Source organism: Stenella coeruleoalba (genome assembly GCF_951394435.1).
Source record: "Stenella coeruleoalba genome assembly, chromosome: 12".
NCBI classification, from domain to species: domain Eukaryota; kingdom Metazoa; phylum Chordata; class Mammalia; order Artiodactyla; family Delphinidae; genus Stenella; species Stenella coeruleoalba.
The window spans coordinates 19,703,570-19,946,606 of record NC_137158.1 but is presented as its reverse complement, the minus strand read 5'-3'; the positions used below and the strand labels follow the sequence as shown (position 1 = coordinate 19,946,606).

The 243,037-nt window shown below is 40.3% G+C and overlaps 3 protein-coding genes across 5 annotated transcripts; all 3 read right to left on the bottom strand.

Annotated features, from left to right (window-relative positions):
* Positions 1-10,630: 10,630 nt before the first annotated feature.
* On the bottom strand, positions 10,631-110,530 carry MRAP2 (melanocortin 2 receptor accessory protein 2). 2 transcript variants are annotated; one of them, XM_079939246.1, is made up of 4 exons: positions 110,063-110,530; positions 50,237-50,369; positions 27,812-27,911; positions 10,631-12,183 (listed from the first exon to the last, which is right to left on the bottom strand). In XM_079939246.1, exons 2-4 carry the CDS (start codon positions 50,361-50,363, stop codon positions 11,790-11,792), a joined length of 621 nt encoding a protein of 206 aa, XP_079795372.1. In that variant the 5' UTR covers positions 50,364-50,369; positions 110,063-110,530; the 3' UTR covers positions 10,631-11,789. The 2 variants fall into 2 exon arrangements, with proteins under 2 accessions (XP_079795372.1, XP_079795373.1); XM_079939247.1 differs by lacking the exon at positions 110,063-110,530 and adding an exon at positions 65,468-65,529.
* Positions 110,531-112,746: 2,216 nt separating this feature from the next.
* LOC307195037 (cytochrome b5 reductase 4) lies at positions 112,747-194,973 on the bottom strand. 2 transcript variants are annotated; one of them, XM_079938665.1, is made up of 16 exons: positions 194,732-194,973; positions 189,588-189,741; positions 170,163-170,263; positions 165,203-165,284; positions 152,646-152,675; positions 150,405-150,465; positions 148,954-149,011; positions 147,251-147,344; positions 145,409-145,441; positions 143,359-143,481; positions 130,735-130,875; positions 128,969-129,121; positions 126,027-126,177; positions 125,631-125,717; positions 116,272-116,436; positions 112,747-113,847 (listed from the first exon to the last, which is right to left on the bottom strand). In XM_079938665.1, exons 1-16 carry the CDS (start codon positions 194,804-194,806, stop codon positions 113,793-113,795), a joined length of 1,563 nt encoding a protein of 520 aa, XP_079794791.1. In that variant the 5' UTR covers positions 194,807-194,973; the 3' UTR covers positions 112,747-113,792. The 2 variants fall into 2 exon arrangements, with proteins under 2 accessions (XP_079794791.1, XP_079794792.1); XM_079938666.1 differs by lacking the exon at positions 152,646-152,675.
* A 2,127-nt stretch (positions 194,974-197,100) lies between these two features.
* RIPPLY2 (ripply transcriptional repressor 2) lies at positions 197,101-201,060 on the bottom strand. Its single transcript, XM_079938667.1, has 3 exons — positions 200,683-201,060; positions 200,304-200,368; positions 197,101-197,278 (listed from the first exon to the last, which is right to left on the bottom strand). The coding sequence occupies exons 1-3, from the start codon at positions 201,046-201,048 to the stop codon at positions 197,131-197,133; spliced, it is 579 nt and encodes a 192-aa protein (XP_079794793.1). The 5' UTR covers positions 201,049-201,060; the 3' UTR covers positions 197,101-197,130.
* Positions 201,061-243,037: the final 41,977 nt, after the last annotated feature.

Here is a 243,037-nt window from a genome sequence, read left to right as displayed (position 1 = left end):
TATCAATGTCCTTTTCCATTCCCATGTCCACCACCACTGAAGCCCTGTCACCATTTTACTCCTTATTTTTCTGGTAGAGGTTTAATTGATTCCTCTGCTCCAGTGTTCTCCTCACTCCAAATAGTCCGCCAAACAGCACTGCCAGCTCTGCTTGAGCATTTCCCCTTCCCACTTCACTCTGTTGTTTTTTAGGTGTAAATGTCAGAAGCCTTACCCCAGCCTCCCTCTCCAGCAGACTTCTAATCTCTTACCCAAATCCTCCCTATGTTACTACTATTTGTACTACCGTAATAAATTTCCACAAACTTAATGGCTTAAACCAGCACAGATTTATCACCTTACAGTTCTGGAGGTCAGAGGTCCAACACAGTTCTCACCGGGCTAAAAGCAGGGTGCGTTCCTTCTGGAGGCTCTAGGAGAGAATGTTTCCTTGCCGTTTCCACCCGTATCCCTCGGCTTTTGCCCTCCGCTTCATCTTCACCGCCAGCAAGCTTGCATCTCTCTGAACGTTCTGCGGTTACATCCCCTTCTGACTCTAAAAGCAGCTGGGAAGCGTTCTCTTTTAAGGACCCATGTGATTAGATTGGGCCCACCTGGATAATCCAGGCTACTCTTCCCATGGCCTCCTCTCAGGATCCTCTTTTCCCATCACACTCAGGTATTACGTTGATGTGACGCTCACCTTGGGTAATGTTTCCTCTTGTGAGCAATGTAAGAGTTGAGACACTTAAGAATAGCTTTCTTGTTTTTCTCCCTTAGTCTTTCCACATTCGTTACACCTGGTGAGATTATATGACTTCTGTTTATTTGCAGCCGAACACTGATCTTTTTTAAAGGATCACGTGTTTAAAAGGCTAATAGACAAGTTATTAGAAGGTATAAATCCTCTTAGATTTTTGTCCTAAAATATCTGTAGTCCCTTTTGCCATGTACAGGAACATTTTCACAGCTGGCCACCTTGTGGAGGAGGGAGGGGCCTTATTTTGCCCACCATACTCCCCTCATTCACATCAATGTGCAGATCTTCTAACCGAGCCACCTATACTCCCACCTCTGCTCACTTCCTCCTCCTTTCCACTGGCCATCTCACTCCCACCACTTCCTTTGTTCACACCCATATCAGGATTTCATGATCAAATCTTCTCTAAGTGGAACTTGTATCCTGCATCTCATGTCTGATCACTGTTCTCATTACATATGCACACAATCACACACATACATCCCCTACCCATCTCTTTATTTTCCTAGAATCTCCTAGAGGAATCAGTTCCATCATGATGATGATGATGATATTGACAATGATTGCAGGGGCCTCTCAAGGACTCTGATAAGGAGGGAATCATTTTAAGGCTGCCACAGAAACAGGCTTAACTGCTATAGTGTTTAATGGAATCAACTAATAGTTCAGCATTTTAAAAAATTTTTATATCACTGTATTTAAGATCTTAATGTGAATTTTCTTTAGCCACTAACCAAGATTTTACTTTAGGACAAAACTCTAAGAGGATTTCTATCTTCCAACTAATCGTCTGCTAGCCTTTTAAACACGTGATCCTTTAAAAAATGATTAGTGCTGGGCGGCGTATAAACAGGGGCCATATGATCTCACCAGATGTAACAAATGTGGAAAGACTAAGGAAGAAAACAAAAAGCCATTCTTAAGTGTCTTGTACCTTACATTGCTCACAGGAGAAAACATTACCCAAGGTAAGTGACACATCAACGTAAGGCCTGAGCGTGATGGGAAAGCTGATTTCCGCGATCATACAGTTATGCCGCTAATTTGTTAGGTGCTAAAACAATTTCCTCATTGTACTTGTTCCTAATAAGTATGGAACAGTTTAGTCTCTACAAAAAGCAGGCTAAACATTTTCCCCCGCTGCCGGATCTCTGGGTTGAATGTCCGCATAAGAAGGACATGATTATACTTCATACAGAAACTCTTCCTGAGAAATAATAAGCTTTTAGAGGGCATAACTGCTGTTGCCCCAGTGGAGGGCTAGAGTAGGGTTGGAGGGAACCATTAGAAATACAGTAGGTCTGAGTTGAGGTACTGCTGCCCTGACAGCCAAAGATATCATTGATATCTTTAAGGATAGACATTTTCCCAAAAGTTCAATGAGTGAGGGAGTATGTGAACAATAAGTAGATTGTTAAGACACAGCTGCATGTACTTAGCACCACAAGTCAATTAGACTGTGTTTTGATATTTGGAAAATAAGTATCCCATTTTTCTTTGAAAGTGCAGTAGTAGTCATAGAAATGATAAAGAAAGAGCCATCTTGGAGATAAACAATAGAATAAGCAATTCTAAATCTGTTGGATTCCTTGACAATATGCAGGAAATGAGCTGTTAATGCAGGGCTTACACCTGCAACGTATAAAACTAGTTTTTTCAGCAGACAAAGGGAACAAAGTCAAGATTCCTGATCTTGAAAGGTTTACTATATGGCAGGAAAGATCAGAAAAGTACATCTAGCCAAATATGAATAAATGCAATAAAAGTATTATGAAGTGTGAATGGAGCACAGAAGAAAGAAATTCCTTTCACCTGGGTTCTGGAGAGCCTTTTCTGGAAAAGAGATGGCCAAAGAAATGGGTGGAATTTGGGCAGAACAGGATGTAAGGAAGTGAATTTAAAAACTGATTCTAAAATTCATATAAAAATGCAAAGGACCCCAAGTACCCAGAACAACTTTGAATAAGAAAAATGAAGTTGGAGGACTTACACTATCTGATTTTAAGACTTTTTGAAGCTACAGTAATCTAGAAGTATGATAGTGGTGTAAAACTGGCAAATAAAACAATGGAACAGAATAGAATGTCCAGAACTAAACCAACACATATACGGACAACTGATTTTTCAATAACGGTGCAAAGGCAAATCAGTGGAGAAAGGATCTCTTCAACAAATAGTGCTGGAAAAATTAGATATCCATATGCAAAAAAAAAAAATGAACTTTGCTCCATACCTCACAGCATACACAAAAATTAACTCAGAATGGATTATAGATCTAAATAGGAAATCTAAAACTGTAAAACTTCTAGAAAAAAACGCATCAGATTAAACATTTATGACTTGGGTTTGGCAAATATTTCTTTGCTATAATACCAAAAGTATGATCCACTTAAAAGAGAAATTGATATACTGAACTTTATCAAAATGAAGACAGTCTTCAAAACTCTTCAAAAACATTGTTAAGCAAATGAAAAGACAAGCCATAGAAACTATTTGCAGATCATATATCTGATAAAGAATTTATATCCAGAATAAAGGACTCCCAAAACTCAATAATAAAGCAAACTCCCCAATATGACAATGAGCCAGACTTGAAAACACACCTCACAAAGATATCCAGATGGATGATAAGCATATGAAAAGATGCTGAATGCCATTAGTCATTAGTGAAGTGCAATCGGAAACCACAATGAGATACTACTGCACACATACTAGAATGAATAAAATTAAAAAGACTGACCTTACATAGCATTGGCAAGGAAGTAGAGCAATAAGAATTCATAGACACTGTGAGGAATTTACAGTAATACACTTATTTTAGAAAACTGTTAAGCAGTTTCTTTAAAAAGGTAAACACCTTACCGAAAAAAAAAAAAAAAGGTAAACACCTATCTACCATATGACCCAGACATTCCTCTTCTAGGTGCTTTAGAAAATAAAAGCATGTGTCCATACGAAGAATTGTAACCAAATATTCATTGCAGTTTTATTTATAGTAGCCAAGATTGTAAATAACCCAAAGATCCATCAGCAAGTAAACGGATAAACAAATTAGGGTTTAAACAAGTAGGGTCTAAACACTACTCACAATGAACTACTCAGCAATAACTCAGCACTAAACACTACTCAGCAAAAAAATAATAAACTATTAATACACACAACATGGATGAATCTCAAAATAATTATGCTGAATGAAAGAAGTCAGACAAAATAGAATAGATACTGCATGAATCCATTCATACAAGTATCTTGAAAATGCAAAGCAATATACGGTGATAGAAAGCAGATCAATGGTTCCAGGGGAAGAGATGGGGAGGGAGGGATTACAAAAGGGCAGGAGAAAACTTTTGTGGGTGATGGGTGTGTTCATTGTCTTGACTGTGGTGATGGTTTCTTGGAGAAACACTTAGGTCAAATGTATTAAATTGTATACTTTAAAAGTGTTAAAAATTATTTTGCCAAGTATACCCCAAAACTATTTTAAGAAAAAGCAATTCAGTCCTGACCCACCTCAATGCCTCACTGGAGTGAGATGATAGCCCCTCATTCTGTCTGCCTAACAGGAAGGGGCAGGGGAATTTCTCTCATGGAAGATAACATACGTAGCATCAATGGATTTTTCACTCACAATGTCTGCCAAGTAATAAGAAATTTCTAGACATGAAAAGTGTCAAGACTGCATGACTGATAATATGAGAATAAGAAACATTAGACAACAGATGCAAACCCACAGATGATGTGAAGAGTTAAAAATAAAGACTATACAATAATTACCTTTAATATATTAAAGAAAATAGAGGAAATTATGGGAAAATAGATGACAGTATAAAGATGTTCACCAGAGAAATACACTGGCATCTATTTTTAAGAAAAATCAAACTGATACTCTAGAACTGAAGCTTTCAGTTCTGGAAAACATGGTGAATTGAGCTGATTTGGATCTCTTTTAAGTAAAACTTTTAGTAATGCTGGATAAAATACAACAACAACTAAAATAATATAGGGCTAGCTGTGAAGGAGAGAGAAGTTCCCAGGTAACATATAAAGAGGACACTTAAAGCCAGAATGGCAAGTTTGTAAGCTGATGCCACAACACTCTGGAGGGAAGGGGTTTTAATCTGCAGTGAATAGGGCTATAATGTCTATTTAGAAAAAATAGGGTTCATACCAGATGGAGAGACTTCCTTTATAGAAACCTCCCTCATAAAAGTTATTGGATGAGCTGCCCCTTCATTGAAAGGGAGACTGAATGAACTACACACACACACACACACACACACACACACACACAGGAAAGGGATGAAGAAACTGGTGCTTCCAGGGTCTCTAGGAAAAAAGTCTCCCATAAAAAATCTAAACTCCAAGCCCACGTTTCATGTGGATATGGAATCCAAATGTATGCTCTATTTATGATTCAGGAATTCCCAAGCAAAAAACATAACCATTCCAGATTGATCAAATTACTTGGGTCCTTAGGATAAGCAATACAAAATTGTTCTCTAGGGAAACTTTTATAAAGCAGAATGTATGGGACAATCATAGGAAAAAATAATGCTTGCTGGAGAGCTCACACTACAGTACACATGCATACATGCACACACACACACACACACACACACACACACACACACACACACACAAGACAAAAAATAGAAGTAAATAACTGGCCATGAGGAAGAAGTAGCTTACCCCAACAACCAGGATGATTAGTATTCTGGAGCCTAAAATTATGAAACAATCTAAAAGAGAGCATAAAAGAAATATGAATGAGTCATTAAAAAAATAAAATAAATCATAGAAAACATGAAAAATCAGGACATCATGAAAAAAATCAATTTTTTAAAAGAACTAAACAGAACTTATGTAAATAAAATATGTATAACATCTGATATATAAAATGCAATGGTTATTGCAGAATATTGAGTAGAGTTCCCTGTACTACACAGTAGGTCCTTGTGGCTTATCTATTATATATCTAGTAGTGTGCATATGTTAATCCCAAACTCCTAATTTATCCCTCTCCCCACCTTTCCCCTTTGGTAACCATAAGTTTGTTTTCTATGTCTGTGAGTCTGTTTTGTAAATTTGTAAAGTTCTTTTTTATCATTTTTTTTAGATTCAACATATAAGCGATATCATATGATATTTGTCATTCTCTGACTTACTTCACTTAGTACGATAATCTCTAGGTCCATCTATGTTGCTACAAATGGCATTATTTCATTCTTTTTTATGGCAGAGTACTATTCCATTGTATATATGTACCACGTCTTCTTTACCCATTCCTCTGTTGATGGATATTTAGGTTGCTTCCATGTCTTGGCTACTGTAAATAGTGCTGCAGTGAACATTGGGGTGCATGTATATTTTCAAATTATTTTTTTTCTGGATATATGCCCAGGAGTTGGATTGCTGGATCATATGGTAGTTCTATTTTTAGTTTTTTAAGGAACCTCCATACTGTTCTCCATAGTGGCTGCACCAATTTACATTCCCACCAACAGTGTAGGAGAGTTCCTTTTTCACCACACCCTCTCCAGAATTACTGTTTGTAGACTTTTTAATGATGGCCATTCTGACGGGTGTGAGGTGATACCTCATTGTAGCTTTGATTTGCATTTCTCTAATAATTAGTGTTGTTGAGCATCTTTTCATGTGCTTTTTGGCCATCTGTATATCTTCTTTGGAGAAATGTCTATTTAGGTCTTCTGCCAATTTTTGATTGGGTCATTTGTTTTTTTGATATTGAGCTGCATGAGCTGTTTGTGTATTTTGTAATAACCTATATGGGGAAAGAATCTGAAAAAGAATGGATATATGTATATGCATAACTGAATCACTTTGCTGTATTCCTGAAACCAACACAACACTGTAAATCAACTATACTCCAATATAAAATAAAAATTAAATTAAAAAATAAATAAAATACACTAATAATAAAACAATTCACAGGGTGGGTTAAACAACATTTTAACTTGCAATATCTAGTAAGTTCATTAAAATTCAAGGGTAATCTCTAAAATAATTGTTTAAAAAGAGAATAAAAATAAAGGGGCCAAAATAAAGCCTTCAGAGTAGGCCAGTCACTATTCTAAAAGTTCTTTATATATTTCATCACTTATGGCTCACAAGCTTTGAGGTGGATAGTATCCCTTTTTATATATGAAGGAAGTGAATCTCAGAGAGATTAGGTATCCTGGTGAAGACTGCACAGTTAGCAAGTGATGGAACCAAGCCCAGACAGGCTATCTCTAGACCCCATGCTCTTAACCACAGCTGCAAGGTATAAAGCAGGAAAGGAGAAAAGCAAAGTAAATAGAAATCACAAAATAAAATGCTAGAAATAAAACATCATTGGCAATCACAGTATATTTAGATGAAATAAACTCACAAATTAAAATTTATAAATTTCATTTGTTAATCTGAAACAAAGCAAAATTTAAACTTAAAACAGATTGAAAGTTTAAAAGAATAACAGAGAGAGGTCAAAAGTTAGAGATAGAACAAAAGATATACCAGAGGAATATTAACCAACAGAACGGGAATCATTCAAGCCTTCCCCACATTCACTATTTACTTGACACCCAGCTTGATTGGCCATTTACTGGTTCTGTGCCCGAGCAAATACTGAATTTCCCAGAGCCTTAGTTCTCTGACCTGTAAATACAAGAAACAGTCTCTCCCTCCATCCAGCCAATTTTTATTGACCACTGACTGTGTTCCAGGCACTGGTCAAGCCACTTGGGACCTATCAGTGAACAAAATAAAGATCCCTGTCCTTGCAGAATTTATATTCTAGTAGAAGGAGCAGAAAATAAACAACAGACAGAATAGTCACGTGAACTGTAGAGTATGACAGGTGATAAGCGCTGTAGAGAAAGAGCAATAGAATATGGTCTGGGAAATGGGGGTGCCGGGGCAGAGGTAAGGGAAATGCAGTCCCCAGTTTACAGTGAGATGGCCAGAGTTGGCCTCATTAAGAACATCGAGAAGGGGGTATTTGTTGCTAGGGCTTCTGTAACAAAGAACCACAAACTGGGTGCCTTAAACAACAGAAATTTATTGTCTCACAGTTCTGGAGGCTGCAATCTGCGATCAAGGTGTCAGCAGTGTTGGTTCCTTCTGAGGACTGGAATCGACACGGGGAGGGAGAATCTGTTCCAGGTTCTCTCTCCTTGGCTTGTAGATGGCCATCTTCTCGCTACATCTTCCCATCCATCATCTCCCTTCTATGCATGTCTCTGTGTCCACATTTCCCCTTTTTATAAGGATACAAGTCCTATTGGATTAGGGCCCACCCTAATGAACTCATCTTAACCAGTTACATCTGCAACAATCCTATTTCCCAATAAGATCACATTCTGAAGTATTGGGGGTTGGGACTTCAGCATATGAATTTGGCGGTGGGGGAGACACGATCTGACCCACAACAAAAGGCATTTGAGGAAAGACTTGAAATAAGTGAGGGAGGAGCCATGTGAATATCTAGGGCAAGAGTGTTCCAGACAGAGAGACCGGCCAGGGCAAGAGCCCTATGGGTACATGTCTGCTGTCTTCACGGGACAGCAGGGAGGCCATTGTGTCTGGAGCAGAGTGAGCCGAGGTGGGGGGACAGGAGATGAGATCAGCCGAGGGGGTGGGGGGAGGAAAGCTTTGAGGTTATTGCAAGGACTCCAGCTTCTTCACTGAGTGAAATGAGAAGCCATTGCAGGATTTTGAGCAGAGAAATATCCTGACTTAACTCCTATTTAAAAGGATTCTTTAAGCCTCTGTGTTGAGAGTTCTCACTGTAAGTTTACAAAAAATTAACTTAACACAGAGGCCACTTAGTGCCCAATAAATGTCACCTGTTATTGTTTATAAGGGCGCTGGTGGTATCCTACCCAGATTTTACTATCCAGTGTGTTATTCCCAGCTGCTGGGGATGCTGGCCTACTAGTGCCTCCTTCTCTAGACAATTGCCCTTTGGTCAAAGTAGAAGTTGCCTTACCCTGACTGGCTTGGTTTACCAAAGGTCATGCCCCTGCCTCAAGAAAGAATGACTCTGTGATGCAATTTACGCCTCTTGTCTGATGGAATGAGCACATGTGACATATTGAGGAGACTCACAATGTTCTTGAGAATGTTATACCAGCAGAAACACTGCCAACTTGGGGACAGAGACAGAACAAGAGGAAAGAAGGCTGGCAGACTCCCCCAAATTTTACATTCAGGGAACAGGTTGATAAACTACTCAGTTACAAATACATTCTACCCTTCAAGAAAAAGGAAGGACAATTTCAAGGGTAGAGCTGCAGGCCCAGAGGGCAGCCATGTGCCACAGAAGATTATTTACGGGCCTTGCAACCTAATGGAATTAGCACGGTTGAATTCTGAAATTGCTTGGAACTGGTGACTCCTTTCTCCTTTCCAGTTTCTCCCTTTTTGGACAGGAATGTCTAGAACTGGTAACCTATGCTTGTCCCACCATTGCATTTTATGAACAGATAACTTGTTTCTAGTTTTACTGGTCCACAGATGGAGAATTTTTCCCCAGGATGGATCATACAAAGGGTCTCACCCATACCTGACTTAGATGAATAAGGTGATGTCATTTGGGACTTCTGAGCTGATACTATTTTGACTATATATTGGACTTTGATTTCATGGTGTAATATTTGAGACTTTGAAGGATGTTGGGATAAGATGGATGTATTTTGCATGTGGGATGGACATGAATCTTTGGGGCCAAAGAGAAGAATGTGGTAGGATAATTCACGTCCCCCCCAAAAAAAATGTCCTTTCCTAATCCCTAAAACCTGTGCATATGTTACCTTGCATGGCAAAAGGGACTTTGCAGGTGTGATTAAGTTAAGGATCTTGAGATGGGAGATTACTGTAGATAATCCAATGTTATCACAAATGTCCTTATAGGAGAGAAGCAGGATGGTCAGAGACAGAGATGTAAAGTGGAAGCAGAGGTGACAGTGATACAGGGCCTTGAGCCAAGGAGTGTGAGCAGCCTCTGGAAGCTAAAAAAGGCAAGAAAATGGATCTTTCCCTAGAGCCTCTGTATGGAACCCAGCCCTGATGACACCTTGATTTTAGCCCACTGACACTGATCTTAGACTTCTGCACTCTAGAACTGTAAGAGAATAAATGTAGGTTGCTTTAAGCCACTGAGTTTGTGGTCCTTTGTTACAACAGCAACAGGAAATGATTCAGGAACCAATGAACATGTTGCATGTGTTGCCTGCTGTGTGGTCATAAAGTTCTTTGTATCTGACCCAGGAGTCTTGTGTCTTCTGCCAGCTTCCACAGAACTGTGTCATGCTAACTTGCTAGCTTTCGAAAGGGGTCAAATCTTAGACCTTTCACAGTTCTTGACGTTTAATTAACAAAAATGATGGTATCATCATGGGTATTTTTCTATCTTTTGAATATCCTTCAGTCTTCTAATAAATCTATTTCTAAATAAGATACCACTTAAATAGTTTTGAATCTTAATAATAAATAACCCATGGTTTAAATTTTGTTACTTAAGTTATTAATAATATTTGCATTAGTAAAAGTTATTAAAATCAACATTTTAATGAATGAAAATAGCAAGTTTAATGAAAATAGCAAGTTTCTTTTTGCAAGACTGTGTGTTAACTACAAGAAATGTTCCATGCTTTGTCCTACTGTTTAGTGTTAGATTCTTAAAGAATAATATTTTCCTCAAAAGACATTATGGGAAAGGCGTTTCTTTTGGTGGAATAATTCCTAAATGAAATCTGGTGCATGACTCAGACCACTGGGATCCTAGAGATGATAGAAATTGAGACACTATAAACATGGAATCATTTTTAAATGAAATTGGATGTGAAAGCAAAGAAGCTGAGAAAATTCTGGTGCAGTATATGGATTTATTTTTCAGCTTAAGCAAGACAGGTGGTAAACATATCCATAATGAAAACGCCACCCAGAGATTAGCAGCTGGCCATGCATGCAGCGTGACTGTGCAAAACCAAGTCGCTTCCAAAACAGTGTGCAGGTTTGATTCCTTCACGAAATTAACTCTGGGTTGCCCCAGGCCACCTTGAATATCTGTTGATGGGGTATTTATAACCCATTCACCATTCCAGCTCAAAGCCCACACACTAGCCACATGACCATCACTGCCACATCTGCCAGGTAAACAGACAGCCTAGCAAATAGCACTCTTCTTGTTCACTAGCCAATGGCACAGTAGTGTGACCAGACACAGTTACACCAACACAGAGACACAGGGGGCACCTCCCCTCACCCAGCTGACAACCTTCCATACATTTCTGGGGACAGGATTGTCCTACAATGTACCATGCATTGGTACTCATCCCAGGAGAGGAGGGGCAGGGCTGTCTCCAGGTTTGAGCGTGGGTGGCTGTAGGGTCTCAGAACTGCTGTTTCAGCACAAGCAATAGAAATGCTAGCCACAGTGACCACGAGAAACGAGACTCCTGACGTCCCGGTAGATGCTCAGGCCCCTGACAAAAGCTGGGCTCAGTTAAGGGTTGAGTGGGAGTTGCAGACCTGGGGGATGCTACAACAAGAGCTAAGAGGCAGCGCCCTGGTTACTACTGCTTTGGGTATATCCAGCCTCATCCGAATACAAAACAATAAATTCACAAAATATTAGAACTGGAATGGATCATCTACCACAGACCTTACAGTTAAAAAGGTGGCAGCCCAGAGAGGCAAAGCAACTTGCTGAAGGTAGAGCATGGTAGTGGCAGGTAGGAATGCAATATGCCAAACCCCATTCAAGAACACTGACACTGAATACGTGGCCAAGTTTTTCAATGACAAGGAGGATGAGACAGTGTAAATACTCGGTTCCTCAAAAAGCCCCAAATATGTTTAAAGGTGTAAACACTCAGCTTAATCAACATTCTTCCGAGGGGGCTCTCTTCTCTCTCTGTCTTTCTGTCTCTCTGTCTCTCTCTCTGTATCTCATACACAAACACACATAATCTTGGTGAATGAAGATTTCTTGCTATACAAAGACAGACCCAACATCTTCAGGAAGACACTTTACAAAACATGCCTCTCAATCCAAGTCTTTGTGTGAGGTCTGGGCAACTGGCTTATTTTCTAGAACAATAGGTGGTTCTGAAATAAGGAGATCATCTTCCCCAAAGGAGGAGTTCTGGTCCGTGTGGACGAAGTTGGGGATGTCAAATTTCATGAGCCTGTTCAGCTCCTCCTCTGGCTGCCCACTGCGTCTGATGGCTTCCTGAAGTTGAACTTCACTGTCGAGGGCTGTGGTCTGGAGACCACCTTTGGCCTTGTCCAAGTGGTCCATTTCATTGATGTAGCAGTGAAAGAGGGACCTGGATTCCTCATTGCCCTGTCGAGAAAAGACCTTATCTGGTTCCATTGGCCTTCCAAAGTCTGACACAAAGCTGTTCATTCTGAATCTCTTCTCCGAAGACTCTGCATTGCTGTAAAGCAAAGCAAAATAAAAGACTGCTTACACTCCAGCTTAGTTATCTGCAGAATCATGGTTTTCGGCATCTATGGAATGCAAGTCCCTGTACACAGCATGCAGACAAACATCAGAACTGAGAGACGTCACTTCTGAACATGCACAAATAAACCCAAGGCAAAAGTCACAAGGTGAGGGCCCTTGGACCATCCTGAAAAGAGACCTTTTGCTGAGGGATCCTTGATATTCTTCATCACACACCAGTGTTTCTCAGCGGGACCCTTGGATCGTCTGCATCAGAATTACTTGAAGTGCTTCTTAAAATGCAGAATTCTGGGTTACAGTCCCTCAGGATCTCCGGAGGTGGGGACGGGTAGTCTGTAGTTTCATAGAATCCCCAAGGATCACTACTCGTGGTCAGGTTTAGAACCACTGGCCGACATCTGGCCAGACTGAACAACAATACTGTCTCACAGGGGTGAGTTTCATGTTTGTCAAAGCACTGTCATATCCATTTATCTCACCCCATTCTCAAAACTGACCCATGCTGGGCTTCCCTCGTGGCGCAGTGGTTGAGAGTCCGCCTGCCGATGCAGGGGACGCGGGTTCATGCCCCGGTCCGGGAAGATCCCACATGCCACGGAGCGGCTGGGCCCGTGAGCCATGGCCGCTGAGCCTGCGTGTCCAGAGCCTGTTGCTCCGCAATGGGAGAGGCCACAACAGTGAGAGGCCCACGTACCGAAAAAAAACAAAAAAAACAAAAAAAACTGACCCATCATGTCACTTAGGCCAAGAATTATTATACCCATTTCACAAAGGCATAAGCTAAGGTAAGGAGGGGTCAGATTTCCTGCTTGATTGACACAATCAATTATAAGAGTGCAAAAATACTCCAGTTCCTGATTCCTTGTTTCATTTAGTGTGGAACAAATTAGCAATTCAATGGTAATAAATCGGTGAATGGATGAATAAAATAACTCTCAATGAGTCCCATGAGTGCCTGACAGAAAGAGCAGGGGCAAACTGAATAACCTGATAGCCCACCTACTTTAATCACCATTCTTTCCAGGTTTATAGAAAGGTGACTCCCACACAGGTAGTGACTCCATAAGGTCAAGAATCATGTCCAAACACTTGCAAATCCAGAATAGAACCTGACAACAATTAGGCTCTGGAGTGTGTAATCTCAGTGATTTCAGTTTTTAAATCTCTTCTTTCCCATCCCATCACTCAAGACACAGCACTTATGACCAAGTTCTCATGGGGCAGGGGACATGGAATCAAGTTACAGGTATGAAAAATCTGATCTTAAAAACTAACCGCCATACTGTCTTGATTACTGTAGCTTTGTAGTATAGTCTGAAGTCAGGGAGCCTGATTCCTCCAGTTCCATTTTTCGTTCTCAAGATTGCTTTGGCTATTCGGGGTCTTTTGCGTTTCCGTACAAATTGTGAAATTTTTTGTTCTAGTTCTGTGAAAAACGCCAGTGGTAGTTTGATAGGGATGGCATTGAATCTGTAGATTGCTTTGGGTAGTAGAGACATTTTCACAATGTTGATTCTTCCAATCCAAGAACATGGTATATCTCTCCATCTATTTGTATCATCTTTAATTTCTTTCACCAGTGTCTTATAATTTTCTGCATACAGGTCTTTTGTCTCCTTAGGTAGGTTTATTCCTAGATATTTTATTCTTTTTGTTGCAATGGTAAATGGGAGTATTTTCTTGATTTCACTTTCAGATTTTTCATCATCAGTGTATAGGAATGCCAGAGATTTCTGTGCATTAATTTTGTATCCTGCTACTTTACCAAATTCATTGATTAGCTCTAATAGTTTTCTGGTAGCATCTTTAGGATTCTCTATGTATAGTATCATGTCATCTGCAAACAGTGACAGCATATACCCTGAGAAAACCATAATTCAAAAAGAGTCATGTACCAAAATGTTCACTGCAGCTCTATTTACAATAGCCAGGACATGGAGGCAACTTAAGTGTCCATCAACAAATGAATGGATAAAGAAGATGTGGCACATATATACAATGGAATATTACTCAGCCATAAAAAGAAACGAAATTGAGTTATTTGTAGTGAGGTGGATGGACCTGGAGTCTGTCATACAGAGTGAAGTAAGTCAGAAAGAGAAAAACAAATACTGTATACTAACACATATATATGGAATCTAAGAAAAAAAAAAAAGCCATGAAGAACCTAGGGGCAAGACGGGAATAAAGACACAGACCTACTAGAGAATGGACTTGAGGATATGGGGCAGGGGAAGGGTAAGCTGTGACAAAGTGTGAGAATGGCATGGACATATATACACTAACAAACGTAAAATAGATAGCTAGTGGGAAGCAGCCGCATAGCACAGGGAGATCAGCTTGGTGCTTTGTGACCACCTAGAGGGGTGGGGTAGGGAGGGAGGGAGGGAGGGAGACGCAAGAGGAAAGAGATATGGGAACATATGTATATGAATAACTGATTCACTTTGTTATAAAGCAGAAACTAACACACCACTGTAAAGCAATTATACTCCAATAAATATGTTAATAAATAAATAGAAGAAAAATTTAAGCAAACACCTGATTACTTAGTGTAGTTGAAGCCAAGAATTCACCTACTAAATTATGTATTATTTCAATAAAAAAAGAAAAAACTAACCTCCAGATTATCAAGAATCACCTGGATTTCAGGGCTCAGCAATCCTAGAAGCTTTGCAATCCAGGCAGCAGAGGGACTTTTATATCAGATTTATCTCCTGCTGTGATGACCTGGGTGACATCAGATGAGGAATTCCTCTCAGAAGCCTGAGTTTTTCCTTGTAGTGATAAGCCTGATTAACCAGTCTCATTGCCCACTCCGCAAGGTGATGTGAAGATCAATGATTGACACAGGAGTACGACATTCACTAGGTCATGTATTCAGAATTTAGAGAAAAATCATTTGAGGGAGACTGATGGAATTCTACTTTAATGCAAATTTAATAGGAATAGGTTTTATCTTTCAGTAAGTGATTTTCTTCCCCTCGTGGTCATTTCACCTAAGTTTAAAAGATGACTCAGCAATCCCACTACTGGGCATATACCCTGAGAAAACCATAATTCAAAAAGAGTCATATACCAAAATGTTCACTGCAGGTGTATTTACAATAGCCCGGAGATGGAAACAACCTAAGTGCCCATCATCGGATGAATGGATAAAGAAGATGTGGCACATGTATACAATGGAATATTACTCAGCCATAAAAAGAAACGAAATTGAGCTATTTGTAATGAGGTGGATAGACCTAGAGTCTGTCATACAGAGTGAAGTAAGTCAGAAAGAGAGAGACAAATACCATAGGCTAACACATATATATGGAATTTAAGAAAAGAAAAAATGTCATGAAGAACCTAGGGGTAAGACAGGAATAAAGACACAGACCTACTAGAGAATGGACTTGAGGATATGGGGAGGGGGAAGGGTGAGCTGTGACAAAGCGAGAGAGAGGCATGGACATATATACACTACCAAACGTAAGGTAGATAGCTAGTGGGAAGCAGCCGCATAGCACAGGGAGATCAGCTCGGTGCTTTGTGACCGCCTGGAGGGGTGGGATAGGGAGGGTGGGAGGGAGGGGGACGCAAGAGGGAAGAGATATGGGAACATATGTATATGTATAACTGATTCATTTTGTTGTAAAGCAGAAATTAACACACCATTGTAAAGAAATTATACTCCAATAAAGATGTTTAAAAAAAAAAAAGACAAGAAAAAAAAATGTTTGAGAACAGCGATGAATGTGCCAGCAACCTGTGACCTAAGAAGCTAAAATGTCACCTAGGAAAAGAGGGGATTAACATGTTTGGAAAAAGCATGGTTAGGACTGCTGGGGTCACACCATCCCCCAATTCCAGGCTAAGAAGCTCTGAGTACTAGCTTTCCAGCTTGCCCGGAGCATCAGCTGAGTGTGAAGGCCGACCCAGAAACCCAGCTGTGTACAGCGGCTCTTCTATAACCCAGGCTACATGTTCTCAGGATTAAATTGAGTCCATTGACCACCATCCCCGCCGCTTGCTGAAGAACGAAGGTACAGAAGACCAGGAGTGTTTTTACCCTCCCCAGGGCAGAGCCCAGGCGACAGACACTAAGATGCCTTCCCTGTCTCACCCCCGCTCTTTTCTCTCCCCATGACCTCTGGGTGTGGTAACAGTGCAATCTGTCTGATTCTCCCTCCCTGAGAACAAGGGAAAAGCCCATCTTTGTTCTCTTAGAGTCTGGTAAACATTAAATACTCAACAGACCACCCTGTTCTTCCTCTTTTGTTTCCCTGACTGATAAATTAAAAAACCTGTATGTGAAAAATTGTGATCACGGACATGCCTTGCTTCTATTTCGTTACTATTCATCTCATCGTTGGGCAATATTTACGTACTGAAATCCATAGATCTTAAATGTAAACTTCAGTGTGTTTCTATTGATATATACACCCATGTAACCACCCTCCCAGTCAAGACATAGAATATTTCCTTTCTTCTGGAAAGTTTCCTCCCGTTCAATTTCCAGCCCCTTCAGGTGACACTGCTCTGATTTCTATTTCCATTGATCAGCTTTGCCTGTTCTTGAACTTCCAGTCGATTTCCACCTCCCAGAGGCAATCTGTTTTGATTTTTATCACCGCAGATTAGTTTAGCCTGTTCTTGAAATTCATACAAACGGAAGCGTGCAATATATAGGCTTTTGTGCCTGTATTCCTTTGCCCAGCATTATGCTTTTGAGGTTCGTCCATGATGTCGCATGCAGCAGTAGTCTGTCCTTTTTCTTGCTCAGTAATATTCTGTTGTACAAATACACTACAATTTGTTTATTCATTCTTCTGTTAAAGGGCATCTGGGTTGTTTCCAGTTTGGGGCTGTTATGAACATTCTTGAAAAGTCTCTTTGTAGATACACATTTTTATTGTTCTTGAGCAAATACTAAGAGTAGAATTACTGGGTCGTACAGTAGATGTTTCTTAACTTTATAAGAAACTGCGGAGTTTTCCAAAGTGGTTGTACCATCTTACACTCTCTCCACAACGCATGAGAATTACAGCTGTTCCACATCCTTTTCAGCACTGGGTGCTCTCCATCTTTGTAATGTCGGTCATTCTCGTGGGAGTGACGTGACACTCAGTGTGATTTTAATGAGCATTTCTCTGATGTCTAATAATATTGAGCATCTTTTCATGCCCTTATTGGCTATTGGTTTATCTTCTTTTGTGAGGAGCCTGTGTGTGAGAATTTTGCCCGTTTTAAAATTGAGGTTACCTTTTGTTACTGATCTGTAGAAGTTCTGTCATATATTCTGAATACAAGTCTTTTGGTAGATGTATGTGTTCCAAACATTCTCTTGACCTATGACTTGCATTTTCATTTTCTTAAAGATGTCTTTTGATAAGCAGAAGCTTTATATTTCAGTTAACTTCAAATTATTAACTTTTATCTTCTATGTTAGTGCTTTTTATATCCTCTCTAAGAAATAATTGTTGACCCCCAAATCACAAACCCTTTGCTTTCTTCTAGAACCAATACAATAGCCATGAACCACAGATGGCTATTTATTTAAATTTAAATTAAGTAAAATTTAAATTTTGGTTTCTCAGTCGTATTACCCACATTTCAAGTGCTCCATGGCCACATGTGGCCAGTGGCCACCTACTTACGCAGCACAGAGAACAGTTCTGTCATCATAGAAAGTTCTATTGGACAGAGCTGTTCTAGGAGCTTCTACTTTGGGTTTATGGTCTATGTTGAGATAGGGGTCAAGGTTCATTTTTTCCCATATGTTTACCCTGTTGTTCCAGGACTGTTAAAAAAAAAAAAAAGAAGAAGAAGAAGAACTTTCCTTTCAATTGACCTTATACAAAAATCACTGTATTCTACACACAGGTAATGAAGGATAAGAAAATGAAAAAAAAAATTCCATTCACAACAGCATCAAAAAAAAATAGTATACTTAGGAATAAATTTAACAAAGGATGTGTAAGACCCGTCCACTGAAAATTTCAATGTTGCACAGGGAAATTAAGGAAGACCTTAATATATGAAGAGATATACCAGGTTTGTGGATTGGCAGACTTCAGGTTAAAAGCCATATTACCATAGACTTAAACTACTGAAGTGTCCTTCCTTCAAGGGCCAAAATCCCTTCTCCCTTCTGTTTTTGTATGCTAACGTTCACTCTCCAATACCTTCCAATAGTCATTCATTATATTTTGTCCAGATTTTATTTTATTTATTTTTTAATTTATTTTATTTTTGCTTGCATTGGGTCTTCGTTGCTGTGCATGGGCTTTCTCTAGTTGTGGTGAGCAGGGGCTGCTCTTCATTGCGGTGTGCGGGCTTCTCATTGCAGTACATGGGCTTCTCATCACGGTGGCTTCTCTTGTTGCGGAGCACGGGCTCTAGGCACACGGGCTCAGTAGTTGTGGCTTGTGGGCTCAGTACTTGTGGCTCACGGGCTCCGTAGTTGTGGCTTGCGGGCTCTAGAGAGCAGGCTCAGTAGTTGTGGTGCACAGGCTTAGTTGCTCCGTGGCATGTGGGATCTTCCCGGACCAGGGATCGAACCCATGTCCCCTACATTGGCAGATGGATTCTTAACCACTGTGCCATCAGGGAAGTCCTTTGTCCAGATTTTAAATTGTTATCTGCAAGGTTATACTGAAACATGCTACTCTGCCATTACTGAAACTGGAACCCACCTGCCTAATTCCTCTTGGCCCTTCCTGAATCATCTTAGGTGCCACCTTCTTCCCTGACTCCTCCAGTCTGAGTTGGGATGTTCTCCCAGAGAACTGGGTGCTTCTCTCCATCTGCCTTCTCACTCTGTATTGAGCCCATTTCTTTACTTGTCTAGCACCTTCCTTAAGACGATCAGCTCTCGCGGCAGGTATTGTGTGTTTCTTGTCTATGTCCTCAGTACCCAGCACGGTACTAGGCATAGAGTAGGTGCTCATTAAGTTTTTGTTAAATGAGTGAATGCATCAATCATGAAGACATCACAAAACTAAAGCAACTCTTGCCTTGGCAGGCCTCTCCTACAGTTGCAGAAATCAATTCGAGGGCGTACCCAGGGTTGGCAATCAATTTGAGGGCATACCCAGGTAAGGCTGAAAATAAGGACTGGTGAGCCTTAATAGACAGATGGTCTGTTACTAGAGATCCTGAGTGTGACTCCAGCTCCAGAGGTACAAGAGATTCAGCAAACTAGCCACATCTAGGACTGCCCTGCACCTGTTTCTGGCCAAGGGAAGCACTGTCTCTGACTGTACCCTGCAGTGCTCCCCACATCCCCAAGCTCTGTCCTAGACTCTTCTATGGCACCAATGCCTTGCATTGTTGGAGCTCACAGACCACAGAGCTACTGCAAGGGCATCTTGCACCTTCTATAACTGGCCCACCTTGGAGGCTGCAGGAGACTCAGGTTCCACTGGGGAGACTTCCCACCATTTATTGGTAAGAATGGCTTCAATAAAGCCCAGTGAACTCTCTCCCCGCCCAGTGGTTACCTAGTCTTTAAAGCAGACTAGCCCTCATGAGTCACACCTGAAAATGTTCTTGTACACTTAATGTTGGAATAGCAAGGGATGCTCAATAATTAGGCAGGGGGGGATTCTGCTGCTGGATGTTGCCTTAATTCAGTTTTCAGGAAACATGTGCCATATTGTTAAGGCTGTCTTTCCAACCTTATAAAACATGTCCTGGTAGATAACCTGGGTGCCATGACGGAGAGAAGAAGGCTAGTCGCGAGTTTCCCATCCTCTGAAACTCAGTTGGCATATGGAAAAGTAATGCTCACTGGCACCTATCAGAGCAGTTAAAACAGCTGAAAATCAACTTGTTCTTCCACAGCCTTGGTTACACCTGTGAAAATTTAAAATTACAAGGGCTAACCTCTTAAATACCACCTTGATTAAAATGATAATTAAAACCAGAAGCCATAAACTTCAATAACTGGAACACTGAAAGAACGAGAAACTGTGAGATGTTGACTGAGCTAGCAATTAATATCATGTTATAAGTATCATAAAGAAAGGATACTGAAGAATATTTGTACTATAGACTGAATGTTTGTGTTCCTCCAAAATTCCCATGTTGAAACCTAACCCTCCAAGTGAGGCCCCAGTGAGATCCCTCTCTCCTTCCTCCATATGAGGACACAGTGAAAAGTCCATCATCTATGAACCAGGAAACAAGTCCTCACCAGACAGTGAACCCGCCAGCACCTCAACCTTGGACTTCTCAGCCTCCAGAACTGTGAGAAATAAATTTCTGTTACTTACAAGCCATCTAGTAAATATCTGTGGTATTTATAGGAGCCTGAACATACGAAGACAATTAGAAAATTCAGAATCACCAAGAATTTTAGTGTCTTTCATTATTTTTGTCACATTCCTACCTATTCTATATTTTGTCATCATGAAACTGAGATCTAGCTAGCGTGTTTGCAAGAAGTTCTCCCGTGTCATCCTAACTTTTGAAAGATGACAACTGTTTATTTTGATAGAATCTTAAACTCACTTGTTTTACTTATTTAAGAATCTCTAGTCCTCATTTTCAGCTTGTTATAAGAAATGCAATTTGGATTTAACCTATTGATTGTGACATCCCCAAACTCCACCAGCCAGAGTAAAAAGACTGTTCAGACTGTTCTGATTCTTGGTCTTTTCTCCTTCTCACTCTGGGTTGTGTCACGTATTGTCTGAACCTGTGGGATTTTCTGTACCAGAATAGAGATCCTCCATCGTGAGCACCCATCCAGTCCTCTGGCATTTGCAGTGCATGTCATTTGCTTCCATGACACTCCCCTGCTCACAAAACTTTCATTGATTCCCCAAACTCTTCTGCCTGATCTTTCAGACCATCCTCTTCCACATCACATGGCCTTTCCAGTGTCAGCTCCCACCAGTCCCCTCGCCAACCCTACCGTCCGGCCATATGGGACCTGACTGTCCCCCTCTGAGCCTTTGCTTGTGCTGTTCCTCCTACCCCTTCTCTGTCAAAATCAAATACGTCCTTTTCTGTCCAACTCAAATGTCCCTGCCTCCATGGAGACTCTCTGATCTCCCAGCAGGAAGGAATCTGCCCCCCTCTGTGCTCCTTTCGATTTTACTGACCTTGCCTTACAGGATGCAGCCCTTCCTGTCTCATGTCAGAGCTATTTGGTATGCTCTTTTCTCTCCCATATACTGCTGTGCTGTACACTATTCATCTTTGCATCTCTCAAAGGGCCTTGCCATCATTCGACGCTCAATGAATGCACCGGACGGCTGTATCTGCAGGTGGTCCAGAGCCCTGATTCCTGTGAAAGGCACAGCCCCCTCCAGTGTTTAGGGATGTGCTCCTTCCTCTGGGACCCTACGGGAAGTTAGGTCAGGAGGGCAGACTTCTCCCACCTTCGCTGGCAGAGGGAAAACACCCGTAAGATTCTGGGTTATTCCCTTAGGAATTTTCCAGATTTATGATGAGTTTTTACACATGGAGCGCCTGCTGCTGTACTGAGTCTTAGCATCCCTGACTATCCTCAGGTTCGCCCCAGTCATGAAAAGGGGTGGGCAGTCCAGCCTGTGGGAGCCTAGTGTTTCCAGCAGTCACTTTCAGTGGACTTTTAGAGATGCGTAAGCCAAAGACCTACTAAACTCTGTGATGAACCACCAGTGAGAAAATAATAATAACCATTTCACAGGAGCCACAGCCTGTGCTGAGAGCCTCATCTCACGTAACAAGCCCTAACAGCGGCACCAACCAAATCCTTGCGTGTGTGTGAAAGTGCCTTTTGGTTGCTTTCGTTGGTAGTTCCAACTTGCCAGGCAGATGTCAGTCTCTCTGAGGCAAGAAGGATTCTGCTACCTGAGGATGACCCTCAGCACACCCACAGCTGTGCACTCAGGATACACCTTGTAACTGACGGGGAATTAAAAGTGACTCCTGAACAGAGGTGTATAACCTGAATCAGATACATAAAGCAGTTGGATTTTTTACCTGTTGATATATGGAGACCTTTCAGAACGGAGGCTCTACCTCGGGATCCACTCTGCACTACATCTGCACTTAGCTGGTTCCTGTGACCTTGGTCATTAGCAAAGACCTTGAGCACAGACATTCTCTTGCTATTAGCTTTTAGGTGCGCTGTACCCCTCCTTTAGTGAGTGTCATATTCAGGAAAATTGCAACTCAAGGTAAAATGTAAGTTCCATTTTTACAAGGTCACCTGTCCTCACCCCTAAACGAAGACCATCCCCACCTGGACGAAGTGCACTTAGCAAAGGCTACAAAAGAGGGTATTTGAGGTGTATGATGTCTGGGGTTTGATCGTTTTTTTAAAAAAAAAGTCCAAAATATTCAACATAAAAATGTGGTACAAGCCTTTCCCGTACTCTTTCTCTCTGGCAGATTTATGATAATGGGGTTATAATACTTTAACAAGACGGTAAAGAGAGTAAATAGCTCCTTAGCAGAAAAAGCACAGGAAAAATTGTTCTTTTATCTTCATTGTCTTTAAAGGATCCAGGTAAGAGGGGTTTTTTTCCCACACACAACAGCAGATATTCCATGAGAAAAATAATCCCCGTTAAAGCTGCTTGGACCTAGAAGCTTTTAAGAAAGGCGATGTCAGCTTTATAAGAGTCTTTCTCCCTCTTTGGTCTGCTTTACTGGTGCTCACTCATATCTGGTTCTTCTCTCCTCCTGGAAACACAGATTACCCTGCCCAGCCTGGCGGTCAGGTGGCTGTGGCTGGTTCTGGCCAATGATCTGTGAGAGGAAGGGGTGTGTGCCACTTCCTGGATGAAGGACAGAAGGGCAGGTGTGAGATCTCTTCATGCCCCCTTCCCTGTCACAGGAACCCGGGAGGCTGAGCCTTGGAGATGCTGCAGCTACAGTGGAGAAGCTTCTGTCCACCCCTTGCTGACCCTCAGAAGACGTGTAGCTTGAACACAGTGAAAACCCATGTTGTGTTTTACTGAGATTTGCGGAGCTGTTTGTTATTGTCTCATAGTCTGATTATGACACATCCTCTCCTGAACAGAAGCCAATGAGTAGGCAGTGACTCTAGAATTGAAGTTCTTATGCTAATATGATCCCAAGTTGGAAACTTCAGGGAAGAAGCCTATCTGTCATCCTTGTATCTTACTCCTTTCAAAGGGAATGTTTGTGCTCTTCCCTGCATCAGCAATGATGAGCTCCTAGGGAGACGCTCAGCCTGCCCGGGACACCTCCATGGAGGAGGAGATAGAACTGAGTGGTAGATTCAACACTAGTCCATTTTGAGCTTGCAGACCTGATTGGGGATCTTAACCAGAACGTCGGCGTCATATTCCAAAAAGATACTTACTGCCTGATATCCTACTTGAGGAAGTTCTTTGTGACCAGCTGCCCAGGGAGCCTGTTATATAAAGCAGTCAGAATTCAGACATCCTTCCGAGCCATCACCAAGATTCTCTGCTTAGTCTCCTTTCTAAAATCATCTTACTCTTTCACTGAGAGACACACCCAAGGTGAAGCTAGGGTAGAAGGAAGCCACGCTTCGGCATGTGTAGCTCCAACGTGAACGCGTAGGGCCTGGTTGTCTCGTGGGAGGATGGGTGTCCTCTTCTCCCTCCTGCTCTTTACCTGCACCCCTCAGCTCTCCCCAGGATTCCACCAGCCACGCAGGGGTGGACTGATCTTCGCTGAGAGCTGCCCGCTGTGAGCCCAGCGTGTACCAGCAGCTCCACAGGCATCAGCTCACTTAACCTTTACAGTACTCCTAGGAAGCAGATACTATTTTATTTTTACAAATGAGGAATCTCAAGCAGAGAGGTTAAGAATCTAGTAAACTGTTCCAGTACATCTGGAAATGTTTGACTCCAGAGCCCATGCTTGATCCAATATGTGATCAAAGAAAACAAATCTGATTGCTTGCTAATATCTTTGTTGTAATATAAGAAGGAGATTTAAAATTACTGACATGAGATAATTTAATGTAGTGTTAATAACAGGAGCTTCAGAGTCAAAGAGACTTTAGTTTGAGGCCTGGCTCCGAAGGTTTTGTTTGTTTTGTTTTGGTTTTTTAACCTGTGAATCATCATATGAGTTGTTCAGCCTCATTTTTCTCATCCGTAAAGTGGGGAACTTTATAAGTTGAACACTTATAGGATTTACTTCATCTTTTTGTGAAGCTTGGTGAGATTACACATATAAAATGATCAGCAGACCCTGGCATGTGGCAAATGTTAAAAAAAACTGCTTTTATTATTAGTCTCAATGATTTATCATTCTTTCCTCCATGCCTAATTATCACAGGCACACTTAAAATTGATTGTTTTATATTAAAGTTGGCTGAATGGAAAAAATGTCTATTTTAGAAAAAATTCCTGCCAAATAAATGCCAAGTTTACTAAGATCTAAAATCCTTTTTAACTGCTCCATTTAGGGATTTTTCCACATGTCTGTTTCTTTCAGTTTGCTTATGATATACTACAGCCAAATGCCATGTCTCACACTGCCTCAGACTCAAGAAAGCATTTAAAATGTGGTCCTGAGGGCTGATCCCTTATTGTACTAAAAATAAAAAAAGGTTAGACTTTCTCCTTAGCCTCATTAAAAGCATGTAGAGTTACAATGACCCCTGTTTGAAATGACTCAGAATCACCATCAAGAGAGAAACCATCTACTAGAAGGATGAACTGCCTATTGGAAGACGAAATTCAAGTCTCAGCTACCCAGGGTCGATGTGAAATGTTAAGGAAATGTATAAGTCAGTGTTCTCCAGAGAAACAGAACTGACAGGGGTGTGTGTGTGTGTGTGTGTGTGTGTGTGTGTGTGTGTGTGTGTGTGTGTGTGTGTGTGTGTGTGTGTGTGTGTGTGTGTGTGTGTGTATTTCTATATCTATCTATCCATCCATCCATTCATCCATCCATCTGGGGTAGGGGAGGGGGACAGATTTATTTTAACGAATTGGGTCATGTGATGGTGGAGGCTGGCAAGTTCACAATCTGTAGGGTAGGCTGGCAGGCTGGAGACCCAGGGAAGAGTTTGAAGGCGGGCCTCTGCCAGAATTCCTTTTTGCTCAAGGGAGGTCCATGTGTTTCTAGGAGCGCCTTCCCGTGATTGGATGAGGCCCACCCACATTATGGAGATGATCAGTGTTATTCAGAAATGGTATCTTATCTAAAAAAAAAAACCTTCACAGAAACATCTAGAATAACGTTTGATTAAATATCTGGGTGCCGTGGCCTAGACAAATTGACAAATAAAATTAACCATTACAGGAAGTCATGTTCCCTTTTGGGCTAGGGTGTTCCCATCTGTAAACTCACCTGCATCCTACATCAAACAAATAGATCTCAATAACCCTGCAAAAATCCATCTGTCCCTCCGAGGAGAAGGAAGATAAAGGGGGTTATTATTCCCTGGCCACTCTACAAGATGTACCCTAATCTGAGTTTGTCCTTGGCTTCTCTTACTACTGCTGTAATCCACACCATATTTTTAAAGCGAGGTAAAGGCATGTTCAGATGTTTATGAGAACAGGAGATAGAAAAGGGAAAGTTCATATTATTTTAGTGGCTTTTTAGTGACTATTATAGAGTTTCTCAACCATGCATCTCCATATGCTTCAATAAAATGATCTTTTCTTTTCATTTAACATGTGTTTAAATTTTTTTCCAGACCTCAATGTCTGAAAATAGGTGCGTGATGGGCTGAACTCTTCTCTCTACCTACAACTAGTTGTTATAGTTCAAGTGCAGGCTGAAGACTGAACAGCAGATGCCGCAGACTGTGTGATGAGACACAACAATGAGAACGCCGCTGCCAGGCTGTGAGGATGAAGGGAGATGCCGATGGAAACGTGAGGATTTGTGCTCAGTTTCTTCCACTTACTCGCTCAGGTCGCTCTCTACCCATCCCCCTCTTGCTCTGTGCCCCAGGAAACTGACCTTTGATGGAGGCTCTGGCCACCGGTTGTGGTATGGGCTTCACCAGTGGGGAGCCAAGGTAAGAAAGGGGTAGGAGAGGGGAAGAAAGGTCTGGATATTTATTGGAGGCTCCCTCCCTGAGAGGTCACACTGGACTAGCTGTGACTCTTGACCATTGTTCCTCTCAGCCAGCCTCTCTGCAGGACTCCTGGTTGCCAGTCATGACCCCCTTCAGATCTAGTGCATCTACTCCTCAGTGTTCTGAGCCCTGGCATCCTGCACTATCCTGGGGGCCACCCTCTTCCTGGGCCACAACTTGTGACTAGTCCCTTTATTAAAAGCTCTTCTATATATCCAGGCAAAACTCTAATTCAAAAAGATACATGCACCATTCACAATAGCCAAGACATGGAAACAACCTGAATGTCCATCGACAGATGAATGGATAAAGAAGATGTGGTACATATATACAATGGAATACTACTCGGCCATAAAAAAGAATGAAATAATGCCATCTGCAACAACATGGATGGACCTAAAGATTATCATACTAAGTGAAGTAAGTCAGAAAGAGAAAGACAAATACCATATGATATCACTTATATGTGGAATCTCAAATATGGCACAAATAAACTTATCTACAGAACAGAAACTGACTCACAGACAGAGATCTGACATGTGGTTGCCAAGAGTCAGGGAGGGATGGGCTGAGAGTTTGGGGTTAGTAGATGCAAACTATTACATATAGATTGGATAAACAACAAGGTCCTACTGTATAGCACAGGGAACAATATTCAATATCCTGGGATAAACCATAATGGAAAAGAATATTAAAAAAATGGATATATGTGTATAGCTGAGTCACTTTGCTGTACAGCAGAAATTAACACAACATTGTAAATCAACTATACTTCAATAAAAAATAAATTAAGATAAAAGCTCTTCTAATTATCTAATTTGAGTGTGCTATCTGTTGCCTGCTGGGACTGACTGATAAGGTATCCAACATAAGTTATTATTTTTTCCTTTTCTGGAAGAGTTTGGATAAAAGAAAATCCTCTAAAACAGTTCTGAGAGTTTTGCAAACCATAACTGACCAAATACATTGTGACATTACTCAGCGTTCTTCAAGCATCCATGTAATCATTTCCTCCATAAATTCAAAGCCCAACATGGATGTTCTTTACCACGCCATGAAATTATATAATCCTTAATGTTTCCGTTTTATTTCGTTTCAAGGAAACTTAATGCTGAATTCAGTGACTATTATTAATAATTAATTCAGTCGTGTATCCAGTAACAACTATTTCTCTGCTCCTCAAACGTTTTCTAAGCTAGTTTTCATCCTATTTTTGCTATTGTCTTTTTTCACTGTTTTCAGTCTGGTGAGTCATCTAAATTCTTTTGGGAATAAGGAGAAAATACATCCCAATTCATAATACTTTCAAAATAAAAATTGAGGCTGGATCAGCAGTTAGACTACTGGAAAGGACCAAGAAACCCAGGTGCACAAGGGTTCACTTGAAAATGAGCCCCAGAGGCAAGAGGCAAAGTACCAGGAGGAAGGCAGGTCCCACACAACAGGCACTGGGTCCAGACAGCACATCCATAACCAGGGCCATCTTTCCACCCACTGGAAGCAACCCCAGCCCCGGATCCCATTTCTGTTTTTTCTGGTTCCTGTGGAGCTTAACAGACATTTAGGAACAGCCCAAACTTACTCTTGGTGTGGGGCTCCTGTCTTGGTCAGCAGAGTCAGCACGAAAAACATGAAAATCACAAAGACCGCGAGACCAATCCAAAATCCAATCACAATGGAATCTACAAGACAGTTAACACTGGGATTAGTATTTCATAGCAGCATAAAACTTAAATAATTGAGGAACCTGTGCTTTTTGATACATGAAATGAGAAAAGATGTCAACAATCTTCTGAGACAATCTTGACCCATCAGTCAAAGATGCAGGGATGAGGGAAGAGTCTGTGCCTCCGGGTTTCTGTCTCAGGTACTACTAAGAGATGTCAGCCCTCCAGAGTCTTGGTTTCCACATCCCAGTGGAGGAATCTAAGACAGAAAATGGGCTGTCTAGGTCCTCAAGATTCCACTGAAGTGTTTTGAGTTAGAAAATCCAATTTTTAGCAGAAACTGCAATATGAAGTTTAAAATGACTTCTGATTCAAACCAACCCAATTTTGTATTTTCACACATGCTCCTGCTGGCATAACTCAGCTCTTCATTACATCTTGCAGAGAACATACCAATGACCTCCTGAGTGCTCTTCCTAACTTTGGCCTTTCCCTGTGCCTCACCTCTGTACAAATCTGCTTTATCAGAGCTCTGATAATATTGCTCTTTTATGAAAAATCCTTCAACGAAAATAGACCTGACCTTTTTCAGATTAGAAGACATTCCATATACAAAGAACTTGTACAACGTCTGGCATCTGAGAAAAAGGTAACACACATTTGCAGGCTATTATTGTTAAAATGATCATTTTCTCCCAGTTTACCCCTACTTTAAAACTCATGTTTCCAAGTGGACGAGGGGACACTGTGTCCCTGTACTTATCTGAGCTCTTAGGCACAGCTTCCTAATACCCACACCTTTTCAGGGGCCTGTACCTTCACCAGCTGGAACAACTGTCCCCAGGCTGGAGCTAATGGAAGTCTGTCTATCCTTCAAAGCCCATGCCTTACACCATCTCCTTCACAAAGCCTAATCTCCCCAACAGATGTGCTTGCTCCCTCCTGTGGACCCCATGACATTTTTGTCTGTGCTTCTCTACATGGGTCTCTCCTTGATCCTATCATGGGTAATAGTCACTAGCGTATGTCTCTCGGATGGGGATGAGACCAGGCTGTCTACCAGAACCTGGTACCTTCCTAATAGGGTCTTAAGTCTGGGAGAGGCGACAGAGTTGAAGTATTTTACATTTTCTGATCTATTCTAAGAAGTTTACCTATGTGGCAATACAATGAGGATACTTAGCAATTAAAAAAAAAGAGGTAAACAGAACTTATGCACTAAATGTGTTTAAAATACAAAGCATTATTCTAACTAAATTATAAGTATATAGCACTCTAACATGAAGAAATCAGATTAATAATTTACTTCACATAATTCATACTTTCATTCTACATATACTATAGCTTAGAGGTTAACAACTTTTATTCAACAACATTTATTCAGCACTCTGGATGCAAAGCTAATTTATCTTTCCCGGGGTTAAGAGTGCCAAAGAAACAGGAATTGTAGATTTTGCCTTACGATCTAATGGAAATGAGGCCTAAACAAGACATAAGGACAAGTACCAAAAAAAACACACGTGCACAAGTGCAGCATGTAACAATAGCATCTCAGTTATGGGGGCACAGACTGAAAAGCATCATTGTGCAGATAAACAACAGCTCAATACCCTACACTTCATCAACTGCCTGCACAGCAAAAGGAAATTCTACAGTGACCCACCAGAATAATAAAATCCTCAGCTGAGAATTTAATCTAGTCGTGTTGATCCATTTTCAAATCTCTTTCCTAGGAAGGGACATGAGGACAGCTTTCACACCACCAGTGGTGGCTGGACCCCTATGAGTCCTCCAGTCCCCTATCCCAGAGTAGGCAGGGATGGAGGAGGGTGCCTTTGACCCAGCCTAGTCCCTTGCCCCCGTCCTTCTAGTGACCCAGGGAGCGGATCACAAAGCAACAATAACGTGGGACCTGGGAGGGTCTCAGCCCTCAGCAAAGTCATGAGGGAACAGAGTGGGAATGAAGAGAGCTTTGGTTAGAATTTGAAAATCCCCATGATCCAATGGCATTTTCAGATGTTTTCTTGATAATGTGGTATCCACGTTTCTCATCACAATATGCTTTAAGCAGCTTTGCTTACTCACATTCTTCTCCAAAGGAAATTCTGCTTCCTCAGATTATTTCCATTAATTCTCCTCTACCTCATCCTCTGTCACATGGCCCAATCCCAGGGCACTTTCTCACCCTGAGCCCCTTTCAGAGAATATCAGAGATCTCCATCTCTTCTCAGGAATAACCAAACCCTCTTGAAGTTTTATTTATATGCCAAGTTTCACAGACGTGAGCATTGCAGTAAAAGGAGGAATGCAGAGCCTCTGGTCTTCCCCAAAGCACCCTTTCTTGGAAGGAAGTTAGAACAGAGGTTTACATAGAGTGAGCGAGGCTCCAAGGAGCCCGGTTCATTAAGGAAGCCAAGAAAGCCTTCCACAGTGGGTTCTAATAGAGCCGAACAGCTACTTCTGTCCTGCCTAGAGACTGAGCTACTTGGAGACCATTATAGTAAGAGGGTAGAGCAAATTGCCCAGAGGAATCCCAAATAGGATGTGTCATAATAAAATGACTTTCCCTTAGCCTGAGCTCTAATGAATGGAATGAAACGGAGCTGAAAGCTGACAGCTTGCACGGTTTTCACTGGTATGATATGTTTCTCCATGTTTTCCACTATAGGGGAGGACAAGAGCAACTAGCCCATCCTATTTCCCCTCCCCTCCACCCCTCACACCAGGCAGAATGGCCATCATCAAAAAGTCTACAAACAAGACATACTGGAGAGGATGTGGAGAAAAGGGAACTCTCCTACACTGTTGGTGGGAATGTAAATTAGTGCAGCCACTATGGAGAACAGTATGGAGGTTCCTTAAAAAACCAAAAATAGAATCACCATATGATCCACTAATCCCACTCCTGGGCATATATCCAGAGAAAACCATGGTTCGAAAGGATACATGCACCCCAATGTTCATTGCGTCGCTTTTTACGATAGCCAAGACGTGGAAGCAACCTAAATGTCCTTCGACAGAGGAATGGATAAAGAAGATGTGGTATATATATACAATGGAATACTACTCAGCCATAAAAAAGAATGAAATGATGCCATTTGCAGCACCATGGATGGACCTAGAGATGATCATATTAAGTGAAGTAAGTCAGAGAAAAACAAATATAATATGATATCACTTACATGCGTAATCTAAAATAATGATACAAATGAACTTATTTACAAAACAGAAACAGACTCACAGACTTAGAAAACAAACTTATGGTTACCAAAGGGGAAGGGTGGGGGGGAGCGATAAATTGGGAGTTTGGGATTGACATATACGCACGACTATATTTAAAATAGACCACCAACAAGGACCTACTGTATAGCACAGGGAACTCTGCTCAATATCTTGTAATAACCTAAATGGGAAAAGATTTTGAAGAAGAATAGATATATGTATATGTATAACTGAATCACTTTGCTGTACACCTGAAACTAACACAACATTGTAAATCAACTATAGTCCAATATAAAATAAATTTTTTATTTTATTTATTTATTTAATTTTTGGCTACACCATGCAGCATGTGGGATGTTAGCTCCCCAACCAGGGATTGAACCCACGCCCCCTGCATTGGAAGGTGGAGCCTTAACCACTGGACTGTCAGAGAAGTCCCTAAAATAAAATTTAAAAAAGAATAAATTGTGACCTTTCCATCTCGTGGTTGTATGAAAAATGAGGGTTAATGCTTAAAGAGAGGGTTCAGGACACCAGAGCCAGCACTGTCTTCACACCACTTCTGGTTCCTACGGTGTTAGGGTCAGTTCTGTGGTATGAATTCCTGGCAAGGAGCCAACAGTGGGGTTCTAGTATTTGCCTCTACTGTGCTCCCCATCACACGTCTTACTCTAAGCCTTCGCTAGCTCTAGCTCTGTTTCCTATCTTGATGAGTCAGCTTCCTGCTGACTCATCCACGCATGTATCTGGCATTATCTGCAAGTGGGCACATGACAAAAGTACAGACTGTGGCCACCACTGATGGCTCAGAATCAGAGGATGCTCCTTTAGTCTCACCTCAACACAGCTCCCAGAGTGGTCCTGCTAAAATGTAAACTCATTGACTCATAGGCTTTTGCTTCTGCTTATCTAAATGTCTCACCTAGCCAAGCCCTTCATAAATGCCCCATTTCTCTTCCTCCCTAATTTATAACACAATTCTTGAGAGATCTGCCTGTACATACTGTCTCCAGTTCCTCTCCTCTCATTTTTTATTGAACCAATTCTAGCAGTGTTTACTCCTAACACTCTACTGAAACTGCTTTTAAGGTCATTGCCATTAATTTCTACACTGTAAATCCAAGAGTCAAGTCTCAGCCCTCGACTTACTTGACCATAATAGCAGCATGTGACACATTCCACGGTCTCATCTTTGAAACCCTTTCTTCACTTGGCTTCCAGGAAACCACAATCACACAATTTTCTTCTTACCTTTCTATAAATTCAATTCAAACTCCTTGGCTGCTTTCTCCTGAACATCCCCCAATTTCTAAATGCTAGGGTGTCCCAGGGCTCAATTCTGGGACCTCTTTAGTTTTCTAATCAATACTCATTCAACCAGCCTCTTGGGTTTAAATATGCTGATGACTCTCAAATTTATACCTTCACCATACACCTACCTCTCCCCTCATGTCCTCTTGGAGGTCTGATGGGTCTCAGTTGAACAAGTCCAAAAATGAACTCCTGGTGGTGCTGTTTCTCCCAGTCTTCCCCATCTCAGTCAATGGCAATTCATACTGCCAGTTACTCAGATCACAAGTTTCAAATCATCCTTGGCCCTTCTCCTTCTCTTGCACCCTACTGCCAATCCACGGACAAATCCTGTCAGATCTATCTTCAAAAAGATCCAGAGTATATGTACTTCTTACCACTCCACTGCCCCCACCATGGTCCAAGTCACCTCAGCAGCTGCCTGGATTTTGGCAATAGCCCCCTGCCTGGCCTCTGCTTCCAATCTCATCCCCTTCCTTCCCCAGCTGCAGAGTGATCTTACTGAAACCCAAGCTAGGTACCACGCTTCTGCTCCAAACCCTCAAATGACTTCTCAGAGAAAATGTCGTAACTCATAAGTCCTTAGCTTGACCTCTAAGGCCCCAGTGCCCTCTTCCCCATCACCTGACTTTGTCTCCTGATGTTCTGCCTCTTATTCACCCCTCTGGCACCAGGCTGACCTCCTCATTGTTCCTTGTGTGTTCCATTTTGCTCTTGCCATGGAGCACTTTCTGGAATGTTCTCCCCAAAGTATCTTATAGCTCAATCTCTCACTTCCTTTAGGTCTTTTATCATTTTTCTCCTTCTCAGGAAGGCCTTCCATGGCCATTCTAGCTATACTTTCACCTCGACTCTCCACATCTCCTTTCCCTACTCTATCTTTTATCACCATCTGGCATAGTTCATCTATTTAACTTACTTATTATCTCTCTCCCAGTAAAATGCAAGATCCATATGAGAAAGTGTTTTGTCTTTTCTGTTCACTGTTGTATCTCCAGTGCTTAAAATAGTGCTGCACATAACAGGTACTCAACAAATACATGCAGAATGAATGAATGTCCATTCTGCTGGTACCCAGTGTATGTCAGATATATGTCCACTTCTGATAGATACAAGGTTTAATACCAGATCCAAAACTGAAGGCAAAAGGAGAATTTACAATGACCATCAGAGGTTGTTTCTCAGATGAAAGACCCTTTGGAGGTAGGAATCTTAATTTCAGCAGGCAGGAGAACTCAGTCTAACTAGAGATGTAGCTATTGCTCTGAAGATCCATTACAGGTCAAATAAATGAAGGTAATTGCTATGGTCATTCCTATCTTCATAAGTGCTTCCCATTGAAATGACTCACTTTTATTCTTTTGAAACTGCACCTAACTGGCTTTGAATTTTGCTCGGCCAAACAAGGAGACGCACTTGAAGGGCAGAATTACAGCATTTTAAAGTGGAAGAGACTATACCAAGGTACACAGTACAATAGTTCACTTACTTTCCTGCATGTCTTGGGGTTTGTTCCTGAAACTAAGGGCCTCTACTTTAATCAGATCTCTTAATCAAAACAGCAAGGACCCACCCAGGAATTTTTGGGTTTTCCTAATGGGAATGTTAAAAACAAAAGCACTCCTTATTAATGATATAGTGAGTAAAGGAAGTATGTAGTGTATCATACTTCTCCCTACATTTTGTAGGAATTTTTTTCCAGCTATAATCATTTCTAAATGTAATATGCCCCAAAGAGATTTTCAACTGTTTCTGGAAATGCACCAACCAAAACTACAGCAGCAGGCTGTTTTCTCTGCCTGTAAAAGCATATATTACAGGGAAATATATGGCAATTTGCCCAGTCATTTTGATTTCTGCTAAAATTCTTAACAGCAAGTATCCTTACCTACAGATTTTCCCAGAAAATAACAGATTAAAGAATCATAGTAAGTTAAAGGGGGTGATTTCACACCCTGACGGCAACAGCCCTCCATCAGATAATTGATGACAGCACATCCTAATGGATTCCATGTACTTTTTTTTTTTTTTTACTTCCACAAAGAACTACTGAGAAGACATCAATACAGGAATGAGCAAAAGCATTTAATTATTACTATTCACTTCAGGGGTAAATGATATGTGGTTTAGTTAATGATTTTTAAGGAACAAAAATAGAAAGCTCTTGATCCAGGAAATTAGTAACTCCGAAGCCCTTTACAGTCCCATCGCTGGAGACCAGAGGGCAGGAACCAGCCAGGGTATCACTGCTCCTGTCCCTCTAATTGCCCAGCCAGATGGTCTGCCGCAGCCATCAGCAATCAGTAGCATCCAGGCCCCAGGACCTATACATGAAGCCCCGGCTCTTGTGGTCCTTCCTGCAATGAGGGAGTGGGAACAAAGGCTAAGCACTTTATTAGCTGGAATTGGGGAGTTGACCACGATGGGGACTCAGGAGGCTCCTGAGCTCCCCTCCTCCCACAGACACATGGAATATACAGCTACATATGGAGCAATTCCCTCTGAAAGAGATCCAGAAACTATCTGAGCAACTCCTACACATCTGACAAATGATTTCCTACTCACATCCAAATGAGTAGGAAAGGCTGAGACACACTCTTGCCATTAACCCCACCCCCAGCACAGCAACATAGCCATCTGAGGTAACCCCCAACTCCCACATTCTCCCTGAGGAAGGGTTTAGACCACACATCTAGAGCCCCACTGGAGGCAGTTCAAGGTGGTGGTGTAGGAAGATCCTGAATTCACCTCCTCCCACGGACACAACAAATCTACAACTACATAGGGAATACTTCCTTCTGAAAAAGACCTGAAAACTGGACAAACAGAGCCTCCACAACAAAGGATAAAAAGACAGCATTGAGACAGTTAGGAGATGCAGAAACACAGTCTCACCAAAAAAAAAATCTTCACCCTGGTGCAGCGACCCACAATTGGGAGGGATCTCAAAAATACAGAACTGTTCTCTAAGGAGTGAGGTGGTCTGTGCTCTATAGCAAGCACCTCAAATCTTAGATCCTGCATAGGAGAGACAAGCCCCCAAAATGCCTGGCTTTGAAAACCAATGAGGATTACATCCAGGAAAAACATAGATCTGTAGGGAATGGAGAACCTGCTTTTTAAAGGGCTCACAGACTCCCTTGCCCCAGAATGCAGCACAAAAACACCCGCTTGAAAAGCACCTGGACTATTCATGAAGGAGACCCATTAACTAATCTTCAAGAATCTGCTGGAAAGGCAGGAACCTGCTGGGACTCTTTCTGGTGATGGACACACTGGCAGATGCCATTCTTGTGATTTCATTCTACCTTGCTAATGCCAGCACTGGTGGGTGCCATTTTGTAAGTCTCCCTCTAACCTGCTAGTGCCAGTAGGTGTGCCTCAATGAGAGCTCCACCCACCCCTGTGCTACAGCTGCATGCCACAGCTGGGTTGGGCAAGACCCCTGCCCACCCCTGCACTGCAGCAGGCTGGCACATGCAGCCCATACAGGGTATGCCCCTTAAGTGCCCAGCTCTAGTGGCCAGGGCATCTGGGGCCCACAGGGTTTCCTACACAAGGCCACTCCTTCAAGACTGGAGGAGGCAGCTTTTTGGCCCAATACACAGAAACAAACACAGAGAGTTATTCAAAATGAGGAGACAGAGGAATATGTCCCAAATGAAAGAACAAGACAAAACCTCAGAAAAAGACCTTAATGAAATGGAGATAAGCAATCTACCTGATAAAAAGTTCAAAGTAATGGTCATAAAGATGTTCACTGAACTTGGGAGAAGAATGGAGCAACACAGTAAGAGCTTCAACAAAGAAAGAGAAAATATAAGAAAGTACTAAACAGAAGTTAAAGAGCTGAAGAATATAATAACTGAACTGAAAAACAAACTCGAGGGGTTCAACAGCAGACTGGATGAAGCAGAACACACCAGGAAGACAAAGCGATGGAACTCACTAAGACACAGGAGCAAAAACAAAAAAAAGAATTTTAAAAAGTAAGGATATCTCAAGGGACTTTTGGAACAATGTCAAGCAGAAAAACATTCACATTATAGGGGTCCAAAAGGAGGAGAAAGGGCCAGAAAGCTTATATGAAGAAACATTAGCTGAAAACTTTCCTAGTCTGAAGAAGGAAAGAGACATCCAGGTCCAGTAAGTCTAGAGAGTTCCAAATAAGATGAACCCAAAGAGGTCCACACCAAGACACACCATAATTAAAATGATAAAAGGCAAAGATAAAGAGAGAATCTTAAAAGTAGCTAAAACAAAACAAAAAAAAAAAACTTTACATATACAAGAGAAATCCCATAAGGCTATCAGTAAATTTTTCAGCAGAAACTTAGCAGGTGAAGGGAGTGGCATGACATATTCAAAGTGCTGAAAGGAAAAAATTCCAACCAAAAGTTCTCTACCTGACAAGGTTATCATTCAGAATTGAAGAGTTTAAGAGTTTCCCAGATAAGCAAAACCTAGAGGAGTTCATCACCGTTAAACTGGACTTACAAAAAATGATAAAGAGACTTCTTTAAGCTAAAAAGAAATGGCATTGATTAATAACATAAAAACATTGAGTAAAAATCTCACTAGAATAGGTAAGTCAGTAGTAAAGGTAATGGATCAATCACTTATAAAGCAAGAATGAAGATTAAAAGACAAAAAAATAGAAAAATTAACTAAAACTAAAATAATTAAAGTATGCATAAAATAAAAAACGTAAAAGATGTCATAAATATAGATATATAGATGTATATATACATCTATATAGATGTCATAAAGATGTCAAAAAATATAAAACATGAGGGAGGGAGTAAAAAAAAAAGTAACCTTCTGGAATGTGTTGAAATTTAAGTTGTTATCAACCTAAAACAGACCATTATATGCATAGGGTGTCATATGTAAACCATGGTAACCACAAACAAAAACTTATAGTAAATACACAAAAGAAAGAGGAATTAACCTAAACATAACACTAAAGACAGCCATGAAACCACAAGGGAAGAGAGAAAGAGAAAAAGAAACAGAGAGGAACTACAAAAACAATCCAAAAATAATTAACAAAATGGCAATAAGTACATATCTATCAGTAATTACTTTAAATGTAAGTGGACTAAATTGTCCAATCAAAAGACACAGAGTGACTGAATGGATAAAAAAACAAGACCCATCTGGATGCTGCCTACAAGAGATCCACTTTAGAAGTAAGGACACACACAAATTAAAAGTGAAAGGATGAGGAAAGATAGTCCATGCAAATGGAAACTAAAAGAAAGCTGGTGTAGCTATACTCATATCATACAAAACAAACTTTAAAACAAAGAATGTAATAAAAGACAAAGAGGATATATGTAATGATAAAGAGGTCAACGCAGCAAGAAGATGTAACACTTAAAAAATACATATGCACCCAATATAGGAGCTCCACAATACATAAAGCAAATATTAACAGGCCTAAGGAGTGAAATTAACATCAACAAACTAACAGTAGGGGACTTTAACACCCCATTTACATCAGTGGATACATCATTCAAACAGAAAATCAATAAAGAAACATTAGGCTTAAACGACACATTAGAGCAGACAGATTTAATAGATATATACAAAGCGTTTCATCCAAAAGCATCAGAGTACCCATTCTCAGGTGCACATGGAACACTCTCCAGGATAGATAACATGTTAAACAAGCCAAAAAACAAGTCTCAATAAATTCAAGAAGTTTGAAATCATATTAAGCATCTTTCCCAACCACAATGGTATAAAACTAGAAATCAAATATGGGAAGAAAATTGTAAAAACCACAAAAATGTGAAGATTAAACAACATTTAATCTGAACAACCAATGAATCTTTGAAGAAATCAAAGGAGAAATTTAAAAATACCTAAAGACAAATGAAAACAAAAATATGACATACTAAAATCTATAAGAGGCAGCAAAAGTGATTCTAAGAGGGAAGTTCATAGCAATACAGGCCTACCACGAGAAACAAGAAAAATCTCAAATAAACAATCTAACATTACACCTAAAGGATCTAGAAAACAAAGAACAAAGTTCAAAATTGGCATTAGGAAGGAAATAATAAAGATCAGACCCAAAATAAATGAAAAAAATAGAAAGGATTAATGAAACTAAGAGCTGGTTCTTTGAAAAGATAAACAAAATCAACAAGCCAACAGCTAGACTAACCAAGAAAAAAAACAGAGAAGAATCAAATAAAGTCAGAAATGAAAGAGGAGAAATTACAACTGATACCACAGAAATAGAAAAGATTATAAGAGACTCCTAAGAACAACTATATACCAACAAATTCAACAACCTAGAAGAAATGGATAAGTTTCTAGAAACACACAATCTTCTAAGACTGAATTATGGAGAAATAGAAAATCTGAACAGACCAATTACTAATAAGGAGATTGAATCAGTGATTTTAAAAAACTTCCAAACAAACAAAAGTATAGGACCAGGAGACTTCACTGGTGAATTCTACGAAACATTCAAAGAAGATTTAATACCTATGCTTTTCAAACTGTTCCAAAAAAATTAAGAGGAGGAAATGTTTCCAACTCATTTTACAAGGCCATATTATCCTGATACCAAAACCAGACAAGAATACCAAGGGAAAAAAAATCACACGCCAATATCTTTGATGAAAATAGATGCAAAAATCTTCAACAAAACATTAGTAAACTGAATTTAACATACATTAAAAAGATCATACACCATGAACAAGAGGGATTTATTTCAGGGATGCAAAAATGGTTCAGTATCTGCAAATCAATCAACATGATACACCACATTAACAGGATGAAAGATAAAAATCACATGATCATATCAATCGTTGCATAAAAAGCATTTGACAAAAGTCGACATCCATTTACAAGAACTCTCAACAAAGTGACTACATTAATAGACATTTCTCCAAAAAGACATACAGATGACCAATAGGCACATGAAAAGATGCTCAACATCACTAATTATTAGAGAAATGCAAATCAAAACTACAATGAGGTACCACCTCACACCAGTCAAAATGACCATCATTAAAAAGCCTACAAATAACAAGTGTTGAAGACGGTGTGGAGAAAAGGGAACCCTCCTACACTGTTGGTGGGAATGTAAGTTGGTGAAGCTGCTATGGAAAACAGCACAGAGGTTCCTCAGAAAACTAAAAATAGACCTACCATATGATCCAGCAACCCCACTCCTACCCAGACAAAACTATAATTCAAAAAGATACATGCACCCCTATGTTCATAGCAGCACTATTCACAATAGCCAAGACATGGAAACAACCTAAATGTCCATCGACAGATGAATGGATAAAGAAGATGGGGTACATATATACAATGGAATATTACTCAGCCATAAAAAAGAATGAAATAATGCCATTTGCAGCAACATGGATGCAGCTAGAGATGATCACACTAAGTGAAATAAGTCAGAAAGAGAAAGACAAATACTATATGATATCACATATGTGTGGAATCTAAAATATGGCACGAATGAACTTATCTACAAAGTAGAAATAGACTCACATCTATAGAGAACAGACTTGTGGTTGCCAAGGGGGAGGGGGGAGGGAGAGGGATCAAGTTAGAGTTTGAGGTTGGTAGATGCAAACTATTACATTTTGAATGGATAAACAACAAAGTCCTACTGTATAGCACAGGGAACTATATCCAATCTCCTGGGATAAACCATAATGGCAAAGAATGCATGTATGTGTATAACTGAGTCATTTTGCTATACAGCAGAGATTGGCACAACATTGTAAATCAACTATACTTTAATTTTTTAAAAAAGTATCATCTAAGTACCAAATAGAAACACCATGTTTTTCAGCACTGTTTATAGGAGAGCAAAGCTTTTTTGGTACAACTTAATATGGATTATAAACTTATATAATGTTCTCTTGAATGAGTTCTTGGATGCAAGTTGCTGAGATTAAATGTAACAGGATAGCATGGGGAAAAAAAGTGGGTATGGAGGAAATATACCTCAACTTAATAAAAGCCATGTATCAATATAACAAACCCACAGCTAACATCATACTCAACAGGGAAAAACTGAAAGCTCTTCCTCTAAGACCAGGAATAAGACTAGGATGCCCACACTTGTCACTTTTATTCAACATAGTATTGGAAGTCTTAGCAATTAGACAAGAAAAAGAAATAAAAAGCATCCAAACTGAAAAGGAACAAGTAAAACTTTCACTATTTGCAGCTGACATGGTACTATATGTAGAAAACCCTGAAAACTCCACCAAAAAACTGTTACAACTATAAAAATGAATTCAGTAAACTTGCAGGATACAAACTCAATATACAGAAACTCTGGTATTTCTATACACTGATAATGAACTATCATAAGTAGAAATTAAGAAAACAATTCCATTTACAATTGTATCAAAAAGAATAATATACCTAAGAATAAATTTAACCAAGGAGGTGAAAATCTCTGTGCTGAAAACTGTAAGACTCTGACAAAAAAAAAACCTGAAGAAGACACAAATAAATGGAAAGATATTCTGCATTCAAGGATTGGAAAAATTAACATTGCTAAAATGTCCATACTATGCAAAGCAATCTACAGATTCAATGCCATCCCTAATGAAATACCAATGACATATTTCACAGAACTAGAACAAATAATTCTAAAATTTGTATGGAACCACAAAAGATCCTGAATAGTCAAAGCAATCTTGAGAAAGAACAAACCTGGAGGAATCATACTCCCTGATTTCAAAATATACTACAAAGCTATAGTATCAAAACAGTATGATATTGGCATAAAGACAGACACACAGATCAATGAAGAAAAGAGAGAGCCCAGAAATAAACCCACACATATATGGACAATTAATCTATGACAGTGGAGCCAAGGACATAGTATGGGGAAAGGACAGTCTCTTCAATAAATGGTGTTGGGAAAACTGGACAGCCACATGCAAAAGAATGAAACTAGATCACTATCTTATACCATACACAAAAATTAACGCAAAATGGATTAAAGGCTTGACTATAAGACCTGAAACCATAAAATTTCTAGAAGAAAACATAGGTGGTAACCTTATTGACATCATTCTTAGTGATGTTTTTAGAGATCTGACTCCAAAGGCAAGGGAAACAAAAGCAAAATAAATAAATGGGACTACATCAAACTAAAAAGCTTCTGCACAGTGAAAGAAACCATCATCAAAACAAAAAGGCAGCCTACTGAATGGGAGAAATCTGTAAATCATATATGCAAAAGGGGTTAATATAAAAAATATAGAGAACACAGACAATACAACAACAAAAAACACACACAACTCTACTAAAAAATGGGCAGAGGATCTGAATAGACATCTTTCCAAAGAAGACATACAGATGGCCAAAAGGCACATGAAAAGATGTTCAATATCACTATTAGAGAAATTCAAATCAAAACCACTATGAGATATCACCTTACAACTGTTAGAATGGCTCTCAAGACAAGAAATAGCAAGTGTTTGAGAGGATGAGAAGAAAAGGGAACTTTTGAGCACTATTGGTAGGAATGTAAATTGGTGCAGCCACTATACAAAACAGTATGGAGATTCCTCAAAAAATTAAGAATAGAACTACCATATGATCCAACTATTCTAATTCTAGGTATTTATCTGAAGAATATGAAAACACTAATTCGCAAAGATGTATAAACACCTATGTTCATTGCAGCATTATTTTTTTAATTTAATTTTTTTTATACAGCAGGTTCTTATTAGTTATCCATTTTATACATATTGGTGTATATATGTCAATCCCAGTCTCCCAGTTCGTCCCACCTCTCTCCCCCTGCCCCACCACTTTCCCCCCTTGGCTCTTTCACATTTTTCATCATTAGTGTATAGGAATGCAAGAAATTTCTGTGCATTAATTTTGTATCCTGCAATTTTACCAAATTTATTGATTAGCTCTAGTAGTTTTTTAGTGGCATCTTTAGGATTCTCTATGTATAGTATCATGTCATCTGCAAACAGTGACAGTTTTACTCTTCTTTTCCAATTTGTATTCCTTTTATTTCTTTTTCTTCTCTGACTGCCGTGGCTAGGACTTCCAAAATTTTGTTGAATAATAGTGATGAGAGTGGATATGCTTGTCTTGTTCCTGATCTTAGAGGAAATGCTTTCAGTTTTTCACCATTGAGAATGATGTTTATTGTGGGTTTGTCATATATGGCTTTTAGTATGTTGAGGTAGGTTCCCCCTATGCCCACCTTCTGGAGAGTTTTTATCATAAATGGGTGTTGAATTTTGTCAAAAGCTTTTTATGCATCTATTGAGATGATCATATGGTTTTTCTCCTTCAGTTTGTTAATATGGTGTATCACATTGATTGATTTGTGTATATTGAAGAATCCTTGCATCCCTGGGATAAATCCTACTTGATCATGGTGTATGATTCTTTAATGTGTTGTTGGATTCCGTTTGCTAGTATTTTGTTGAGGATTTTTGCATCTATATTCATGAGTGATATTGGTCTGTCATTTTCTTTTTTTGTAGTATCTTTGTCTGGTTTTGGTATCAAGGTGATGGTGGCCTCATAGAATGAGTTTGGGAGTGTTCCTTCCTCTGCAATTTTTTGCAAGAGTCTGAGAAGGATGGGTGTGTTAGCTCTTCTCTAAATGTTTGATAGAATTCACCTGTGAAGCCATCTGGTCCTGGGCTTTTGTTTGTTGGAAGATTTTTAATCACAATTTCAATTTCAATACTTGTGATTGATCTGTTCATATTTTCTATTTCTTCCTGGTTCAGTCTTGGAAGGTTATACTTTTCTAAGAATTTGTCCATTTCTTCCAGGGTGTCCATTTTATTGGCATAGAGCTGCCTGTGGTAGTCTCTTAGGATGCTTTGTATTTCTGTGGTGTCTGTTGTAACTTCTCTTTTTTCATTTCTAATTTTAATGATTTGAGTCCTCTCCCTCTTTTTCTTGATGAGTCTGGCTAATGGTTTATCAATTTTGTTTATCTTCTCAAAGAACCAGCTCTTAGTTTTATTGATCTTTGCTTTGTTTTGTTTCTTTTTCATTTATTTCGGCTCTGATCTTTATGATTTCTTTCCTTCTACTAACTTTGGGTTTTGTTTGTTCTTCTTTCTCTAGTTCTTTTAGGTGTAAGTTTAGATTGTTTATTTGAGATGTTTGTTGTTTCTTTTTTCTTTTTTTTTTTTTTTTTTGTGGTACACGGGCTTCTCACTGTTGTGGCCTCTCCCGTTGCAGAGCACAGGCTCCGGACACGCAGGCTCAGTGGTCATGCTCATGGGCCTAGCCACTCCGTGGCATGTGGGATATTCCTGAACCAAGGCACGAACCCATGTCCCCTACATCGGCAGGCAGACTCTCAACCGCTGCGCCACCAGGGAAGCCCATTTGTTGTTTCTTGAGTAGGATTGTATTGCTATAAACTTCCCTCTTAGAACTGTTTTTGCCACATCCCATAGGTTTTGGATCATCGTGTTTTCATCGTTATTTGTCTCTAGGTATTTGATTTCCTCTTTGATTTCTTCAGTGGTCTCTTGGTTATTTAGGAACGTATTGTTTAGCCTCCATGTGTTTGTGTTTTTTACGTTTTTTCCCCTGTAATTGATATCTAATCTCATAACGTTGTGGTCAGAAAAGATGCTTGATATGATTTCAATTTCCTTAAATTTACTGAGGCTTGATTTGTGACCCAAGATGTGATCTATCCTGGAGAGTGTTCTGTGCACACTTGAGAAGTGTAATCTGCTGTTTTTGGATGGAATGTCCTATAAATATCAATTAAATCTATCTGGTCTATTGTGTCATTTAAAGCTTGTGTTTCCTTATTAACTTTCTGTTTGGATGGTCTGTGCTTTGGTGTAAGTGAGGTGTTAAAGTCCCCCACTATTATTGTGTTACTGTCGATTTCCTCTTTTATAGCTGTTAGCAGTTGCCTTATGTATTGAGGTGCTCCTATGTTGGATGCATATATATTTATAATTGTTATATCTTCTTCTTGGATTGATCCCTTGATCATTATGTAGTGTCCTTCCTTGTCTCTTGTAACATTCTTTATTTTAAAGTCTATTTTATCTGATATTGAGTATTGCTACTCCAGCTTTCTTTGGATTTCCATTTGCATGGAATATCTTTTTCCATCCCCTCACTTTCAGTCTGTATGTGTCCCTAGGTCTGAAGTGGGTCTCTTGTAGACAGAATATATATGGGTCTTGTTTTTGTATCCATTCAGTGAGGCTGTGTCTTTTGGTTGGAGCATTTAATCCATTCACGTTTAAGGTAATTATCAATATGTATGTTCCTATGACCATTTTCTTAATTGTTTTGGCTTTGTTTTTGTAGGTCCTTTTCTTCTCTTGTGTTTCCCACTTAGAGAAGTTCCTTTAGCATTTGCTGTAGAGCTGGTTTGGTGGTGCTGAATTCTCTTAGCTTTTGCTTGTCTGTAGAGCTTTTGATTTCTCCATCGAATCTGAATGAGATCCTTGCCAGGGAGAGTAACCTTGGTTGTAGGTTCTTCCCTTTCATCACTTTAAATGTCATTCCCCTCCCTTCTGGCTTGTAGAGTGTCCAATGAGAAATCAGCTGTTAACCGTATGCGAGTTCCCTTGTATGTTATTTGTTGTTTTTCCCTTGCTGCTTTCAATACTTTGTCTTTAATTTTTGCCAATTTGATTACTATGTGTCTTGGCGTGTTTCTCCTTGGGTTTATCCTGGGTGGGACTCTCTGTGCTTCCTGGACTTGGGTGGTTATCTCCTTTCCCAGGTTAGGGAATTTTTTGACTATAATCTCTTCAAATATTTTCTTGGGTCCTTTCTCTCTTTCTTCTCCTTCTGGGACCCCTAAAATGAGAATGTTGTCACATTTAATGTTGTCCCAGAGGTCTCTTAGGCTGTCTTCATTTCTTTTTATTCTTTCTTCTTTATTCTGTTCTGCAGCAGTGAATTTCACTATTCTGTCTTCCAGGTCACTTATCCATTCTTCTGCCTCAGTTATTCTGCTATTGATTCCTTCTAGTGTATTTTTCATTTCAGTTACTGTATTGTTCATCTCTGTTTGTTTGTTCTTTAATTCTTCTAGGTCTTTGTTAAACATTTCTTGCATCTTCTCAATCTTTGCCTCCATTCTTTGTCCGAGGTCCTGGATCATCTTCACTATCATTATTCTGAATTCTTTTTCTGGAATGTTGCCTATCTCCACTTCATTTAGTTGTTTTTCTGGGGTTTCATCTTGTTCCTTCATCTGGTACATAGCCCTCTGTCTTTTCATCTTGTCTATCTTTCTGTGAATGTGGTTTTTGTTCCACAGGCTGCAGGATTGTAGTTCTTCTTGCTTCTGCTGTCTGCCTTCTAGTGGATGAGGCTATCTAAGAGGCTTGTGCAAGTTTCCTGATGGGAGGGACTGATGGTGGGTAGAGCTGGCTGTTGCTCTGGTGCGCAGAGCTCAGTAAAACTTTAATCCACTTGTCTGCTGATGGGTGGGGCTAGGTTCCCTCCCTGTTGCTTGTTTGGCCTGAGGAAACCCAACACTGAAGCCTACCGGGGCTCTTTGGTGGGGCTAATGGCGGACTCTGGGAGCACTCACGCCAGGAGTACCTCCCAGAACTTCTGCTGCCAGTGTCCTTGTCCTCATGGTGAGACACAGCCACCCCCTGCCTCTGTAGGAGATGCTCCAACACTAGCAGGCATGTCTGGTTCAGTCTCTATGGGGCCACTGCTCCTTCCCCTGTGTCCCGATGCACACACTACTTTGTGTGTGCCCTCCAAGAGTGGAGTCTCTGTTTCCCCCAGTCCTGTCGAAGTCCTGCAATCAAATCCCGCCAGGCTTCAAAGTCTGATTCTCTAGTAATTCCTCCTCCCGTTGCCGGACCCCCAGGTTGGGAAGCCTGACGTGGGGCTCAGAACCTTCACTCCAGTGGGTGGACTTCTGTGGTATAAGTGTTCTCCAGTTTGTGAGTCACCCACCCAGCAGTTATGGGATTTGATTTTACTGTGTTGCGCCCCTCCTACCATCTCATTGTGGCTTCTCCTTTGTCTTTGGATGTGGGGTATCTTTTTTAGTGAGTTCCAGCATCTTCCTGTCGATGACTGTTCAGCAGTTAGTTGTGATTCCAGTGCTCTCACAAGAGGGAGTGAGAACACGTCCTTCTACTCTGCCATCTTGAACCAATCCACAGCATTATTTATAATAGCAAAGATTTGGAAACAATCTAAGTGTCCATCAGTGGATGAATGGATAATGAAGATGGTACAAACACACAGAGAAATGGAATATTACTCAGTCATAAAAAAGAATGCAATGTTGCCATTTGAGACAATATAGATAGACCGTGAGGGTATTATGTTAAGTGAAATACACTAGAGAAAAGAAAATACACTAGAGAAAGACAAATACTGTATAATTTCACTCATATGTGGAATCTAAAACAAACAAACAAAACAAACAAAAAATTGATAGACACAGAAAACAGATCAGTGGTTATCAGAGGGGAAGGGAGTTAGGGGACAGGTGAAATGGGTAAAAGGGGTCAACTGTATGGTGATGGTGGATAACTAGACCTTTGGTGATGATCACTTTGTAGTGTACACAGATGTTAAATATAATTTTGTACACCTGACACTTACTTAATGTTATGTACCAATTTTACCTGAATTAAAAATAAAAGACTCCCACTAGACAAACAAGCCTCCTAAACATCTAGCTCTGAAAGCAGACAGGGCTTTTGTCCATGAGAATCCAAGGTTATAGCAAACAAAGGAGCAGTTCTTCATGAGCACACATGACTATCTCCCCAGGGCTCAGTGCAGGGGGAGCAGGCAAAAACACCCATTTCCCAGTCTTTCTCTGAAAGGGGTTTATCTGCTTACTTTAGAAGATGATGCCTGAGGGCCAGACTTCTAATTTATCAGGCATCTAGGGGCCAGCTGTGATCCTTCCCAGGGACCAGTGAAGGCAACAGATACTTCCCTGCCTTCTTCCTCTAGCCCACTCCAATAATAAAAAACCAAGTTGTCCGTATCTCCCTGGAAGGAGCTTTTATACAAGTCTGGCGCCCCAGCTTTTGCAGCTGCTGTCCAAGGGACTGCCTGATATCCTAGCTCTGATAGCCATGAGTCCGACAGGACTGTAGTTCTTAAAAAGCCTGACAGCACCCTTCCATGGCTCTCCACCAGGCTCAGCACAGTAGAGGCAGACAAAATGCCCATTTCCCAGTTTCTCCCTGGAAAGAATTTAACTATTTACTCTGCAGCTGCTGCCTGAGGTTCTGCTTCTAATCAAACTGCATCTAGGCACTGACCACAATCCTCTCCTTCCAGACACAGACAGGTCTTGACACGCCCTCAGTTACTAGGAGCTACTAATACAAAGAAGTTTGCTTGAACAATCATACAGGTTTGAGAGAAAACTAAGACTCAGGCCTGGCTGAATGACAAGGTTCATTTCCTATATAAGACCACTCTGCTAGACTGGGAGTGGTGGCTCTTTTATCTAATGCACAGAAACCAAAACAGAGAGTCAAGGAGACTGAAGAAATAGAGGAATATATTCCAAACAAAAGAATAAGATAAATCTCCAGAAACAGACCTTAGTGAGAATTCAAAATAACGGTCATAAACATAGGGGTAAGCTCCTTGACATCACTCTTGGTAGTGAGTTTTTGGATTTAACACCAAAAGCAAAGGGAACAAAGGCAAAAATAAACAAGTGGGAGTACATCAAACTAAAAAGCCTCTGCACAGCAAAGGAAACCATCGACAAAATGAAAAGGCAAATTATGGAATATGAGAAAACATTTGCAAATCACATATCTGGTAAGGGATTAATATCCAAAATATACAAGGAACTCATACAACTCAACAGCAAAAAAACAATGCAATTTAAAAATGGGCAAAGGGCCTGAATAGACATTTTTCCAAAGAAGACATCCAAATGGTCCACAGGTACATGAAAATGTGGTCAACACTGCTAATCTTTAGAAAAATGCAATTCAAAACCTCAAGGAGATATCATCTCACCACTGTTAGAATGTCTGTTACCAAAAAGCCAAGAGATAACAACTGTTGGTGAGGATGTGGAGAAAAGGGAGCCCTTGTGCATTGTGGGTAGGAATGTAACTGGTGCAGCCACTATGAAAAACAGCATGAAATTTCCTCAAGAAATTAAAAGTAGAACTACCATATCATCCAGCTTTCCCATTTCTGGATATATATCCAACGGAAATGAAAGCGTTATCTTGAAGAGGTTATCTATACTCCCATGTTCATTGTAACATTATTCACAATAGCCAAGGTATGGAAACAACCTAACTGTCTATTCATGGATGAATGGATTAATTAAATGTTATAGATAGATAGATAGATAGATAAATAGATATTTGAGTATTATTTGGCCTTTAAGAAGAAGGAAATACTGTCATTTATGACAAGATTTGTGAAACTGGAGGGCATTATATGAAGTGAAATAAGCTAGACAGAGAAAGACAAATAGTGCATGATATCACTTATATGTAGACTCTAAAAAAAAGAAAAGAAGTCGAACTCATAGAAATAGAGCAGAAAAGTGGTTGCCAGGGGCTGGGGGATTGGGGAAATCAGGAGAGGTTGGTAAAAGAGTATAAACTTTCAGCTATAAGATGAATAAGACCTAAGGATCTAATGTATAACATGGAAAGTATAGTTGATAACACTGTTTCGTACAATTGAAATTTGCAAGGTAATAGAACTTAAATGTTCTCACCAATGAATAAACAATCAAACAAATACATACCTGAGGTGATGGATGTGTTAATTAACTCGACGGGGGGAATCTTTTCACAATATATAAAATATATCAAATTATCACTTTGTATACTTTAAATATATTACAATTTTATTTGTCAAGTATACCTCAATGAAGCTGAAAAAAATAGAAAGCCCACTTTGCAAGTAGGAGTGAGGAACCATGAATGCCAAGACAGCTTAGAGTGGCAGCGGCCGGGAAACACAAAAGAAGTGAAAGCATTTCCTTTGCCACATTTGCATCTTCAATTCTAGTCTCTCTTGTATTTCCTAACATGTTCCATTAAGCTGAGCCAGATAAGAACCTACGACTTTTATGGTGCTGCGGACATTCATTCTGAAACAAGCAAACATCTCTGGACCATTTATGGGGTAACCACAACAGGACCCGGTAGTGGGCAGCACTTTCTGCTTATCATGTCGACTCTGTTTAAGTAAACTGAGCTGCTTCATGCTGGCCAGTCAGCAGGCAGTTATGACTGGAGGTGGACGGTAACCTTTCATAGAGTTATATTTCCTTGCTCTGTGCTGGATCATTAATCGCTCCAATAACACAAGGCACAATGCATGCCTATAACACAGAGCCGGGAATGACTGCGGGCTATTCTGGTCCATCACTACGAACACACACAGACAGACTGCTTTCCACAGCCCCAGAAACCCAGTGGGGCTGAAAGGATGTTGCGGACTGTTACAAGAGAAGGTTCTTCAAATCAGAGTTCCAGATTCTATTTGTGTACACATTTTTGATGGTCCAAATGTTCACATGGTTTCGGAGAGCTGGCATCATTAAGTTTTTAAAAATCTCAATTTGAAAGTGACATTGATTCATGTTCCGCCACTAATGGAATCTTTCAAGTTCTTCGTCACTCATATTGTACATCCTTGAGCAATAAGCCTATATTTGGAGGGGGTGTTTTCCAGGGATTTGGGGGTAGAGGACAGATTTCTATAAAAAGAATGTTCAGGAAAAGTAAACACTGGGGATTTCACAGGTTAAAGCGAACACACATCATGGTTACAATGGGGAATTGCACAAGACTTACATTTGTGAGCCTTCAGTCCTTCAAAGGAAACTGGTCCAATCTCATAATACTCATATTCCCAGGTGTAATCAGAATTAGATGCAGATTGATGGGACGTCCCATTAGAAACTAACCTCTGGGCAGACATCTCCACCTGCAGAAATGGAGAAAGGCAAGTGTAGAGTCTGTTAACGCATCCACATTGTCCTTGACCCCGTTCAGGAGGTCAGCAGGCAACGGCCTCTGGGAGGTCCTATCCACCAGGTCAGGGACAGCCCTCCCCGGCTGCCTGCATTCCCAGTGGCCATGACTTCCTTTTATCTCTCCACGAGACTGGTATGCATTATTTGCAACCAGAGGCCATGTCTTCTTTCATGGTTGTTCCCCCAGAACTTAACCCAGTGCCTGGCACATAACCAACTTCCAATAACTGATGAAAGAAGGAAGTAAGGAGGGGGAGAGTGTATCAGAATCTCTGAGCTCACGACTTCAGCCACATCACCTGTCACCACCTATGCGGAGCCTACAGAGAATAAATAAAATCAGTATCAGAAGAGAAGAAGCCCAGCAGACGTCTACTGGGCACCTACCATGCAAAACTAAAGACATGGGACCTATGTCTTATGAAATAGGGGTGGAGAAAAAAGAAGGGGACAACAAAAGTCACATCATTGGAGAAGATCCTCAGTGGAATCCCTATCTTGGTCACTGCTAACTCCTGAAATCTGTCCTATTTTCAGGATGTCCCAATGCCTTGTTTGTTATCATTTGAGATTTCAAAATGCTGACTTCTTTGTGAGACGAGGTTGTACTGTGCAGCATGGATACCAAAGGCAACAAGTGCACAGAGCCAATATTCAGTACTGAGCATCTGCTGTGTGTGAGGCACCATACATTGTGGGCTAGGAGGAGATGCTAGACCAGGACTCCAGAGATCTCCCCTAATAATGGGGAAAGAACACTAAGTGACAACAGTAATATAAGGGGAAATCTGAATAAAGTACCAGCCAAAACCAAGATCCACTGAGCAGTATAACCACTAGATCCCACTCCACAAGAGCTTTCTGAAGCTCCCCTTCTCCCACCCGCCATGGGGCAGTACCACCCACCACTGCCATTAGGGCACAACCCCCAGAGAAACTGAGGCAAAATCACCACCACCCCTCTGGCCCAAGGCACGAGTCTCACCTTTCCCTCTTCCGTTCTTCCCCAGGCCAGTCCTGGACCCCACAGAAACAGACTCCAACCCCTCACATTCTATTGTTCAAAAGATGGTGTGCTATGACCCAGAGACGCATGCCAGTATCAGAATTAGAGGGTGACTCTGAGTGCCCACCCAGGCGAATCACTCCTCCAAAGGTAGAAGAGAATGTACCAATGGTCCTTTGGGAAAGAAAGCTACACAAATTTTAAGAAAAGCTGACCTTTGAGTAAGGATTCAGTTACCTTCCTAATACCGGCACAAAAATAACATAAAATCATTACCACCATATCTTCCTTGGCATTTCTAGTATTTGAACAAGAGTTGATTTCCCTCGACGATGAAATAGACGAGGGTCTTCATCGTTGTTTTCTCTCCATTTGCTATGCTGCCAGGGAAGACACTTCAGCTCTCCCAGCCACATTTTCCTCATCTGCAAAACCGACCATCCTGACTTCCTGTTGTTGGCAGGAAGTGGTCTGGCTACAGTCACTAATTGACACCATCACCATCCACCTGGCCCACTTCTTGAGACCCCTGCTTTTTCTGCTTCTACTCTTACAGATCCGTTGCAATCCATTCTCCACACATCAGCCAAAGATCTTTAAAAAGACAAATTACCCTGTCACTCTTTTGCTTAGTACTTTTAAATGGCTTCCCATTGCTCCAAGGACAAAGTCTAAAATCCTTAAAATGTCTTACAAGGTCATGGCTTGAGCCCTGCTGTCTCCTCTCATCTTGCTTCCTTCCCTATACCAAGCCGCACTTGGATTTCTTGCAGTTCCTCAAATACTTCATGCTCCCTGGAATGGGCACACATACTGTTCCCTCCGGCAGGAGTATTCCTCCTACCACTTCATCCTAACCCACCCCTCCTTCTCTGCATACTCTTGTCATCTACACCGGAATCATCAAATCCAGCCCACTACCTGTTTTTGTATAGCCTGCAAGTGAAAAATATTTTAATATATTTAACGGTTGAGGAAAAAAAATCAAAACAATGATATTATTTCATGACCTGAGAGAATCATGTGAAATTCAAATATCAGAGTCCATAAATAGAGCTTTATTGGAACACAGCTACCCTCGTTTGTTTTTGTATCTTTTGTCTTCTCTAGCACTATAACAGCTGAGTAGAAGTGACAGAGATAGTAGAGCCGCAAAAACCTAAAATATTTACTTTCTGATATTTTATAGAAAAAGTTTACCAACCCCTCCCCGCCTTGAGAGCCATGGGAAAAAAATGATCTGAGCTTCTGTTTTCCCATCAGGAGAATGAAGGTGATAACAGTACCTACATCACGGAGTTGCTGTAAAGATTCAATGTGGTGTTGCATGAAATGTGCACAGCCAGGACCCAGGTTGAGGTCAATCAAGAGTAGCCAGCACTACTATCATAAGCTAAGAAGTGCTAGTCTGGGGTAGAAAAGCCTAGGTTTATTCTTTAGACAACACCAACTCCCCTGTCAGCCAGCTCCTATCAACTTCACCATGTGGTTAATTGATCTGTGTGGTCTAGACAAATGAATAAAATGACTATAATAAAACATAAGTCAAAAGGCATTCGTTTCAATGGTTTAAAAATCATAATGAGAAACGTACATCACGGGATTCATGATGTTTCATCAAGTCAAAAATAAGGTAATAATGTCTCTTTTTTTAAGGAAAATAAGATGAAGTCTGGTTTGAGCATATCATTTTTATTGGAAATCAGCATTACAGCCAATGTAATAAGCAGAGGGAGGCACTGGGCTTCATCTGGTGTCAAAAATAGAAAATAGAAAAAAGTACATGAAACAATGGAGAAAATAAAGATGAGAGAGTGTTTTCCATGCTCTGAGCATCACTCCCCATGGCTATGTTCTTCTCCACATCCGTGCACAGTGGTTCCCCATCCGTGGCCGCCCAGGCCCATGGGACCAGAGGGTCTTCCTATCGGCTCAGGAAGAAGCACTAGCACCACCTGCACAGGGCCAACCAGGAACTAGCAAGCAAAATATCTGTATAAGAGTCAGATACCAAGAAGCATCAACCACTTACCTACCACAGAGAGAGTGTCTTTTCATTCCTTCTTTTTCTCTCCCTTACATCATTCCTGTTCTTCTAAGTGAACTATTTAAGGATGGAGGGAGACCATAGGTGAAAAGGTCCTGAGAGTGGAAAGGCTGCCCTTTAAGAGAGGACACCTGACAGATGCCTGGAGACAAGAGGTTCTCTGGGGAAGCAGAATAGGATGCCGGCCACCCCGCTCCCACCCAAGCAGACACCGTCGTGGAGGACTTCAGATAAAAGGAGCGGTTTGTGTTTTCACTGGCTATTTCCTCTCAGTTCTTGAATTCCAGAGATAGATCTGGAGGACAGAACCTCTGGCTTCTGCTTTCACCTCGCACCCTTGAAAAGGTCCATGAGGTAATGTTTTCATGCAAGTCTCAGATCAACCAGCTTGGGCCATCACATGCACAAGGACAAACAACAAACAGAAGGCAGGATTTTGAATAATGTCCATTGTCGTAGTCCAGGGTTGCCTTTCTGAGCTTTGCAGACACAGAAGCTAGCACTGTTTCACCATTTGGAAACTGCCAGCATGTCTGGGTATCAGCCTCCAGAGGGTGATATTCTCATCACAGTGAGGAATGTCTGGCCCTTAACACACACTGAGGGAGAGGCAGGGGGTTGCGCACTGAGGCTTCCTCACAGGGTGCTGGAATCAGACAGCTGCTCTCTTCGGAACACGGCAAACAGGAAACGCAGACCTCGGTGTGCGGCTGCCCTCTGCACCCACTCTGCTCCTGCACTCCCCCTCCTGAGATTCTCTTAATGTCAGCTTTCTTCATAATATTAGCATCACTAAAAATAACTTCTTCCAGAGGAAACGTATCCCAAACAAGCCTCCAGGAGCTGCACGGAGAGACTAATTGATCTTTTGAGTATCTTGCCAACAACAATAATGAAAAATTATGACTGCACCTCACAGCCCCACCTGAAAAGGAAGTTTACCTTTTCCAGGTGTGCACAGGGTAGCTTAGGCCAGCTTATGGGGGTGGGAGAGGGAGGGAAGACCTCACATACAAACAGAGAGGGCGATTAGCAGGTCCCAGACACCTCTCACGGCAGTCTAAATAGCCCTCTTCTCCCACCCACCTTCCCAACACTTTCATCTCTCCTTTCAATTATCCAGTCTTTCCTCCTCCAACCCAGATTCCCACACCACTCCTGGGCACCCTCTTGCCTTCTTAAAGACAGGTCAAGCAATTCTCTCCACCTCCCTGAATTTGGGAAGATGTATATGGAGTGACTAAAAACTCTTCATCAATAGCCTTGGTGGGTCATGTTGGGTACATGGGCCAGGGAAGCTGTTTCCTTGGACTGGACCTTTATTTCCATGTTAAGGGGTAGACATCAGCACATGAGTTTTCCAAGTGGCCACCAACTCAGGCACGGGATTAGCCCATTAAAGAGAGAACCAAAAGATGCCTATAAACCCTAAAAAATGAGCACATGTGCACGCACGCACACAAAACTGACAACACAGCCAGGAGGATACTCCAAGCAGCTGTTGGCCAGGCCACAGACCCAAAGACCCAAGGCGATCAGCTTGTATGGAGGCAGACCTAACGACCCATTTGGATTTGAGATCAAAATTCCCAGTTGCAGTCATTCTATCTTCTTTCTGTTCAATTCCCAAATTCCAAAAGTGGGCATGCCACCCAGGATGCCAACCTCCATTCTGACCTGGGCCATGAAGGTCTCATTAATTACTTATTCTTATCTCTTTCTTCCTTCTATTCCTAGGAACAACTACCCCCATCACAACAGAGAAGTCACACTCTTGACCCATCACCCTTTCTCTCTCCCAGCCAAGATATCCAAAAGACCAAAGGTCAAGTGTGGCCAGGCTACATTCTGGTCACTGAGGAGCCCAAGGTCAGAACTTCAGAAGCACAGCTTTAGAAGCTTAATTCCCTCATTGCGCAGAGGTCTGACCAGGCACCCAATCAGAACTGACGGTGCACTCAGCTTACCTGCATCTATGTGGGGAGGACCAAACAGAGAAAATGAGAGTCTGCAAGGTTATGAGTCGGGCTCATGGTTAGACCAGAGCCAGCTGGATATTCCTAAAGCATTTCTAAAAGGCACTACATCCCAGCAAGGAATCACGTTTGACCCCTAAAATCAGAACCTCCAAGGTCCCCTCCCAGGGCAGTGCTTAACAAACGCTGACATGGTCTTCTTCCCAGCACACTGCTCTTTTCTATTGATTCCGTGCAAACCACATTCTACCTGCACTCGTCACTTTAATTCTCAAGTTTGCAGATTCCTTTTCTGTGAATCCATTTTAAGTCAGCAACTTCTTTTGAAGGCGTGGATTATTACTTTCTTCAGTTAAAGAGGCAATGCTTCCAGGACTTTAGTCTTCCTAACTATCATCTTTTGACTTGAGCCTGCATCTTACCTTTGAAGTCTGAGATTCTGGCCACTCACTTCAGGCTAGAGATGTTACACACACACACACACACACACGGTTCCTCCTCCCTTCTCAAAAGGACATACCTCCCAAATTTCTCTATATTATCAAGGTTTATGCCTTCCTGGGTATTTCCTAGAAAGTACTCAGTTACTCAGCAGACTTCAAAAACGTGGTGGCTGACAGCTGGCAGAGAAATTCTGGATGCATCTGCCCCCTGCCTCTCCCTACTTCTCCACTGCCCAGCAGCAACTTATTTCTAGGAACAAAACATGGAACAAAAAGTGTTTGCAAGCCTTAAGATTTCCTGCCTGAATATCAGAATCAATGCCAATAGAAGAACAACTTCTACAACTAGAGACGAAACTTAATATTTTGTACAGCTAGATATTCAGCCAATGCCTGAAATGCAGAGATGCTGAATTAACGAGCGGGCATCCTTCCTCCACCAGCTGTTGCCTCAAAGAGGATAAGAAGATAAGGGGTGGGTCCTACACCCACCTCCTCCAGTTATATTCTGGGCACCTACATAGCCGTAAGTAGGCTGAAAAGTACTTTTTAAAGTTGGTGCTTCCCGGCTCTGTGGTACTCCCTGGGTCAGCCCAGCAAACGGTTATTGCATGACCTACTGGAGGGGTGGGGGACACAATGGCTGTCCTTGAGCCCTTTGGAGGGGCCTCTGGAAATGGTAACAGACCTCTGCAATACACCACAGTACAGGCTATGCTAGGAGCGCACGAACCAATCCTCTGGTGGCATTCTCTTCCCTCTGGTCTCTTTTGCATCAGGGCAGGGGCCTCCCCTGCTTGCTCACCGCTGTATTTCCAGCAACCCACCCAAAACCTGGCTCATATCAGACATGCAATAAGTCCTTATCGAGTCGGTTTGTCATGATGAGAAAAGCCACAACATTATCTTCTTTCACCCTTTCTCAACCCTAAACCCGAGAGCAGAGTTCTCCCATTCTAACAGCGACTTCAGCTGGACAGAGAGAAGAACATCAGGCCCACACAGGGAAAAACCCCCAAGAGAGAGGCTGCAAAGGCTCCACCTGGGAAGGATTTCCCGAGAAGTGACAAGGCGCGGCTCTGAGACGCAGGTGGAGGCGGCAGGCACACTGCCCTCAGCTCTGCAGATGTAGGGGGCTGGGTTTCCACAGCCCTCCAGGGCTGAGGCGGTCACGCTGACCAAGCAAAGGAGAATGATTTATAACCAGAGCATCCATTCGTGGAAATACAATAACCAACAAAACGGTCAAGCAGATCAGAGCACAAGTTTTACACCGTCTGGGAAACAAAATTGAAGATTACATTCACCACGTTAGCTGGTGAATGTGGAATTAGGGCAAAGGACTCATGTTACATAATATACCCCACTGCACACTAGACAGGATGCCCCGCTGTTTGTCTTGTATCCCAACACGGATGCCCTGTTGCAGCCACAAAGTGAGGACACTCTCACTGGTGGTGGGGTTGGTGTCCCCACCATGGAAACGTCATCCGCTTAGGGAACTCCTGTCTCTTTCTGGACCTTGCTTTTCTTGGTCTGGACTTCAAAATAGTCTAGGCATGTTGAGGACACCAGTAGAATCCCAAGTTGACTCCTCTCTTATAATTAGGTTTTTTTGGGTTCCTATTACCATTTATTTTTGCTTTACTCCTGAGCCTTCCATAAAAGTACGGCAGAAGATCTAAATAGACGTTTCTCCAAAGAAGACATACAGATGGCCAAAAAGCATGTGAAAAGATGCTCAACATCACTAAATATCAGAGAAGCACAAATCAAAACTACAATGCTGGAGAGGGTGTGGAGAAAAGGGAACCCTCCTGCACTGTTGGTGGGAATCTAAATTGGTGCAGCCACTATGGAGAACGGTATGGAGGTTCCTTAGAAAACTGAAAATAGAGCCACCGTGTGATCCTGCAATCCCACTCCTGGGCATGCATCCGGAGAAAACCATAATTGGAAAAGAGTCATGTACCACAATGTTCATTGCAGCACTACAATGAAAAAGAATGAATATATGTATATGTATAACTGAATCACTTTGCTGTGCACCTGAAACTAACACAACATTGTAAATCAACTATACTCCAATGAAATTAATTTAAAAATAAATTAATTTTTTAAAATTACTTGAGTCAAGTCAAAGAACCAGCTATCAAAAAGCAGTGCTTCAGGGCTTCCCTGGTGGCGCAGTGATTGGGAGTCCGCCTGCCAATGCAGAGGACATGGGTTCGAGCCCTGGTCTGGGAAGATCCCACATGCCATGGAGCAACTAAGCCCATGCGCCACAACTACTGAGCCTGTGCTCTAGAGCCCGTGCACCACAACTACTGAGCCCGCGTGCCTAGAGCCCGTGCTCCACAACAAGAGAAGCCACTGCAATGAGAATCCTGTGCACCGCAACGAAGAGTAGCCCCCACTCGCTGCAACTAGAGAAAGCCCACACGCAGCAACGAAGACCCAATGCAGCCCAAAATAAATAAATTTATTTTTTTTTAAAAATTGGTGCTTCACCATGAAATAACACTTCACACCCATTTGAATATGGCTATCATCAAACAAACAAAAAACCCCAAACCAGAAAACAGTTAAGTGTTAGCAAGGATGCAGAGAAATTGGAACGCTTGTGTGTTGTTGTTAGGAAGATAAAATGGTGCGGCTGCTATGAAAGATAGCATAGTGGCTTCCTCCACAATGTAAATATGGAATACCTTATGACCCAGCATTTCCACCTCAGGGTATATACCCCAAAGAACAGAAGCAGGAGTTCCAAGAGATATTGGCACCTCGCCATTGCAGCCTTATTCCCAACAGCCAGAAGGAGGAAGCAATCCAAATGTACACGGCTGGATGAACAGATAAACAAAGTGTCGTACATACGTGCAACGGAATATGATTCAGCCTTAGAAAAGGAGGAGATTCAGACATACGCTACAACGTGGATGAGCCTTCCAAATATTACGCTAAGTGAAGCAAACCAGACACACGAGAACAGATATTGCATGGTTCTACTTACACGGGGTATCTAGAACACTCAGATGCATAGAGACAGAAAGTAGAACGGTGGTTGCCAGAGGCTGGGAGAAGCGGGGAATGGAGAGTTTTTGTTTAATGGACACAGAGTTTCAGTTTCGGAAGATGAAAAACTTCTAGAGACGAATGGTGGTGATGGCTGCACAACGCTGTGAACGCGCCTAACGCCACTGACTTGTGCGCTTAAAGATGGTGCATTTTATGTTGTGTATATTTCACTCACAAAATGTTCTAAAATTTTTTAAATAAGAAAAGAATAGTAATAAAAATCAACATTTCCTGACCAATGTACTAGGGCTGGGGGAGGGTAACTGTGAGCTCCCCAAAGTAAAAGACCACCCCAGGGGACAAAAGACGGTGCTGGGACATCCAGGCACCCTCCCCGTGTGGGTCCTTCCTCCACGGCCAACCTTCAAGGATCCAGCTTTGCTCTGTTCAAGAGCCCTTGTGGCACCTTCTTGCCAAGTAAAAGGAATACTCTGTCCAGGCTGTGAGGAATCAGGCTTCCCTATGCCAGGGAGAAGCTGGCAGAATATTTATGCTGTGCCAGCCGTGGTCCGCCAACGGCTAGTCCTGGAAATAGACTAGTCCTGCTTCCCAGTCTCTCCTTTCTGTAAGTTTCACCTCCTATGGTCCCTGTCATTAGCCCACTGCATTTCAGCATAAGTCCACCACCAGTTATTCTTCCGAAGCTTCCAGGGCCTTCTCATGCATTACATTTAAAGTCTGTTGCTTCCCCAGGACAAAAAGGAAGTGCCTCAATCTCATAAAACCGGCTCCAGTCTCTGGGAAATGCTTCCTGGAGACCAGCTGGATTTCACGGACCCGGAAAATTGGAATGCTGACGTTTATATTTTGCCAAGTAAGGAAATGTGTAAAAAACAACTATCATTAACAATTATTAATTCATAGACAAAAAGTTATTTTAAGCACCCTCCAAGTATGAGAGCTATAATCTCACAATAAAAATAGTCCTCTGCAAGAAAGGAAAGTCGGCTGTCTGGCATCAGTATTTTCACAGCAAGCAGACAGTTCCAGGCAGGTGTGCACTACATTGCCTCTGGCCACTGCACTCATGTGATAGCTACCTGGAATGGCTTAAATATTCACTCTCTCTGACAGCAAAGAGAAAGGACTAAAAGAGCTGTAGTGAAATTCCCTTCCACACCTATGACTCTAGGGCTTAATAAAAGACTGAGTTGCTTTCCACTTGCATCACAAACTCAATGATGTGTGTGTGTTTGTGAAAACTGTGTGTGTACGTATGTGTGTGTGTGTGTGTGTGTGTGTGTGTGTGTGTGTGCAGTACAATATGGATAAGGTCCTACTATGGGCTGAGTTGTGTCCCCCAAAATTTATAGGTTGAAATCCTAGCTCCCAATACCTTTGGATGTGACTATATTTGGAAACAGAGTCTTTAAAGAGGTACTTAAGTTAAAATGAGGCTGTTGGGATGAGCCCTAATGCCACCTGACTAGTATCCTTATAAGAAGAGGCGATTAGGACACACAGAGAGACACCAGGAGCATTCATGCACAGGGACAATCTGGTGAAGAGGCAGCAGAAAGACGGTCATCTATAAGGTAAACAGAGAGGACCAGAACAGATCCTTCCCTTACGGTCCTCAGAGGAAACCAACCCTGCTGACACCTTGATCTTGGACTTCCAGTCTCCAGAGCTGTGAGACAATGAATTTCTGTTGTTGAAGCCACTCAGATTCAGGTATTTTGTTACAGTGGTCCTAGCATACTAATACAGCTGCTGAAAGTAATTTTTTAAAACCAATGTTCTCTTTGATGAGTTAGTTAGACAAACTCTCCTAGAAAAGCCATTAAAAATAACTTACTTTATGCCAATCACTCTCACCAAATAACAAATACATTTTTGGAAAGAAAACCAAACGCCATTAATCTATCCCACTATATGCCATCTTTAGCCACTACATTTATCACGGCCTCATCACCATGTCCTTCAAGGAGAAAGAACATGAACATGTTAAAATCAGTATATGAGCCAATTCAGCCCAACAAGGATATTCTCAACACTGTGAGCTTGACTTTGAGTGATTTAGTGGCGGTTAAAAAGTCCAGGCCTGTACCCTCAAAGAATTCAGAGAATTCAGGCTTGAATTTAGAACCATGCTTTCCCCTGCTGAATTTCACCCTCTTAAACACACACAAACACACACAGGTTGGGAAGCATCAGGAAAGCCTGATGACACAAACAGATAGCAGGTGCAAACAGTCATTAAGAAAGGAAGGGCTGGGCTTCCCTGGTGGCGCAGTGGTTGGGAGTCTGCCTGCTGATGCAGGGGACGTGGGTTCGTGCCCCGGTCCGGGAGGATCCCACATGCTGCGGAGCGGCTGGGCCCGTGAGCCATGGCCGCTGGGCCTGCGCGTCCAGAGCCTGTGCTCCGCGGCGGGAGAGGCCACAGCAGTGAGAGGCCCGCGTACCGCAAAATAAATAAATAAATAAATAAGCATCATCACACACACACGTGCTTGCACACACGCAAACACACACAGTTAAAAAAAAAAAAGAAAAGAAAGGAAGGGCTCATTATGGCAGAGGAACCTGGGGGGGGGACCCTCAGAGATGGCCCTCTGAGTCTCTGCCCACTCTGTCCCACCTGCCAGCCTGCACTGCCATCTCCCACTCTCCAGACTCCTGCCTACCTTTGAGGGTAGGGCTCAGTCACCGTTTCCCCCATGGAATTCTGTCCAACTATCTCAGCCTCCGAGGACTCTCTCCCTTTTCTCAAATCCCATCACATGGATTACTTAAATCTGTCATTTTAATAACGAGACGGTATAAATCAGACTCCCTTAGTGCCTCTTACTGAACCCTCATACTGATTTATATAGATGCTAGTATAAAGCATGACGGCCAGATGAATTAACATTTTAATGGCACTAGGGAAACAACTACCCTTTCCATTTTAATTAGTGGAATTTTTGAAACACCTGGCAGGAATAAGACTAAGGAGAGCGAGATTGGCCATCTCTTAAATCACTTTGAGGACGATTTGGCAAACAAGCTTACTTTGTATTTACTGCTGATGGACTCTATCTCCAAGCAGCACACACTGTTCCTTACAGCCCTGAGCTGAATCATTCCTTTGACAAACAAGCAAGAAAGGAAGGGGACCAGGTATTTCAATCTCTGCTCTACAGAAAAGGAAATTTAAACTAAAGCAGTGGTTTAAGAGCTGGAGACAGAGCAGCAGGAAAGCTACACCTTCTAATGATCATTTTCTAACGATCTAATCCCTCCTAGGTCTCCCCTCTGCTTGCCTAGGACTGAGGGTGTCAAATAGCCCCCAAATCTTGGGTCATACCTGGTTCAACCTCCTGGAGCATCAATTTTAAGAGAAAACTTGGAAGACATTTTTATATTAAAAAAGTGCAGACACATTACAAAGTAAACTGCAAATATCAAATGGAAGCTCATGGATAAACATCTACTTGCTTCTGGCAGCCTTGGCCTCCGCTTTGGACTCCCAGAAAAACGGGATAACTCTCCTCGCCTGTTGAGGTAATTTAGTGGAAATTTTAAAGAAGCTCTGGTAGGAATATATGTAGGTTTACATGATATAGTTTCTAGTAGTTTCCAGATTTTCAGATCTTCATCATAAATTTCTGGTTTTTTTCCTTTTTTTTTTAACAGAAGATAAAATTATATTTTCTGGAAAAATCTACACAAAGGTTAGGAGAAAGACAGGTAATGTTTATAACCAATACCCTCACTCATCTCCTAATTATTTTTTTTTTCTTATTCAACCAGGCAAATTCAGAGCCAATCCTTAAGGAAGCAGCTCCCTCAGCTGCCCCACCTTTGCCTTTAATTGCTGTTTTTGCTGTTCCCAAGTACACACATGAGGAAAACAAGCGCACCTTTAGGGAGAATAATTACTGGAGCCTTATAAATTATTTTCACTTGAAGGGTTATGAAATGTACCAATGTTCTCTAGGCAGGGGAAAATTACATAGATCTGGGTAACACAGACACTAGCAATAATTAAACCGAGACTTTTAAAAAACATCCATCATTTTAGCATCTCATAGATCCTCTACGTAATCTTGGACCAAATACTTAATCCCTCTGTGCCTTAGTTTCATCATCTGTTCAATGGGAATGGTGATAATTATATTCCCTGCTTCATGGGGGTGCTACAGGATTGAGAAAAAATTACAAAACATAACTCTGCCTGGCACGTAATAAGCTCCATGAGAATATCTATTTTTTAAAAAGGCCCGTCCTTATCACTGCTATCACAACCCACGTTTGCTATTGAGCAGCTACTTCACACGATGGTTCATTTCGGCCTGGTGGGCCATTAAGACCCTCAGGTTTCTTCTCTCACATGAACTGCTTAACGGGGCCACCCCATCCTTTACTTTTTTTCATTGAGTCTTTGAACCCAAATGCAGAACAGGACCTTCAACCCTACTGTGAGCCAAAACATTCTAGTATTATTATCTCTTGTCCAGAGATAAAATGGGTCTCGGAGAGTATCCTCCCAGATCTGTAACTGCCACAGCTCTGATAAATGGCCCCTCTATGTCTCTCTCCTGATGAGTGACACCAGGAGATGCAGACTCAGGGACGACGCCTTGTGGTGTGTCCGCTCTTCCCACACCTTATCCTTAGGGATAGTATGATATTTCGTAAAACGCCTCTGCAAAGGCAGGACACACTTTAGATCATCCATGATGGGGAGGGGGGAGGGGACTGAGAATTCCGATTGGCAAAATACCTCAACACCTGGGGGCCTAGAGAAATGGGAAGGAGGAAGGTTACATTTTCCAGAAGGTGTTGATGATATTATTTGCAAGGTAAAAGACAGCCCCCCACTGTGAGCAGATGAAGTTAGCCTGGAAGAAACAATGGGGCAGCCGGGGTTAGGTATGCACGCCCATGCAGAGGTAGTACGATAAAGGACACACACTGCACACACACACACCCACGATTCATAAAACAATACCTGCCCTTGCACATACAATGCACTCTGATGCGTTCTCTTCCCTTCTATTGAATTTCATGTTTTAAAAAATGCTGGTGCAACTCACTGCACTGATAGCATTTCACTAGAGTCACAGCCCACAGTGGACATGGCATGCACCAATCTACAGCCCCAGTAGGTTGACAGAAAAGAGAAAGAAGTCCGCTTGGCATACATTGAATTTGTAAATTCTCCTTTCCTAGGTCTTGAGCTAGCTTCTCTAAGAATTTGCTCTGGAGGGCTGCCGGGATTCAGTGTTTCCTTCTTTTGAAGTCTGCTGGCTCTGCTCTCATTTCTCAAGCCTGCTCTGAGGGACTGTGAACGCTTTCCCTGCTCTAGGATGCCTGCTATTTGGGCCTTGAACAATCCAGCCTGGTGTCAGGGTTTCCAGATCCTCTTAAAGGGATTTGGGCTGCTCTCCTCACAATGAAAAGAAGGAAATCTATTGGTAGCAACTCAGCCTTCCCCTGTCACCTGTTAATATCACCTCATCTTCCATAAACACTGGATGATATTCCCGATTCGAACAAAACTCTTTATTGCTGGGCACCCCAGCTCCCGGCAGCCTCTCCTGCAGTCTGGACCCAATCCTTACAGCCGGGGGCCTTTCCTGCCTGCGTTCTCAGTGATGCGCCCCCAAGCGATGTACCTAAGGGCCACTGGCTCACAGTCCTAGTTTCCAGTCCTCCCCACTATTAACTGGGGGATTCAACTGGGAAAACTTAATATCTCAACCTAATTTTCTTCACATGTAAACTGGAAATACGACCACTTACCTCTAGGGTTTTCATGAGAATTAACTTACACGTGGGAGTTCCCTTCTCCTCCCTGGAGTAGCAGGGACATTTCCCCCCAGGCTCCCTTTGCTTTCTGAACACCACAGAAGGTTTCGTTTTCGTCAGATGAAATCCACAGTATTATCTGGGATTGCCCATGTCATCTAAACCGCGGCGGAAACCACAAAGCCTCCGAACAAGTTTCTAATGAGGCGACTCTTTGTCTTCCTCAATTGATTACGCAGAAAGGATGGAAACGGAGAAAAACGAAACCGATATTTCCCTCTAATCAGTAAAATGACCTGCAGGCAGGCGCCCCAGCGCAAACGAAATGAATTAACCAACCGTCAAGCCGGCATCATTCCCAGAGCCCGGCCCAAGGCAGGGGGCCCGCACCCGAGGGCTGCGGGCAGCGCGCTCCTCCTGGACCAGCAGGTCCCCCGCGCCCGGGTCGGGGGGCTCTCTCGCTTGCCGGGCACATCGGGGCTGGCCGTTCTCCCCCCGGGCGGGAGAAGGTGTGACTGGTCAGTAAGCGGGAGCGAGCGGAGGAAGCCCACCCTAGCCCCAAGCGCCGCGCTTTCATCCTTTTCCGACGCCCTAGCGCAGGACACGCACATCATTCCGCTGCGAAGAAGGCTTTGAACTTGGGTGCTCTCCACGGGCCCGCACTCTTGCCCTGGGCACCCTCGAGCCCCAGATCTCCCCTCCCCGCTCCCACTCCCCAATTCCGCCAAACTAAAAACCAGCCCCAAACCCCAGCGAGCCCGACCGTGGGAGCTGGAGGCGCACGCCCGCGGCGCCCCGTCCCGCCGGCGGTTACCGGCTCCTGCAAGGTGCGTGAGCGCCGCCGCCGCCGCCGCCGCCTCCAGCCGCCTGGCCGGTGGGTGGCTCCCGGCGCCGCGGTGCGGCGGGGACGCGCGCTCCCGACCTACGGCGGAGGCTTCGCGGGGCGCGGGGCGCGGGGCCTCCCCCGGCCCCACCCCACGAGCCCGAGGGCGCCGGGCCGGGAGGAGCGAGCTCTGCGGAACCCTCTGCGCCCGGGGGCGCTCTCGCACCGTCTGGATGAGAGCCTGCCGCGAGGAAGGGAAAGGGACCGGAGAGAATTGTTCGCCCTCCCGGCTGGGCAGTGCGTCCCCTTGGCCAACTTTGAGTGACAGGAGCCCAAGAGCTGAGCGAGAAGGAGTGATGCAGGATGGATGAGGGTTAGGAAAAATCCTCAGCAGTAGAGTTCAAGTTCAGTTATGCTGGGACCCTCCATCATGTGCTACTTTAATTACTACCTCAAATTTATCTCCTCCTGCCTCCTGGTACTGGCTCCCACCCTGTCAAATGTCCCCCAAACGGGGCCCCCAAAGGATGGGACTGGGCCGGGCGTGGTTTCAAATTAGCTACGTGGCTCACTCCTCCCTTACAGTAAATATTTATCGAGTCCGTATTCCATGCCGGACACTGATCTGGGCGCTGAGAAAATAGCCTCCTGGAGCCTATATTCTAGTGTAGAGACAGGCAGTCAACAGAACCAATAAGTACATGTCCCATATGGATAGCGACACGTGCTGTAGAGAAGAACTAACTCAGGAAGGGCACAGAAAATGTTGATGGGGGGGGTGTGTAGTTTTAAACCAGGTGATCGGAGATGACCTCACCGTGGAGATGGCTTCTGAGTAAAGATCTAAAGATGAGGGATCAAATCCTGCTGGGATCTGGGGCGAAAGCACTTGCTGTGGAACTCTTACTGGGTGCTGTGTAAGAGCACTTCCAGCCCTGAGGTGCGGTGACTCTAGAAGTTATATAAAATGAGTTTTTCCTTTTATACAATAGAATAGAATCAATTACCATAATTTGGAATAGTTTAAAGCAAAAAGCCAAGTTCTTTTATTATGGAGTGCGTTCATTCAATAAATATGCATCGTGCATCTATCATGATTTGGGCATTGTTTTAGATGCTAGGGATGCAAGAGTGAGCAAAACAGGAAGAAAAAAAAATGCCTTCCTGGAGGTCACAGATACCTGACACAGTCTTCAAAATGTTTTTTTCATATATGACCTCACGATGATGGCACGAGGTGAGCGGATCAGGGATTCTCCCTGCTACACACAAGAAGCAAAGGCTTAGAGTGTCCAGTGAGTGGCCCAGGAGCACACCTTGAGTCATGGGGAAGGAGGAAAGTCCAGCCTCACGAGCCCCTGCCCCAGGGCTCCGTGCAAGCCACGTCCTGACCTGTGGGCCTGGATTTCTGCTGTCCCAACTCAGACTTCCCGAGTGGGCAACACATCCTGAATTCCCTGAAAATTACTGCATTTTTAACATAGCAAAGAGGTTAAACCTCAGAAGCAGTGCTCATTACAAGCGTCATATATTTTCTTTTCTAAGCTGTGAAGTTCTCAAAGGCTGATTGTATTTTATCCATGTTTTTAAACTCCATGCCCAGCACATAGCAAGTGCTTTATCCACATTTGTTCATACAGAAGCGTACCTCATAAATATCAAATGCTGTTCTTACATTGTGTTTCTAAAGTATGCTGTTTTCATGAAATTACAGTACCTCAGAAATGGAAACTTATGCCATTTCATATGACTTCGAAGAAACTAGAAGAGTAAGATAAGGATCTGAGTATGGATAACAAAAATGCTTGGTACAACAGAAATGCTGGTCCATGTGTAGGAGTGATGTCTGGATAAAACAGGGGTCTGACCTCATCTCCACCTTCAATCACTGGTTATTTTGAGAATTGCATGATTATTTTTTTCAGTGATTTCAGTATGTTATGATTAATGAAATGCTGCCCTTTTGCTTTCCAATAGTTTAACTGGATTGTATAATCCATTATGACCACTGGATTTTATTTACCCAGAAGTGCAGTCATCTTGGGACGTCACAGGCATTCTCTGCACTTGGAAATTAAGAAAAGTAAACACATCTTTCCCTGGCAGGTTTCTAGCAGGTCTCTTTTTAGAGGGAGAAGTTAATGAAAAGATGGTAGCATGCTCCCTCCTCAAGTCCTCATTACCTGAGGGCAAAGCCAGATTAGACCTAGAATAGGAGAGGAGATATGTATATATGTATGTATATGTGTGTGTGTATATATATATATAAATGCACACACATATGTATATATGCACATATACATATGCATATGTATGCATACATATATAAACATAAATGTATATTTATAAAAATATAGACTATATATTTATAAACTACATGTAATATACTATATGTAATAGATGACAAAGAGGGAATATTCAGTGGAAGGGAAAGGATGTCAGGTGAAAACAATGTGAAACTCACATCTATCTAGGCAGATGGGAAACCCTGCAAAAGCCCAGTCCTGAAGAGAGCTTGAAATTCACAGTGTATGTGCCCTGGCAAAATAATTGCTCACCCTTGTTCATCTGAGGGAAAAAAAAAAGTTAAAAATCAATGAATGGAATGAAGTTGTTTGGTGGGATCCGAGCAGTGAAGGAGAAGAATTGCAGCAGGCAGTGAGGAGGCAGGGGCCGAGTTAGAGAGACCCTAGGGTCGAATCTCTGCTCTGCCACTCACTTTTCTGTGCCTCAGTTTCCTCATCTGCAAAACGGGGATAAACATTGTCTCCAGGATTGTTGCAACTAGAAGGAGGTCACTTATGTGAAGAGTTTAGGATGGTGTCTGTCACAGGTAAATACTCATCAGGGCAGCAGCGGTTACACCTAGCTGTGCATGATGTTGGCAGTAATCACATGGCCACAGTCTTGGCCTCGTGGAGAAAAGACGAAATTTTGAGTCTGAGTCCAAAAGTAAGTAATTTTTGCTCTGGGCAAGTCAACGAATCTGTCCATGCTCCTCTTGGTGACAAGGCATCAGCCATCCAATCCTCACAAGTAACAACTAATTTTGTTTCCATTCCAGAGTCACATGAAAAGTGGAATCAAGGATGGCCTACTTCAAAGCAGCCTCATCCCCAGAAAAGGGAACCCTCCTATACTATTGGTGGGAATGTAAGTTTGTACAACCACTATAGGGAACAGTATGGAGGTTCCTTAAAAAACTAAAAATAGAACTACCATATGATCCAGCAACTCCACTCCTGGGCATATATCCAGAGAAAACTCTAATTCAAAACGATACCTGGGACTTCCCTGGTGGTGCAGTGGTTAAGAATCCGCCTGCCAATGCAGGCGACATGGGTTCGATCCCTGGTCCGGGAAGATTCCACGTGCCACGGAGCAACTAAGCCCATGCACCACAACTACTGAGCCTGTGCTCTAGAGCCCACAAGCCACAACTACTGAAGCCCGCGCCTAGAGCCCGTGCTCCATAACAAGAGAAGCCACGCAATGAGAAGCCCGCTCACCACAACAAAGAATAGCCCCTGCTAGCGGCAACTAGAGAAAGCCCATGTGCAGCAATGAAGCCCAACACAGCCAAAAATAAATTTATTTAAAAAAAAAAAAAGAAAAGAAACCTGCACCCCAATGTTCGTAGCAGCGCTATTTACAATAGCCAAGATATGGAAGCAACCTGAATGTCCATCAACAGACGAATGGATAAGGAAGATGTGGTACATATATACATACAACAGAATATTACTCAGCCATAAAAAAGAACGAAATAATGCCATTTGCAGCAATATGGATGGACCCAGAGATTATCATACTAAGTGAAGTAAATCAGACAAATATCATGACATCCCTTGTACGTGGAAATTAAAAAAAAAAGATACAAATGAACTTATTTATAAAACAGAGGCAGACTCACAGACGTAGAAAACAAATTTATGGTTACTAAAGGGGAAAGTGGGGGGCAGGGGGATAAAATTAGGATTTAGGGATTAAAATATACACATAACTATATATAAAATAGATAATCAACAAGGACCTACTACATAGCACAGAGAATTATATTCAATGTCTTGCTATATCCTGTATCTTTTCCATCATATATGTATACATGTACATATATCTATATCTGCATCACTTTGCTGTATACCAAAAGCTAACACAACATGGTAAATCAACTATGCTTCAATTTTAAAAAATTAAAAATAAAAAAAACAGCCTCACCCCAAGATCTGAGTGGGTTTTGCTTCCAGTAGGCTTTCCATGAAACTAGAACCTCTCCCAGGGAGACAATGCCGCTGCTTGCCGTAGTTCATGTCCATGTTGTGGTTTTTCTCTGTGCTCAAGAACATTTTCTAGAGCTGGGTTGCTTCCTTTTCACAAGATGTGATAATGGCTTAGGGAACTCAAAGTCTGGCACATAAGCAAAACCTAATGAGGGGGCAAAAATCCCCAGGCAGTAGTTTTCAAACAGAAAAGAAGGTTTTCACTGCTGTTTTGGGAGATCTCAGAACATGGCTTTCCTTTGCCGAGAAAAATGGACTCTGTGACATTTGATCTCAGCATGGATTCCCCAGTGCAGGGCTCCCTCAGCTTTCCAAGGGAGGAGGCACTTTATCTCTGGGAGGACAAGATTCAACAGCAGGTCTGCAACCCACTCTCCTCATTAAAGGGACAGAGGTGCCCCTAGGAAACAAAGAAGGTATCTTGGTCTAATCTCCTTGTAAAGATGCTAATGACAGGTCCCCTGCCAAGCAAAGTAATTGAATTCCTGGTGGGAGAGTTCTTCTCTAAGGAAAGGTTTAGCCTTGGGTACTAGGTTGCCTAGGATTGCTTCTGGTAAACAAACATGGGCTTTGTGAACTTCTGGGGCAGGGCTCCCTGTCACAGGCATTTAAGCTCTGTAACCAGCTAAGTATAAAAAGGAGAGATTGCAAGACTAAAACGGTCCTCTTCTGTATGTGATATGACCTGGGCACATCCCTTAGAGACCTCGTGTATTCCCCTGAGCTAGAGTGGGTCCAGTACTTCAAGAAAGGGCCTGAAGACCTGTGTTGACAGTCTTAGGCTGGTCCCTGCTTACGCCGTGCCTTTTGATTAGTTGTCTCCTTGAAATTATCAGGAAAGCTTGACCCCTCCACCCCACCCCCGGATAAAATCTGATTCCTTTGAGTCTGATTGGACAGTCTCATCTTATGATCAGTCAGGAGTCTGGCAGAGGAAGAGGGAGGGGTTTGTTCAAGTGTCAAGTAGCAGGCATCAGTCTGCTAAGTGAGCTTCATGCCTTCTCAGGAGGATCCACAAACCCTTCGCAAGATGGGCAGGTGCCCATTTTGAATCACCTTTGAGATCTGCCAGAGGTAAGGACCTGGGACTTGGTCCACCAAGATAGGCTAGATGAGTATCAAAAGGAGAAAGGGATGGAACTGAGAAACCAAGGTGGAGATGTCATTCCCATCAGACCGGAGATCAGTTTTGCGATTACCTAGAGATGTGGGATAGGGAGGGTGGGAGGGAGGCTCAAGAGGGAGGGGATATGGGGATATATGTATGCATATGGCTGATTCACTTTGTTGTACAACAGAAACTAACACAGTATTGTGAAGCAATTATACTCCAATAAAGAGCTATTAAAAATAAATAAATAAAGGGCTTTCATTATAAACTGCTCTTGGAATCTGAATTTAGCTAAACTCATAACATCAGAGCAGAACAGTTATACCAAACCGTGTCAAATCTAGACAGATGGATGGAATATTTGAATAAAAGCAGTCAATCAAGCAAGACAACCATGCCAAGTGGGAAGAGAGGTATTTTCCAGGTAGCACGCAGATCAGTGGGTCACTGGGCACCCATCCCTTCATCCTGCCTCCAGCTCTGCCTCTTACCGACCCCACCACCTGAGTCCACCTTTGTCCCTGGACTTCCCAATTATTTTAATTTTCTACCCATGTCCTCTTTCATTTTTAGCCCTGTGGGTTCAGCCTTGGTAAGTTATTTGCCTTATAAGAAAAAACCAGAAGTTCACAAAGCACTTTCTTCCTCATCATGGCGGGAAGATCAGTGCCCTTTAATCTTCTGGAGAGGATTAAGCTGTATACTGCTTAAATGAATCCATAAGCAGCATGTCACCTTAAATTCAGACTATGAATGTGCCTGTAGTTCCTTTAGTCACCAGAAACAGTTATCCATAGAGGTTGGATGAGACACTGAGCTGTCAGTTCCCTCCCAGGACAGGTGAAATCATTTAACTCAAAAATCTGACAAATGGGACAAGCTCTGGCTTTAGATAGCAATTACATTCTTTGAAAACCAGTTTTTCCCTTCAGCTTCTGAGGAAAACTCAGGGCTTGTACTGCTGATTAGAGAGCACAGTTTTTGCCAAACTCTAATGGATGTCCCCCCAGATTTTGGAAGCAGAATGAACACCGAATCATCAAAGAGCAATCAACTGTGGGCTCCAATTCAGACGTCTCTTTGGGTGGGAGAGGTTTAGCTCTATACAAGATGGAAGTTTTAAATCAATAACTCATGCCTCCTTATTCAGCACCACCAAACCAGCTTTACAACAAATGTTAAAGGAACTTCTCTAGGTAGGAAACACAAGAGAAGGAAAAGAACTACAAAAACAAACCCAAAACAATTAAGAAAATGGTAATAAGAACATACATATAAATAATTACCTTAAATGTAAATGGATTAAATGCTCCCACCAAAAGACATAGACTGGCTGAATGGATACAAAAACAAGACCCGTATATATGCTGTCTACAAGAGACCCACTTCAGACCTAGGGACACATACAGACTGAAAGTGAGGGGATGGAAAAAGATATTACATGCAAATGGAAATCAAAAGAAAGCTGGAGTAGCAATTCTAACATCAGACAAAATAGACTTTAAAATAAAGACTATTACAAGAGACAAAGAAAGACACTGCATAATGATCATGGAATCAATCCAAGAAGAAGATTTAACAATTGTAAATACTTATGCACCCAACAGAGGAGCACCTCAATACATAAGGCAAATGCTAAGAGTCATAAAAGGGGAAATCGACAGTAACACAAAATAGTATGGGACTTTAACACCCCACTTTCACTAATGGACAGACCATCTAAAATGAAAAAAAATAAGGAAACACAAGCTCTAAATGACACATTAGACAAGATGGACTTCATTGATATTTATAGGACATTCCATCCAAAAACAAGAGAATACACTTTCTTCTCAAGTGCTCATGGAACATTCTCCAGGATAGATCATATCTTGGGTCACAAATCAAGTCTTGGTAAATTTAAGAAAACTGAAATCGTATCAAGTATCTTTTCCGACCACAACACTATGAGACTAGATAACAATTACAGGGAAAAAACTGTAAAAACAATACAAACACATGGAGGCTAAACAATATGCTACTAAATAACCAAGAGATCACTGAAGAAATCAGAGGAAATCAAGAACTACCTAGAAACAAGTGACGATGAAAACACGACAACCCAAAACCTTGGGATGCAGCAAAAGCAGTTCTAAGAGGGAAGTTTATAGCAATACAAATCTACTCAAGAAACAAGAAAAATCTCAAATAAACAACCTAAACTTACACCTAAAGCAAGCAGAGAAAGAAGAACCAAAAAACCCCCAAAGTTAGCAGAAGGAAAGGAATCATAAAGATCAGATCAGAAATAAATGAAAAAGAAATGAAGGAAACAATAGCAAAAATCAATAAAACTAAAAGTTGGTTCTTTGAGAAGATAAACGAAATTGATAAACCATTAGCCACACTCATCAAGAAAGAAAGGAAGAAGACATAAATCAATAGAATTAGAAATGAAAAAGGAAAAGTAACAACTGACACTGCAGAAATACAAAGGATCATGAGAGATTATTACAAGCAACACTACGCCGATAAAATGGACAACCTGGAAGAAATGGACAAATTCTTAGAAAAGCACAACCTTCTGAGACTGAATCAGAAAGAAACAGAAAATATAAACAGACCAATCACAAGCACTGAAATTGAAACTGTGATTAAATATCTTCCAACAGACAAAAGCCCAGGACCAGATGGCTTCACAGGTGAATTCTATCAAACATTTAGCGAAGAACTAAAATCTAGCTTTCTCAGACTCTTCTGTTCCAGACTTCTCACCCAGCCTATGGTGGTTGTCAGTAATCTTGGCATTCCTTGGGTTGTAGATGCATCACTCTGAAATCTGCCTCCACTGTCATTCTTACAAGGATGCTAGTCATATTGAACAAGGGCTCCGTCTACTGTGGCATGACTTCATCTTAATTTATACCTTACTTACATGTGTAAAGACTCTATTTCCAAATAAGAGGCTAGGACTTCAACATATGTTTTTGTGGGACACTATTCAGTTCACAACAGTCAGAAAAAAATTTTCCTGATTTTAACAAAAATGACTAAGGGGAAAGAAACAATTTTGTGTAAACTATTTTATGGACCTATTCACCCCTAAAAATGTAAACCTTTGACTTAACCTATGAAACTTCAATATCAGAAAGTTACGTTTTATATAGAAGGCCAAAACAGATGGGTGGCTTTTAACTCATCAGGTCAGTGCCCTTTGGCCTCATTAAAATAATCCATTTGAGTTGCTACACTTGGGCAATATCTAGTAATTTCCTGTTTGAAGTTGACTTCTAGCAACGGACTTATCATGTATGATGAGACCAAAATTTAGGGTGTTGGAGTTTAGGCAACTCAGATATTAGAAGCTCAAGGAAAGAATCAAAGCTGGGTATCCACTTTGGATGTTTCCTACATGACCCACCAAACTTGGAGTGCTTCCGATGGACTTCCAGAACAAGAATGCTTGGAAAGTAGTTTTTCTGATTTCAGAACAGTAACACGAGAGTTGCTCTAGCAGCAATTCCAGTGAAACTGGCTCCATCGGGTGTTGTTCCTGTCATCCCTGGAGAGATCCTGGCCAGAAGTACGTTGCCATGGACATTCAAGTTAAGCCAACCCAAACTTTGAACAAAGCCAGCCAATCAGGCAGCTTTGAGAAAAAGGCAGAGTAGAGACAAATCATCAGTCATTTGTGACTGACTCTTCCATTTTTACCTGTTGAAATTAAATGTATAAAGCCCTTAATTTGGGAACATTATAAGTACCATGAAATCAACAACTATATAGTAATTGCTTTGACTTCCACAATTTTCCCCAACATTTTACAGTGAAAATTTTCAAGCATACAGCAAAGTTGAAAGAATTTTATGGTGACCATCACCTGGATTCTATTATTAACTCTTCACTGCACTTGCTTTCTCATATGTCTATCCATTGGTCCAACCTTCTAGCTACCTATCAATTTATCTTATTTGTATGCATTTCAAAGTAAATTACAGACATTAGTTCATAACCTCCTAAATACTTCATGCATATCATTAACTGGGGATTTCCACAGCTTAAAGAGCTGTGGAACAGGCCACATAAATCATGAGACATTTATAGCATAGCACCTCCATAATGATAATTTGTTTCATGGTAAAGTGTCTTAGATAGCATTCCCCAAGCACTTGAGTGAATATCTGAAATATAAGGCAAGAATGGTTATAAGGTTTATATTAAGATATTTCATCAACAAAATATTTAAGGGACTTCCCTGGTGGTCCAGTGGTTAAGACTTCACCTTCCAATGCAGGGGGTGCGGGTTTGATCCCTGGTTGGGAAGCTAAGATCCCACGTGCCGCATGGCCAAAATTGTAACAAATTCAATAAAGATTTAAAAAATGGTCCACATCAAAAAAAATCTTTAAAAAAAACCCCAAAATATTTAAAAACTCGTTGAGACATCTTACTCGCAAATATTGGTACTATATCCCTTCCTGGGTGTATATATAAGAACTTGGGTTGGTATTACTTCAGAATTCAGGCCTCACAAGTTCCCAGCTGTCCTATAACTACACTGAATGTGCTGACTTAAGTCCTCTCCAGAGACCAGAATCATTCTCTCTCTACCAGGGCATCTCTCACAATGTTTCTTCTACTACAATCCTCTCAAATACAAGTTTAAACTCTAGGTCTCACCAATAAAAATTTCATAAAGCATTACCTTCTATTTTATTAATATTTGTCAAACACTATCTTTCCATTAAAAAGAAAGCACTCTTGCCCCCTCTGTTCTCATGGGTTGCTGACATCGCAGGGATTGCCTGGATAACATAGCCCCATTCTGACAGAAAAAGATTCAAGTAAGACATAGAATTTCATCGATTAATTGGAGAGAGAGAACAAGGACAGGGAGACATTCATAAACTTAAAAATTGAATGAAGCAATTCCCTCTTTATAAGAAGATCAATAAACAGAAATGTTATAGAAAACAAACTTACGGTTACCAAAGGGGAAATGGCAGGGAGGGATAAATTAGGAGTTTGGGGTTAGCAGATACAGATAAACAACAAGGTCATCCTATACATAAATCTATACCTATATTTTTATTATTATGCTGTACACCAGAAACTAACACATTATAAATCAACTATACTTCAATAAACAAATAAATATTCAAAAATTTAAGCAATCCCTCCACCCTGCCAAAAAAAGAAAACAGAAATGCTAGAACTCAGGGAAGAGATGGCAAAGCAATGGGAGGAGATGAAACAAGAGCTGGTGGAAATCGGCAAAGAACTGGAAAAGAAAAACCATAGAAATAAGACAAAATTGGAGGGAGCACAAATCAAATCAAACAGACACTGTAAAGTAATCAAAACAGAAAAGAAACTTACCTCTTTAGAAGTTGAAAAGAATTAGAAAGAAAATGAGAAAGAAACAGGCAAATGAAATCCAACACATTGTTAAAATTATCAAATAAGCAAAGAAAAAAAGACTTAAACAATATGAGGATTAGAGGGACAGAAACAAAATGATAAACATGATACACCCCCTGCAGTAGAGAAACTGTAAATGGTATGTGTCTGGCAATATAAAAGTGATTTAACTATCACAGAGTGGAATGGGAAGATGGGGGAAAAAAAGGTGGGAAGAAAAGCACAATGATCTGTAATATACCTGAGTCAAAGGATGTCATTTAAGGCTGTAAAATGAAGTAATATAAATACTAGCATATATAAATCATACAAAGATAAATTTTAAAAATTGTTTCTTACCAAAATTAGGAGGTGTGGGGCAGCAAGTTGAAGGGAGAACAGGAAAATAAGCTTGTTTTATTATTGCACATAGTAAGGAAAAACAGATATTGTCTCTAAAGAAATAAAGGGCTAAGGGTATTACATATGTATAATTACACAGTAACCACAAAACAAAAACACTAAACTTCCTAAATATCAGATGAATCATCCACAGTGTAAAATAAAGATCACAGACTGAAATACATTTTAAAAACGATAAAGGGAATTCCTTGGCAGTCTAGTGGTTAGGACTCCGTGCTTTCACTGTCGAGGGGACAGGTTCAATCCCTGGTCAGGGAACTAAGATCCTGCAAGCCATGCAGCACAGCAAATAAATAAATACTATGAAAACTGCATATATAAAAAAAATAACAGAATTAAGACTACATACGTCTTTTAAATCAATAAATATAAACGGACTGAACACATCTATTAAAAGAAAAAGAACTGTAGACAAGTTCAAAAAGTAAAACACAACTCCAAGCTGTGTGTAAAATACTTATTTAAAACAAAGTGATTCAGAAAGACTGAAAATAAAAGCATGGGAAAAGTTATACCAGATAGATATAAACCGAAAGAAAGCAGGGGTTCCAATCATAAAATCAGAATAGATGGAGTACCAGAAAAAGAATATTAAATGAAACAATAAAAGGACATTTTATAATCCCAAAACTTGCAATTAATGGTGACTGTATGAGAGCTATATTTACTTGAGCATGAAAAAACATAGCATCAATTTTCATAATTCAGAAAGTAGGAAATACCAGAAAGGTTGACAAAAACATGTTTCTAGTAGAAGCTTAATTTTTCTCTCAGTCCATGAGTGAGAGTGAGAATTTAGAAGATTTGAAATTAATAAGGGAGATAAATTAATAAAAATTCAATACCCAGAAAATAGAGAATACGTCTCTTTTTCAAGCAACCATGGTAGAGTCAACCAAAATTGACCAGACTAAGCTATGAAGAAAGTCTCAATAAATTCTTTATGATAGTGAGTTTTGTCATGGAGAAAATGAATGCCTTTCCACTTGCCCAAGTATTTTTTCCTTCAGGAGCATTCTATCATTTACTTCACACAGGTCTTTGCCTAATTATTGGTACACTTATTTCTTGATAGTTTATCTTACTTGTCACTCTTGTTAATAGACCCATTCCATTAAATTGTTATACTAGCTATACATACGGATACATAGAGAAATATATACGTGTGTGTGACCATATATGCATTTCTGAATATTAGTGCTACACTATGCTCCTTTACTGAACTGTAGATTTTTCAGCTGATTTTTGTTGCCAAATAACCAGAAACTGCAGTCAACTTCCCAGCAGCCCTATAGTCCTGAGGAGGGTGGCTGGCAGGGGAATCTGGAGGTTTCTGCAGATTCAAAGCAGCTGAAGCCCACTCAACTGCCTTCACTGCTGGGAGAAAACACGATTTCTGCCTTCTTTCCACCTTCCAAACTCTTATAATGTGCATTTTATTCATACAGTATAAACTGCACCCATAGGGGCAAAGGGAGTCTAGTAAAAGTACTTTCTGGCTTCAAATTCACCTGATATAGGAGAGGGCATACCAGGGGGTGGGAATGAATGCTGGTTGACCAAAAAAAAAAAGTATCCAGCACGAATATAAAATATATGAAAAGTTTTTAAGATGTCAATAAGATATAGAAAAATGGTGGAAGGACATAAACAGTTTCCCAAAAAGTTGGTATAGGTATGAATAACAGTTCACAGAAAAGGATGCCTATTTAATGTCTCTTAAATATATGAAAAGGATGTCTATACTCACTCACAAGAAGAGAAAAGCAGATTGAAAGTATCCCTAGATACCAGTGTCCATTGTTTGGAAACACCATAAATTCGGTAACACACTGTATTGGTGAGTGTATGAGGAAACAGGAACTCTCCATGTATGTGTTGGGAGACTGCGATTTGGTATTACCTGCCAAAATTACAATTGCACACAAATATTTCACTTCACTTAGAAATTCCACTTCAAAGAACTTATCCTCTAGATATACTTACACATGTGAAATTGAAATAGCAAACACCTGCATACAACCTAGCTGTCCATCAATAGGGGATTGGTTAAATAAATTATGGTACAGTCTTCAATGGATGATTATGTATATTAAAAAATGGAGAAAAACTTTGTGTACCACTTTAGAAATAGTTTCAAGACATTAAGTGACAAAATCAAGGTGCAGGACTTTACAAAGAGAAATCTTTTGTTTTAAAAAACAGAGGAAAAATCACATATTATTGCATTGGCATTTAGGTGCTAAAAATTCTGGAGTGGCATATAGGAAACTAACAGTAGTGATTATCTTTGGAGAGGACAATAAGAAATGGGCAGGTGGAGGACAGAGCGGGGAAGATACTATTGGGATTTATGGTTGAATTATATAAATGTGTTGCCTAGTCAAAAGTAAATAAAGGATTTTCTTAAGTGAAGAAGACTGAAGGAGGAAAAGAACTTGGCAGAAGTTCAGTGGAATGCTAGAAGGGCAACATCAAAAGACCTGAGAATAAGCCCCATGAGGAGTGAGTGTGATTCAGCCTAGAAAAGGGAAAGCTGAGAGGTGATGGAACAGAACTCCGACATACAAGACGGCTGCTGGCCATTTGCCATCTTCCCTGAAAACACCAAGCTAAAATGCTTTAGCTTGAGTATCCAAATTAGACTCTGAAAACAGAACTAGGTTAGCAAAAGAATATATGGACTTGCTTTCACTAAAGCCAACCAGTCCTTGAAATATAGAGCTCTCGGTTCACTTGCTTAAATACCCTGAACTGGCTTTTGGTCCAACTGCTTTAGAACAGAATACAAAGCCCTTCATAATCCGCACCAGGCTACCTTTGAAACTAGGGCTATGGCCAGACACCTTCTGCATTCCTCCTTTCACAAGATATACCCTCACATCTGGCATGTTTATAACTTCCTGTTTTTAAAATCTCCTATGCTTTTTCATGCCTCCATGCCTTTGCTGATACTGATCTCACTTTCTGAAATATCCTACTTATCTTCCTAAAGTGCCCCTGCTCACTCTTGAGACCCAAGAAGTAACCCCTTTGTGAAACCGTTTCAGAGCCCTCCCAAATCATGGCATAATTTGCTGGGCCCTCCTATGCCTTCCCAAGTCAAATGGTCATGTCTCTATTTCATTGTTCACGAGGCTACATGATGATTAGTGGAAGAGAGGTTTGGTGCCCCACTAAAGTTGGCAGATATCAGATGTTATCTTTCTATCCTTAGAAACCAATATGGTGGCCCATGGTCAGCACAGGACCTGGCCTCAAATCATGCTTACTGTATGGAGAGTGGGTGTAAAAAAAAATGTATTTGAGAATAAGAAAATTTAGGCACTCGCTCTGTGCTTATATATTTCAAACACTTTGATGGAATGATTACTGGTCTGCTCTCCTATGTTTACAACTTCAGAAACAGAATCCAAGGCAATCTGTGGGATGTACTAAACAGATCCTGAGCATACTGGAATATATTCCATTTCAAAAGATGCACAGTGGGTTTGACATCGATGGGGAACATAAATGTGCAAAAACGTGCTCTGAAAGTGAAGCGCCATCTGTTGTACATCATTACTTGAAAAGGATGATCATTTGGGTGTGTATTTTCTGATAACATGTGTACTTAAAACTTCCAAACTTAATGTACCACTAATTTACTTTAGCATTTTTAGTTCTTTTCCTTAAGGAGAAAAAGAAAAAAAAAGCCCACAAATGCTTCTGCCTTGACCTTACCATCACCCGTTTCCCCATCACCCATCACAAAATAAACAGAAATAAGTCCTCTTTAAGAAGCCTTGGTTTTAAAAATGGGTTTCTTACATGTCAGAAAAATACATTTCAATTTATAAAAAGGTTCCAATCAGCAAGTTCAATCTCAGGTTCATATTTTACATCCAAAGTCTTATTCAAACACCCGAGTCCCTGTGCAATCATTTTATCGTAATTGAGTAAATTACCCATAATTATTGTACGTGATCATATCATTTATCAGGAAATTGAATCAAGCAGAACTACCTATGCCTTATTTCAGTCCTATTTTATACTGAATCTACACAAAAGAAGTGGAAACACTCTTCCCTGAAGTTAGGCTGAGTTGGGTTGGACTTGCCATTCCAACACTACGGTTGGACTGTGGGCAAGTATTCACCCTCATCAAACCTTTGTTTCCTCCCTTATAAAAGAGGAACAATAATAACAACATGTCTTAGAGAGCTTTGTATTAGAAATGTGTTGCATGTAGCACCTGGCAATTAATAGGTTCTCAATAAGTTTTGGGGTTTTTTCTAAATCATGATTCCATCTGCTAATCAGTATTTTCTTTGACTTATCGTAGTTTCCTCAGTCTGGAGCACCTGCGCCATCCCCCTACCTTACCCTAATCAGGCAAACTCATCTTGGTGCTTAAATACCGGTGTCAACTTCCCTGAGCAAACTTTCTGATTCCTTCCAACTTTTCTAGGCCAGGTTAGTCATCCTTGAATATTCTGCTTACTTCTGCATTACCCTTGTTATACTGCTACGTAATATTTATTTACTCATCTGTCCCCCACTTTAGTGTAAGTTCCTTGGGAAGAGAGATTGTGTCTTGATCTGTGGTAACTTTGTACCCTCTAACACCGTGTCTGCATTTAGAAGGGAAATAAAAATAAGAGCTCTTAAAATGCTTTTATTCAAATAGCTGGAATTAAAGACCCTGTAGGTATTAATAAGATTTTGATTAAGAACTCAAGGTGAAATTTCCTATTATGGTAAATATTTAAAATATTCTAAGTCCTGAATTAGTCATTACTCTTCTCAAAAAATAAAATAGTGGTACCTTTTTTTGTTAATCTAGAGAATCTTAGGTTTTGAATCTAGTGTTTTCTTTGCCATATAAGTAAAATAAAATGGCAACTCTGCTGAAGCAAATTCAAGCACAACATGGACAATGTCCACAATGTATGTCCATAATGTCCAAAGTCCATAATAATGTCTCAACAAACCTAAAACACAGGGTCTTTCATTTTAACCTTTGGGAGAAAGGTTAAAAAGTTTCAGTGATGAGTGTTTACCAGCTGTTTTATGTATTTAATTCCCTGATGAACTATGTTTCAGGGTGGAGTAATACTGGTTTCAGGACAGGGCAGGAAATATGTAAGAATCCTCAATATTGCCTTCAAATCCCTCTCCACACGGATATGTTTCATCAGTTAAGATTAATTTAATTAACAAGATCATTTTTCAAGATGGAAAATACCACTATTGAAAGTGAAGCAATCATTTGAATGCTATAATCAAGCACTCAATTAAAATTAGAACCACACCTTGCTAATTAAGTTGGAGGAAGCTTACACTAGGAGTCTGAAAGGCTCAGACTCTTACTCTCTATACTTTTGGTGCAGGACAGTATATCCAGATTTTATTATTGTTGGAATCTGCAGAGATACTCTACTTCAAAAGCCAAGAAACCTGGTTTTTCAAACCAAAAGCATGCAGAAATCTAAAATAACTCACAGAGTTTTTAACACAAACAGAGAAAAAGATTTTTTATTTATAAGTACCCCTTATTATCTAAAGAAGAAGGATTTCACCATGGGGCAGAGGTGAAAGGGTCTGAGCTCTGTAATATAAACCAGCTTCCCGACCAAGCCTTCATTAAAATGTCCATTTCTCACCAATGCTTGAGGGAGGGGCTTTTTATTGGAGAATGAGGAGACCCTCTGAGTTCTGCTCCCAGACAGTCATGGAGTGAGGACAAAAGCTGTCCCCAGGATCCAGCCACATCTGTCTCACACAATTATTTTAGTCTTTTGGCTTGATTCAAAACCCCAAAGTGAGCAACTAATTTCATCACTGACAGAGCTGAAAGAAAAAGATAAACTAACTCCAACCAGCATAGGGATTATACATCCCGCAGGAGTTTGCTCCTGGGAACTGATCAAAAACAGTGATGTTACCTGGAGTCAATAACGGAAAAACTCTTTAGAAATCATTGAAATCGAGTTTAATGGGCCATGCGGTCACAGTCTCAACTGGAACAGCTCTACCGACAGAGCTGTAAATATTTCCCTTCTAAATCACAACAGTCCAATATAGCATGGCTCTGTAGTAAAATCCTCCCTCCTGGCTGATGAAGTCCGTTGCCGTGGTAACAGGTGAAAGCAGCAAGTGGCAGAAAATCATGATGCCTTCCCCTTTCACAAAATAACACCAGCACTCAGGCAAAGTAACAAAAAAGAAAAGCCCTAACTGTGAACACTCTAGAGATACTGTCTCTTCCTTGCTCCACTCTACCCATCTCCCTACCCCACCTCATCACCTGATCCCTACCAAAAAAATTTTTTTTTGATTCATTCTTCCCCTTATCACAACTCTCCCTTCTCTTTGGACGGATTTGATAGTGATAGTGTCATTTTGTAGTTTTTCACAAACGTTCACAGGCAGCCAGGAGCCAGGACAGACCCAGTAACACCCCCAGTTCCCAATTCATCCACCCTCCAAGTCCAAACAAGCCCTGCTAGATCCTTACCTGTGAAAGTGAATGCATCCCCTCCCCCTCCAAACTGATCTACTTTCCCAAGTTCCTCATTTCTTATCAAGGTGTGGCCACTTTTCCCTGGTCTCAGATTCATAATTCTGGTGTCACGTTTTACTTCCGATCTTCAGGCCACACCAGCTGCTAAGTTTTTCAGATACTTCTTTGTGGTGTCGCTGGACTTCACCCCTTCTTCCGCCCTCTGCAGCAACTTTCCAAATGCGAAACTTCGTGACTTACACTTCGTGTGCTAACCTCTCTCCTGGCATCATATTCTTTCTCTCTGACCTATTTCCTAACCCTTGTATTATAATGTAGAAGTCCAAAAAGATTTTTCTTTTCTCAGCCTTCAAAAATCAGAGAAATGCTTGGAAAGCAAGACCTGCCCTTGTTGAGGAAATGATCTGAATCAGGATCAGCTACTTTTGGCTAGAAGCTCAGTCTACAGGGCCTGAAAGTGGGTGGAACTATTGTGGTTGAGGTGAGGGGAAGGATTTGTCTGTTACTCAGCAGAAGAGGAAGGACGTGGGAACCAGGGAGATGGCAGAGGCTTTGTACCCCAGGGTCCCCGAAAACTTTAGGGAAGTGATCAAAGTCACAAAATGCCTGATCTTACTTAGATTTTGGTTTTGTTTATTTTGTGGGGTTTGTATTTGTGTGGGGCAATTGGTGAAAGTGCTGTGCTTGTCATCCAGGTTGACATGGCAGGCCTTAGGCAGCCAGTTTGTCTTCCTGAGACAGGGAGCTGAGGGAAAAACTATGAATGTATGAGTAGTAAGAAATTCTCAAAAACATAGAAGGGCTCTGGACTCTCATTTGTCATGTTTGACTATCTGAAGGAGGCCCTGGGTGATGCCTAGCATATGTTTTAGTAAATTTATGTAATTTTATAACCTGCCTTTAACACTTCCTGGCCCAAGGGCATAAAAACAAACAAACAAATAAAAATTTTAAAATTTGAATAAGATACTTTATACATTGTGACTATAACTTTGTAAAAACTATTTATATGAAAAAAATTAAATATACCAAAAGATCAACTGTTTGGTAGTGGAATTATATATAAATTTTCTCTTTTTCAAATGTTCTGTAATATCGTTATATTACTTTTGCTTTACATTTTAAATAAGTAATTATGAAGGCTATATAATAACGTGAGGAACTATTCATGATAGAGTGTATTTTTTAAATAGAATAAAAGTAGTACTGTGGTATGTCTGCAATAATGTAAAATAAAAATACAGTGCAGGTATCCTCCACTCTTTGAAAGCTCACTTTACACCACTTCACGTTTACGAAAGGCTTACATTAGCACCTGTTTTTGCTAATGGAAAGAAATCCTAAAAGGATTTTTGTTTTTGTGAAGGAAGGTGAAAAGCAACAGTAGTGTTCAACGTTTGTTTTGCAGTGAGCTGTTAGAGGCAGCGTGCACCCTGAGCAGAGAGAGTGGCACCACCAGCTCCTTCCCTGGAACTACACTCAGCATCTCACCATCAAGTTGCCTTAGCATTAACTGTGTCTGTGAGCATCTGCGCTTTAATCTCAATTTGTTTTGTGCATCCCTTAGCTAGATGTGTTCTAGGGTAACTGCTTCTTCACTTTACGCCGTTTTGATTTACAAAGGGTTTTGTAGGAATGCTCTATTTTGTTTCTTTTTTAAAATTAATTAATTAATTAATTTTTGGCCACGTTGGGTCTTCGTTGCTGCGTGTGGGCTTTCTCTAGTTAGGGCAGGTAGGGGCTACTCTTCGTTGTGGTGCACGGGCTTCTCATTGCAGTGGCTTCTCTTGTTGCAGAGCACAGGCTTTAGGCGTGCGGGCTTCAGTAGTTGTGGCTTGTGGGCTCTAGAGCACAGACTCAGTAGTTGTGGTGCATGGGTTTAGTTGATCTGAGGCACGTGGGATATTCCCGGACCAGGGCTCGAACCCATGTCCCCTGCATTGGCAGGCGGATTCTTAACCACTACACCACCAGGGAAGCCCCTCTATTTTGGCTATGGAGGAAACCCGTGTATGTAGACAAGGGGTGGAAAAGTGTTAAAAATGGTCCCAGTTTGATTTTTATGGGAAGCAGACTCTGAGACAGAGTTGGGTTCGACATGTTTATCAGGGAGCCCTTAGGATCAAGATCTGTGGGAAGGAGGAGGCGGAAGCAGGGAGGGCAGGGAGAAGTGTAGCTGAACTGGTTCCTGGCAGTTGTCCCCGCTGGGCCAGAATCCCTGTCCTGCATGGTCCCCCCGCACCAGTCACTGGATGTGGGCCACTCCAGGGAGTGGCGGCCTCGGGAGAGGCACATCTGTGCTGCATGGACTCCATCTGAAGGCTGTCTGCTGACAACACTTCTAGCAGCTGAGCCAACAATTTCTTCCTTGAAGGGGGCTCTGAGCCACACATACACACATATATATGAATTCATATGTACAGCGAAGGGATTCAGTTGTACATGTATATTCATATATACATGTCCATAACTGGGACAAAAATGAAAACATTTTGTATAGAATGGCAGGATAAAATGTCATTCGAAAACCTTTTTTGTGTTTTAAATTCCCTTTTAATTTTGCTACGTCAAATGTTTATTTCTATAGAATGGGGCTTTTAATAGTATCCATCTCATAGCGTTGCTGTGAGAATTAAGTAAGATAAGAAATGCAAAGCACAAGGCCTGGCACAGAGTGCCCAATATTATTATTGTTCTTTGTTTCTAACTCTTCCTAAATTATACCCTGCTGAGAGGCTAGTCTTCTCCTTTGCCTTCCTTGTGTCACTAATCAGGGCCTAAATACCCTTTTTTTGCACCTGCCCCTTCTCTTTCTGCTTTCTGGTATTGAAAATGACGTAAGGAGTTTGGGATTAACATACACACACTATATAAAATAGATAATCAACAAGGACCTACTGTATAGCACAGGGAACTCTACTCAATATCTTGTTATAACCTATAAGGGAAAAAAATCTGAAAAAGAATACATATACGTATACATATATGAACATATATATGTATGTATAACTGAATCACTTTGCTATATATATGAATATATATGTATGTATTATATGTATTTATATATTGTATATAAATTTATGTGTTCATATATATGTATACATATGCATATATATGTATGAATAACTGAATCACTTTGCTGTACACCTGAAACTAACACAACATTGTAAATCAACTCTACTTCAGTAAAAAAAATAAAAGTGAAAAATAATTTTCAAAAATTAAAAAAAGAAAATGACATAAGGATGTGACGCTGGAGTCATGCCAGCCTTCTTACGAGCACTGGAAAACAGGCAAGAGGAAAACAGGCCCACACTCTAAGGACGGTGAAGCAGAGGAATAAATGGTCTGGGTCCTTAATGGCGTTGTTGAGATGCCAAGCAACCCTGAGTTGTTTCACCCAGTAAACCATAAATATCCTCATGATATTTAAGCTACTCATAGCTGGGCTTTACTACTTGCAGCTAAAAACATTTCTAACAAATATTTAGGTCAGTAGCGATAGATGGAAAGTTGGGAGGAAAGAAACACATGAGGTTTACAAACTGGCTTGAGTTCTGTGAATATGGGAAATTCATACGTAGAACTTCATGATGAGATCCCTTCTGACTGTGTCTGCTTCAGATTGATCCATGGTTTAATTTTCTGAATACCTCCCTGCTCATGACACAAACAAATTAAGCCCTCCTTTGCCTCTAGGCTATATGGAGCAGCTATGTGGGGAAAGAAAGGATACTGATGAGATTTTCTGTTATTGGTGGATACCAGTGTGGCCATTAAAAAACAAACTAGAGACCTGCTTCAATCAGTACACTGAGATTCCTAGAACTTTAGTAAGAAGACCTGCATTCTGACAATTTCCAACATCACCTATAATTTTAAGCTCTTCATCCTCTTTATTATTCAGTGGGCATGATCCCTGTGAAGTTGTGGAAAGACACTTTCATCTCCATCCTTAGGAGAGCTGTGTGAGCATGGCTCAGCTAGTGACTGACTGTGGACCTAGGGGGAAGAAATTCAGGAGCTAGGAGTTTAACACACTTGCCAGAATTCTCCCAGCAAACAAGGAATGGAGAGAGGAATAGACTTTACTGCTTCCCCAGTTTTTATTCTTCATGCTAACTCTCTAAATGATGCTGCTTATCAGAGGCAAATTTCAAGCTTTTGTATTGTCATAGATAAAAGAGACAGCTACAGAAATAAAAACGCCCTGAATGATTACTTCAAATGAATTTCAAGAACTGTAGAGTTTGGAATTGAAACATTATGAAAAATAAGACTGACTTCCTGGGTTGGCTTCTAAGAATAGAGTGAATCCATTTCCAAAGGAGGTGGATGAAATGACCCAAGCCCCAGGTCCACTGATCCCACACGCTCATACACACTTAGAAATGTCAGTTATTTGGCAAGATGCTCCCCCGTGTTAGTGACACACTTGGTTATGCGTATGCCCTAAATTCTGTTTTGTCTTGGCTCTTAACTTTGTGTGGGCAACTGCACACTTGTCCCAATGAAATGATTTCTTTGTGCATGGTTGAGGTCTATGGGATTAGCAGAGCAGCTCCCTGCTCTCCTCTGCTTGGGCTGTGCTTCTCTTCCAGCCCTCCACACACCCCAGCCCAGACATCCTGGCACGTCTTTCCAGACCTTTCTTTCAGCTGCTTACATGAGTGTGTGTTTATCTTTGACCCATCAAGTCTATACATATAATGTCCATGTATCCTGACTCTACTATAAGGATCTGTCTGCTGCTTCTCTCAGCACATTGGGTGAATCCAGAACCCTGAGGAGGGGCACACTGGAGCAGCTGGTAAGTGCAGCACTACAGAGCCTCACTCTGACCTGAGTGCTTCTACGAGCAGGCCAGCTTTCAGCTCCTTTGTTCATGCTCCCCTTGGGCCCTCTGCTCATCAGCAATGCCTCAGCAGTGCTCAGCATCACATACAAGTTAAGCAAGTACATCCTGCCCTTCAGGGTGCCTACAAGGCATGAAATCAGATTCGGTGATGAGAGCAGATAAAAAGGCCTGTATAAGCACAACCGTGCAAACCCTGAACAGACACATCAAATGCGTAATAGACTGTTACTTTTTAACCCCAAGCCAAAGAACTTGGCACAGAAGGGACCAATTTTAATCTGTGAGAAAGAACAATAGTCGGCAAAGTGATTCCCTCTAATTCCTATATTCCGTGAACTGGTAGCAGAAGTAAAGCTATAGGACACTCCCCCAGATAACAGACTCTTCTTAGAGTTCTCTTTTTGGTCTAAATGTGGGTATGACAACATTGGGCAGTGTTTCCCCCAGTGTGGGCTGAGAGCCCGTTTCCCCATAAATCACCAGGGCGGATTATTTAAAAACATAATTTGGTAGACTCCATCTCAGAGCCAAATCAGAAGCTCTGGAGGGTGGGGATGCTGGCAGTGTGTATTTTAACCAGATCCCCAAATTTGAGACCCACCCACATAGAGAATATGGGGTTTTACTAACATATCAATGTTTCCCAAATGTGCCTGGAGCCATGATGATCTTTTTAAACAGACTCCCAGGCCCCTTCCCTGGAGATGCAGGTTCAGCAGGTCTGGGGCAGGGCCCTGGAATCCATATGCTTAATAAGTATTCCAAGTGATTCCTCTGGTGGGGCAAGTTTGGGGAACTCTGATAGGAGGTGATTGCAAAGCACATCCCAGTTAAACTATAAGAATAAATCTGCCAGTTATTGCATCCTTACCACTAAACACTCTGCTGAATGTTTTCCAATGATAGCTCATCTCAAGACGATCTTAGGAGGTAAGTGGTATTCTGACTGCTATTTTATGCAGGAGGAAAATGAGACTTAGCAAAGTAATTTGAGGTCATAGAACTCGTAAGTACTGAACTCAAGTCCTAGGAGTTAAAGGTCCCTGTTCTTTCCCAGGGGACCAGCCTGTCTCTCTTTACACACCAGGCAAGCACCAAAATGGAGTGCCTTCCCTTCTGTACTACACTGGAGAGATTCTCTTCTATGTGGTTTTGTGATGTTTGGAATCAGGACTTACTATTCAAGGTCATAAAATACATTCCTCTTCATTTTGTAAAATGTTTTTTTGACCAAAACCTTTTTAGGTTTTCATTTTTAAAATTCTTGGTCTGATGCTCACACTTTATTCAAAATTCACTTCTTCATCAGAACACCTGAAGTTTCATACCATCAGGTTCAACCCCAGTGACCTTGTGGAATTCACCTCTATGTCATAACGCAGAACTCGGAATTATTTATTACTGCCAAGAGGCTAGAATGAACATCACAGACTCTCCCTCTGAGCAGCTTCAACAAAGATGCTTTGGTCTTAGGTGTTCTTGAGCTTTTTTTTTCCTAACTATATCTAATGTTCACATGAAAATTCCAGGTCAGGCTGAACTCCTGAGCTTGTAAGCTAATTTTGAAATTTGCTGGAGGAAGTTTGTAAAAATACAATCTTCAGAAAGCTACTTTCTGTGTGTACATATTGCCTGGGGCTGCAGTACATCAAAGAAAGGATTGTGCCATGGTTAGAAAAGGACATGGGGAAGTCTGGGTGAGGTGGGAGTGGGGAGGAGATGAAGTTGGTCTTATCCTAAATTAATGGACATTATATGTCATTTCTCATTCAAATTCAAAGGTGGAAAAAAGAACTTGATTGTGGGCAAGCCAAGCCTGATTTTCAGTGTGGCCACCATCCTAAAGGGTTATTTGGTTCTGGGCAGTCTCTGAGCTCCAGAGCAATGGATCATGAGTAGTTCAAATGGATAGGGAAACAAATCAGGAACTGTTCTTAAAAAGTAATTGCATTTTTGATATACCATGTTGTTGGATTGGAAAAAATCAGTATTATTAAAATGACCATACTACCCAAGGCAATCCACAGATTCAATGCAATTCCTATTCAAAGCACCAATGGCATTTTTCACAGAACTAGAACAAATTTTTTTAAATTTGTATGGTAACACAAAAGACCTCGAATAGCCAAAACAATCTTGAGAAAGAAGAACAGAGCTGGAAGAATCATGCTCCCTGACTTCAGACTATACTACGAAGTTACAGTAATCAAAAGAATATGGTACTGGCACAAAAACAGACACATAGAACAATGGAGCCCAGAAATAAACTCACACACTTATGGTCAATTAACCTACAACAAAGGAGGCAAGAATATACGGTGGAGAATAGATAGTCTCTTCAATAAGTGGTGCTGGGAAAAGTGGACAACTACATGTAAACGATGAAATTAGAACATTCTCTAATGCCATATACAAAAATAAACTCAAAATGGATTAAAGACCTAAATATAAGACCAGATACTATAAAACTCCTAGAGAAAAACATAGGCATAACACTCTTTGACATAGATCTCAGCAATAATTTTTTTTGGATTCATCTCCTACAGTAATGGAAAAAATAAACAAATGGAACCTAATTAAACTTAAAAGCTTTTTCACAACAAAGGAAACCATAAACAAAACAAAAAACAACCTATGGGATGGGAGAAACTATTTGCAAACAATGTGACCAACAAGGGATTAGACTTATTTAAAAATGAAGGCTAATTTAAATTGAGATAGAAAGGAATAAGTTTGCCCATGAGTCAACATTTAATGTTAGTACACATTTAATGTGGATCCTAGTCATTGAACCATTTTGGTCAAATGAATCCATTTTCCCCCTTTGGCTAAGCTAATATTAAAATTAAAGAAAGGGTAATAGGAGGTGAAAATATAAGTATTGACTTCAAATTCACTAAAAAGAAAAAAAAACTATAGGTACTATTGAATCATACATTTAAATGCTAAATCAATGTTATTGTTTGAGCAGCTGTTCTTTTACGAACAATTTTATAAGGCATAAGCTAAATTTTATTTCATTAGCAGAGTATAGCTTTTCAATAAACAATGTAAATATAATAGGCCATTTCAATTAAGGCATTAATTAAATAAATTGGGTGAACTAGGGTTTACTTTAGACCAGTGGTTCTCAAGTATTTTGTCCTCAGAATTCCTTTATGCTCTTAAAAATCACTGAAGACCCTAAAGAGCTTTTGTTTTTATGGATAGTTATCAACATTTATCATTTTAGAAATTAAAGCTAAGAATTAAAATATATATTAATTGATTTAAAGATAACAATAAACCCATTTCATATTAACATATTTATGAAAAATATATTTTCTACAGTAATGTTAGGGACAAGAGTGGCATTGGTTTACATTTTTTGCACATCTCTACTGTCTAGCTTAAGAGATTCTCATATTTTCTTTTGCATTCAATCTGTTGCAATACACAGTTTTGGTAGAAAAAAAATCAAACTTCACAGAGATATTTAGTTGGAAAGGAGAGGAGCATTTTTAAAAGCTTTACTATTGAGGTATAATTGACAAATAGAATTTTTAAATATTTAAAGTGTACATCCTGGTGATCAGATACATGAATAGATTGTGAAAGATTCTTCCCATCTAGTTAATTAACTTAGTATAATGTCCTCAAATTCCATTCCCATTGTTAAAACAGCAGGATTTCCTTCTTTCTCATGGCTGAATAATATTCCACTGTGTGTGTATACGTGAGTGTGTGTGTGTGTGTGCGTGCGTGTGTGTGTATATGACACATCTTTATCTGCTGACACTTAGGTTGTTTCGTATCTTGGCTCTTGTGAATAATACTACAATAAATATGAGAATGCAGATATCTCTTCAACATCCAGTTTTTTGTTTCCTTTGGATATATATACTCTGAAATGGTGCTCATGGATCATATGGTAGTTCTATTTTTAATTTTTTGAGGACCCTCCATACTGTTTTCCACAATGGCTGTACCAATTTCCATTCCTACCAGCAATGCACAAGGATTCCCTTTTCTCCACATGAGAGGAACATTTAAATAGCCTTTAAATAACTGTGGATAACCTTCTTTGGTACAATACCAAAATTCAACAGCAGTACTTTCTTACAGGTAAACTGCATTGTGGAACCTGAAATATCAATGAACCTTTTGTACTTTGTAACATTAAAATCCACTGGTCTATCTTGTACTTCAAGTTGATCTCTTACTTATGCATATATTTTTTTTACTAGATCACATTTTGGTAAACAGCCACTCATAACACTGTGCAGATCTTCCAAATGTTGATATCAACAAATTGTACAATATCCAAAAAAATCACATTTATCAATATCTCCATCAATCTCATCAAAAATTATCTTTTTTTTAATTTTTTAAAATTTGGCTGCGCCGGTTCTTAGTTGCAGCATGTGGACTTCTTAGTTGTGGCATGCGGGATCTAGTTCCCTGACCAGGGATTGGATCCGGGCCCCCTGCATTGGAAGGGTGGAGTCTTACCCACTGGACCACCAGGAAAGTCCCCAAAATATCTTTAAGTATTGGGAAGCTGTCAAGCTCACAGTAGAAGATACAGGTTTTCCAAAATTCTAATGTCTTGAAAGTCAAAACTTTATCATTAGCAAAAAATACAAAATTAGGCAAAAATGTCAGTCCTGGCAGTGACAGTCTACTTTGTTAGTTTTCAAAAAAAAATGCCCGCCAAATCCACCTGTCAGAATAATCATGGTTTGTACGTCATTTGTTCTATCAAGTAAAAATGGTCTTCTACCTATAAAGCAGTCAGCTCAGTTTGCAATTCAAAGAGCTTTTCCTTGAAACAACTGTCTTCAGTCTACAGCAGAAATGTCTTATGTGTCCTCACCGTTTTGTCTCACATAATATTTTCCTGTTGCATCAAGGTCATTGTTAAGTGAAACTGGCATTTGTTTTTTCAGGGCGTGAGTGATGTTGGAAGAATACAAACACCACTGGTGCAGTGCAATTGCCTTAATTTGTATTATGGCACCAGCGTTTTTACCCACCACTGCTTTTGCGTCTTCAATAAAATGTCAACACATTTGTCCCAAGGATAAACCATAAGATTCAGAAAGAGTGATTCAACGCTTTGAATTTTCCAGTGCGGCTGGAGCTCATTGCAGTACATTCATGTATAGGAACCTCTTCTTTGTGCTGAGTTAGTGCTGATATGAGATGAACATCAGCAAAAAGTCAGTCCAGCCATGTCTATAGACCAATCCATTTGTATGGTGAAAGTGCAATTCTGCAGAAGAGGTGTGAACTCCATCTTCACATTTGTAGCTAAATCTTGAATTCACTGAGTTGCTGTAACCTTGGAAAGTGGTACTGCTGGGATTTCCTTTACTTACTCTCTGTCCGGCAGGCAGTGAGCAACGTCTGATTACAAAATCGTTACAGGATTTGCCTCTGAGTTGTTTGTGCTCCTTCAATCATGTAACTTATCCTAGAAGATGCTTCACGGAGTTTTCATTTTTAGTTCAAAAAGTTGGAACAAATCATTTTTGGCATTTAAAGAGCTCATCAGGTCTATGTTTAAAATACTCGATTATTTATTCTTTAAACTCTGAGTTATTGGTCTCAAAATTGGCAAATGTAAATTGGCAATACAGAATGACAATTTAACTGATACTCTATATTATCTGAAAATTTTCTATTGCATAAGACCCAGTTGGCAAATTATCAACACCCACAAAGTGAAGGAAACAGAACTTTTGTCATTTGTTTCATTTAGAGTTTTGCACAGTCTCTTTTGAGAGTCACAGAATTCTGTTGTGTCAGTTTCCACATTCTTCAGCATCTTTAGACATGGATGGTACAGCTGTGGGTTGAGAAAGCAAATCCTCTAATCTTTCCTTTTTATGCCAAGATCCCTTCTTTAAATGTAAGAAAAATATATGATAATTTTAAATTTTACAATAAAATTATTGAACTCAAAATTTTCAAATATGCTTTCAATAAACTTTTAAAAGCATTGCAAAATTGTGTATACAGTATGATCTCACTTAAACAAAAATACATATGTGAGTATATCTAAATATAAAAAATACATGCAAGAATGGCCACAGACATGTTAATGGCGATCATCTCTGAGTGGTGGGATTTTAGCCATTTTTGCTTTTTCCTTTATATTTTCGCATATTGCCTAAATTTTTGCTGTGTTTTTAAAAGCTATTTTCCTTGTTTGTTACAGGGAAGGTACCCGTTCCCAAACTTAGGATGCTGCTGTGTGACGTGCTGTGGAAGGATGAGTGGGACTAGTCAGACGGTTTGATTGATGGATCTGATGAATCTGCCCAGAATTAATCTGGGAAAGGGAACTTGTCCATGCTAATCAGAGCTTGCAAAGTTGTATTTGAATACCAAAACATGAATACATTTTGATTTACTGAGAGAACTATAGCTGTCAAATTCCACCAGAATATCATCTCATTCTTTTCCAAATCACAGTGCCGATGGGAGAAAACAAATTATGGAGTCATAGAAGGCCAGAACAAGAAAGAAACTTTAGAGATCATCTGGCCCAACCCTGTCACATTACAGACAAGAATACTGGGCTCCAAGAGGAGGAAGTAGGTCTTCCAGGTCACGGAGAAATCTCGGAGTGTGTGTGGTGAGGACCAGTGCCACTTGGGAGGCCTGAGATTATGTCCTCATAGAGCCCTGATTTATCAGCCCTGGACAAAGTGTGTCCCAGCCCTGACTCTCCATCTCTCCCTTATCAACATCACCAAGACTTCCCATCAGCATCTTGTCATGGCTCCAAGATGTCTTCTTATCATGGTTTAATTACATTTACTCTACAATCTTCCTGCTTTCTTCAGAGATGCCACCTCATCCTCATAAACATATGATACTGAAGTCTTAAGGCAGAATGAGCAGTCTTAATGCATTAATGAGTCGGCTGTTAGTGTTTACTACTATCAGTTGCTGACTGAATCCTATTTCCAGATTCCAGAGTTCAGTCTCTGCTGAGCCCATCATTTTTATTCCTTTAATGTATGTGCTGTAAACATCATCAGCCAGCAGGGCAATGGTCTGGAACAGTGAGCAAGGGATTGAGAGGAAATAAAGGAGATGCTCCAAAATCTACTGCAGGCACATTTCTTGCCCTAAACAATTGCTTAAACCTACGAAATGTAAAGCCAGGTTGCACTGAATGTGGCTGCCCAGCCATCTGGAAACACTTCTGGGTAAAGGTGGGGTAGGTATTATGGTTCTCCAGAGAAACAGAACCAACAGAAGATATATATAACAGATAGGTAGGTAGTTAGATACATCGATCTATATATAGGAATATATAGAGAGAGAGGATTAATTGATTGACTGACAGAGAGAGATTTATTGTCAAGCAGAGTATGCTGTATTGATTACCAACCTCAGGAAAGGACTCCACACACTTATGCCCATTGCATCTTGGTATTGGAGTGACCAAGGAAGGCACTACGCAGTCAAGCACTAGATAGAACAAGTCTTTACTCACATAGAGAAGGGACAGAGCAGGATTAGCTCCAATAGTATGCCGTGGTCCTCACGGCTGGTGGGTCCACGTCCACCATGGCCAATGCAAGGCAATTGGCCTACGATCCCCCAAGCTCCTGAGCACCCCTCCCCAGCGGCAATAGAAGGACCCTGACTGGGTCTGAAATACCGAAAGCTGGGGTTGTGCCTGAGGGCCGCTGACATACCTGCTTAAACAGAACAAAGGGACAACTCATCTGGGAAAAATATTCCCACCCTAGGTGATAACCTGCACAGGCTCTATGGGTTCTTTATCTCTAAGGCCCAAGGCCCATTCTTATTCCACCAGATTGGGGTGAAAATACTGTGCACGTGACACTGTCTTTGCCAACATTCATTTTAAGGGACTCGCTCACGTGACTGTTGGGGACTTCTAAGTCCAAAATCAGTGGCTAGAAAGTCAGGTGAGAGTTCATGCCGTGACTTGAGTCCAAAACCTGCAGGACAGGGCAGTTGGCAGGCTGGAGACTCAGCAGGGTTTTTATGTCTTGAGGCAGAATTCCTTCCTCAGGAAACCTCAGTCTTTACTCTTAAGGCCTTGAACTGACTGGATGAGGCCCACCCACATTATGGAGGGTCATCTGCGTTGCTTACAGTCTACTGATTAGTCACGTCTTAGAAATACCTTCACAGCAACATCTGCATCACTGTTTGATCAAACAGCTGGGCATCATACTCTAGCAAACTTGTTTTTTTTAATGCATTGATTACCTTCCTTATGCCCTAAATCACTGGTTCCTCTCTGGAAGAGTATCACTGATTCTTAATTATCCTCTCACTGTGCCATTTCCCTGGGGGAAAATGTTCAGAGGGTCTCCACTACCACTATAGTTACATACAAACTCCTTATTCTGACACATAAAACCTATGACCTGGCCACACACATCACCTGCCATCACTCACCCCCATGCAGGCAGCCAACCTGTACCCCTGGCTCTTCCAGGCTCTGGTACTTGCTCCCTAGGCTGCCCCCAGCCCTGCCCATCAAAATCCTACTGCCTGAGAAAGGTCAGCTCAAAGACCAAATCCATTCAAAAATCTTATTTGTTGCTCAATTGAAAAAATCTCCCTCTTCTATGTTTTCAAAATATAGGTCCTGTTCTTTTTTTCTTTTTTTTTTGGCCATGTGGCATATGGGATTTTAGTTCCCCGACCAGGGATAGAACCACGCCCCCTGCACTGGAAGCGTGGAGCCTTAACCACTGGACCACAAGGGAGGTCCCCCAGAATAGGTTCTTTAAAACTTTTATTTTTAATATTCTGCCTTCTACAGAGACCTTTCAAATTCACTATATGCCTTTGGAATGTAAGCATCCTGAGGACAAGGATGACCTTGACATCCTCACAGAACAGGCGTTCAGAGACCCAAATAATTTCAGAGTCTGAGAGATAAGGGAGTAGAACAATGTTCTCAAGGTTACCGAGCAGCATGAGAATAATCTTTACTTTGAGGTGAAAAAAGCAAAGTCCTGCTGTAACTACCTGCTCCCTCCCTCCTCCTGCACACTGCCCTCTGAGGCCACTTCAGCCCCACCTGTACAGTCCAGCTGCCCCGACCATGGTCTTGGAGGAAGGAGTGTAAGGCGTACGAGATCAATTCCTCTAATCGTGACCCTGCTCTCACTTCAGACTCCCACTGTGCTTCCCCAGGACTGAGACCCACTCAGTCCGCCAGACCTTAAAGGACTAGACTCCTGCCCATGTCCATCCTCTCATAACTAACCAAGAGTTGCCCAAGGCCGCAGCTGTGGTTAAGGAGAGGAGAGTGGGCTGAGTCTAAAGACCTGGGTGTGAGTCCTGAATGTTCCACTCACCAGCTTGGTTAGTTATGTAACTTCCCCCAGCACCTCTTCCCCATCTGCAGAGTGAGCATTATCGATACGGTGCAATGCGTAGGGCGCAGGGTTTGGTGAGAAATAGATGAGATGCAGCTCATGAAAATGCTCTGCAACGTTTGCTACAGATCTCGGTTATTCCCTTGATTGGGGGTCATCGCAGCCCCTCTGCCCCGGAAACACTTGGGATCAGGGACTTACCCCAATTTACCACCCTTTCATGTGGGGTCATGTGGGAGGACAGAGGGAAGGAAAAATGCTCACTGAACTGAGAAGACCTCTTGAGACAGAAAAGCGAGAGGGGCAGCTCCCTATAATCAATGAATCAGTTTATTATAGGGTAACTTACTCAGAGGGTGGGGTTGGGATGGGAGGTGAGGGGGAAGAAAATGATCTGGAAGAATGTGGCATTTGCACACCAATGGGCCACTGGGACAATTTTATAGTTAACCTAGGGTATGGGGCGGGGGCGGGGGTAGGTGCTTAGAAACAGGAAGTACATTCTTAACTCAAGATTCATGAATGGATAACTAGTTTCATGGGCGCCAGGAATACGTCACCAAAGCTTTTCATCATTGTTTGGGGACTAACTCAGCATACAGGTTACCTGGTCCTAATGACTATTAAATAATACCTACTAACTACAAAGCCCTTGATGACAGAGAAGTGATTTACTGCACAGTATAGTCCTGGGTAGGGTCAGCAGAAGGACAGGAGAAACAGTAAGGGCCCAAGATCGTATCAGTTATGCATTCTGCCCCCAACAACTTGATGGCCCCTACAGTCTTATCTGACATTCTTCCATGTAGACCCAAGAGCCGGATATAAAGATTAAGATCTTTATGTCAACTGATGTAAGTGTAAGAAATTCTAACACAATTTTCTCATGTTTCTTATGGCAATAACTTTGAAGTTGTTTTTGAAATAGAACATTCTCTAAGAATGTTTAGGTCCTCTATTTGCTGCCCCTTCCCACATGGTGGGGTAAGCCTGCTGGTCAACCAGCATGGTCTTCATCCAGCTTTCACGTCCTAAGGCATGGCTTTTATTGACTGGATCAAGCTGGGCCCCAATTCCTGACCACCCTGGCTTAGCTGATACTCTCTTCTAGAAATGACAAGGTAGGAGAAAAGGTCAGCAAGTGGCAGGGTCTAGTCATCTGAGGGCACATGCAGGTGGCAGACCAGCCAGGTGAGACGGGAGCCCATAGCTCAGCCTTGGAGGGGCTCTAGTTGAGTGAGTGGCACCACCCTCCTTTAGGTGAAACCAGAGAGTTGGTACCCATCTTCTGTGCTGGACAGCACCACTGCCGATCCAATAAGAAAGGGAGGCTCCACCACTCCCTCCTCCACTCCTCCCTCCTTTCTTATTCCTGGAGCGTTTCAGAAGATGCGACACTGGCTCCTCTGTGGCCTGGCCTCACTGCCTTTATACGGCCCACCAATCCCTTCATCCCTCTGGCCTTAACTGCTCTTACCCCTCCATGCCCATTCTGAAAGGGATTCCACCAGTCTTCCTCCAGGAAACCTATTATGATTCCCTAAGAGTAGGGAAGGATTCTGTCTCTAGCTCTCGTGGTACCCTTTGCACATTTCTAATGCAACATTTATTGTAACGCACAGTTGTTTGTTTACTTATTTGTACCCACTAAATTAGGAGCGTCTGGATTTAAAAAAAAATTCTGTTATATTGAGAGATGGAAGTGTCCGCCCAAAGTGGGCTCAGAGGACATAAGAAATTCTGAGTTAACAAAGGGACAAGATGGGTGGGTGACAATAATGATCTAGACGAACAAACTTCCTAACAATTGCGTATCACTTGGGTACTTGCAGATGCTGGGAGTATAGGGAAACTCCTGCCGTTTGTGTGGGCCTTGGTTCCGTGTGGGTAGGCATGCATCAGCAAGGCAAAATGCCAGAGCTTAGCCTGGGAACTCTGACTTAGAAATAAATTATATAGATAGTCATCGCTTTCTTATATTCCCCTCCCTTTCCTATCATGCTGTAACGTATCATTTATGAGCTTTGCAATGAATCACAACAAGAAAGAAAATAGTGATCCTTTTCAGTTTGCCTCTAAGATTGCATAGAAATTTGTTATGCAATAAAAAGAGCACTAACATTCTCTGAAAATGTTCCCCTAGAACATACCTTCTAGGGCTTTCCAAATAGCTCAGAAGAAGGGTTTCAAAACTTTTCCTGTAAAGAACAGCTTGAGTCTAGCACTTCTCAGAAGAAATCCAGCCTCAGTTTTTCTCAGCTTAATTTCATTTCAAGAATAGTACATTTTCTTCTTCCTCCAATTAAGCTCCACTGCCTAGTCCCAGGAGGAAAAGGAGTCATGGTAAAGCAGCCACAGTTAATAGATGAAGAAAGGAAGAGCAAAGCAACGAGACTGACAACAAAAATACATTTGGGAGGATGGACGAAACCAGAAATTCATTATTTAAAAACACTAATAAAATAGCTAAAGCTTTGAAAAGATTGGTGAGAGAGATAACTAGCTAATAACAGGAATGAAGAAACTGCCTTTAACCACAAATGAATACACAATACCCAAAACAAGAAAATACTATGAACAATTTTCCCCAGTGAATTAGAAAAGTTAGATAAAACAAACCATTTTCTAGATGAATATGTTAGCAAACTGACTCAAAGGGGAAAAGAAGCACAGAATCCCTGCTCTAGTCTAAATGTCTATGTCCCCTCAAACTCATGTATTGAAATCCTAACCCCTAAAGGTGATGGTACTAGTAGGTGGGGACTTTGGGGGACGCTTAAGCCATGGGAGTGGAGCCCTCATGAATTACGTTAGTGCCCTATGAAAGCAAGATCTCTAGCCCCTGGCACCATGTGAGGACACGGAAAGAAAGTGCCAGCTATGAAGCAGGAAGACGCCTTTCACCAGAACAGCACCATGCTGGCACCTTGATCTTGGGCTTTTCAGTCCCCAAGACTGTGGGAAATAAATTTCTGTTTTTTGTTGTTTTTTTTTTTCTTTTTTTTGCGGTACGCGGGCATCTCACTGTTGCGGCCTCTCCCGTTGCAGAGCACAGGCTCCGGACGCGCAGGCTCAGCGGCCATGGCCCACGGGCCCAGCCGCTCCGCTGCATGTGGGATCTTCGCGGACCGGGGCACGAACCCGCGTCCCCTGCATCGGCAGGCGGACTCCCAACCACTGCACCACCAGGGAAGCCCTGGAAGCCCTCTGTTGTTTATAAGCTACCCAGTCTGTGGCATTTTGTTACAGCAACTCAAACGGACTAAGACAACTCCAAATAGACTTTAAAATATGAAAGACGATCAAGAATATAAAAATCTGCCCATGGGATCAGGGGAAAAGTGATGAAACAGTTTTACAAATGAGATCTACCAACAAGTGAAGGAACAGATCCCTGCCATGTAGGAATTTTACCATAAAATAGAAAAAGAGTAAGAATTGTCCACCCCAAAACACACATTACATGACCAGTATTACTCCAAGGTTAGAATGATTTAAAGAATGAAAATAACAACACTAATCTCACTCACAAACACTGATAAAATCCTGATAAAATCCTCCTTAATAAAATATTAGCAAAGAAGATTCAGTGATTAGAGAACAACAAAAATTATGACTCAGATGGGTAACTGGTTTTATCCCAAGAATATGAGTTAAGTTTAGAAAAACCTAGTTTTTTAAATCTATATTTTATCTATTATCACATTAGCTGAATAAAAGAGAAAAACAAAATCATCTCAGTAGATGGAGAAAAACTTTTTTTTAATTTATGATTTTAAAAACATAGCATATTTGTTTGCAAAATTAGAAGGAAATTTCCTCAACTTAATAAAAATTTTAACACAACAAAAGATTGTACTTAATATAGAAAATAGAATAAGAAAAACATTTGATAAAATTAACACCATTAAAAATTAAAAACACAAATTCACAGATATAGAGAACTAGTGGTTACCAGTGGGGAGAGGGAAGCGGGGAGGGGCAAGAGAGAAGTAGAGGATTAAAAGGTACGAACTATTAGGTATAAAATAAGTTACAAGGATATATCATACAACACAGGGAATATAGCCAATATTGTATAATAACTATGAATGGAGTATAACCTTTAAAAGTTGTGAATCACTATATCGTACACCTGTAACTTCTATAATATTGTACAGAAACTATACTTCAATTAAAAAAAAATAAAAACAAATGCCATGCACATATATTTGGAGAAAACTGTAATTCGAAAAGATATACACACCCCAGTGTTCACTACAGCACAGTTTACAATAGCCAAGATATGGAAACAACCTGTGTCCATCAACAGATGAATGGATAAAGATGTGGTGTGTATATATATATATATATATATACACACACACACACACACAATGAAATACTACTTAGCCATAAAAAAGAATGAAATGCCATTTGCAGCAACATGGATGCAACTAGAGATTATCATATTAAGTGAAGTAAGTCAAAAAAAGGAAGACAAATACCATATGCTATCACTGATATGTGGAATCTAAAATATGACACAAATGAACTTATCTATGAAACAGAAACAGACTCACAGACATAGAGAACAGACTTGCGGTTGCCAAGGAGGAGGGTGGGTGGGGAGAAATGGATTGGGAGGTTGGGGTTAGCAGATGCAAACTATTATATAGAGAATGGATAAACAACAAGGTCCTACCGTAGAGCACAGGGAACTATATTCAATATCCTGTGATAAACCACAATGGAAAAGAATATGAAAAAGAGTGTATGTATATATATATATATATATATATATATATATATATATACACACACACACATATATATAACTGAATCACTTTGCTGTACAGCAGAAATTAACACAACATTGTAAATCAACTATAATTCAATAAATTAAAAAAAACCAACAAAACAAAAGTGCTGTGCAAACTAGGAATAAAAAGGCACTTCCTTAACCTGGTAAAATTTGTAAAACTATAGCAAACATCCTATTTAATAGTGAAATATTAGTTTTAAATAATTTAAAAATTATTTTAAAGGAAGAAATAAAACAATCATTCACAGATAGTGTTCATTATCTAAATCAAACTTGAGAAAACTCAAGAGAAAAACAGACCAATTATTAGAATTACAAATTGAGGTCAGAATAAGACAAATATATATAAATAGATTGCATTCCTACACACAAAAATAACATATGCATACAATTTTAAAGCATATCGTATATGATAGCAACAAAATGTAAGGTACTAGAAGTAAATCTAATGAAAATGTGCATATCTTTATGAAGGAAATTATAAACATTTATTGAAAGACATTAAAGAAGTTCTATGTCAGTGGAGATATATCCCCTTCAAGGATAAGAGTGAATATGATAAGGTTGTTAATCTCCCCCAAATAAGCTATAAAGCTTCAGTTATAATCCCAACAGTATTGTTCATGGACTTTGACAACTTTGTCTTAAAATTTATGTAGAAGAGCAAAGAACCAAGAACAGACATGACAATTCTGAAGAACTTCAAGGTGGGTGAAGACCCTCATCCTGGCAGCTATGAAGATCTCCCTAAAGCTTGAAGAATGAAGCAACATGGTACAGGGAAGGGCCAAAGAAACCTACGAACAGATGGGAAACTCAGGCATTGACATATGCATAGATGAAAACCTGACACAGGACAGAAGTGGCTTTGGAAATCAGAAAGGAAAGGACAGAATAGTCCAGTGTTTTTCACATTTTGTTTTACCAATTACCCACAGTGAGAAATGCATTTAACACTGCAACCCAAATCATACAGTCATGTAGGTAAATATATACCTAAAACGAAAACAGAAGATTCAAGGAAAATAGTTACAATTACTATGTGCAATGCATTCTGGTATTTTTCTATTCAGCCCTGTTTTATTTAAAACACACACACACACACACACACACACACACACAATTGTTGCAACCCATACAGTTGATTCCATAAGCGCTACAGAGTCGTAACCTTCAATTTGAAAAACTGCACTGTGCAACAAGGTTCTTGATAGAGAGTTCTGTGCAGTGGGCATGTTAGTATTGTTCCCCAGGGGTTGCAGAGGGAATTGATTTGTAGCGTTTGCCCATAACTGTGGTATAAAAATTCCTGCTGTGGCCCATATGAGCTAGCAACGTGTTTAACAACCAGCTGACGCGATGCCTGAGAATTAACAATGAACATTCATGAGCTGGTAGGAGGTGGCTGCAGCAGGCTGCTGATTCTAGGATAACTGGTTACCCATGTGAAAGAAATAAATAATCAGACCTGTACACCACACCATAGATGAACATTAATTTCAGGTGAACTAAATGCCTGACACATGAAGAACAAAGATGTGAATGTGAAATGTGAAAAGCAAAAGTTAGAAAAGTGCAAAACAAAAAGCAGTAGCATGTCTTTTTAACTCCTGGGTAGGAAAGGATTCTTAAATGTTATGAAAATCGCAAGCCACAAAGGGAAACTTGATACATCTGATTGCATTTAAAAGAGACATTCCTGAGCATTAAAATTCATCACTTAAAAAGTGAAAAAACAAGCCACAGCCCAGGATACAACATTTGCAACTCATATACATTCAGAATTTTATAGGAATTCTTATAAATCAATAAGAAAAAAAACCTATAGAAAAATACACAAAGACACGTGCAAATAATTTACAGCAGAGATGATCTAAATGGCAGAAGAAAAAGGAAGAGAGGGAAAGAGGAATGGAGGGAAGAAGAAAGAAAAAGAAAAGCTCAACACCATTGTAAAGCAATTATACTCCAATAAACATGTTAAAAAAAATTCTCACTTGGGTTAGATATATCAGCTGGGTTCAGACTGGAAAACAACATTCACACCCAGTCTTTCAATTCAGAGGAAATTTAATTCAGAGACTTTGGAAACCCAAAAGTCGAGGCAACCAAGAGATATAACTGCAGGAACCCCTAGGCTGGGAAGGAAAGAGAAGACATGGTGTTTTCAGAATCCAGGACCTGGGGCTGCCCAGCAGGCCCTGAGTGGAGAAGGGGCCATCCAGCTGAGCCATGGCAGGAGCTGGCCAAGGTGAGCTGGGGCCATGGAGACCCCATTGGAGGCAGAGTGGATGGGGAAAAAGACCTTGGCTTCTCCCGTTTAACCTTCCACCAGTGCTTCACATTAGCTGAATGAAAATGGAAGCCAGCAGGCAAGGGACGCTGGGAACGGTCCTTTTAGAGATGGGCTCCCTCCAGGATAGGAGAAAGGAAAGATCTGAGAGAAAACTTGTAAATGCCCAACACATCAGGGGATGCACTGAGACCACTCCGTATCCATCAGATCTGGAATATTTCTAAAGTCAAGCAATAAAAAGCATTTTAAGGATATGAATGTATGAGAAATCTAATACACTGGTAGTGAACGAGGAAACTGACACAACAATTTTGAAAATGGAGGTTTTTTTCTCTAGTAAAATGGAAGGTACACACACCTGTGACCTAAAAATTCTACTCCTAGATAAAAATTCCAGACAAAATTCTCACATGTATGTACAAGGTGACATGTACAAGAATATTAACCATTTGGGGATGGTTTAGAAAGTGGAAATAATTTCAATGTCCATCAATAGGATAATTAATTTTTTAAGGTTATATATTCATATAATAATGGAATACTATACCACAGTTAAAATGAAGGAACTAGTGCTACATGTTTAACATGGATTTATCCCTCAAACCATGCCATTAAAACAAAGCAAGGAGCAGAAGACCATATACAATATCATTCATATAAAGTTTAAAAACATAAAAGACAATTCTGTATTTTGCACGAGGTTATTGCTCAGGACCACATACAGAGGATAAAGTATAAGAAACACGCAAGAGAAAGATAAACACAAAATGCAGGATAATGGTAACCCTGGGAGTGATCTCGAGGAAAATGGCATCATGGAAGGGTCCCTAGGAGGCTTCATCAATATATAAGTGCTTTGCTCCTCAGGTTAGGTGGGCAATACTTGCCTGTTCCTGACAGTTTCTCTCCACCTTTTTATATGTCTGAAATATTTGATTTTTATTAAAAAGATATGGAAGGACTGGCATCAAATTACTTTATTACTCACCTATATATATCAGTCCTCATATTGGTCAAAACTCTGAAATGTGTTTATAAGAATTCGTAACACAAAGCTGGTGTGAGAAATAGAAATGGTTGGTAAATTGCCCATTAATGACTCCCTATGTTTTTGGACTTACAAAGAACTTGTGATCTTTCCTCCAAAAAACTAAGCTCCTTCGTTCCATCACATATATAAAAACCCAGAACATTTGGAGATAGTATTAGTGGCTAATATGTATTAAGTACGTCCTCTGCTTCATACATCCCCACTGTATGTATGAGAAAAACAGAGCACCAAGAGAGGAAGTCGATTTCCCAAAGCCACCTAGCGAATCAGGGATAGGGCCGTTTCCACACTCACTCTTCTGCCCCACCCAGGTCAGCCCTTGTTTTTCTGTCTTACCTCGGAGTAATTTTGAAACCAGGGTAGATGAAATAAGGGTGCTTCTGGCAATGTCTAGACCTGACCATAACGTGAAGCTTTCTAATGTCACGGAATAGAAAACAAAATCCAGAGGGCTCTCTGGGGAGAAGCGAGCATGCCCTATTGGCACCCCTGGTTCTGAGGCCATGCGACAGCTCCCACTAGCGTGTGAACTTGGGCAAGTTAATCAAACCAACTGCATTCCAGTCCCGGTTCTACCACTTTCTGACCCATCACTTAGCTTCTTTAAGCCTCATCCAGAAAACAGAGTATTTAATACCTTCCTCGTTGAGTTGGTCTGAGGGTGCTAAGTGACAGCACGTCAGAAGTTCTTGCACCCTGCCTGCCCCGTAACCTGAGATGGTTACCCACGGGGCAGAGCCAACAGTGCCCATCCCTTCCCAACTCCACATTCAGTCACCTCACGTTGACATTGGCCATAGTGAGACAGGCTGGGACCTGGGACCCTTTGCTGCAGTGCTTACAGCTGGGCAAACATCTCCCCAAGCAACAAAATACACAGAAACTCTAAGGGACTAAAAACAACTGTGTGCATGTGCGGTTGAGGCACATTATGGACAACAAGATACAAAAAGACCAAAAAAAAAAAAAATCAACTGCCACTTCTGAAGAGCCAGGAACAAAAGTAGGACACTGCGCAGGCCCCCTGCACACAGCACCACCAAAGAAGCGGGTAAAACATCTAAGCCACTCCTCCGGCCAGACCCCTGGACACAGCCCTACCCTCGCCCCATAGAAGGAAGCAGCTCAGCCCCTGCCTCGGGGCTCAAGCCAGCGAAACTGTGGCTTGTTCTCGCTCCCCGCTGCTGCAGCAGGAACCCCAGTAAAACTTTGCCTGAATTTCTTGTCTGGCCTCTTATCAATTTCTACTGATTAAGGAGGCTGAGAATCCTGGTCGGTAACAGCAGCAAAAGGACTTACACCACAAAAATGGACAAATTCTACAAATCAGGGCTTTATGTATTTATTTTTCTAAGAGCTGGTTGTTAAACGGTTTACCAGCAACCCCTGCAGCACTGTTGGAATTGGTTTGTCAACTATATAAATATTAGCTATTATTGTTTAAGATTTCCTGACCAAGAGGACAAAATGGAGAATGTTTAGGGGTGAAAACAGCTCCCACAAGAACACGGTTCTCCATCTCACAGAACACCTGTGCAGCACACACAGGTAAGGCCTTCCTCTGTGCCCAAGCCGGGATGGTGGGGTGCCAGGGAAACAGCAGTTTTTAGACAGCTGGTCCAGCACAAAGGGGCCGAGCTCCACGGCTTCATTACTGAGTGAGCAGGTGGTATCTTCACGTGTTACTTTCTAATCTGACCAGCATTGTGCTTTTCCTGAAACCCCAGTGAGTACTGGGAACCCTGTATTTGGTTGCCTGTGCCACTTCCTAACTGGGTGAGGGAGAATGCCCCTTCTTCTAATGGTTTACTGCACAGAACTCCCATCTCACTGAAGGTTTAGAACAATTAATTCAAGATTTTAAAATATGAAAGTATATATATTAAAATACACCAGACAATATGTGAAAGACAATGAGGAAAATCTAGATGTATAATGATTCCTGTGATTTTTTCCTCTAAACTGTGCAAGAATGTGGCTATCGTGAGAACTGCCTTGTGATAATTCTTATATTAGTAAAATATTAACTTGCTCAGAAAGTGAGAAATCCTCAGCATAACCAACACCTGAATGTATTTTACTAAGAATTTCAGTAGCTTCTCCCTTAGACATGTTTACAAGCCAGCGTTATTTGTACCAAACACAAATAACTGCGTTTCTCAGCATGTTCGAAATGAGAGGAAATAAGAATTGTAATGAAGTCAACACAGGCCACCTCAGCAAACACTACAATAAAAACACTTCCCTCACTATTCTGATCACCGCGGGTTGAGATGATGGCTAATTAGAAAATCCTGAGTCAGAACATAAGCTCTTCAAATTCGAGGAAGAGAGTTGCCAGCATCATTTTCAGATTTACCTCCAAGTGTCCAGTTGCTAAGAGACATATGGACAAAATGTACTATAACGTGCAAATGGTTGTTCCTCCCGAAGAGCCAAGCTTACACAAAGCCTGTGTGGTTTGTATTTGCCTCCACGGCTACAGTGATGATTTGCATTATTGAATGTGTCTGCCATTGTACCAGAATTAAAGATGTCTCATCATGGCCCTATTTGTCATTAGCTGCCTGCCTCTCAGACCCGTCCCTTCCAGAATGTTCTCCCCACGCTATCACCAGAGTTCTCTTCCTAGAATGTTAGTCATTCATTTATCAACTTCATAGCTGCCTTCTGCACTGTTATTTAGTTTACACTCTTAATTTAAATTGATTTGTACCCAAGCTTATTCTTGCCCTAAGCACTCCATATGATTTGCTGTCACACAATGGAAGAAAATATTCGTGAAACATCTGAAAAAGGACTTGTATCTAGATGTACAAAGAATGCTTCCAATTTAATAACAATAAGAAAAACAATCCAATTAAAAATGGGCAAGGGCTTCCCTGGTGGCGCAGTGGTTGAGAATCTGCCTGCCGATGCAAGGGACATGGGTTCAAGCCCTGGTCTGGGAAGATCTCACATGCCGCGGAGCAACTAGGCCTGTGAGCCACAACTACTGAGCCTGCGCGTCTGGAGCCTGTGCTCTGCAACAGGAGAGGCCACGATAGCAAGAGGCCCACGCACCGCGATGAAGAGTGGCCCCCGCTTGCCCCAACTGGAGAAAGCCCTCGCACAGAAACGAAGACCCAACACAGTCAAAAATAAATAAATAAACAAACCAATGAACCGACATTAAAAAAAACAAAGGCAAAAGATTAAAACCCTACAAAAGACAATATACCAGTGGCCAATAAGCATATGATAACAAGTTCAACGTCAACAGACATCAGACAAATGCAAATTAAAATCACAATAAGATACCACTACACACTAACTTTTAAAAGATTAATACTTCAAGGTTGTTGAGGATGTGGAAGGATTGAAATTCTGATACAGTGCTTGCTGGCAGGAGTGTAAAACGGTACAACCAATTTGGCAAAAAAAAACAACCTGGCATTTTCTTAAAAGTTTGAAACTGTACATTCAAAAGCATGATTATCTAACTAGTATATGTCTCAGCACTAGATCTAGAAATATACACAGAATAAAATAGGGTTTAAAAAAAAGTTAAATGTACAGTTACCACATGACTCAGCAATTTCATTTGCAGGTATCTATGCAAGAGAAATGAAAAAATACGTCCACAGAAAGACCTGGGCATGAATGTTCTGGGGACAATAGAAGCTTCTCTCGGGGTGACACCCTTCCTAAGAGCTGAGCACTTGCTGGAGGGCCGGGGGCAGTGGCCTGAAGTCCCCTCGGCTTGCTCTCCGGGTGTGGAACCCGTGCCGCATTACCAGGGCCCCGAGCTCAGTGTGCTGCCCCCCAGGATGGAGCCTCCATTCCATGAGTGCGGACCCGGCAGCAGAAGAGAACTTTAACCAGGAGAGAAAACATGTTTTTTGTATTTCAGATAGGTGACTCTGGCATTCTGGCAGACAGAGAGAACAGACTTGGGATTGCCAAGGGGGAGGGAGGGTGTGGGAGGGAAGGATAAACAACTGTAGAGCACAGGGAACTATATTCAATATCCTGTGATAAACCATAATGGAAAAGAATATGAAAAGGAATGTATATATAACTGAATCACTCTGCTGGACAGCAGAAATTAACACAACACTGTAAATCAACTATACTTCAATTAAAAACACACCAAAAAACCCCAAAAAACCAAAGCAGAAAGACACCAAGAGACTGGGGCGGGCTGCGGTTTCACTTTTCCTTTTTAACCAATTAGCCGCCATTCTAAATATCGTAGACCAAACAGAGACTGGGTCATCTGCCCAAAGGTGGGAGTCTGCAGCTATCAACAGACACAGCCCCAAACTAGTTTAGGACAAGTTTATGTGGCAGAGAAGGTAGACCACAGAGGAAGCTGGAGTCAAGCCTTCACCAGGCGTGGAAAGCATCTCTCACTCCTCCATCACATTAAGGTGAAAATTGAGGGCCCATAGCGAGCTCTAGACAAAATACAATTATCTTACCTTGGACAAGTTTCTCTGTCCTCTTCAGACTGTGGTAGGCAGAACGGTCCCCCAAAGACGTCGACACCCTAACGCCTGAAGACTTTGAATATGCTCTATTAAATGGCAAAAGGGACTCTGCAGCTGTAACACTACAGGTTTTAAGATCAGGAGATTATCCAGGTAGTCCTGGGCGGGCCCCATCTAATTTGCATGAGCGCCTACAAGCAGTGAACTTTCTCCAGCAGGGGGAAGAAAGACTGTAGCAGAAGGGAAATGCAGAGATCTAAAGCATGAGACACGCTGGATCTACCAGTGCTGGGGCGAGCCACACAGATAGCATGAGAAGGGACATGGGCAGCTATACAAGCAAAGACTGGCCCCCAGCTGACTGCTAGCAAGGAAATGGGGAACCCCAACCTCAAGGAACGGAATTCTACGAACAACCTGAAGGAGCCTGGAGGCTAAACATTCTCCAGCACATCCCGAGAAGAGTCCAGCCCAGCTGACAACCCGATTTCAGCCTTAGGAGGTCTTCAGCAGAGGACCCAGCTGAGCCCTATCCCAATAGGGATAGAATTAATGGGCAATTGTTCTGAGCCATGGAACAAATGTGTGTTGTTTTAAGCCTCGAAGTTCGCAGTCATTTGTCCTTGCAGAAATATAAAACTGATACAAAACTGACATATAAACACATTTTTAAAAAGGAAGTAAGCAAGCAGAATTCTCAAGGAAAAGTGACTTTGAGTACAATTCCAATTTCTTATTGCAAATACAGGACGTAGGAGCCTTGGAGCTCTTTGCTCAAGAATAATAGTTACAGTCCATATTCCCTTCTGCGCTCCTCAGTATACGGCTGTATTAAATGGGAGACTGAGGCTCTATTTAGGGGAGTTTCTAAGGCCCTCTAGCAACACTGGAATAGAGAATGGATTTCAGTGAGGTCAAGACTGCAATAGGAATAAAAAAAAAACCTGCAATAGGAAGACCAGTTGTCGGGCTATTGTACTGAGGTGATTGAGGGACCACAGGGCAGGGCTAGCTGGTATGGAGGAATCAGATTGGAGAGGGAGACACTGATCCCAAATAGTTCTAGAAGGGCTGGCTAGATTTACTGGTAGCACCAGTAAATCAGAGAATTCAAGAGGAGGAATAGACCTGGGAGAGACTGAAACCATGGGTTTGCTTAAATCCACTTCAGCTGCCTTCACTGATGAAGGTGGTTTTGCATGTCCTCCAAGCGGCATGTAGCCTAAACAATAAGGTATGTATCTGCCTGAGTCATTTTCCAGGAACTTGGAGTCAGCTGTGTCTAGTTGGAGCTCAGCTGGTTAACACTGGATAGGACCACTGACCCTCCAAATGGGCACACATGAGTGGCCACGCAGGGACCTTCTGACGCCAGAGGGTCGAAAACTCCACCCTCAGCTCGTGCTAAGCGCCTCCACTCTTGAACGTGCAGAAGCCTGTAGCCTCGTTACGCCTGCGCAGCACAACAATCACCCCCACCTTTTCCCGGTCACCTTTCCCCACGCTCCCCACGCCTCAGACGGCCCTGCTTCTTCGTTCATTGTCCCGTAATTCCCCTGAGCCCTTTGGCGGATCTGAGACTTGTCTTCCCGTCTTCTCACCTGGCTGCCTTTTAAATAAACCCTCTCTTTGCTGCAATCCTTGGCGTCTCAGCGTTTCGGCTTGCTGGACGTCAGCCAGACATTAACCTGGTTTGGTTACAAGATGGTCACGGCAAAAGCTTAGTTTGGGATCTATTGAATTTGAGGGGCTTGTGGAACACCCAGGTGGTAACTGGATATTGAAAACTGAAGCTCAGCTGATTCTCAAAGATGCCAATTTGGGAATTATTAACATACACGTTCAGAAGATGCTCATGGGTTTTCCTTTGCTTTAAAATAAAGTAAGAAGACTGAGGAAGAGATACAAACAGGGAGTAACCTGGAGGTAATTAGAAATGGGTTTGGAGGAGAGAGGAAAAAGGAGGGTAGAAAAGATGAGAGAGCTGGCTGAGGTAGAATTAACAGATATATTACTAATAAACTACAAAAAAAGGTGTGCCTGGAAAGTTCATGATCTTAGGGGAGAAAAAAAGAGGTGGTAGGAAGGCAGAGGTAGAAAATGTTCCTGTTAGCCACAGGGAGCATTGCCACCTCCGGCCTGAGTGAATGACTGTGCATGGAGGAGGGAGACGCAGGGAAAGAAGAAAGTGTTGATCCAGCCACTTGCACCTGGGGAGCTTCCTGGGCTGGGGGTTTGTAATTTGAGGAACGTTAATATTGTGTTCCTCCTGAGTCCACCATTCATTCAGTGAAGACTTAGCTATTTACCAAATCGTTTACAGGGGAGTTGGAGACTCCCCACACCCCGATTTCTGTAAAAGCAAAAGCAATGCTGCCATCCTGAATACGGCTGTTAAATCTGAGTTAGCTTACACATAGCCACCTATGCATCCAACAGTTTCCTCAGGAAAAGCTCACAATGGCTTTTCTTTTTTTTTTAACATCTTTATTGGAGTATAATTGCTTTACAATGGTGTGTCAGTTTCTGCTTTATAACAACGTGAATCAGTTATACATATACATATGTCCCCATATCTCTTCCCTCCTGCGTCTCCCTGCCTCCCACCCTCCCTATCCCACCCCTCTAGGTGGTCACAAAGCACTGAGCTGATCTCCCTGTGCCATGCGGCTACTTCCCACTAGCTGTCTGTTTTACACTTGGTAGTATACACAATGGCTTTTCTTGATACCCTTTGCAGAATCCCAATCTGTGAAAGCCTTTGAAGGCTGCACACAGCAGCAGGGAGAGAGAATAAGATGCCCACACAGCAGAGCTTAGGAGGGCTCCCTGCTGAACCGCCAGCTGTGGGGCAAGCAGCCCGCCAGGGAAGGTACCGTTTAGGATGGAGTGTCCCTCATTTGCCCAGCTGGCCTAGATGGGCTCAAAAAGAATTCAAATTTAACCTATTCCAAAGCACCAAATGATTATTTTAGACCATGAGACCAGATGCTATACTTTCATTATCTTTCCTGATGCCTCTAGTTTTGGCTAAGAATCAAAATAGTTGTCAAGGTTGTCTTAAACTTTCTAAACACATATACTCCAAAGCTGCGTGTGTGAAGTGTCTCCAGAATCTTTTATTGCTGCTTTTAAAATTCCCCGCAGACACTAACCCACACTGTTGCACTCAAACACATTTCTACCACAAAGATTAAAAAGTACTTCAGAATATTTTTTATTCTACTCTGTATCAAGACCATAGACACACAAAATGTTTGGATCACTTAAGTTATAACATTCCATGTTTTCATAGTAAGAACAAGGACATAAATGATCATTTCCTGAGTTTACAGTGCAATGTAAAATTTAATCTGTATTGCTAATCAGACATCTTACAGCATAGAAATGTGATCAAAATGATCATTTGCTTTATCATGTCATAAAACACAAGAGCTTATTGTAGAACAGTGATACAGTTTAAATGGTAAGGAGCTTTGTGATTCGTAACAAAGAATCCTCTATATACTTGTTGCCACGATTGACCTTCCAGGACAAGTATCAGTAGTAAAATAAGTTATGGTACAAAATAAAGTCAACAAGGTATCTATAGTGAAGAAACATTTGATTTAATTTAAGAAACTAAAACCTGGATTCTAGTTAACCTATATACAAAAATGTTCTTTTAAAAAACCCTAATTAATCACAAATTTAGCTAAAACAGTTGTACGACGGCTCTTCATTATGCTGTAAAACTATGGATCTCATCTTTGGAAAAGTTCAAATCATGCAGCAACCTGAAAAACAAATAAAAAGCACATGTTTCTTAGGGAAGATGTTTAAAAATAAACAAGATCAGAGTTTACCATCGTAACCATAGTATTTTTTCATTTTCCCCATTTAGCATGTGTTTTCTAAAAAACACAATTATCACTTCTAAAAAATTAGCAATAATTCCTTAATATCATCTAGTATCTAGTAAGTGCTCACATTTTCGATTGTCTCACAAATGCCATAATTTTTTAAAGTTTGTTTGAATCAAGATCCAATTAAAGTCTACTCACTCTGATTGGTTTATATGTCTTTTGGGTTTTTTTTTTTTTTTTTTTTTTTGCGGTACGCGAGCCTCTCACTGTTGTGGCCTCTCCCGTTGCGGAGCACAGGCTCCGGATGCGCAGGCTCAGCAGCCATGGCTCACAGGCCCAGTCGCTCCGCGGCATCTGGGACCTTCCCGGACCGGGTCACGAACCCGTGTCCCCTGCAACGGCAGGCAGACTCCCAACAACTGCGCCACCAGGGAAGCCCCTCTTTTGGGTATTTTTTGATCTATAACATCCCCTCCATCTCTCTCTCTCTCTCTCTCTCTGTCCTTCAATTTATTTGTTGACAAAATCAGATTTTTAAGTGTTGAGTCTCCCACAGTTCTCATTTTGCTGCATCCCTGTGGTTTACTTTAATAATGTTCCTTTTTCCTTTTATCTCCCAAAATTTAATAATTGGATCAAGAGGCTTAATCAGATACAAGTTCAATTCTTTTTGACAAGACTACTTCGTAGTGCTCTTTCATCAGGAGGCACATAATACCGGGTTGCCTCTCTTTTTGGATGCTACCCACCACTGGTGAGCTATGTACATATCTACTAGTTTCATTAGGGACCGAAGTTGGTGATATTCTACTCCTATCATTCTTTATTCGTTTATCAGCCGAGGAATTCTATAAAGAATAACTTCTGCTCATCTATTACGTGGTTATCCAGTAGTATAACTCATACAGAAAAGGCAGAATAAATGCCGGTTTTCTTCCTCTTTATTCACCAGTTTTTGAAGTAAGGACTTGATCCCCTAGCATTCTATCGTAATTTTCCCCCACTGAACAGGAGAAGCAGAAATACTGCTTAAGTATAATTCAACTTGGAGAATACTGTAAATGGAGACTGAAATCTTAAAAGTAGCTCTGTTTAAAATAGTGCTGAAGGGGACTTCCCTGGCGGTCCAGTGGTTAGGACTCCACGTTTCCACTGCAGGGGGCATGGGTTCAACCCCTGGTTGGGGAACTAAGATCCCGCAAGCCATGTGGCGTGGCCAAAAAAAAAAAAAAAGGAGGTGAAAAAAAATAAATAAAATGCTGCTGAAAATAGTAAACATTTCCTTCGTACTCACTCTTTGTAGTCACTGTGCTAAGCATTTCACATGCATCAATAGTATCATTTATTCCCTCAGATGGGTGACTGCATGAAAGCTTAGATGGTTTGGCCCTAGGACACTTAGCTGATGACTGTAGCATGACCCTAAGTGGTGGAGCTGGGATACCAACCCAAAGTGGCAGCTTCCAGAGCTGACACGCACATTCAGACAAAACGACAGGACGGCACAGGAGTTACGAGGGCCAACGTGGTGCGGCAGGCAAGCCTCTCACTATCTGAACCCAACCTACCTTTCCGGACATACCGCCTGTCTTTTTCATAATTAAAATTAAAAATAAAATAGCAAGAGAGAAAATTACCTAGCAAATGTTAGGTTCAGTCATATACCAAACAAGGAAATGCAGGGCATTTAAGGCAGTCATATTTTAAAGTCATCTAGAAACCCAGTAGTGGCTATATGTAAACAAATATTTTAAAGTGTCATTTTAGAGTTAAATAAGATCAAGGTGATTTTTAAATAAGATGGTCACTACCACTGGTTGTTCTCTGTGCGGAGTTCAACTCTTGGTCTTAGCTTATTTATGTTCTAGTCTCTGGGTTTTGTCTTGCTGTTTGGCTCTTTCTCACTGTGTTATCGATTAATGCTCACCCAGTTGCAGAGAATGATGGAAGGTCAAAAGCTACAATGAGATGAACACTGCTTATTATGATATGTTTTTAAAAAATTATTATACATTATGAAGCTTTGGTGGAAGAGGAGGTTGAATCTAGTGTCCCCAAAACTATCTGGCACCAATCTTGTGAAAGCGTCCACACGACCAGCCACTACCAGAGGCCATCAAGAGCTGGCTGTGTCTGACTTTTGTGTTCACGTCTAACTCTGTGCATAACCCGGGCCTCCGACACTTCACCTGCACGCAGATTAAACACTTTGTTATTATTTTCTTATGCTGTGACAGGCTATTGAAGTACGTGTTCATATGAATAGGAAGAAATGAGAGCCATGTCAACTGCTGTTCATAGGAGGTCGTCATTTCACGGTGCTGGGATTCTCTCTCCTACCACGTTGCTACTCACTTCATTCCTTGTTCTGTAAATGGCATTGGTCCACAAATGCAGATGAGGACTTTGGACGTGTCTAAACTTCTTTTCAAAAATTCAGAAAGCAGAGCTGGTGAAATGTATCCCCGTTTGCCGTTCCATTCAGAAGTAGGTACTGAGAGAACAAATTCAACGTCAAATCTGGAGAAAAGAAACATTTTTTTAAAGTCTATTACCTTAAATACATTATGAACATGTTTCCAGTTCACTAACGCATCTTTTTCTCCCCTGGAGAACAAATGAATATATGAAGGTTGACACGCTTGCTAGCAAAGCACTAGAACAGAATGTAAACATTTTGCAAATACAGGTAAATCCACATTTACTAAAGATAAACTTTTGCTACAGATAAAGAATAATTTGACATTTTCTATTGAACTCATTAGAAAGAGAGCTCTGAGGGATCTCAGAGAACTCCACATTTTTATTAATAATTCGCTTGTATAAAGCACAGTAAAGAGCAACGACCACATGTGCATTTTCATCTGACTCAAACCCCTCCAATGAGTCCTTGACCCCGATAACCAACGGCCTATCTGACTTCTTACTGTTACTTGTCTTCGTGGCTTCAACCTTGACTTACAGGATCCCTGTGCCACACCCGATGTCACTGCTGTGAATGGCACCACAGTCCGTTTGGTTGCACAAACCAGAAACCCAGGACTGATCTGCCTCACCCTCCACGTCCAAATTCTCCCCAATCCTAGCTCCTAACTCTGTGCTCTGCTTCTCTCAGCCTTCACCGCCACACCCTGCCTGTTCTCTTTCTCCTTCTGTAATGTTTCTACCACACCCCACTGTTCAGTTTCTTAGCTCAAGCATCATTTCCAGGGAAGCACTGCAGCCCCACCAGTCTGGAGTCCTTTCGTAATTACATGTGTTGTAGAAATGTTTCCCTTTTCCTCTTCTTTATAGCCTTTCTATCAGGCTGTAAATATGTGACCACCAAGGTGATTTTTCTAGTAATGTCTCCCTTCCCCATTAGACCAGAAACTCCGTGAGAGCAGGGACCATGTTTGCTTGGGTTATCACTGCACCCCTAGTGGCCATCACACAGGAGGCACTCAAACACTATGGAGTGAAACATTTCAAAGAAAAGAAAGGGTACAGAATTACGATCAGAAAGAAGCACATCAAACCAAGCCTCACAAGGGAACAACAGACCACTTCTTCCCACAGCTCTGCAATCTGTTAAGTGAACTGCTGATGAACAGCCATAGCACATTCAAAATTCTAAGCTCTACCTGCTCCCTTTGCACCATTTCTGCAAACACAGTTAGTTCTTATCATTTTCAGTAGCATCAGATCGAATGTGTTTCTACATTTTCCACTTGAGTAATATGTTAATCTCAATCTTAAGAAAACGCTGAAGCGAATAATTTCTCTCGTGAGGTGGCCCTGGGAGCCAAACATCAGAACAGAAGCAAGACATGGCTGGAGCTGTGGTCCTCGCCTGGCTGGGCTGCAGCTGGGTGAACGCTCCCAAGAGCGGACGGGCCAGCACAAGCATACAGACCAGCTCAGGGCGCCAGCCGGGGCTACAGAACCCGTCCCAGCTCTCACCAGACCCAGCCTCTAGGGCTTATAGGTCCATCTGTGGAACAAGGTGGGAAAACTATATGCTCTCTTACAATTCTAATATTCTGATTTTATATTTAAAATCCCAACAGAGACGTGTTTTATTTCTTGCCTTCAAAGTTCCCATTTCACTTTAGCAGCAATAGGAATCCACCCTATACAAAACAGTACCCCGAATACTCTCTTTTACTAGCATGTTTTCCTTCCCAGCACTTATCATTAAGATAGCGTTACGTAATTCTGGAACGTGATGTTTGTTTGCTGCTCCATGAGGCCAGAGTCCTGGCCTGTCTTGTTCATACTGTATCCAGACCTAGCTTGAGGCAAGTGTGCAAAAAATACTTGATGAATGAAAAAAGGAATTTATTTAACAAGAAGCCATATTGGTTAAAAATAAACACTATACTCAGAAGAACAAAGCCATATGCTGGCATCTATGAAATTACGTATAAAAATGTACGTGAATTTGTAAGGGCATTTTTCTGGGAAGAAGGTCTATAACCTTTCATCAGATTATCAGAGGGCACCCAAAAGCAGCTGTGGAACCACTATCTTAAGACATTTCTAATTATACATAGACAACGCAATAAAACATAGCAACTGCCTTGTTAAATTACAAATAAAAGATAAGTCTCCTCTGCCTCTATTTCCAATCAGCCTGTCACTGGAATAAAACTGCTAAGATATAAATATATAAAACTGCTAAGATATAAATATATAAAACTGCTAAGATATAAATCAATACTGGTGTCCTTTGTCATCTGAATAAAAATCTTAATTTTCCTTTAGTGAGATGCTTTAAAAAGAAAAAAAAGAAAAAAAAAGTCTAATCAGTGGCATGCTTTCTGCAGGCATCTACTAAAGGGTGAAAAATAACTGTGATCCTTACATAAATGGTATAAATTCCTCATGTATTTTGTATTTATTCACATATTGGTCCCCCGGGTATACCTTTGGGTCTCTCAGTGGAAAACGTGACCAGGTGGCACGGATGCAATTTTCAGGGGATTGTAAGGAGGATGCTCTCCTGTTTCTCTTCTCCTTCACAGCCCTGGAAAAGAGCTTTCACTGGAGCGGGAGCAATCCCAAGGTAAGACTCAAGAATACATGAATGAAGGGCTTTTTATACCATATCAGGATACAGATGGTTACTGTGGATGGTTGCTTCTGAATTTTTCTGAAGGGCAACTTACTGTCTGAAGCATTTATAGCCTTGAGGCATGAGGGGACGCACTGGCAAATGTCCTGAAACTCCTTTCTGCCCTATGATTTCAGAAGTGCCAGAAAGGACTGGGACTCTTGAAAAGGTTACTTGAAAGTAAATTTCGAGAATCCATAAAGTGCAAAGCAACATGAGAGACAGAAAGAGAGAAAGAGAGAAAGAGAGAGAGAGAGAGAGAGAGAGAGAGGGAGAGAGGGAGAGAGGGAGAGAGGGAGAGGGAGGGGGGGGAGAGAGAGAGAGAGAGAGAGAGAGAGAGAGAGAGGGAGAGGGAGAGGGAGAGGGAGAGGGAGCGGGGTGGGGGAGAGAGAGAGAGAGAGAGAGAGAGAGAGAGAGAGAGAGAGAGAGAGAGAGACCTGCTTCTGATGAATGCCTATGAGGTCTAAATGTCAATGGAAGTAAACAAGCTTGTCCAAAATAAATTACTTTAAAGTAGGCTGATAAATGACCTGAGATTAAAAAATCTTGAAATATAAATGTATGCATTCAGTCTAAACCATATGCAGAGCCTGAAGTCATTCAACAGCGTATTCCCTCCTCCTCCAGGCAACCAGCTTCCCAGACCCACTCCTTCCTATTTCTTAAACAAACATACATAGCCCTGCCTTCCCAATTTTACTGCCACAACTCCAGGTCCGGCCCTTCTATCTCTTGTCTAAGATGCTGCTCTAATAAGCTTACCCTCATCTATCTGGCATATCCTTGTTATACTAGTTCTCCTAAAAACCCAGATCCAATCTCACAACTTCTTTGCTAAAGCTTCAGTGGCTTGTCACTGCCCACAAGTAGTACTTCAGAGTATTTGGGGCCCCAGCTTTTCCTGGTTTCTCTAGCTAAAGAAAAATACTAGAATCTGCAGAAAAACTTGCTATTTGCTCATGGGAAAAACAGCTCACAAAATAAACAGCTAGGGGTTAAAAATATTTCTCAAAACGAATCTGATTAAACACGTGTGCTCCTCCAAATGTTAGTGGTTGTCCATGAAAACAAAAGGCTAACCTGGCAAATAAGTTTGGGACTACTGGGTTAAGAGAAGTTAAATAGATTTGTTTAGAATTTCTCAAAGCCTTGAATATGCTAAGTTCATATTAAACTTCAAGAAGATAACATAGTATACATTATTTCTCAAACTTATTTAATCATAGAGCCCTTTAGGGGGAACACATAAATATTTCAAGGAACACATTCCAAGAAACACACCCCTGGGACTTTCCTGGTGGCACAGTGGTTAAGAATCCGCCTGCCAATGCAGGGGACATGGGTTCAATCCCTGGTCCGGGAAGATTCCCACATGCCACGGAGCAACTAAGCCCGTGTGACACAACTACTGGGCCTGCGCTCTAGAGCCCGCGAGCCACAAGTGCTGAAGCCCACGTGCCCTAGGGCCTGTGTGCCGCAACTACTGAGCCTGCGTGCTACAACTACCGAAGCCCACGCGCCTACAGCCCATGTTCCGCAACAAGAGAAGCCACCGCAATGAGAAGCTCTCGCACCACAATGAAGAGTAGCCTCTGCTCGCCGCAACTAGAGAAAGGTCACACGCAGCAACGAAGACCCAATGCAGCCAAAACATAAATAAATTTTAAAAAAAAACAATAATCATTGGGAACTGTATTCAATACCTTGTAATAACCTATAATGGAAAATAATCTAAAAAATATATATCTCAATCAATTTGCTGTTCATCTGAAACGAACACAATATTGTAAATCAACTATACTTCAGTAAAAAAGAAAATCCAAAAAAACACCACCCCTGGAGGAACATCTGGGAGGAACAGAGAGTGGTATAGGGTCCAGATTAGGGGCCCACACATCTGAGTTGCCTCACAGGCTGGGGAAAAAGAAAGGCGTTCAAGCACCTTGTTTAACTTACTTGTGCTTCTGGAATCACTGGATTTTGCTGTCTTAAATGGGACTTACACATTGCTGGTCCCCAAACTGACACCAGAATATAGAAAAACCTTTACCTTCGAGAGGCTACTGTCAAAGTGGATCAATAGGCCTTGGTACACTTTGACTTAGTGATTCTTCTGGTGAACCTTTATCCTGCATAGTTAGAGAGGTACAGAAAAATTTGTACTTACTATGTCGAACAGTAGAGTAGAGGGTTGGTTAAACAAATTATGGTATGAACTCAATGACCAAATACAATGCAGCTATTAAAAATCATGGTGTAGTGTGAGTTTTCCCAACTAGCGCTACTGGCAGTTTGGGCAGGATAATTCTTTGCTGTCCTGTGCTGTCTTGTGCACTGGAGGCTCTTAACAGCATTCTTGTAGGCTCTTAGCAGTCTCTACCCACTAGGTGCCAGGGGAACCCCTTCCATCAGTTGTTACGATCAAAAGCGTTTCAAGACATAAATGTCCCCCTAGGGTGTCAGGGTGTCAGGCAGGGAGAAACAGAATCACTCCAGGTCGAGAGCCACAGGTTGAAAGTGTTCTATACATAGAATACACACAATTCACTAAAAATGTAGTTATAAAAAGTATAGTCAGTATGGCTACATTATTTAAAAATACAAAAAAATAATGTGCGCATTTAAGTGTATAAGTGCGTGCATGTGTGTATGTATGTGTGTGTCTGTGAGAGAGAGAGGGAGAGAAAGAGAGAGAAGGAGAATGGAAAGATACAAACCATAATGTTGTTCCTTGGGTGGTAAGATTATGGGTGATCTTTTCCCTTATATATTTTTCTATACAAATATGTATTAATTTTAAAACAGGGGAAAATCAGCAAATCATCAAATTCTACTATTTATAGAAAAGAATATGCTACTAACTTTACTAAAATAAGGTTATTATCTTCAAACATGACTGCTTTGAAAGGGAAGGAAAATACTTATTCTATTTATATATTACAAAATGCCATCCAGAAGTCAATCTCACTGTCAAACTGTCCTGCACCTCAAAAAGAATCCTGCAAAAGCAGAGAACTCAGAGCGGGCGCATTCTACTGGGGGAGGGGGGAGTACCAGCATGTAAGACTGAGTCAACCAGGCCTCATAACACGGCTCAGTAGTCGAGACAGAGATAAGTGAAATTTAATTTGGATTTCCGTTTACATAGTAATTACCTACACCTACTGCTGTACATATTTACCTTCTACTGGAGTTAACAGTCAAGTGTAATAAAATATTTGGATAAAATTCAGGCAAGCTAACTTTTTTTTTTTCCGTTGAAATTTTATGCTTAATGACATGAAAACTGAATTGAAACAGAAACATCCTGAAAGAGTACAAATCGTCTACCTATTTTCGGCAATTCTAAGATTAAGTTTAGCAACATGGGAAAATGAAGAGATCCATTCCCTGGATTGCATGAGAAGATAAGCCCACACAATATCCTGTTCCCCGTTATACCCCCATACAGGCACCTGGGAGACGCTCACAGGAAATTGATGAGTAAATGAATGTTACAAATATGCTAACTCTGGGCGAGGCACCCACATCCGCTATCTCATGGCCCCCGCTCCCAAACAACCCTCTGATGGAGATATCGATGTCCCTGTTCTACAGAGGGAAAAACTGAAGCTCCCTCAGATCAAGTGACTTGCCTGAGGTCACAGGTTAATAAGTTTCCATCATACAACAATATTTCGAAGAATTTCCTTTGCTAACTATATTATCTGGATAAACTCTGAGGACAAGCACAGCATGCTTGCTGAAAATGAAAATATTAGGTAATACACCAGTCTCAGTATACATTTTTCCTATCCCTCCTTGTTCCCCAAAGGATTGAATGGAAAGCTGTGTCCTAATCCTACAGAGAGTAAGGTATTTCATTTGTTTTAACTATAGAACTTATTTTTTTAATAGTCACAATCCAATAATAATTTAACCAAGGAGATGTGTTCAAGTTTCACATTCTGCCATCAGAAACTTTATTCCTAAAACGAGCAGTGACATTGGAGAGTCAAGATGTAGGAAAGGGTGGTTTAACAGATAAAAAAAATTAAGCCTTAAATGTTAATTAAATGACAGATGTGACAAATTAAAACTACCTTATATTAATTTGAACTTTCACTTTCCTTCTGTGTATGGGACTCAACAATTATGCTCTGAATGAACAGTACTACCGAGAGCCATCAGTAAACCTTTAAGGCTAGGTTTCTCCTCTATCTGCATAAAACCTGAGAATATGGAAGGTTCCTGACAAATGTTTCAAAGCCATGTACATACACAAGGCCTCTGTGTTTCCCACTGAGGGTCTGACCCCAAGGCCTTTGCGTTTTCCAGGGAGGGTCTGACCCTGAGTCTCCAGGGGGGCACAGATCATTCGAGGCTGGAAGTCAGTGCCAGTAGAGGGCCCCCAGCAAGGAGAGTGTATCCCCAGAAAGTGGAAGGAAAGGGAGGGAGCAGAGAGCGCACAGTATCGGGAGCAGGCAGGTGAGAGCCGGGAGAGAGAGAGTGAGCAGAAGAGAGAGGATAAAGGCAGGCCAGAGGCAAAACACTCACTCCTCCCAGCACACTGGAGCGTCTCACTCACTTAGAGCCAGTTATCCAGAAGTGAAAAAGAAGGGGCCTTTCCTCATCCTCAGTCCTGCAGCCTACGCAATTCCACCAACCCAAATTATGTGGACCAAGCAAGACAAAACAAAATACACAGGGGACGTTGTTAAAGGGCACTTCATGTTCAGAAGCTGTAACACATGCCTTTCTACCAATTCTTTCTTTTTTTTTTTGATTTTTTTAACTTTTTATTTTATATTGGAGTGTAGTTGATTAACAATGTTGTGTTAGTTTCAGGTGTAAAACAAAGTGATTCAGGTATACGTATACACGTTACTTCTTACGTCGAGTTTAACATCAATGGATAGACTAAGAGTACAATGTCTGTTTGCTGAAATAATAGTAAATGAATTTTTCTTGTACAAGCAAACTATCTTGAAGAATACCATGTCCCAAAACTGCCAGAAATACTTTTTTAAAAAAATCTAGCTAAAAAAGTGTAGCTACGTCTGCTTAAAGTCTTTCAAATGCTTGTTTAGGAAACAGGAGCTCAAACAGTCAATACAAGAACACATGTATACAGAGGTCCTTCATAACAGCAACCCAAATATCTGAGGCAGGGCTTCACAATTTCTAAGCATTTGCACTATCTTCTCTAGTCCTCACAACAGGCTTATGAAGTAAACAGGAAAGATGTCATTATTCTATTTTGAAAATAAAGGGACAGGCCCACAGAGCTACGTAATTTTTGAATACAGTTTCAAGCTAGTAAAGGGTAGACTGAGAACCAGAATTTAGGTCGTTAGGCTTTTTGATAAATGCTGCTTCCGATATTCCACTTTGAAAATTAGTGAAAAAGACACTTGAAAAACGCAGGAATTTCTATTTCTTTAAATTATGCTCTAAATTGCTGTGCAACTACTTAAGTATAGTACATATTCTTAGGTTTATGTTTTAAGTATGTGAGAAAACACTTCGGTGATTAAATTCAGGTCGTCCTTCATTTGTGCAAATTATTTACTAAAAGAGAAAGAGGGGGAGGATGGGAGACAACAGAGAGGAAAAGACTAGAAGGAACCACGGCATCACCTTAGTGAGGATATTCAGAAAATATTCAGAAGAATCTGGAGCCCCAGGGACAGCTGGATTTCTGAGGTCTTTAACTTTTAAAATGTCAAGAACTTTATCTCCACCATACTGTCATAAACATAAATACTTACGTCAGATATTTTGTATGACTTACGAAGTTCTGCAATTCTTAGAAATAGTTTTTAATGATTACAAAAATGCTTCAGAAATATGACAGCTTGTTCAATTCATTCTTCTTCTGAAATTTTGTTTTGAATTTCCAACTGCTTTCATACCTCTTTAGGGGAGATGGGGCGTATGCGTGGTTAAATTATCTCACTTCCTTGGACTGTGCTAGGGCTCTTTTTTCAATGAAACAAATTGCTACCTTGCTGTCCTTGCTGCCTCATTTTACCACTGAATTCAGCCTGACTCAGACTTTTTTCTATTACCTATACCAGCATTTCCCAAAGTGTGTACTGAGGACCACTAATGATATTTAATACGTGTTAATGTGAACGAAAAAAAATGAAGAGAATCTTGCTAAACAATGCAGAAGGAATCCCCTTCTTGGAAAGTCACAATGGACATTGGCATAGTAAACGCTCTAAGAAATCCTGTAGTAAAAAAACATGTTTATTTTTGCTTAACCTACCTCACCAGATTTATCTGATCTGTCCCCATTATAACAAGAAAATCTTGAATTACCAAATTGGCTACACTGGATCATTTTCAATGAAACCTAACTCAGTATACACAACATAACATAAACATAAAGCCCAGTATATATTTTAGTGATACATCTCTGATGTCACATTGACTTTATCAAACTATCTCTTTGGGAGAGGTGTACTAACATTACTTACATTTAGTTTTTTGTTCTTTTTTTTAAGAGAATTAGTGATTATTTTTGTTTGAAGGAGTTTCCTGGTCAGTTAAAAACTCCAACCAAAGGAGGCAGGGTATCAACTGACTAAACCTGTATGAATATTTAAAAACAGAGCTAATACCACTTTTATACCTTTTATCCTTAAATGCTAACTTCTCCAATTGGCTTCTCCAAATTATGTCATCCTCTGTTTTATTGAAGAACATCAGCTTCACTTTCCTTAAAAGAAAAAACAACAACAACTCAAAAGGTACCATTTCGATTATAGAATTAAAAAATATGCATGAATGGAAAGTCTAAAAGTGAACTAGCATGAATGTTTTTTTAGTGCCAATTAGGTAACCAAAAATATCAAAAATAAAGGAATCAAGTAAATAAAACAGCTTGGAGTGGAGGAAGAAGAGTGAGAAATGACGACTGAGGGATAACATGTCTGTTGAGGTCCACTAAGTATTTAATCGATTTAGAATACCTTCTACTAATCTAGCAGTCTTACAAGGGGTAATAATTAAAGATAAAATGACATACCTGAGACTGGGTATATTAGTCAAAGCATAACTCAGTACTTTAACCATTGGTGTGAAGCCTGTTCCCGCTGCCAATAAAAAGAGATCTTCCAAGTCTTGGAACTGGGATATTTTAAAATTGCCCTCGGGATTGCTTACAGAAACATAATCTCCTAAACAATGAAATATACATAAAATCAGGGGAAAAAAATGAGACCGTTAACCTAGCTGAATTAAGAACACGAGGAGAAACAGGTTGCATAATTATCAGACTACATCTCAGTTTTTAAGGAATGTAAGGGGTTTTGAGAATACTCATTAGGCTCCCAAGTATGTCATTATACTCAAATTATCATTATAATCAAATTAATAACGAGATTTCATTATACTCGTTTCCCAATATTATTTTCCCAAATCAACTGGAGTCTCTAACATACAAACTATTGCCAAATATTTAACTACAAATTATCAATAAAGGCTTGATTGCTAAACTAAAACTAGGCACTTCAAAAGCAGAGTCCGAGTATACCTGTCTTGCACAGTATAGGGCGGAAAATACACATTCACTACTTACATATGATTCTTAACCACAGTAATAAGCGTAGTAGGAGAGAAAATTGAAACGGAAATGTATTCTAATATCTTATGTTGTTAGTAAAAGTGCTAACTTTGCCTCCATCAAATCTCTGAAAATACCTATCAATTAAAACAAGAGCTGTTCTGCATTTAATTCCCATAAGGACAAAGCACGATCAGAAACCGTACTTGGGGCATGCTACTTCCAAATTTTCAATCAAAACAGTTGAATAAACCCTTTTCTGCTATGCAGTTGATATAATCGCTATGTACCACTCATATAAGAGAACTGTCTTTAGGACATTTCAGAAATTTTCAATGTAACTTTAAAAATACAAAATAAAGCTGACCATATTTTAAAAACAATTTCAAATGCTCTGGTTTATTTTTAAATGTTTGGATGCTCATAATTTTTCCCTTTTTTGTCCATGGCAGGAGAGTAAGAATGTTGTAGTAATTGATGAGTTAAACATTAGAAAGTAACAGAAGCTCCTTGTTATAGTTTGAAAGGGACCATAAGATCAGACATCCTCAGGAAAAAGTCAGCTGGTTGTTTACTAAAGCAGCCTCACAGAATGATATTAACTTGATAACTTCTGTCCACAGTCCAGTCCTTCCAATGTCATAACATTGATTAGACTCAGGCAAGGACTTGATGCTAATGAAGTTCACAAGAGATTAAAGCACACATGCCAGAATGGCAACGGATTTTCAGCCTGACTACCTGCATCTAGTGACCTGAGCATTACATGCCCCATCCAGGGCATCTCAATACCAGTATTGGAAGACCAAACATTTGGAACATTTGGAAGGGCAAAATAATCATTTAAAAGTTGCTTGATGAACATGGAATTGAAACAAAGAAGTGGATAATTTTATAGGGTAGCTCACATAGGCCATATTGAGACTTCATGAGTTACCACTGCCATGCCAGCGTACAACCCTCTAAGTGGCACCAGTATCTGTGCCATGACTAGTTCCCCTAGATGAAGTTGAAAAAACACTGATCTTGCTATTTCGGCTTTCCTTTCCCATGCTCTGTGCTGACTCTCCACCCTGCTCTCTGCTACACAATCTCTATGGATAGGTTATAATACCATCAGTTAAGTTTCCAGCTGCTATATTACAATCATGTTGTCAGTCCTTCGCAAGGTGATATCACCTTCACTAGATATGTAGGTATTCCAAAATTCGTTAGGTTCACATTTATGTCCAATATTTTGATTTATGTAACCAAAGATGACTCATCACATCTATTATATGTAGACTGCTGAGCTTAACTTTCAGAGAGCAGCAAATTTTCTCTATTTCCAAATTTTAGTGATCTACTTCACTCGATATTACTGCTAATACTGTCTTAAAGGGGAAGAGCTCTTTTATTGTTACGCAAAAGGCAGTCAAAAGTTGAAGACACAGAAAAAGGAGTAGAAACAGGAAGGGGGGCGGTCTCTAAATATTAGTAGATTTCCTTATAGTCCCTTTATTAATTCTCTCATAGTACTTTTATTGAGAGCCTGTTATGCGCTAACTGCCCTGCTGGGTATGGAAAATACAAAGATAAGACATATCTACCCTTAAACTCAAAATCCTGTAAAGAAGGAATATTATTTATTCTTATCCTAGATCAATGAACGAAGTGTTAGTTACCGAGGGGTTCAGAAGAGGAGGGAGGCTTCATAAAGTAAGTGATATTTTTTAAAAATATTTTTAAAAAGGTACTTGACAGGTAGAGAGAGGCATTCTAAAAAACTCAAGCACCTAAGAATGAGGATGACAAACCTCTGGACTAACTGATTAAGTCCTCTTCGTGACCTGCAAAGACTTGGATGCTTTTTCCAGCTTCACCTCTCACCATACAAAATACTTGTGCTACTCAGGTTATGGAGACCCATCCAAGGCGTCAAAGCTGCAGAGCAACATGATTAAATCTATCATCAAGGCAGTATGGAAAAAGAACTGGAAAATGCAGATTAATAGAAAGATACCAGTTAGAGGCAACTGAGAGAGACCAATTACAGATTAAGAGAGAAATGATGAAGGCTTGATCTAAGAAGGTGGCAGAAGGGATAGAAAAGAAAGATTAAAAAGTCACTGAGCGGTAGACTCAATAAAACTTAGTGACTGACTGGATTAGGAGGGAGAAAATGGGAAGATGCAGCGATGACTCGAGTCTCCAGATTGGGTCGAGGATGAACAGTGATGCTGCAAATAACAGATGAGGGATATGGAAGCAAGGATAGGTTGGTGGGACTAAGAGAACACGACTTTGGCTGCAGACATGATGAGTTGAAGATATCTGACAGACTCCCACCGGGAAATAACTAAAAGAAACTGTAACATGTGATCCAATCCAGAACACAATCTAGGTTAAAAAATATATATACTAACCAATCTGAAGATGATCAAGCTCTGGTGTGAAGAGTCCAGCAGGGTAGATTTTGATCAAAAAGTAGATGTATTTATTGTTGGGAAGAACTGGTTCCTTGAACTCTGAGAATAAGGAATCAGATACGGGTGTATACGGCTTCACAATTTCAGTACCTGGAAAAAGTCACAACAAAGAAATTCAAATCTAAAAATCTAAATGAAGATGAAGCATACAAATTTTATGATGCTATCAGTATATATTTAAAACTGTACACTTAATGTGAACTTAATCCTACGTTCTATATGTATGTAGTACATGTATATATACCCTAAACCTATGTGTGCTGAGATAATGTTAACAAATCAGTAATCTACCCATAATATAAATAATCTGTTTTTATTAAGCATGGCATAAGGTGATGGGGTTTTATGTTAATAAACTTAGACAACCATCTACACCATCAACATGTAAGCTTTGTAATAGGCTACAACAAAAATGGCATTAAAAGTTTATACAGAGATGCGAGAAGGTATTTACATAATAATTTTAATTATATACCAAATTTTTAAAAGATTTTATTTTATTTTATTTTATTTATTTATTTTTGGCCTCACCACACGGCATGTGAGATCTTAGTTCTCCGATCAGGGATCAAACCCGTGCCCCCTGAAGTGGAAGCATGCAGTCTTAACCACTGGATCACCAGGGAAGTCCCCATATACCAAATTTTTAACAATGGATACCAATGGCCAGTGGGATCATTTGCGTTCCAGGAAGGGAAGAATTTCACTTTTTACTTTATATATTTTGAATTGTTTTAACAATTTAATATTTTATATATTACTTTGGTAACTGAGAGGAATGTTAATCCAACTACTTCTAAGAATATAATAATAAAAAACAGGGTAAAATTAATAAGAAGTCATACTTTAGCCAGCCAAATTCCAAAGAAAGAGGAGTCACCACATATTTGAAAGACCAAAATTTTATACATGGTTCCATCACATATACAAAAATTAATCTACATGTAAATCATAATACATTGACAACAACCACACTGGGGAAGATACCAGCTATTGAATGATAACTTGGCATTAGTGATGATGAAGAGAAAAACTGAACAGTGTCATCATAATAAACCACAGTCACCAAATCCTGGCTGGTAGTCCGTGAGGCTGATTGCTGGAAAGGCTAGGAGTGTTATCTTCTGCAGTTTCAAAAGACTAAGAAGATGTCAGACATCGCTAAGAAAGGTATGTAAAACAAGTGAATGAGGTAATTTCAGGACGAAAATGAGGGGAAAAGAATTTACACAGTTAGGAGTATGTTTACAGAGCTTCTAATACTAGTGGCACATGCAAGGAAATCATTTATAATCATCCACTCGTTTTCAGTTTTATAAATTCAACTTCATAAATGACAGACCCGTAAGTAGTTAAATAAGAGACGTTAGTGTGTGTTCCTGGCAGTTGTCTTCACGGAAGACCATTTGTGTGCTCCCTCACCTCTTTCCTTTAAGGCTTTGTTAGTAATAAATTACAATGCTGGTGGCACTACCTCTATGACTAGTGATAATTTCTTTGTTCATACAGTGATGCAGCACAGCTATAGTTCCCACATGTAGGATCACTGCATCCACAAACCTAGAATCTGGCTATCACTAAGTCTAGCTGCCCAGAAACATTTTATTTATAACCTAAATGGGCGCTTCCTCGAGAGATTAGTACTGATTCCGAACTGCTTATAAAAGAAGAAAATGTTTCCGCAAAGCCTCTGCTTGCCTTACCTGTGATAGTTAGCTTGAAGTAAACATGTAGCCCAGTTGGCACCTGAAGATGTGTGCTTGGCGGCAGCATCAAGCAGAAAAGCTTCGTATCATGAGTCACATCTTCCTTGGAAATTAACTGGCACTTTCTGTAGTACAAACCTAGAAAGTGATTCATTTTCTCTTAGTGAGGAATAAATTAAATAAGCAGTACTCTCAGACCTACCACGCAAAAACACAGGCTCAGCTTTCGCTCTTTAGTGAGCTTGAGTTTCACTAACAGGCCTGTGACGTTTAAAAAATTCGTCAGTATTTTGAAAGTCTTATAGTGTTAGTTTTCTCCATTTTATTTCCTGTGATATCCATTTTCTAAAACCTGTAAGTACTTCTGTAATTTGAAAAATAAGCTCTATAAAATGAGTGTTATTTCCTCATGTCTGTTGTTATAGCATGTTAAAACCATTATAGCCTAAGAAATTAAAGTCTAGTTTATTTCTTCTTAAATTTACTTTTTAAAGTAATTCCATCCTTTAAGCCTATAACAGCTATATAATTAAACTGTAGATGTGAAAGATATTTGATAATCAACAAAGCTCATTCTAAATTCTTTTCTTACAGAATGGAAAAGTCCTGAAACTCAAATATTTAAGGTTTAACAATACCAGCACTATTCAATAACTTAGAAATATTTCTTTGATAAAGGCAGGAAAAATACATTCTTGTGTCTCTGTATGTGTATTATATATACACAAACAAAATTCATATGTATATGAATTATAGAACATTTCAATGGTCAAAAAATGATTAAAACAAAAAATAAACTTAGGTTTAAGGGTGTAAGTTCTGATTATCTGGAAAATTAATTTAAGTGAAAAACTGAAGATGCCAAGTTTGTGGTACTAAAATACAAATAAACGAAAGGAATCAAGTATTTCTATAAATAGGGGAAATATTTGAAATTAATACCCTAAGCTCAGGAAATATTATTTGTATACAGAGCAAAATAATACCACTTGGATTGGAAGATCTTGTTACAGAAGTTCTGAAAGCATGAACATTTTCACTTGTAAATTTTCTTTCGGATGTAAACAGCATGCCAGAGTAGACTTTGTTTCATAATTTCCTCTCTTTTATAAAATAGCATTTACAGAGATGTCAGGAATTAATCCTAATAAAGCATCTTATTATCCTAATTATGCTCTTTTTTTTGCCGTACACAGGCCTCTCACTGTTGTGGCCTCTCCCGTTGCGGAGCACAGGCTCCAGATGCACAGGCTTGGCGGCCATGGCTCATGGGCCCAGCTGCTCCGTGGCATGTGGGATCTTCCTGGACCAGGGCACAAACCCGTGTCCCCTGCATCGGCAGGCGGACTCTCAACCACTGCGCCACCAGGGAAGCCCCTATGCTCTTTTTTTTAACCTAAAAATATTTAAGTAGGTGCAGAAAGATTTACTCCAGACCTTAGGATGTGAAGGTCCTACATCAAATAATGAATGGTTAGTGGAAAACTAAAATTCACATAGAATCCTAAGAAATCATTTTGGCCACAGTTTCATCCAATTCTTTTCTTCCCTTGTCCCTTCTGCTCCCAAAGAACCTGGTCACTAAATCTTTCCATCTGTCACCATGGTAGCTCGGTATGCACATAATTTAGAGTGCATCGTTGCCAGGGCAAAGCTTAGACCAGATTACAGCTAAGGGTACCGCCCCAGAGTCATCCCGGAAGGCCTAATCCAGTACTGGACCGACGAAGGATCAGAGGACCTAGGCTCATCCCCAAGAAGAAATGAAGGTTCAAACGATCTCCTTATCCCTTCCTCTAGACCTTCCTGGGACCCGGAGTGGTAATACAATATGAGACCCCCATCTATATGTCTAAATATGTGAAAGTTATAAATCAGACAAATAACTGCTAAATAAAATATGTTCTACGCTACACCTTGAAATAGACTTTCATAATGACCTAGAAGGCTAGGTTCGAATTCAGGATTCTTCAGCTCCTCAGAGTTCCATACAGGAAGATGGCGGAGGGGTGACAGCAGCACCCCCTTGACTGCCTATGGCCTGACGCCCCTCTTCTCAGCCCCACCGTCTGACCCTGAGTGGAGCCTTGTGCAGGTGTAGGTGCACCAGCCCATATGTTAAGGCTCATCTACTTGCTCTCTGCATAAACAGCCTTAGCCACTTCCTGGATAGAAGCGGATTTGGGGCCATTTGGGCAGGGAATTCTGGGGTTCCAGATACCTGGAGGGCAGTGGTGAAGGAAAGCGCCTGGACTCCAGGTGGATAATTCTTCACCTTGCACACTCCTCATCCTGTGGGAGCCGTGCGGCTGGAAGAGAGGCCTTGTGTTTTCCTCTAAGCACGGAGTCCAGGGCAGGTGCCCCTCCTGACAGTTTCACCTCTAGCCTTTACCAGAAAGGGTTTGCTAGAGTAAGTATGCACCTCTTTGACTATATTTAAAACACAAGGAAACTCTGGGTTCCAGTGACTGACTGGCTTTCCTTGTTAGAGAATTAACACAGTATTCCTGCTATTTAACACCACTGAGATAATTTCAACATCTTACCGATAAAATAATAAAACTGCCATAATTTCACAAGGACGTGCTAACAATAGGTTCTAAAAGTCTTACGGAAAACTTAAGAATGTTTTCGTCTTTCAGTTGCACTGAGAAGTATCACAGGCATGGACCTGAAAAATGGGGGAAAAGGAGTATAAAGCAGATGCACTGACGACTTCAGTCTGGATAATGCCTGTATTGAAGTGTCAGGTTTCTGGTTTTATAAGCATAATTATACAAGAAAATGAGAAATTGAAAATAAATATGAGATGGTGAAACAAAAACATAAGACAGAAAACTGTCTGCCCAGAAACCTCACTTCTTTTTTTTTAATCTTTATTTTTTTATTGAAGTATAGTTGATCTTCAATATTTCAGGCGTATAGCAAAGTGATTCAGTTATATATATATATATATATATATATATACACACACACACACACACACACACACACACACACACACACTCAAACACACATTCTTTTTCAGGTTCTTTTCCATTATAGATTATTACACGATATTGAATATATTTCCCTATGCTATGTAGTAGAGGTCCTTGATGTTTACCTATTTTATATACAGTGGTGTGTATCTGTTAATCCCACATTAACTTCTTTTAATAACATACATATAATATTGAGACATTCAGCATAACACTGAAATGCTGACGATAATATGATAATTTGGGTATCCTTTTTTCTTCCTGTTGAAAAGAAACTATAGCTTTCCTTCTAAAGAGTAGACTTTCACAGGCTAAAATAAAGACAAAGCTCAGTGGGAGAGAGACGTGGAAGAGAGCACTGGACTGGGAGTCCATACTGCCTTCAACCTGTCCTTCAGCTCCTTCCTGCTCCTAGTACACTTTCTGTTTTTCTGGCCATACTACACGGCATGCGGGACCTCGGTTCCCACACCAGGGATGGAATCTGTGCCCGCTGCAGTGGAAGTGCAGAGTCCTAACCACCGGAATTCCCCCTAGTACACTTTTAAAGCACCTATCCACTCTCATTTTCCCTGCTGGAAGCAGGGGCTTACCGAAGTTAAACGGCTTGCCCAAGATCACAGAGTCGCTTGAGAAGATGTGGATGGGGCAACAAGTTATGAGAGTTTCTCGCCCCAACTCATAGGCCTTGTTCAAAGAGTTTGAGAATCATCGTTCTAGAACAGTACATCGTTCTTTAGCATCTTCCTCCTTATTTCGACTACATCGGTTCAAGCATAAATGTTTATAGATTACCCCTCCACCCTTTACAACTCCCTACTAACTATTTAATGTCCAAATTAGGGAACCAGTTCAGCAAGTCACCATCCATCCCAGGTACATCTCTTCTTCAACATCCCCAATTCCTACAGTTCTGATCAACCACAGGTTTTCTTAGCACTTTTTACTACTTTCAATTACCTAAATACAGGTGTCCCCCGCCTTTTCGAAATTTCCCTTTACGCCACTTATCTTTTACGAAAAATCTACATTAGCACCTGTTTTTCCTAACTGAAAGAAATCCAAAGAGGATTTTCACTTATGAAAAACGGTCAAAAGGGAAAATAGCATTCAGCGTTTGTTTTGCAGTGAGCTGTTATGGAGGCAGCGTGCACCCCGAGCAGAGAGAGTAGCACCCCAAGCTCCTTCCCCGGGAACTACACTCAGCATCTCGGCATCAAGCCGCCATGACTTTGAACTGTGCCTGTGAGCATTTGCACTTTGTCTCAGTTTACCTTGTGCATCCGTGAGCTAGATGTGTCCTAGGGTAACTGCTTCTTCCCTTTACACCATTTCCACTTACGAAAGATTCCACAGGAAGGCTCTGCTTTTGGATAGTGGGGAAACCTGTATGATTTATTTACCTCCTAATTTGCAATCTACCTTTACTCATGTCTTCCTCTAAGATCTTCCTGAACCAACATAGGGCAACCAGTTAGTGGAACTACACACTTAAAAAATGCTCCAATGGAAAATAAATAACCCCAAACATCAATACTAACATCTACAATATTTAAAAATATATTGATATACATACCTAGATATGTCCACGCAGAAAAACCCACAACCTACAGCCATTCAATTCAATAGACATTCCATTTAGAAACTGGGTTATGTAAGGAGGGAAATCCAATATTACATTAACACCTTGGAAGAGGCTCAGAGCAAGACATGATATTGTCTCTGAACTCAATTTTATCAGATGCCTGAAAGGGTGAAGCCATATGCTGCTGAGACCACTCTGGTTTCTGGAACCTATTAAGGTTGAATAGAAAGTCTGCACACCTGAGGGGCCTTGCCCTGGGAGACATTTTTCATACGATGTGGTGATGGACTGGAGAGCTATTAATGACTGAATGAGATTCTAGTAAAGCGCCGGTTTCTTCTTAGCTGTGTATCATTTGATATAAATGGTTCACGGCCAGAGACCAGGGGCTGGGCTGTGAGATAAGAGAAAATCTATATATTGGCCTCTGCCCCCGGTTCCTGGCACAGAGCTCCTAAAACTCTTATAATATCCTAAGTGATAAGAACAGTAGGAGCATCTCTTGTCCTTTACACCGTAGCTCCCCCTTATCCATGGGGGATACATCCCAAGGCCCCCAGTGGACGTCTGAAACTTCTGGGTTTTTCCTATATATATGTACATATTATACAGTTGTAATTTATAAGTTAGGCACAGTAAGAGATTAACAACAATAACTGATAATAAAATAGAACAATTATAACAATATGCCATAATAAAAGTTATGTGAATGTGGTCTGTCTCCCTCAAAATATCTTACTGTACAAAGTTAATGCCGTTTTCACCTTAACTAAGTACTTATCATGAACTGTGGCAGTAACTTTTGCAGTTTAAAGTACAACAGCAAAACTAGCACGGATTCCTTCTTCCTTCTTACAATTTCACAGAGAAGATTTGTTCTCATGGTAGAACATGATGTAGAACAACCTCATAATTTGATTTTTTTTTTCCTTTCCTTGTTAAGACAAGAACTTTCACTTAAAGGAAGCACTTTACGGCTTCTCTTTGGCATACTGGAATTGCCAGCATCACCTCCCTTGCGCTTTGGGGCCATAACTAAGTAAAATAAGGGTGACCTGAACACAAGCACTGTGATCCTGCGAGAGCTGATCTGATAACCCGGAAGGCTACCAAGTGACTAACCGGTGGGATGTGCTGGACAAAGGGATGATTCACGTCCCCAGCGGGATGCCTTGAGATTTCATCACACTACTCAGAACGGTGCACAATTTAAAACTTATGAATTGTTTATTTTTGGTATTTTTCATTTAATATTTCTGGACCACGATTGACTGTGGTAAGTGAAACCTCAGAAAGCAACACCACAAATAAAGGGGGAACCACTGTATTTGTCTTTGACCCTCATCTCTAACACGGGATTCCTAATACCCTTGTAAATTCCTATGTAATAAGAGAACCAGGAACATTTTTGTTCTCATGAGGTGACTCTGGGTGGGCTCCTGGATGAGCGTCGGTCACCAGAAAGACGCAGCTATGATAGAAGTTTGGAATTTCCAGCCCCACGTCCCACCCTCTGGAGAGGGGAGAGGGGCTGGAACTGAAGTTAATAACTGATCATGCCTACATGAGGAACCTCCATAAAATCCCAATAGCAGGGGATTTAAAGAGCTTCCAGGTGGGCAAACACATCAACACTGGGAGGGTGACAGACCTCAACTCCCCACGGACAGACGTTCCTGTGCTCAGGACCCTCCCAGACCTTCTCTCACCTTCTGCATCTCTTCCATCTGGATATTCATCTGTATCCTTTATCATATGTGATCTACTCTAGCAAATTGATCAAGCCCAGGGAAGGTGTCTTTGGAACCTCCCATCTATAGCCAGTTGGTCAGAAGGACAGGTGGTAACCTGGGCTTGCCACTGGCATCTGAGGTGTGTATGTGTTGGGGGACGGGGGGAGGGATCACGTGGGACTGAGCCCTTAACCTGTGGGATCCGATGGTGTCTCCAGGTAGACAGTGTCAGAACTGAGTTAACTTGTAAGACACCAGCTGGTACTGCAAAGAACTGCTTGCTGTGGAGGAAAATCTCCACGTATTTGGGACCAGAAGTGTCAGAAGTGAAGCGTTCTGTGTGAACAGTAAAGGAGACACATAGGAGAGAAAGACAGTAGGGAGGGAGGGAGTTTTCTTCCTACACAGGAAAGAAAAATCTGAGTTTTTCCTTTACAGAATCTGTCACAGTTCATACAGCAGGGGTCAGCCTGATTTAGCCTTGCTGGCTGGCTGTTTCTGCCAAGACAGTGACCTTGATGAGCAATGAACTTGTGTGCAGGGATGATGTTCAGAACCCCTGAGAACAAGCGGAGACTTCCATAGCTCAGCTGGTAGAGCAGAGGTCTGCAGAACACTTGAGAACAAACTATTTTCAAGAACTGTACAAATATCTAACATTTTTGACTATGGATAAAATAACTCAAACCCATGAAGTCACTAGAATACCTTCCTATGCTGAAGAAACAACAAAGTTTTAGTTATTATATACTTTTAAAAGTATTATATAATTGCATTTATTTTGCTGTTTTTAAAAATTATTCAGCCTTTTCACTAACTCTGGTAAGACATCCACTTAACCTCTAGTAGTATAGTTTTATCATCCTCACCCAAAACACTCTTGAATATATGAATAAGAATACGTTCATAACACAGCTTCAAACACTAGGATGATAAACGTGTATGGGCACACATTTTTCCATATACTGGGGTAAAACCTAATGAAGCAGTATTAGTAAATTGACAATAAAGCATAGATTCCTTTCTGTTTTAACTATTACTGTTAAAAATATACCTAAAGTGGGCTTCCCTGGTGGCACAGTGGTTAGTAATCCGCCTGCCAATGAAGGGGACACGGGTTTGAGCCGTGGTCCGGGAAGGTCCCACATGCCACAGAGCAGCTAAGCCCGTGTGCCACAACTACTGAGCCTGTACTCTAGAGCCCACGAGCCACAACTACTGAGCCCGTGTGCCACAACTACTGAAGCCTGCATGCCTAGAGCCCATGCTCCACAACAAGAGAAGCCACCGCAATGAGAAGCCTGTGCACCTCAATGAAGAGTGGCCCCCACTCGCCGCAACTAGAGAAAGCCCAGACGCAGCAACAAAGACCCAATGCAGCCAAAAATAAATAAATAAAATAAATAAATTTATTAAAAAAGACATAAAAAATTATTTTAAAAAAACATATATACCTAAAGTGTATTCAGGTCTTTTACTACCTCACCTAGACTGATGTGAGTTGAATCCTTCTTTCAAAGTGAGGATTTTATAGACTTAAATATTAGCATTAAGTTAGGAGAAAGGAAGCTCTTTCTCCAAGACTAGATTCAATGGGGCCCTTAGACAATGAGGTCCACATCATAGCAAGGTTGTCACTAGATTTGAACATTTCTGTGCTTATCACTTTTCCTCAGTTCCATAACTAATAATTCAGCCAACATTATACACTGAAATGCCTGAACTGCCTGAATTCTAAGTTTTTAAACTTCTTCTATTCTACCTTTTAATATAGTAAATAATTTCTTACTCATTTACAGCCTGCCCCATCTATTCTGTGTTTCTTCATATTCAGGCCATTCCGCTAGAAATAAGAAGACAGCAAAATGCCAAAGCATCTTATAGTTACTGTGCAAGAAACAACTTTACACCTGCTGGGCTGAGCAGACAATTTAAGAGAACAAAGCACAATGAAGTTTCTATTTGCTATCCACAATATTTTCTTCTTTTCCAGTAATTCTGAATGCTTGTTTTAGGCAGCAAAGAAACACTGATCCGCAGGCAAGGAAGGGGAGGGGAGGGGTGAGGGCAGTTCTTTCTACCCCTGCAACAAGAGCTGTGGTTCACTGTGGCGGCGAACAGCTTGCCTGCAGGATCACAGGCTCCACAGAAAGCCTCAATTAAGTGACTGCTCACGGAGTGCTGACAAGCACATTTACACCTACAGACAGTACTTCAGTGTGTGTGCACGCGCGCGCGTGTGGTGTGAGCAGTTAGGAAGCCCTGAGGAAAGTACAGTTCAAATAATGAGAAACTGCCATTTTTTTAGGTTAAAAGATAAATATCAGTGATTTCATACAGCTCAACTTGAATTGTAAAGACAGTTATAGATTCTATATATATTTAACCTAGAGGTTTATAAACAGCTGCTGACATACCACAATTATGACACAATTTTTCTAAATCTTGTTTATAATTTTGTATCCCAATATTCATTTACTGAGTTGTTTGTTGGCAAATCTGTATAACTGCCTTTGTCTGGTGATCTAAGTTCCCATATTAAAGGCAATCACAATTAAAATAAACTTTAGGTTGGATACAGAAATAGCAATCCAATTATCTATTGTTTTTGACTCTTAATAGACACAAGTTTGTTAGTCATCACACACACACAGACACACACACACAACTACTCACTCATAATCTTCATCTATTCATCTTTGGGAAGAAGAAAATAATTGGAAGCACCCAAGTTACAAATGGTAGTTTGGTTCTAGTCATATAATTTAATTTACTAACTATTACAGCTGGATTAAATGTAAAAACGAAGTAGTTTCTCTTCTCTGATTATGTTCTTTATTATATTTGAATCTTTTGTGTAAGTAAATTCTAGATGTGACATGAGAAGGTAGTGCACTAAGTCTTCAACTTACATGCTTATTTTTTAAACTACGAAATTTCAGTAAGAGGAAGCCAGCATGAAAACCTCCTTGAAAACCAAGGAGCCATGTGATAGACTGAACATTTGAAGCTACTGACAGCAAGTTAATCATAATACTCTGATCATGTAAGTATTCAGCTTTGCTAGTGTGGAAAATAACCTATAGTTTTTGTCATGATTTAAGGAAGAGAAAGGACGAAGAAGAAATTATCTATGCTAATTCTGTCAAACAAATTAAAAAAAAAATCCCCTGAACTCTGAGTCATTTTCCAAAGTGGAAAATCTAATTCACTGAAAAATACATGCATGGCTCTAATTTCAGACAAGAAAGCTAAAGCGAACTATGATGGTTCATGATTCAAGCCAAAATTTATGGCAGGGATGAAAGAGCTCATGGAAAGCCTCAGGAAATTATAGAAGAGAATACTTGAGCAATGTTCGTTCTATTTCCAAATGGAGGCCAGCCTGGGTTCTCAGTCTCATTTATTTCTAGGACTTAGCTTTTACTTGGTTTGCTATGATTTTCCAATCACTAGAGAGTCAGATAATTTCAGCGCAACAGATTTCACTTTAATGATATCTCTTTTCATTTTCACTGTCTTTTACCTATTCTCTTCTGATCTGCTACATCACTCAGTTATTCCTCTATGTTCTCTCTCCCCACCTTATACCACACAATTGAGACCTCCTGCTCTGGGAAAATGGCTCTATTTGAATTTTCCCACATATGGCTTACATTTCCTTTCTCTACCACCTGCAAAAGGTCTGGCACAGTAAGTACCCAGTAATGATACCTGGAAAGCCCTTCATAGTTTTTTTGGGATTTTTAAAGCCACTTTCAAAACATTGCTTGATATTCACCTCCTTCATTCATGGAGAGTCATTTAAGGTCAAATTCATCTGCATCTGTTAGTTCACTTAAGGTAAACTTACAATACATTCAAGTCTGCACTATGTAACTTGCTCTTACTGGCCTATTTCTTGGTACAAGTATTCTTCAGTCTCATGTTTGTGTATGTTCTTTCTTCCACCTGGGAAAATAATTTCTGATGCCTTTTATTTGTTTCGTACCACAATACCTAAAATAGCCTTCTACACACAGTATGTACTCAAAATACAGCTACGTGATACTTTTCTGAAAATTAAAATACTATCCACAAATATATTTTTATAATTTTAAATATTTAAAGATGCTAAACTGAATATATACAGTTAGTTTCTTCTAACCCCTCCCTAAAATAACAGCAAAGATGGTTTTTTTTCTCTGTGTGTGTGTGTTTTTTTTAAGGCCTAGCCTGCAAGAACAATAAGAACAGAAATAAAAAAGCAACAGAAGTTTGGGAGCTGACAAAGCAAAGAAACGACTGGTAACTGACTCAGTAGACTCCGTAAAGCTAAATCCTAAGCTAGACAAACAAAAAGCCAAGAATCAACCCATCTGTAACGTGAGCCTTTGAGGCTCAGAAATTGGCAGGACCAAGTATCTAGAATCAGAGTGAAAGCAGAGCTAAAACCACTTTCTGGAAGAAAGTTCATTGAAGAAGCCTAGATGCTGCCTCCCCTGCTTTCTGAAGTCCTCCCCTACTTCACACGGCCACATGACTGATTCTCTCCTATTCTAGCAAAATATCAGGATTTTGCTCTCTCCGTAGAGGGCAAAACAAAGGGTCTCTAGATTGGGTATATGTTATAGGCTGAACTGTGTCTCCCTCAATTTTCAACGTTAAAGTCATAACCCCCAGTACCCCAGAAAGTGACTATATTTGGCGACAGCGTATTTCAAAAAGTAAGTTAAAATGAGGTCATTAGGGTGGTCCCTAATCCGATGTGACTGACATCCTTATAAGAAGAGGCAATAGGGACACAGACGGAAGACCATGTGAACATAGCCATCTGTAAGCCAAGGAGGGGCCTCAGGAGAAGTCAACCCTGGCAGCACCTTAGTCTCAGACTTTTGGCCTTCAGACTGTGAGAAAATAACTTTCTGTTGTTAGGCCACCAAGTCTGTGGTACTTTTTCACAGCAGCCTTAGTAGACTAATAGAGTATACTAGGCAAAAAAAAAAAAAAGGAAATTAAGTTTACAGATATCCCAGCCTTCTTTTCCCATATAACTTCTGAAATGCTGGATGCGAGGTAGAAGACTGTTTACCCTAGAGACTCTGACAAAATACTGGCATCAGACTTTTCCCAAAGAAACCATCCAGCCACATAGTAAATTTTACTGTCAACAAGCCACACCCATAGGCACAGAGTTTCCAATCAGCTTTTAGAGTTCCACCCTGAAGTATGAGCTGATGGTCAAGGATCAGCAGACATTCAAAGAAAGCATCTAATATGAAAGATGGACCAAAATAAACAAACTGTAGGAATAGAGGCTACACAGGGAGACAAAAACTCTCAAACACTATAATTCTTAAAAACAAAAGATAGAAAACAGGATGCTAAAACAAAGGCACAAAAATCTAAAGAGTTCTCCAAAGTTAAAAATATGAGAGTAGAAATGAGTAACACAACAGCAGAGCTAGAAGACACAGCTGAAGAAATCTCCCAAAAAGTAGAAGAAAAGGACAAAATTGAAAATGAGAGAGAAAAGACAAGATAATCAGAGAACTGGTTAAGAAGGCTTAAAGCAAGACTATTTCTAGAAAGTAAGCACAGACCATGGAGGGAAGAAATATCAGTATTCCCCAGGCCCGAGGGTCTTAAGTTTCTGTAATGGAAATATTAGCAAAGAGGACGAATACTCGGCACAGAAGTTGAAAGCAGACCCCCCATTAAGGTATATCAAAGTGAAATTTCAAAACACTTGGAAGAGGCAAATCCTACCAGTTTTCAAAGAGAAAATATGGAGTGCATTCACTTTGTGAAAATTCATCAAGTAGAACACTTGTAATATGCACCTTTGCCTATAAATGTTATAGTTACATAAAAAGCTTTAAAAAATAAAGAAAGGAAGGAAATGAATGGTATCATCCTTTAGGAATAAACTCAGAAACTGGTTTAGGTAAGCAGAGAGACAGTAAATGTGCCTTCTCTAACAGAAAAAGACTAGATGTGCCTACAAGGCATAAACTTAACTTGTTTCTGTACCTTTTATAAAAAAAAAAAAAAAACCTCAAGGAGTGAATGGTTGGACAAGAGTTTGAGTGGGTTTCTACATTTAGGTATCATTACCTAATGACCTTTGTTATGTCTAAACATTAGATAGCAGAGTCATAAATTTAATTTCTGCTTTAAAAAAAAAAAGAAGGATAACAGACACAATGTCCCTTTCAACTCCACAGAGAGAGATACAAGGACCCTTTGGCTCACTGCAAGTGGCCTTCCAAACTCGGATACAACTGAGCCACTGACCCAACATTTTCATTAACCCAGGACTCAAAATAATAGCACAGCCTACCTGTATCTTTCTTTGGAATAAGTGAATTATGATTCTCCAGGGGATGACCAAGGCATTTCCAAGAAGTATTCTCTTTTTTCTTCAGGACAATCTCTATTTTTCCCACATTCTCAACAACTCGCACTGAAAAGAAGATAAATTGCATTTGTATTCATTGATACTAAATATAAGGTTTTACTTTTAAACCAATCTTTCTCAAACAACCCAAATGTCCCAATCAGATATGAATGACACTGAGCATTTGTGAGATAAATAAAATTTTGTGTACATGTTCATCAAAATTGTTTATGCCTTATATGGTGTTAAATCCAGTTTATGTTAGATTCAGATTAACTTCTTTCAAATTAATTTATCAAGGGCCAAACTAATACATAATGCTAGTTTTCATACAAGCTCAAATAGAGCCATGGCAACTAATTAACACATAGCTTAAAAAAAAACTTAAATATACAAATTAGCCATTGAATGGATCCACAAAAGCAAATTTAATTTATACTCTTTTAACATTTCTTGGGATCTGAGGGGTTCTTATGAGTGAATTCAGTAAACCAATACTGAGCCTAATAAACATAGAAAAAGCTTCAGGAGAATGAATCCCAATAAAGTGCATGTCAATCTTTGATAATTAAAAATCGTTTAGATTCTCTTTTTATTTTTAAATGTTTAAAATAGTTTAGAATACATGAGTACAATAATAAAATAAACTTTTAAAATTGATTAAATTTTATGAATTGAATGTGCTTTTAAAGATCTAAAGTATATTTCTTTTCGTCTTTAGAAACAATCTGTCCTTCCTCACTGTAAACACATAATTCAGTAGCAATTTAACAACTTTTAAACACAGATTATTCAAATAAATTCAATTCAGTAAGCACTGATTTGAAGCTTAACAAACATAAGAAGTCCTTGACTTTAAAGAGCTTAATTTATACAATTTACAGAACTTACTACGGTATAAAGAAAAGGGAAGGTATAGAACCGGTGTAAGGTACTCTGACAGTACTTTAAAACAAGAAACCACATGTATATATGAATATAGAATGGAATATTATTCAGCCTTAAAAAACGAAGGAAATCCTACCACTTGCGACAACGTATGATAAATCTAGAGGGCATTATATTAAGTGAAATAAATAAGACAGAGAAGACAAATAGTGCATGGTATCATTTATATGTGGAATTAAAAAAAAATTCACACTCATAGAAACAGAGAGTAGCAAAATAGTGCCAGGAGTTGGGGCAGGGGGAGGGGGGAATAGAGAGAGCTTGATAAAAGGGTACCAACTTTTAGCTACAAGATGAATAAGGTCTGAGGATCTAATATATAACATGGTGACAACAGTTGATGACACTGTCTTGTATACCTGAAATTTGCTAAGACAACAGAACTTGTGTTCATATGCATAGACACACACACACAAAGGTAAATATGTGAGGTGATGGATGTGTTAATTAATTTGATTCTGTGAATCTTTTCACAGCATATACCTTTATCAAATCATAACATTGTACACTTTAAATCTTTAAATATATTCTAATTTTGTCAATTATATTTCAATAAAGCTAAAGAAAAACACGAAAAACAAGAAACCACCATTCTTTGATGAGTCTTCTATTGCTAAACAGCTGTGTAAAATCCACGTTGTGTATTTACATGCAGAAATAGTCATAATTTAATGTGCTCTGTCCATATTAAATATTTGAATATATACATCTAAGAAAAATTTGTCTGGTGTGGTTAAGTATATTTCTACAAGCTGCATGTCAGGAGTAGGGCCGGAAGGAAGAATGGGGACAGGAATTTTTTTTCTAAGGAGAGGAAAAGGAAAGGGAAAAGAGATGAGATGAAAAAGGGGAAAGAAAAAAGGGGTGGGGGGAACTGAAACCAGAGGGAAAAGAGTACATTTAAAAATTAATGTACTTGCTTATATAGAAAACATCATGTCCTTGTCTGCAACATGAAAATATACAAATGAATAATAAGACAAATGCTATCCACGCCCCCGTGTGTGTGTATATGTACATAGATAAATTATTTTTGGTAGCTTACCAGAAAAATCTTCCTGAATCTCATGACTTAGGGCTGGAGAAAAAAAAATTTCAGTTAAGATCCAACTTCAGTTCCTATGGTCTACAAACACCATATAAGATCATTAAAATGGTTTTTTCATGCACCATTCCACATCTCTCAAACATATCCTGAGAAATCAAAAGAAAGAAACCGAACACAACCAAATTACTGTATACAATGTTTTGAGACAAATTACTTAAATATGTGTCTTCAATTTTTCCATTTCTCTCCCTATTAATTAAGGAGTAAATACTCAATTGCCCACAGGTGGATAACCCACACTGGTGCAAGGACAGTCCCAGATTGACAATGCTACAAACCAAGACAGGAGCAAGGCAGGGAGAGATAGCAAGTGAAACACACATACTCCAGGGTGTGCACGTGCGTGTGTGAATACAGGCCGGGACTGGGTCTAGCTCAGCGTTTCCTTCCTTACTGTTCTCTAAGTTGAATATTCATTCAGTTATTGAAAAAGAAAATTATTGGGCATCTATGCGTGTTATGCACTTTCCAGGTGTTACAGTTATCACAGTTAGTAAAAGAGAAAAATCCCTGCTCTCACGGAACTTACATTCCAGAAGGGGGTGATGCAAGAAGTATTTTTACAAACAACTGCTCTAAAGTTCACTGTGTTAATAGTTATGTGGAACTTAAGATTCTGCATTATTTTAGTCCTTCTGATCTAATATTAGCAACCAGGAGTTTCACATTTTTGACTGTGGAATTTTTGTTTGTTGTTTATATGTGTGCAAGATACAGTTAGCTACAGTGTGAACACAACTAGCCATGAAGTATTTGAAACACAGTAAATGCTGACACAGAGGTCTTCCTTAAAGAAAAATCATGACAGAGCTAATGAATAATGTATACTTTTCTAGACATCTGAGTTTTTGATTAAAACTCTCCCTAAGAGGCAATATATATTTGATCTTATGCTAGCAAAAAGTAGGGTAGCATGTATTTCTAGAAGAAATGTTTAAGATTTGAGGTTGATTAATGAGTGGGGGGAAAATAGGAAAGAAAAAACATTTATCAACTCCAATCAAATTCAGGACTAAAGGTCCTTCATTAATATGGTAAAGCCATGAGCTGAATCGCGAGTCATCTGAGGCCTGGAGAATTTCAGTCTCTGTTTTGCAAAAGTAAATGAAACATTCTTTACATAAGAATGTGTGCTTAAAATACAGTTTTCTTCTTGCTGTTTTGGTTTGTTTCATTTCTACTTTCTAACTAGAATAACATTACCTTCTTTAAAGGAGAAAATGATGAACTCCTAGAGTCATTATGGGTGAGAAATGGATTAAGAATCTGCTACCTTGATTCTAGATTTTAGTCCTGATTTCTTTCCCCTGATAGATCTGTAACCTCTCAAAACAGACAGAAGTGAACTGTATGGTAGGTCTTTGCCCATGAAGGGACAGGCAGCTGAAGGGTACAGTAGAACCTTGCGGCTGGCAAGAGACAGGCCGATAGAACAGTGCCTGGTGATGTCTACTCAGCGGAAGCACATGACAGGCAGGCCTCCGGAGATTTACTTGTAGGTAAAGTTACAGAGTCTTACAAAGCTGGGCCAACAAGTATTTCATATGATTATTGATTTTGATCGCACCTAATTGTTTAAACTTGGGAAAAGTGAGGTTGTACTGCCATTTGCTAGCACTTTCCTTAGTATAAAGAAATAACAGAAAAAAAAGATCAAAAATGACAAACCAAAATGACAATGGCACATAAAATATTATAGGTACCGAGACTCTACACCAGTAACTACTATACCTAAAGGAAACAAAAGTTGTTTCCATGAATACAGAATAAGGTACTTACCAATATGTATAAGATACGAATAATCCTTGATAACTGTTTCTGCTCTAAAGGAATTATCCCGGTGATCAGCTATTACTGAGTCTAAATTGATATCCTTAAATGGAAATCGAAAAGACAAAGATTAAAAAGTAAACTTTTCACCAAACTCCTATTACTATACTTTTAAGCTGATCAGTGAAAGTTCATATGGTACTTATTTACAGAACCCACAAGCTAAATACACGTTATTCCTGTTTTTTTCTCTCTCATACAACCCAGTTCTTCTCCTTCAAAGTATATATCACAATTTTAACTATGCATTTGTCTATGCTTAATGTCTACTTTACACACTCGTCTTTAAGCTCTAAGTGTAAGGGGCAGAATACTGTCTTCAGAATATTGCTCAGCACCAAGTAGGTGCTCAAATATTTGTTGAATAAATAATTTGGAAAAAAAATTAGAATCAGACAAGAAGCCAAGATATCTGTGTTCATTTTTATCTTTCCACTATTATGTGACACTGTGCAAATAACACAACCTCTTAGGCTCAGCTTATCAAAAATAATAATAATAATAAATTCACTAACAAATTTTTAGATGTCTCTAATTTCTACATAGCTTTGGTGCAAGTTATTTTGGTGCCTATCGTTTACACCATACACTGAATACATTATTCCACGTAGAAACCTTCCCCCTTCCCTTAGTCATCCATCCTCTGCGCTTCACTGATATCACCAATGAAAGCACACAGACCCCAACCTTGCCAGGCCCTGTCCTCTTGGTTCAGGACTGCTTGGTTAGGAGACAATACCAAGAGGGAGTGGAAGGCGGGACAAGCAGTGCCTCGCTGGGCCTCTTGGCTCTTTCAGGCAGAGGCTGGTCACTCCTGCGGAGCCATCAGATCCTGCTGCAGGAGTAGGAGGCGCTCACCAGCTCAGATGTGGTTCTGCTACTACAGAAGTAGCATGAGTTCTCAGAAATTCCTAGCTGCCAGAACTTGTCTTTAAATCTCCACAGTTCCTCAGGTGTGGGAACCTTGACAGTTGCTGGAGGATGTGTCTGGAGATGCTATAAGTTGCCTGCTTATTTATCTGATTTCCCAGCAGGACTGTAAGCCTGGTGAGAGTTCAGTCTCTATGAAACTGGCCCATCATTAGATTCCTGAATTCTACGATGGTGTTGAAAATGAAGCAGGGATTCAATAAACACTTAGTGAATGAATTAACTCCTTAATTTTAGTTTTCAGAGGGCATTAACTGAACCCCGTTAGTGGCTTAAGCATACTAAGCTCCAGCAGTACAGCCTCTCCTGGCTCTTGAATTCCAATTTAAGTGCAGGAAATTAGTTCATATGGTGAAGTTAAACGGGGACTCTCACTGCTGTTATCCATGCTTAAACACAAAAACAATCACAGAAGAGCACATAAAATATGCTTCTTCCTGGTCTATTTTTTCCCTAAGGTGCTATGGCATGGTTGTTAAGGGCACATACCATGGAGCCAGCCTGCCTGGGTTCAAAGTGCTAGACCTGCCGCTTACCGTGAGACTTTGGGTAAACTACTTAATTTCTGTTTCCTCATCTGTAAGATAGGGGTAACGAAAGGGTCTACCTCACAGAGTTGCTGTCAGTTAATACAAGAAGAGCTCTTAGAAAAGTACACCTGCGCATAGCTCACGTTTATTATTTACTTTTTTGTTTTTTTCTGATCTTAAAAATGTGTTTACCTTCTGTTTAGTATATATGACAATGGTGACTAAAGCGTCTGTTTGGAACCAGTCGTAGCTGTAAAATATTTTAAAAAGAATAAATAATCATGTGCAGTAACATATATTAAATCATTAAATACATAATTTTAAAATATATACAATTAAAAAATATAAAATATGACACAATAAATACATGATTTAAAACATAGTTCAAAATCTACAGTGAGAAATATATTTCTCTAGGTAAAGGTTTTTTTCTAAATAATCAGTGGTGTTACCATGAAATAAATAATAAAGCAATTATTTCTCAATTTAAAATACTTACACATCCATGTATTCTAACTTGGATAAAAACAAACAAGATCCTTGAGAAGGCACTTTTTATAAAGGTTACACACCTAAAATTCCTTTTATCAGAGCAGTAGCACAACATGTTTTCTGAAGGAGCACGACAAAATCTACATGCTTATTACCTTCACTCCTCCCTGTCACAAATATGTTATTACTCCTCAAGAAATTAACTCACCAAGGATGCTTAATGGTCAACAGTAAAAACTTAAGGAAAAACTAAGTCTTCGGTTTTGTAATAGCTATTGATCAAATTGATTCTGTTTTTGTACTTACTACCTGTATACAGGCCCCCAATGTGAATGCTAGGAGGTATCCTCAGGCCCTTAACTTAAAATTGAATATGAAATAATTTAACAGGTATAGCAAGTAGAGCCAGAAGCTGCTGTTATAGACTCATGATAGGGGGAAAGGGGGTAAGAGAAAGACTACAAATAACACACATAACACTAAGGGCATCTGAAATATCATTAACAAAAATATACATGGATTGCTTAATTTACTAAGACAGGGTACACTACATTCTGAAGGATTTCCATTAAAAACTGATAAAGCAAACTAGACACACAAAAAATAGAATAGTTGAATAAATTATGGATTTCTATGATCAATTTCCATCACATGATAGAATACAGACAAAAAATGCTTTTGAAGAATCTTTCATGACATAGGAAATTGATCATAGAATATACTGTAATACTGTATTATCAAAATAGAATGGTATGGAAATAGGTATCACATGAATAAACTGTGTGGAATAAACCAAATATTAAGAGTCTATATCCAGGGTTGGTGGGATTACAACTGATTCTATCACTTTCTTTTGTATTTCTATTTTCCAAGTTTTCTACCATGAATGTATATTTTATAATCACAAAAAATAGTTCTTTTTTAAAGTTGTGGTGTTTAAAATGGGTTAAACTTCAGTTATGTTAAAAATTCATATTTACGGAACAGCTCATTCTCCAACAATGCCTGATAAATGAGGCACTACAGTTGTTGTGTCAAAGAAGCATAATTAATAAAATAAGCAATAAATCAAACTTAGAGCTATTTTTTTAACGTGTATATTTTGGTGTAGAACTGATTACGCTTTAAAAAAGTAAAACAAGGATGCATACCTTGGAGAACTAGGCCCTTCCTTGGCAAGTGGATCTGTCACTTGGCTCTTGGGAAGCATGCCTTCACAAAGAAAAACAAACAAAATAGCTACAGTTCATCCATGTATAATTTTTCTTTTTTTTTTTTCCCCATCTTTTCAGTAAACTTCTTATTGAAATATTATAAAAGGACACAAGTCATAAATGTACTACTCAATGGATTTTCGTAAGTAAAACAAACTCTTGTAGCCAGCACCTCCCTGTGCCCCCTTCCACTCAGCACCCCTCCCCCAAGGGTAACCACTATTCTTTTAACATCATGATTAGTTTTTGCCTGCATTTGGCCTTTATAAAAAATGGAATAATAAAATATGTTCTCTTTTGGTCTGGCTTTTTTGGTCCAGCTCTATAGACATTTCAGTTAATGTCAAATCAGCATGATTAATAGTAAACAATAAATCAGGTCTGGAGCTTTCTGAGATTTTATCCAGGATGCTGAATACATCAGTAATTTGTTCCTTTTTATTACTGAGTATTACTACACTGTATGAACATACCACATACCGGAATCTATTCATTCTCCTGTTGATGGACATTTGGGCAGTTTTTAGCTGTTACATATAGTGCTGTTATAAATGTTCTTGTACATGTACATATACATTCTTAAAGAACATCCATCTACATTTCTGGTAGGTATATAGGACATGTATATGTTTAGCTTTAGTAAATACTGCTAAACAGTTTTCCAAAGTGGTCATACCAATTTACACTTTCTACCAGAAGTGTATGGGAGCCCTGTTGCTCCACCACCTTGCTGACACGTGGTATTCTGTCTTTTTTCATTTTAGACATTCTTGTGGATGTGCCCCAGCATCAAATTTTATTTTTTATTTTTATTTTTTTAAAGATTTAATTTTTAATTTATTTTTGGCTGCATTGGGTCTTCATTGCTACACGCGGGCTTTCTCTAGTTGTGGCGAGCTGGGGTTACTCTTCGTCGTTGTGGTGCATGGGCTTCTCATTGGGGTGGCTTCTCTTGTTGCGGAGCACGGGCTCTAGGCACACAGGCTTCAGTAGCTGTGGCTCATGAGTTCTAGAGCACAGGCTCAGTAGTTGTGGCTCACGGGCTTAGTTGCTCCGCGGCATGTGGGATCTTCCCGGACCAGGGCTCGAACCACTGTCCCCTGCATTGGCAGGCGGATTCTTAATCACTGAGCCACCAGGGAAGTCCTCAACATCACATTTTCAAGGCTCTGGTTTTCTCACTGTTTTTGAAAACTCTGAGAACACGCAAGAGCTCCAAAGATACTATCAGTGATACTGTCAGACAAACAACTTCAGGTGTTACATCACAAATTGCATAAAGTAGTCTACAATAAGACAATCTTTTCTAGTTAAAAAAGAAAAGGTAATTCATCTGGCAATCCAGCTTATTAGCTGAATTTCTATAACTTTCTTATGCAAATAGGGAGGGAAAAAAACCCAATTTTTAAACATACATTAGTAATACGGTTCAGTCAGAGTAGCCCCGTGCATTTCATAAGTGTCATACCAAACTTTTTGGGGGGGTTAGTGGCAGTGCCAGTCATAATTCCAAGTCATACTGAATGGCTGAGGAAGCCAGAACTGCCGAGCCCAGAGGAGGGGAGACTAATAGGCTGGCTGCTCAGCATCTGTGTAGACACTGGAAGAGCACCCCGTGCCTGAGGGAGGCACACATTCAGCCTGGCCTCTGAGGGTGGAACTCCTAGTCACCATGAGTATTCAAGCTAAGGGCAGATGAACACATGTTCAGGGATGTTATAGAAGGGATTATGGTAAGAGTCAGAGCTGTTTGATGCTTTGTGACCCCCTAGAGAGGTGGGAAAGGGAGGGTGGGAGGGAGGCTCAAGAGGGAGGGCATATGGGGAGATATATGTATGCATATGGCTGATTCACTTTGTTGTACAGCGGAAACTAACAACATTGTAAAGCAATTATACTCTGATAAAGATACGTATATATAAAAGAATGTAAACAGTAATTACACTCCTGAAAAAAATCTATCCTATAAAATAAAAACATCAATATATAAAGATAAAAAAAAAAGGAGGGCTGCAATAAGGGATCTACAAAGTTCTCTGCCAAATCCTCTAAGCTTAGGCAAGTAAACACATCCTTTGTATAAAAAATATCTAAATACCCCAAATAATTCTGTGAGGCAATACTGTACACAGTCATGTGAATATGATTCATTTTTTACTATAAATGTATATGGCTTACCGTTTAAGAGTCTCTTTTCCTCATGATAGTCTGTACAGTGGTTTAGAAAAAAAGTTAGGTAAGAATATTGTAACATCAGAGAGAAGATCGGTTAATATTATTGAGTTAAAGGTAACAGCCCTCTTCTTGAAGGGCTTTCTTCCGAGGCCTGAGGAGAGAAATAAGGCTGATAAACAGATGGCCTATGCTTTAAGTAAGAAATTTCATCTCTGAAGACAGCAGGCCATTTCTGCAGGCATTTGTCTCCAATTTCACTGGGCTTTTTCCTCCTTCTTTGGACATTTTTGCTCTAATACCTTGATTAATTTCTTTAGAAAGCACGTAAAGACCCAAGTTTTGTCCTGGTCATCATATTCTAAATTAGTCAAAACTATCCAAAGTTTATTAGATTACACTTTATATATGAAACATACATATTAACCCAAAGAAAGACACCTTATTATCTTTCCTATCTAAGTGAGCAGTTAAAATGATTATTACTACTCCAAATTTAAATGGCCAAAATGCTGAAAATATGTTAAGACTTTCACTTGTATATCAGTGCAATCAATCATTAGGGGTGCAAGCCGGAAAAAAATTTAATGGGTGTTTCCTTTCAGGATGGCAGCCAGCTCACAAATCTATATTATATTTTGATCACCACAAGTTTTATAACCATATGTCAAAATAAAACCCTCAGCAAGTTGCCAGAGTTTTAAAAAAAAAAAGAATGCCAAGCTAACACAAAATATTCAAGTAGTAAACTAAATTGATAGACATTACTTGTTAAGGTGACATCACCTTGTTTTGTAGAAAAATAAACCAAAGTACGTATATCAAAGCTTTCAAATTTTTTTATGTTCTGATTTTCAATCAGCCAGAGATCCCATAATTACTACCACTTCACTCACATGCCATAAAATACCCATGATTAAGGAGGTCAGATAACCATTCTTTTTATTTTCCCCTTTTTACTGAAATAAGTTCATAGCTGAAAGGGATCTTAACAACATACACCAAATTTATCATCTGCTCCCCTCATTAAAGGTTGAAAATCAGAGGTCAGGACTTGAATGAACCCCACAGCTCTTTAGCAGCAAAGCCAAGATTAAACTTCATCTCCCCTGAAACTAAGCGCCATTTTTCTTAACATGCCATTGTGAGAGATAATACTTTCTGAAAAGACACAGGACCTGAAAACCATTTAAATTATGCCTCAAAATGAGCTTTGTTTTTCAACTGCCAGGTGAAAATCTAGTCATTAGTTTGCAAGGGATCACTGATGTCCCTGCTTGCTGACTTACTTTCATACAATTTCATCTGTTTTTGCTACTGCAGTTGTGATCATTTGTTTTATCAATATCTTAGAACAAATAGCAAACTCACAGTAACATAAGTAAATTAAACCCAGTTTCAGTGTACAACATAGTTGGCAGTTTGATGAATCTCATTTATCATGTAAAACAACTTGTTTCTATCTAAGAGGCTCAGATTTTGAAAACTTGTCCCCAGGGAATTTGTTTCTAGGGAAAAAATATGTCATCTCATATGATTACTTCCTGTCTGATGTGAATTGATTTGAACCTGTCAGAACTTTATGGATCCTGCTAAGTTATTCATTTTTTTCTGAGTCTTTTTTTTCTTTAATAAAAGAAGTATCAATAGGAAGAGAACATCTAGCTAAATGATCTAAAATATCTTTAAAACTCCACTAGTGGGCTTCCCTGGTGGCACAGTGGTTGGGAGTCCGCCTGCCGATGCAGGGGACATGGGTTCTTGCCCCGGTCCGGGAGGATCCCACGTGCCGCGGAGCAGCTGGGCCCGTGAGCCATGGCCACTGAGCCTGCGCGTCCGGAGCCTGTGCTCCGCAACGGGAGAGGCCCACGTACCACAAAAAAAAAAAAAAAAAAAAAACCTCCACTAGTGTACTTTTGCAACTCTTTTTGAAAACTGAGTCACAGAAATACGAGAGGCTATTTGTTTTTACTGCTAAGCACATTTGCATCAGAGTTACTCTAGGCACATGAGATACTTTCCTCTCTAACAAGAAATCTAACATTCTGTCTTGATACCTAATTCCATCATTTGGTTGGCTCCACGGCCAAGAAAATTTGCATCTTCTTATAATATTGGTTAGACTGCATTACTCTCATCAGAGCCTCTGCTTTCTGGAAAGGTCTGAGTCCTTTAGAAGACTGGAGCTGTGATCTATCAGCACTCAACTCTTCTTTGGTAAGAGGGCTGGCGACAATTTTTAATTGTGAACCCAATCTAGTTTACCTCTTCTAAGTGGAGCCACAGAAGGATCCCCTGGGATGGGGAAAGTTAAAAAACAAGCAAACAAACAAACCCTGTCTTACTAGTATACTGATTCATTTAACAAATACCTGTTGACCATCATCTTAATAGGGATAGTGACACAATATGAAACCCTTTGGATAAAAAGTTAGGAAAATACGACTGTATGTTCAGTTTGCTTATACATGCGTAAAGATGATTTGGAAGGATACACAATAACACAGTTACCTGCATCTGTGCACAGGAGGGAAAAGGGTAGGTGGGAGACAAAGGTATGACCATGGCACTTCTCATTCTGGAATCGTGAATGTATTACTGAAAAAATTAAATAAACTAAATTGGAAACTTCAATATGGTCTTTTCAATATGATATGATAAATGTTTTAAAAGAGAAATATAGAAGGTGGCATGGAAGCACAGGGATGAGGGAGGGCACTGCTACTTGAAATTTAAAAGGATTTCATTGAGGAAATAATATTTTAGCTACATTTTGAAAATATGTAAGCATTTTTCAGGAGGCCCTGAACAAAAAACATTCTAGGAAGACAAACGCCACACTTTTACATCTGAATGTCATATTTATCCGTAGCTACATACCCCACCTTCCTTTCTCACTCCAAAAGGCTGATGTCACGTAACTATCAGATAGGAGCTCTGTCTTATTACCAGGGATCTTTGTCACAAAATCCAAAGTGTACCATTCCATGTTCCCTTTACTGCTTTGCCTGGCCAGAAGACTCCCTGGTTCTCTACAATGTGTTTAATAACCATTTTTCTCTAGAAATTCTTCCTCATCTCTAAAGAGAACTCTTCATAACACAACTGAGGCCTAATTCTTGGTTTTGTTTCCGAAGTCATAAACTCATTTCTCAAATTCTATAAAATTTAATAATTTATGTATTTCTAAACTATCCTTCTCTTTTACTCTCCTTAATTTATCTTTGTAAATATCCTCTGAATCATCTTCAAATTTTGTACATCTCTCAAACTTCAAGGCCCAGAAGTTTACTCCTTATCCTAGAAGTAGTCTACTAGCAGAATTAAAATAAAGGTTCAATAGTTCAAACACATACTCTGAAAAATTCCAGGATTAAAAAGTTCTAAAAGTACCAGACTATATAGTTACTTATTCCTGGTCAGTTTTTCTCTCCACGATTCATTTAACTAATCACAGCAAATACTGCATTTTTAGAAGTTTGTATTTTCTGCTTTCAAGGCTATACTTGTCATTTTTTATTCAATTCTCCAATTTATTAGTTATTTTCTACTCTTGTCCTATCCTCAGAGGGATTAACCACTCCTTTCTTATTTGGTATTACCTATACACAAATATACATGTTCAAAAATCATTTTTCAGGACTTCCCTGGTGGTCCAGTGGCTAAGATTCCACGCTCCCAGTGCAGGGGGCCCGGGTTCGATCCCACATGCCGCAACTAAAGATCCCGCGTGCTGCAACTAAGACCCGACACGGCCAAATAAATAAATAAATATTTTTTAAAAAGCACGTTAAAAACAATCATTTCTCTCTGAAAACAAAACAAATACTAACTTAAACCAAACACTGGCCAGTCACAATCATACAGCAAAACCCACTTCCTGCTCAGGCCTGCATCTGCCCCCTGACCGGGGACTTCTCACCCCCCATTTTTAATTACCTGTCCCTTATATCTTTCTGGCAGGAATCACTGAGACAGTGGGACCTATAGCACAAAAGTAAATGAAGGTAGCCTGGCTGAGAAAGCAAATCTGCTCAGCCAGTAAAGTCCACTTCATCATGACACCCACCCCTTTCTCTCCACTAGTAACTGTCTTGCTTCCCCCGTACTGAGCCTCTGAGCTTGTGCTCTGTCCACCCACTTGAGCCCTGAACTGTCCCCATTTTATCAATGAGGAAACGGTAGCTCCTAGAAGAGGGAGCTTTGACTGACTATACAGAAGCTGACCTCCCAGCTGGCAGCCAGCCCACCCAATTAGTGATGCCACTAATACCATCATTTTTAAGAATACAAAACTAATTCATATATGAGGGTTTCTCCATGTCAGCACTAGGAACACTTGGGGCCGGACGATTCTTTGTCGTGGGAGTGTATCCCGCGCCTTGTAGGGGATTTAGCAGCACCCCTGACCTCTCCTCTACCCACGGAATGCCAGTAGCATCTAGTTCAGCCGTGACAACCAAACCATCTCCAGACATTGCCAAGTGTCCACTGGGGAGCAAACTCAACCCAGGTTGAACCACTGGCATATACCAAAGAGAAATAAATTAGTTGAAAGAGGATAACTTTAAGGAGGTGATTTTCTGCCCCACAAAAGGAAGCACCCAGGACTTCTCTCAATGGTGGGCTTCTCCTATTAAATAACTGTAGCCTTTAAGGAAAGTACATATACCTACAAGCCTCAGGAGCTTCCCTTTTAAACTGACGGTGTTAGAACAGCTCTAAATCCCTCTTCCACCTCAAAAGTATTCTACTGATCTATGGTTCTAAGTGCTTTATAGTCAGCAAGCGCTTGTGAAAACTAAAAACATAAAGTATTAGAAACCATGATAAAACAATGAGAAATTAAGAAGAAACATTCCTGACACTGGGCTATGCCATTAGAAAATGTGACTATTTTACAGAATGGCCATCATTAAAAACTCTACAAATAACGAATGTTGGAGAGGAGACGATGTGGAGAAAAGGGAACCCTCCTACACTGTGGGTAGGAATGTAAACTGGTGCAGCCACTATGGAAAACAGTATGGAGGTTCCTCAGAAAACTAACAGTAGAGCTACCATATGATCCAGCAATCCCACTCCTGGGCATATATGTGGAAAAAACTCTAATTCAAAAAGATACATGCACCCCTATGTTCACAGCAGCACTATTCACAATAGCCAAGACATGGAAACAACCTAGATATCCATCGAGAGATGAGTGGATAAAGAAGATGTGGTGTATATACAATGGAATATTACTCAGCCATAAAAATGAATGAAATAATGCCATTTGCAGCAACATGGATGGACCTAGAGATTACCCTACTAAGTAAGCCAGAACAAGAAAGACAAATACCATATGATATCACTTATATGTGGAATCTAAAATATGACGCAAATGAACCTATCTATGAAACAGAAAAAGACTCATAGAGAACGGACTGGTGGTTGCCAAAGGGGAGGGGGTGGGGGAGGGATGGAGTGGGAGGTTGGGTTTAGCAGATGGAAGCTTTTATATAGAGAACTGGATAAACAACAAGCTCCTACTGTACAGCACAGAGAACTATATTCAATATCCTATGATAAATCATAATGGAAAAGAATATTAAAAAAAGAATGTGTGTGTGTGTATATACATAACTAAATCACTTTTCTGTACAGCAGAAATTAACACAATATTGTAAATCAACTATATTTCAATAAAAAATATATATATAAAGAAAATGTGACTATTTAAAAAATTCAATATATTAAAATTTTAAGAGTGCATTTATGATCTGGTACAGTGCTGTCCAGAAGAAATATAATGCAAGCCACAAATATAATTTAAAATTTTCTAATAACCATATTAACTATGTACAAAGAAACAGGTCAAATTAATTTTAATAATATATTTTCTCTTCATGCAACATATCCAGAATCTTGTCATTTCAACATGTAATCAATGTAAAGTTGTTAGATATTTTACATTCTTTTTTTCATCCTAAGTCTTGAAATGCGGTATTTTACGCTTGTAGCACATCTCAATTTGGAGAGCATTTCCATACTCAACAGCAGCCACACGTGGCCAGTGGCTCTAATAATGACAGCAAAGGACTCAAAAAACGGCAAAAAGAACACTTGTCATCTTTGCCAGAGAATGAAGTGTTCCACATAAATAATCAGTAACTGAAGCTCACCTTTTCAAGCAAAGTTTCTCCCTTTATTCATTATTGATATCTTTCTAAAGCACAATACAAACCACAATACTTTTTAAACAAAGGATTATAAAAAACCCACTGATTCTTCTCTTGATAAGGACCCACTAGTATTATGTGGTTTATATTCTGACACTGTTAGCTCTTCTGTGTTCTTCCCAGATATCACTCCTACCCCAGAAGCCAGCAGATAAATGGAAAACTGTCCTCCCGGGACTGCTCAGCTGTGGGGATGCCTACAAAATGCTACTTCTGGCTCCTCCCTGCACTGGGGTCTGGCAGGTCACCCCACCTAAAAGATGGTGTCAAGGATCTCGTATTGAAAGAAGCCCATATATAACATTTCTCTTCAGTATATCCATCCCCCCCGCCAAACCCCTATAAATCCTCATGTCAGCAAGTCTCCACCTACTGTTTCCACTTCGTCTCTGTTTTCATCCTCTATTCCTACTTAATCTGTTTTCATCCTCTATTCCCACTTCATCTCTGTTTACACCTCTGTTCCCATTTCATCTAGAAGCTGTAGTTGTGGAGCGAACATAGTCTCTAGTTTGCTACAGTTACAGTTTACTGCCTGCCCCCTGTTGTCTCAGTATAACTACTAATAGAGGCTCCATTCATTCTCCAATCTGCCCCAGTTTGGACAATTACACGGTCACCCCATCTAATAGTCTCTATCCTTAAGTCTCACGCCAGCAGACTTCAAGGATCAATCTCTGCCTGTAGATGAAAGGCATAGGAGGCACTGTTAAAACAACATTCACTTTAATTATCATGAACATTCTTGACACATTAAACTTTTCTCTTTAGTTACTTTGTCCCTTTTATATGATCTACTAGTTCTGGTTAGCTTGGAGTTCAGACTGTTATCTTGCTGGATCTTAAGTCTCTACTGTTCCAAAAACCCGATCCATTTACTTGCAGTCAACAACTTTCCTGATTGTAAAGTTCTTGTCTTTGCTTCCTAGTCTTAACTACCTTTATTTCATCCTTGTTACTGAATGACTTTAGGTTGTCAGTTGTTTTCCCTCAGAACTTCCAAGATACTGATCTCTTTGTCTCCTATTGACGTTCTACTAAATTAGCAGTAACAGCTAGTAAATTACACTGGTAAATTAGCTGTCAATTTACTAATCACTGGTTTGTTAGTAAACCTATCTCTCTCTGGCTGTTGTCTTTGGTATTCTGCAGTTTTACCATGAATAGTCTATGTGTGGATTTCTTTTTATTTATCTTGATTGGGGATTTGCTGAACTTGCTAAATCTGAGATTTGTGATTTACCAATTCTGGAAAAGTCTCAGCCATTCAGATGTTGCCTCCTCCTCAATCTCACTACTACTTCCTTCTGGAAATCTGATGACAAGTGTTAGATCTTATTGCTCTATCCTCTGCGTCTCTTGCATATTTTTCTATCATTTTGTTTCTATGCACCATGTTCTGTTCAACGTCTGCTGCTCAGTCTGGCAGTTCACTCAACTCTTCTACTACGTCTAAACTCTAACTATTCATGCTATGCACTTTTTAATCTCACCAGCTCCATTTTTCATTTCTAGGAGTTCTATTTTTTTTCAATTTTACATGATTATTTTAGCAGTCTCTTGCTTTACTCATGTTACCAATTCATTCTTATTTTCCTAATCACTTCAAACATAATTATTTTTATTCATAATTATTTTTATAATTACTTGTATACAAATAATAAAGTCCAAGGGGTGAAATTCTGCTTTTGTTTCTGCTGACTTGCTTCCTCAAGTGTTGTTTAATTTTTCTACTGTACACTAATAACTGGTGATGTGTCCCTGTGGGCGTTTTAAGGGTTTTAGCTTGAAAGTTTGTTCCACCATTAAAAACGTGTACATAAATCTGCCAAGCAGGCAGGGAAACCAGTAATGGGAGACCATTTTATTTCTCGGTTTGAGGTTTCTAAGACCACACAGGTGGTATATATATTTGAATTCCCAACTCTTACGTGCGCAAGACTGTGGTTACAAATTCTCAAAGGAGATTTCTCTTTCCTCTCCTCCATCACCTCATAAACAAGGTGAAGGCAGACCATCCTGACATCTCCCTTTGTTGTTGCACAGATTTCTTTTCAAGCCTTCCCATTTCACTGATCATATAGACTTCAAGAGTCAAGCCATAGGCAGGGATCTCCGCTCCAACTCCCTGCCTTTACAGACCCAAGATCCGGTCTCCCATTTCCTATGTGACCATTAAAATTCCCATGTGGCTCTACGTTCCAAGTATCTGATAAGTGCTTTGGGGAAATGGAGGCATCAGAACTAGCTTATCATCCTGGACTGCCGCTTCTAGCACCGCCCCCCCCCTTTTTTTAAATTAAATATCTGGGGACTTCCTTGTGGAATCTGCTCATTTTAAACGGTGTTTGCCGTATCTGATGAAACATTCTGAAGATTATCTTTCATTTCCAGGGAGGAAGGAAGGAAACCAGAAAAATCCTTTTATTAATTTCATGTCTCCTATGACACAGAAGCCTAAGGAGCTGGCACACCTTCTGACCACACTGAACGGTATTACAGAGAAGCACATGACCTTTAGTACCGGACTGTGTAAACAAGATATGTAATGTCCAGGATGAGGTAAAACTAGTCAGTTAGAAGCCTTCCTTAAGAACATGGCCCCCGCTGGCAGTGAATAGGTGAACTCAGGAGCAATTAAGAGAAGAAAGGGATTTGTTTACAAAAGTAAACTGGTTTGGAAGAACTGCCAGACACTGAAATTCAAACTAGTTTGCCTTTGGTATACACGCAGACCTCGTTTTATTGTGCTTTGCTTTACTGCACTTCACGGATACTGCGTTTTTAGAAACTGATGGTTTGGGGCAACCCGGCATTGAGCAAGTCTATTGGTGCCATTTTTCCAACCGCATTTTCTCGCTTCATGATTCTAGGGCATGTTTTGGTAATTCTGGCAATATTTCAAACCTTTTTATCATTATTGTATTTGTTACGGTGATCTGTGAGCAGTGATCTGATGTTACCATTGTAATTATTTTGAGGCACCACAAACTGCACCCACATAAGACTGCAAGTTCAATCTATAAATATGTGTGATCTGACTGCTCCATCGCCTGGCCATTTCTCCATCTCTCTTCCTCTCCTTGGGCCTCCCTATTCCCTGTGACACAACAATCTGAAATTAGGCCCATTAATATAACCCTACAATGGCCTCTAAGTGTTCAAGTGAATGGAAGAGTCCCACGACTCTCCCTTTAAATAAAAAACTAGAAATGATTAGGCTTAGTGAGGAAGGCATGTCAAAAGCCAAGACAGTCTGAAAGCTAGGCCTCTTATACCAGACAGTCGGCCAAAGTGTGAATGCAAAGGGAAAATTCTTGAAGGAAATCAAAAGTGCTACTCCAGGAAAGCAAAACAGCCTTACTGCTGACATGGAGAAAGTTTTAGTGACCTGGATAGAAGATTAAACCAGCCATGACATTCCCTTCAGCCAAAGCCTAACTCAGAGCAAGACCCTAATCTCTTCAATTCTATGAAGGTCAAGAGAGGAGAGGAAGATACAGAAGAAAAGTGTGAAGCTAGCAGAGGTTGGTTCATGAAGTTTAAGGAGAGAAGCCATCTCTATAACATAAAAGTTCACAGGGAAGCAGCAAGAGCTGATGTAGAAGCCGTAGCATGTTATCCAGAAGATCTAGCTAAGATAATTAATGAAGGTGGCTACACTAAACAACAGATTTTCAGTGTCGATGAAACAGCCTTCTACTGGAAGAAGATGCCATCTAGGACCTTGATAGCTAGAGAGGAGAAGTCAATGCCTGGCTTCAATGCTTCAAAGGACAGGCTGAAGCCAGGGCTCACTTAACCATTCTGAAAATCTTAGGGCCCTTAAGAACTATGCTAAATCTATCCGGCCTGTGCTCTATAAATGGAATAATAAAGCACATCTGTTTATAATATGGTTTACTGAATATTTTAACCCCACTGTTGAAAACTACTGCTCATAAAAGAAAGATTCCTTTCAAAATATTACTGCTCACTGACAATGCACCTGGTCGCCCAGGATGTCTGATGGAGATGTTCAATGAGATTCATGTTGTTTTCACACCTGCTGACATAACATCCATTCTGCGCCCTGTGGATCAAAAAGTCATTTAGACTTTCAAGTCTTATTATTTAAAAAATACATTTTGTAAGGCTATAGCCCCCACAGATAGTGACTCCTCTGATGGATCTGGGCAAAGTCAATTGAAAACCTTCTGGAAAGAGTCACTATTCTAGATGCCATCAAGAACATTCCTGATTCGTGGGAACAGGTGAAAATATCAACATTAACAGGAGATTGGAAGAAGTTGATTCTAACCCTCCTGGATGACTTTGAGGGGTTCAAGACTTCAGTGGAGGAAATAACTGCAGTCACGGTAGAAACAGGAAGAGAACTGGAATTAGAGGTGGAGCCTGAAGATGTGACTGACTTGCTACAATTTCATGATAAAACTTGAACAGATGAGGGGTTGCTTCTTATGGATGAGAAAAGAAAGTGGTTCCTGAGATGGAATCTACTCCTGGTGCAGATGCTGTTAAGATTGTTGAAATGACAACAAAGAATTCAGAATAGTACAGAAACTTAGCTGATAAAGCAGCAGCAGTGTTTGAGAGGACTGACTGATTTTGAAAGAAGTTCTACTGTGGGTAAAATGCTACCAAACAGGTCTGCATTCTACAGAAGAATCGTCATGAAAGGAAGAATCAATCAACGTGGCAAACTTCACTGCTGTCTTATCTTAAGAAGTTGCCACGGCTACCCCAATTTCAGCAGCCACCACCCTGCTCAGTCAGCAGTCATCAGCATCAAGGCAAGACCCGCCACCAGCAGAAAGACTGACTCTCTGAAGGCTCAGATGATGGTTAGCTTTTCTCAGTAACAAAGTGTCTTTAAATTAAGGTATGTATGTTGTTTTTTCAGACATACTGCTATTGCACATTTAATAGACTGGAATAGAGTGTAAACGTAACTTTTATGTGCACTGGGAAACCAAAAAATTCACGTGAGTTGCTTTATTGCAATATTTGCTTTATAGCAGTGGTCTGGAACTGAATCTGCAATACTTCCGAAGTATGCCTGTATGCGTGTACTGCTTATTTGTTTTATAGCAATAGAAAGAAAAAATCCTTTTTGAGCCTCTGTTAAATTCATGCTGATTTACTCACATTAATTCTTAGCCCTATGAGTAATGTGTACAGATGAAAAAACTTGAGGCTCAGAGACAGAAACTGCCATCTTTATGGCACAGCCAATAGGCCATGGAGCTAGGGTTCAAAGCTAGGTACGCCTGTGCTATTTCTATACAGCTGACACAGGCCTCTAACAGTAAGGCCTTGAAATACAAAACTCACTGAACTAAATAAATAGTAGCGGAGTCAGCTCAAACAAGCCAATGCATTCCGAATTTGGATGTCAAAATCAGGAGTTGTTCAAAAGAAACGACTCAGTTCCATCTACAGTAAAGGATTTAAGCAAAGTACTCCTGCTACTCCAATTGCCTGTCTAAACTTTTCAAAGGGTGCTCTTCCAAAAGAAGCTTAGGAGGAAACAGATGATCTCCAACACCATGCCGATTGTTGAGTCGCAGTTTGGAAGGTAAGGGAAAGAAATCGTTTTTTTGTTTGTTTGCTTTTTTAACATTTATTTATTTATTTGGCTGCACCAGGTCTTAGTTGCAGCACGTGGGATCTTCGTTCCAGTGTATGGGATCTTTAGTTGCGGCATGTGGGATCTCAGTTGCGGCATGCGTGTGGGATCTAGTTCCCTGACCAGGGATCAAACCCAGGCCCCCTGCATTGGGAGCACAGAGTCTTAATTGCTGGACCACCAGGGAAGTCCCAAGCAATTGGTTTCTTTAAAAGTACTTTAAAATCAGTTTTTATGGTAAAGAGTCAAGGAGTGGAAAAGTTCAAGGCAAATGGGAGACAAAGCTGAGAGGGGAAACTTTACTGTATAACTTTTTATATTTTCTGATTTTTGAGTCATGTGAATACAATTACATATTCAAAAAATTAAATTTTAGGAAACTAGTCTAAAAGTCACTTCCAACCAACTGTTCGAGCTACTCTATGTAACAAGAGAATAAAAGACTAATGAAAACTAAGTAAATAAAGTTCTTTCACTTCCATTATGCTTATTCTCCACACTATGAATGTTCTCTCAAAACATGCCAAATTTTTAAGGTAAAGTCATTGTTTCATTCTAAAGAACTAAAGTAAAATCTTTACAGTGGCTAGAACAGGGCGCCAGTGAAATGAGAACAATTTAGTGATTTCTTTAAATCTATTTGCTGAAATCCACCTAAAAGACAGTCCATGTGTATCACACATCAATGCCAGTTTAGCCCTGGCTTCACGTACCTTTAGGAAAAGCAGGTTTAACGGCCATCCTGCCAACCAGGCATTCTTTCAGCATGGATTCATAGTTGACCCAACGATGAACCTGGTGTGGGAGAAAAATAGCAGAAAAGCAACATGACTCTAACTCCATGAGATGCCCTAATTTTTTTCTGATGAAAACTAAATATTCTTACAGGGCTCTGAAAAACTAAGAAGCAGATTCAATTAGCCAACAAGGAAGTGACAAAATGGGAGCATATATAGGGACTTTAGAACAATGTTCTCAAAGTGTTGTGTACAGACCTCTGGAGGTTACTGACGCCCTTTCAGATACCCACGAGGTCTTGATTAGTTTCATAATAATACTAAGATGTTATTTGCCTTTTTCTTGTACTGACATTTGCAGTGATGTTGAAATAGCAATGGTGGGTAAACCAGTTTGCATCTTAGCACAAATCAAGGCAGTGGTCTCAATCATTACACTGCTTACCACCACAGACCCATGGGGCTGGAGGGAGTTGGTTTCACTTAAGAATATCCTTCACGAAGTAGAAAAAACAATTAATTTTCTTAAACCTCAACCCTTGGTTACAGGTCTTTTTTATGTGCTGTGTGACAAAATGGGAAGTTCTCAAAAACACTTCTGCTGCTAAGTAAGATGGTTGCTGCAAGGAAAAACACTTAGGCAACTGTTTGATTTGCCTATTAAACTGTGTTTTTTCTTGAAAGGCTATTTACCCATAAAAGAAAAAGAATGACCTATAAACCAGTTACTCAGACTTGGGTATCTGATAGACATTTTCTTCTAAATGAACAAAGTGAGACTGTCACTTCAAGGGAAACAACTGACAGTATTTGTTGCCAGAATTACTAGTGGGAATTAAATTTAAACCACCTTTCTGGAAGGCATCTTCTCAATATATATTAAGAGCCTTAAAATATGCAGCTCTTCCCTTCAGTAATTCAGGAATTTACCTGAGAAAATATTTGCATATACACAAAGATGCAGGCACCAGGATACTCATCATAGCACTAGTTATATTAGCAAAATATTGGGAACAACCTAAAAGTCCAATTGTAAAAGACCAGTAAAGGAAAATCATAATATATTATTCCATGCTATATAATCACTAAATAATCAGGTCAAATAATACTGATACCAGAATCTTTATGTATGTTCCTGAGTAAATAAATATACACGAAAATATGTAAAAAATATATATGTACTTATAAATGCACACTAATTAATATAACTTGAAATTTTATTTACCAAATAGTTATGGAGTCTCCAGTAATGTGTAAAGCACCATCTCTGGGGTTATGGGGTTGGGTAGAATTTTAACAGATAGATGAAGGAGAAGGATAGTCAAAGAGACAAAGGTATGGGGTTTGTCTATCATGGAACTGGTGATTTGCTCAAAGCACTTCAGTTCCAAAGCAAGTTGCATGTTGAGAATATTTACCTTGATACATTATTTTTAGGCCCTCAAGTGCCAGAATAATGACTTTGAATTTATTACACTGTCATTGGTGAGCCTCTGAAACTTGTTGAACAAGATGCTAAGACGATTGTCTTTAAGAATACTATTCTAGCTGTCATGTTATCTAAATTGGTACTGAAGGTAAAGATACCGGGACAGTATTAAAATATTAGGGCTAGAGAGGGTGATGACGACTTGACCTAAGACAGTGGGAAGACAGAAAAGGTGCAATGTTTAAAGACAGCATCATAGAAGTTCGCCAGTGATTAGATGTTGAGGCACATTTGTTACCAAGACTGTTGCCCCAGAACCATACTCCTGCCCCTCCCTCAGACGGAAACTAACTGCCCTTATCGAGTTTCAGGCCTAAATACAAAAGGAGGAAGCTGCTCCTAGAGAAATTTCTAAACAACTGGTTAGAACTAACGAGGCCCCAAATGGCAGAAGACCTAAACTCCAGTGGACCTTGAGCCTCATTATACACTCACTGTAACACATTAGCATGCTATAAGTGACACACCCACCAGCGCCATGACAGCTGACAACTGCCATGACAACAACCAGAAGAGCCCAAAAAGGGACTGAAGAGGAGTGCTGCCTCAGCTCCTGGTCCAAACACACCCCCAGTTCTCGGATAAGTCATGAATATTCCTCCCACCCTCTACTCAATTCCCTCCATTTTACCTCAACCTTCCTATATATATGGTGGCTCAGCCTGAGTCAGGTTGAGAAGTTGATCTGCAAACTAGTTCTTGCTTCTCCATTCTTTGGCCACCGAAGAAAGCTTGTGCTGTTCCAGTCTCAGCACTGGTTTTGTTATTGGCTATACAAATCCAAGCAGAAAAAGAACCTCCCAGGCTGAGACAAGGGATCTCGACCTGGGCCAAGACCCTGGCACAGGTCCAGGTGACCACTTCAATAATACAATGAGAGAAGGTAAAGATTACTCAAGTGGTTTCAAGTTCCCATTTCCAGAAACAGGAAACAGTAGAAAAAACAAAGGGAAGAAGATGAGTTGATATTATCTGAGGGCACACTGAGTTCAATTGCCAACAGGTTTTCAAATCGCCCATCAGCCAACTGGAACTACGAAACGAGAAGTCAGAAGTGAGATCAAAACTAGAGACAGAAGTCTGATGATAAAGAGATTACTTAATATTCTTTGTACAACTCAAATACTAGATATTAGAGATATAAGACACTTCACCACTGTTTCTAGAATTTTATCAAGTTGTTTACTTCTGTGGTGAGTAAAAGTCATAAATAAACATCTCTGGTCTTATTAAAGCCAAGGGGAATGCAGCAATCTGGTAACTAAGTGTGGACAAAGGGTGCAGCCTGACATTTCAGTAATCAAAGGACGTCGCAGCCATAAAGCCATCAAGCCACTGCAGCCGCCCCCAGTGGTGTGGCCTAAGAGGAATTCAGCATGGAGGAAAAGAGGATACTGGCCCTAGAGAGTTAAGGTGCATATTAAAGGAACAATTTCAACAAGCCCAGACTCTTGCATCTTCCCATACACGGAAAAGCACTAAAATAATTAACTGAGATGCCTGCTTTTTGTGATTAGTAGTAATGTTTCGATGTTCTACTACAAGTTTTTTCCCAGCAAAAGCTCCTATATATCCTGGTTTCTCCCTTACCTCTTTGGAACAGTTTCTCAGAGCTATCTGAGAGGCTGTTTCCAGACTACAGTCCTCAGTAACGCCTCAAATAAAACATAATTCTCAACTTTTAGGTTGTGCATTTTTTTTTGGTCAACAAAAGTACCGTTGAAACTGCTAAAGAATTTAACAATATAGCAGTTCTTGTGACTCCCCCAAAACAAGCTTATTTCAATGAGGTCCATATAATCGCACACCACTAAGAAATATGAACAGGGCTAGATGTTACCGGAAACTCGTCTTGTGGAAGAGTACATTCAGCATCAAGAGGTTATAGGTGCCAGCTAAAAACTGGTACTTGCCATCTTGCCTCTTCAAGGACTAAGTCACTAGCCACTGCAGCTGCTGACCCTCAACACCCCCCGAAAGGAGTGCAGGGTGGAGAGCAGGAATGACGCACTCTGTACTCTGGGAAAAACTGGCAGAACAGGCCTTCGGAGAGTTAGATATTTTCAGGAGATGGTTTTATGAGCCCAAATTCCTGCATCTTCTCATGTCTAGAAAAGCACTAAGCTCATTTAAGGTGACATCTGCTCCTCGTAACTAGCCGTAAGCATCTGCCAAAATGTGTGCCTGACTCCACGCACCCCTCTTCACTAAAATCATACAATACCGACCTCTCCCTCTACCTCTTGGGAGTAGTTTCTCAGAGCTACCTGAAATGCTGTCTCCCAGGCTACAGTCCTCATTTCGCCCCAAATAAAACTTAACCCACAACTCTCACATTGTGAATTTTTTTTTCAGTTGACACAGGACAGATAAAAGTATGGTAGACAAGTTTTCCGGCAAACATTCCCAAACTTTCTATTTGGCTTGCACGGCTAGCCAATAACAAATATCAAATGACAAGGGGAATTTAAATCAGCAATAAGGACCTCCCAAGGAGAATCCTATTATCACCAATGGGTAAAAATGACTTTTCTCCAACCCAGGAAAAACATTAACAGCAAATGAGATTCGGTTATTTAAGCAGATGCATGTAAGTACATTAAAATACAAAACAAATTGTATTTCTGGTATCCTGGTCAAAAAATAAATCCTACAACGGATGAGAAGGTAAGAGGAACAGAAATCAAATTTCATTTGTTCAGAACGCAACTCTAAAAATAAGCCAATCTGATTCAAGTATCTCAGATGGTAAAAACCCAGTACTACAACATGGTTAATCATCGCTAAAATAGAAAATAAAGCATTTGTGAGACAAAGGCAAATTTCTGTTCTTCTCAAGATAGTTGTTTCAAAATAGCAGTTCAGCCAATTGATAGTAATTAGCATATTCTACATGATTTTTAAACAGTATAAGAGCTAATCATTGTTTTTAATAAATATAAGGGGGAAAAGTGGCTAATTTAAATATCTTTGACACACACTACAGAATCTCTGCTATCTCTAGGAAAAATATGTTTTCTATTCATTAATGATCTTTCTACATAATATGCAGACTTAGTACAGCAAGACAGGCTGATTATGTAACAATCCCCAAATGAGCAAAGAAGCTAAGGGACTTGTTATTTCCTCTAATGGTCACCGCCTCCTATAAGTCAGTCATCACCATTATCAAAATTGATCAAAACTGAGTAAACAGTTGCCAGCAGAGGAGCAGCAAACACTTAAGAGTAAACTCCCAGATACAGATCTGAGAGCAACTCGAAACTGTTAGTAAAATAATTCAAATTAAATGAACAGTTGTTACTTATGAGCATCTTCTCACACTTCAAAATTCAAGCCACACGTCTGAAATTTATGCCACTATTTTCTTTCTTTCTACCACTGTCGCACTGCTGAACCTAAGAGCACGCTTCCACTGTGAGGGAATGGTCACTTTCAGCACCTTACCTGGTCAAAAAGGTCAGTACCATCTGATCCCGCTGCACTCATAAGTTCCTCTTCTCCACCAGGGTGATACTCCATGTACGGGCTGACATTATAAACAAACCCTACATCAAATAAGGAGAAATAACACCCTAAATGAACTTCTAACAAACTGCACAAATTAGAAATCGATGTTTCAATAAATTTTTCCAAATACATTCCATTTAACAAACCATTATTTAGAAGTATTAAGAATATGAGGGGTCTGAGATTTCACCATACTTGCAAGCTAACAAGTTAGCCTGCCAGTTTCATGGGTCCTGACAGAAAACACGAGACTCCCAGGTTAGAAACAAAGGAGAGCTTAGTACTTACATCAGTAGAGGTAACTAGAATATCAGCATCTGCCTGAGTTCCCTGAACCCCAATTCCCACAGAGCTATGTGAAGAGGGCCAGATAACACCTGTAAACTCAATGTGCTTCATGACGGAAGAGCAACCTTGAGCTTAGGAAGCTCGAACATTTTCTGAAGGGCAGTAAATACACCTGGCCCTTTGCTCTGGAGGGAGACATGATCTCTATTATACTGAACAGTAAGCAAAGCTGTCCTTTGCTCTAGAGGGAGACACTCGCTCTACCATCTAAGGTTGTGCACTACGCAAACATCCCTGAAAAGACTGCCTAGAACAATGACAGTCGGCGCGTCTGCTCGCAAGCTACGCAGGTGCGCAAAGACCTATAGAGAACTGCCTCCTAAGGCAAAGAAATAATGAAACACCATATATAATATTTAGCAGTTCTCTCTGCCCCCACCTCTCTCTCTCATATTACCACTTCATCGTCCTCTACTGCCCTGGCAGGAGAATCTGATGAAAAAGAATGGAGCTGTCACCCATACGTTGATCATCTCAGCAAAGGCTGAGATGGTGACTGGGCCACTGAGGCACAGTCTGCGAAAGCAAGCACAATTCTTCTCTGCAGTTGCCCAAGGAACCAAGATTATTATTTAGATCTTAATAATCCTTTCATCTCCCCCAATATTTACTTTATCTGTTCATATATTTAACTATGTTTTTATTTTTTAAGAAGAAGGAATAGGGAACAAGAAATATAGGAGAATAGCTCAATGAATAGTCTACCCAAGGAAGTGAATTCCTTTTTAATCCTTCACTTGTAGTAAACTAGAGAGCAGACAAATCCAGCCCTCAAGACTCCTCAAGAGTGCAAGGAGGACAACTGGTTTTCTTATATCCAGGACTATTCCTTATGTAATGACTTCCATGAATTTAAATAACCTCAGATAATTTAAAATGTTCATCCTATATAATAATCTTGGAAGGAAAGTAGTTGAATTTCAGACTCAAGAAAGGTACTGTAATTTTTCCACCAGTTTAATTTTGGAAAATAACCAAGCAGTCCAGGTTTCTTTATAAAATTGCTTAAAGGCAATTCACAAAAAGAAGTAAATTCACAAAATCTTCCAGAAGTCCTCCAAAAAAGTCAGGAAAAGGAAAAAAAAAAAAAAAAACTGGCAGAGTTCCCCTGTCTCTCCTTCCCCATTCACCTTTCCCCACCAAATTTAGAAGGAATTTTTGCTATTGTTTAATGCTCCAAATTCCACAGACCACAAATGTCTGAAGTAATGATTAGGATCAGAATTATTCCCAATAGGCTTTTAAAGATACAACGTCTAGTTTAAAACTGCTCGTTGAAAAGCTTAGTTCAAGGATCAATATCATTCCAGGTATAACCTGAAAACTAATGTTGCCATTTTACACACAAAGAACTCTTCCATCTTGGCAAACTCTGCCTCTGGTTTTTCACGTATATTTTTATTTGTTGTAATTTAAACCCCAACTGCTACTGATAAAGACTATGGGCATCTTACAGTAATATATTAACTTTAAGTTTGTGTAAGTTTGTGCGTACAAATTTTAAAAACACACACTGAAACGTGTAAAAGAAAAGAAAATATACCAGTTGCCTAGCCTAGCTAACAGTTTTACTATGATTGAGCAATTAAATGTGGTCCTGAACTTCCTAGCAGCTAAGGCCAAAGGAGATACTAGTTACAGTGGTCTCATTACCAGATCTTAAAAAGTACTAAAATGGAACAAACAAACAGAGACTCATTAGTTATTTAAAGGCAGAAGTCTCCCTTCAAGTTTTTGATATTGATATTGCAAAGATCTGAGTCCCTATACAGAGGCCATGGACCACATAACATATAGTACAATTTAACAACATGCAGAAACATTCTTCAGGTAGCATTCCTCCCATCCTCTCCAGCCTCCGGTAACCACAAAGGTACTCTCTGTCTCTTTAGATTTAAATATTTCGGGCATTTCACATAAATGGAATCACACAATTTGTGGCCTCTTGTGTTTGCCTTCTCTCACTTAGTATACTATTTTCAAGGTTCATCCATGGTGTTGCATGTGTCAGTACTTCAGTCCTTTTTCCAGCTGAATAATATTTCATGTATCGATGGGCTACATTTTAGTTATCCATCCATCAGCTCGGGGACATTTCGGTTGTTTCCACTTTTTAGCTTTTATGAATGCTGCTATGAACATTTGTGCACATGGCTTTGTGTGGGCATATATTTGTATTTCTGTTGAGTATATTCCAAGGAGTGAACCTCCTGGGTCACACAGCAATCTATGTTTAACCTTTTGAGGAACTGTTTTCCATTCTCTGCAGCAGTATGTGAAGGTTCCAATTCCAGACCGCTCTTCTTTTAGTCACTACTCCAACTCCCCTTAGAGAGGAAAAGCCTTTTGCCACCTGTGGAACCTGAATCACACCTCATATCTCAGATAACTGAACTCAGAACTGGATTGCAGCATGACCCAAACTATTCTCAACCCCCAGCTCTAGATGACACAGCACAATGGAAGACTCAAGTGGACCTTTTATATCTATTAATCTAGCTCCCAGATGGGGCTCCCACAATTTTTCAGGTTAGGTACCCACATATGTGAACCCTGACAGCCCACTAATAAGGAGGGAAGGGCATCCCCATGGTTCAGGCCACACACCCACTAACTAGTAATTTTTCACTTTTTCTTTGTTCTATGTTGTAAGTCAGAGAGTTTCAAAGTATGGTCCAGGGGCTCCTGCAAAGCTCAAGACTCTTTTGGTGGTCCAAGGCCAAAACTTTTTCACAGCAATACTAAGATCCTGCCTGCCTTTTTTAAAAAATTCTTTCACAAGTATACAAGATTAAATGCAGAAGGTGATATGAGAATATGGTTGTTATCTATTAAGCCACACATTAAAGATATTTGCCAACACGTAAAACAATGTCACTTTCTCACTATATTTTGTTTTGGAAAATATGGTTATTTTTCATGAAAATATTATTACTTATAACAACATACAGTGAGTTTATTTTTAAATCAATTTTTTAAATTCTTTCAATTTCTCAATTTTAATTTCTGAAGGGTAAACATCAATAGATATGACCATCATAAATGGAAGTTCTTTGGGGTCCTCAGTAATTTTTAAAGGAGTAAAGGGATCTTAAAACCAAAAAGTTTGAGAACTACTGCTATAGGTAAAAGTGGTAATTTTATAATTAGCTTTTAAAATAATTTGTTTTAAAATTCAAACACAAATGTAACTCCAAAGCCCCACATTATATTAATTCAACGAAAGTTTATTTAACGTCTATCATGTATATACAAAGTATTATGCTACTATACTGCAGTATTCCTGTTTATTTCACTAATCACCACTGTTCATTTTGTTGGCTCTACAATAAATGAAGGAAAAGGGTGTGCTCACATAGTAAAATCATGGCATATTTCACTGTATTCAAATATACGGATCCATTTTTGCAAGTACTGTGACTACTTTGCCATCTTGTGTTTAGTAAAGAAACTGCATATTGTTTTCATTAATTTACGGCTGATGTTTATCTAGTTCTAACAACTGCTGAGAAGAGGGTGTTAAAATACACAACAAGGGTAATGGATTTGAATTTTTTCTTTCAATTCTATTAATGTTTGCTTCATGTATTTTGAAGCTTTGTTATCAGGCATAAAGTCTTCCTAACGACCCTTTCAACATTATAAAATGTCTTTATCGCTAGTAAGAGTCTTTTCTTTGGTAATAGTTTTTTATCTGCTATTAATCTAGCCCCATCTTACTATATTTACCGTTGTTTTTTTTTGGCCATGCCACACGCCTTGCGGGATCTTAGTTCCCCGACCAAGGATTGAACCCAGGCCCAGGGCAGGGAAAGCACCAAGTCCTAACCACTGGACCACCAGGGAATTCCCTATATTTACTACTTAGATAGTATACTTTTTCCTACACATTTATTTTCAACCTGTGTCTTTATATTTAAAGTGTATCTCTCACAGATATCACGTAGTTAGGTCTTGATACATATACACACACAGAAAATCTCTTATCTTTCAATTAGAATAACTGGTCCATTTACACTTAAATTAGTTACTGATGTGATTGAATTCAGAGCTACCATCTTATTAGTCTCCCTCCTCAGCCCCAAGTTTTCTTCTTTCTTTTTTTTTCCTCCAAGTTTTCTGTTTTTGTCTCTATTCCTCTTTCCCTGACTTCTTTTGGGCTAACCAAATGTTTTTTGAGAATTTCATTTTATCTATTGGCTTTTTAGTATACCTATCTGCATTATATTTTAAGTGACTGTTCTAGGGGTTACAATATATATCCCTAAGTTTAACCAGTTTGAGTTAATGTTGTACCCCTTCACATGTAAGAACAATTTACCACCCTCCATCCCTGATACTTTATGTAACCCCACAATACAATGTTATAGTTTTGCTTTAGAAAGTCATGTATTTTTTAAAAGATAAGAGGAAAAAAGTAATCCTGTCTCTTTCCTCACAAATTTACTATTTCCTAAAGATCTGAGTTTCCATCTGGTATCATTAACCTTTAACCTGATGGATTTCCTTTAGAGCTCCTTGTAGTATAGGTCTGCTGATACTAAATTCGTAGTTTTTGTTTATCCAAAAAAGTCTTTATTTCATCTGCATCCTTAGAGTATCTTTAATGATATAGAATTCAGAGTTGATGGTGTTATTTTATTCTCTTCAGCAGTCCTTCTTATAGCGTCCAGGTGTTTTTCTTCTGGCTGTTCTCAAGATTTTATCTTTGGCTTTCAGCAGTCTGAAAGTCAAGTCCCTATGTGATTTTCTTTGCATTGATCATGTGTGGTTTTGCTAAGCTTCTGAATTGACAATTTTATGTCTTTCACCAAATTTGGAAAATTTTTGGCCAATATTTCTTCAAATATTTTTCTGTTCCATTCTGCCATTCCCTCCTTCTGGAATTCCAAATAAATATATATTAGACATTTCTATTTTATCCCAGAGGTCCCTGAGCCTCCATTCATTTTACTTTGGGTCATTTTCCTCTCTGTTCTACAGATAATTTCTATTAATCTATCTTCCAGTTCACTAAGCTTCCTTTTTGTTAGGTCCAGTTTGCTATTAGGCCCATTTGGTAAAATGTTTTACTTCATATATTGTATTTCTCAGTTCTACATTCCCATTTTTATAGTCTCCTATTTGTTCATTCATTATATATCTATGTTTCCCTACTTCCTTGAGTATTGCTGTAATAGGTGCTTTAAAATCCTTGTGAACTAAATTCAACATCCGGATCATCTCCGGGTCAGTCTCTAATAACTGCCTTTTCTCTTGAGCATGTCTAGAAACTTTGGATTATATTCTGGCCACTGTAAATAGTATGTTGTAGAAATTCTGGATTCTGTTACATTCCTCCGAAGAGTACTGACTGTTTTAGTAGGCAATTAACTTGACTGGACTCAAACTCTCAACTCTGTTTCCCCTTTGGGGGAATGGAAACTAAAACCTCTGTTCAATTCTTTTAGCCTTAGTTAGGCTGCCTAGAGTTTGTCCGTATGCAAGATTTAGACAGTTTATATCCCTCTCTGGATCTCTTTTTCTGGATTTTCTTCCTCATTTTTCAGTTAGTACAAATGCCCCAAACTCTGTCATCTAGCTCTTCAGGCCAGCCAAATTCTTCAACTCAAGACTGGGAGTCTCCATCTGAATTTTAGCCACCCTTCACAGTACCAACTTGGGCATGACCTCAAGTCAAATGCCACAGGAAACGGCAATTCACCCAGTGACAGTTCCTTCTTCTAAATATAGATGACCCTTACCCTCTAGTTTCTGTCTGCTTTTGGTTGCTCACCAGTGTTTTTAGATAGTTGGTTTTTTTTTTTAAAATATGTTGTCCTCAATTTATAGTCAGTATTTGCTGGAGTTTTAGTCCAAAAGGAGTTAATCAGTTACACCTAAGAGCAGAATTCTGCCTAATATTTTAGAAAACTAGGCAATTATCTTGCTAATTTCAATAGAGACAAATGGAAAAGATATTAATGAAAGATAAATGGATTTTATAATGATTGATTTAAAGTAAATGTGGCCTTGGTATTTGAGAATAATATAATAGAATGTAGGCTTGCAAGGTGTTGGATAATAGAGTATCTCAGGACTTTGGGATTAAAAGCACACATTTGCCTCTCACATTCCTGCAATCTTCCTAATGACTACAAAGAATAAATAAGACATAAAACCACAGAGACACAGAAATCAGAAGAGGACATGAGAGCAGTAAAGTTTTGGAAGACTGAAAGCCAAACGATAAGCAATAATTTACTTAGCAGAGTTAAGAAAGGTAAAATAAGGCCTATGTGTAAATCGGAGGGGAACCTATAAAAAAAGCCAATATGTGCAGCAGAACCCCGAAAAGGTACAGTAATCAGTAATCCAGGTAGTTCTGAAAGTGAGGGTGCAGGAGGCAACCAAGTAATAAGCCCCTTTCCCAACCCACAAGAAGTGTAGGTTTACTCTCTAGAGACAAGGAACCAGAGACACATTACACTCAGGGAAGCGGCAATTAGTGGAGGAGGGGCTTGAACTAAAAATGAGAAGTAAAACTCTACGTGTCAAAACACTAAGATGCACCTCCTACCACCCATCGCAGCAGAAGTTATTTGCAGATGATTAGAAGACTGTAGCCTAAAAGAAAAGATTTACATTTAGTAAGGTGGGGATCCCTGCCACTGCCCCCAGTCAATTCATAAAAAAATGTTCTGCCCATACACGTGGAACTTCCATTCACCTTTCTGGGCCATCAACCTCACTATGAAGAGGCAGAACATTTGACAAAAGTCTCTAAAATTAAAATTAGTATCTTAAGTACTTATTAACTGCCAAGCTCTGGTGCACAGTTTTTAAGAGGAAAAAAAAAAAAGACTAGAAATGAGACCAGCGCTACCTCAGAGAAATGAGAACCAGACAGCAACTGTCCTGAATACAACTTAGAGCTTCAAACTGCACCAAACGACTTCAATGATGGCCAGTCTAATTAACAAAAGAGCTAAAAGAATCTGGTCTGAATGCCTCATTTTGCCCAGGAAAATTTAAATGGAATGTAATAAAGGCCTCCAAGCACTTCAGAAGGTTGACTGGCCATAATTATCAAAGGTCATCTTATGTTACATTATTAGTATTAGGAAAAAGAGCCCTGACATTTAAGTTTCATTAAAAGTAAACTGACCCGTGAAAGCATGAAAAATTAACCAACAGTCTGAGCAGTCAGTTACACTCTGAGTATTTTGGAAAAAATCCACAAACTTCTCCTAGAAAGAATAATGACCAAACATTACTAGCACCAGACACGTTTACTATTCTTAAACTGGGTTTACAACTTACACCAGTAATAAACAAGACACCCTATCTCTAAAAGATCAGTTTTCCGACTACCCCACTCTTTCCTATTCCGTGGGATCATCTCCCTCTGTTTGCCTGTGCCTTAGGGCTACCAATGACAGCTACCAACACTGAACTGCCTTGCTATTAGTTACCCGGAAAAAAAACCCAAATATGTCCTTATGCTTTGAGTTATTTCCTATTTTCCGAAACAAGCCAGCTGCAAAGATTAATTAAGATGTAATGATGGGGAATTCCCTGGCAGTCCAGTGGTTAGGACTCCGCGATTTCACTGCTGAGGGCCCAGGTTCATTCTCTGGTCGGGGAACTAAGATCTGCAAGCTGAGCAGCATGGCTGGGAAAAGAAAAAAAAACAGGTATAATGATGAACTTAAGAAGTAGAAAGCCACAAGAAAAAATTGCTCCCACCCTTAACAAAAAGAAAAAAGCCAGATAATCCAAAAACACTGTAAGTTTTTTTTGAGGATTTTTTTATATATAAATTTATTTATTTTATTTATTTATTTTTGGCTGTGTTGGGTCTTCCTTGCTGCGCGCAGACTTTCTCTAGTTGCCGCGAGCTGGGGCTACTCTTCTTTGTGGTGCGCGGGCTTCTCATCGCGGTGGCTTCTCTTGTTGCAGAGCACGGGCTCTAGGCACACAGGCTTCCATAGTTGCATGGCATGTGGGGTCTTCCCGGACCAGGGCTCGAACCTGTGTCCCCTGCATTGGCAGGCGGATTCTTAACCACTGCGCCACCAGCGAAGTCCCAAAACGCTGCAAGTTTCTGAGTCCATCAGTGAGGTGACATGGTAAGGCAACCAAATATCTAAATTCCACAGAGTGACAAGCCCCTCTGAGGAAATGGGACATATGAACCACTTCACCTTTGACAGAGCACAGGCAAAAGAGATGTTGCTATAAAACAAGGGAAATTTTAACAAACTCTTTTAGGGCCCAGTGTGCACTAGTGCCAATTTAGAATGCTGAGAGGCTCAGATACAAAGGGATTCTGCATGCAGTCAATTCTTTTTTCATAGTGTTGCACCTCATGAGATGCTCATGGGAAATAGCGTGAGCAGGGCAGACCTGAGAAAGGTCCATAGGTGGTCCAGGTGTGTAGTACCTGCTCCAAGACTTGAGGGTAGAGCGGGAGTACCGAGAAAAGGCCATCTATACTTTGGGCCTGCAGGAGTACAAGGTGGGGATCAGCTACTGCTGAGGAAGGAGCAAGAAATTCACGCATGTTGCAGATCAACCCTGACACGTGGCAAACGCAGTCTGTTGCTGGGAAGGGCTAGTAAAGCCTCCCACCCTCAAGTCCCTGCACTGATATCAGGCAAAGGTTAGCTGCTGCTGGATAGGGCAGGAAACACACATCCTCCTTCACTCTGCATTGACATTAGGCAAATGTAAGCTAAACACTAGAGGAGGGACAGAAAGCCCACTCAGGCCGAGATCCTACGCTGATATGAAAGAGATGACTTCTAGGACTGGAAGGCAGGCAGAGTAATTGCTCACACCCCATGCCCTCTGCCCCGTCCTCCTCCTCCCCTCCTGATATAAGGCAAAGTTCAGCTGCCACGGGCAAGAAATCTGCCTGCATTCTAAACCCTGCACTGAGTAAGAGGCAGTGCGAAAGTGACAGGATCACTGAGAAAGCTCAGCCCATGGGGCTCAGGTAACAGGACCTGCCTAAGACTGAGGCTGAAACAGGAAAACTGCAAAACCCCTTCTACCACCACAAGCCTTACATCAAACAACAAGTAAGAGCAGTCTGCCACTGGGAGAGGGGCAAGAACATGGTGAGAGACCCTATGCAAGTATATAGGGCAAGCTGTCAGTTAAGAAGAGTAGAACAGGGACAACGAAAAAATCCTCCAACACTAAGACCCCGCATCAAAAACAAGGTAGCAGTAACCTACTGCTGGAGGAATCTGAAGTCAGTGGTGCACCAATGGTAACAATAACAACCACCCCAAACCCAGATCAACTACTAACTAAGCTGACTCAACCTAATTGCCAGAAAAAGTGTACCATTTCTTTTTTTTTTTCCTTCTGTTAAAGAAAGGCAGACTGCCACATGCAGCAGCTCATTTGGATGTGTGTGGAGTACTGGAAGCTTGACTACCCTATGTTCTCCTACAAATGACCCTGAGAGCTTGTTTGCAGGTTCTAGCAGGGGAGCGCAGCTACTCACATACCCTTGACGGAAGAACAGTCCCCCTCTATCGGGCAAGGTCATCCTCTTCAACCAAGCATGCAGCTTCAAGAGGGATGCACACGGAGTGGTGAGGGAGGAAGGGGAGACCCGCCTAGCCATCCAGGTCAGCCGAATCAACCCTGGTGATCAATGGGGTGACAGATGTCGCAGCCAGATCACCCTCACATCCAAAAGTGTACCATCTCTGAGTATAAATACCTCAAGTTCTACTGTTCATCTATATTCAATGTGTAACACACAATCAAAAAATTGAAAGACACATTTTTCAAAATGTTAAAACCCACTGTCAACAGAGAAAAACAGCAATACAACCAGACTTAGAGATGGTGCATATACTGGAACTTATAGGACAGATACATTAAAATAACTCTAATTAATATATTAAAAGATCTAGTAGAAAATAAGGTTGACACTTAATAAACGGGAAATTTCAGCACAGAGATGAAAGCTATACAAAGAAGCCTAATGAAAACACAAAAAATGAAAAACATGATATCAGAATGAAGAATTCCTCTGATGAGTTAATCAGCAGACTAGACACAATAGAGGAAAAAATAAGTAAACTTGTAGAAAAGTCAACAAAAATGATCAAACTGAAACACAAAGAAAAAAATGAGTGAAAAAACAGAATGGTGCATCCAAGAGCTGTGGAACAATACAGGCTAGCGTATATGGAACTGGAATCCCAAAAGAAGAGTAGAAGTATTTGAAGAGATAATGGCCCAAAACTTCCTAAAGTTAATTTAGAGAACCCCAAGCAGAAAAAATAAAAGGAAAACCACATCATAGTCAAACTGCTGAAAAGCAAAGTAAAATTTTAAAGGCAGTCACAGAAGAAAGAAGCCTTACATTCTACAGGAAAACAATTAAGAATGACAACAAGGGCTTCCCTGGTGGTGCAGTGGTTGAGAGTCCGCCTGCCAGTGCAGGGGACACGGGTTCGTGCCCCGGTCCAGGAGGATCCCACATGCCGCGGAGCGGCTGGGCCCGTGAGCCATGGCTGCTGAGCCTGCGCACCCGGAGCCTGTGCTCTGCAACGGGAGAGGCCACAACAGTGAGAGGCCCGTGTACCTCAAAAAAAAATGACAACAGAGTTCTCATCTATGCAAACTAGAAGATGGAGTGACATTTCTAAAGCGTTGAGGAAAATAAACTGTCAACCTAGAATTTTATACCCAATTATAGTGTATCCTCAAAATGAAGGCAAAATGAAGATGTTTTCAGATGAACAAAAGCTGAGAATTCATTGCCAGCAAATCTGTAGTGCAAGAAATGTGAAAGTCAGTTCTTTAAGGGAAATCTGGATCAACATAAAAATATACCAAGCACTGAATATGGTAAAAAATGTGGGTAATTTTTTTCATTTTCTTAATCTCTTTAAAAGATAAGTGACTGTCTAAAGCAAAAATAGTAACATGTCGCAGGATTTATAGCATATGCGGAATGAATAACAATAATAGCACAAGACGCTGGAGAAGGAAATGGAAGTATATTCTTACACTGTATGTAAAATGGTATAATATTTGAAGGTAGACTGTGATAAATTTAAATTGTGTATCATAAACCCTTACAGCAATGACTAAAACAAAGATAACAAAAAGGTATAAAGAATAAGTTAGTAGTGAAGATAAAATGGATTCATTAAAATATAATGATGACTATGTCAACAATGGGTGAATCTAGCCATGTGAAGGGTTTCTAGAGTTCACGGCATCACTTTTGCAACTTTTTTTGAAAGTCTGAAGCTTTTCAAAATAAAAGGTTTAATTGAAAATATTAATGGCAAAAAATGGCCCTGAAGAAATCTCCAATATTTACTTAACCCCTACAGTGTGCAAAGTCTGCAAAAGGAAATATGAAGCTGTACAAAGGAGAGAGAACATAGGATCTCCATCAGGCTGCAGCTCACATTCTATGAGCTCAAAAATGAATAACTGACCATGAGTACATATCAGAAAACTGTCCAGAAATAACAAACTTTTTGATTAAGGAATTGATATATTCCCTAACTCTAAGAGCCAATAACCTGGAAACAGCAAAAATGAAAGTCCCTCAACTGGTCACTATTTTGTGAAAACATTAAAATATCCCTACCATATGTGGTTTAAAAGTCCTACATGTGATTCAAAGGATATTTACTGAACACTGCCCATGAGCCATGCCCTGTACTAGATGCTAGGGGTAGGGAGAGAAGCTGCATATTGTACCCTGAAACTCAATTTAAATAAAAAGACAAAAATAGAAGAAATGGCCCAAAAACGTTATAGATGTTCTAACAGAGGACATACATCAAATATGAGGAAGAAAGTCCAGGGGAAGAAGCAAAGTCCAAGAGGACCAGAAAAAATGAGGAGACTGAAAGGAAGAAGCTGTTGGAAGAAAGAAAGGAAAGAACTGAGGGTGTTTCAACAATGTAGGATAAACAACTACCTGAGGTCACAGAAGACGCTGGAGAGGACTGATAAGAGCACATAAAGGGTCAAGCCTTAGAAAAGAGCGTGCCTTAGAAAGAATGATGTCTTTGACTTTCCAATACAAGAAATTGAGAAGAAAGAATACAGGTATCACTAACTTGAAGTTCCTCATATTCACAGTGAACACCTATGTGTTGCACTTGCGCTCTTTCTCTCACACAATCACACCACCTAGACTTCGCACGTGCTTTTTCCGGAACCTGTAATACAGTTCCCCTTCCTCTCTGCCTGGTTAATGCCCATTTACCTTTCATCTCTACTCAATCTCCTGGAATCTTCACTCTTAGCACAGCAGACCTCTCCTTCACAATAGTCCTCAGACTTGAGTAACACTTTGTGTTCCCTGCCAGATTGTGAATTCCATGAGCAGGGGCCAGCTCTGTTTTAAATTTCCATGTCACTCCCCAGAACCTGGTATCATGCATGAAACATAGTAGACCCCAAGAAATACTGATTAAACGAGTGAACCAATATAAAGAAAGAGAAAGTTAAAACCTATAGTCTCTATTTTTTATGAATGACAACTACACATAAAGTCACACAGAAAGCAAAAGCTATATTTCATTAAATTACTAAAAATAAAAATAGCCTTGGAAGGCTATCCTGTATGACTGCTAATTAGCAATGCTATTTAGCACAAGGGAAGAGCTACAAGTAACAGGCACTCCATCGTAATTTCATAATAAATTAATTCACGAATGGCACTCAAAGTGAGTTACGCATAAAGGCTAGGCCAGGATCCAATCTAGAGTTGAATATGATAAAACAGGAAGCAGTACAGTGTAGTTTAAGCATAACAGCTTAGAATCAGGTTGCCTAGGTTAAAATACTGCCTCTACTCTCATCAGCTATGGCTTTGGCAAGTTACTCTATGCTCTGTAGCGGGCATTAATGTTTTCCCTACCCAGCGGCCACTCCCCTTCCAGCAACAGCAGCAGTTTTTCTTCAAGGAGTCACATCCTCCTCCCTGACTCTTCACTGTGGCCCCTCTCTAGGCTACAGGATGAACTTGTGACCTAGGTTTAAGTGATTAAGTACACCATTTCCCCCTAAATAGAACTACAATTCCAGCAACGAGAACATGATCAAAACTGTGCCAATCGGAGCCAATTCCAAGGCTTTTCTTTTAGCTATTAGATAAAAGGAAGAGAACCTGAAAAGAACTGGGGTTACAGTTGCTGCGGTCATCTTGCTGCTGTGAAGAGTTAGTCCTAAAATGGAGCAAGCCCAGAAGGGAAACTGACAGACAGTGTGAAAGCAGATCCTGAGGACACCACCTGAGCCCCTGTACCAATCCTCACCTCAAGTCAGCTCCACCTGTAACTTTTTAGCCTTCTGCTTAATCCAAGTTAGGCTGGAGTTTCTGCCACTTACATGCATGAGTCCCCGCTAATATACTTTCTCAGCTGCAGTTTCATCATTTGGAAAATGAGGATTCGCTAAGCTTCCGTGCCTTCATCTGTGAAGCAGAATACCTACTTCATAGGTTTGTCGGGAAAAGTAAACACTTAGCACATAGCACAGATCTCACACATCATCAACCTGCTGTTTAAAAACAGAAAACACTTCTTATAAAGAATACTGAGCTATATATGTGATTTTAATTAAAAATCTGAGAATTATGTGACTGGATAATAAGTTTAAGTGAGCAAAAACCTCTGGTAAAAAGATAATGGCAACAGCTAAAATGTAAATTGGGATAAAAATCCCAACACTGAGTTTCCTGCTACCAGGTAATTCAGACATTAACTAAGACTATGACAAGAGTTATTGCAAGCAAATTATCACCACAGAAGTATAGATGCCAATGTTGAAGAAGAGAAATTAAAACAGTCACCTCCCCAGTAACAAGAGTAGAAATCAGTGAATAGAAAATGGACAAGGAACAGAGAAAATCAAAGCCAAAAGTTAAGACTGATAAACTTCTGGTAAGACTGATAAAGAAAAAAAACAAAAAAAACAAAGATTATCAATATTAGGAATGAAAAAGGGTCTATCACTATAGAACCTAAAGACATTAAAGAGATAATAAGAGCATGTTATAAACAACTTTATGCCAATATGGTAAATAACAGATGAAATTAACAAATATACTGAGAAACGTAACTTATAAAAACTGACACAAGAAAAAGAGAAAATTTGAATTGCCCTAAAAATTTCTTTAAAATTGAATTTGTAATCAAAAACTTTCTTATAAAGGAAATTTCTAAATGTTGGCTGAAGTCTGTAAACCGCTGTGTCAATCAAGCAAAACACCTGAGGGTTAGATGATGCCCTCCCCCACTCGCCCAGAACACCAGTTTTTTCCCCTCTAGTGGATTTTTAGTGAATGGAAAGGGTGGTACAGAGAGAGGAAGAGTCAAAAAAAGAAAGAAGAGATTGAATAACAATTAAGGAGATAAAGACAGAGTAAAAGTAAAAGAAATGGAATGGTCTCATATGTCAGTAGGACAGAATAAAATCAACAGACTAGATTACCTGCATTAATGGTGTATAATAGGCAACCTGAGAACCTACAGATTAGATTAGAAATGGATGAATAAAGGGAAATAGACCTGAAAAAATGTTCGTTTGTATTTCCTAAACAAGCAAGTGATAGCAGAAGGGAGTTGTTCGAGAATCTGCAAACTGTCAAGAAGCAAGTAAGGAGGCTGCTACACAAAGCAGACGATGTACAGAACAGTTGAGCTGACTGGAATAACAATACAGTATTGTTTAGAGGCAGTCTACATTACTGTGATAATACCTTCTACTATATATTAAAGCATTAGTTCCAAACTTGAAAAACTGCTTCTAGAAGAAAATTTTCAGACAGAAAAAGTTTCTCAGCTAGAGACAGAAATACTAGTTTCTCAAAACAGCATTGAAGCAGGGAGCTAAGGAAACCTGGAGAAAAGAACTTGGTGTTAAAAAAAAGTCAGCTCTCTTCTTGGTGGGTTTGAATCTAACCTAAAAAGTATAAAACTTATTTTACTTTATTATTACTGAAGTATAAATAAAAGATAACCTAAAGAACCACAGTCAATTCTCATTACTCTAGGCAGTTACGTTCTACAAACTCACTTCAAACACTGAATTAGCCAACACTGAACCACTGCTCCTAAGGGAAAATATTAATACAAGGTGAGGTTCCTGCAAGCCACTGGTCACATTTTTGTCAACCAATCAAAACATAACCTTGTTTAATGTATGTTCTGCTTGACATATTATTCAATACATACTGTAGATTCGTGAATGCTGAATTCACAGCCAACAGCACTATGACTCATGGCTGAACAAAGCTCATCTAACATATATTTTCTCCGGAAGGCACATGACCGCATTCTTGGGACAGCACTTCAGCACTCTCCTTGTGGGGCGGGGGGCATGTATACAGTGAAATCACCAACGAAAAGCACAGGATGTGAAAAATGTCACACTAAAAAAACGGCAAAAAAGACACTTGTAAGAGAGCTGGAACAAGAAGGCAGAACATTGCCTTGTCTGACCTCGGCTAGGAACGTGTGCTCGGGCAGCAACAATTTTTCACTGCACTGTGCACGTCTTCAAATTACTATGAAAGCACTATGAGTGCTGATTTGGGGGTTACAAATAAATTTTAGTGAGTAGGCAAATTTGAAACCCAGCAATAATGAGGATTGATGCACTCATACAAATTTACACTACTGTCATACAAGTAAATTTTTTAAAAGTTTACTGTAAATGAACCTAGAAATCTAGGAAACGGTAATGGAAAAATACCATTTCTTGGAATCAATCTGCCAAGATTTTTTAGTTATTGAAACATGAAAAATACAAACCCATTAAAAGTCACTTTTACAATGGTCTCAAGCAGGCCTCTTCAATTTACTAGCATATGACAATCAGCATTAGGAGAAATCAAAGTATGTTCATTTCTAAGTTATAAATGAAATCCATTAAATCCCACTTGGGGAACTGCATTCACTAAATTTTTTTTTTTTTTTTTTTTGCGGTACGCGGGCTTCTCACTGTTGTGGCCTCTCCCGTTGCAGAGCACAGGCTCCGGACGCGCAGGCTCAGCGGCCATGGCTCATGGGCCTAGTCGCTCCACGGCATGTGGGATCTTCCCAGACCGGGCCACGAACCCGTGTCCCCTGCATCGGCAGGCGGACTCTCAACTACTGCGCCACCAGGGAAGCCCTTCACTAAATTTTTAACAGCAGAATGGCCAATATATTTACTGTAATCAACTTTTTAGAAATATCATTTATTTAAACAGACTGTTATTGAGTATCAGGCCACACTTCCCCTCACCCTAAGATTAAAATGATGCCAAAAGATGATTTCATGACCTGAACTTCTGTAAGAGCTAAATGCTTTCCTAGTCTCATTTCAATTCACTATGCCCACCACCAGACTACCTTTTCCAAGGCCTTCTCTGTCCCCACATTCAAGCACCTCCAACAGTTCACACTGCCATCAAAATTAAGAACACATTTCTCAGCTTGGCTTTCAAGGTCCTCCATAATCTGCCCTAACATGCCTTCAGAGTTTTCTTTCTTATAATTCTCCAACAGGCAGCCTACGCTCCAGAACATACCTCAGCTTTTCTGTGTCTAGACCCTTGGTTAGCATTTCCCTCCGCTTGGGTGTACTTCCCCCTCCCTTCTGGTTGAAATCCTGTTCACCCTTTCAAGGTTTATCTCTATCACAAAAGCGTCTCTGATTTTCCTAACCCACACGTCTCCCTCCCTGCAATCTGACATCACTTTCTTTATAGCCCTCGTAGGGCACTTCACTCAGACTTGTCTACCACTTATTTATCTTCTCCTCCTAGAGTGGAGGGTCCCAGGGCAGGGCCTAAATCAAATGTTTCTTTATTAAAATTAAAAACCAAACTCTGTCAAAAGGGAAAAAAAAAAAAGACACATCTTACTTTGCAATCGGGGGGGAAAAGCCCAATTATTAGTAGGGTAGAATACATTCTCCAACAGAAACTTTAAAAGAATTTATCCTTAAATCAACAACCTTACCGGAAGAGTGTCATCCATTCAAATCATTACGGGAGATATGTAACTGGGAGCAACATGTATTACTTTTTAAACATAGCAAACCCGTCCCTGACCTCCATCAGTACATCAAATGAATAAAACAGTATGACTGCATTGTAATGATGCCTCATTTATCTAATAGCGCTAGGATGTGAAGGGTTCACATGAGAGAGTTTTCTGAAAAAGTGGCTTCCTACTGCAGAAACAGCTCAGACACACCCGTGGCCTGGACCAGCTGAGAAATCCTCGTGGGAAACTGACCTCCACTTCACCCAGGCCAGCAGAAGACACTTGGGCACAGTGGGGAGGTCATTTTGTGCCAGTTACCTGCACCTGGTAAACAGGTATGCAGCACGGAGAGAAAGCAAGGAGGGTATTAAAAACCCTATCAAATGGCAAAAGGAGCTTTTTGTGTCTGGCAGAATCCTCATTCCAAGTTACTGGTCTATCCACAGTGTATTTCCCTGAGAAACTTTGAAAAGTTGAGCATCTGTTCTTCTGTCTCAGAACAAGCTAAGTCATCCCCTCCTGGAAGATTCCATACCCTCTGCCACTGAAAAACATTCCACACTCTAATTATATCTGTTACGGATTGAATTGTGTACCCCCAAATTCATACATTGAAATCCTAACTTGCAATACTTCAGAACATGACCTTATGTGGATACAGGGTCAATGCAGATGTAATTAGATGAGGTCATATTAGAGTAGGGCAGGCCCCTCCTCCAATATGACCCATGTCCTTATAAAAACAGCAAGTTTGGACCCAGACAATCACACAGGAAGAATGCCATATAAAGATGAAGTCAGAGATCAGAGTGATGCCACCACAAGCCAAGCAACTCCAAGATTGCCAGCAAACCACCAGGAGAGAGGCGAGAGGCACGGGACAGCTTCCTCTTCAAGCCCGAAGAAGATATCCTGATCTTAAAGTTTAGCCTCCAGAGCTGGGAGATAATAAATTTCTGTTGTTTACGCCACCCAGTTTGTTGAATTCTGTTTGGGCATCCCTAGCAAACTAACAGTGCTACTGGTGTCTTTCCATTTACTATACCACTGATCTACTGTGACAACCACCTCTTCAAGTAACCAAATTTCTTAAGAATGGTAAGTGTTGCACTAGTTCAACAAACACATACTGATGACCTCTATGTGCCAGGCACCAAGGACACAGCAGGGGACTGACATGGTCCCTGCCCTCATACAGGTGACAGTGTCATCAGGATAACTGACAACAAACCAAAATTATACAATGATAAAATTACAACTGCGATAACAGCAATAAATGACACACTTCCTTTCTTCTTTAAACTGAGGATAGTGGATATACTGAACCCTGTCTAGATGACTCAAGGACATTGCTGTGGAGATCCAGTGCACAGCTGCAAGCCCTTTATTGTTTTTGCTTCTCTCCCAGATACCAGGCTGTAGGACACCATGAGATCTACTTCCATCAACTATCATTCTTTCTCTGCTCACTCTCTCCCAATCTATCCATTTCTAGCCTGGGGCTTCTAATTTGCTGTGGGCTAGAAAAATCAGGTAACTCATATTGCTAACAAGTGTGGATTAAGTAATAAAAAGTGCTGCAAGTGAGAACTAAGGATTTGGCTTTAATGTGAGTTTTCTGATTTACTTTAGATTCTCAGAGACATTTTTTCCTACAGAATTCTGTTACACGGCACAAAGGTAGAACATTATTCCATATAAACTAGGTGTTACTGAATAATTTTATTACTTTGGTATTAAATTGCCTGGTAAACACTTGTTTTCTTTCAAAGGGAATACAGTACAGGGATGCTATGTGAACAGTGACTTAGGGAAGAAATACTGCCCTAATTCAGACCCAAATTCCGAATTAGAGAATTTATTGCCCAGTGTAAGGCATATTTTTGTTATCTAATTGCAAATCATATCACCAAATAACAGGACCAAGGGGTTGTACAGCATTACAACTGGAAACCCTAGCCAAAACGTTTTGCAGTACATAATAAATACCACCTACCTCTTATGCATATCCAACAATCATCTTTTTTGTTGTGTTTTTTAAGTTCTTCTTCAGTTACTTCAATTAATCTTCCTTTTAATCCTGTTAGGTCCTTTCCACTTTTGGTCAGTCGAATCCAATCCATAAGACTTCTGCCCTGTTTCAGAGGGACCTCAAAAAGGAACAGGGAAGAATTCAGTGTGGCTTTTTCAAGTCAGCTGCTTTCCCTTCCCCTTCCTGCTGCTGGTCCTCAGGCCACTGCATTATTGATTCCCACTCCAAAAGATAAGAAAACTCAAATATAACAATTCTAAAAGTCTTCTTAAGCTTTAGGACGTGGTATCAGAATTATAAATGGAACGCTATATAAAGTACCTGGGCCATGAGGTGGGGCTTAGAAATTCTGGCACACAAATGTCCATCCAAATGGTATCATAGTACAAGGATAGTACTGAACCCAGAGTCAGAAAACAAATTTTGGTCCTGGCTCTACCGCTAATATGTTCTAGTCGCTTACCAATTTGGACCAAAATTTCTTTGCCTTAAAAATCAATAGATTTGATAGAAGAAAACAGAAACTGGCTGAAGTTGATTTTCTGGATTTTCAACATACACAGAATATTAGAAATCACATGAGATGGTAATATGTTTTCTAAGAATCCACTGAGAAACAAAGGTTATCAAATAATGGAAAATAATAAAACGGTGGTTCCCCATATTCCTTATAATAATGTCTCTAAACTGTCACACTCTAGGGAAGGGGTTGGCAAACTGGCCTATGCCCGTTTCTATATAGCCCTTGAGCTACGAGTAATTTCCACCCATGGTGGTGGTGCTGGTGGTGAAGAGACTGAATCCTTATGACGCCCTCAAAGCCTAAATTATTTATTACCTGGGCTTTGCACAAAACTTTGCTTTCTCCTGCCTAGAGGGTTTAATAACAGGATGTTTGGGATTTTGTGGGTTTGGGGTTTTTTTACAAAATACATTTTCAAAGCTTTTAGATAAGAGGTACAATTAGTGTTTTAAGCAGTTGAGACACCCTAGTGGAAATTTTTCAAGACATCTAACCTGTATAACTAGTTTGTAACATAGTACCAGATAATTGTTTAACATAAAAGCAGTCATATTCAAGGAAGTTTATTGCTATTTGTGTCCCCCCAAAATAGATTGAAATCCTAATCCTCAATGTGATGGTACTAGAAATAAGGCCTCTGGTGGGTGATAAAGTTGTTGGGATTAGTGCCCTTATAAAACAGGCATTAGGGAATTCCCTCACCCCTTCCGCCAAGTAAGGACACTAAAAAGATGGCTACAAACCAGGAATCAGGGTCTCACCAGACACAGAAATGGCCAGGGCATTGATCTTGGACTTCCCAGTCGCCAGAGGTGTGAGAAATACATTTCTGTTGTTTATAAGCCACCTGTGATATTCGGTTAGAGCGGCCCGAAAGTACTAAAACACACACCTCACTTTCCCGAATCATATCTGTTTCAGATATTCAATTGCCCCCAAAATAACCAAGTTAATAGGTCTGTGGTGCCTTTCCAGCTTCACATTCCTTCTTACCAATCCACATCATCCCAATCTTACCATCGCTAAAACTCTCTAGGTCTCTTGGTCTTCATAAATGAAGTAAAGTGTGAGAATACATATGATCTTTCCCATCCCAAACCACTTCTTTCACCATTCTATCACCTGCAGGGTAGTTAAAAGTAATCTTTTGGAAATGCAAATCTAATCTAGGACCCTCCCTCCTTCAGTGGCTCCTCATAATGCTTATAGTAGTGTCTCTAAATGCCCTCGAGTGGTTTACTAGGCCCTTCGTCATCTGGTCATAGTTTACCTCACTAGCTCCACGTTTTAACTTTTGCCCCTTCCCATTCTATGCTTTTAGGTAAATGGAAACTGATTCCGCTCTCTCCCCCACAGACATTACTTCCTCCAGAAGCCTTTTCTGACCCCGACTCGTTCAAGGTCATAACAGACTGTTACAGTCCCTATGGTATTTATAACTGCCTCTTTACTAGTCTGTGAAGCTTGCTGGACTAAACTCTTTGACAACAGAGATGTTGGGGCCCAGGGCAGGCCATGCAAGAGGAACACCTTGACTGTCCTTTTTATCTCCCTGAAAGCAGGAAATAAATCTCCCATGTGAAAGGTGCCCTCCCTCTACTGGGAGGTAGAAACACATCCTTCTCACCAGAGATTGGAAATTCAGGGCCAAGAAGCCTGTAAACAAATCTTGTTATTTGTTTACTAATTTACCACCCAGGCCCAAACTTTGCTCAAATTCCTTACCAATTCAGTATCCAGACCTAAGTTTCTTTGTCCCATCAATTCCTCTCAAATGTACTGTCTGTCTAAAAAGTACAAAAGCTGCCAGCTTTGGCCAGTCCTTAGTGTAATAGGGAAGAATCTATTACAAGTTAATCACTAAAGGGATGTCGCCTATAAGTTTAAATTATACATAACGGCCCATCTCTGGGAACCCGGCTATCCGGGCAATGAGCATTAAGCTAAAATACCTTTGTTTAGCTCACAGGAAACATCCTGACCAGGCCCACCTGCGAATGACTGCAGGGACGAAGAAATTAACACATCCTCTCTGGAGGCTGATGGGAAACAGGGAATGTTTGACTTTACTCCCTCCCCTTCTAGTATAAAAGAAGCCTGAATTCTAACTCAGGCAAGATGGTTCTTTGGGGGATGAGCCCACCAGCTCCTCCGTTTGCCGGCTTTTCAAATAAAGTCATGATTCCTTGCCCCAGCAATTTGTCTCCCCCTTATTGGCCTGTCGTGCTGCGAGCAGTACAAGCTTAGACTCATAACATTAGATCCCATTTCTACAAGATTTCTGTGCATGCCAATTAAGTTTGTTTCTTTTTCTCCTGCTAATCTGTCTTGTGTCAATTCTGTAGAAATTTCCCCCTCCCCAACAGAGATCACATCTCCAGCATATGGTAGGGTCTCAATAAATACGGTACTGAGACCCAAATATGGTAGGGTCTCCATGTCTCTGCTTCTTATTTGTAGAAAAAGCTTCAGTCTCCTAGGCCTTCCCAGAGTTCCAAAGAGCAGAATCAAACAGCTAATGACTATAGAAGTGAGAAAATGCAGAAACCAAGGAAAAGTAGTCAAGCAAGAAAACTACTAAGAGCTTGAACAATAGTCACAGGACTCCTAGTCCCTCCTGAAGAGATACACACAACAACATGATGCATATCCTTGAGTTCTTTTACAGCAACCAGGACCCCAAGGGATAGAAACTGCTGACCACAAACACAAAGGCCCCAGCCTGGCTGGAACAAGAAGGTTGTGGATTGAGATTTCTAAAATATCACCATGTTACCTCACCACCAACCAAACAGAAGAATGTCCGCAAGCTAATCATGCTCCCTGGACCCTCACCCCAAATGTTGCCTTTGATAACGCTTGCCTGAAAGCCATCGGGGAATCTGGGTGTTCTGAGCACTAGCTGCCCGTTCTCCTTGCTTGGCGCCCTGCAAATAACCGCTGCACTTTCCTCCACCACAACCCAGTATCAGGAGATGGCCTTCGCTGCGCGTCGGGAAAACGAACTCAAGTTCAGTTCGGCAACAATTTCACAAAGGGGGAAAAAATCGTCTGAGTTTTCTCTTGAATTGCAGAATAATCGCATTTTATTCTCTTTCTGGACCCAAAGACTCACCTTTCCCATCACCACCTGGGGAAACGTTTGTCTTTGCCTCTAAGTTTTCTCCTTTAAATGATACTGAGAACATGGCTGGTAGTTTTAATGGAGAAGGGCAGCAACTCTCATATTCTAATCCAGAGATGCTTTCTTTGAAAAGGCTCTACTATTCAGCCAAGCACTTAGCTTAAGGAGGGAAGCAGGTCAAACACCAAGGAGACGAGGACACACGACTGGATGGCTGCATAATATATGCAGCAATAAGTGAAAAGTCACAGTCAGAGTCACATCACATCACTGGGTCCAAGGCAGCATTTCTTAACCAGTTTTCTTTTCTGTGAAATGGAGATAACGAAAGCACCCACTTCATAGGATCATTAGAAAGATTAAACAAGTTAATACATGTAAAGCACTGAGGTCTTCAGTAAGCACTAAATAAATCTCAGTTTTATTATTATTACAGTTGGGGTGATAGACTTCTGAAAATCTAATGAAAGCTACAGATCCCTGAACCCATAATTGTGATCTAGAGTCAAACTCCAGGTCCATGTGGAGAACATAGAGAAAGTTGGTGAAGTTCCCAAATGATGTCAATGCTAAGGCTCAAGAGTCCAGAAATGAAAAAGGAGTGGCCCGAGTAGGTGGAAGTCTTGCAAACAAAACATGAAGATGTGGTTATTGAATGAGGAACTAACAATCAACAGAAACAAGCAGCATTCATGTTGCAATGAACACAGGAGACAATTCTATTAAATTCTGCAAATATAAAACACATTTGTGTTCCGCCTGTTGGTAACAGAAGCTACGTGCAACAAAAAGTTAAAGAGTATTATATTAGCTTCAGAGTCAGCAAATGACATCAGTAGGAAAGGCAGTGATAAAACAATCAGGTACCAGAGGAAGACAGAAAGGCAGTGTGACTTGGAGAAGCGTCCGTAAACCTAACTGGAGGTTTGCAGACACTTGTTCTCGCTTCTCCAATCTTCCCTAGCTCCCGGAGTCCCCACCCTTGGTGGGATGATCACTGGTCTCTGTCGCTAGTGCTCAGCTTTTCCTCTCTTCTAGGGAACTCACATCGCTCACAACCCCTTCGGAAAGTGAACAAAAGAACGGAGAGGAGGTTATGTTTAAGGAAGGAAGCTAATACTGAATCCCTACAATATAGGACGCACAGAGCCTGGACCTATCATACATCTGAATTTAATTAATGGGGAAAGAGTTGGAAGAAGGGAACTGACAGAACGGGATAATGGGATGGGAAAGAAAAGGGGCCAGTACGTAAGAGGGAGAGAGGTTAGTAGAGTTCGAGGACTGGAAACGGCATGGGATCTGAAAGAGATCGCCAGCAAGGGCGGGAGGGAACGAAAGCTAGAGGTGGGGACAGGAGGCGGGAGAGGGTACGGAAGGAGAGAAAGGACTGTGCCGGAGCATGAAACGCTGGCGAGAAGGGAGGGCTGCGGCACGAGACCGCCGGAGTCACCCGCTTACCTTGCTACGCCCCCCGGAGGAGACGCGCTGCTGCGAGCTGGGGCCCGGGAAAGACTGGGAAGGGACGTTCAGCATCCTGGACTCTTAGCCCGGGCGCTGCCCGGGGTACGCCGCCCGACTGAATAGCTCGGCGCGACCCCTCCAGGTAACACCTCCGGCTCCGGCTCCGAGGCCGGGCAGAGGCCAAGCCCCCGACCCACTTCCGGGGTCGCCCGGGGTGAGGCGCGCCATGACGCAGAACGTCGAGGACGCGAGGGGCGGAGCCAACGAGACCAACGGAGAGCCGGCGGGGGTGGAATCAGGGCAAAGTACGCATGCTCCGTTCGTCCCGCACCCTGAATTTCAGCATCGCGAAGAGGTGACAGCTGTTCCGTGGAAAGATTAAAGGGTGAAGCTGTTCCTAAGCCTTGGTGCTGACTGAATCTGAGAATAAATTCTTGGAGACGCCTGTTAACCCAGAACACAAGTGTCTGCCCATTGTTGAAGCACTACCATCACACTGCTTGAATATGGAATAAGGCATTTTGATTTCTCAGAAACTCTCTCTTCTAAGGCACCACGCTGTACAGGAAAGAGAACCTTTAAGAGTTAAGATGTCAAATGCAAACAGTCACTCCTGCTAGGTGAAGAGCACACTTCACCTTTAAGAACTCTCGCTAATGATTAACGAATGAGTCGCAGAGGTTAGTAAAGTCTCTTTCTGCTCCATTCACCCACTCACAAGTTCTTCCTCCTCATCTAACTTCCTCTCTTCCCTGAAAGATAAAGGGGACTGAGAACTGATGCAGCCTTTGTCCAAATGTAGCGCTGAACAGCTAGCCACGTTCAAGAGTCAGATAGGTTTCGTTTGGATGCCACCCCTGCAGCTACTAAATGAGCATCCTTCTGCAGGTTACTTTAGTATCTCAATGCCTCATTTCCCATCTGCATAATGGATTTAGGTTTTAGTAAGAATTAAGTGAGACGTCAAGTGCAAATTACCTAGCACAGTGCCTGGCTAATAGTAGGCACTCAATAAATGTGGCTGTGGCTTTTCATACTATTCCACCCTATTAATGACAGCAGCACAAATACTGTGCAGGTAAACACCAGTCCCTAATACTCAAGGTCCAGATTGGTGACCTGGTGGGTTTTTTGCATATCTCTTGGGGAACACACATATCCTGAGAGCAGAACCCAGTAAAAGAAGAAGTTTTCAGGAAAAGAAATATAGTTCTAAGTAACTCTCCATCCTCCTGCCATTACTAACTTTTCCTGACTCTGAAACATGGTTTGAACTTGCTCTATTTCAATTCCTTTGTCCTTAAAGTGCCTGGAAATCAATGCTTATATTTCAATTGCTTGCCACTGCAAAGATTGTATTTGAGCTAAAAGAACTTCATGATCATAGTTTACTATGTTACCTCTCCCATGCAAAGTGCTCCTGTTTTCTCTTTCATTAAAAGATGATGTATTCTTCTATAAGTCTATGTTTAACAACAACAAAAAAAGCTAATCTCTAAGAATTTCTTATTTCACTTCCTATGTGAAAATCGTTACATGAGTATCAGGAGCAGGGAACCACAGCAGCGATGGAAGGTGATGCAGTTGGAGAATGTCTCCTATCTGCCAAATTTCCTAGCTCCCTCGTGGACAGAAATGGAAAAAAAATACTATCAAATTCTGGCCTTTTGTCTCCCCTTTTTTAGACTCCATGTAAGTCACATCCATTTAAATGTTTTGTTTTAATTCTGGGGATCCCTCAATGTAGTGCCATAAGTACTAAACACCCATGCTATTTTACTACTGGATTTGAGGACAGCAGAAGGGTATTAAAGTAAGAATTACTTGACTCATCATTCATTAAAATCCCTACAATTTAATAGCCCTAACATTGATTCCCAATCTCAATTATAGACAATGATTTACAACATTTTCACCATCTACTAGCTAATACATAATAATAATGTGTGATTGGAAACATAAGAGGATTGTCCTCATTATCTAGTAAGATAATATTCATCTGTAACTACAACATCCAATGGGGCTCGGTAGGAAATACCATATGTCACAAGATTCAGTCTTGAAAATTAAATATTGTCTTTCTTTGAAAAGTTTTATTTTCAAAATTATAACTGAAGATAAATTTGTAATTTGATGAAGAGAACCAAATTATCTTTTATAAGCCCCAAATGTTTATAATACAATCAAGGTTCCATTATAAATAAAACCTATTTTTAAATTCCAACATTGAATTATAGTGTGGGGATAAAAAAGGCCAAACTACCATAGTAATTACTAAATAGTTCATTTTATTAATAATTTATATACAAATAAGTTAATTTAAAAGGATTATGATACATTTGTACACTAATCTAATTTGTACCTACAAGCTTTGAATGTCATCAAAAGTAATCAGATTAATTTTCACAGATCAGCTCCTCAATTTCTTCTTCGCTATCAGAATCTTCATAAAATGAAATTGTGGCTTGAATTGGAAATTTTTTCAGAAGAACTTCTGCTTCTTGATATAAGTAATCGTAACACTTTGATTTTGGCCAAAATAGTCTGAAAGAAGCAGACAACATAATATGCTTTATTTTTTTCACATTCAGAATCCTTCTACTCATGAAACGTTCAAATTTCAAAATCTCCATATATTTAACAACTGATTTATGCATTTAGATAGTTTAAAATGCTACTATCACAGCTTTCATGGAGTCTACTTGACAAAGTATCAATAACTGGTTAATTACTTTAAATCTTTATCCAAGCTATAAATTGGACCAAACAAATTGACACTAAACCCTTCGTGAGCGTAAGATCAATATTTAACTTACTTCAGCCATTATGGATATATTTATTCTTACAAAATACAGAAGAAGGTTTGTCTTCCAAATTCCTTTGGGGAAAAAAATGAATCCTACCATGACATTAAAAATTGTGATGATAGCCAACTTTATAAAGACATCAAAGTATTATGCATCTTACACATAGGCATAAATTACCTAGTATTTTGCTTGAAACTCAGACTTAGCTCTTAGTTACAGATGGAACCAAATCAAGTTTACAAAAGTACAAAAAGCAACCTTTTCAAAAGGCTACCTCTGACCCCAACCTCGAGCCCATCTCTCTCCCCTTTCCCCACCCAACTAAATTTTGGAACACCATATTAAGATGTTGAGAATTAGACTGGTTTTATACAAATAATTTGTATGTAAACGTGATTACCTCAAAACTTCAAATTTCCAACAAATATTAATCTTGCCATCTGATCTTCTATTATGTTTCATCCAAGTAAAATAAAAGGACAAGGCTGAATCCCCAGCTACAGTACACAGTATTTTAGTATACAATAAATAGCCCCACATACGCATATAATAGACTGATTCTAACAAAGAGAAAGTTACATATGTTCGCTATACTCTATTTTAAAAGGCAAAAAAGTAGGCCGTGTAGTTTATAAACGTTTCTAGCCAAATAGTTTTTTTTTTAAGCTTATCAACTGGGTGCCTAAATAAACAACCATCAGTAATTCAGTCATTCAATAAATATTTTAGTGATCTCTTGCGTCAAACATAATTCAAAGATGAATAAATCATGGTCCCTACCTTCATGAAGTTGACAACTGAGTAAAAAGAATCAGAAACACACATTACTACTCAAGATAGAACTTAATAAAAATACAATAAACTTAAGAGAAATACAAAGAAACTGCTACAGTAGTTCAAAAACGGAAGTGCTTATATAGGAAGCAGTTGATTTTCTAATGTGTAAAACTGCCAAACCCAAAGAACGTTGTTTAATTGTTCTCACACTCTCTCTCCCCCGGAATCTCTCACTGGCCATTTTTCTTCCAGGGACTTCATACTTTACTGAATTCTCCCCTGTTCTGAGTGATTCTTCCCAGTCACCTTTGTGGACCTCTCTTTCTCTGTAGACAGGTTAGATGCTGGCCTTCCCCCACCATTTTATCAAGAGTGATCATTTCTCCTCTCTCACTCCTCCAGATGACCTGACCCACTGCCATGATTTCCCCAATTTACCAAAGGTTCCCAAGTCTGTCTGTATTTCCACTTAAGAACTTGACTTTGGACCACAAACCTGTATATGCTGCTCTCTACTGGAATATCTACTTGGAGGCACCATAGGCACATTAAATATGACAAATGGAAAATTCGACTCAGTATCTTGATCTACAGTTCCACCAACTTGCGCGTCATTCTGTCTTTTTACTTCTACTTTACCTACCATATCCAATACATCATAAGCCTAATCTACTGTGTCACCTAAGTATTCCCCAGATTCATCCAGTCCCATCCTCGCTTCCAATGCCTGAACTGCAATAACTTCCAATTTCACTTTTGGTGTTCTAACTAAAGCTATATACCATTTCCTTAGTGATTTTTCTGAAACATAAATCTGATCACATTACTGTTTTGGTTAAAATCCTTTGAGTAATCCCCAATACCATCTACAGAATAAAGTCCATGAGTTCCCAATGCCACATACAGGATCAGGACAAAACTCTTGTACCAAGGTGTACAAGACCTGGCCTCTGCCTTCCCTGGTGAAATGACCACAGCTTCACACACCCAAATGCCAGTTCCTTGATGCTCCCAGAAGGAACCATGCTGTTCTCTTTTTCTATGCTATTTCTTCTGCTCCCACGTTCCCGACCTACCATCCATCTGGTTAACTTCAAGACTCAGCCAGGTAATCACACCTATGATACACACTTCCCTGACCCTTCTCCACCCCCTCTGACAGAGTTAGTTATAAAATTGACCAAGCTAAACTACTAAAACACTTCCAAAGGGCTGTGATTATTTTTTTCTCTGTCCTTCACAAGTTCTAGCAAAAGGTAGGAAATTAATCAACATGTATCGACTACTATGTGCTATTATAAACATATACACATTCTACAAACATTATATAGCTCTTCATCTAACAGCTCTCTAAGGCAGGCAAACTGCAGAATTAACTTTCCACCTGATTAAAAGCTACAAAGAATCTTGCAGGAAGGCTGACTTCCCAGTAGCTAGGAACAGTAAACTAGCTCCTAATTGTTAGGTCAAATAACTGTTGGTCCCTTTTGTGATCCTTAGTAGTCTTTAGGATTTTCATCATATTTCCTTTTTGTCTTACACGTCAAGCTCGATTTGTTCAGTTTGCTGTAAACCATGATTGTGAATACCATTCTTCCTTCTGGTTTGCAAGAGAAAAAGAATATACACACTCTGCCTGGTGTGAAGTCAATTTCACTTGAACCCTTTGGCATTAAAAAGAAATTGTTTTGCAGGCACAAGATGTCACCTTTCTACTTTTACTAACACCGCCCGCTTTCCCTCTTCATAATACATTTTTTAAGTGTTTACTAAGTGTGCACTGATTAACAGTTCTTTCAGGGGAGAGCGTGAGCTCCTACATTTTCCAGTTCGATGAGTAAAGGGACGAGGAAGATTAAAGAAACGTTAAAGATAGGTTTTCCAAAAGAGAAAAACTTCAGGACCAGCTGCTGAGCAGGGCCGGACGAGGCCCCCGGCTCTTCCCTGTGGCTGCAGACAGACCTTCGATGAGGCCTGTCACTCACCTGACTGGGTGTCTGTATCGGGAAAGCTTTTCTGAGGCGTCCGTTATTCCGGGGCCATCTGGCATCTGGGGGTGTAAGGAAATGGATCGAAGTTAGCACTCACCTTCTAAAAAAACTGCAAACCCTGGCGACCAGGCTTTCCTCTCGTCTGCGGGGAATGTGACCGCGGGGCTCTCAGTAGCCTCGCTTCCGGCCCGATCTGTTCGTGCCAGTAGCTCTGGAGGACGCACTCGTCGCTTCAGCACCGACAGGGCCACCGGTATGGCCACCAGCAGGCGCGATCTTAAGCGAGGGGAAGGCCTGGCGCGCGTCTCCCTGGGGCCCGGCGTAGCCTGCGTTGATCGATCAACAGCGCCCCCGGGATGCGCGGCTCACTCACCGCCTCCGCGGCGTGGTGCGGCGCCTCTTCCTCCTCGCCACTGTCTTCCACCCACGGTCTCCAGAAGCCTGCGGATCTGCGAGGTGGGCAGCGGAAGGCGCGCAGAGGAGCAGTGAGCCCCGACCCGGGAGAACCGACCGCATCTGAGCGAGGGCCTAGAGGGTGCGGGGGTGAGAGAGCGGAGGGGAGGAGCTGGGGAGGCGCAGGCGGGAGGGATGGAGCGGGGGAGGCGCAGGGCGGGACAGAGACGCGGTATCCGGGGTCCGCGCCCCCGCGCCGCGTCTGGCGTTCGGTAGCGGCTGGCAGCTGGAGGCGGCAGCGCGCGCGCTGGCCGCCTGGGGTCTCCGTGGTCTCCGCGATCTCCATGGGCAGGCTGGCCCCTGGCACCCACCCGGCCCGAGCCCGAAGCCTTATATAGCCCCCGCGGCCCGCTACATCTTTACACGTCCTCTCCCTCTCCTCCCCTCTCTCCGCGTAAACAAAAAGGCTGCGCGTGAAGGCGCAGCGGCCCGAACCCCGGGGGCGAACGCGTGCAACTCCCAAATGGCCCGGGGAGCGGGTTTGTCAAGCGAGTGTTAATCGCTCTTCCACACTTGTCTGCGGGGGGTGGAAAACAACATTCGCCCGAGCGACCAGTTTCCTAGTGAAGAGGCTAGGACGGGTTAAACTTAAGCGATTCTACACGTTTTGTGTATTACTGCAAAAAAAGGCCGAGTGGCGGGTCATTACTGCTCGACAGTCTCACGGCTTTTCGCCTTCAGCAAATGCCACTGGTTCTGCACTCCTTACGAAAGGAATATCGGTTCGGGGAGGATTTGTTTGTTTTTTAATGTACTGACAGACTAGGTTCCTCCATCTGCCTATTATTATTTGAAGATTAAAGATTCACAAGAGTTTAATTGTAAAAGACTGAATGTTTCAACCTAGAGGACCAGAGCCTGGAGTCATAGGATTTTGGCATAGAATTCTACTCTGTCTTCTCGTCTTTGCCATTTTCCCCAACATCTTATCAGTGTCCTCCAAAGATAAGTCTTGAGTGTCATCTATACAATTCTGTCACTCTTGGCATTTTGTCACTCAGTGATAATTAGCAAGTTCTTTTGTGGGTGTTGGGTATGTGTGGAATAATAATGAAATCCTGGAAAGTTATGATGTGGAATAACTTAGTCAACCTCTCTGTGCCTGTTTCTCTTATTTAAGTTACCCCTTACTTATCACAGAGGTCCATGAATCTTGGTTAAAAAAAAAAAAAAGTTATGCTTCCAAGAAAAGATGATATATAAATGTCACGATTTTTGTCCAAAATGTTTTAAATAATAGAGCTGAACTTCCTCTTGAAAGTTGTAGAGAAGAACCCCAAATGTAGGCTATAATGTCTCTGCTATCCATTCAATTACTGAGAAATCCATCTAATTAATACCCAAGGGCCTACAATGATCTACCTGTCAGGAAGGTGAGAAAGGGTTTGCTTCAGATAGTGAAATCAGTGAGGATAGGTATCTAACGCATGTCTCAGTGCCCTAGAAGTATTGTTAGGCTAAATAAAATAAAACTTATAGCATGTTTGCTACAGTGCCTGACACATAGTAAACTCTCAATAAATTTTGTTATATAAAAAAATCTAAACACTTAACAGATGCTAAGCTATCTGATGAAATGGTTTATCGTATCCATTTTGTAAACATCTTTTAGGGTATCCGTAATGTGCTAAGGTCTGCACTTTCCAGATATAATTGTGAATAAGATATCCCCCTATTCTCAAGAGGATCGCAGTCATTGCCATCTATGGCCATCACAGTGGCCACATGAGCAAAGATTTTTTTTAATTGCCACGTTCAATAACAAAAGCACATTTTAAGCAAAGAAGTAGTACAAGGGAGGGAAGTGATAAGTCTGTTGGTTGCAACCAGGAAAGCCTTCTTAAAGCAAAAGAAACCAAAATTGGGATTTCTAGAAGAATCAGTCAAGAAATAGTGGAGTCTGTGTGTGTGTGTGTGTGTGTGGTGCAGGAGTGGGAGAAGGGGCAGTGCTTCTAGGGAGTAGGTGTTGCTGGAGCAGAGATGTGGCTGAGAAGGGAGAAAAGGCTTGGACTATTTAGAATCTAATATACCATTATAAAGCACTTAAGCTTTATTCTGTAAGCCCTGGTGAGAGATTTTAAGCAGGAGGGTGGAATAACCAAAGTTTTCTTTTTATAGAAATTACTCTGGCAGCCATATGGATTTAGGGAAGTCTGACACTAGAGACTAGGAAATCATTTACAAACTCATTGCAATAGTTCAGGCAACAGATAATGAGAAGATGTATACTAAGGATGGGAATGAAAGAATATATTTGACGGATACTTAGAAATAGAATCTGCAGAACTACCTGAATCATAAAATGTGGGTGGACATGAACATGAAGTTTAGATATGCTTTTAGGTTTCTAGGCTGCTTAAGTGGGTTGATGTTGATGGCTCAAAAAAGATGAGGAGAACGGAATATAGGAGGAAGAGCAAGTGAGATGCTTTTATGTTCTTTCATTCTGTTAATAGTGCTCAAGGAAGCAACAGTGAATTTGGTTTTAGAACTTGAATCAGTCAGGTCGGGCTGGGCTAGACCGCAATAACAAATAACTCCAAACTCTCATAGGCTTAAAATAATAGACATTTACTTCTCACTCAGGTCATATATTCACTTTTGTTTGGTGGGGGATCTACTGCACATCATCTTCACTTAAGGATAAAAGGTGATGGAGCCTCTTTCCTCTAGAACGTGGCTGGTTGTCATAACACAGAGAAGGGAATAAAATTAATAGATTTTAGAAGGCTTAGGAACACATATATTGAGAAGATATCCAGAGGACAACCAGAAATATGAGATCTGGAGTTTAGCAGAGAGTTTACAGCTAAAGATTTAAATGTGGGAATCATAAAAAAAAAAAAAGAAGAAGTAGAAATTAAAACGATAGGAGTTGATCATTTTCCCATAGAAATTTTGTAAGCTTGAGAACTGGAGCAAGGACAGAGCTCTGGAAAGCAACATTTGCTTGTAAAATGAGAGGGTATGCAAAAAATAAAATAAAACAAAAAACAAAACAAATGAAAAACCCTCACTTTAAAGGAATGGGGAAGGTGGTAGAAGGTGCATTTATAGAGCAGGGGTAGTGGAAACACAGGATGAAGGAATTCTAACAAGGAAGGAAAGGTCCAAGGTATTAAGTGCTACCAAGGGGTCAAACAAGATAAGGACATGTGTTAATTGAATTTGGCAGTTAAGTGGTTATAAGTGACTTTAAAACACCATCTTGAGTGAATGGGAGTGAAAGATTTTTTACAGTTAGTTGAGCTATAGAGGTAAAGAAATAAAAACAGTGAGATGATGCTACCATTTTATAGGAAAAGAGAGAGAAGGGGAAGCCTGGGTCAGTAGAGGGGTTTTGTTTTTAGTGTGCAAGAGACAGGAGAATTTTTTTTAAAGGGAAGTTAATGGTCTTCCAGAGCTCAAAATAGTTCTTTTAAATATGGCTGTGCCAGGTCTTAGTTGCAGCTGGCAGCCTCCTTAGTTGTGGCATGCGAACTCTTAGTTGCAGCATACATGTGGAATCTAGTTCCCTGGCCAGGGATCAAACCCGGGCCCGCTGCATTGGGAGCTCAGAGTCTTAACCACTGCACCATCAGGGAAGTCCTGAGACAGGAGAATGTTGATAAGATGAAGAGAGGAAGCAGGGGAGGAGAAGCGTCTAGAGAGAGGGCACCGGACCTGGACGATGGCTCATGGTCCTGTAGGGGGAAGGAAGCAATGATATCAATAGCCCTGGGGAGGATTCTCATGCGACTGGAGAGTGTGTCTCAGTGATGATAGTAATCCAAGTCTGGGAACACTCAAGAAACAAGTCTAATCAAGGGGACTAGAAATGGTGTGGGGAAGGATGGGTGTATTGTGATGATGACACGTAAATCCAAGAGAACATCAGTTGTCTTAAAATTGTGAAGGAAAAAAAAAAGAAGAATGAATTCCTAGAAGGAAAAAAGGGAGAACCAATGAATGAAAATAGGGCAAGATTTATACTTGATCGAACTCAGGCAAACTGAGAAATAGAAATATGGACTCTCAGAGATAGAAGATCCTAAATCTTCCATTTATACATTTATTCCACTTCTGCCACCTATTTATACAGACGTTGAAGCTAATTTCCAGTGTGGCAAAAGCCAATCAATATTCTTATTACATTTTAAGTTTATTTTAGAAGTCTGTATGAGATCACCGGTACATTTAAATTATGTGCTTTTTAAATTGAGATATAATTGACATATTATATTCATTTCAGGCATATGTAATGATTCAATGTATGTATATATTGTGAAATGAGCATCACAATAAGTCTAGTTAACATCCATCATCACACGTAGTTACACATTTTTGTCTTGTGATAAGAACTTTTAAGATTTATTCTCTTAGAAACTTTCAAATATACAATACAGTGTTATTAACTGTAGTCACCAGGCTATACATTACATTCCCAGGACTTATTTATTTTATAACTGGAAACGTGTACCTTTCCACCACCTTCACCCATTTCAACCTCCCTCCCCAATCCCTACCTCTGGCAACCACCAATCTCTTCTCTGTATCTATGAGTTTGGTTTTTTTGTCTTTTGGGTTTTTTTTCAGATACCACATATAAGTGAGATTATACAGTACTTTCATCTTTCTCTGTCTGACTTATTTCACTTAGCATAACATCCTCAAGGTCCATTCATGTTGTTGCAACTGGCAGGATTTCCTTTATTTTTATAGCTGTTCATTGGGAGGTTTTTGGATTACTGATTCATCCTCCTTACCAGTAGCTGGTCTGCTCAGATTTTCTATTTCTTCATGATTCAGTCTTGGTAGGTTGTATGTTTCTAGGAAATTATCCATTCCTAAAATATGTGCTGTATATAACATATCAATATGTTTTCCATAGCACAACAATGAGGATTAAAATTAGATTACAAATATAAAAACCTTAATTCCTTCAACAGGTACTTATTGAACACCCACTGTGTGCCAGGCACTGTTCTAGGAGCTTGGGATATATCAGTGAACAAAACAGACAGAACTCCCTACCTTCATGGAGCTTACATTCTAACAGACATTGAAGCCACCAGCTTTTATATTTTACTAAAAAGAAAGGATTATAAATTCACCTTACACATGGTGCATGTGTACCCAACATGCTTTATTTTTAATCTTTGGATTTTTGAATGACTACAGGATGAAAGAAAGGGAGCATATCCTGGAGAGAGGGTGCTAGGTGAAAGTCCCTGAGGAGGAAGCATGGAAAAAATCACGACCACATAAAAACAATGGAAAAAGGCTTCTATCTTATCCAGAAAATAATAACCAATGAAAAGAAAAATTAGAGCTTCAACTAGTTTCCCATTTTGAATGTGACCTGATGTTTCCCTGCTCTTTTCCACGGACAGGATGACCTCAGCTCGGGCATGACTTATTCTCCACTTAGAGACTGAGGTGAGAAGCAGCAGTGTGAAGGGATGCGGGGAAGACAGTGACTCACAGCTGCTGTTGCCACCATGTGCCTCCGGAATAAGGCCGGTTTTGCTCGTACAAAAGCAGGGCCAGTCTCAGTTCCTGTACATCCCCTCTTATCCGTGATCTTATGAATATTATTATTTTTAAATGATAATGGCTGCCTACCTAGCTAGACTCCTTTTTAAAAGATTGTACATATAAAATGTGTTCCTTTCCGAGAAAAGGATTCATTTGTGTCTGAATGCCAACAGAATCAAACTTATTAACATTTTGGGTATTTTATTTCAATGACGTAATTATGTTTTCACACAGAAAAGCTGTGAAAAAGGCAATATAAAACCCTGAACATAATACATATGAGGGATCTTTTGGAAGGGGTGTTAATGTTTTAAAACTGGATTGTAGTGATGGTTGCACAACTCTGTAATTTACTAATATTATTAACTTGCACAGTTAAAATGGGTGAATTTTATGGTGCACAAATACAATAGAAAATGGAAATGCCTATGTCATGGCATATTAGATCATTCTAAAGGTTAAACTAAAACTAAGATTTAAGGAAGGCAATTACGTTTTCAGAACTTTGATTTTCTGTTGCTTAATTTATAATAAAAGTTGAACTTTTGGAATTGAAGCAGAGGGAAGTGTGTTTGATAGACTCTTCTTATTCTACCATTCCACAGTCATTTGTGCAGATTTTGATGGGTTTGCAGAGATGGGTTTGAAGCAACATATATTATGATGGAAATGCCATCATTATGGCATATGCTTAAACTTCTGCTGAGAAATAAATACCTTGAAATGCCTTAAAAATCACCCACTTTAAATATGGTCTTAAAGGCCGGATTCCTAACCATACTCAGTCTAGGCTTGAAGAACTAAATACCGCGGTCAGAGTGAAGCCTATTTTAGATGTTTCTGATTGGCTGGTTTTTAAAAACATGCATCTTTGGTAGAAAAAGTGATTGCTATAATGTCTATGATCACTTTAGAATTTGTTTTAAAGCAGACATTGTATTTACACCGGTCTCTGGACAGTTCTAGGTAGTTTTATTGCAGTGCAGTCTCCCTGAGGCTCCATGTGGATGGATCCTCCATGGCAGCGGTCCCCAACCTTTTTGGCACCAGGGACCGGTTTCGTAGAAGACAATTTTTCCTCGAGGGGCGGGGATGATGGGTCAGGTGGTAATGCGATGGGGAACGGCAGATGAAGCTGCTCGCTCACCAGCACCAGTCCGTGGCCCGGGGGTTGAGGACTCCTGCTCCACGGCGATCAGAGCAAGTTTTTTAGAAAAGATTGTATTGGGTCTGCAGTAAGGACCTCAGCCTCCAAAGCATCGAGTGCAGTGACAAATTATCGGCCAGACCTTTGTCAGCAATGTCTCCACTACTGCTGATTTGCCAGAACCTAGGACCTCACACTGAGGCCATTAAAAAAGGAGCATTTGAATCCCCCTAACTTGAGATGGAACCAAAGAACAAGCCAGTGTACTCAAGTGACCAGGAATTTTATTTTGCATTATTAGGAAGTTAAACACACAAATGTGTTCTAAACCTAATAGGAAGCTAAAATTCTCCTTTCTTCCCCTTACCGTTGGACTGGCACTTCTGTGGTCAACATTTTATGCCAATAACATCTCATTTGAGATAGTTGACTTTGATTGAGGTCTTTTTTCAGTCTGAGGGTCAGATTCTTAGTGAAAGGTGGTGTTTCCAAACTTCAGGCATTTGAGAATCTTCCCAGGTGTAAGATAAAGATAACAGTTGTGGCAAAAACTAAGAAGTGAGCAGAGCAAGTGTGTGTTGTTTTAAACCAAGAAGGTGCTCACAGATGGCTCAGAGAGAGATTTAGCAAGTCCGTGCTAATCACACTCATACATGGGAATATCTCCACTGAAAACAGCCAGATTCCATTGTACCCCTTCAGTAACCTGCTTACTTCATTAATAACAATAAAGTATAATATTTAATGGCCTAAAATATTCCGTGCTTTGTATTATAGTTACAGCTGGATGTATATTATTAAAACCACAATGAGAGGTGGTCCCCAAAGTATACTGAAGATACAAAATATTTGCTGAAGTTTAGATTTGGACAAATAGAGTATTGTGAGTTCATGATGGCCTCATTTCCTGACATTTCTAAACTTCTGTGTTAGCCCCAAATAGGTTAATTTCTCACACTTAAATAAATTTTTATTTAAATACTTAAATAAATTGTATGAAATAAAAATACAGTCTATAAAAAAAGTATCCATTTGACATAAAGAGATTGATTCGTCCCATTATGTAACTATGTATTACAATGTTTCACCACATCTGACACCTTATGTTAAATATCCATTAACTATACAATTTTAATAACCTATGTTATTACATATCAATGGCCAAAATATGATAAGCACCAAGATTTAATTTTAAATTTTGCTTTCAGAATATAACATAAAATAGATGATTCAGGAAAGAAAACTAGATTCAATTAAATATCTATTGATCAGCCACTATGTGTCAGGAACTGTATTAAGCTTTGAGCATACAGTGTAAAGTAAGGCCAACATGTTTTCCAGCTCTCATAGGGCTTATATTCTAGTTGGGAAACAGAAAATAAACAAATGCATGCACAAGATAATTACAGATATTTGCAAGAGTGCTATAGGTGGAATTAGAAGAGTGATTTAATACAAAGTAGTTGGATGAGGCCTCTTTTAAACAGGGTGGTCAGGGAAGGCCTCTGAAGAGATGACATGTAAGCTGAGGCTTGAAGGAGAAATGACAGAGGACTATTTCCTAAATGATCTATAAGTCATTCCTGCTATGGCCATACCACACAGAATCATAGCAGAAAATATCTACCTGCTCTTGTTGGTTCATACTATTAGTGAGAGACCAGACAGCTGGTGTGTGGGTTGCTCTAGAAAAGGAAGGACATGTTGAATAGTATTTTCTCTGTATTTGTTTCTGAATTTTACTAATTACTTAGAGAATTACTTGGCTTATGGAATGAAATTTACATTCTTTAAATATATAAATGTTCTCGGCTTAATGGGGAGCCAAATTTTAACTGAAAACATTAAGTGTAAAAGATATGATACTATAATGTTATCAGCAGCGACACATGCATAATAATTTAAGGAAGGAAACAAAAATGTTGTAGTATTAAATTGAGTAGAATTGACTTTTTGTTATTATTGAATAAATTATAGACTACAAGCTAAGAATGAACTATCAATAAAATTTATGAAACTGAGACTCTATCTTTAATGCTGCTAGGCATTCATTAAGCTCCAATGACAACTGATTAATTAAAAGAAGGAAAACAGGCAACTATGATCTTTATAAAACGTCTCTGAATTTATCTATTATCTCATAACAGTCTTGGTTACCACAATGAGACATTTCAGTTGTCATGATTTTGCAGGAACCTACTGGTTCCCTAGTCCATAGCTATTCTCCATCCCCACCCTCACTCTTGCTAATAGAACTCCAATTTTGTGCGGATATCAAGAAGTCAAATGATTTTGGAAAAGCTAAGCCCTTCTTCACCCACAAAGGGAGAAGCATGATTGGTCTAAGTTAATCATGGTAACCTCCATCCCACTTGCCAGGGATTGGTTTGAGCAGTCATGTGATCCAATTCTGACCAATGATATGAGAAAAGGAGTCAGTGTTACGGTGGCAGGGTGCTTCCAGGAAAAGTCTTTCTTCCTGCCTAAAAGAAAAGCATGGGAATAAGCATGCCACTCCTCCATTTTCTACCTCTTGATCTTGTGTAATATTTACCTTTGATGCTAGGATTTGGGGCTCATAAGAACTGATATGAACCAGGATCCTGAAACTAGCAGGTTGGAAGGATGTAAAGATCCTGGGAACATTTTAATGCTGTTGAGGTTATCAAATAATCATCTGTGGAAATATCCAACATCTGGACTTCTTATATGAAAATAGGAATTTTCTTATTTTAATTTTAGCCTCTTTTAGATGAGTTTTAGTTATTTGCAGCGGTGTGTATCTTCATTCAGTGACCAGTTCTATTCTCAGGTCGTATTTAGTAGATTAACAGAATATACTCTTTTGTAATCCAGATATACAGTTGACTTGGTATTTCAATACAGACAGGTCAAACTATGCTTCCCAGCAATGGGATGAGTATTCACCATGCAATTGCTCCTTTTGTAGGTAAATTCAAATTGTTACTATTATCTCATTGATCCTTAAAATCTTCACTGTAGAGAAAATGCTGTTTAGTAGTTCTCTCTTTTGAAAGATTAAATCGAAATTTTCCAAGCAGGGTATTTTCTAAGGCAGTGGTTCTTAAGTCTTTTAGTCTCAGGACCTCTTTAAACTCTTAAAAATTATTGAGGATAATTATTTCAAAATAAAAAGTTAAAACAAAAATTATTGAGGGCCCCAAAGACCTTTAGTTTGTGTGGATTATATCTATCAACATTTACTATATTAAAAATCAAAAGTGAGAAAATTTTAAACTATATATATATTTATTAATTCCTTTAGAATAACCATTACCTGTTGCATATTAATGTAAAAATATGTATTTTTATAAAAATAACTATATTTTCCAGAACTAATTTCTTTGGCAAATCTCTTTAATGTCTGACTTAATGAAAAATGATTGGATTCTCATGTCTGCTCTGTATTCAATCTGTTGCAATATGTTGTCTTGGTCAAAGTACATGAAGAAAATCTGGTCCCAAACAGATATGCTTGGAAAAGAAGGCATTTTTTGAACCCTTAACTGCATTCTAGAGATTCCACAGAAGTCCTGCACACTTTGTGACCCACTGATCTATCATGGTCAGACTATACTGACAAGACTTTGAGAATCCGTGTTGTTTTGTTTTCCATCATCAGGTAGTCACAAGCAAACACAGTAGATTAGAATTAGATCCAATCCTCTGTCTTTTCAGGAAAATTTCACTCTCCATAATCATGATAAATGGCTCGTTTTATTAACCAACCAAATCTGTCTTAACTTTAAAAATTATTGAAAGAAAATTCAGGAGAAGACTGAGATGAGAACCTAACCCCCCCACCCCGGGGTTAGGACTTCATCATATGAATTATCAGAGGACATAAACATTCACTTCATAACATAAAAGTCTTGAAATTCTGTCTTTGAGCTCAGAATCAATTGTGAAATGCTTTATCTGGTAGTCATTCATGTCCTCCAGTAATTCTGGGATGCTCACCCTAGGTACATGGCAAGGTGCCCTTTCTGCCTATCCCCTGAAGTCAGGTGTGGCCTTGTGATGTATGGGTGGAAGTGATATGTCTCATTTCTGAATGGAAGCCTCAAGAACCAATGGGCACTTTGTCATGTTCCTTTCCCCCTTGTCTGGATGGAGGAGATTCCATTGGTCTGAATAAGGAAGATACGGAGCAGGACCTCCCAATGACCAGAAGTAAACCTTTGTGGTTTTAAACTAGTAAGATTTTGGAGTTGTTTGTTCCTGTGATGTAACACAGCCTGTGCTGCCCGATTCACTTTACTTTTTGATCCATTAATGAAGAATGCCAAGGAAGCAAACAGTGTAATCATAACAGTCTCTCTAGTTTTAAGAAGCTGCAAGACCAGAGAAGAACTGTATTGCTTTTGACCAAAGGTTTACTGGGAAAGAAATATATATAATGTGACCTTTGAAGCAAATTATAATTACCAAAACAATACCAAATTGAGATGAATTTCTAATGTTTGGAGTTGATTTCATTAAAAAACTCTTCATTCGTTCTAAAAATATTCATATGCTAGGCTCTAGAGAGATACATCAATGGAATCCACCCTCATGGAGTAAATTATTCCTGAAAACTTCATAGAAATTATGAGTCTAAGTCAGAATTCTGTTTGATATTTAAGTCTATAGGCATGGAAAAGAACAAAGCAATTTATGGTTTTGTAAATGAAGTATCTTAGTTTAGGCTTCTATAGCAAATTGCCACAGACTGAGTGGCTTGGAAAAGGTACGAATTTATTTCTCACAGTTCTGGAGATTAGAAGACCAAGATCAGGGTGCCAGCATGGTCAGTTTCTAATGAGGGCTCTCTTCCTAGCATGTGTACAACTGTCTTCTTGCTGTGTTCTCACATGGAGGAGAGAGCTAGGGATCTCTCTGGGGTCTTTTTTATAAGGACACTAATCCCATTCATGAGAGCCCCACCCTCATGACCTATTCACCTCCCAAAGCCCCACTTCCCATAAAGATCACACCGGGATTAGGACTTCAGCATATGAATTTTCAGAGGACATAAACATTCACTTCATAACATGAAAGTCTTGAAATTCTGTCTTTGAGCACAATGTAATTTTGATGGATGGTTTTTTATAGGTGAACAAGGTAAGTCGTAGGCGTATTATAACTATCATTATATAACTAAAAATGTATTTTAGATAAAGAAACTGAGGCACTGGGAAGTGACTTGTCTAAAGTCACCTAGCAGGTAACTGACAGAGCTAAAGTTTGAACCCAAGCAACACAACTCCAGAGATTGTGCTCTATAACCCCTGTGTTATAAAGAATCAAAGATCAGAGCTTACCACTGGAAGTACTCACTAGAAGAATGCACAGGCTGGGTGGCTGGTCTATGAAGAGTAGGTTTCCTTTCCTGGGCTGGGGTCTATGGTCATGGACTCATCATGTTTGCAGAGCAGAGGATTATCAGGAGCAAGGCAGGCCTCAGTCCTAGGAGGGCCTGAAGTTTTATTTCTACATGATAGCTAAGAAAGGTTACATTAAAATAGACACCTAGCTTACCCTTCCCCCTCCCCGTGTCCTCAAGTCCATTCTCTACATCTGTGTCTTTATTCCTGTCCTGCCCTTAGGTTCTTCATAACCTTCTTTTTTTTTTAGATTCCATATATATGTCTTAGCATACGGTATTTGTTTTTCGCTTTCTGACTTACTTCACTCTGTATGACAGACTCTAGGTCCATCCACCTCACTACAAATAACTCAGTTTCATTCCTTTTTATGGCTGAGTAATATTCCATTGTATATATGTGCCACATCTTCTTTATCCATTCATCTGTCGATGGACACTAAGGTTGCTTCCATGTCCTGGCTATAAGCTGGGACGAAGTGAGAGAGTGGCATGGACATATATACACTACCAAATGTAAAACAGATAGCTAGTGGGAAGCAGCCACATAGCACAGGGAGATCAGCTCAGTGCTTTGTGACCGCCTGGAGGGGTGGGATAGGGAGGGTGGGAGGGAGACGCAAGAGGGAGGGGATATGGGGATATATGTATATGTATAGCAGATTCACTTTGTTATAAAGCAGAAACTAACACACCATTGTAAAGCAATGATACTCCAATAAAGATGTAAAAAAATAAAATAAAATAGACACCTTGGTATTAAAACTTTTGGAACTTATATGGCAATAGATTTTTACAGTCTACCTAAAGTTTTTAGAGTGTCAGGCATTTCTTTGTAACAGGTCCATTTAATCCCCCGTCGTTTCAGTATAGTGCCCCCTCACTCATGCTTCAGCTGTGTCTGTTGTCCTCAGATCCAACACTTGTCGGGGTTGACCTTTCCAGTCTTCAGCTGTGGCAGGGCAGAGGTGTTTGCCTGGTGCCTGTGCTGGGGAAGGGGGTGTCTGGCTGCTGCGAATCCAGACTTTCAACTAATTCTTCTGTGTTCAGCATCTCTTTACATTCCCATCTTCAAAGGGACCTGGTACCTCCAATGCTTGATGCCTCTGGGGTTCGGTAGCGTGAATCAGCTTTTTGGTTGTCAGGTTGTTGCTCTCTCCCACTGCTGGTTTAGGTGTCAGCTTTCTTTTGACTGATGAGTCAGTTACTAATCCTCCTTTCACTCCCCTTCTCTTTGCCCTTGAGCATGGATGCCTTTTTTTTGGTTCCTTTACCATCATTTTGAGTAGGGTTTTAGGAGAGAACTGAGATAAATGTGTATATTCAATCCACATTTCCAGATATCTCTTTAATTATGTCATTAAAGGTAAGTGGGATTGAAACAGAACCAAGAACAATCTCTAGGTCAGTATAAATTCAGAAGGATATGCTCTTATTCTGATAAGACTATTACTGACAAGCTGCTGTATGCATGTTAATTTCTGACTGAATGTTAATTTCCTACTGAATGTGAATTCTAACAAGATTGTTCCAGAGCTGGTTTCTATAAACAATTTAAGTCTATTTAAAAATGTGCCATGATGCATACTCGATGTTGAATCCAGTAGTTTATTACACAAATTAGTGGAGGGTCGCACGATGAGTTCACATTGACTGCGTTTTTTTGGGGGGGGTGGTACTACTTCCGAAGCCCACCCACTCCCCACCTTGTCTTCTGTCTCATTCAGTGATCGTTCTGACTGTGGCTAACTTAAGGAAAAGGGAATTTACTGGAAGATTACTAGGGATTCATAGACGCAACAGGAGGCTGAAATTCAAGAGCGGGAATGACAGGGACAAGGAAACTCAGAGGAACTATCACCCACAGAGAACAGTCAGGTCAGAATGTTGCTGTTGAGGCGGCCACTGTATAAGAATGATCGTCAAAGAGCCCCATCCTTGCTACACCCTCTCAGGATTCAAGGTCTGGGAACGGCCTCTGTCCAACCCCAGTCACTACAAGGGGATGATATCAAATTGCTCGCAGCCATGGGAAACTGAACTTGATCCTGCTAGGACCTTCCAGGGCATGTACAGCCTGCCTCCCAGAGCTGTCCACTCACCCATGAGTGGAACTGAATATCTAGCTCTCTCTGGTCTTTTAGCCTAGTAACGCTGTTAGAATAGTATTGCTGTCATGTTGGACTCTGATAAGGGCCACTCCTAAGGATGACAGAATGGGGAACTGGAAGGAAGCTGGTTCCCAACGACTTTGTGGAACTGCCATTCCTGCCCTGGGCTGCCTATTGCCAGATTTCTTTTAACTGAGAGAGAAATAAACTTTTTGGTTTAAAGAAAAAAGCGGGGAAGGGGGTATTACTCTAATGGATTGAAGTGATCCTAAAACCAAGAATTCAAGCCTCGAGAGAATGAAGCAGGCCAAACTACACAGTATTTTTTTTTTCCAAACAAATTTAATTTTGTTCCAGCCCTAAAGAAGGGGAAGGACCTAAATTTTAAAAATAAAAATTGCTCAAAAACTAAGTCATTAAAAAAATGAAGCCCCCTCCCTTAGCAATAAATACTGAAATGATATACACACATGAGGCTCAGGAAGGAGGCAAGAACAGGAACCTTGGGGACTCTGTCCCATGACAAGGTCCCAACACTTCTCCCAACTCTATGCTCTTTGCCTAAAACATAGAAGAGCAATGAAAGAGGCAGAAGATATACCAGGGACGTGTGTGGCCCCAGAGAGAGCTGGAACATAACAGGAGAGAAAGAAGACACAAAGTGTCTTACAGGGCAGAGGAAAGGAAAGTTGTCATCTAAAACATCCCTCCAATTCCAGTTGCGTCGCTGGATCTGCTGGTGTAGTTGCCAGGTGCCCTTGAGCTTTTCTCCTCGCCTCCACTCCCTCTTTAGCATGCCATCCAAGGAAGGTCATTCACACTTAAGGCAGGCAGAGGACAGATCAGTACTCTTGGCTTTCAGCTTCTAGGAAACGGGAGGTGAGAGCCAGGAGTTCCTGCCCCCAAGAATTCCCCATAAGAGATCACGGTGGTGGCAGGAAGAGGGTTGTGTATCAGACACCCACAGGGCCCTGCATCACAGCCCCTGAGCCTCAGCACTGTTCACAGCCGTGACTTTGGCAAATTACTGTGTGGCTTCACACCGAGAGCCCCTTGCCTCCAGCACACTCTGAGCGTCCTTTGCTGCCTGCCCCCCGGGGCCACTGTTCCAGGACCAGGGCAGATGGCTCAGCCCTGAAGACAGGAGGGTCGTTTCCTCCTGGGGCCAACCTCAACCAATGGGTGATGGAGAAATATTTCTCCTGGTCAAATTGTTCAGTAGACAGTTCTGACACTATCTATGTACTCCTCAGCCGGCCCTGATGGGATCAAGCCCCAGTTGCCCACCAGGGTGAATAACTTGATAAAATAGCCTTGTAGTAGTTTTTCCTTCTTCCCTGTTTTACACTTTCTGGTTCCTTCCGCTGGCCCCTCAAGATCACATGCTAAGTAAACAGCCTGCACACAAGCCTTTGTTTCAGTCTCTGCTCTCAGGGGAGCCAGGCTGAGACACAGCAAGTGCTAAGGCGCCAAAACAAAGCTGGCTTCAGGGATTATATCCATGAAAACAGCAAGCAGCATTTATGTGGGTCCTAGTCACTCTAATTTTAAATATTAGAAAAATAACTATACGGTGTATCCAAGGTGTCGGTAACTGTGGTCCCATCTCAGAGGTCCCTGGTGTGGACAGACCTTGCATGTACAGTTCAGTACCCCTAGTACAAGCCAGACCTTTTCAGCACCGCACTCTCTTATTAGGTGTCCAGGATATGACACCTCTTGGACTCACAGGCATCCTGAGGTGCAGTGGGGAGGTGGGTAACCAGGGAACAATCAGAGGGAACCCCAGAAAAGTCTTTCTTTCTAATATATCCCTCCTACTCTACACTCCCTGGCTCTGGTGCCAGTGTCCCCTAAGTGATGTTTTCTTGGGGACTGAAAGCAGAATCAATTGGTGCTTTAGTCGTGACAGTGCTGCATTATCACACATGCCCCAGATTTCAGTGGCTCAGCACAATGAAACCTTATTTCTTACTTTTGCAAAGTCCAACGCACATACTCCAGCAGCTTTCCAGGACGGGTGTCCTCCAAATTCCTGCCATCCTGTCGATTCACAGGTGTAGTGAAAGGGAAGGCAGGATCCAGCGTAGATGATGTCTTACCTCCCAGGCCTGGAAGTGGTACGTGCTGCTTCCATCCAGTCCCATTGGCCAGAACCAGTCACATGGTCCCACCCAGATGCTGTGGGCTGGAGAGTGGAGACTCCTGTGTGCCCAGGAGGGAAACAAAATGACTTGGTGAGCGAAGGAGTGTCTCTGTCTCCTGTGGCTGGAGGGTCTTGTGATTGCTGGGCCATCATGGAAGAGGACTCAGATCCCTCCTCAGGCCCATTCTCATGTCACCGGGCTTTTCCCCTTCTTGGGCCACTGGTATTGCTCATCTCTTGCCCCTCTCTTCCGTTTCCCCATCCCCACAACCTCTATTCCTCTCCATACCCCATGTTCTTTTACAACAGACTTCAAAGACTTTTTAAATCTAGAGCCTAAATCAAAAGTAGTCAAATCTGTTTCTCCAAGAGAACAGAAGCCTCAGTCTTTGAACCCTCCCAGGGGTAAGAAATAATTACATTCCGTCTCTCTCATTCAGCAAAGGAAAGGCTGAAAAAGAACAAAGCAGTCAAATTTTCACCTTCAGCGTGACTGAATATTTGTATTCCGCTATGACTCTTTCATGTCCCCTTTTCTCCGTCCGCATCATCCCCTTCCCCATTCAGGCCTCACCATCTCCCACCTGGACCTGTCCTGAGTCTTGGCATCTACGCTACACCGTCACTGATATCTTCTAACATGAAAATCTGTCCAAGTCATTCTACAGAGTAGAAACTTACAATAGTCCTCAATATCTCATAGATATGCTTGTACTCAACAGCATGATACCCATGGTAGGAAGAGTAATGCATCCTCCCACCCTGTAAAGGTGTCCACATCCTAATTCCCAGGACCTGTGAATCTGTTTTGGTAAAATGGACTTTGCAGATGTGATGAAGGATCTTGAGATGGGAGATTATCCTGGATTATTTGGGTGGGCCTGGGATCATCGCAAGCATTTTTGTAAGAGGAAAGCAGAAGGATATCAGTAGTAGGAGACGTGGTGATGGAAGCAAGAGGTCGGAGTGCTATAAAGAAGGGGCCATGAGACAAGGAAAGCAGGAGGCCTCTAGGAGTGGATGAGCCAACGAATGGATTCTCTCCTGGAGCCTCTAAATGGAGCCAGCCCTGAGACACCTTGATTTTAGCCCCACAAGACTTATCTTGGACTTCCGGCCTTCGGAAGTGTAAGAAAATAGATGTGTTGTTTCGAGCCACTAAGCATGTGGTAATTTATTACAGCAGCAATAGGAAACTGTTACAGTTCCCAAAGCTCTTTCCGTCTTCAGCTTCAACCCGTTCCTCTTCTATCCCCTCCAACCACAGTGTAAGAATCACTGCGGAAGGTCTGACCACAAGTTCTAGGGGCTCCAGGCCCCTCAGGAATGTCTCTCTTCCTCCAGTGCTGACTTTACAATGGGAGGTTTGTGTCCCCAGATGAATGAGTGGTGTGTGGGTGTGCTCTTTCTGTGAGAAATAATACACACCACACTCTGCTCTCTGCACTCCATAATATTAGATTCAATTATTTAAAGTTAATTTGTTAATAGATTGAAGTTTCATTTTCTTTCTTTATTTTTTATCCATGCTTCATGGCTTGAGGGATCTTAGTTCCCCGACCAGGGATCGAACCCGTGCCCCCTGCAGTGGAAGCACAGAGTTCTAACCACTGGACCGCCAGGGAAGTACCTGAAGTTTAATTTTAAACACAGGATGAATTTTATTAGTGAGCACCCGACTTCTTTAAATTCTTAATAACTGTAGCTTCCTCATAAAATGAAACAGTAAACTATTACCTCTGAGAAATTCCTCAACTTCACTGGGTCCTTGTCCTAAACCACTTTGCTGGTTCTCTCTTTACTATTAGCCTTGACAGTGGTACCCAGGCCTTTTGAATCCACAGCTGGGTATGGATCCTGATCTCCCCACTTGTACCCCTGACCCGGGAGGAACTGGAGGTAATGATGTCACAGAATTATATACAAGAAATCTGCTTTTCATCCTGCCTTTGCAGAAAATTCAGCTTTGTCTCAGGGTCTTCTTATGGGAAATGTAAACAAAGACAAAGGTCAAAGGAGTCTCCACTGTGGGTTCAATCCATGGCCTTTCTGAGTGTCTGGTCTTCAACCCGAAGACATCACGCTATGTTCCTAGGCTTGCCTCGTTGTCTCGTGGTTAAGAAGCCTTCTGCATAGGCTGGAGGCCTACCCGCAATCCTGGGTACTAGGCTGGCCATGCTCAGCTCTTGGACACTAGCTGTGACTGCTAGGACCTGCTCTGGAGTCAGACAGAGCTCCAGGGATGCAAAGGAAGTCAGTGTTTGGAAAGACCAGCAGACTTGGCTCCAACAGCACGTGCTCCGTGAAGACTTCCCTAGTCCCCTCACCCCCCAAGTAGGAATAACCCACCTCCTCCGTCATGCCAGCCCCACTCTGGACACACTTCTGGTCTGGCACCTAACATAGTGAAATGTTACCATAATCACTTGCTCACATTTGTGTCTTTATAATAAACAGCGAGCTCCCTGAGGGAGAAGACCTGTTTTCTTCATCACTGTGTCCCTCCTCCCCAACAAGATGCCACAAACCAGTATTATGGAGGCACTTAATAAATGTCTGATTGATGAATGAATGAATGGATTTTCTAGGATCCCCTCCCGGGATCTCCGGGAGTAAGAGATTGTGAACAATGGGTCTGCATAACAGCATCCCTCTATTGTGCTCATCTGAGATGGGTCAGGCAGATGGCTGTGCGGTGCTACCGGCAGTCCAGGCAGAACGCTCTGAGCCAGGAGGTGAAATCAGGCTGAGCCTGGCAGCTTCTCCCTCCTCCGGCCTCTTGAGGTATTTGGCCCCTTGGGCTATTTCCTGGAAGAAGGAACCAAGAGCCTACTGGCTGCAAAGGCTTTGGGGGCTGTCCTTGGAGTTCTCTATCCTAGGTACCTAGGGGTCAGCCTGGCCTCTAGGTGTGGCCAGTGGCAACCTGCTCAACAGCTCCAAGCATGAAGCCACCAGTTCAGCAGAGGACAGGCTGCAACATGGTGACTCACCCCTCTCCTCCCTGCTGGAGCCATGAATAGCTGCGCTCCTGTTCTCTGATTTTGGAATAGGGATTTGAAAATTCTGTCAGACATCTTCTGCAGTTTTTTCAGGAATCCTGTGCTGTCATTTCTGAGCACAAAGAAGGGCCTATCAGAGCACTTTATTTTGCCCTTCTCTTCTGACTAGTTGATGAGAACTATGTTCTCAGCTGTTGGACAGAAGCCTCTTCCCTGAGCAAAAGACATATGGAAAAATCAAATCCCTATTTTGCATTCATTTAGAGGGAAGATGCATAGAAAAGGCCAGAGCCTCATTCACAGTAAGCATAAAAATATATGCACAAGGGTGTACAGAAATAATGAAATGATGAGATAAATTATGCGATACAGCCCCCAAATTTCAGAATACTATGAAATGGGTATCTATTAACACTGATAAATAACTCTATAATATACTTTTAAGTGAAAAAGCAAATGATCTAATTTATGTTTAAAAAAAACATCCTATAGATGTATATGTATGCCTGTGTATTTTGTAAAAGCAAATTTCTATAAGAAATATATAAATAAACTATACTGGTGAGAGGTGGGTAGAAGGTGATTTTCATATTTTTATTCATAATTCTATTTTGTTTAAATTTTTATAACCAGCATCTACTTTTTATTTAAAGACCAAAACTGAAGAGGAAATTAAATTAATAGAAAAAGGAAAATGGGCAAAGAAAATGAACAGTTTTTAAAAGAAAACATACAAATTACAACTTACCAAAATGTTTAAATGTCTATTTTAACTAGCTTGAAAGAAAAGCAAATTAAAGCAACATAGAGGTGCTATTTTGGGCACATCAAACTAGAAACTATTCTTTTTTAATACTAGTAAGTAGTCTGGATGAGAATATGGTGAGATAGATAATCACATTCTTTTCCACTGGTGGTAGGAGTTTATAAAATTTACATTGGTATATTAATTTTGAAGAATACAGGCAAAATATATTTGAACCTTAAGAAAGTTTTACTTTCATATTTTCTCACCAATTCCAATTCTAGAAACTATATAAAGGAAATAATCAGAGATATGATAAAAAAATTGTATATCAAAATACTCATTACTGTGTCATTCATAAAAAACAAAAAAGTAAAAACAACCTACACATTCAACAGTAATGAAATTGTTAAAGGATAATATTATGCAGCAGTTTAGAATCTTGTGCTCAGAGAATATTTAAAGGCATGTTAAAATCTCATTGTATAATTCAGTGAAATCAGGGACAAAACTTATTTAAGGTATGAATTCAATTTGGTAAGCAAACAGAAATCTAGATATGCATACGTATTCACACAATCATAGATAAAACACTAGAAAAAATAGACGAAAATATTAAAATTTGTTAGAGCTGGGGGTTGCAATCACAGGTGATTTTTATTTCTTTATAATGTTCTACATTTTCCATTTTTTCAGCAATGTTCTTTCTTTCCGCTAATAATCAAGAAAAATAGTAAATTTAAACTAAAATAATATCAAAAGTAGAAGGGGAAAACTTCCTAGAGTTCTTTTTGACTAGCATCAAACAAATAAACCATTGGCTATCCGTATGTGATGTACTCTAAGTGAAATATATTTTAAGACAGAGAAAATTTAAAAAGCCAGTAATGTCTACTTGTAATTTTCCATAAGCTTTTAATGTTGAATATATTGGCTTTTTGAATTTGGAATCACATAGTTCAAATAAACATACAGCTGCTTTGAAAAGTCCATAAGTATTTTTACACCAACCAGGGAATTCACATAGATTCAGCTGGGTTGCACCCACTCAGTACAGCCAGTCATATACATAAAGACCTTGTTACAAAGGATCTGTGGTTTCACGGTCCAACTCCAGCTCTGATTCAGCTCTGCACTGAAACAGGACTTAAGGCATCTGTATTTTGGATGCAGAGGATAAAAGAGCTCACTTTATCTCACCACCCTCTCCAGGAAACAAATGCTCCAGATAGCAGCCTGGCACCAGCAAATGCTCCCCGGTTGCTTCACTAATGCCTCATCTTTACATACATGTTACTTTCGCTGAGAGGTTTTCTTTTTTTCAAATGAGCATAGAGAATTCTTGGGGAAAAAAAGTTTTTTTTAATGACTACCCTTAAAAAGTATTTCTTGAAAAAATAACTCTATATACTTTATATGGGTGATATTACACGGTCACCATCCTTGATAAGAAAATTCCTGCCAATTTCTTCATCTTTCCTTGGGAAGTCCAGATCATAAGAGAAAAAGTATTCAAGTGAATCTCATTATTTTCTGTCCAAAATTGCTCTCTTCCATATTCAAACACATTTAAGAAACCACAATCAAACTCTCTGGAGACTAGGCAGTCTAGTCCAGATTTGATAAACATTTATACTTTGCACTTCGTTTAAAGTAAACAGAAAGGGCTGATGTTGGCTGGAGATCGGTCTGTATGTGCTAATGAAAACACTCCACATGGTCCAGGTGGTATGTGACAGGCAAGTGTTACTCACACACATACCTGGGAAAAGACAGTGCTCCCACATAGCAGGGGCAGCAAGCTTTGTCCCGTTCAAGTGATTTGTCGATACTTTAAAGGTACCAATATTCAAACTTGGGTTTCTCTAACTAGTCCCAGTGTCTATTTGACTCTCTTTGCTTCTGACTTACAAAGTCATGCCGTACTGTAATACCCTCTCACGGAGAATGAAAGATTATTCAGTATTTGGGATAAAATAGACTATAACTTGAAATTCTCCCTCATTTGGCTCAATTTCCATGTACTTTGGCTTTTTCTTTTTTTTTTTTTCTTTTTTTTTTTTACCATGGAGTGTTCTTCCTAGAAACTACTATATCAAAGGGACTTTGTAGGAACTCTCATTCCTATTTGTGCATTATTTATCTTAATTTCCAAATTATGTAATCAATTCCAGAATAATCTAAGGAGGAGGCAGGATAGCTAACCAAGATGTGTATAAAGTCTAACCAGTTGCCAGTGGCCTGTGGCACATCCACATATGTGGCCTGTGTGACACGTCAGCATAGACACTCTTCTCTGGGGCTGTCGAGTCAGTCCGAGGGTCAGCAGAGCACAGGTTCCTTACTCCCCTGGCCTATTCCAAAGCTCTTTGAATATGCTGGGTGCTCTTTGAAATACAGTCTGGCTTCTGTTGCTATTGGGTTATGTAAGTCTAACTTCTTCATCTTGCACCTTCTGACCGCAATGTTGTAGTGAATCAAATAAAAGGGCATTTTGTGAAAGAAATTAGATTTTGGTGCAGTTATGACAGGCCACTTCTTTTTTCTCTAATAATGAGAAACAAAACGGAAATAAAACTTTCCAATGACCTTCAGAGGTTCCCCAGAACTTCCATTGTGAACGCTGATTGCCTTGGGCCCCACGCGCAGCCACTGGCTCAGTGACCCACTGCGTGTGGTTATTCTCTAGAACTGACCTCCCTTGCAGGGGAGCTGCTTCAGCGTTACTTGATTCTTAACTGCGCTGTCCTTGGAAGTTTTTTGTAACCTGGGAGGTCCAGATGCTCTTCAGTTACCCAAGACCATTATTTGCCAGGTTCGTTACCCCTAGTTCCAGACTGCCAAAATCGATTTAAACCTGATTCTGCCATGACTTTGGACAATATATTAAATTCACTTACAAAGCCTCAGTTTACAGTTTACCTGCAAAATAGCTGTCAGGTCTAGGGTAAGAGTTAACTGAGATAACGTGTTTAAAATGCTATCACAGAGACATACAAATGGCCAACAAGCACAGGAAAAGATGCTCTGTATCATTAGTCATTAGGGAGATGCAAATCAAAAACCACAGCAAGACATCACTTCACACCACCTAGGACAGCTAGAATCAAAAAAAAAAGAAAAACAGCAAGTGTTGGTGACGATGTGGAAAAATTAGAACCCTTGCATATTGCTGGTGGTAATGGAAAATAGAAACTGAAAAACAGTCTGGCCATTCCTCAATAAGTTAAACTTAGAATTACCATATGACCCAGTAATTCAACACCTGAGTATATGCCCAAAAGAACTGAAAACAGGTGCCCAAATAAAGACTTGAACATAAATATGTAAAGCGGTACTATTCCCAATAGGCAAAACGGAACAGCCCAAATGTCCATCGCCTGATGAATGGATAAACAAAATGTGGCATATCCAAAAAGTGGAATATTACTCAGCCACAAAAAAGGAACGAAGTGCTGATACATGCTACAACATGGATGAAATCTTGAAAATATTACGCTAAGAAAAAGAAGCTAGATCCAAAAGGTTACATATTAAATGAATCAATTTATATGAACTATTGAGAACAGGCAAATCCATAGCGACAGAAAGCCCATTAGTTGCCAGGGACTGGTGGGAGGGGAGACTGGGGAGTATAATGGGTATGGGGTTCCATTGTGGGTGAGGAAAATGTTCTGAAACTAGATGATGGTGATGGTTGCACAACACTGTGAATATCCAAATGTTACTAATGATAAATTTTACGTTACATGTATTTTACCACATGAAACTTTGTTATCACATAGTAAGCATTCCACAAACATTAGTTATTATTACTAAATAACTTTTGGCATTTTTATGTATTCTCAGAACAATATTACTTGACGGTTGCTATCTAGCAATATTATGCATTGGGTTTTATTCTTTTGTTGTCTAACCGATAAATTTTTTCTCTCTCCAGCTAAACTGCTTACACCATCAGATCGGAATAGGACCTCATTATCTCTCACTAAGCCATCCCTGTACATAGACAGAACTTCCTGTGTAAACTGATCTGGGAGATGCTGAGCAGCTTATCTGCCCCAAGGTCTTTACCCCACGGGCCCACTCTGAGCTCTGAAATTCCATATGAGAAGGACTCCGATGTGTAAGGCACTGTGTCTCTACCGTTGAACTGCAGGGTTATTATCTGGAAGAGGTAATCCAATGTACCACCAGACCAGAAAATTTAACATCGTAGCGTGAATTAAGTCGGTCACCAAAGAAAACATCTGAGGAAATGAGACTTCGGTGGGGGATGACTGAGGTGACCGTTTGGCCTATTAAGGTGATCTTCAGTGAGTGGTTCTGAACCACCAGGGCCTTGGGAGAAAATAGTACTGTGGAGGAGGGCAGCTGAAAGGGAGGAAAGAAATTTCAGAAGCAATTTTCACCTAGTTGAGATTTTACCAAGACCTTGTGTTGTATCCAATGCCATTACTTCTACCCCGATAGAGTGAGCACCCAATATGACAACCAAGGGGCTTCTTTTGAATGAAGAAATGAGTGAATGAATGATGTCTGGAATAGGTTTTAAAAGACCTCCTTCCTCTACCCCTCTCTTTTATCACCAATATAACTAAAGTAATAATAATAGGAGTTAACATTTATAGGGCTTATCATGGGCTAAACCATTTATATGATTATTTCATTCAATCTGCCCATAATCTTATGAGATAGTTACTCTTATTATCTCCAATTCACACACACACACACAAAAGGACACTGAAACTTAGAAAGGTTAAGCAGTTTGCCCAAGTTATAGCCTCGTAGAGTTGGGTCTCTATCCATCCAGAACCTCCACTCTAATCACTCTGCTAACTAGCCTAGTCAGTCTTTCACTCTTAGTGGCAACATCAATCAGCATGAGCTAAATGGGTGTCAGAGTATGAGTCAGAGGCAACAGAAGCAAAAAGCAATCACGGACACTGTGGGTCGGAGGGCCGTTTTGGTCATTTCCCTCTCTGCCCTTGCCAGTCACCCATACCTCCCACCCAAGCCTGGGAGCTGGAATTGTTACTATCAAGGCAAGATCACTGTAGCCCCTGTGAGGAGAGCATATCAAGCGCTAATTCCAGGTGCGCTGGCATTCTCCCTTTGTGGAAAACAAAATTAAACAAAAAGGCGTATTGAAATAATGGATGCAACTTACAACTCTTATTGGCCGTTCATTAGGTGATGTTCGTTGCAAGTGCTATGTTTAGCTTGTGTGGAATATCCACAGCCCATTTTGTTTCTTTTATTTTGTCTCAGCATATTTACCAAATGGCCATTCATGAGTTTTAGTAACACATCTGCTACGTCAGCTATATTTATTCAGTGACTTCTCAGGATAGCCCCTGACCAGCAACTTCAGACAATTCAGATCCCTGGGTTGGATATTTCTTATCATTGGCACTAACCATTGTATAAATTGGGCCAGTTCTCCTTATAGTTGTGCAGATTTGTTTATCGCATTTATGTGCTTCAAAGTCAAGCAAGACTTCGGATCTAAAACATCTGGGTGTGGAGTGTCATATAACCAAATCATCTGGTGATATTTGGAATTTTTCACTCTCCGAGTCTATTTAACAATCACTTTTCTTTTTCTATATCTCATTCTCTCCAAGGGCTCAAAATCTCAGCGTGGCTCTTATCTAGAATTGCCATTGTTTCCTTGACCTGTAGAATTTTCCTTTCACAGCTAAGGAATTGCTAGGCTCTAGCGTTTCATCCAGGTAATTGTAAAACCTTTATCTCTTCCATGCCGTGATGCTCTCCAGAGGCAGTGAGCAGGGAATGTTTTAGGATTTAAGTGCAAGAGTGGTGTGACCAGGAGCAGCTGTCCCTTTCTGACTTGAGCAGAGGCACACAGTGACTGGGGACACGTTACAACCCTGTCTATGCACATGTGGTAACGTGTTACTCCAAACACCCGACAATCCTCTGCTCCCCCCTCACCACACACACAAACCCACATGCTGGCAAATGGCTAAATCGATGCAACCAGATGGGTAAGTGGCCTGAGAGTTGCTGAGACCATATGATGCAATTAGAGATTTGATTTGATGGAGACGTTAATTACTTTGCGTTCAGATAAACACTATAATGTGTCCGGGAGGGAACTGTTATTTGGAGTTGACTCCTGTTTCAGAGCACAGAATGGCAGGAGGCTACTCTGGTTGGTTGCTTTAGGATCTACCCTCTCAACAAGGCTTCCTGAAAAGATAATTAAAGGACTCCCAGCTCAGCTAAGCACATAATGTTTACATCAAGCAGACAGTACTGACAACAACAAAAAAATACTTCTCAATATTTGTATTTTGGTTTCTGAGCTTCTGCAGGAATCATATAAAGCATGTTAAACGTATGTGTCTGTTAGCTCACAGTGTGCGTGTTGAACCTCTCTTCCTTACAAAGTAGGTAGCTATCTGGATAACGATTCAACAATGTTACTTACTGAATGGCTGCTACGTTTTCAAGACTGTGCTGTGTGCTCTGGCAATAAAGATATTATTTCTCCCTTCAAGGAAACTACAGTCAAGAGTGAAAATGCAAGAGAGGGAGGGTCAGACTCTAACCAAGAGGCCAACTCAAGAGTCATTTCTTTCTTTTTTCCCAGCAGAATTCCAATTTTGTTTGGGTAGCAATGTGCCCTGCCCCAAGTGATGAATTATCTAAGCCAATCATGGCATCCCTTTTCTCCTTTCCCAGACACTCCTTTTGCTAGCCTCTCCAACTAGGGTTGACATATTTGCCATTGATACTTTCTTCCACTTGGGACACTGAAGTGAGGACGTAATGACTGGAGCTATAGCAGCCATCTTGTGATGGTGAGGTAAAAAGCACAGAGATGAACATCCAACAGGCTAAGAATGGTGAAACCAAAGGGTAGAAAGACATTTATAGGTGGTTGATGAAATTTTGGAAGCAGACAATAAATATCCCTAGGGTTTAACCTTCCATTAATGTGGTCTTCTATGACATGTAACTGAAGGCTTTCTAAACTGTTATAACATATATCCATAAACTATTAATCAAGCAATAGATAGTTCTAAAATCTGTGATGTTGACTACTAGAGAAAGGATAATTAAAACAGAAATATTTATCAAACACTTACTATGTGTCAGACATTCTGCTTGATGTCATTAGACATACACATTAAAAAAGCACAACAGACACTACCTCTGCTGCAGTGGAAGAGGTAGAATGTGAGCTGGGCCCTGAAGAGTGGTTAGAATTGAGACAGGTAGAAGATAAGAAAGGGGACCTTTCCAGGGAAGAAAAGCAACCCAAACAAAGGTAAGGTGGTATGAAAAGTCTTGACTTCCTCCGGAGACAGTAAGTAGGTCTCTGAAAGGAGAGGTGAAGCATTGGAGAGCAAAGAGAAGTCAAGTTGGGTGGGTGGGGCTTGATTACTGAAGGTCATGATAGTCAGACAGAGGAGTTTGGGTCTGATCATCAGGTAATTGGGGAACCACTGAAGGCCAAAGAAGGACCATGAAGAAAATGATTGCAAAATTAAATGCAGAATGGAATGGAGGGGACAGAGTCTGGGAATAGATGGGCCAGTTAAAAAACTGTTACAGAAATAATAATATTAATATAACACTACAAGAACATCAGCTAATGTTTATAGAGCATTTGTTATGTGCCAGACTCTCTTCTAAGTGCTCTCCATACAGTAACACATCTAATCCTCAAATGACTCCATGAGATAGGTATGAACACTTTTACTAATAAGGATCTGAGGCCCTGAGAGTTTGCCTAACTTGCCAAAAGTAATAATTAAGGCAGAGCAGTAGTCCAGTAATTAAGTAGTAATATAGATATGAGGGCTTAGACTAGGGTGATGTACCAGGGAAAAGAAAAAAGCCAGTCTAGTAAGCTCTGTAATCTTAGCAGTGCCCTTCCTGCCCCCAGAGTCATCAACAGATGCTCATAAAAGTTCCTTTGCCCTACATCCATACTTCTAGAACCCTTTGTAGGCTTTGCTTCTCAGACTTGCTTGTTCCATCTTGCAGGTTATATGCTATAAAACCTTCCCCATATTTCTCACTGTTGTTCTCAGTCCTCTCCAATGGACTTTCTGCTTTGACCTCTCACTGATTCATGGATCATGAACCCCAAGTGCCCGGTGCTCTGATCACACAGTGCATGGCCAACCCCCTTCCCATTCCCAGGCCCAAGCTGCCTTCATTCTTAGAGCCCCAGGCCTCCAGCTTGCCCTGCAGGAAGAGCAGGCAGGATGAATATGAGGGACATTTATTGAGGAAGAATTGGTCTTCTGAAGGTTGGGTTGTTGACTAACTGAATGAAAGGATAATGTTCTAGACACCAATATCTCCAGTCTCAAGAGGAGAAGAATAGGGTTACCACCCACAGAAGATAAGACGTGAAAGAGGTCCATGATAAGATCAATCTGGATATAAAATGATAGACCTGTAGCCTAATAGTGTCAGAAGGTATCGATATTAGAGGGTTACTGAGCCAAATCCTCTGATGTTGGGTTTGTGTGGAACATTCAGGCAGAAGGGTCCTGGGGAGTTAGTAGCTAGGATGAAGCAGTCCAATATGAAGTCTGAAGCTCAAGATGCTGGTTTGGGAGTCAAAACATAGTCATGGGAGTGACAAGTGAACAGAGACTGGGTAGAGCAAGCAGATATCAAGAGAAGAGTCTTAAGGGCTCAGGGGACAAAAGCCCAAATAGGAGGCATGAAAGTAAATAGGAACCAAAGGACCAAAAATGGACACTGAGAAGGAACAGAAGAGTAGAGGGAGAAGCTGGACACCAGGGCCAGAGAATTCAAGAAGAGAAGAGAGTTTCTAGGAGTTTTTTTACCTGATTCAAAGTCTCAGAGGACTCAAAGTACAACTGAAAAACATATTTTCTTAGAAGGGTCTCCAAACCTTTAGAGTTAGATCCTGCTTTAAAATCGATATAGTTTCAGATTATGCCCATTGATTTTTATCCATTTGCTTTCTAAAGGACATCTTGGTTGCTTCCAAGTTTTGGCAATTACAAATAAAGCTGCTATAAATATCAATGTGAGATTTTTGCATGGACGTAAGTTTTCAACTCCTTTGGGTAAATACCAAGGAGCACAGTTGCTGGACCATATGGTAAGAGTATGTTTAGTTTTGTAAGAAACCACTAATCTGTCTTCCAAAACGACTGTACCATTTTGCAATCTCATGAGCAATAAATGAGCGTTCCTGTTGCTCCACATCCTCACCAGCATTTGGTGTTATCAGTGTTCTGGGTTTCGGACCATTCTAATAGATGTGTAGTGGCATCCCATTATTGTTTTGATTTGCGTTTCCCTCATGATGTATGATGTAGAGTATCTTTTCATATGCTTACTTGGATATATACATCTTTATATTTTATTTGGTGGGGTATCAATTAAGATCTTCGGACTTTTTTAGTCTGTGTGTTCTTTTGTTGAGTTTTAAGAGTTCTTCATATACTTTGGATAACAGTTCCTCATCAGGTACATCTTTTACAAATATTTTCTCCATGCCCCGTTGTTCAGAATCTCCAATTTTATCTCATCCCTGCCATACTCTACTATAATTTTTCTTTGACGATCAAAAATGATTTTTTCCCTAGAACTATGTTATGCAATATAGTAGCCACTAGCCACCTGTAGGCATTTTAATTTAAATTAAATAAAATTTTAAATTAAGTTCCTCCATTGCACCAGCTATACTTCAAATGCCATGTGTAGCTAGTGGCTACTGCATTGGGCAGAGCAGATATAGAACATTTCCATCATCACAGATAGTTCCATTGGACAGTTATGTTCTGTAGATTCAAGGGATTATAGTTTTACAGGATAAGAACATGCTACATTTTCTATCTGCAGATCATAAAGTCTCTCCATAATGCCAGAACAATCTGATACTTTTGTTCTTTCGCTCCTGTCATTAATTAAAATTTCTGCCTAAATGGATCATTGTTAGACATAGTTAAGGTAATTTGCCACTATTCCCAGATGCTTCCGGCAATTACGAATGTCTATCAAGTTGCTATTACCTTTCAGAATTTTTAATTCGTATTTAAGGATCTGGATTTCCTATGTATTCCTTGAGTCTCAAGGTCCAGTTGAGGATGTAAAAGGAGAACCTGAGTTCACTAGGAAATCAACACTTGGTGCTCATCCTTTTGTCTGACTCGGATATCAGAGCATTTCATAGGGACAGTATGCCTGAGTATAAATAGTCTACAGTCTCTGTGTTAAGTACATACCCAAGAGCCATTGTCTACTAGACCATAGCCTAAGACATGTGGAGCAGATCAAATCAACAAGAGCATTACATAAATAATTGATGTAGCTTCAACTAAATAACCAAGCATAGTAAATAAATAAACCCTAAATTGGCAGGATGTTCTTGTCTATTCTAAATCCAATCAATGTTGGCTGAATACCAGTCTTCTTGATGCAATTAAAACACAGTAGTGGGGCTTCCCTGGTGGTGCAGTGGTTGAGAGTCCGCCTGCCGATGCAGGGGACACGGGTTCGTGCCCCGGTCTGGGAGGATCCCACATGCCGCGGAGAGGCTGGGCCTGTGAGCCACGGCCGCTAAGCCTGCGCGTCCGGAGCCTGTGCTCCACAACGGGAGAGGCCACAACAGTGAGAGGCCCACGTACCGCAAAAAAAAAAAAACAACAAAAACACAGTAGTGTGCATATGTTGTCCTCTAAGTAATATTTTTTTTACAGGAATGCATGCTATTCCGCCAAGGATGAGTCAATGTCATGCTTGAATTGTGCAGGGTTGTAACTGCAACTTTGCTGTATTTTGCTTTTCCATCGTAATCGTAATCTATATGTTTAACTACTTCAGACCTTTATGATGTTTTCTCCAAAGATATAGAAGAGACATGCATAGGAAGCCTAGGGATAAATATTTACAAGTTTCATTTTCCTGGTCCTATCCTCATGCCTTTCTCTTTTACACGCACACGTGCACGCGCACACACACACACACACACACACACACACACACACACATCCACAGGTGCACTCACACCCTGGAGTTTTAGCTGGGAAGAAAACCTTACAATAAATCCACTTCCAATGTAACAGCAGCTTTTCATACTTCCCATTGCATAGACCAGAGAAAAATCTCTGTGTTTCTGCTCTCTTCTGAACTTGGTGAGGATTACTGAGCCATGAGTGTAGGAAGACATTTTCCATCCTTCTCTTATCCACCTGTCTTCCAGAATGCTCAGAAAAGGAGTGTTATGCTTATTTTTCTGTTTAAAAATCATCCAGTGTTTCCTGTGAGTCATCAGCCGGAGGAGTAATATGACTCCACCTTATGGCTGAGTAAACACACAGAGATCTGATTTCAGGCTGGGGACAAATTTCAAAATGCAAATATAAATCACATAGCTGATCCGTGTTTTTCCTCTTCTAAGCAATCCTACCAGGCATCCAACAAGAGAGTGAAAATCACACTTCTTACTTGAGTACATGATTCTCCACGTTTCATCACCTTTTTTTTTTTTTTGTTAAAAGCATTTCTTTCTTGAATGTTTTTTCTCCCAACTTGGGTCATCTTTATAATTGATTTTTCAAGGTTAAGTAATTTTGATTATTACTGTTTGGGTAATGAACGAGGGAGTTTCAGGACAAACCATCAAGGAACAGTTCTAAGAAACAGTTTAACACGGGAAGAACTGGGGGCAAACCAGAAGACATGCAAAAAATCCATATTTCTAACTATGTGGGCATATGGCTCAGAGGTAGGTGACTAGGAACAGGATACAAGGGCAGGAAGAAATGGTCAAAATGTTCTTTTCACCATCTAATCCCATGAGGGTTTATTTCATTACCTGGTATTTTTCATTCCTGAGAAAGGGGTACAGGTCATAACCTATGGCCACAATGCAGCAAGAACACTAGAAAAGAGAAACACCTATCTACTCATTTGGCCATTTGGCCAAGTGAGGAACTTTTATGTGAAAGGAAGGAAAGAATGAGACAATTAGAAGGGGGTAAGAATGGAAACACATACAACTTAGAGGAGAGTGGGTGACCTGGAACAGACTTCTTATTCCAAATCCTGCCATCTCCTTGACGATGTGGAATCAGTGCTGCCCCTTGTTGAACAACTGACTCAGTTTATGACCAAGGATAAGCCACTTGATCTCTCTCTGGACTGCAAATCTCCTTGCCTCATAAATTAAGGATTTGGAGACCCACAGAACTTCAGGGTTTTGTGAAGATAGAGTAAGAAGAATGACCATCAGGTCCAATAATAACAACAATTTTACTTCGAGGACTGAAAGAGAGACTTCCCAGAAGGCATCTTGATATCCTGGATCAATGATATATACTCAGTGCACTTGGCTTCTTGCACACACTCTTTCCCACTAACTCATAATTCACTACTCTGTGCAAGGCCTTGTGATGACCCTGATCATCAGAGCAACTTGAAACAGGGAGCCTGGATTCTCTTCCTGGGCATTTGCTTCTGTGGAACCCTCATAATAACCAATGTGATGAAGTCTATTTGTAGGATAATTTGATCTTTCCTTTTATTATTATCAAGAGGAAATGATGTTTGGATGTAAAGATTTAGAGACAAACTAATGTCCTTTAGAGTGAAAGGTAGGATGGGGGAGAGGTGTAGCAGATGCCGGTGCCCACACACTGGCTGGGCTTCCAGCTGCCAGCGACTGCACCAAGGACTTTCTCTTGCTACTGGAGCCCACTCTGCCTCACAGAGGGCAGGCCTGACCCATGGCAGAATCGTTGCCCCTCCCCAAAGCAGCCCTCATTTGATGACTAAAGCAACAACTGATGGGAGTTGATGTGTCAATGTCCCAACTCCCTCACCCTTCTTGGATGCATGGTCTCCACTGGCTTTCAGGGTTTCCCCAGGGAAATTAGACTCCACTCATACGACGTGATAACTGGCTTCTTAATGTGCCCTTTATTGGTTGCCTCCTTCCTGTCTCTCTTCTCCACTCTCTTCTGGTCACATCCTTCTCCTCCCAAACAAACTATTTGCTTTTCAAGTCTTATCTCAGTGCCTGCTTCTATGGGACGCCAAAGTAAGATACAAGGTCACTGGAAATTTGTCTTATTATATATTAGTTTTATCTTAAAGGAAGCATTTTAAAAATACCTGTGCTGGGTGTTCTTAAGTACTTCACAGGTTTAAATCTCATCAACCCTTTCAAAACTTTCCGAGTTGAGATACTCAATAAAATTTGTGTATTTGAATTTTCTGCAAGAGTAGAAGATAAATGCTTTCAATCTTTTCTTTCCTTTTTATTTTAAATGAGTTAAACTTTAAAGTGGATAAATCCCTAACAATATTTAGGTTTTTAACTTAGTTGTAAAACTCTATATAATCTGAGATCACCGGGGAGACAAAAATGATATATAATTATCTCATTATTTCACATTGATTCTCTGTTCTAATTCATTTATGCATGGGTTTCTCTTATTAAAACTGAAGTACTGGTAATAGCTACCACCTACTTCTATGGAATTTTCAGCTTTATTGATATTTTCATAATACAACTCATCTCTATTAATCTGTTTTTATGATAACAAAATGACCTAAAATACATTAAAATGCACTGTGATATAACAGCATAGGATAAAAACGAAGTTTCTTCATGAAGACATGAAACTTAAAATTAGATTGCCTGGGTTTAGATCCTGGTTAATGATACTTTCAAACTGTGTAATCTTGAGCTATTTACTTAACCTTTCTGTGCCTTGGTTTCTTTATCTGCGAAATCAGGGTCATAACTGTTCCAAATATATAAGGTTTCTGTGTGGATCGATGAAATTGTAATTTCAGAGCACTTCCGGATGCCTGGCACGTGGTAAGAACTCAATACGTGGCAGCGATTTACTCTCATTGTTACGAGACACTCCTCTGTCTGGATCATGTGAGGTCAGTCTCCAGCTCCTTTCAAGAGCATTTTTCTTATTCAGAGCTGGGTTATCCCCTGAGAAAATGTGAACAACTGTGGATCAAAATGCTTCTGTTAGAGTGTAACTGTGTTTTTGTGAGTAAATCGGAGGTTCTCTATCCTTTCCCTTCTTCCCCCACCACTGATCACAGATTTGACCAAGAAATGAAAGACAATCACATGATTAAAGGACAAGACATCTTCCTGAAATTAAAGACATCTTTCCTGAGTCTCTGCAGGAATGGTGCGGGATGAGAATAGTTAATTTAGTTAGTCATCTTCCCCCCACTACATATTCTTTTCTTGTAGCTCAGCAGTGACATGGCAACTGGATAATCACCGTCAGACCTCCCCCTCCTCCTCCCCTCCCCCCCCACTGCTTTGCCATTGTTTTAGACTTTGTTGCTCATTATGTAATGTGTTGCCTTTCAAATGGGTACCCCTTTTGTGAGTCATCTATTGACTTGATTTGCCTGTGTTTTTTCATCTTTTGATTCTTTGGATGGCAGATGGTAGTGTTTGACAGATTTTCTCATTTTAATGAAGGACCACACAATTTGAGTGTTGTACATATGTCATTACCTTATACATCTTAGTGGTTTCCCCCTTATTTCCCCATGTTTCAAGATTTCCTGGAAATGTCATAGGTATTAGGCTTGTAAACTCCATTTAGGCAAACAAGGTTGAACTTGAGAAACATGTATAGAATTTTCCTCAATGTTCTAAAAATAATCCTTTAATTTTTTCATCTGCACATATTAAATAAGTAGCCATTATGTAACCAGCGCTGTCTGAGAATTCAAAGGAGAAGGAGAAAGAGAAGAAGGAGGAGGAAAAGCAGGAGAAGAAGAAGAAGAGCAGATGTTTCTAACCCTCCATAAATTTATAGTCTTTGGGGGGAGATGATACCTAATTAGAGGTCAATAAATAATTAAATAGCACAAGTGTATAGTACACTAACAATCCCTGCCCCCCACAGAGGCTTGGACTCAACTCGTACCAGAGTTTCTCCCTTCTCTCAGTCTGTGGGCTGATGTGTGAGACCTCCATAAAGAAATCATTTCTAAAAATTCTGATTCTGGTACTGAATCTCTGGGAAATATGAGGAGTCATTATTTCTCCCACATTCCCTTCTCCCTCTTCCCCAAGATACAGACTAGTAGTGAAGTAGAAATCCAGAAAAGAGTGACAGAACTACGTTCTGGAGGATCCGTGCTCTAATTCTCCTGCGTGGGCCTGTAACCTTGTCAATCACACAAGCGACAATTTTTCCTCACTGCTGGGAAATGAATGGGATTAGCCAATGTGATTGTTCTTTATTGCAATGAGGAATGGTGAGTGCCTTTTCAGGAAGATAAATTTCACAGACTGTAACAAGTGGAACAAGCTGTTTCTCTTTGCTGTTCTTTTTTTTTTTTGGTCACTTTTAGAAACCAGATTGGGGCCTACCGACTGAACTGTCCTCAAATGAAGACATGGAGCTAGTGTGTAGCACAGTGACCTGCCATTTTTGTCACAAAAGAGGCAAAAAACATAGTCAGAACGCCACCTCTCCCTGTGAGGCAATAGCCTGTATGTGCAGAGAACTCTGGGTCCTCATCTCCCAAAACAGAGGTTCAGATTTGCTTGGGCATTTGGGGGGAAAAAAAAGTCTCACCAACAGAGGACCAAAAACCTGTATGGGTAATGCCAAAATGTTGTATACTATTGTTCTCAGTAGAGAATAAACAAAGGAGTGGTAGAGAAATTAACTGGCCTCAAAGTGTCTTGGAGTCCTCAAACTTCTGTCTCCATTGCTTAACTTAGAAGAACCAAAATTAGGCCCAGTTCAGAGAAGGGAGTGGTTGCTGATTTGACCAAGTGATTAAAATAAATGTTGATTGGCCTATTTAGGGACACTTTAAAGGAAGATATGTTTATGAACTGAACTCTGAAAGATGGGTAAGATTTGAATACTCAAAATACACTATTGGGGTTAAGTTCAAAGCTTATAAACAGATGGAAATGGGAATTTATACTGAGAGAGAGTTAAGGAAGCCTTTTCAGTGAATTGCCTTGGTGATAGCCTGAGGTCTAAAATGTGACAAAGAGGATCTCATCAAAATCACTCCAAAATTTATATCCTTGAGACCAACGTGGAGTCAGTTGAGAAGGGTGAGGATGAAGTAGGTTTTGAACATCTCATTTTAAGGTGCTGATGTGACTTTGAAGCAGCCTGTCCTTCAGATGGGTGGAAAAATGAAATTGGAGCAAACTGAAAGGGTAAGATGGGAATCAGAGATTAAAAGATCTCCCCTGTGGAGGTACCAGCTGCAACCGTAAGAGATGAGGGTTCTCTTTGGAGTTCACAGAGCAATGAGTACGGAGGGCAGATAAAAGGATGGTAGGGATCCATATGATGTGGGAGGTGAAGGAAGAGACAAGCCAGAACAGGGCAGAAAAAGAAGACTGCAAGGCTGAAGGACAAATGGGGAACCAAGGAGTCACCAAAAACTAAAAGGGAAGGCGGAGTTTCAAGGAGCATGTGATAATAGCCTAAAGGGTTATAAGATCAAGTCGAATGGAAACCAAGGAAAAGCTACTGAATGTTATCACATTGGTGGGAGCAATTTCAGTACTGATAGAGCAAAAAGTCAGAACATGGGGAACTGAAGCAATGAGAGGATATACAGAAAGAGGTGACCAGATGTTGGGCAGGAAAGGAAGGGAAAAGATGAAAAGAAAAGGTGAATTTTAGGTGAAGCTAATACAGCTTGAGCTTCACTGCCCCTTACTTACAAGGATCCCTTCCAAGGCCCTGGGAGGAACGCTAGCAATGGACCCATATGGTTGTATGTTTTGTAAATCTTGCAAGAGCAAGATATTTTTACTGCAATTTGTTGTACGACCATTTCCTTTCCTCTTTAACTTCTCCTCCTCAGTACGGGATGCAAATTAAGGGGAAGTTGAATTGGAGATCCATTTAGTTTGGATTTACTGGAATTTATTACAAAGTCACAACTGAGTATAGTTAAATTACTGCTGGTTGACCAGATATAAGAATAGCTTTCAGAAATAGCTTCTGCCCATACTATGCAACATCATGACACGAGGACATCAACACAAAAATAGGTCAAGTGTTGCCAGTATCCTTTCAAAATGATATTTAAAATTTGTCACTTAGAGAAAACTTGAAATTCCCCCAAATCTTGTAACTCACGTAGGAAAGAAACTTGATAAATACTCCTCTAAAATTGGCAACAATTCTACAATTTAACATGCCCTTCCCAAGAACAAGTTATGACCCCCCCAAAAAAGTTTTCCCAACTAAATAGAATTATAAACCAAAGTTCCATCAATGTACTAGAAGAAAATCTGAATTATTTTCTTTTTCTCAATATAGAAAAATGCTATTACAAAATTTGTTGTCATATGAGGAGGCTAACAAAAAGTATGTTGTTTCATCTGGATTTTTAAATCAGCTTTTTAAAAAATGTGTAACTTGTTATGATTTATTTTCTCCTTCCAAATATATATTTACTTTTAAAACTAATTTTGTATTCTTAAGCTTCGTACCACCCCAAACCACAATACCCTCATGATGTACCCAGGTTTTATTGTTTTGTTGTTTTGAGGGTAGAGGGTGGATTTGAAGTGAAATAATAGCCTACTTACTAACTGTGACAAGCAGTATTCCCTGATTTCATTTTTGTAACAACCATTCAAATTAAATATTATTACACCTGTTGTATAAGTGATGGAACTGAGCTTTAGGTTCCAAGGTCATTCTGCTAGTAAGTGGGAGAGCTGGATTTAAAGGCAGATCAGTTCAATTTAAGAGCTTATGCCCTTTCCATTATAACTACGAGGTAAACTGGAAATGTGGATAACTAGAACAAAAATGGGGATTTTAAGCACCATGATTCACTAATAAAATGTAGTGTTGACTATTTGCAGAAAACTCTTTCCTTTTTTTCTTTTTCTCCCTACTAATTGGTAATTCCCATGCAAATACACAGGCTCCTCATGCCATCTCAAAACAACAGTGTATTCCTCTAATATTTAAATATTCTACGATTCTGGCCACATACCATATTGCAGTACACTTATCGGTCTATAATAAATACAACACCATCACACTGATAAAAGCAAATATAGGAATTGCTATTAAGAAACCTCAGAGAAGGAGGCAATAAATGTGCTAATAAAGTCAAAAACTGGAAAACTCGTTGAAAATCTTTCATTATAGCAAATGTTTTGTTCATAGTCAATATGAAGTATGCTAATTTGGATTCCCTGGCTGGTTTCCATCTTAGTCAGTAGGCATCTGTCAATTCTCCGAGGCAAGATGTCCACTGGCTGACTCCCAGGTGCTTATGTAACAGGAGGAAAACAGCTCAAGCATATACATGCCCTTCCCGAATGAGAATTTCTATTGTATGCAATATATTCCCTCCAAGATCTTCCATTATATTAAATGCTTCCACCTTACAATGGTACTTTTAGTACTTCATGAGTTTGATATTAGAATATTTCATGAAAGTGGATGTGATTATTCTTTGGGGGTTGTTTAGCATCTATAGAAAGGACAGGTTAAAAAATCTGTGATTAAATTTTATCGGTTTATTCAAATGGCAACCAGGACACCATAGTGTGATATTTTTAATCATGGTTTTATTTGTAGAGTCTGAACACACCTAGATGATGGGAAATGGCCTATGACAGACAGGCAAGAACTTTGTAGGAGGTAATTGTTACTGGATTACAATCAATTCTTTCCTGAGATGGACTACATGTGAATTTCTGGGGAACTGAATCATCTTACAGTATTTTATGTTTCCTGTGCTAATCTATATAATATCCATTTTTAGCATGAATTTGTCATTAGGGTGTTTCTGAAAGCTTATCGGCTTTTAAAATAATTCATTTCCACTAATATCTTTTACAAGATAGAGATATTACCAAAGTGCTGCTCTGAGAAATGATTTAAACGCAGTGTCTATTTGTAGCTGATTAAATGCAGAAACTTGATCTGGGTGTCTATATGGCAAATTCGTCAACTGCTCTTGGCTTATACCTTAATATAGAATCGTGATGCAGATGATTAAAGCTTTTGTAGTAAGCGGAATGCTATGTCTTGATTTTGATATATTTCATTAGCATAAGGGAGAGGTACCTTACTAATATTATTTTGATGATTTTTAAAAATTTGTTTTCTGTGTATACAAGAAACTAATAAAACTTAGATTATGCTATAGCAGTGTACTTGGTTTGGTGTGAATCCAAATATAGTTTTGACAGTGTTGTTTCCTTTTTTCTCAACTGACTTTGTTCTTGAGTTGAATTTTATTTAAATTGTGATTACATGTTGTCAGGCACTATTCTGACCAAATCAACTGTTTAGCTTGGTATCAACTAGGTACCCACACAGCTCATTTTGTGACGTTAGGGACTTTAATAAAACCAAAAAAGGGCAAGCTTAAAATATTCACTAGGCTGTAACCCTAGCATTTACATATTGCCCAGAGCCTACTAGGTACTAATAACTATTATTTAAACAAATGACTTAAGGGTGAAGTTATAATTCAACTACATCTACTTGATAATCATGGTGAGGTAAAAGCAAACCCAGAGAACCAATGGAAATATGTGTGTATGGAATGGAGATTAATTTGTAGAATAACGTATGAACCCTGTTTCTTAATTTTTCATCCTTCAATAGTGTTTTTTAATATTGCATCCTGGAGAGCAGGATGGGGTCTGAAGACACAGTTGAACACAGAAATGTGAGCATTACTAGGAGGACTGAGGAACCTACCAGAAAGCGGAATTTTAAAATAGATCAATATTTTCTTTCTGCCCAGGTAATGTAGCACATAGGTTTAGCTGTGGTCAAAGAGATGGACTTAATCATCTTTCAAGGAAGCTTTCATGTCACTGATTCTTACGCTAGCTTTTCTTCACTTAGCAGAGTATGTCTCTTGTATTAATTTTAAGGAAGAACTGGAAATAGTTACTCAGAATCCACAACCATTTTAGTATAGCTTAATAAAAAAAGACCTTAGGCATATAGAGATATTTAAATCCATATATAAATATTATACTTTTATATTATATAATATAAATTTAATATTAACAATGAGAAAAATGTGAATCATGACTTCCTGTGCCAAACTGAAGGATATAGCAAAGATTCTGATAGAGTCTATCTGTAACTGCATTGTCTTATCAGAAACAAGAAGTACCTATCTTGCAATTAGGCATTCCTTCCTGTTTTGAGGACCAGAAACCTGCTATCACGTACTGAGTTCCAGTAAGCCAAGAGAATGTAAACATCATAAACAAAAGGTAATGTTTGAAGAGCATTCTGCTATGGCCCTTATTTGTCTGAATTACGTGAACAAGTATCTAGTGCTCGGAGTTTTTTGTTTTTTGAAGTATAGTTGATTTAAAATGCCATGTTAGTTTCAGGTGTACAGATTCAGTTGTACATACATATATATATATTCTTGTTCAGATTCTTTTCTCTTATAGGTTATAACAAAATATTGAGTAGAGTTCCCTGCGCTATACAGTAGGTCCTTGCTGGCTATCTATTTTATATATAGTAGTGCTTATGTGTTAATCCCACCTCCTAATTTATTCACCCTGCCCTTTCCCCTTTGGTAACCATAAGTTTGTTTTCTTTGTCTGTGGGTCCATTTTTTTTGTAAATAAGTTCATTTGTATCTTTTCTTTTAGATTCCACATAAAAGTGGTATCATATGATATTTGCCTTTGTCTGGTTTACTTCTTTTAGGGTGATAATCTCTAGGTCTACCCATGTCGTTGCAAATGGCATTATTTCATTTTTTTTTTAGGGCTGAGTATTACATCGTCTTTATCCATTCATCTGTCAATGGACATTTAGGTTGCTTCCATGTGTTGGCTATTGTAAATAGTGCTGCTATGAACATAGGGGTGCATGTATCTCTTCAAATTAGAGTTTTCTCTGAATCTATGCCCAGGAGTAGGATTGCTGGGTCATATGGTAACTCTATTTTTAGCTTTTTAAGGAACCTCCGTACTGTTTTCCATAGTGGCTACACCAATTTACATTCCCACCAACAGTGTAGGAGGGTTCCTTTCTAGTGCTCAGTTTTAACAGGCTTAAAATGATCTACTGAGATGAGGACAGAACTTTAACATAAATAATAAATGTTATTATTTAAAATAACATAAATGTTAAAGTACCCTAAGTTTGTCACAGATTTTCAAGAACCTTGAAAAATAGTTTTTCTACTTGTGAACAATACAATTTCATAAATAACATCAACTCATGAACCAACCAACGAAGAAATATTTGGCCAACCTCCCAAGTTGACAGGTGAACAAGTGACCTTTCTGGAGGTCCAGACTGTCATTGGCTTGCCCAGTCTCTCAGCTGGCTGGTGAAAGAGCACAGACTAGATTCAGACCTCTCACCTTTCAGTCCTCTCTGCTTTGCAAAATTGTATAACCTCATACCTGCACTGGTGTTTCCTTTCTTAAAAAACGGACAGAAATAAATATGTGCTATCTTAAAGGTGAACGGACTAGAAATTTCCCATGCTGGCCTGTCTCTGACCCCTGAACATTATTGGCAGAACATGGGTGTTTCCCACAATGGCGGGATATTGCCCCCTCCTAGAAGAGATCTATTTAGGTTTCTAATTAAATGATTTGACCTGTAAAGGAACAGTTGTGTGTAGCGGCTTGTTAGCATTCATAATGTGCATAGTGGCTCAGGAAAAACTAATCATAACATCTAGTACAAGTTCAGGTACACAGGCCATGCTCTGTAAATATTTGACTATAAGGGTGTTTAACATCTATTTGAAACGTTCTCAAAGTGAACACAAACACGGTTATGCTACATGATTCACACCTTCTCTCCTTCAGACAAACGCTTACTGTAGAAATCTATCTTCTGGGTTGTCTTGGGTGAAGTGCTCATTAGAAGCAATGGCATGAGTTCTACATCTCCTTGCCCTTTCCAGACCTCCGCTTCTTTTACTCAAAAAACTATCCAGTTTTTTTTTTTTATCGTGACTATTGTGTCATAGTATATTTTAAACTAATTTCTGCCGCTCCTTGTCATGCCCCACCCTCCCCAAAATGGTGGGAGAGTTGGAAACAGGACTGTTTGTAATTCAAGTAGACCCCACTAGAGTGCACCAAATGATCCAAAAAGCTAATTTAACAAGACTTTAAAGCCTCAGAATGGAATCAGAACTCTAATCATCCAGGAACAATTTCTGAACACTTAAGTAAATATGTGCTTT

What these genes read in the sequence shown, in the direction of transcription:
- MRAP2 (XM_079939246.1), bottom strand. Translation starts at nt 50,363, where the DNA reads ATGTCTGCCCAGAGGTTAGTTTCTAATGGGACGTCCCATCAATCTGCA. An exon ending in AGGACTGAAGGCTCACAAAT is followed by an intron (nt 27,912 to 50,236) that starts GTAAGTCTTGTG and finishes ACTGTCTTGTAG; the next exon opens with ATTCCATTGTGATTGGATTT. An exon ending in ACAGGAGCCCCACACCAAGA is followed by an intron (nt 12,184 to 27,811) that starts GTAAGTTTGGGC and finishes TTTGCTTTACAG; the next exon opens with CAATGCAGAGTCTTCGGAGA.
- LOC307195037 (XM_079938665.1), bottom strand. Translation starts at nt 194,806, where the DNA reads ATGCTGAACGTCCCTTCCCAGTCTTTCCCGGGCCCCAGCTCGCAGCAG. An exon ending in TTCGTATCTTATACATATTG is followed by an intron (nt 145,442 to 147,250) that starts GTAAGTACCTTA and finishes TTTTTTCTCCAG; the next exon opens with CCCTAAGTCATGAGATTCAG. An exon ending in CTTCAAGCTAACTATCACAG is followed by an intron (nt 129,122 to 130,734) that starts GTAAGGCAAGCA and finishes GACTTTTTCCAG; the next exon opens with GTACTGAAATTGTGAAGCCG.
- RIPPLY2 (XM_079938667.1), bottom strand. Translation starts at nt 201,048, where the DNA reads ATGGAGATCGCGGAGACCACGGAGACCCCAGGCGGCCAGCGCGCGCGC. An exon ending in CGCACCACGCCGCGGAGGCG is followed by an intron (nt 200,369 to 200,682) that starts GTGAGTGAGCCG and finishes TTACACCCCCAG; the next exon opens with ATGCCAGATGGCCCCGGAAT. An exon ending in CGATACAGACACCCAGTCAG is followed by an intron (nt 197,279 to 200,303) that starts GTGAGTGACAGG and finishes TGCTTCTTTCAG; the next exon opens with ACTATTTTGGCCAAAATCAA.